Here is a 288,358-nt window from a genome sequence, read left to right on the forward strand (position 1 = left end):
GCATAAACTCCCCAGTCTTAAACTCCATCCCTCGAGCAATGAAGGACAAAACCCCATTTGCCTTCTTAATCACCTGTTGCACCTGTAAACCACCTTTTTGCGACTCATGGACTAGGACACCCATGTTATTCCAACCAAAATGGATAACCTCACATTTGTCAGCATTGTATTCCATCTGCCAGACCCTAGCCCATTCACTTAAACTATCCATATCCCTCTGCAGACTTCCATTAATCCCCACTCTTTGTTTTCTATTAATTAACCAATCCTTAACGCCATCATCATTATCTTATGCAGCAACCTTTTGTGTGGCACCTCGTCAAACGTTTTCTGAAAATCCAGGTATACCACATCCATTGGCTCCCTGTTGTCTACTGCACCAGTAATGTCCTCAAAAAATTCCACTAAATTAGTTGGGCACGACCTGCCCTTTATGAACCCATGCTATGTCTGTCCAATGGGACAATTTCCATCCAGAAGCCTCGCTATTTCTTCCTTGATGATAGATTCCAGCACCTCCCCTACTACCAAAGTTAAGCTAACTGGCCTACAATTACCCGCTTTCTGCCTACCTGCTTTTTAAACAGTGGTGTCACGTTTGCTAATTTCCAATCCGCCAGGACCACCCCAGGGTCGAGTGAATTTTGATAAATTATACCAAGTGCATTTGCAATTTCCCTAGCCATCTCGTTTTGTACCCTGGGATGCATTCCATCTGGGTCAGGAGACTTGCCTATTTTTAGCCCCATTAGCTTGCCCACCACTACCTCCTTAGTGATAACAATCATCTCAAGGTCCGCACCTGTCATAGCCTCATTTCCATCAGTCCCTGGCATGTTATTTGTGTTTTCCACGGTGAAGACCGACCCAAAAAACCAGTTCAGTTCTGAAAAGCACATTTATATTGATACGGTCTGCAGCCATCTGGGATGGCCACGTCCCGGTTACAAAATGGACACTTGCAAAGAATGCAGGGAAAATTGGACAATGCTAAGAAACAAGCAGGTGCAAGCTCTGACTGTTGATTAGAACCTTAAACTCTCAGACAGGACAGAAACTACCAAGCAATCTACATACTAATGAGCCATCTCCGGGGACAAAGGGGAAACATTTAGATACACAATGTTAAGGCAGACTCCCTGGCGCCAGAAGAAGCTAAGACAAAGCAGACTAACAGTCACCAGGATACACCCAGCGATCAGGGAACCACCCCTCTATTGGAGGAAGATCGATATGACTGATTGGGAAAGACCCAATTAGTTGAGGCCAAGTTCAAGGCCCGCCCAAAAGCACGCGAAGCCCTTTTTCGTATAAAAGGTAAGGGAGAATCTTTCTTCTTTGGCTTTGGCTCTCAGCGAAGAGAGAGACCAGCCTAGCAGCTACAGCAGACCAAGTAAGTTCCAAGTCAACGCACGCTACGAGATAGACGCTCCTAGTTACTACCCTGGAAACAGCTCAACCCAGCAGCCTCAGAACCGAGCAATGGCCATTGTTCCTCTGACTGAGTGGGCGCCCAAAGCTAAGTATAGGCTTTAGTAATAGTGGTAGTTTAATTTGTAGAGTTTATGCATGAGTAGATTTGACTGTGCGTAAATAAATGAGCATTGCTTTTGAACTTACTAACGGGTGTATCGAGTCATTGATCAGTATTCGGTTCTGAACCTTGTGGCGGTGTCGAAAGATACCTGGTGACTCTTGAGCAAATGTGATTAAATAGAGCCAAATTAAGAGCCAACCAAAGAGAGCAACATTTACTGTCTACTCCGCCGCTACTCGACTTAGAAGTGGCCCAACCACTCCGAGAGAACCCAAAATTTGAATTGAGAGTCCAATTGGAAACAGAAAAACCACAAACGTCAAAACAGTACTGATCAAGCCTCTGAGATTCGGAAGTGTTTTAATGCATGCGTACTAACAGGCATATCAGGTAAAGCTGAGAGATTTTGTTGCGTAAAACTGTCGGGAGTTTTGTAGGCCGGAAATTAGCGTAACCCGTGAAATACCCGTGTTTACATCACCACTTTATCACCCCCTGTTCCAAATTCAGTAGAGAACCTAGATAGAGAAAATGGCAATGAAGGCAATGGAACGCCTTATGAACCCCCAGGAACTTGAGGTCGCAGCGACCAGTAGAATTTGACAGTGTCCCGTTTGGGAAGATGAGATCAGGAAATATCTCAAAGGGAAAGGATGGCCCCTATGGAGTGAATTCTGCAATGATGAGGAAACAGGGCCAGGGGGTATAGGACATACTTGGTGGGAGAACCTGTCAGAGATTCACAAGAAGAGCTTAGGAAAAACTCGCAAGGCGGTGGCAATCGTGTCCTGTTTGGCACAATTGCGAGGCACAGAGGAGGTTGTTAGAACGCTCCGTAGAGAGATAGAGGAGAGAGACAGAACCAGTGAGGTAGACGTGACTGAGGTAGAGAAGGAGAATCGAGATTTAAAAGAGCAGTTAGCAGCAAGGGACAGAGAGGTGGATGATGCCAAGCGGGGGCACATCAGTCTTGTCTCGCGCATTTGAACAGTTTTCAGACACAATATGATAAGGTCTATGGACACGCAACGTGCGGTCTTGGTAAGACAAGTAACTGAACAGCAAGTTGAGAAATTGCAGAAAAAATGCAATGATTTAAAAGCAGCCCTACGAGCACTCCATATTTCCACAACAGAACAAAGGCAGAGCTTGGTAGACCACGGAAAGTGCCGGAAGCAAATTGCAGAATTGCAATCTCTGCTTTCCATTCAAAACGGATTTCGGATCCCAATTAGATCAAGAAAATGGCCCCGACTGGCAGGAATTGAACGAGACTGCCCATAGATACGTACTGGGACATGTACGCAGGAAAAACCCCAGAAAACGAAAGCGCCCCAACCGATCAGGCAGAACACACCCCCATGAACCCTGTGACCACACACTGCAGGGCCGCAGGAGAAGGAGAAGCAGATTTCCTTTACACAACCCCGTTAACCGTGACCCAATTACGGGACGCGTGTGGAAAAATTACACCGTTCCTTCATTTTTCATTTCACATCAGACCCCCACCAATTTTTCGCGAAAGTCAAACAACAGGCTACCATGTACGGCCTGGACGATAAGGAGCAAGTGAAGCTCACAGTTTCGAGCCTCGACCCTTCAGTCGTAGCAGCCCTTCCTGACCCACAGAATGTAGGATGAGGCACACTCCAAGAGATGCATACAGCGATCCTTGATGCGATCGGCTTTAACAGAGGAGACCCCGTAGAAGGCCTAAATAAGTGTTGGCAAAAGAAGACGGAGCACCCCACAGCGTTTGCTGGACGTTTGTGGATTCACTTCACCGCAGTTTTTGGAGAGTTAGCCCGCGCCCATTTGTCCCCAGATAATATGGCCAAATGGACCCGAATTCTAGTCTCCCACGCCACAAAAGCAGGACGAAAAGCTTGCGCAAATTATGACCCCTCAGATGAGGCAATGAAAAATGGGTTTTGAAGAGATTGTCCCGCACTTGGGAGCATTCAATTGCAGGCAAAATCGCATTTCTAACGCCTGATGAAGAGCAGGCAGAAAAGAACCCAGTTAAAGTACACCAGAACACCGCATGGGTAAATGACGGCAGGGACAGCCAACCCCAGCCCAAAGCTCAGGAATGTTGCAACTGTGGACTGCTAGGACACTTTGCACGAGAGTGCAACGCGCCCCGTTAGCGCCCGTTCAGAGAATGCAGACATGAACGGCACCGACTGACGGTGTTCGGGCTCCCCAACTTGGGTCTGCGACACCCTTTGGGACAAGCCCAGTAGACCAGCACTCGCAGTCAAAGTCCGGGGGCAACCCGTAGAATTTCTTTGGGACACAGGAGGGTCCCGCACCACACTCAATTCCTCCACGATGTTTCAGCGAGACACGTGGCCCACAACAGACACCATCACACTCAGCGGTTTTACAGGTCATTTACAACAGGGACACATCACAGCTCCTATAGCAATACAGATAGGGAACATCACGACTAAGCACCCCGTAGTTTTAGTTGATCTGCCCCAGACAGCAGAACATATCCTTGGGATCGATTTCATGAGCTCCCATACCTTTCTTTTGATCCAGTTAACAAGTGTGTTTGGAAAATGGCAAAGGCAGCACGAGCCCCCGCCACGCTCACAGTAGGAGAATACGTAAATAGGATTAGCTCAGTAGGAGACTTCTGGTTCGACCCTCGAGCCATTAGTGCAGACAAACAGGTTAGGGCAGTCCTGCAGGAACATAAAGCAGCATTTGCACAGCACAAGCATGACTGTGGCAGTTTGGCTGGCTTTGTGAACATTACAGGTCCCGATCCTAAACCCCAGCAGCAGTACGGATTTCCCCAGGAAGCAGAGGGAGAAATCTCCAAAGTAATAGAGAGTTTGTTGGATCAAGGCGTACTCAGACCAGTAGCCTCCATAAACAACGCACCGATTTGGCCCGTCAGGAAACTGGATGGATCATGGCGACTGACCATTGATTACCGGGAACTGAACAAAGTAACCCCAGCAGCAGCCCCCACCGTAGCCACTCCAGTCAATTTTTCTTTCGGTTTTGGACATTAGGAATGGCGTTTGGTCCATTCCATTGGCTAAAGCGTGCCAGTACAAATTCGCCTTTACATTCCAAGGGCAACAATACACGTGGACGTGCCTTCCACAAGGCTTCCACAACTCCCCCTCCATTTTCCACCAACAGCTGGCAAATGGTTTAGCAAAAGTTTCACGTCACGATTGGTTGTTCCAGTACATGGACGACTTGTAACTACAGACAGACACAAAGGGAGAGCACATTTCGCTTCTCGCCGAGCCCCTAGCACTCCTAAAACAAATTGGTTGTAAAGTCAACCCTAAGAAGGCCCAGATTCTGAAAGGAAAAGTGATTTACTTAGGAACAGTGATCACTCATGGTAAACGCGAGATCGAGCACAAGAGAATTGACTCGATCGTCAAATTGCCCCTTCCCCACAATGTCTCAGCCTCTGGTCATTTTTAGGACTGGTTGGTTACTGCCGACACCATATTGACGGTTTCGCCACTAAAGCAGTGCCCCGATCCGACCTTCTCAAGAAGCAGGCACCTTGGGAATGGCTTCCACAGCATACAATGCCGTGGACGCTTTAAAAAGAGCACTCAACACAGCCCCCACACTACAGGTCCCAGATCCACATTCCCCATATGCTATCGAAGTAGCAAGCACCGACCGAACCCTTTCGGCCGTGCTCCTCCAGGGACGCCATGACCAATTACGCCCCGTAGCATACCCCTCACGCGTGTTAGACCCTGTGGAGCAAGGATTTTCTGCCTGTGAAAGGCACCTGCTCGCAGTTTTTTGGGCAGTACAGTACTGTGCCTACATTACAGGACTCAACCCCATCACCATCCTCACAGAACACACCCCGACACAGCTATTGTTAGACGGCTGACTTAAAGATGGCACAGTCAGCCAAATCCGCGCAGCCCGTTGGACCCTTCTTTTGCACGGACGGGACATCACGGTAAAAAGAACCAAGACTCACACCTTCTTTGCCGATAATTTACAGTATGCAGGCACCCCTCATGAATGTGAGATCATCACCATGAAACAGAACACAGGCCCATTTATTCCCAAAACACCTCCCAGGAAAACAGGTAGTACATCCCAGAGACCCCAGCCCACAGACACGTGTGCACCCCTGAAGATTTATGTGGATGGCTCATCCACAGTGTTAAATGGAAAGAGAATTACCGGTTGCAGTTTTTATGTAGAGGACGCGCAGGGACGCGCCCTAAATGAAATTTCCTTAAAGTTGCCAGGACACTTAGGCTCGCAGGCAGCAGAGCTGGCAGTATTTGCATATATTGTAGACCACCCAGACTCATTCCCGACCCCAGCAGACATCTATTCAGATAGCTTGTATGTCTGTAATAGTTTGACAGAATTCCTACCACTCAGGGAAACAAGTTTGTTTCCGCGGATGGTAAACCCCTACCCTCAGCCCCATTACTCCGCCATATCTAAGAGACAGCGAAGGATAGGAAATATGGAATAATTAAGGTCCGCAGTCATCACTGTTCTTCTCCCACTGGTAACGTTAAAGCAGACGCCCTAGAGAAGACAGACTCCAGGCATGTTTATTTTTGGAACCCCCCCGAAAGCACCCCAGTACACGTAGTTCAGGTCTCACAGACCAACATTCAGGATTTATGTGAAGGCCCAGAAAGAGGACGAGAAAGTCCGGGAAGTTTTAAAGGGAACCTTCCCAGCCCCGTATGACAAGTTTAAAAACGCAATCACCACACACGACGGTGTGATTTTAAAGGATGGCATTTATATAGTTCCCAGCCAGGCCAGGAACCAGATCATTTGTCAGTTCCATGACAATCATGGACACCAAGGAATTGAACCCACCCTAGCCCACCTCAGACCGCTTTGCTGGTGGCCTGATTTAAAAACCGATGTAACGCACTACATTGAGAATTGCTTAATCTGTGCCCAGAACAATCTGGACAGATATGCTAAAAAGGCTCAACTTAGTCATACCTGCCCCATTAATGGACCCTGGACAAATCTCCAGATAGATTATGTAGAACCCCTACCCCCGTGCAGAAATGGTTACAAGTAGGTGTTGGTGGTCATAGACACCTTCACAAAATGGGTGGAAGCATTTCCATCATGAACTAATACGGCCAAGACAACGGCTAAAATATTAACACACCACATCGTTACAAGACGGGGCCTCCCACGCAGTATTAATGGAACAAGTTTGTCCCCAGACAATAGTTCCGAGGAACTACTTTGTCGACAGAACACGACTCATAGTTGCTCTCCTAATTCGAGAGGCAGCCCCCACGACGACCACATTCTTACCTGTTCTTGCCGGTTGCTCAGGCAGTGGAGAAACGGCATTGGTCCCCGCCCTGCCTGAGGACCCCCCTCTGGTCAACTACGCTTGGGTAGAGCACATACGTCATTGAACACCGTCCTACCCGGGGATCCCACCCACTTCTGACCCGCCGCGGCCCATATGCACACCATTTTGGCTCATTACGTTCAAAATTCTTTTGTTTGGTTTTGGCAACCCTTAGGTTGCTTCCCTACATCCTCAAACACTGAGATGGTAAATCACACAGGCTGCGAGACGGCTCGCAGTATGGCAGTATTTTTCTTAGATGTCTTGTCCCAACATTCGGTTTAAAAAAAAAATGAGGGAGTCACAGATGGTGACCAATTATAGAGGGAAATTGGCAACCAAGGACAGACAGACATACGAGATCTTAATCAAGGTAATAACAGAAATTATGCTTGTGTTCACGGGACTCCGGAACATCAGGAATCCCAGAGGAAGACAAAGAAGAAGACCGACAAAGATGAAGACAGCCTTCGTGTTCACATGGATCTTAGTGGGATCCCTTCAATTGCGCACGGACGCTACCCCCCTGACCCCTACCACATGAATCGTAAATGATTCCCACCCCTGAAATACATGGAACCCCGAGATAACTAGCCCAGGGACAGCTAGCAATACCCCGACCGGGTGTGATAATTTTATCACCTGGTACTCACTCTCATATGTAGTCGAAGCACTCTTAGTGTAGGCGATACTTTGCAGTGTCGTGCAAACGGTTAGAGTCAGGAAATGGCGAAAGAGAGCATATCGCTCTCGCACCCCGGTATACAGATTTAGGTCCCCCATTTTTGGATTTCACCAGACCCCCGAACCCATTGGGACGGATTAAAGTGCATCCATTTTGTTTAATGTATTCTGTAGAATAAAGAGATGTAAACCTCTGTGTTTGACTGCCAGGCCAGAGAAATTTGTGTGCTGCTATTTTGTCCAGTTTAAGATGTATAGATTGTTTTTGGATTGTTTGTATTTTTGGATTGTTTGAATGAGGGTAGCTTATTGAGAATAGTTAGAGATTCCAGTTTTTTTAATTTTTCTGTAATGCATGTATTAATGTCATAGCGCCCCGTAGAGTTTTATGATAATGAATGTATGTAAAATGGTTTAGGTAAAATTGTATTGCATAGGATAGGACAGTGTAGAGCCTAAGTATGGGTGCCCCGGTGGTCAGAGGATGAAGACGACATAGTAGTGTGATTCTTCACGCTTCGCGTTGAGGATCACAAGGAGGAATTGTAGCCATCTGGGATGGCCACGTCCCGGTTACAAAATGGACACTTGCAAAGAATGCAGGGAAAATTGGACAATGCTAAGAAACAAGCAGGTGCAAGCTCTGCCTGTTGATTAGAACCTTAAACTCTCAGACAGGACAGAAACTACCAAGCAATCTACATACTAATGAGCCATCTCCAGGGACAAAAGGGAAACATTTAGTTATACAATGTTAAGGCAGACTCCCCGGCGCAAGATGAAGCTAAGACAAAGCAGACTAACAGTCACCAGGACACGCCCAGCGATCATGGGACCACCTTTCTATTGGAGGAAGATCGATACGACTGATTGGGAAAGACCCAATTAGTTGAGACCAAGTTCAAGGCCAAAAGCACGCGAAGCCCTTTTTCGTATAAAAGGTAAGGGAGAATCTTCCTTCTTTGGCTTTGGCTCTCAGCGAAGAGAGAGACCAGCCTAGCAGCTGCAGCAGACCAAGTAAGTTCCAAGTCAACGCACCCTACTAGATAGACGCTCCTAGTTACTACCCTGTAAACAGCTCAACCCAGCAGCCTCAGAACCGAGCAACGGTCATTGTTCCTCTGACTGAGTGGGCACCCGAAGCTAAGTATAGGCTTTAGTAATAGTGGTAGCTTAGTTTGTAGAGTTTATGCCTGAGTAGATTTGACTGTGTGTAAATAAATGAGCATTGCTTTTGAACTTACTAACTGGTGTATCGAGTCATTGATCAGTATTCCGTTCTGAACCTTGTGGCGGTGTTGAAAGATACCTGGCGACTCTTGAGCAAACGTAATTAAACAGAACCAAATTAAGAGCCAACCAAAGAGAGCAACAGGTCCCTCTACGGAAAAACTTCTCAGTATATGATTTTAAGTATTATCTTTGAGGGTTTTAAGCTGATATTTTAGAGTTTCTCTTCATAAACAGTTTCTGGAATCAATGAAACTGCTGCTCCAGTGTCCACCTCTGTTTTCACTGTTTGCCCAGCAATATCTCCACAATCTCATCATAGGTTTTTGGGCCTGTTTTTTCTGGCTGCACCAAGTTTGGCAGGAGGTTGAATGTTTTCCCCCACCCCCAATTTGCTGAGGAACGTTGGATCTACAGTATCTGCTGTAATATAATTTGCTTGTCAAAACAATAGAATCTTTCAGTATATGAGCTCTAGTGCTCAGTGTTCTCACCATACAGTCCCACAGTGCCAAAATATCCTGCAATTTGTACGATGGTAAGGGCCTGCGCATGCATGCTGTGCCACAACATCTTTAGCACTGCCTCACTTCCTTTTTCAAACAAGGAAACCTGAACTTAGCCTGTTTCCTGCTGTGATTTAGAACATTCCCCCTCCTCCCCACCACTGCCACCCCCCCCCGATCTCTAAAGTATTTTTGCAGGGTATTTGCTTCTCGCAATGTTCCCTGTACTGTTCCTGATCTTTCCGCGCAGAGAAGGTGGCAAGCTTTCTGATGTCATTTCCTCTAAATTCTCCATTTAAATTTTGGTTCCTTCAATGGCTGCCAGTGATATTTGGACCCCTCCATCACCAGCTGTGGTGCAGCAAAGTATTTAGCTTTTTAATTCTTTTTGGATGTCTGTACACAGCTCGATGATTTTTCTATTTTTGTTTTACTTCTCCGGGAGTGTACCAGCGTGAATCCGACGCCCCTGTCTTCATTTCTTTGTGGTATTTTTAACGGCAAGGCTGGACGTCCACAAAGGCACTAACAAACAAGAGCTTTATTGGAAAGGTGTTTACTCTACGGGCTGTTAGGATAGACAGCCCGTTTGCCGGCACAATGGCCAATGATGTCATCAATACGTCATATGAGCAGACTCTTGAAGTGACCTTGTTCCAACTAGGAACAAACATCAATACTCAAAAGTTCCTAGGTCCAAATTATTTCTGAATACTGTAAATTGAAATGGCTGCTTGCTATTTTGACACAGCTTCATTTTCAAGGTTCCTTTTGTTTTCTTCAGAATCTATCTTCCTTTCCTGTGCATTCCTCATTGACAATCGAATTGCTGGTGTGGCATGTTATTAAAATCCTTCCTGAAATCTAAACCTGTAACCTCAATATATTTCCCATTGTCTACAAAGTCCATTATTCTTCTGAGCGCCTCTGAAATTTTGTTTTGATTTCTCTCTCATGTACTCAGGCTGACCCCATCTTTCCCCACCATAAATATCCAGCTGTTTCGTTACTATTCTTTCAGGATATCTGCCAATACTTGACCCAAAACAGATATCGTTCACCTCTGAACACTACATGCTGAAGGTCCTCAAGCTACATTTTCCACAATTAAAATACCTTCCACGTATTGATTATCTCAAAGGGCGACTGGTATTCATGATTACTGGATGTCTAAATGTACTGTAGAGCCAATTAAGCACTTTTTGAAGTTGTCATGTAGGAAATGCAGCAGGCAATTTTGTGCACAGCAAGCTCCCACAAACAGCAGTGCGATATTCACCAGTTTATTAACCTGTTTATTTGTAATGCTGACAGAGGGATAAATTAACCAGGACAATGGGGATAACTCCCCCGATCTTCTTCAAAATATTGCTGCGGCATCTTTTACATCCACTTGATGCAGATGGGGCATCGCTTTGACATCTTGTTCAAAAGAGTGCAGCACACCCTCAGCCGTGCACTAGAGTGTCAGCCTTGATTTGTATGTTGAGGTCCTGGAGGCAGACTTGAACCCACGATTTTCTGTATTGGAGGTGAAAGTGCTGCCAACCACAGTTGACACCTGTCACAATATGTGGATATTGTGGAGTACAAAAAGGATCAATGTAATGTTACTACTCTACTCACTAGATGGTGCTACCGAGCAACCATATAAATATCACATGCCTCCTTGGATTCTGGGAAAGAGTGAGGGAAAGTGGAAGGGAGCCAGACAGAGTAGTTGTAAAAGCAGCTTAGCTGACAGAATAACTTAGTATTGTCAAAGTCTAGTGTAATCTTTACTTATCTAATTCCTCAGTAATATGTTCAGATCTAATTCAGTGCAGTGTAATAAATTAGCTTTATTTGTTAAACACTGCTTGCTGTTTTTTGTTACCACTACAACCTTCACCATCCTGAAAGACCAACAACAAAGAACACAACAATACCTAATATTGCAAGGATGGATTTTTAAATGCTCATCTCACTGGCCTCTTGGATTCATAAATATTAACTAATCCAAAACTCTGAAGCCACATGCTCAACTGCACAAAGGCCCACACGAACCTGAACTGTTCCAGCAATTACTGTTCTTCAGCAGTGAAATACCATTTTTATTCATTCTCAAATTCCTCCACAACCTTGAGCCATCTTGATATGCAATAATGACCTAATAGATGGAATAATCTGGGTGTTTTATATTTATCCCTATTTCCAATTCATCAAATTCAATTTAAAACCTAAAAGCAATTATTTTGAAGATTTATTCTGACAGACCTACATGGTCAACACAACTTCTGACATTTACAATGCACTCTATAAGTGATTTGCCTTCACAGTGGCAATCATATGTTTGAACTGGAGAATTATGCATTCTTTAAAAATTGTGATGGACGAATTACATTTTTCACTGCTGTAAATCATTTTCCTTTCAGGTTTCTTGCCATAAAAGAATGTCAGCTAATATTGAAGCCCATTGTATTGCAAGTAAATTATTGATCTAGTTCAAAAATTGGTTGGATGAGAGAAACGAGAGCACGGGAATAATGGTGCAAACTTGAATTAGAAGGAAATAACTAATTCCCACGAGGATCTGTGCTGGGGTCCCAACTATTCATTATATTTATTAATGATTACATTATTTATTCGGATAACACTAGGTTTGGTGATAGTGAGAGTTGCCTAGATCGGAGCGTAAAATTACAAGAGGCATTGATAGATTGGATGAGCAACATGGTAACTGTGCTCGCTAACTCGCATGTCAGTCAACCACTGGCAGGAAAGGCTCCAGTGATGAAATCGGCGGCAGGTAGGGGTCAATTCGCATAATTCGCCCATTCATGGCGGCAAAGTAATTAGGCTCATACATATGCCTAATAAGCAATTTAACAGTTAAACCATCATGATTTAGTGGTCCCTTGGCAATTATATCGAAATCTCAGGAGTCTCCAATGGCTGCTGAAATCTGTGTTGTGAAAACAAACAGCTTTGAAGTGGTTTCTCTCACAGGAAGCTGTCCTTTGAGGGCCAAGCCCTTAAAAGGGCCATGATCACTGGAGGAGTGTAGGTCATTTTCTTAAGTTTGGAGGAGTTTGCAGTGGGAGTCATACACCTAATAACGTTGAATTGATGGCATTTGAAGTTGTCTATAATGAGGCTGATGACAATGCTGAAGAGAGACCACAATGTGCCCCTCAGTAGCATCTTCAGGAGGGAGAGTAAGGCCAAGCAGCCAAAAGAAAGGCAGACACCATGGGGGGGGATTCCTCCATTGGCTGATGCCGAGATAGCAAAACGTGATTGGGTGGAGAATCAGTTCTGACGCCAAAATCACTGTGGATGACGATTTGACGGCAAATTGTAATTCTCCGTCACCTTGACAACGGCACCAATGCGTTCAGCAATGCACGTACAGTAAACACTGTTTGTATATCATTAGAGGGCCTGACCTGGTATTCTCTGGGGCCTCTGCGATTCTCCGCCTTCGATGGGCCGAGTTCCCGGCAGCGCAGTTCATTTGTGCTTTTAGAAATCATGAAACGGCGTCGTGGCTGATGATGGAGAGAGAGGAGGTAGGACACAGGGAGACACGACCATGGGCTGCTGGGCCATGCCACTGGCGGGGCTGGCTGGGGTGAGGGGGGACTGTGCCAGGGCTGGGGGCCGGGGTGATGGGGAGGGGGGGGGGAAGGGCCGTGTGGCTGTGGTGACCTCCCACGGTACCGGGACTATGTCCAAGCACAGACCGCTATTTCCACGGCTTCCAAGGCAGCCAACTTGCTATGCACCTCACTGGCCACACACCTTGGCCCCAGTTCTGCAGAGCGGCACTGGCCCTATGGGTGCCCTCAAACCCCCCACCCCTGCATCCCACCCTCCATCATACCCCCACCTCAATCCGGCCACCATCCGCTGGCGGGGCATCAGGCGGCCTACAGTAGGCAATGCACAGTCGCCCCTACGGGGGCAACGGCCAGGGGCCGTGGAGCATACCATTGTCATGGGCAGTTCCAGCCAGTTCCCCTGGCAGCAAGGACAGCTGCCAGGGCCAGAGGCCCCATTGTGCTGGGCACAGACGGGGCCAGGAGTACGGAGATGGGGGGAGCAATCGGGAAAGAGCCTGCAGTGCCAAACGGGGCCACCATGTAGCTCGTTGGACCTGGTTGGGCATGGGGGTACACACCATGCTAACATGTCGACATTTCACTACCTGTAGACAATGGATATGGGAATTCAACCAGCAATGCCGGCCTTCCTGCTGCTCGCCACAGCTCTGGATGATGCCCTGCTGCTGTATGAGCTGCTTGAGGTGGAGGCAGCAGTGGAGCATCTCGCAGAAGACAGGAGGCGGCTGCCCAGGATGGAGAGCCAGCCATGCAACAAGCCAAGGAGGAGGAGGTGCCAAGGAGACGCCACAGGAGGCCTCGTGTGTACCGGCACCGCCTGTCATTTGAGGACCTGCCAGACCGGGTATGCCATCGAAAACTCTGGCTCAGCAGGGAGACAGTGCGACATTTCTGCCATTGACGGGCATCACGGTAGCAAAGTGGTTATCACAATTGCTTCACAGCTCCAGGGTCCCAGGTTCCATTCCTGGCTTGGGTCACTGTGTTCTCCCAGTGTGTGCGTGGGTTTCCTCCGTGTGCACCGATTTCCTCCCGCAGTCCAAAGATGTGCAGGATAGTTGGATTGGCTATTCTAAATTGCCTTTAGTGTCCAAAAAGGTTAGGTGGGGTTACTGGGTTATGGGGATAAAGGGGGATGGGGTGGAGATGTGGGGCTTAGGTAGGGTGCTCTTTCCAAGGGCCGGTGCAGACTCGATGGGCTGAATGGCCTCCTGCTGCACTGTAAATTCTATGAGCACATCATAGCACACCTGGCACCATGGGGTTATAGAACATAGAACATAGAACAATACAGCGCAGTACAGGCCCTTCGGCCCACGATGTTGCACCGAAACAAAAGCCATCTAACCTACACTGCCATTATCATCCATATGTTTATCCAATAAACTTTTTAATGCCCTCAATGTTGGCGAGTTCACTACTGTAGCAGGTAGGGCATTCCATGGCCTCACTACTCTTTGCGTAAAGAACCTACCTCTGACCTCTGTCCTATATCTATTACCCCTCAGTTTAAAGTTATGTCCCCTCGTGCCAGCCATTTCCATCTGCGGGAGAAGGCTCTCACTGTCCACCCTATCCAACCCCTTGATCATTTTGTATGCCTCTATTAAGTCTCCTCTTAACCTTCTTCTCTCCAACGAAAACAACCTTAAGTCCATCAGCCTTTCCTCATAAGATTTTCCCTCCATACCAGGCAACATCCTGGTAAATCTCCTCTGCACCCGCTCCAAAGCCTCCACGTCCTTCCTATAATGCGGTGACCAGAACTGTACGCAATACTCCAAATGCGGCCGTACCAGAGTTCTGTACAGCTGCAACATGACCTCCCGACTCCGGAACTCAATCCCTCTACCAATAAAGGCCAACACTCCATAGGCCTTCTTCACAACCCTATCAACCTGGGTGGCAACTTTCAGGGATCTATGTACATGGACACCTAGATCCCTCTGCTCATCCACACTTTCAAGAACTTTACCATTAGCCAAATATTCCGCATTCCTGTTATTCCTTCCAAAGTGAATCACCTCACACTTCTCTACATTAAACTCCATTTGCCACCTCTCAGCCCAGCTCTGCAGCTTATCTATATCCCTCTGTAACCTGCTACATCCTTCCACACTATCGACAACACCACCGACTTTAGTATCGTCTGCAAATTTACTCACCCACCCTTCTGCGCCTTCCTCTAGGTCATTGATAAAAATGACAAACAGCAACGGCCCCAGAACAGATCCTTGTGGTACTCCACTTGTGACTGTACTCCATTCTGAACATTTCCCATCAACCACCACCCTCTGTCTTCTTTCAGCTAGCCAATTTCTGATCCACATCTCTAAATCACCCTCAATCCCCAGCCTCCGTATTTTCTGCAATAGCCTACCGTGGGGAACCTTATCAAACGCTTTGCTGAAATCCATATACACCACATCAACTGCTCTACCCTCATCTACCTGTTCAGTCACCTTCTCAAAGAACTCAATAAGGTTTGTGAGGCATGACCTACCCTTCACAAAGCCATGCTGACTATCCCTGATCATATTATTCCTATCTAGATGATTATAAATCTTGTCTCTTATAATCCCCTCCAAGACTTTACACACGACAGACGTGAGGCTCACCGGTCTATAGTTGCCGGGGTTGTCTCTGCTCCCCTTTTTGAACAAAGGGACCACATATGCTGTCCTCCAGTCCTCTGGCACTATTCCTGTAGCCAATGATGACATAAAAATCAAAGCCAAAGGTCCAGCAATCTCTTCCCTGGCCTCCCAGAGAATCCTAGGATAAATCCCATCAGGTCCCGAGGACTTATCTATTTTCAGCCTGTCCAGAATTGCCAACACCTCTTCCCTACGTACCTCAATGCCACCTATTCTATTAGCCTGGGGCTCAGCATTCTCCTCCACAACATTATCTTTTTCCTGAGTGAATACTGATGAAAAATATTCATTTAGTATCTCGCCTATCTCTTCAGACTCCACACACAATTTCACATCCCTGTCCTTGACTGGTCCTACTCTTTCCCTAGTCATTCGCTTATTCCTGACATACCTATAGAAAGCTTTTGGGTTTTCCTTGATCCTTCCTGCCAAATACTTCTCATGTCCCCTCCTTGCTCGTCTTAGCTCTCTCTTTAGATCCTTCCTCGCTACCTTGTAACTATCCATCGCCCCAACTGAAACTTCACACCTCATCTTCACATAGGCCTCCTTCTTCCTCTTAACAAGAGATTCCACTTCCTTGGTAAACCACGGTTCCCTCGTTCGACGCCTTCCTCCCTGCCTGACCGGTATATACTTATCAAGAACACGCAGTAGCTGATCCTTGAACAAGCCCCACTTATCCAGTGTGCCCAACACTTGCAGCCTACTTCTCCACCTTATCCCCCCTAAGTCACGTCTAATGGCATCATAATTGCCCTTCCCCCAGCTATAACTCTTGCCCTGCGGTGTATACTTATCCCTTTCCATCATTAACGTAAACGCCACCGAATTGTGGTCACTGTCCCCAAAGTGCTCTCCTACCTCCAAATCCAACACCTGGCCTGGTTCATTACCCAAAACCAAATCCAACTTGGCCTCGCCTCTTGTTGGCCTGTCAACATATTGTTTCAGGAAACCCTCCTGCACACACTGTACAAAAAACGACCCATCTATTGTACTCGAACTATATATTTTCCAGTCAATATTTGGAAAGTTAAAGTCTCCCTAATAACTACCCTGTTACTTTCGCTCTTATCCAGAATCATCTTCGCCATCCTTTCCTCTACATCCCTAGAACTGTTAGGAGGCCTATAAAAAACTCCCAACAGGGTGACCTCTCCTTTCCTGTTTCTAACTTCAGCCCATACTACCTCGGAAGAAGAGTCCCCATCTAGCATCCTCTCTGCCACCATAATACTGATCTTGACTAGCAGCGCCACACCTCCCCCTCTTTTGCCTCCTTCTCTGAGCTTACTAAAACACCTAAACCCCGGAACCTGCAACATCCATTCCTGTCCCTGCTCTATCCATGTCTCCGAAATGGCCACAACATCGAAGTCCCAGGTACCAACCCTTGCTGCCAGTTCCCCTACCTTGTTTCGTATACTCCTGGCATTGAAGTAGACACACTTCAAACCACCTACCTGAACACTGGCCCCCTCCTGAGACGTCAAATCTGTGCTCCTGACCTCTATACTCTCATTCTCCCTTACCCTAAAACTACAATCCAGGTTCCCATGCCCCTGCTGCATTAGTTCAAACCCCCCCCAAAGAGCACTAACAAATCTCCCCCCCAGGATATTTGTGCCCCTCAGGTTCAGATGTAGACCATCCTGTCTGTAGAGGTCCCACCTTCCCCAGAAAGAGCCCCAGTTATCCAGAAATCTGAATCCCTCCCGCCTGCACCATCCCTGTAGCCACGTGTTTAAATGCTCTCTCTCCCTATTCCTCATCTCACTATCACGTGGCACGGGCAACAACCCAGAGATAACAACTCTGTTTGTTCTAGTTCTGAGCTTCCATCCTAGCTCCCTGAAAGCCTGCCTGACATCCTTGTCCCCTTTCCTACCTATGTCGTTAGTGCCAATGTGGACCACGACTTGGGGCTGCTCCCCCTCCCCCCTAAGGACCCGGAAAACACGATCCGAGACATCATGTACCCTTGCACCTGGGAGGCAACATACCAAACGTGAGTCTCTCACGCTCCCACAAAATCTCCTATCTGTGCCCCTGACTATAGAGTCCCCAATTACTAATGCTCTGCTCCTCTCCCCCCTTCCCTTCTGAGCAACAGGGACAGACTCCATGCCAGAGGCCCGTACTCCATGGCTTACCCCTGGTAAGTCGTCCCCCCCACAAGTATCCAAAGCGGTATACTTGTTTCTCAGGGGAACGACCGCAGGGGATCCCTGCACTGACTGTTTTTTCCCAGTCCCTCTTACAGTTACCCGCCTATCTCCAATCTTTGGTGTAACTAATTCCCTGAAGCTGCTATCTATGACCCCTTCTGCCTCCCGAATGATCCGAAGTTCTTCCAACTCCAGCTCCAGTTCCCTAATTCGGTCTTGGAGTAGCTGGAGATGGCAGCACTTCCTGCAGGTAAAATCAGCATGGACACTAACTGCATCCCTCACCTCAAACATCCTGCAGGAGGAACATTGCACTCCCTTCCCTGCCATTCCTCTAACTTTCTACCAAGATCTGGCTAACAACTAAATTAAATTTTTTATAAAAAATAATAATAATATAATAAAATATCGTACTTACCTCAGACCAATGGGTTTTATTATTAGGTTAGAGGAGAAGGGCGGGTGGGAGACACTACACGTGTAGTGTCTCGGGTTTCCTCTCCACCAGAATTTATTGGTGAGGGTCTTCCCAGACGTCCGCGGATCGACTTCCTGTTCCCGCCTAAAACACTAATTTAAAAAAAAAAAAATTCTCAGCTCCTGCTGAAATTGACTAACCAGCCAGCTCCACTCCCGCCGAAATCGACTGGCCTGCCCCTGCAAAGACAAGTGCTTTTAAAGGACAGACTTACCTCCCAGCAGCCACTTCCGCACTGCTCCCGCTGAAACTGACTCACCAGCTGTTCTCCCGCCGAAATCAACTGGCCTGCCCCTGCAAAGACAAGTGCTTTTAAAGGGCAGACTTACCTCCCAGCAACCACTTCCGCACTGCTCCCGCTGAAACTGATTCACCAGCTGTTCTCCCGCCAAAATCGACTGGCCTGCCCCTGCAAAGACAAGTGCTTTTAAAGGACAGACTTACCTCCCAGCAGCCACTTCCGCACTGCTCCCGCTGAAACTGACTCACCAGCTGTTCTCCCGCCGAAATCGACTGGCCTGCCCCTGCAAAGACAAGTGCTTTTAAAGGACAGACTTACCTCCCAGCAGCCACTTCCGCACTGCTCCCGCTGAAACTGACTCATCAGCTGTTCTCCCGCCGAAATCGACTGGCCTGCCCCTGCAAAGACAAGTGCTTTTAAAGGACAGACTTACCTCCCAGCAGCCACTTCCGCACTGCTCCCGCTGAAACTGACTCACCAGCTGTTCTCCCGCCAAAATCGGGTTATGGGGGAGGACATCCACTCCTGGAGGCTGTCAAGGTGACGGTCGCCCTGAACATCTGCCACAAGGTTCTTCGGAGCACCGAGTGGGGACCTGTCCGGGACCTCAAAGTCCTCGGTGCACAGTTGCATCCGTGCCGTCACAGAGGCCCTTTATGCCCACGTTGCTCAATACATCCAGAGCTCACCAGGATGCCAGAGCAGCGGTGTTCGCCGCCATCGCTGTCATGCCCCGGGTCCAGGGGTTTATCGACGGGATGCATGTCCCCCTACGAGCACCTGCAGATGACAGGCCGTTCTACACAAACCGACAGGAGTTCCACTCGATGAACGTGCAGCTGATATGTGACCATCAGCTGCGCATCATGCATGTCTGAATCCCATACCTGGGCAGTGTCAGTGTGCACGACGCCTTCACCCGGGTTTTGGCATGGGTGGCATGGATGGTCAGCACCACTTCCTACTCCTGCACATGGTTGGACTCCTTCAACGGCATCTGCAGCTGCTGGATGCTCTCTGACAACCCCTCATGTAGTCCCTGGCTCTGCGACTGCACCTCCACAATCAATGGGACTGCCCATTCCAGGAGCCTGAAATCCATCTGGACAGCAGCTAGCCCCAGACGTCCTCTGACCATGCAGCTGTATCATATCAGCTGTGTGATGCACACCAGATAGTGTCCAAGGAGCCTCTTCACTAAAGTGCCCGACCGAGGTGAGTGTCTCTGGGTTGGTGGAGGGTGTTGGAGACAGCTGTGACGGGAAGTCAGTCTCATCCTCAGACTCAAACTCTGGGGTGTCCTGCGTCTCTGGTCGAGAGCTGCCGACGGAGCTGCTCTCCTTGTCGGTGCTCAGCACATGGGGGTGGCTGTGGCACTGGTTGGGGGTGGGGGATGCCAGATGGACGCTCCCCATCTCAAGCAGTTCCTGCAACATAGGAGACAAGATGCTGGCCGCCCTGAGGAGGTCATGCAGTTTCTTCCAGTTTCTGCTGGCCAATCCGGATGGTGTTGCTGGTGGTGCTGACCGCCTCTGCTCCCAGGCACGACGAAAGGCGGCAGCTGGCAGCCTCCTTCCCGGGTCGTGGTAGAGGGTCACCAGCCTCTCCTCCACCACATCCAGGAGGGTCTCCAGCTCGGTGTCGGTGAAGCGTGGAGCTGGTCTCCTCGCTGCCAACTTGTTGGCTGGGGTGGTGTGTGTGGGGGGTGAAGTGTGTATATACGGCTCCAGCTTGTCAGCCTCCCGAGTGTCAATTGCGGAACCGGCGAGCGACTCCGGCACCGTTTCTCATTGGAATCGATTAAGATCCACGTGGCGCCGGTGCTCGCCCCTCAACTGCCGCGGAATCGGTCCAGGTGCGCCACCAGGTTTGCTGTCGTGAAAGTCCACAAATTCTGCGTTGGCGGCAACACTTAGTCTCAGAAACAGAGAATCCTGACGATGACTGAAGTTGACGACTGCTACCGCCTTGCTGACCATTGACACATGGGAATGCAGACTCTGAGGATATGTAACAAGTTACTCAGGCCAATGGAAAATTGTCAGGGAGAAAGAAATGAAGATTCCAGGTAAGCATAAAAGTCAAACATTGTGCTCCTGATGCACATCAAGCAGCAAACAGATTTATGTCAGATTTGCTCCAGGTTGATTGGTTCTGAGTTTGAAATCTCTGAGTAATTGTGTTTGTATCAGCTCACTGACTTTGTGTTCTGTCTGTGCTGAGAGCCAACAAGCTGCCAGATATGTGCTTCTTGTCCTCCTTTTAAGCAACCCTTTGGGATGAATAGTGCTGGTTTTGTCTTGCTGCATTTCATTTATTCAGGGTTTCGGAATATTTCATTTGCTTCCACAGAAGTTAACTTGTTTTAAGATGAGCGGGTGTGTTTCTCTCTAGTTTCTCGGAAAGGCTTTTGCTCAAAGATATACTGTGATGATCTCAGAGCAGGAATTCTTCTATTACCACGCTAAGCAATGGCCGTCACTGCTGATGCGACCATCAATTCACTGAGAGACACGTTGAGAAGTAAACCGTGGTTTTAATCAGCTTACAACTGAGCCTGCCTGTGACCGGTACAACAATGAATGCGGCCCCGCAGGTCAGCTGCCTTTATACTTCCTGTAAGGTGTGGAGCCATTGGCGAGCGTGTACATGCCCCGACATATCCCCCTGTGGGTGAAGCCGTACAATGGACCATAGGTGGAGCCCACAGGGGTAAACACATAACGTAACACGATACAGCAGTAACATGATATCACAATGCACTGGTGAATTAACAGTAGTTCCATTCACCACAACTGCATACCACCGGCAGCCATTTTGTGTGTCAGTCTCCGTTAATTCCCTGTTTCTTGCACTCAATTTACTATAACTTCAGTGCAGACCCAACAGAACCAACCTTGACAATTTGTCATTTAGATAAATTAAAGTTGTAAATTGAAAACCCGACTTAGTGAAATATCCGATTTCCATAGCTAGAAATGCTGAGTGCGTTGAATTACATTTTGTGGCTTTTTGAACAATTTGGTAGAAGTAGTCGCATGTGCTGCCTTTAAATGCAAAATAATTTGAAAGTCCTGGTTGATGGGCTCAACAGGCTGAGACATGGGTGCGTGCGTCTTGTAACAGCATTTTCATTTGAAAACGAACAAGGAAATTAAAAACAATGAAATGCAAACAAACAAAATGTACACTAATTTTCTTCCTCTTTGTGCATCCTCATTTATTGAAAGGGCCAAGGCCATCGATGGTGATCGTGGGTGGAATTTTCTCAAGAAATGGCAATGTGTCAGGTTCTGACTGAAAACCAATGTGTTTCTGGGCAGGTTTTTTGTCGAGATGTTCCCACACTGCCATTTTCTCGAAAGGCGACGTGTTTGGGCAGTCATCGTGGGAAGCGCAGCCTAAAGATGCCGGCAAGCATGGCCCCACAGAGATCGGGTTGCCCTTTTTATTAGTGTCACAAGTAGGCTTACATAAATACTGCAATGAAGTTACTGTGAAAAGCCCCTAGTCGCCACACTTCGGCGCCTGTTCGGGTACACTGAGGGAGAATTCAGAATGTCCAATTCACCTAACAAGCACATCTTTTGGGACTTGTGGAAGGAAACCGGAGCACCCGGAGGAAACCCACGTAGACACGGGCTCCGTACAGACAGTGACCCAAGCCGGGAATCGAACCTGGGACCCTGGAGTTGTGAAGCAACAGTGCTAACCACTATGCTACTGTGCCGCCTAAAGGATGCCCACAATCTCAAATATCTCAAGTCCACATTAAAGAACCCCCCCCCCCCTTCCTATCATCACCAACATCGGGTCTGTGGGGCATTGGCACACCCCACACCTCCGATATGAAGCAAACCCCGCTCGGGAGTTATCTACAAGCCCTGCCCCTTCAGGCTCCTCCTTTCAGGTCCCACCCATTCAGGCCCCACCCCTTTCAAATGCAACAGAACAAGAGTACAGAATACTTTAATGTGGGGGGCCAGCTCACAGTTCCTGCCCCTCCTGTTTTATACAGGATGTAGAAGAGGTCGCCCTTCAGTGTGGGAGTTTGTATTCCCCATATTTCTTTGGGAATATTAATCCCCCAGTCTCATAAATATCCCATGATCTGCTTCATGTTTCATTAGTGTCCCATGAACTGCGAAACCCCAGGTTATGACATTCCTCCCCCCTCGAAGTCTGTGGCGGCGCCGCCGCCGCACACACGACCGGGATGAGACGGGGAGACAGGAGACGAGGGCGGACGCCAGCATCTTTTAAGAAACAGTTGGCCCTCAATGGCAACAGACAGGGCAGGGTCCGGTGATGAGTAACGGAGTGGGGTGCGTCTCTTCCATCCAGACCGGCTGGGAGCTTCTGGCACCTGTGGCATCAGCGGGGCAGGCACCGGCAGCCCCAGTATCAGGGAGTCGAGCACATCTCCAAATCACAGGTGTCCGACAGCAAGTCGCGCGGAACTGCGCAGCTGCCCTGTGGCTCACTTGTTGGCCCCCCACTTGCAGGCGATATGAGGTCGGCCCGGGCTACCGTGAACAGTGCCCTTAAGCCAGCGGTCACCCTGCGCATAGTAACGGACGTAAATCTCGTCCACTGGGAGAAAAACACAAACTGGATGCTTGACATGTGGAACCACGGTCTGAAGATCCTGCGCTGTGTGCACTTTGGCCCCTATGTCGGGCAACAGTAACCCCAATCTGGTCCTGATGTCGACCTATCAGAAGCTCTGTAGGGGCAATCCTGGTAACTGAATGGGGGTAGTCCGGTAAGCACACAGAAAGCGGGCCTTCCTGGTATCTAACAAGCCAGTGCCCTATTTCCTTAAACCCTGCTTCAGGGTCTGCTGTCTTAGTTTAAAAAAGAACAAAGAAAAGTACAGCACAGGAACAGGCCCTTCGACTGTGCCGACCATGCTGCCAGTCTAAACTAAAATCTTCTACACTTCCAGGGTCCGTATCCCTCTATTCCCATCCTATTCATGTATTTGTCAAGATGCCCCTTAAACGTCACTATCGTCCCTGCTTCCACCACCTCCTCCGGTAGCGAGTTCCAGGCATCCACTACCCTCTGTGTAAAAAACTTGCCTCGTACATCTACTCTAAACCTTGCCCCTCGCACCTTAAACCTCTGCCCCGAGTAATTGACCCCTCTACCTTGGGAAAAAATCTCTGACTATCCACCCTGTCTATGCCCCTCATAGAACATAGAACATACAGTGCAGAAGGAGGCCATTCGGCCCATCGAGTCTGCACCGACCCACTTTAGCCCTCACTTCCACCCTATCCCCGTAACCCAATAATCTATCCTAACCTTTTTGGTCACTTAGGGCAATTTATAATGGCCAATCCACCTAACCTGCACGTCTTTGGACTGTGGGAGGAAACCGGAGCGCCCGGAGGAAACCCACGCAGACACGGGGAGAACGTGCAGACTCCGCACAGAAAGTGACCCAGTGGGGAATCGAACCAGGGACCCTGGCGCTGTGAAGCCACAGTGCTAGCCACTTGTGCTACCGTGTGTGGTGATATACATCACTGTAAGTACACAAAGGGTTAATGTACATACACTACACCTAGCTAGACACTAGAGGGAGCACCAGAGACATGACACACAGACAGTCAACCAATAGGTCAGTAAGATAGGACACGACCAATGGGCATTCAAGATACACACAGAGGTGACACTACCACAGGAAGGAATTACACCAACCCATATATAAGGACACAGCACACATGCCCAGCCTCTTTCCAGTGGAGATTCTGTGAGTATAGACACAGGGTTGATTGAACATCACACCCACCACGTGGCTTGTAGCAGACTGGTTTGTCAGTCTGAGTAGCTATAGCAGGATTAACAGTAGCATTGAACCCAAGTCGAAGAACTGTTAATAGTTTAATAAACGTGTTAAAGCTATCTCCAAGTCTGAACCTTCCTTTGTCAGAGTGCACATCAAGGACGCAGCTTATGCTACGTCAAGAGCATAACAAAACATGGTACCCTAGAGTGACTGTTAAATCCATATAGCTCAACTCAACAAAACAGTGACAACCAGCAACAGCAGCCAGGCAAGATGATGTTCGAGATTCCAGTTCCACAGCTCAGGTCACAAGGCAATCTCAGTGAAAACTGGCATTGGATCAGGCAGAGATTCGAGATCTACCTGGTAGCGTGCGACCTAGATGGCGTGGCGGATGCAGAAAAAAATAAAGCTTCTACTTACCATCGCGGGTCCAGAAGCAGCTGAAATCTTCCAGACCTTCAAATACTCAAAGGGGCAAAACAAGAGTGATTTCCAGGCAGTCCTGGACAAATTCCAAGAATTCTGTGAGAAACATACACGAAGAAAAGGTAAAAGAGAAGCCAAAACTGACTCAGGTGAAACAGACCAGACTCCAGACGGGGAGCATCGACAAACCAAAGTTGATTCAAGTAAGCCGGACATGACTCCAGACAGGGAGCGCCGCAAACTCAGTGACTGCACGCTCAAGGAAACATTAGTTGCCACAAAGCACGCTGGCACGAGTAACTGTGTGAAGGACTCGTATTATCCACAGAGTGTGGTCCTTGAGCGCAGCAAACAAGACAACAAAACCAACCAACACAACAACAGCATCAAAAACAATGGCCAAGAAGCGTACCAAAGGCAACAACATCGACAACAAGCACGACAAAAACAACACCAACGGAACAACGACTGGTACGACATAGTACAACTCTGCCCATGAGGGACACGGTTACTGCTCAGTTCAGTACAATGGCATACCATGGCAGGACGATGCATCTTACCAATTCACGTTTGCTGCACTACCAACAGGCAACCTGGCTTTCAGGTCAGATGCCATCAAGAATTGCTACCATAAGCATCGAAAAAAAAAAAGACACAGACTCCAAATCAGTCAATGAAGTGATTTGAACACTTGAACACCTCCTGCTGACCAAACACCAGGACACTGACGGCATTCACAAGGGAATGACAACGTCACCATTGACATTTCTATACCAGACCATATAAATTCATGAACTTTGGACTCTTAACTTTTATTTTGTATTGTCTTATCCACAGAGTCATCGCAACTATGATTTGGTCTTGTATCATATTGGATAGTCATCACAGTTATCATAATTTGTACATAGCATTACTTATCTACCTAGTTTGTTCAATTTTTCTTTAACACTGTACAGAAAATATATAACACGAAAAAAGGGGGGGATGTGCTGATATACATCACTGTAAGTACACAAAGGGTTAATGTACATACACTACACCTAGCTAGACATTAGAGGGAGCACCAGAGACATGACACACAGACAGTCAACCAATAGGTCAGTAAGATAGGACACGACCAATGGGCATTCAAGATACACACAGAGGTGACACTACCACAGGACGGCATTACACCAACCCATATATAAGGACACAGCACACATGCTCAGCCTCTTTCCAGTGGAGACACTCAGTGAGTATGGACACAGGGTTGATTGAACATCACACCCATCACGTGGATTGTAGCAGACTGGTTTGTCAATCTGAGTAGCTATAGCAGGATTAATAGTAGCGTCAAATCCAAGTCGGAGAATTGTTCATAGTTTAATAAACGTGTTAAAGCTATCTCCAAGTCTGAACCTTCCTTTGTCAGAGTGCACATCAAGGAAGCAGCTTATGCTACGTCAAGAGCACAACAAAACACCGTGCATTTGCAAATTTTATATTTGCTTTGAGCAGAGCACACACACACAGCTTTGATGTCTTCAAGCTTTATCCATGCATATAACTACTCTCTTGTGCTTAGCCTTAATGAATGAACAGAAATGTGTTTACCCAATTCTTTATAACAATTGGTGCCTTGTGTCTTGTAAATATGCCCAAGGTATTGTGCTATGATCTAATTGAAACAGGCTCAAAGATCTCAATGGCCTTATCTTGTTGTTGTAATTCTATGCACACATTTAGGGTGCGATTCTCCCAAAAAATGACTGTTGAGTGTGGGAATCACAGGGTGATTTTTTGCTGTGTGTGGACACTGTCCAGATTGCAATTCATCCACCATTTGTTTTGGAGCTTAGGAGACTCTCACTGAAAAATCCCAGAACATTTTCAGCTGTGGGGAACTAAAGACCAGGGGAGTCATTCTCTGACCCCCCGCCGGGTCGGAGAATGGCCGTTGGCCGCCGTGGATCCCGCCCCCGGCCCCGCCGAAGTCTCCGGTACCGGAGATTGGGCGGGGGCGGGAATCGGGCCGCGCCGGTTGGCGGGACCCCCCGCTCAATTCTCCAGCCCGGATGGGCCGAAGTCCCGCCCAGAAATTGCCTGTCCCGCCGGCGTAAATCAAAGCTGGTATTTACCGGCGGGACCAGGCGGCGTGGGCAGGCTCCGGGGTCCTGGGGGGGGGGGCGCGGGGCGATCTGACCCCGGGGGGTGCCCCCACGGTGGCCTGGCCCGCGATCGGGGCCCACCGATCCGCGGGCAGGCCTGTGCCGTGGGGGCACTCTTTCCCTTCTGCCTCCGCCACGGCCTCCACCATGGCGGAGGCGGAAGAGACTCTTCCCACTGCGCATGCGCGGGAAACTGTCGGTGGCCGCTGCGCTCCCGCACATGCGCCGCATTTCTGCGCCAGCTGGCGGGGCACCAAACGCCATTTCTGCCAGCTGGCGGGGCAACAAACGCCATTTCCGCCAGCTGGCGGGGCGGAAATCCCTCCGGCGTCGGCCTAGCCCCTCAATGTTGGGGCTCGGCCCCCAAAGATGCGGAGCATTCCGCACCTTTGGGCCGGAGCGTTGCCCGTCTGGCGCCGTTTTTGGCGCCAGTCGTCGGACATCGCACCGTTGGGGGAGAATTTCGCCCCAGAGATCAGGGTGCCCTTTTAAAAGGGTGCCCAGATCTCAAAGTTACGTTGAGGGTCCCCCACATCTTCACCCACATTGCAACCCCCCTCAGACATGGGCAAGACACCTAACTCTCTACTCCAGAGTGGGAATCTCCCCCATCACTAAATGTCCGTGTCACAGGCTGCACCACACCACCCAGGCATGAGGGTGACCCGACCTCACCCCCATCCATCCTCATCGGCATCTATTATTCTATTATTGCATTTTAGCCTTAGTAACCTCAATGAAGCTCAAGTGATGATCGAACATTATTTCATCAAGGTGCGGCCCTTTTAAATTGAGTGGGCAAATGGTGACATCACAGAGCAAGGTGCACCCTCGCAATGAGTATCACAGTGAAATCAGATATCTCAATAGGTTTGTAAACTTTGTAAATTTGATGCTGCACAATCAGTTTCAATGAAGCAAAAGCAGTTGCATTTATGGTTACTCTCTTGAAGATCCAGCCAGGAGTGAATGTGGTCAACTAGAAGATCTGAATAAGTTGACTTTGTGATGGAAGCATGGATAATGGCAATGTCATTACCTGGAAGATTGCTGCAAACTAAGTAGTTGTATTTGATGACATGAGTAAATCTTCCATGTGGCAGTGGAGCGCCTGGATCCGGATTTCTGATGGTTACTGGACTCCTCTCGCAGCTCCCTCTTTGGAGTTGCTGACTTTTGCGCTGCCTGTCTGTGAGCTTGCTGATCATGCCTTTTCTGTAACTATATTCAGCTACCTAATACCATTGCTAGTTATCCCATGGCATTTTTGTGATTTTCTAGAAGTTGGGTAAAAACTTATCAATGTTACTAGACTCACTCAAAAATCCTCGGTAGTCATTTACCCCGTTCCACCTGCATGTACAGAATAGAGCTTAATGGGATTGGTTAATCTGCCATAACTTTTCTCTTGGCAAGGACTTGTTGAAAAGTATCGGCTCCAACAAACCTTACTGCCAAGCAAGAATTAAATCCTTTGGCAAACTGCAAACTACAGACAGACATGGCTCCTCCCATTAATTGCATCATCTATAACCCAAGCAGAAGTCATTCTCCAGTCTCCTCCACTAAGATGTGCCATGACCTGCTTATCTAGAACTAAATGTAATCCATCATATATTATCTACCCATAGATAACGTCCTGAACATGAACAATATTCCATTAGCAAACTATATGTAAACAAGTAAATGGCTAAAATCAATTATTATTTCACCTTTATGATTTGATTTGATTTGATTTATTACTGTCACATGTATCAGTATACAGTGAAAAGTATTGTTTATTGCATGTCGTACAAACAATGCATACCGTACATAGGGAAGGAAGGAGAGACTGCAGAATATAATGTTACAGTTATAGCAAGGTGTAGAGAAAAGATCAACTTAATACGAGGTAGGTCCATTCAAAAGTCTGATGGCAGTAGGGAAGAAGCTGTTCTTGAGTCGGTTGGTACGTGACCTCAAACTTTGGTATCTTTTCCCGACGGAAGAAGGTGGAAGAGAATATGTCCGAGGTGCGTGGGGTCCTTAATTATGCTGACTTCCTTTCTGAGGCAGTGGGAATTATAGATAGAGTCAATGGATGGGAGGCTGGTTTGCATGATGGACTGGGCTACATTCACGACCTTTTGTAGTTTCCTGCAGTCTTGGGCAGAGCAGGCCCCATACCAAACTGTGATACAACCAGAAAGAATGCTTTCTATGGTGCATCTGTAGAAGTTGGTGAGGGTCGTAGGTGACATGCCAAATTTCCTTAGTCTTCTGGGAAAGTAGAGTCGTTGGTGCGCATTCTTAACTATAGTGTCGGCATGGGGGGACCAGGACAGGTTGTTGGTGATCTGGACACCTAAAAACTTGAAGCTCTCAACCCTTTCTACATTGTTCCCATTGATGTAGACAGTGGCATGTTCTCCACTATGCCTCCTGAAGTCGATGAAAATCTCCTTTGTTTTGTCGTCATTGAGTGGGAGATTATTGTCATCGCACCAGTTCACCAGATTCTCTATCTCATTCCTGTACTTTGTCTCGTCATTGTTTGAAATCCGACCCACTACGGTGGTGTCATCAGCAAATTTGAAAATCGAGTTGGAGGGGAATTTGGCCACACAGTCATAGGTGTATAAGGAGTATAGTAGGGGGCTGAGGACACAGCCTTGTGGGACACCGGTGTTGAGGGTGATCGTGGAGGAGGTGTTGTTGCCTATCTTTACTGATTGTGGCCTGTGGGTTAGAAAGTTCAGGATCCAGTCGCAGAAGGAGGAGCCGAGGCCAAGGTCACAGAGTTTGGAGATGAGTTTCGTAGGAATGATGGTGTTGAAGGCAGAACTGTAGTCAATAAATAGAAGTCTGACATAGGTGTCTTTGTTATCTAGGTGTTCCAGGGTAGAGTGCAGGGCCATGGAGATGGCATCTGCTGTGGACCTGTTGCAGCGGTAGGCGAACTGTAGTGGATCAAGGCAATCCGGGAGGCTGGAATTGATTTGTGCCATGACTAACCTTTCGAAGCTGAACTCCCGCGGAAGGTAGTAGGGGTGGCATTTTAGTGTCAGGTATTCTTGGTCCGGGGAGCAGAAACTCGCCAGTGTTGCGACATCTAGGCACCAGGAGGTGTTGATTAGGAGGCAGACCCCGCCTCCCCTTGCCTTGCCTGAGGCCGCCGCGTGGTCCATTCGGTGGATTGAGAAGCCCTCTGGTTGGAGGGCACAGTCCGGTGAAGCAGGAGTGAGCCATGTCTCCGTGAAGCAGAGCACACAGCAGTCCTTTAGTTCTCTTTGAAAAGTTAGTGTGGCTTTAAGTTCGTCTAGCTTGTTTTCTAGAGATTGGACATTAGCTAGGAGTAAGCTAGGCAGAGGGGCTTTGGGCCCACTTTGTTTCACTCTCACCTGCAGGCCGTTTTCCACGCTTCCTGGAGTGACTGCTTCTTTTCGAGCCTGGGAGACGGTGAGAGTATGCAGTGTTGAGGGAATAGTTGTGTCCAATGAGGCTATTCACTCTGGTCGGTGTGTGGATGGAGGATTTGTTGCCTTGCTTCCGGTTCTCCATTTTGAACCTCCGAACAGGGGAACAGGGAAGGCAGCAACACCAACAGCAGCAGGAGCAAAACAAATAACAGCATCAGCGGCCTTCTCCTCATCCACATGGAGCAGAGCTGATGGACACTGGGATCCAGTGGCAGGAGATGAGCCTCCCAAACAAGGTGGTGCAGAGGGTCAGCTCTCCCAACAAGTGCGATCACCAGCACGACAGAAGGCTCAGGTTTTCATGGAGGTCATTGCTGACATCTGTTGTGTTATGTAATTTGGAATAACACAAGCTGCCACTTGATGCAGTTTTGAGTAAAAGATACTCCGGACTTTGAAGTGAGTTCAATGTGTTTTATTGAACTATTAGCACAGTTCTCAATGAGTTCAACTATCTGCTAATCTAAATGTAGTAACTCAGTCTAACTGATCCAGCCTTGCTCTAAGCCATGTGCTGGGGTGCGATGCTGAGGATACACCCTGTCTCACTCTGTAGATGTTGGTCTGTGGAAAGAGGCGGGGTGTGAGTGCCTCATCCCTTTTATAGTGAGATACCACCCCTGAGTGTCCTGACTGCTCATTGGTCGTGTCCTACTCTATGTGTTCATTCGCTGCATGTTTGCATATCATGGCAACATCTGCCATCTCCTTGAACAAGGCCGTCTTTCCAGTGGAACAGCTGGACAAATAGTGCCAGTGCTTGTTAAGATGTCTGTAACTGGAGGGCCAACTCCCGCTTCCCTGCAGTTCTGTGTTCCCTTCTGGAAGGGGAAATTGCAGAGAGTAGTGAGTGTGAGAAATAAATTATATGGAGAAGATGGAACATTTGTGAAGAGTGACTGTGAGGTGTGTGCGTGAGATGGTACAGTGATGAGGCTGGGGGTGTTCAGAAGAGGTGTCTAGAGAGACAGGAATGATAAGAGTTGCAAGGTATGCTGATGTGACGACTGTTCTGCAGGAGAATTCTGGGGAAGATCACCTGAACAGATTGTAGCACACACTTTTCCTGTCCCTTGTACCTCTTTGGTCACGAGCCCCAGGTTTGGTTGAATGCATTCCTGTTGTAAATCTCCTCAGCCTCTTCCATCCACACATAGTTGGCTTGATAGGCTGGCCTCTTCCTCTTGTCATTGGCAAATAATACCTCATTTCAGTACCTCAGCCCCTGAGGCAGACTTGCAAAATCAATGATTTATGCCTCAATTCCTGTTCAATTGCCTCCACCATCCTCAGTATAACTTGGTTTGTTCCCAGCATACTGTTTCGAATACCTGAATGAGATTTCACTCTCTCTTAAACTGATCCACTATAAAATGCTGTTCATGCAATGCACCATTTCCCAGGCTGTTTAACCCCCTCCTGGTTCATGTAGGGATGATTTGCTTCGATTCTTTTCCTTATTCTGAGTTACATTTAGGTGCCAAAAATCTGAATCCTTGGATGTGCTAAAATTGACCAATGTTTAGGATTTGCACTTGTTGAGGGAAAATGGGCTTGCTCTGGCATGTTAGGACATTTAAAAACAAATGAGATAATACCTGAAGAGATTTTCCCCCCAAAGGTTGTGCCGATCGTTTCCAATGATAAAATCCTCATTCTTCACCTTCCTCTGTCCAGGTCAGTGTTTGCTGCTCAGGGCCCTTCTTTTGAATGTGTGCATTCAGGCTTGACAGCAGAATTCCAACTTCTGGGAAGTCAGTTTACCTGACTCATCATGAGCTGACCTTCCCTGTTGTCAGCCTTCATCACAGCATGGGAACAGCTCCTCCACCTTGAAACTCTGAGGAGCAGCAACACCAATGCCAACAGAACCAGCTGCCTTCTCAGAGTACGCTCCTCAGATACTAATGGTGTTGAATACTGCTAATGTGGCCTCGGTAATATTGGTTAATGCTCAGCCATTTGAAGTGTAAAGATGACCCACATTTTGCTTAGTGAATCTTTATTTTGCCAAACACCGCCCAACTGTTACTCAGGGTGACGAGGGCTGATCCTGCTGGACCAAATAGATCAAAAGAGTGTTCTTCACAGACACTATAGATCCACACAGGTATGTAAAATTACTTGGATCTGGGTCTTGCCAGTATCTGACTGATGGCTTGGATGTTGAGATGAAAAGCATATCAGGTTATTTTATAGAAGCTGTATAATAACGATGATGATGGACATAGGACATCTGTCGCAAATGCACCTACAACATTGAGCCACATATCTTTTACAAGTATATAAAAAGGAGGAATTGAGATGCATTAAACATTGTTCCCTTCAAGGATGAGACAAGGGACATTATCATGGGGAATGAGGATCTCGTAGAGAAATTGAACAAATATTTTCTGCCTGTCTTCAGCGAAGACCCAAGTGACATAGCAGCAATACAGGTTAGTCTGGGGGCTTATAAGAGGAAATTAAGGTAATTAATATCAGCAGAGAAAAAGCACTGCAAAGGATGTAATGGAGTAAAAGCTGACAAACTGACAGAAATGATGGTCACATGCTAGTTTTCTAAAAGGGATAGTTACAGTCCCTCTCTATTCCTTCACCTCCAAAATCATTGTCCTTGGTGTGACTTAGTTCGTTCCCAGCATTCTGTGCAGATTACCTGAATAAGATTGAGTTCCCTTATAATATCCTACCACCCGAAAGTTCCTCACCCCCCAACACCCCAATATTGCACAACACACATCACCCCGACATTCCTCACCCGCATATCACCCCGACATGGCACACCCCCCCCCCCCCCCCATTATCCCGGCATTGCTCAACCCCATAACCCACGACATTCCTCGGCCCACATCAAACCGAGATTCCATAGCCCCAACACCATCACCCTCACATTACTCACCCCCCCACCACCCTGACATTGCTCAACACCATCACACCAACATTCCCCACTCCCATCACCCCGACACTGCTCACACCATCACCCTGACATTACTCACACCCCCCACCACCCTGACATTGCTCAACACCATCACCGCGACATTCCCCACCCCCCATCACAACGACACTGTTCACCCCCATCACCCTGACATTACTCACCCCCCCACCACCCTGACATTGCTCAACACCATCACACCAACATTCCCCACTCCCATCACCCTGACACTGCTCACACCATCACCCTGACATTACTCACACCCCCCACCACCCTGACATTGCTCAACACCATCACCCCGACATTCCCCACCCCCCATCACAACGACACTGTTCACCCCCATCACCCTGACATTACTCACCCCCCCACCACCCTGACATTGCTCAACACCATCACACCAACATTCCCCACTCCCATCACCCCAACACTGCTCACACCATCACCCTGACATTACTCACACCCCCCACCACCCTGACATTGCTCAACACCATCACCCCGACATTCCCCACCCCCCATCACAACGACACTGCTCACCCCCATCACCCTGACATTCCCCACCCCCATCACCCTGACATTGCTCAACACCATCACACCAACATTCCCCACTCCCATCACCCCGACACTGCTCACACCATCACCCTGACATTACTCACACCCCCCACCACCCTGACATTGCTCAACACCATCACCCCGACATTCCCCACCCCCATCACCCCGACACCCCGAGTCTGCACGTTCTCCCCGTGTCTGCGTGGGTTTCCTCCGGGTGCTCCGGTTTCCTCCCACAGTCCAAAGACGTGCAGGTTAGGTGGATTGGCCATGCTAAAAATTGCCCGTAGTGTCCATAAGGGTTGGGAGGGGTTATTGGGTTGCGGGGATAGGGTGGAAGTGAGGGATTAATGTGGGTCGGTGCAGACTCGATGGGCCGAATGGCCTCCTTCTGCACTGTATGTTCTATGTAATCTATGACACTGCTCACCCCATCACCCCGACATTGCTCACACCCATCACCCCGACATTCCCCACCCCCATCACCCCGATACTGCTCACCCCCATCACCCCGACACTGCTCACCCCCATCACCCTGACATTGCTCACCCCCATAACCTTGATATTCCCCACCCCCTTCACCCTGTCATGGCTCACCCCCATCACCCTGACATTGCTCACCCCCATCACCCCGACACTGCTCACCCCCATCACCCTGATATTCCCCACCCCCATCACCCTGTCATTGCTCACCCCCATGACCCTGACATTGCTCACCCCCATCACCCCGATACTGCTCACCCCCATCACCCCGACATTGCTCACCCCCATCACCCTGACATTGCTCACCCCCATCACCCTGACACTGCTCACCCCCATCACCCTGACATTGCTCACCCCCATCACCCCGACACTGCTCACCCCATTCACCCTGTCATTGCTCAACCCCATCACCCCGACACTGCTCACCCCATCACCCAGTCAGTGCTCACCCCCATCACCCCGACACTGCTCACCCCATCACCCAGTCAGTGCTCACCCCCATCACCCCGATACTGCTCACCCCATTCACCCTGTCATTGCTCACCCCCATCACCCCGACACTGCTCACCCCATCACCCAGTCAGTGCTCACCCCCATCACCCCAATACTGCTCACCCCCATCACCCCAACATTGCTCACCCCCATCACCCCGACATTCCCCACCCCCATCACCCCAATACTGCTCAGCCCCATCACCCCGACATTCCCCACCCCCATCACCCCGACACTGCTCACCCCCATCACCCTGACATTGCTCACCCCATCACCCTGACATTACTCACCCCCATCACCCTGACATTACTCACCCCCCACCACCCTAACACTGCTCACCCCATCACCCGAGACTGCTCACCCCATCACCCTGACATTATTCACCCCCCCACCACCCCGACATTCCCCACCCCCATCACCCCGACATTCCCCACCCCCCATCACCCCGACATTGCTCACCCCCATCACCCCGACATTGCTCACCCCCATCACCCTGACATTCCCCACCCCCATCACCCCGACATTGCTCACCCCCATCACCCTGACATTGCTCACCCCCATCACCCCGACATTCCCCACCCCATCACCCCGACACTGCTCACCCCCATCACCCCGACATTGCTCACCCCATAACCCTGACATTGCTCACCCCCATCACCCCGACATTCCCCACACCCATCACCCTGTCATTGCTCACCCCCATCACCCGACATTGCTCACCCCCATCACCTCGACATTCCTCATTCCCCATCACCCCGACATTGCTCACCCCATCACCCGACATTGCTCACCCCCATCACCCTGACACTGCTCACCCCCATCACTCCAACATTGCTCACCCCATCACCCTGACATTGCTCACCCCCATCACCCCGACATTCCCCACCCTCATCACCCTGTCATTGCTCACCCCCATCACCCGACATTGCTCACCCCATCACCTCGACATTCCTCATTCCCCATCACCCCGACATTGCTCACCCCATCACCCGACATTGCTCACCCCCATCACCCTGACATTACTCACCCCCCACCACCCCGACATTGCTCACCCCCATCACCCCGACATTGCTCGCCCCCATCACCCCAACTCTGCTCACCCCCATCATCCCGAGACTGCTCACCCCCATCACCCTGACATTATTCACCCCCCCACCACCCCAAAATTCCCCACCCCCATCACCCTGACATTCCCCACCCCCCATCACCCCAACACTGCTCACCCCGATCACCCCAACATTCCCCACCCCCCAGCACCCCGACATTCACCACCCCCATCACCCTGATACTGCTCACCCCCATCACCCCGACACTGCTGACCCCCATCACCATGATATTCCCCACCCCCATCACCCCGACACTGCTCTCCCCCATCACCCCGACACTGCTCACCCCGATCACCCCAACATTCCCCACCCCCCAGCACCCCGACATTCACCACCCCCATCACCCTGATACTGCTCACCCCCATCACCCCGACACTGCTGACCCCCATCACCATGATATTCCCCACCCCCATCACCCCGACACTGCTCACCCCCATCACCCTGACTTTCCCCACCGCCATCACCCCGATACTGCTCAGACCCATCACCCCGACATTCCCCACCCCATCACCCCAATACTGCTCACCCATTCATCCTGACATTCCCCACCCCACATCACCCCGACACTGCGCACCCCCATCACCCCAACATTCCCCACCCCATCACCCCAATACTGCTCACCCCCATCACCCCGTCATTCCCCAACCCCATCACCCTGACACTGCTCACCCCCATCACCCCGACATTGCTCACCCCCATCACCCCGACATTGCTCACCCCATCACCCTGACATTGCACACCCCCATCACCCCGACATTGCTCACCCCCATCACCCCGACATTCCTCATTCCCCATCACCCCGACATTGCTCACCCCCATCACCCCGTCATTGCTCACCCCCATCACCCCGACATTGCTCACCCCCATCACCCCGACATTCCTCATTCCCCATCACCCTGACATTGCTCACCCCCATCACCCTGACATTCCCGACCCCCATCACCCCGACATTGCTCACCCCCATCACCCCGACATTGCTCATTCCCCATCACCCTGACATTGCTCACCCCCCATCACCCCGACATTGCTCAGCCCCATCACCCCGACATTGCTCACCCCCATCACCCCGACATTCCTCATTCCCCAACACCCCGACATTGCTCACCCCATCACCTCGACATTGCTCACCCCCGTCACCCTGACATTGCTCACCCCCATCACCCCGACATTGCTCAGCCCCATCACCCTGACATTGCTCACCCCCATCACCCTGACATTCCCCACCCCCATCACCCCGACATTACTCACCCCCATCAACCCGACACTGCTCACCCCCATCACCCCGGCATTGCTCACCCCCATCACCCTGACATTGCTCACCCCATCACCCTGACATTGCTAACTCCCATCACCCTGACATTGCTCACCCCCATCACCCTGACATTGCTCACCCCCATCACCCCAACATTGCTCACCCCCATCACCCTGACATTCCCCACGCCAATCATCCTGACATTGCTAACTCCCATCACCCTGACATTGTTCATCCCCATCACCCTGACATTGCTTACCCCCATCACCCCGACATTGCTCACCCCCATCACCCTGACATTGCTTACCCCCATCACCCCGACATTGCTCACCCCCATCACCCTGACATTGCTCACCCCCATCACCGCGACATTGCTCACCCCCATCGCCCCGACATTTCTCACCCCCATCACCCTGACATTGCTCACCCCCATCACCCTTACATTGCTCACCCCCATCACCCTGACATTGCTCACCCCCATCACCCCGACATTCCCCACCGCCCATCATCCTGACATTGCTAACTCCCATCACCCTGACATTGTTCATCCCCATCACCCTGACTTTGCTTACCCCCATCACCCCGACATTGCTCACCCCCATCACCCTGACATTGCTCACCCCATCACCCTGACATTGCTCACCCCCATCACCCCAACAGTGCTCCCCCCCATCACCCCGACATTGCTCACCCCCATCACCCCGACAGTGCTCACCCCCATCACCCTGACATTGCTCACCCCCATCACCCTGACATTGCTCACCCCCATCACCCTGACATTCCCCACCCCCATCACCCTGATATTCCCCACCCCCATCACTCTGACATTGCTCACCCCCATCACCCTGACTTTCCCCACCCCCATCACCCTGACATTGCTCACCCCCATCACCCCGAACTTGCTCACCCCCATCACCCTGACATTGCTCACCCCCATCACTCTGACATTGCTCACCCCCATCACCCTGACATTGCTCACCCCCATCACCCTGACATTGCTCACCGCGATCACCCTGACATTGCCCACGCCCATCATCCTGACATTACTAACTCCCATCACCTTGACATTGTTCATCCCCAACACCCTGACATTGCTCACCCCCATCACCCTGACATTGCTCACCCCCATCACCCCAACACTGCTCACCCCCATCACCCCGACATTGCTCACCCCCATCACCCTGACATTGCTCACCCCCATCACCCTGACATTGCTCACTCCCATCACCCTGACATTCCCCACCCCCATCACCCGGACATTGCTCACCCCCATCACCCTGACATTGCTCACCCCCATCACCCTGACATTGCTCACCCCCATCACCCCGACATTGCTCACCCCCATCACCCTGACATTGCTCACCCCCATCACCCTGACATTGCTCGCCCGCATCACCCTGACATTGCTCACTCCCATCACCCTGACATTGCTCACCCCCATCACCCTGACATTGCTCACCCCCATCACCCCGACATTGCTCACCCCCATCACCCTGACATTGCTCACCCCCATCACCCTGACATTGCTCGCCCCCTACAACATGGTGAACATCATCAGAAGCAATTTTACTATCTTTTCTAATAATTTGTACCAGCCTCTATAATGTAATTCATTGGAAAACAAGTAGCAACTGAATCTTAGAAGGGAGATAAAGTCAGAATCGGATAACAGCAGCAACAACAGTAAACCGCATTTAACTGGTGCTATTAAAACAGAGACATGTTCCAAAATTCTTCACAGGAGAGTTATCCAACATAACTTGACACCAAGACACATCGAAGATACTGGACAGGGGATGAAAAGGTTGGTCAAAGAGATAGGTTTTAAGGAGAGGAATGCGGTAGATAGGTGAAGAGGTTGCATTTTGGAAGGTCTAATGCAGGTAGGGAATATACAGTGAATGGTAGAACCCTCAAGAGTATTGAAAGTCAAAGAGATCTAGGAGTACAGGTCCACAGGTCATTGAAAGGGGCAACACAGGTGGAGAAGGTAGTCAAGAAGGCATACGGCATGCTGGCCTTCATTGGCCGGGGCATTGAGTATAAGAATTGGCAAGTCATGTTGCAGCTGTATAGAACCTTAGTTAGGCCACCCTTGGAGTATAGTGTTCAATTCTGGTCGCCACACTACCAGAAGGATGTGGAGGCTTTAGAGAGGGTGCAGAAGAGATTTACCAGAATGTTGCCTGGTATGGAGGGCATAAGCTATGAGGAGCGGTTGAATAAACTCGGTTTGTTCTCACTGGAACGAAGGAGGTTGAGGGGTGACCTGATAGAGGTATACAAAATTATGAGGGGCATAGACAGAGTGGATAGTCAGAGGCTTTTCCCCAGGGTAGAGGGGTCAATTACTAGGGGGCATAGGTTTAAGGTGAGAGGGGCAAGGTTTAGAGTAGATGTACGAGGCAAGTTTTTTACGCAGAGGGTAGTGGGTACCTGGAACTCGCTACCGGAGGAGGTAGTGGAAACAGGGACGATAGGGACATTTAAGGGGCATCTTGACAAATATATGAATAGGATGGGAATAGAAGGATACGGACCCAGGAAGTGTAGAAGCTTGTAGTTTAGTCGGGCAGTATGGTCGGCACGGGCTTGGTGGGCCGAAGGGCCTGTTCCTGTGCTGTACATTTCTTTGTTCTTTGTTGTTGTTCTTTGTTGAGGGATGGCATTCCAGAGCTAAAGGCTGAGGCACTTAAAGGTGTGGCTGTCACAGGTGTTATTAAAATTGAGGTGTGCACAAGGCTAGAATTGCAGGATTGCTGATGTATGAGAGGGTTGCAGGGCATGAGGAGATTATGAAGGAAGGGAGTGTCAAGGCCAAAGAAAGATTTGGAAACAAGAATGAGAATTTTAAAGTTGAGGATTGGGAGCCAATTTAGATTAATGAAAAGTGGGATGAATGGGTCTCTGATACGTGGAGACATTTTTTCATAAGCTCAGGGTCATGGAAGGTGCAAAATCAAGGAATTTACAGTGCAGAAGGAGGCCATTCGGCCCATCGAGTCTACACTGGCTCTTGGAAAGTGCATCCTACTTAAGCCCATGCCTCCACCCTATCCCTGTGACCCCACCTCACCTTTTTTGGACACTAAGAGCAATTTATCATGGCCAATCCACCTAACCTGCACATCTTTGGACAATGGGAGGAAACCGGAGCACCCGTAGGAAACCCACACAGGCACGGGAGAATGTGCAGATTCCGCACAGACAGTGACCGAAGCCGGGAATCGAACCTGGGACCCTGAAGCTGTGAAGCAACTGTGCTAACTACTATGCTACTGTGCTGCCCAATAGAGTCTACAGTACAGAAGGAGGCCTTTCGGCCCATCGAATCTGCACCAGCGCTTGGCAAGGACACCCTACTTCAGCCCACACATCCATCCTATCCCCGTAACCCAGGAAGCCCACCAAACCTTTTGTGTAATTTAGCATGGCCAATCCACCTAATTTGCACATCTCTGGACTGTGGGAGGAAACCAAAGCACTCAGAGAAAACCCACGCAGACACGGAGAGAAAGTGTAAACTCCACCGGAGGCCGGAATTGAACCCGGATCCCTGAAGCTGTGAGGCAGAAGTGTTAACCACTGTGCCACTGTGTCACCCAAATAGGAAATAAAGGGGCAAGAAACAAAAGCAATTGTTGCTGAATGACGCACATTCTTTAATGACGCACATACTGTCAGGTCACCACTGTTGCTGCTGATCATACAAATGCTTCAGACCAAAAAAATATATTCTCGTTCTGAAAAAGTCTGAAACAAAGCTTGTGTTAGCATTACAAGGCTCAGCTGCTGGTAAATCAATAATGTACTGCAAAGTAGCTTCTTGCATTTGATTTCAACTAAATTCAATTACTTTGTGTGCATTGCTAATGTCACGGGACAAAGGACAGAACAAAGATAAATGAAAATAACTATTAAGTCTGATTAATCTAGCCATGTAGGCTAGTTGATTAAAGTCTGAAACAAATTGAGAAAATGGATTCAGCAAGATGCACACATTCCTGACTTACTGTCTTGCTGAATTGTTGGAAATAGGATAATTATTCAGAAGCTGTAGAACCTGTGGAAAGTATTCTAATGAATTTCAATCATTGTTAAATTATAACTGACAGAATAATTATTAGTCTGCATGAAGAAACTAATAATTCACAAGTCAACATTAACACTGAAGAGAATTTCAACAGAAACAAATGGTTGATTTGGATTCGGGTGTCTAGATTCACTTCACAGCAGAGCAAAGCATGACCACAACCCAACCACCTTCAGGGTTTCAGTGAGATGTATATGGTTGCATGCTAGGAATTTGCTCACTGGAGTTGGTGCGATCATTAGCACAGCAAGTGGACTTTAAGAAATAATTTAAGCTGATAATTGCCTGAAAATAAAAGCCCTTTGCCCTGACTTAACCAACCTTGGGCTTAATGTTTCCATAAGAACATGCAGGAGTAGGCCATCTGGCCCCTCGAGCCTGCTCCGCCATTCAATAAGATCATGGCTGATCTTTTTGTGGACTCAGCTCCACTTACCCGCCCACTCACCATAACTCTTAATTCCATTAATGTTCCAAAATCTATCTATCTTTACCTTAAAAACATTCAACGAGGTAGCCTCAACTGCTTCACTGGGCAGGAAATTCCACAGATTCACAATTGTTGGTGATTAACTCAGTCCTAAATCTGCTCCCCCTTATTTTGAAGCTATGCCCCCTAGTTCGAGTTTCACCCGCCAGTGAAAACAACCTCCCTGCTTCTATTGTCTATTCGCTTCATAATTTTATGTTTCTATAAAATCCCCCTCATACTTCTACATTCCAATGACTTTAGTCCCAGTCTACTCGGTCTCTCCTCATAAGCCAATCCTCTCAACTCTGGAATCAACCTCGTAACCTCCCTGCACCCCCTCCAGTACCAGTACATCCTTTGGGCAGCACGGTAGCACAAGTGGATAGCACTGTGGCTTCACAGTACCAGGGTCCCAGGTTCAATTCCCCGCTGGGTCACTGTCTGTATGGAGTCTGCACGTTCTCCCTGTGTGTGCATGGGTTTCCTCCGGGTGCTCCGGTTTCCTCCCACAGTCCAAAGACGTGCATGTTAGGTGGGTTGGGCATGATAATTGCCCAAAGTGACCAAAAAGGTTGATAGGGGTTATTGGGTTGCGGGTATGGTGTGGAAGTGAGGGCTTAGGTGGGTTGGTGCAAACTCGATGGGCTGAATGGCTTCCTTCTGCACTATATGTTCTATGTTCAAGTAAGGAGAACAAAACTGTACATAGTACTCCAGGTGTGGCCTCACCAGCTCCCTATACAGCTGCTGTATAACCTCCCTGTTTTTAAACGCCATCCCTCTAGCAATGAAAGACAAAATTCCATTTGCCTTCTTAATCACCTGCTGCACCGGCAAACCAACTTTTTACAATTCATACACAAGGACACCCAGGTCCCTCTGCACAGCAGCATGCTGCAATTTTTTTAACATTTGAACAATCATCCATTTTGCTGTTATTCCTCCCAAAATATGGGGCGAGATTCTCCGACCCCCTGCCGGGTCAGAGAATCGCCGGGGGCTGGCGTGAATCCCGCCCCCACCGGTTGCCGAATTATCCGGCACCGGATATTCGGCGGGGGCGGGAATCGCGTTGCGCCGGTTGGCGGGCCACCCCCCGCAATTCTCCGGCCCAGATGGGCTGAAGTCCCGCCGCTAAAATGCCTGTCGCGCCGGCGTAGATTAAACCACCTACCTTACCGGCGGGACAAGGCGGCGCGGGCGGGCTCCGGGGTCCAGGGGGGAGCGGGGCGATCTGGCCCCGGGGGGTGCCCCCACGGTGGCCTGGCCCGGGATCGGGGCCCACCGATCCGCGGGCGGGCCTGTGCCGTGGGGGCACTCTTTCCCTTCCGCCTCCGCCATGGTCTCCACCATGGCGGAGGCGGAAGAGACTCTCTCCACTGCGCATGCGCGGGAATGCCGTCAGCGCCCGCTAACGCTCCCAAGCATGCGCCGCCCGGAGATGTCATTTCCGCGCCAGCTGGCGGGGCACCAAAGGCCTTTTCCGCCAGCTGGCGGGTGGAAATTCGTCCGGCGCCGGCCTAGCCCCTTAAGGTTGGGGCTCGGCCCCCAACGATGCGGAGCCGTTTTGGGCGCCAGTCGGCGGACATTGCGCCGTTTCCGGAGAATGTCACCCATGATCTCGAATTTATCAACATTGTACTCCATCTGCCACACACTTGCCTACTCACTTAAACTATCTATATACTGCTGCAGACTTTCAGTGTCCTCTGCAAACTTTGCTCTACCACTCATTTTAGTGTCATCTGTGAACTTTGACACATCGGGCGGAATTCTCCCCCCCCCCCCCCCCCCATGCCGGGTGGGAGAATCACGGGGGTGGCGCGCGAGTCCTGCCACGCCGCCCTGGCACCCGCACGCGATTCTCCCATCCCCCTCAAACCGGCGTGGCGAGAATCACGGCAGGCCGCTCGGTGAATCGCCGCTCGCCGTTTGTAACGGGCTAGCGGCGATTCTCCGGCCCGGATGGGCCTAGCGGCCTGCCCAACACGACAGGTTCCCACCGTCGCCATCCACACCTGTTCGCTGCCGGCAGGAACAGCGCGGGAACGCTGGGGGGGGGGGGCCTGTGGGGGAGGGGGGGGGGGGGCGTTCCTGCACCGGGTGGGTACTCAAAAGGGGTCTGGCCCGTGATCGGTGCCCAACGATCAGCGGGCCGGCCTCTCTGAAGGAGGACCTCCTTTCCTCCACTGCCCCGCAAGATCCATCCGACATCTTTTTGCGGTGCGGCCATGGGGAGGACGGCAACCGCGCATGCGCCGATGATGTCATTTACGCGGCGCCGCTTTTACACGGCGGCAAGGCCCGTGCACGTAAATGATGCGGCGCCGCTCCTAGTCCCCCGGGGGCGGGAGAATAGGGGGCTGGGAGCGGCCTCCGACGCTGGAGTGAAACACTCCGGTTTTCACTCCGGCGTCGGGACTTAGTCTCCTGATGGGAGAATTGCGCCCATTATTCTTGGTCCCCAACCCCAAATCATCTATGTAAATTGTCAGCAGTTTTTGTGGGTCAGGAGTCTGAGGAAACTACAGCAACGAGGTGGTTTAAATAAATGCAAGGGCAGAGGTGGACTTACAATGGAACACACAATGCTGCGACGTGTGGCCCCGGCCAGGGGGGGGGGGGGGGGGCATTGTAAGGTTTTCGGGCAATTCGGCCCTTTTTGGACTGCCCAAGGATAAAACCCAGAGACTGTAAACTGGACACTTTTCAGCCAAGGGAACATAACCAAATTTCCCAGCAGGCTTGGTCCGCTGAGCCGAGTAGGGGCATAGGTATTTACAAACCCACCCCCAGGAGCTACAAGGAAGAAGGAGCCAGACAACTAGATAAGATTAAAACACAGACAAAGTGGCACGGGAATACACAGGGGGCCTTGCCTGCAAGCAGGACAATGGGATGGTCATAGCCCCATGCAGATGTAAATGACTTGGCCTCCACCAGAGCAGAATCCAATCAACACCCCATCAACATCGCAAGGTGAGAATAGCAGCCATCTCTGGAGCAGATGGAAGACTTTGAAAATCTTCACAAGAGAGCTTAACCTTGTTATCCCAAAAAGCAGACAGTCTGGGCTCAGTATATTGCGCTGGAAAAGCCCCTTGAAGATAAACGGTAGAAAAAACCAAGTTGGAGGCGGACCTGGGGGAGGTACTCCAATCCTGACAGAAGCCACCGGCAGGAACTCACTGGGTGGAGGGGGCGGAGTCGGCGCCAAATTCAAATCGCGGCAGGTCTGCCTGGCTGGAAGGAGCGGACCTGCGAGGAGAACCCAGAAGTTAACAGCTCTGACCGGCTCAAAGGGGGCGGGACCAGCGGGAACTTTAAACTTGGACCGATACAACGCAAAGGGGGAGGAAAACCCGGAAGTCGACAGCTCTGACCGGCTCAAAGGGGGCGGGACCAGCGGGAACTTTAAACCTTACCAATTCAATGCAAAAGGGGCTGGCCGAACACAGGAAAAAGCCAGGTAAAATGGATATAAAAGGGGCTGTGTTTGGATTGAGGCTCTCTTGGCTTGACCTCTCCACCTTCGACTTGACCTCCTGCAGCTTGTGACCGTAAGTACCCTGCAGTAGCTTGCGAAACTCCCTTGACCTTGATAGTGGTTGAGGCTTTGGGGAAGGGGACTTGATTTGTGTTCTGTGTCATTGCTAAAACTGTGTAACAATAAGATTTTACGTTGTGTCCGTTATAGTACTTTCTGAATAGACTTAGTTTGTGTTAGAGTTTAAGATTTTATTATAATTTCTTCTGTTTGATGATTTTGACCTGGGTTTTGCAATAAACCTTGATTTGCTGATAATTGGAGTCGTTTAAATTCTTCAATCTCTCACCAGCGATCTCTGACCAAGTCATTGTTAAGATATTCCTCACCTTAATTCCGGGGTCGAGAATCTAGGGTCATCTTGAACGATTCACTCAGGACAGGCTGCTGGTTAGGTAATAAACAGCAGTGTCCTATTCTCTCTCTTGGGAAAGCTACTCCAGCGAAGTAGGAACCGGGTGGGTGTTGCACCACCGGCAAGAGAGAGAATCACCTGGGCATTGGTGGGGGTCTGGATATCTGTGTGATATAAGCCTCAGGCTTCCGGTTAGGGATAAACGGCAGGCTTGATTCAGTGCTCTCTTCCGTGGAGGTGTCCCAGTGCGGCATCCCCTGGCCTCTGAAGTTTCAGTACCAGCTAGAGAGAGACACACACAGATACTCAAACCCCAGATATCGGCCCAGTAGTGGAGTAGCAGAGATGGAACCCTCGACAGCATACTGAGAGGTGGCTGTGGGAGCACCAACCAGAGTCTGGTATCATAGAATCATTGAATTTACAGTGCAGATGGAGGCCATTCGGCACATCGAGTCTACAGCATCCCCTGAAAGGGCACCCTACCTAAGCCCACACCTCCACCCTACCCCTGTAACCCAGCAACCCCACCTAACTTTTGGACACTGCGGGGCAATTCTAGTGTGTCCAATCCACCTAACACGCACGTCTTTCAGGACTTGTGGGAGGAAACTGGAGAACCCGGAGAAAACCCACGCAAACACGGGGAGAACGTGCAGACTCCACACAGACAGTGACCCAAGCTGAGAACGAACCTGGGTCCCTGGCGCTGTGAAGCAACAGTGCTGACCACTGTGCTACCGTGTCACCCGTCATAATGTATAAAAATATTACAGCTAATTTAACACAGCAAGTTCCTACAAGTAGCAATGAAATGAATGACCAATTAAACTACTTTTGTTATGTTGACTGAAAAACCTCATAAGAACTTGTTTTTGGACACCATGTGAATTTACTTGTTCTTCTTGGATGCCGGCCTGGGAGCACAGCCTTAATTTTAATGTCTCTTCTGAAAAAGGCATCTCTGATAGTACTGTATTCTGAGTACTGCACTCAAGTTGAAGTTTAGATCATGTACTCAAGGGTCTGGAGTGGAATTTGAATCTTTAAATGAGCGTACAAATGAGCAAACAGCAATATTGATTTTTTTTTCTGGATAGCTTTGAGCCTTACAGATATCAATAAATAAAAAATTGTTGCTATTATACTTGGGGGAAAATTCTACCTGTATTATAGAAAGTGGTTTATACAGTAGAATGTGTTTTATGTTTCATTCAGAATTGCTGAAATAACTCATGGGAGCTATCGTCAATTTTGTCTCCTTCAGAGTAAATTGACATTTAATTCGCTGACCGAAAGCTATAAAAATTATAGCCTTTGAATCTTTTTGTTCTTTGAACTGTAAAACATATTGTTGCATCAAAGAAATTGCTGCACAGAAAGAGCTCATTTGGTTAACCAAACACAGCAACCTGCATTTGCATGACACCTTTAAGATAAGCAAATGTTTTAGAATGGTTTTAGAACAAGCAAAAATAGATGCTAAAATAAAGATGAGGCGAGGAGGTGGGCTTTACGGAATATCTTGTAGGTGGTGAGGAAAGTAGAGATCATTGAAGGCACGATCACCAATCTTAGGGCAAGGAGAATGGGGCTACAGAAGGGGCCAGAGTTAAAGGAACAGAGATTTTGGAGACAGTCAGAAAGCAGGAGCAGGTTTCAGAGTCATAAAGCTATAGAGGTCTACAGCACAGAACAGGCCCTTCGGCCCATCGAGTCTGAGACAGTCAAAAACAACCACCTAACTATTCTAATCCTGTTTTCCAGCACTTGGCCCATAGCCTTGTACAACCTGGCCTCATAAGTGCACAAGGGTCTGGTTTAGCACAGTGGGCTAAACAGCTGGCGTGGAATGCAGAACCAGGCCAGCAGCGTGGGTTCAATTCCCGTACTGGCCTCCCCGAACAGGCGCCGGAATGTGGCGACTAGGGGCTTTGCACAGTAACTTCATTGAAGCTTACTTGTGACAATAAGCGATTTTCATTTCATTTCATTTCACATATAAATACAGAGATAAGGGGCAGAACTTAAATGTAGGAAACAGTGATCTCACCGACTGGCTGGAAAGCCATCGAGAACATTGGGCGGGATTCTCCCCTACCCGGCGGGGCGGGGGGTTCCGGCGCCGAGGAGTGGCGTGAACCCCTCCGGCGTTGGGCCGCCCCAAAGGTGAGGAATCAGCTAGGCTGGCCCCAGAGTGGTTTGCGCCCCACCAGTCGGCGGGGAAGGGGCTTGGCGCCGCTCCAACCAGCGCCGAAGGGCCTCCACCGGCCGACGCGAGTTGGCGCATGCGCGGGAGCGCCAGCATGTGCTAGCGTCATCCCAGCACATGCGCAGGGGGTTCATCTCCGCATCGGCCATCGCGGACCGTTACAGCGGCCGACGCGGAACAATAGAGTGCCCCCACTCGGTGGGCCCCGATCGTGGGCCAGGCCACCGTAGGGGCACCTCCAGGGGTCGGATTCCCCCGCGCCCCCCCGAGGACCCCGGGGGCCGCCTGCGCCGCCAGGTCCCGCCGGTAAGGACCGCCATTTACAACCCCCGGGTTGGAATTTACGCCAGCGGGACCGGGAAAAAAACGGGCGGCCACTCGGCCCATCGCAGGCCGGAGAATCGCCGGGGGGGGTCGCTGCCAGCAGCCGCCGACTGGCACGGCACGATTCCCACCCCCGCCAAATCCCCGGCGCCGGAGAATTCAGCAGCCGGCGGGGGCGGGTTTCACGCCGCCCCCGGGCGATTCTCCGACCCGGAGGTGGGACGGAGAATTCCGCCCCTGCTTTCAGGAAGGATTGTACACATTAAGTGCTAATCGGGCACATAATTGGGCAGCAGTGTGCCTTCTCCAGGATCAGGAATTCATGGGCAAAAATTTATTCTGCTGAGAGCTGTCAGCCAACTCAGCGGCCCATCGGAGAGGCAGTGGCTGCTACCAGTCCTAGACCCAACTGATGCTCGATCAATAAGTCCAGACGCGAGATTGGAGACAATTGAAAGGTTCTATTACACTAGATGTTTCCCCCAGCAGCGCAGGTACTGAAGGACGCTGCTGGGGTGACACGGGCTCTTATACCCCACCTTGCTGGGCGGAGCCAGCAGACAGGCTTAACCAATGAGAACAGAGTACCTTCTACACCAATGGTCTTACAGCATTATAGAGTACCGTAATACCTCTTATACTGACTACCACATTCACCCCCTGTTAAAAAAATGTCCGGCGGGGGTGGTGGCTCCGGCGGGGGTGGTGGCCTCGCATTACAGAATGGTAGAAGTTAAGGTATGAAGGTACCTGGTATACCTCCGTACAGTGTTTCGCCTCATCACATCGCAACTATTTACAAAATGTATTTACATTTCAGAATGAAGAAATTAGTCGATCGGAGTCCTGGTCATCCTCTGCGATCGTTGTAGCTTTGGTGGTGATGCAGGCGGCGGCTCGGGCGTCTGTGGCTCCGGGAGCGTGGCTTCGGCTTCTTAGCAGCTGCTTCATCACCCCTCGACGGGACCGGTTGGAGAACCGATCCACCTGGGAAGGGGGCGGCTGTGGGGTGCGCTGGTGGGAGGGAGGGTGGGACTGGTGGTGGGGGTGTGTGTGGGGATCCAGCGGGCGCCAGGTCCCGGAGGGAGACCTGTCGGCGGTCGGGGTATGCCACATAAGCGTACTGGGGGTTAGTGTGGAGGAGATGGACCCTCTCGACCAATGGGTCCGATATGTGTGCCCGCACTTGTTTGCGGAGCAGGATGGGTCCATGAGCTGCCAGCCAGGTTGGGAGCGAGGTCCCAGAGGAGGACTTCCTAGGGAAGACAAGGAGACGTTCGTGAGGTGTTTGGTTGGTCGTGGTACACGGCAGTGACCAGATGGAGTGGAGGGCATCTGGGAGGACCTCCTGCCAGCGGGAGACTGGGAGATTCCAGGACCGTAAGGCCAGTAGGACGGTCTTCCAGACCATTCCGTTCTCCCTCTCTCCCGGTCCGTTTCCCCGGGGGTTGTAACTGGTCGTCCTGCTCGAGGCAATGCCCTTGCTGAGCAGGAATTGGCGCAGTTCGTCGCTCATAAAGGAGGACCCCCTATCGCTGTGTATGTAGGCGGAGAAACCGAACAGCGTAAAGATACTGTTGAAGGCTTTTATGACGGTGGCTGCGGTCATGTTGGGGCAGGGGATGGCGAATGGAAACCTGGAGTACTCGTCAATCACGTTCAGGAAGTACGTGTTGCAGTCGGTGGAGGGGAGGGGGCCTTTGAAGTCCATACTGAGGCGTTCAAAGGGACAGGAAGCCTTTATCCGGTGTGCTTTCTCTGGCCTGTAAAAGCGCGGCTTGCACTCCGTGCAGATTTGGCAGTTCCTGGTGGCTGTCCTGACCTCCTTGATGGAGTAAGGCAGGTTGCAGGTCTTGATGAAATGGAAGTATCGAGTGACCCTCTGGTAGCAGAGGTCCTCGTGGAGGGCTCGGAGTCGGTCCACTTGTGCGTTGGCACATGTGCCGCGGGATAGGACATCAGGAGGCTCGTTTAGCTTCCCGGGACGATACAAGATCTCATAGTTGTAGGTGGAGAGTTCGATCCTCCACCATAAGATCTTGTCGTTTTTTATCTTGCCCCGCTGTGCATTATCGAACATGAAAGCAACCAACCGTTGGTCAGTGAGGAGAGTGAATCTCCTGCCGGCCAGGTAATGCCTCCAATGCCGCACAACTTCTACTATTCTCCTTTTCAACTGAGGAGTGGCGGATTTCTGACGCGTGGAGGGTGCGTGAGAAGAAGGCCATGGGTCTGCCCGCTTGGTTGAGGATGGCCACCAGAGCTACGTTGGACGCGTCGCTCTCGACCTGGAAGGGGAGGGACTCGTCGATGGTGTGCATCATGGCCTTTGCAATGTCTGCTTTGATGCGGCTGAAGGTCTGGCGGGCCTCTGTTGGCAGGGGAAAAACCGTGGATTGGATCAGCGGGCGGGCCTTGTCCGCATAGTTGGGGACCCAGTGGGCATAATAAGAAAAAAACCCAAGGCAGCGTTTCAGGGCCTTGGAGCAGTATGGGAGGGGGAACTTCATAATGGGGCGCATGTGTTCAGGGTCTGGGCCTATAACTCCATTATGCACTACGTAGCCGAGGATGGTTAGGTGGTCGATGCTGAACACGCATTTATCCTTGTTATATGTGAGGTTAAGGACTTTTGCAGGATGGAGGGATTTTTGGAGGTTGGTTTCGTGGTCCTGCTGGTCGTGGCCGCAGATGGTGACATTATCAAGGTACGGGAATGTGGCCCGCAAACCGTACCGGTCAACCATTCGGTCCATCTATCGTTGGAAGACTGAGACTTCATTAGTGACACCGAAGGGAACCCTTAGGAAGTGGTAGAGCCGCCCGTCTGCTTCGAAAGCAGTGTATTTGCGGTCGCTAAGGCGGATGGGGAGCTGGTGGTAGGTGGACTTTAGATCCACCGTGGAAAAGACCTTGTATTGCGTGATCCTGTTGACCAGATCGGATATGCGAGGGAGAGGGTACGCATCAAGCTGCGTATATCTGTTGATGGTCTGGCTATAGTCTATGACCACCCTATGCTTCCACCCTGCCTTTACAACCACTACTTGAGCTCTCCAGGGGCTGTTGCTAGCCTCAATGACACCTTCCCGCAGTAATCGCTGGACCTCCGACCTAATAAAGGTCTGGTCCTGGGCACTGTACCGTCTGCTCCTGGTGGCTGCGGGTTTGTAATCCGTGGTGAGGTTCGCAAACAGGGAAGGCGGATCGACCTTGAGGGTCGCGAGGCCACAGACAGTGAGGGGAGGGGGTGTATAGGGCTGCCGAATTTGCAAGTTAGGCTTTGGAGATTGCACTAAAAATCTAACCTTAGGAGTGTGGCAGCGCAGAGGTGGGGAAGGACGTAGAGCCAGTAGTTTTTAAACTCCCTTCCCTGGACTGTCAGATTCGCTATGCAAAACCCCTTGATTTCTACTGAATGAGACCCGGAGGCCAGGGAGATATTTTGGTTAACGGGGTGAACGGGGAGAGAACAGCGCCTTACCGTGTCGGGGTGTATGAAGCTCTCCGTGCTCCCAGAGTCGATCAGACAGGACGTCTCATGCCCATTGATGTGCACCGTTGTTGCAGTCGAGAGTGTTCGGGGCCGCGACTGGTCCAGAGTCACCAAGGCCAGTCGTGGCAGCAGTTGGATGTTCTCTTTGGGCGGTGTGTGGTCATCCGAATTGGGGTCCTGAGAGTCCAGCCAAGATGGCGGCGCCCACTGGTCGCACATGGCTGGGGGTGTACAAGATGGCGGCGCCCATCCATCGCACGTGGTGTCCGAGAGACAAGATTGCAGCGCCCGGAGGCCACACGTGGCCCTGGAGGAGGAAGGTGGCGGCACCCACTGGCCGCATGGGGCCCGTGGAGAGGGTTGTGGTGGCGGTCCGTATTCGCCTCCTGGGACCGCAGCGACCGCCCGGGCCTAGCATACAGTAGCCGGTTAAAATGGCTAACTCCCGATTAGAATGGCCAAAACCCGATTTAAAATGGCAAACGGAAGAGGCTGATGGGAAAATCAGCCAACAGGACTCAAACAGACAGCTGCAGGTAAAACAGTGTATTCGCCTCTGGGGAGGCCAGACAGAATCGATACCTGCAGCCATCTACATAACAACACACCAGCCATCTGAATACAAATTAGCAATCCCCGGGAACAATACACTACAAATTAGACGCACAAAGCCAACCCAGACTTTTCGGCGCCAGCAGGAGCTTACACAAAGAGAGGTGAATGACCACCTCGAAACCGCCCATCGATCAAGGAATCGCTCCAGCATTGGAGAATATCGAACCAAGTGATTGGACACTATAAGAACAGGGGCCAAGTTCAAATTGACCCTTCTTCACCCTTCTTCTCCTCTCCGCACCCTTTGAGAACCTTCTGCTGACCCTCTACAACAGCCGCAAGAAACAGTTAGTCTTATTCCAATGCTCGCTACGAGATAGGCACTCCTGACTATCGACCTGTACCCGCTTTGAATCCCGCAGGCTCAGAACCCATACGAAAGGCCATTTGTTTCCCTGACCTGGTGGGCCATTTCCAAAGTTAAGTATTGGCCTGTTAGTTGTAGGAAGTAGCTTAGAAGTAGAATTAATGTATAAGTATTGATTACTGTATATAATAAATGTGCGTTGATTTAACTCTTACTAAGCGGTGTGTTGGATTATTGATCATTACTCGGACTTGAACCACGTGGCGGTATCAGAAAGATACCTGGCGACTCAAGAGCAAAGGTGATAGAACAAGAGTAATTAAACTAAGGCTAAAACGAGCAACATTTTGGCGACTCTGGTGGGACCCGATCAAGAAGTGGAAAACCACTCCGGGAGAACCCAAGAAGTCTGAATTAGAAACCCAATTGGAAACAGAAAACCACAAGTGTTCAAGCAGTTCTGATCAATACCCATAATTCGGAAGTGTGTGTATGCATGCGTAACTAACAGGACTATAAGGTAAAACTGATAGATTTTTGTTGCGTCAAAACTGTCGGAAGTCTGTATTTTCGGAAAGTAGCGAAAGCCGTACCCGCATTTACAACACCGCCTTAGCCCCCTGTTCCAAATTTAGAAGAAGCAGTCGGATAGGAAAGATGGCCATGCAGGCAATGCAGCGCCTCATGAACCCTGAGGAATTTGCGGACGCCGCGACCAGCAGTAGAAGAGTGGGACAGTGTCCCATTCGGGAGGAGGAAATCCGGAAATATCTCAAGGGGAAAGGATGGCCCCTGTGGAATGATCTCTGCGATAATGAGGAATCAGGTCCCGGAAGTATAGGGCATACTTGGTGGGAGAACCTGAGCGAGATACACAAAAAGAGCTTGGGAAAAGCTCGCAAGCCAATGGCAATCGTGTCCTGTTTGGCACAATTGCGAGGCACAGAGGAGGTCATCAAGACGCTCCGCAAAGAATATGAGGGCATACATCGGATGAGTAAAGTCGATGTAAGCAAAGTTGAAAAAGAGAATTTAGAATTAAGGAGGAAATTGGCAACAAAAGATGGAGAGGTGGCTGTCGCCAAACGGGGTCACCAGTCTTGTCTGGCGCATTTAAGCAGTTTCCAGTCGCAATATGAAAAGGACTATCAGGACACGCAACGTGCAGTCCTGGTAAGAGAAGAGACAGAAAAACAAGTAGAGATGCTACAGAAACAGTGTAGTGATCTCAAGGCAGCATTAAGAGCACTCCACGCTGCCACCACAGAACAAAGACAGAGCACCATAGATCATGCAAAGTGCCGGAAGCAGATTGCAGAGCTGCAATCACTGCTTTCTGTTCAAAAAGGTTTTCAGGAAACCTTTGGGGAAAAGTTAGACCAGGAAGACGGCCCTGATTGGGAACAGTTACACGAAACAGCGCAGAGATATGTTCAGGGAACGTGTGCGCAAGGAAAGCCCCAAAAGAGAAAAGCACCCCAACCCCCCCACACACCAGATAGTTCAAGCTCCAATGAACCCTGTAGCCACCCACCGCACAGCCACATCGGACGATGCGGAATATCTATATTCCACCCCCTTAACAGTGACCCAATTACGGGACGCGTGCGAGAAGATCACACCGTTCCTCCCCGCTTCAGACCCCCACCATTTCTTTGCCACAGTTAAACATCAGGCGAACATGTACGGCCTGGACGAGAGAGAGCATGTAAAGCTCATGGTTTTAAGTTTAGATCCGTCGGTAGCAGCAGCCCTTCCCGACCCACAGAATGTAGGAGGAGGCACCCTTGCAGAAATGCACACCACGATCCTGGATGCGATCGGGTATAACCGGGGTGACCCCGTAGATGGCCTCAATAAATGTAGGCAGAAGAAATCTGAGCACCCCACAGCGTTCGCTGGACGCCTGTGGATTCACTTTGCAGCAGTCTTCGGAGACGTAGACCGTGCCCATTTATCCCCAGACAACATGGCCAAATGGACCCGCACCCTTATCTCCCATGCCACAGATGCAGGACAGAAAGCCTGTACGAGTTATGATCCCTCAGAGGAGGCCCATAACGAGATGTGGGTGGTGAAAAGATTGTCCCGCGTTTGGGAGCAATCTGTTCAGAGCAAGCTCACCGTTAGAAATAGCGAGGAAAAGCAGGCCGCCGCAGAGATGCAGGCAGTAAAAACACATCACAACCCCGCATGGGTGAATGAGGGAAAGAAAAGCCCCCCACCCAAGTCACAGGAGTGTTACAACTGCGGACAGTTGGGACATTTCGCAAAAGAGTGCAATGCCCCTAAAAAGTCACAGAAGCCCAACAGACAGGCACTCTGATTAAGAAAAAGACAGAGCCCATCCATAGCGTTAGCGCCCGTTCGGATCAGACGGACTTGACCGGAACGGACTGACGGTGTACTAGCTCCCCCAGTTGGGTCTGCGACACCCTTTGGGATAGATCAGGACGACCAGTAGTTGCAGCGAAAATTCGGGGACAGCCTATCGAATTTCTCTGGGACACAGGAGGGTCCCACACCACAATAAATTCCTCCACCCTGTTTCAAAAAGACACATGGCCCACTACAGCCACTATCACCCTCAGCGGCTTTACAGGCCACTCACAGCAGGGACACATCACAGCCCCTGTACCCATTCAAATCGGAACCATCACCACCAAACACCGTGTAGTTTAATAGACCTGCCCCACACAGCAGAACACATTCTGGCAATTGATTTCATGAATTCCCACCACCTTTCATTCGATCCAGTCAACCAGTGTGTCTGGAAGATGGCGAAATCCGCTAGAGCCCCCGCAACGCTCAACATAGGGGACTATATGAACAAAATTAGCGCCGTAGGCGAATTTTGGTTCAACCCGACCACGCTTAGCACGGACAAGAATGTTAGGGCAGTTCTGCAAAAGAACAGGGCAGCATTCGCGACCCACAAGCACGACTGTGGACGGATGACTGGCTCCGTACAAGTAACAGGACCTGACCCTAGACCCCAGAAACAGTAAGGATTTCCCCTAGAGGCAGAGGGAGAAATCTCAAAAGTAATAGAGAGCTTATTAGAGCAGGGCGTACTTAGATCAGTAGCCTCCACTAATAATGCCCCGATTTGGCCAGTGAGAAAGCCCGATGGATCATGGCGACTGACCATTGATTATCGGGAACTCAACAAAGTCACCCCCGCAGCAGCCCCCACCGTAGCAACAAGTCCCGAGACCATGCTCAAGCAGGGACTCAATTCCCGCTACTTCACGGTTTTGGACATCAGTAATGGATTCTGGTCCATTCCATTGGCAAAGGCGTGCCAGTACAAATTTGCCTTCACCTTTAAAGCACAGCAGTACACGTGGACATGCCTGCCACAAGGATTCCACAACTCCCCCTCTATTTTCCACCGACAGCTGGCAAATGGATTAGCAAAATTCTCTCGCCCCGAATGTCTGGTACAGTACGTAGACGACCGACTACTGCAGACAGACACCAAGGAAGAGCACATTGAGCATCTGTCCGAACTCCTGGAACTATTACATTCAATTGGTTGTAAAGTCAACCCCAAAAAGGCCCAGATTTTGGAAGTAAAAGTGGTATATTTGGGAACAATTATCACGCACGGTAAACGCGAGATCGAGCGTAAAAGAAATGACTCGATTGCGAAATTGCCCCTTCCCCAGAAAGTTTCAGCCCTCCGGTCATTTTTAGGACTGGTTGGCTACTGCCGAAACCACATTCACGGTTTTGCCTGCAAGGCAGCGCCCCTCTCAGACCTCCTAAAGAAGGGAGCCCCCCGGGAATGGCTTCCGCAGCATACGGATGCTGTGGACTCTTTAAAACAGGCACTCATAGCAGCACCCGCACTACAAGTTCCAGACCCGCTTTCCCCTTACGCCATAGAGGTAGCGACCACAGACCGCACCCTTTCAGCTGTGTTCCTCCAGGAACGGCACAGCCAGTTAAGACCCGGCTTACGCCTCCCGACTTTTAGATGCTGTGGAGCAGGGATTTCCAGCCTGTGAGAGGCACCTGCTCGCAGTTTTCTGGGTAGTCCAGTACTTTTCATATATTACCGGACTGAACCCCATCGCAATTCTGACCGAACACACCCCCACCTAACTTTTACTGGACGGACGACTCAAGGACGGTACAGTAAGCCAAATAAGAGCAGCCAGATGGACCCTTCTCTTGCAGGGACGGGACATCACTGTGAAAAGGACAAAGACACACACCTACTTAGCCGACAATTTGCAATACCCCGGAACCCCCATGAATGTGAGATTATCTCTCCACACCATAACACAGGCCCCTTCATCGCTAAAACACCCCCCAGAAGGATAGGAACTTCAACTCAGAGCCCCCCGCACACGGACACGTGTGAGCCCATTAAGATCTATGTGGATGGATCTTCCACAGTCTTGGATGGGCAGCGCATAACAGGTTGCGGGATCTATGTCGAGGACGCACAGGGACGCGCCCTCAAGGAAATATCGTTGAAACTACCCGGACACTTAGGCGCGCAGGCAGCAGAGCTTGCGGCCATTGCATATATAGTTGACCACCCAGATTCCTTCCCCAGCCCAGCAGACATATACTTGGACAGCCTGTATGTCTGTAACAGCCTTACGGAATTTCTGCCCTTGTGGGTAGCAAGAGGATTTGTTTCCGCAGACGGAAAACCCCTCCCCTCAGCCCCATTACTCCGCCATATTTTAGAAAAGGCCCAGAACAGGACTTTTGGCATCATCAAAGTCCGCAGCCACCATCATTCCTCCCCCCCTGGAAATGTAAAAGCCGACGCACTGGCTAAGGCAGGTTTCAGACATGGGTGTTTTTGGAAACCCCCCGAAAGCGTGCCAGTGAGCGCAGTTCAGGTCACCCAGACAAAGATCAAGGATCTAGTGGAGGCCCAGAAGCAGGACAGCAATCTCACGGAGATTGTAAAAGCGAAGTTACCAGCCTCCTACGAGAGGTTCAGAAATACACTGACCACACATGACGGTGTGGTGTTAAAGGACACCCTTTATGTGGTTCCTGAACAGGACAAGAATCAATTGATTTGTTTGTTCCATGATGGTCATGGACATCAGGGATTCGATCCCACTACAGCCCATCTCAAATAGCTTTGTTGGTGGCCAAATTTAAAGGAAGATGTAAGCCATTACATAGAAAATTGTCTTATCTGTGCGCAGAATAACCCCGACAGATATGCCAAAAATGCCCAACTCAGCCACACCCGACCAGTTAATGGCCCCTGGACTAACCTCCAGATTGATTTTATAGGTCCATTGCCCCCTTGCAGGAATTACTATAAATATGTACTTGTGGTCATAGACACATTTACAAAATGGGTGGAAGCATTCCCAGCCCGCACAAACACTGCAAAAACCACAGCCAAGATTCTAACCCACCACATCTTTACAAGATGGGGACTCCCCTGCAGCATTGAATCTGACCAAGGCTCCCATTTTACGGGACGTGTCATGCAGAACGTCCTCACGATATTTGGCATCACCCAAAAATTCCACATGGCATACCACCCACAGTCGAGTGGTATGGAGCGCATGAATCGGACCCTAAAAACCACCCTCAGAAAAATGGTCCAGCAGAACAACACCACTTGGGACTCAGTCCTCCCTTTTGCGCTGATGTTTTTGCGTAACACTATTTCTACATCCACAGGTTACACCCCACACACCCTCATGACCGGACGCCCCATGATAGGCACAGAATACTTGTTAGGTTTAGACCTGACCAGCCCCGAAGTAACGGCCCTCACACATGAGAAAGCCGTGGAGCAATTAGTTGCAAATGTTAAAACGGCTCAGTTAGCAGCCGCAGTAAAATTGGGCACCAGAAAGAAACAGAGCAAGGCTTGTTTCGACAAGACAGTGCATGTGACTGAGAACGATATCGGACAGCAAGTAATGCTTTCTGTATATAACCCCAGCACATTCCTGTCACCTAAATACTCGGGCCCGTATTCCATTGCGGACAAAGTAAGCCCATCCGTTTACAAAATAAAGTACCCCAATGGTAAGACTGCGTGGTTTCATATAAACCAGCTGAAGGCTTATGGAACATAGTCGAACCACGCACACCACATCATGCTCGACGCAGCACACCACACCACAGCCAACATAACCCTCCCAACCCCCACCATGTCCAGCCCAGCCACAGACTCGACCTCGACTCCACCTCCGAAATATACACTCCGCCCCGGAACGCCCACAGACTGCAGCAGCAGAGACAGCGACTGTGACTCGGACGATAGCCACAGCACGCCTCCCTACTATCCCCATGCAACCGGACCCACACCCAGCGACTCCGTCTACGATCCAAGTGATCCCTTCCTGATCACTTTTCTGACCAAACCCCACCACCGACCACCGAACTACACTGACGACCCCGATTCTGTCCCCACACAACTAGACACCAACTATTGGCACCGAGATAACTCATTCCGACTCGTCCGCAACGACGAGAGTGACCCCACCTCACACCATGCAGCCCTTTCAGCCCTAATCCACTCCAGAGTTTGGCACCCGGGAGAAGAGGATGACCTTGGGCCTGACTCCCAAACAGTCAACCCCTTTGCGACCCTGTTCACAACCGACAACTGAGGTGTCCAGATGATGTTTCAAAGGAACCGCATGGGAAAAGTGTTGTCCTTTCTGATGGAACCTGCAGAATGATTTATGTTGTTTGTAAGTTTGTTAAATGTTGTATGTCCGACAGGAGAATATTTCTCATTGCCACACGCTTGTTCAGCGGAACTAGCTTGTCTGCAGAGACTGGTCAAGAGACCCACCGTCGCCACCCGCTTGTTCAGAGGAACTAGCTTTTCAGCTGATACTTGTTCGGGTATCAGACGCCCGATAATAACTGCCCTTCTGGTTCAAAGGATAGAACCACTACAGCAGCCCCACCACGATGACTACATTTTTGCCCGTTCTTGTCGGTTGCTCAGGCAGTGGAGAAACAGCTTGAGACCCGCCCTGCCTGGGGACCCCCCCGCTGGTCAACTACGCTCGGGTAGGAGAGATACGGTATTGGTAGCCGTCCTACCCGGGGACTCCATCCATCTCTTACGCGTTGCGGCCCATACGCACCTCATTTTGACATTTTCATTTCAAAAAGTTTTGTTTGTTTAGGTAACCTTTAGGTTGCCGGCCATCTGCTATTTACATCCTGGAACATTTGGATGGTAACTCAGCACTGGTTCATGATTGGGAAGTGTGCCGTGTCCTAAAATTTGTTTTTGAAAAAAAATAAGGGAGTCACACATAGTGACCAATTATAAAGGGAATAATTGGCACCAAAGGACAGACACACTAGCATACCGGATATTAAACAAAGATAGTTACAGATACTAAGCTTGTTTCTACAGAACTACAGAAGCTCCAGGACCGGAGAAGAGAAGAAAGAGAAGGAAAGAGAACAGCCATGAGGACTTCCTTCATCGTGTTCAACATACTGTTTATGGACATTTGGTTGCGCGTGACCACGAACCCCATGACTTCAAACACCCCAGCCGTTAATGTTTCACTGCCCTGCAGTACCCAGAGCCCAGTCACCAGCGACACTACATCATCCTGGTGTGCCAGGTTCATAACCTGGTACTTCCTGTCCAATGTGATCGAAACACTATTAGCGTTGGCGATACTCTGCTGTGTAGTGCAGACTATGCGCCTACGTAAATGGAGAAGGAGAGCCTACCGCGCTCGAACCCCGGTATACAGGATCAGATCCCCTATGTTCGGTTACGACCTGACCCCCGACCCCCGCAATCTATTATAAAATAATAAAGTGCATCCACTTGCGTTTATTGTTGTTGTAAATAAAGAGATGTAAAAAACCCTTTTCATGAGCAAAAATTGTATGATCCTGAGCTTGACTGCCAAGCCAGGAAAGACTGTATGAAATGCTATGATTTTGTTGTATGATTGAGGAAGGTAGGATAATGGAATGTTTAGCGAGTGCAGTATACTAAGGATAAGTTAAAGGTTCCAAGTTTATTGTTTGTAATGCATGTCCCTGTCTGACATAGCGCCCTTAGAATTGTTAGTTAAAATTTTTTGTGCATAGCTATGGTCAGTGCAGAGCATAGGAGGTGTCCCCCCCGGGTCAGGGAATGGAAAGTAACAATAATGATGTGATCCTTCATGCTTCGCGTTAGGATCACACGGAGGGAAAGTAGCCGGTTAAAATGGCTAACTCCCGATTAGAATGGCCAAACCCCGATTTAAAATGGCAAACGGAAGAGGCTGATGGGAAAATCAGCCAACAGGACTCAAACAGACAGCTGCAGGTAAAACAGTGTATTCGCCTCTGGGGAGGCCAGACAGAATCGATACCTGAAGCCATCTACATAACAACACACCAGCCATCTGAATACAAATTAGCAATCCCCGGGAACAATACGCTACAAATTAAACGCACAAAGCCAACCCAGACTTTTCGGCGCCAGCAGGAGCTTACACAAAGAGGGGTGAATGACCACCTCGAAACCGCCCATCGATCAAGGAATCGCTCCAGCATTGGAGAATATTGAACCAAGTGATTGGGACCAAGTCCAATCACTTGGAACCAGGTACAAGGTCCGCCCCGAGAGGCGGGAAGCCCCTGGGGACGATAAGAATAGGGGCCAAGTTCAAATCAACCCTTCTTCACCCTTCTTCTCCTCTCCGCACCCTTCGAGACACTTCTGCTGACCCTCTACAACAGCCGCAAGAAACAGTAAGTCTTACTCCAACGCTCGCTACGAGATAGGCACTCCTGACTATCGACCTGTACCCGCTTTGAATCCCGCAGGCTCAGAACCCATACGAAAGGCCATTTGTTTCCCTGACCTGGTGGGCCATTTCCAAAGTTAAGTATTGGCCTGTTAGTTGTAGGAAGTAGCTTAGAAGTAGAATTAATGTGTAAGTATTGATTACTGTATATAATAAATGTGCGTTAATTTAACTCTGACTAAGCGGTGTGTTGGATTATTGATCATTACTCGGACTTGAACCACGTGGCAGTATCAGAAAGATACCTGGCAACTCAAGAGCAAAGGTGATAGAACAAGAGTAATTAAACTAAGGCTAAAACGAGCAACAATACCGCCACAAAGTGACCCTTCTTGCCGCATCCTTTGCAGAAGGATGAGCGGGCCGGACAGCGCTGTCGGGGGTGCTTGGCTTGTACGCAAAAATAGCAGCGGGGCCCCCCACTGATGCCAGGCCATCTTGCAGCACAGGCTTGTGGGGGGAAGGATGGGAGGTGCATTGGGGTCGGCCGCAGGAGGAGGTGGGGGGGGGGGTCCACGCTGCCCAGGGGGCTATTGCGCAGTCGGGGATGTAGGTGCGGGCGTCTTGGGAGGCCACATCCAGGGAGCTGGCAAGGGCCCATGCCTCCTTGAGGCCTAGTGTCTCTTTCTCCAGCAATCGCTGGCGGATTTGGGAGGACAGCATACCTGCAACGAAAGCGTACCGGATCAAAAGTTCTGTGTGGTCGCTCGCCGAAACTTGCGGGCAGCTGCAGTTTCTCCCCAACACCAGGTGCGCATGGTAGAATTCCTCCAGCAATTCCCCGGGGATTTGCGCCTCGTCGCTAGTAGATGCCGGGCGTAGACCTGGTTTACAGTGCGAATATAATGTCCTTTCAGCAGATCCATTGTGGCCTCGAAGTCATCCGCATTTTCGATGAGGGTGTAGATCTCTGGACTCACCCTCGAGTGCAGAATTTGTAGTTTCTGGTTTTCCGTGGGAGTGTTTTCTGCCGTTTCGAGATATCCGTTGAAGCACGCCAGCTCGTGCTTGAAGGTTGCCGCTGAGTTTGACGCATGGGGGCTGAGTTGCAGACACTCCGGCTTGATTCGGAGCTCCATTCTTTAAAATCTAGTGTAGTAAATTGATGCTCGATCAATAACTCCAGAAGCGAGATTGGAGACAATTGAAGGCTTTATTACACTAGATGTTTCCCCCAGGTACAGAAGGCAGCTGCTGGGGCGACATGGGCTCTTATACCCCGCCTTGCTGGGCGGAGCCAGCAGACAGGCTTAACCAATGAGAACAGATTACCTTCTACACCAATGGTCTTACGGCATTACAGAGTACCGTAATACCTCTAATACTGATGACCACACCAACGAAGGCCCAGAATTGCTGAGAGACCCAGGCACAGGCGAGTGGTGTGGTGTCGGGGCGGGAGCGCAGGAGGGGGCGGGATGTTGCAGACTGTGGGTCGCAGGGGAGGATGAGAGGATTCTCCCTGCTTCCCCCACCACCACTGCCCCTCCCCCACCCTCCAACCTTCCCACCTCCCAAGGCAGGTTCCTTCCTGAAAGCCATCCACGAGCCTTCACGCCATTAGGGCAGAGGTGGGAAGGCAATGGGGTTTCCACTTGCAATCCTCCTGCCCAATTAAATGATCCCCCCATTACCAAAATTACTCCAGGGGAACATTAAATTCCGCCCACAAGAGGATAGGCTACAAAAGAATTTAAACATAAGGAGGTGAATCTTAATGAAGCATGGGACCATGGCAGACAATTATGTCAGCAAGAAAAGAATAATGGGTGAGTAGGAATGACTTAGTGCAGGATAGTATATGGGCAGCAAAAGTTTGAATGTGCTGAATTTTAAGGTTGGAGAATGGCAGGATAGCATGTAGAGCATTGGAAAATGCAGGTCTGGAAGTGATAAGAGGATGCATGGGAGTTTCAGCAGGAGCTGGGCTGAGGAATGTTATGGGGTAGAAGTGAATGGTCTTTCTGTTAGGGAGGATATTAGTTTGGGTGCTGAATCTGGAGAAAGGCAAGATTTCAATGTTACTAAAAAGCTGGTTCAAACTGAGACAATAGTTAGTGAAAGGAATAAAATCAGGAGTGATAAAGCAGAGTTAGCGGGTCAGGCTGAATATGAAGGTTTCAGTCTTCCCAATGTTTGATCAATGAAAATTGCAGTTCATTTCAACAGTTTGACAAACAGAGATGGAGAGCAGGTTGCGAGAGTTAGAAACATCGATACATCGGAGAAGTAGTAGGCCCTTTAGTTCCTCAACCCTGTTCTGCCATTCTTTGAGATTATTATCGATCCGCATTTCAACTCCATAAAAATGCATTTGTCCCATATCACTTCATACACTTGGCTAACAAACATCTATCAATCTCGGTTTGAAAATTAAGAATTGATGTGAGGAGACAGTGGTGTAGTGGACATTTCAGTGCACAAGTACTCCAGAAGCTAGGCTAATGCTCTGGGAACATAGATTAAAATCCCACCATGGAAACAGGTGGGATTAATAGCATAATTAACAAAATTTGAGAATTGAAAGCTTGCCTCAGTAATAGTGACCATGAAGCTATCATTGATTTCTCTAAAGATCCCATCTGATTCACAAATGTCCTTTAAGAAAGAAATCTGGCATCCTTACCTGCTCTGGCCTGTTTGTGACTCCAGAGCTAAAGCAATGTGGTTGACCTTTAACTCCCCTCTGAAATGGCCCAACAAGCCACTTAGTTCAAGCGCAATTAGGCATGAGCAACGAATGTTGGCCCTGCCAGCAATTCTCACAATGTGTCAAAGAATAATTGGAAACAAATCAATTTGCATTTTCAAAAGTGTTTCATAATCATCCATGACCCTTTGCACGATAATGTCTTTCCTAATTTCACTCCTGAAAGGTCTGGCTCTAATTTTTTTGACTTTGGTCTCTAATCCGGGATTCCCTATTCAGCAGGGATAACTTCTCTCCATCCGTGTCACCTGTTCTCCTTAATACATTGAAAACTTCAATCAAATCACTTCTTAACCTTCAGAATTCCAACAAATGCACCCACCTTTTGTGTAATCTCATAATTCAACCCTTGAGATCTAGTCATCATTCTGGCAAATCCACTCTGCCCTTCTGCCAAGGCCGATGTAATGTTCCTAAGGCATGGTTCCGGAACTGCTCACAATACCGGACATGGTGGAGAGGGAGAGTTGAATGTTGACAGTGTACATGTGGGATTAAGAGGCTTTCGAAGATGTCACCAAGTTTAGCTTGCAGAGAAAGAAGAGGAGGGGGTCAAGAAAATTCCCTGGAAAACTAAGGGCGCGACTCTCTGGAAAGATTTCTAAGTATGGCAGTGAGCGGGAGCTGGCGCGAGGTTGCTGGCGCTCGGCTGAGCGAGGCCGGCAACGCTAATTGGTCCACTTAATGAGACCCCAAGGGCTTCTCGCCGCAAATGAAGGCTCGCCAGCCAATTACCCAGCACTGCGCTCACCAGGTTCCCGCTAATACAGTCGAGCAGCACATAAGCAGCATTTGCTCGGCCAACCCCAGCCAGCTCACAACATTGATGTCCAGGAGACCAGCCCCAGGATTCGGGGTTGCAGAACTGGGGAGGTCCCGAGACGCAGAGGAGGCCAAGAGAGATGTCCTGCTCCCCCGAGGGTCTCAGAGGTTCAGCCATAGTGCAGCCAGTGCTGCCTAGGACGAGATGGCGGTGGCTGTGAGTTCTGGGAGCATGGCCAGTAGGACTGGCCCCAAGTGCCACAAAAAGGACATCGACCTACACCAGGCAGCACGAGTGAGAAGACAACCCCCCCCCCCCCCCCCCCCGCCACGAGACCTTTTTTCTCTACGCGAGCATCCACCCCGCAACCCTCCCTCCACCCCCTCCCTTCAAACCCCCCAACCCTCCCTTCACACACCCCTCCCACCACTGTGAACCACGTGAGTGGTTAATGATGCCTTCTCTGTGTCTCCTCAGAAAAGCTCGTCCACAATTGCCGGGAGAGGGCCTAGACTGGCGGTGCGATGCCAGACATAAGAACTCTCACCTCCTTCGGGGAGCGGGCCCTGGAGGTTAATGGGGTGGCGGAGGACAGGGCAGTTACCAACGTGGAGGCTGGTGGATGCCGCAGAGGTGAGGAACCACCGGGCCCCACCCAGAAGACCTGTCACACATGGTTGTCATTGCCTTACTGACTGAAGCATCCACCACGGAGGAGATCTCCGAGGAAGACATAAAAGAACAAAAGAACAAAGAAAAGTACAGCACAGGAACAGGCCCTTTGGCCCTCCAAGCCTGTGCCGACGATGCTGCCCGTCTAAACTAAAATCTTCTACACTTCCGGGGTCCGTATCCCTCTATTCCCATCCTATTCATATATTTGTCAAGATGCCCCTTAAATGTCACTATCGTCCCTGCTTCCACCACCTCCTCCGGCAGCGTGTTCCAGGCACCCTCTGTGTAAAAAAATTGCCTCGTACATCTCCTCTAAACCTTGCCCCTCGCACCGTAAACCTATGCCCCTAGTAATTGACCCCTCTACCCTGGGAAAAAGCCTCTGACTGTCCACTCTATCTATGCCCCTCATAATTTTGTAGACCTCTATCAGGTCGCCCCTCAACCTCCATCGTTCCAGTGAGAACAAACTGAGTTTATTCAACCGCTCCTCATAACTAATGCCGTCCATACCAGGCAACATCCTGGTAAATCTCTTCTGCACCCTCTCGAAAGCCTCCACATCCTTCTGGTAGTGTGGCGACCAGAATTGAACACTATACTCCAAGTGTGGCCTAACTAAGGTTCTATACAGCTGCAACATGACTTGCCAATTCTTATACTCAATGCCCCGGCCAATGAAGGCAAGCATGCCGTATGCCTTCTTGACTACCTTCTCCACCTGTGTTGCCCCTTTCAGTGACCTGTGGACCTGTACACCAAGATTTCTTTGACTGTCAATACTCTTGAGGGTTCTACCATTCACTGTACATTCCCTACCTGCATTAGACCTTCCAAAATGCATTACCTCACATTTGTCCGGATTAAACTCCATCTGCCATCTCTCCGCCCAAGTCTCCAAACAATCTAAATCCTGCTGTATCCTCTGACAGTCCTCATCGCATCGCATGATTGAGGCATCACATCTGTCATCCCCACCCTCCACCTGCGCAGATACTCATATCTTGGTGGGAAATGTTAGTGGTCAGGCTTGTGGGGCACAGTCTGGTGAGCACCACATCGCCGCTGATTCACATCCGGTGGAGACAGGAACCCCCAGGTGAGACAGTAGTCAGAGGTCTGTTAGATCCCAGGATGCAGCTGGGTCCCAGCCTGATGCTGAGCCTGCGGAAGAGGTCATCCCGGAGCTGCTGGAGATGTTAGTGAGCGGCCGGGACATTCAGAGGGAGATGTCAACGACACTCCAGCAGGTCCATAGCCAATTGGAGGAGTCCCAGAAGCAATGGGTGCATGAGATGGCCCCAGCAATGCGTGGCACCAAGGCCAACACTGCTAGGGTGGCGACCGCAGTGGAGCCTTGTGCACAACGTCGGCACCATTAGTGGGGGTATCCAAGGTGTCGCGCAGTCAGCAATGGCCATGGCTGAGGGTCGAGGCAGAATGACCACCTCGCTGGGGGATGTCACCCAGTACCAGGCTGATCTTGATGAGGTTCTGCGGGACATGTCCTACTTTCAGATGAGAATGGCCAAGGCGCTGCAGAGCTTGCCCCAGTCACAGGTTGGCATTGCCGACACACAGGACAGGGTGGCATGGCTGTGCATGTGCCATCGACAAGTGAGCTGGAGCCGGGCCCCAGAGCCCCCAGATGATTCACACCAGGGGCATCGAAGGCCACGGGATGTGTAAGCAGCTGGCTGCCTCCACTTCAGATGTGCAAACTGTGAATATACCTAGGCATAGCGGTGGAACCAGGAAGGCATAGAACATTGAGAATCACTGAGGGCACCGGGTGAGGGGGGACCGGGTTGGGGAATTAAGTAGAGGGTGAGGGGGGGGATTGGTGCATTAGGTATTGGGTGAGGGGGTGATGATGGGGGCGGCACCATCAGGAGAGTGGTGAATAAAATCCTTGTGCACAACTAGTATGATACCTCTGTCACTTTCTTCAGCAATGCGGGCCGACCTCCAAACCCTTAGCCCGTCTCTGCAGGCACGTCGAAGGGACGTCGAAGTCTTGGAAGAACCAGAGGAAATAGCTAGAGTGCCCCCTGGTGAGACTCGGAGACAGTTGCCGATTAGGAAGATACCAAACCTTGACGCAGGGGCCCAGCCCACGATAGACGTTTATTTCCCATGGACACCCAGTGTGATGATGGCTATTATGGCTGCAATCCCAGATAGAAAAGAATCTCCTGCTGCTTTCGTGGATTTCCTGAGAACTACCATCTCAATTTATCAAGCTGATTCTAGGGACCTCTGGGCCCTAGTCCAGCAGGTTTTAACCCCAGCAGAGTACCGCAATCATCTTAATCACTTGAATTATGCTAGCCACGTCGCACTTCAGCAAGCCCATACGTTAGACTACGATAGAGGGACACAAATCCTGAAAGCGTTGAATAGCACATTTCAAAAGCCCATAAATATTTCTGCTATCTTAGACCTAAAACCTAAGAAGATTGAAGAGCCAGAGGAATTTCTGGAACGTTTTAATGAAATCTACCGTGGGCAGTCAGGCAACTTGCCATATCAAAATGGTACAGCAACTAATGTTTTGTCACCCCCATTTCTCCCGCCAAATTGCTATTGGGACTCTAGTCCCTACCACAGTCCCCTGCCCCTCGGCGTGGATGCTGCATAATCAGTTAGCACGCCGGACAGTCTCAGCTGAATTCTGCGAGAACTCCCTGGAGTGGTGTGACACAAACCCTGGGAGGGTGGGGAATGGGAGTGCGTCGTGACAGACCAGGCCACGTCCTAAACGAGTCGGGCAAGTTTGAGGGCCTCCCTCACCCTCCGGGCTTGCCGGACCCTCGCTGCTGCCGCCTGTCCTGCAGCCTCCGGCTCGTCCTCCGGTTCCTCCCTGGCCTCATCCTCCAACCTTTGCTGGTCCAGAGCCACCTCATCATCCTCGACCTTGTTCTCCTCCTCGTCCTCCTCCTCCTCATCCTCCTCCTTGGTAGCTACATGTTCCTCATTACCAACCTCCAGCTCATCGCCCCGCTGCTGTGCCAGGTTGTTGAGGGCACAGCACACATCCACAAAGTGGGCGAACCTCTGGGGGGTGCACTGTAGGCACCACCAGAGCGGTCGAGGCATCCAAATCATTATCTTGTGGAGTCCGATGCGCCGTTCAATCACAGCCCGGGTGGCAGCATGGGCCTCGTTGTACCGGGTCTCCGCTTCGGTCTCCAGCCTCTGTACTGGTGTCATTAGCCAGGTCCTCAGTGGGTACCCTTTATATCCCAAGAGCCAGCTGCCCATCCTGGCATGATCCTTGAAGAGGCCGGGGATGACCGACTGCCCCAGGATGTAACTTTCATTGTCACTCCCCGGGAAGCGTGTATGCACGCTTCCCGGGGAGTGGTAATGAAAGCTACATAAATTACGTCATGAACCAGGGGCATCCGAGCAATGGCAGAGAAACCTGCTGCCTGGGCATCATGCTTGGCTTGGTCCATGTCAAAGATGATGTAGTTTTCCGCCCGTGCATACAGAGCATCCGTGACCTGTCAGATGCACCTGTGGGCTGTGGCCTGTGAGATACCACACAGGTCCCCATTGGAGCCCTGGAATGATCCTGAGGTGTAAAGGTTCAGGGCTGAGGGGACCTTGATGGCCACCGGGAGAGGGTGCCCTGTTGAGGTGGAGCCTCCTGCGCCACATGCTGTCCGTCATCTGTTCAAACGACCAGCGACGCTTGTACACTTCGGGCCGCCGCGGGACTCCACCTCTGGGTCCCTCATTGGCCTGATGGGTGGCCGGGTCCTCAGTGTGTGGGCAGGGCCGACACATTGTCTGCTGCCTCGGGTATCTATAGACACTGCCGCCACCGCCTCCAGCGTCTGATCGCCTGGCCTAGCAGCAGCAGAACAAAGGCAGGTTTTGTGTGCAAAATCCCTGTTCAATATCTGTAAGGACTTGGGAGAGGGTGTTAGACTGGCAGACAGAGTTTGTTCCCACCCCAGGACCCTCCAATCCCCCATTGATCCCCCTTCCCCCCCGCCAGGAATGCCCTGCCCATGCACACCTGGCCAGACCCCAGACACTATACCACGAACTCCCGCTCATAACGTCACCTGGATCGGGCACTTGTCCCCTCCCCATGGCACTCACTCACCCTCCGGACATGAACATGTCCCATCCCCGGGTGTTCGGATGTTGGCTGCTGCCTGTGTGGTGTTGCCCCGCAGTGTTCAGGCATCATGGTGTGATTGGGATGCCAGGCAATGACTCCCACATGCTATGTGGCTCGTCCACCCACAGGAATCCACTTTGGTTGTGTGAAGTGCTCACTTAACCGCAATTGCCAATTCCCTATTCGCAATCACCTCAGATGCACAGCCAGAGGTCTTGGCGGTCAGTGAGGGTTATGGGTGATTAGTGGGGCAGATAGACAGGGACAAAGGTTGTCCATGAAATGGGTACACATGATCCAGGGGTTTGCATTGTGCTGCCACGAGAGGTTGCTCCCTGGTTGCGGCCCAGCACCTCCCCCCATCCTCCCATGGTGGCCCACCCCTGCCGAGGGTCCCGTCCCCCCTGCCAGCGAGTCGAGGGTCCTCCACCCGCTGTCAAGCACTGAGGTGTCAAGCCCAGTGCTCCCAGGCTCTTTGCCTGTGAGCAAAGATGGCTATTCACCACTTCGGTCCCCACAGAAGCTCTTCCACCGGGTTCATGATTTTAAAAAGGAGTACTAATCGGTGCCAGCGTAACCACTTGCTGGAGAGGCAAATGAATGATGGGGCAAATGTTAGATGTGTGATGGTTCCCTTTAATTATATGGGGCTTAAGTGGCGATAATTGGTTTCTCGCCACGTTACAGTGAGATCCCGATTTTCCCTACAGTAGGGGCCGGTTGCTTGGCAAACTGTTTGGCGCCGGCGCGGATCTCATTTTCGGCCTCTCCCTCTATTCACCGGCCTCGTTTCACTCAAACAAGAGCGCAATGAGGCCGGAGAATCGCACCCTAAGAACTCCAAGGATAGATTAAAAAAATATTCCTGGGGATAATCTGGACATGAATGGAAAGATGAATGCAACTGGATCAAAGGTAGTGCCAATGAACTGGACAACAGAAATAAGGGTTTCGATGATCTGGGTGACCAAAGCTGGAGAGGTTGAGGCGGAAGAAAAGGGGATTTGGGATTGTGGTTCGTGCCATGTCAGTGATGTGGCAGAAATAGAAATATGATTGAAAAGATTCAAGCATAGAATTGCAGAATTGCAAAACATGATTGGAGAGATTCAAGCGTGGAATTACAGAAAAGACAGGCACAGGTTGGAGGATAATTCAAGGACCCTGGTGAGGAAAGACGGTAGAATTTGGGCAGTTGTTTGCAAAGACAAAAGAGCCAATGGTGAGTTTTGTGACCCAGAGTTGTATGATGGTGGTTTTGAGGGTGGAAGAGAGAGGACCACAGCTTGACAAACATTTACAATTTTAGCTGGCATGGTAGGTAAGAAGGAACATTTTGTGGCCTGCGCTTTTGTGCGATTGGGATCAAAGGAGCAGAAGGCAAGTCTCATTGACAAAGACAACATAAGCAGAGACAGGAAAGAAATTGGAAAAGACAATGGCTCAGGGTTCGTGTAGCCTGAGGATCGATTTGGCTTGGTTGGCTAATGGAAGTGAGGGAGGCAGCAGAGGCAACTGAACAGATATTCTCAATCTTATTGATGAAGAAGAGATTTACACTTGTTGTTGGAACCAAGAGTAGAGGGTAACCCAAGGGAAAGGGGGTTATAGGTGATAATTACCATTGAAGAAAAGCAGCAAAAGTTATGACATTGTTTCCCCTGACCTTGGAATAGTAGACTTTGGTAGAGGAGACGGCAATCTGAAAACAATGTATGCACTTCAGCCAAATTTGGTGGTGGAGCTTTCTTCATCTGCTCAAGAATACATCCCTGGGGAGCAGCATGGGGCACAGTGGTTGTCCCTTAATTGGAAAAAAAATAATTGAATACTCTTAATTTATAAATAAAATTAAAAATTAAAAAATACATCCATTGGGCAGCATGGAAGCACACGTGGCTAGCACTGTGGCATTACAGCGCCGGGGTCACAGGTTCAATTCCCCGCTGGGTCACTGTCTGTGCGGAGTCTGCACGTTCTCCCCGTGTCTGCGTGGGTTTCCTCAGGATGCCCCGGTTTCTTCCCATAATCCAAAGACGTGCAGGTTGGGTGGATTGGCCATGCTAAATTACCCTTAGTGTCCAAAAAGATTAGAAGGGGTTATTGGGTTATGGAGATAGGGTGGAAGTGAGGACTTAAGTAGGTTGGTGCAGGCTCGATGGGCCGAATGGCCTCCTTCGGCACTGTATGTTCTATGTATCTATGTATGTATCCCTGGACTTGAGGCACAAAATCGGATAGTTGTACATAGGGGTGCCCTGAATGGGAAACCAAAATTTCAAAGGTGTACATGAGGGAGTGACCAAGCAGATCAACAGCTGCAGAAATATTGTGGCTATTGAAGGGTCAAAAGTTTGCACATATTTGCAATCATTTTTTGGAGTATTTTTCTGAGAATGGGTATTTGAAGGGAGAGAAGGATGTGAGGGACAGGAGACAATGAACATAGAAGATATAGTGCAGAAGGGGGCCATTTGGCCCATCGAGCCTGCACCGACCCACTTGAACCCTCGCTTCCACGCTATCCCCGTAACCAAATAACCCCTCCTAAACCTTGTGGTCACTAAGGGCAATTTATCACAGCCAATCCACCTAACCTGAACGTCTTTGGACTGAGGGAGGAAACCGGAGCACCCGGATGAAATCCACGCAGACACGGGGAGAACATGCAGACTCCGCACAGACAGTGACCCAGCGGGGAATCGAACCTGGGACCCTGGCGCTGTGAAGCCACAGTGCTCTCCACTTGTGCTACCGTACTGCCCATCAGTGGTCAGAGGTAATCTTGTCATTGATACAGACCCTGAGACTGGAGAGGCCAAAGGATGTGTCAAGATGAAATGATGGCCATTGATCTGGGTAAAGAGTTTATCTGGAGAGCAAGGAGATTGATAGGTCAGTAATTCCAGCAGATAGAAAATAAGGGAAGTTAGAACATAGAACATAGAACATTACAGCGCAGTACAGGCCCTTCGGCCATCAATGTTGCGCCAACCTATAAAACCACTCTAAAACCATCTACACTATTCCCTTATCGTCCATATGTCTATCCACTGACCATTTGAATTCTCTTAGTGTTGGCGAGTCCACTACTGTTGCAGGCAGGACATTCCACGCCCTTACTACTCTCTGAGTAAAGAACCTACCTCTGACATCTGTCTTATATCTATCTCCCCTCAACTTAAAGCTATGTCCCCTCGTGCTAGACATCACCATCCGAGGAAGAAGGCGCTCACTGTCCACACTATCCAATCCTCTGATCATCTTGTATGCTTCAATTAAGTCACCTCTTAACCTTCTTCTCACTAACGAAAACAGCCTCAAGTCCCTCAGCCTTTCCTCATAAGATCTTCCCTCCATACCAGGCAACATTCTGGTAAATCTCCTCTGCACCCTTTCCAATGCTTCCACATCCTTCCTATAATGCGGCGACTAGAATTGCACGCAATACTCCAAATGCGGCCGCACCAGAGCTTTGTACAGCTGCAACATGACATCATGGCTCCGGAACTCAATCCCTCTACCAATAAAAGCTAACACACCGTACGCCTTCTTAACAACCCACTCAACCTGGGTGGCAACTTTCAGGGATCTATGTACATGGACACCGAGATCTCTCTGCTCATCCACACTGCCAAGAATCTTACCATTAGCCCAGTATTCTGTCTTCCTGTTATTCCTTCCAAAATGAATCACCTCACACTTTTCTGCATTAAACTCCATTTGCCACCACTCAGCCCAGTGCTGCAGCTTATCATTGTCCCTCTGTAACTTGTAACATCCTTCCGTACTGTCCACAACTCCACCGACTTTAGTGTCATCTGCAAATTTACTCACCCATCCTTCTACGCCCTCCTCCAGGTCATTTATAAAAATGACAAACAGCAGTGGCCCCAAAACAGATCCTTGTGGTACACGACTAGTAACTGGACTCCAGTCTGAACATTTCCCATCAACCACCCCCCTTTGTCTTCTTCCTGTTAGCCAATTTCTGATCCAAACTGCTAAATGTATCCACATGTGACAAAGTAGACAATTTGTTTACACATCATCCACAAACATTCATGCCTGCTACTAGCAAAATATAACAGTCGCAGTGTGTACCATCTACAAGATGCACTGTAGGAACTCACCAAGATTCTTTAGGCAGCATCTTCCAAACCCGTAACCATTATTATCTCGAAGGATAAGGGCAAAAGATACCTGGGAATACTGCAAAGCCTGGATAGAGTGGGCATGGAGAAGGATGTTTCCACTTGTCGAACCAGAGGACACAATCTCAGACTAAAGGGCGATCCCTTAAAACAGAGATGAGGAGGAAATTCTTCAGCCAGACGGTGATGAATCTGTGGAACTCTTTGCCGCAGAAAGCTGTGGAAGCCAAATCACTGAGTGTCTTTAAGAGAGAGATAGATAGGTTCTTGATTAATAAGGGCACCATCCTGACGTGGAAATATATCGCCGTTACTTCACTGTCACTGGATCAAAATCCTGGAACTATCTCCCTAATAGCACAGTGGGTGTACCTACACCAGATGAACTGCAACAGTTCATGAAGACAACTCATAGAACATAGAACAGTTGGGATGAAGATTAAAATTACTGGGGATGAGGATTCACTCAGTACAGAGACAGAGAAAAGGAGGAAGGCTTCCTTAGTCAGGAATTCAGTGCAGGGTTTGGGGGCATGGTAAACAACTTTTTTAAAAAATTAAAATTAAAAAACAGGTGGTCAAGGGTCATAATCTCTGGATTACTGCCCGAGCCACGTGCAAATTGGCATAAGGAGGCAAGAATAAGGGAAGTTAACACGTGGCTGAAAGAGTGGTGTGGGAAAGAGGGGTTCCTTTTCATGGGACACTGGCATCAGTTTTGGGACAGGGGGGACCTATACCGTTGGGATGGTCTCCACCTGAACCGAGCTGGGACCAGTGTTCTGGCAAAAAGAGTAAATAGGGTGGTCAATAGGACTTTAAACTAAAGATTGGGGGGGGGGAAGGGAAAGTCAGGGAACCAAGAGGTGAAGTAATCAGTGGGAAGCGTAGCTGCTTAGGAATACAAAAAAGCACAAAACTCAGGAGAGGTTACGATAGTCCCCATCCCACAAAATATGACACAGTGTATGGAAAGGCTCAGTAAACCAAAGTCCACCACACTAAGAAAACAAAAAGGGACGGTCAATAGAGAATTAAAGGTGCTATATTTAAATGCGCGCAGTGTACGGAACAAGGTAGATGAGCTTGTGGCCCAGATTGTGACTGGCAGGTATGATGTGGTAGGCATCACAGAGACATGGTTGCAGGGGGTTCAGGACTGGCATTTAAACATCCAGGGATTCACAACCTATCGAAAAGACAGAGAGGTGGGCAGAGGGGGCGGGGTTGCCTTGTTAATTAGGAATGAAATTAAATCAATAGCACTAAACGACATAGGGTCAGATGATGTGGAGTCTGTGTGGGTAGAGCTGAGGAACCACAAAGGCAAAAAAAACATAATGGGAGTTATGTACAGGCCTCCTAACAGTGGTCAGGACCGGGGGCACAAAATGCACCACGAAATAGAAAGTGCATGTCAGAAAGGCAAGGTCACAGTGATCATGGGGGACTTCAATATGCAGGTGGACTGGGTGCATAATGCTGCCAGTGGACCCAAGGAAAGGGAATTCATTGAATGTTTACAGGAGGGCTTTTTGGAACAGCTTGTGATGGAGCCCATGAGGGAACAGGCCATTCTGGACTTAGTGTTATGTAATGAGCCAGACTTGATTAAAAATCTTAAAGTAAGGGAGCACTTATGAGGCAGTGATCATAATATGGTAGAATTCAATCTCCAATTTGAAAGAAAGAAGGTAGAATCAGATGTAAAGGTGTTACAGTTAAATAAAGGTAACTTTGGACTATGAGCATGAGGGAGGAACTGACGAAAATCGACTGGGAGCAGAGCCTAGTGGGAAAGACAGTAGAACAGCAATGGCAGGAGTTTCTGGGAGTAATTGAGGACACAGTACAGAGGTTCATCCCAAAGAAAAGAAAGGTTATCAGAGGGGGGATTAGGCAGCCATGGCTGACAAAGGAAGTTAGGGAATGCATCAAAGCAAAAGAGAAAGCCTATAATGTGGCAAAGAGTAGTGTCTTTAAGACAGAAGTTGATAAATTCTTGATTTCTCGAGGAATTAAGGGCTATGGCGAGAGAGCGGGTAAATGGAGTTGAAATCAGCCATGATTGAATGGTGGAGTGGACTCGAGGGGCCGAATGGCCTTACTTCCGCTCCTATGTCTTATGGTCTTATGGTCTTATAAATGTAGAGTACCCAATTCATTTTTCCAATTAAGGGGCAATTTAGCATGGCCAATTCACCTACCCTGCACATCTTTTGGGTTGTGGGGTCGCAACCCACGCAAACACGGGGAGAATGTGCAAACTCCACACAGACAATGATCCAGAGCCGGGATCGAACCTGGGACCTCGGCGCCGTGAGGCTGCAGGGCTAACCCACTGCGCCACAGTGCTGCCCCGGGGCATGGCAAACTATAATGATTTGAAAAGAGTGAACAGTGGGCTGGAACATGAAGAGGTGCTCGAAGGAAGCGAGCACACCAATGCAATGGTATAAGTAGGACACATGATTGAAAGAACAGCGACATGTAAGAGTCCTTCCTGTTTATTCCCTTATTTCTCCTTTTATTTTGCTGTTACGTTTTTGATACATGCGTTTCCTAGAACCATGGAATTCCTACAGTGAAGACGGAGGGCATTTGCCCCATCATGTCTGCACTGACTATCCTAGGCTCACTCTGCCATTCTGTCTCCAGAATCTAATCTGTACATCCCTGAACACTAAGGGGCAATTGATCACGGCCAATCCATCTAACCTTCACATCTTTGGACTATGGGAGGAAACCAGAGCACCCGGAAGAAACTTACGCAGACACTGGGAGAACGTACAAACTCCACACAGACAGTCACCCAAGGCCGGAATTGAACCAGTGTCCCTGGCGCTGTGAGGCAGCAGTGCTAACCACTGCACTACCGTTGTTTCCTCCAGGTGCTTTGGTTTCCTCCCACAGTCCAAAGATGTGCAGGTTAGATGGATTGACCTTGCTAAATAGCCCCTTGGTGTCCAAAGGTCAGGTGAGGTTACGGGGATAAGGCATAGGCATGGGTCTGGGTAGGGCGTTCTTTCGGAGTGTCGGTGCAGCATCGATGGGCCGAATGGCTTTCTTCTGCACTGCAGGGATTCTATGATTCAATAAACACAAAACAAATCAAAAACAAAATCAGATGTTACAAGGACAGTGACAGCAAAAAGCCCAGGGGTACTTTTAAAATCTTATGGCCATAATCTAAATTAAAACATATAAACACTTTGAAGCATGCCACATGTAAAATTATATAATAATATAGTGCAGATGTAAATAGTGTCACAGATTTAAAACAAGTAACCAAACCTATGTTCACTTATAAATAATCACCTTTAACCATAAAAAAATAAAACTTACTTCATAAGTATAAAATAAAGATTTAAAAAACTGTTTAAAAAAATCTTCTACATATCTTTAAAAATTCATGTTAAATATGTTGCCTGTTTTCTTGAATATAAATCTGTAGTTTAAATGCCTCTCCTCAATGGATGCTCCCAAGCTAGCCGTGTCATAAGGGGACAGAGCTGCCCTATTTCGATGCCACACTTGAGACTGCACAGACTGAGGCACTGGAGGCCCGAGGCTGCCACACAGAGAGGAAGATTCATCACATTATCCGAGCAGATAAGTGCGCATGTTTCCCTTATAAAATTGGCGGTACGGTGGCGCAGTGGTTAGTACTGCTGCCTCACGGCACTGAGGACCCGGGTTCGATCCTGAACCTGGGTCACTGTCCATTTGGAGTTTGCACATTCTCCCCGTGTCAGTGTGGGTCTCAGCTCCACAACCCAAAAGGATGTGCAGGATAGGTGGGTTGGCCATGCTAAATTGCCCCTTAATCGTATTTTTTTTCCCAAAAAACAAAACAAATAAAATCGGCGGCCCATGGCTTCCCACCACGAGCCCCAAGTTATGGGCCAATCTCTTTTATTAAATCCATTGAAATGTTAATATTTGAGCTAATGCATGGTCTGCAAGTGACCTGTGATGGTTCATCCTTTGAGGAATTGAGCTGACATGTACGAACATGCAAATTAGGAGTAGGCTATTCGGCCCTCAATCCTGTTCTGCCATTTGATAAGATCATTTCATAAGATCATGGCTGATTTTATTATGGCCTCAACCGTGCTTTATTGTCTGCCCTCATGAATCTTTGACTTCCTTGTCAATGAAGAAATCAAACTCAGCCCTAAAACAATTCAATGACCCCGCTCTGGAGGAGTGGGCAGTGGTTGCCTCAGTCAGCTCCTGTTGGTTGCTTGTGGGTCATTGAAAGATAAAAGATATGGGGCAGAATTTCATGTGCAATGTGCATGCATAGCAGGTCGAGCCAGAAGTGGGCCCGTTTCCTGGTCCTGCCAGTGGTCAATTAAAAATTGCAATATGATGCTGGCTATCCACCTAAATGTCTGCCAGCATGATCCGTATCTGCATTTGTCAGCGAGGCCCATGAAGGTGGGCACATTGTGGATGTCAGGTCCAATGGTGGCTCAGTGTGAAGTTTATAGGTACCGCCCAAAGGCCACTGAAGACAGTGAAGGAGCCAGCAGGAACTAATGGTGACAGCAGGAGGACACACCAGGTGGGAGCGAAGTTCAGGTGGGCAGCAATGCCTCCTATTTCTCCGTCGATTGCCAGTGTGCTCTAGAGGAGGTGGTGACAGTCAGAAGGGACATCCTCAAGCTCAATAAGGAGGCCACCCCACCTAACCAGGACGGTCTGGGCAGAGGTGGCAGCTGAGATCAGCAGGCATGACCTGGTTCGGTGCACCCGGATTCAGTGCTGGAAAGGTTCAATGACCTTCTATGCTCAGCAAGGGTGAGTTCTGAGTGGGCATTGTCCAATGTGGGGGACTGAGGAAGGGTGACCATCCATAGTTGCAATCAAGCGCGTGGGTTTCAGGGAGTCTCAGAACACACCACTGTCCATGCATCTCAAGGCTAGAGTGAAGATCTCTCAGATGGGTACCCATCCTTCATTGGTGAGCAGGGAGGTGAGGCCACACCTCGCAAAGGCGGACAGGCTGGCTGTCGGTTTGGGGCCTCCTCTTAAGGCACCGTGGGTGAGGGCAGCAGCTCTTTTACCTCTCTGCCAGTCACCGTGCTGTCCTCTGAGTCTGTGATGACTGAGGAATACCTAGCCATGCTGCTGAATGCACCCTCTCAGGTGGTGCCTGCTCAGGCCCCACGGCAGAGATCGACCGCCAAGGTCATCAATACCAACAGTGTTGGGCACAGCAGTCAGAAATCCACCTCTAATGCTGCTGTCAGTGAGGGGGGTGGGCACATACATGTGGCACCCACAAATGTAAGCTTAAGACACAGTGAGTGAAACCAAAGGTTTGCAATGGGTGCTTATGCGTTATTTTCAAATTGCTTGCGTTTATAAACGATCAGATTGAATGTTTTTGCCTTGTTTTTGAGCTTAAATCCTAAACAATACAATGGAGAAAGCCATTGTTGCTGCCGAAGGCTTTACCCCCACTTTCCCCTCCTGCTATCAACCTTTGCTGAGATCTGGGAAATTGTTGCCCTCATTTTCAAGACTCAGAAGTGAATGTATAAATTAAGCACATAGTCAAGCTTAGAAATGGAAAATTGCAAAGGCAGTTTTGATTTCGCAACAGATCCATAGGATAGGCAATCTGTCTAACTGAGTGTGAATATAAATGAGTTGTGTGGAAAACCTGAAGGAAGAACTTGTCAGACATTTGAGCAAGTGACCAACTAAGATTAGACACTTACGGGAATGGAGAACTGACCTAAACAATCTTTTCCAGTCCCACCCAATCTTATATTCTGATGCAGAAGCAATCATTTCCTGCATGACATACAAGTTGATGTAATGTTACTGTCAGATAGAAGAACATCCTTATAATTCGGCAAGCGATTATTTGATAGTTTTAGTCAAGGATGTGTCCTTATTTTTATATTAAAATTAACATGAAAATAAATTTCACAGTATGTAACAATCTTAATTTGCACTGACAAAATTAAACTGAAATATGTAGCATGGATTTTAAAGTCCGTTAATATTTCTTTGTGTGCAGGTACATTTATAACATGCAGGTGCATGCCTATTTGACTAAACTGCATCATTTCTGCACTCTTTATGGATTTTAGGCTATGCAAATAGTCACATGCACCATTAAATCACAAATCAGCTTAGTTGGTTCCAGTTTCATTCATACTCATTACAATTAATGGAATCATTTAAGCAATTATCAACTGTCTCTCAAGATTAATGATAATTAGCAAAACCCCTTTGGTCATAATAAAGTTCATTCATCTAACCTCATTGATTATAATTAACTGTCGGATGTTCAATCTCAAGTTGGATGGAATATTTTCCCTGTAGCTGACATAAAATACATTACTTATGTCAGTAAGTTCAGAACATCTGCAAGTGAAGCTCAGATAACCAGGTTGTCATGAAATTTAATCACTATGGCGTCAATTGATTTTTATTTTATGTGGTGCATAAAGTGATGTAATAGTAAAATATTCATCCTCAATTTGAGCTGCAAATTACCACTGCTGCACAGTTACCCAGAGATTTAAAGCTGAAGTTATCCACATTGTCTTCAATCAATCAGGGCAACATCGTGTTTTCCCATTATGTAGTCATTTCTTCACTTAAAAGAGTTTGGAGTTTTCCAATTTAAATCATCCTTTCTTGTGGAAGACTCGATTTGAACAGCTACAGACTTGAATCCCACCAACTTGACTTAAATCCTGCTAGCTAAATTAGCTAACATGCTACAAAAAACTAATTGCAGTAGCGTTCATCAATGCAAGACTCCAGTGTCAGAGCTTGTGATTTAGCTTTGTTTCATCTTCATCTAACTCATCCAGAACAGGGAGCTGTTGGAGGGGGTTAAGCTCTACTTTTTGGTTCATTCATGGGATGTGGGTTTTGTTGGCGAAGGCACCATTTATTGTCCATCCCTAATTGCCTTTGAGAAACATAGAAAGTAGAAGCAGGAGAAGGTCAATTGCCCCTTCGAACCTGCTCTGTCATTCATTATGATCATGGCTGATCACCCTGATCCCGCCTTCCCCCCCATATCCCTTGATCCCGTTAGCCCCAAGAGCTTTATCCAATTCCGTCTTGAAATTATACAACGTTTTGGCCTCAACTACTTTCTATGGCAGCGAATTTCACAGATTCACCACTCTCTGGGTGAAGAAACTTTGCAGTCCTAAAAGGTTTACCCCTTATCTTCAAACTATGACCCCCAGTTCTGGACTTCCCCCACCACCGGGAACATTCTTTCTGAATCTACCATGTCTAACCTGTTAGAATTTTGTCAGTTTCATGAGATCCCCTCTCACTCTTCTAAACTCCAATGAATACAATCTGAACCAATTTAGTCGCTCCTCATATGACAGTCCCACCATCCCAGGAATCAGCCTGGTAAACCTTTGCTGCTCTCACTCCATAGCAAGAACATCCTTCCTCAGATAAAGGGACAGAACCTGCACACAATATTCCAGTTGTGGCCTCACTAATGCCCTATATAATTGCAGTAAAACATCTCTATTACTATGCTCAAATCCTCTCGCTCTGAAAGCCAACATACCATTTGCCTTCTTTACTGCCTGCTATATCTGCATACTTACTTACAGTGACTGATGCACGTGAACACCAAGGTTTCGCTGAGTATCCATCGCTCTCAATTTACACCCATTTCAATAATAATCTACCTTCCTATTTTTGCTAAGCGAGCGGATAACCTCACATTTGTCCACATTTTACTGCGTCTGTCATGCATGTCCTCACTCACTCAGCCTGTCCAAATCCTGCTGAAGCATCTCTGCATCCTCCTCACAGCACACCCTCCCACCCAACTTTGTATCATCTGCAAATTTGGAGATAATACATTTAGTTCCCTCTTCCAAATCATCAATATATAATGTGAACAGTTGGGGTCCTAGCACAGATCCATGCGGTACCCCACTAGTCACTGCCTGCCAATCAGCAAAAGACCCATTTATTCCAATGCTTTGCTTCCATCTGCTAACCAGCTAGAAGGTGATGATGAGTTGCCTTCATGAACTGTTGCAGTTCATCTGGTGTAGGTACACCCACTGTGCTTTTGATCCAGTGACAGTGAAGTAACGGCGATATATTTCCACGTCAGGATGGTGCGTAACTTGGAAGGGGATCATAAGACATAAGATCAAAATTAGGTTACTCAGCCCATCGAGTCTGCTCCGCCGTTCAACTATGGCTGATATTTTTCTCATCCCCATTCTCCTGCCTTCTCCCCATAACCACCTGATCCCCTTATTAATCAAGAACCTATCTATCTCTGTCTTAAAGACACTCAGTGATTTGGCCTCCACAGCTTTCTGCGGCAAAGAGTTCCACAGATTCACCACCCTCTGGCTGAAGAATTTCCTCCTCATCTCTGTTTTAAGGGATCGCCCTTTAGTCTGAGATTGTGTCCTCTGATTCGACAAGTGGAAACATCCTCTCCATGCCCACTCTATCCAGGCTTTGCAGTATTCCCAGGTATCTTTTGTCCTTATCCTTCGAGATAGTAATGGTCACGGGTTTGGAAGATGCTGCCTGAAGAGTCTTGGTAAGTTCCTACAGTGCATCTTGTAGATGGTACACACTGCTACTGTTATATTTTGCTAGTAGGAGGCATGAATGTTTGTGGATGATGTGTAAACAAATTGTCTACTTTGTCATGAATGGTGTTGAACCTCTGGAACCGCACTGATTCAAGCAAATAGAGAGTATTTCATCACCCTCCTGACTTGTGTCTAGTAGATGGTGGATAGGGTTTGAGGAGTCAGGTGAGTTGTTTGCTGCAGGATTCCTAGCCTCTGACATTCTCTTGGAGCCACAGTATTTATGTGGCTCATCCAGTTCATTTTCTGCTCAATGGTAACCCCCGGGATATTAATAGTGGGAGATTCCCATTGACTCCAGTTTTGCTAGGAATCCTTGATGCCACACTCAGTCAAATGCTGTCTTGAGTTCAGCGTAGTCACTCTCACCTTGGGCGGGATTCTCTAATAATGGGGCTATGGCCCCACACCAGGGTAAAAACGCTGGCGAATCACTCTGGACTTTCCTTAAGAAAATCCTGAGTAATTTTCCTACTTGCAGGGGGCTGGCAGGGCCCCGGAGTGCTTCTCACAGCTCAGGCTGCGGATATGGGGCCCCGCACTTCCGGTCGGGAGCCCGCACATTTGCACAGTGGCCTGCAGTGGCCGCCCGTGGGACATGGCGGACTCGGACTGCGGAGCGGAACCAGAAATGTAGGTCCCCCCGAGATCGTGCGCGCCGCGGGTCCGTGACACCCGATTGCCCCCGTGGCCGTCCATGAGCCCCCCCCCCCCACCCGGTGATCGATGTGCTTGCCCCCCCACCAGGGCGGCCGCGGACTGAGCCCGCAGCCACCACCGGCTGTTCCCAACGGCCGATAGGTGGTTAGAATCACGGCGGGAACTCGGACAGTTTTCTTCAGAAAATCGCGGGGGAGGCATCTGTCAATGGCCCCCTACCGTGTAGTTTGCACGCGAGAGACTCCCAAGCGATTCTCTGGAGACTGGAGAATCATGGGAGTGGCGTCAGACCGGATTTCGTCGGAAATGCCCATTCTCCGCCCTGCTCCGATCGCGATTTTGTCATGGAGACTCGGCGAATCCAGCCCCATATCTCTGGAATTCAACTCATTTGTCCATGTTTGAACCAAGGCCATAAGCTGAGAGACCCTGTTGAAACACAAAGTGAGTGTCAGTGAGCAGGTTATTGCTGAGTAAGTGCCGCTTGATAGCACTGTTGAGAACCCCTTCCATCACTTTACTGATGATTGAGAATAGACTGATAGGGCAGCATTTTGCTGGACTGTGTTTCTCCTGCTTTTTGTATGCAGGACATACCTGAATTTAAGTGAAGAAGATTGTTCATTCATGTGTTCACTCTGAAAATCAAATGCCATGTCGCTCACTTACCCATTCACATGTACATGAGATAAATGCAGTTAAAGAGACTAGTGCACTGCCATAAGCTATAAACAAAAGAATAGTTCATGATTCATGTAATTGGCTTATCATGGAAAAGAACACAGGTTGCAGGACAGGTGAAGATGACTTTTTCTGCTACTGTATTGTTGTTAGATGACTTGAATAGCCAAGATTATAGATTAGAATCATGTCAGGATTCTCTCGAAGGAGTGACTTTCTGAAGGTCACGACATTGGTTTCTTGGAGTCTCGATATCAAAAGGTTGGTTTTCTGTATTGGCGCACATCAAATGGAACACGTTTAGAGACCTTTTGATGTTGCAGTCTGCAGCTCTTAAGACATGGGTATTGCTGACCGCTCTGAATCTGCTGTTTTAACAGTTGTCATGTCTTGCAGACATCACTTAAAGATTAAAAGGGAGACCAAAATATCTGCCCTACCATGTGGCTTCTCACAGTCCCTTTTTCCAAATATGGTTTTGTGCTTCAGTGGATTAGCCACAATCTGGGCTTTTGTTCCAAGATATTTAGGGGTTTACAATATCACTGTCTTGAATCAGCATAACCCATTCAAGTTAGGAAACATATTTTGGATGGTTCCGGAAGCAGACGTCTTACATTTTGTGCTTTCAAGACAGTGTGGTAGCTTGAATCCATAGATTTTGAAAGGTGGCTCTCGGAGGCCACCCTTTGCAGCATTTTAAAGAAAAGTTATTTCCAGAAGATTCTATGATTACATTTCATGTTTTTAAATTTATGGGTAAGGCATATCTTTACTGGGCATGAAACCAGGAAAATACAGCAAGGATTTGTTAAAGTTAAATCATGTTAAGAAACCGTGTTTGATTTTTTTTGCCGAAGTAACACAAAAGGGTTGATGAGAATAAAGTGGCTGATGTGGTGCAGGTGGACTAACAACGGTGCTTGATAAAGTTTCACATAACAAGCTTGTCAACAAAGTTAAATTTCACAGGATGAAAGGGGGCAAGACATCACAATTGCCTTAATGGCCGATCGACAGGAAACAAAGAGTAGTGTTGAATGGTTGTCTTTCAGGCTGATGTGCCATCAATCAACACAAGACGAGTAGTGAACAAAACTGAGGCTTTAATAAGCTAAACAGAAAGCCTCCTTAGCGGTGGCCAGTGTACGACCGGGTGAGCAGGGGTCCTGGGAGGCGGTCGCGCATGGCGGGTGGCCTCCGAGGTGGCAAAGATGGCAGCCCCCATGGGTCGCGCGTGGCGGGTGCAGTACAAGATGGCAGCGAAGATGGCGGTCCCTACAGGTCGCACATGGTGGGTGGCAGTGAAGATGGCGGTCCCCACAGGTCGCACATGGTGGGTGGCAGCGAAAATGGCGTCGAAGATGGCGGCCCCCACGGGTCGCACATGGCGGGTGGCAGCGAAGATGGCGGTGCCCATGAGTCGCACATGGCGGGTGGCACGGCAGATGGGGAGGTCTCGACAGGCAACAGGAAGCGCTGCTGGGCCTAGGAACTTTAGGGACAGGTCGGGCCTGGCAGACTTTGGTGAAGTGGCCCTTCCTCCCACACCCGTTGCAAGTCACGTTCCGTGCAGGGCAGCGTTGTCTGGGGTGCTTACCCTGGCCGCAAAAGTAACATTTTGGGCTTCCGGCGTTGGCAGGCTACTGCGCGGTACAGGCTTGTGCCACACTCGAGTCAGGTGATGGCAGCGCCCACGACGTCCATGAGGGTGCCGCGTGGTTGGAGGTATAGGCCTCCATGTTCTGGAAAGCCACTTCCAGGGAGTTTGAGAGCTGCACTGTCTCTGGTAGGCCGAGTGTACCCCCTTCTAGCAAGCGCTGGCGGATGTAATTAGATTTAATACCCGCGACATAGGCAGCCCTGATCAGCAGCTCCATGTGTTGGACAGCCGATACCGCCTTGGCAAGCTCAGTCCCGGCCGGGTACCCGCAAGGCATGCAGGAATTCGGCTTGTGATTCTCCGGGGCATTGTCGCCTCATGACAAGGAGGTGCCTAGCATACACCTCGTTTACTGTCTTTACGCACTGTCCCTTCAGCAGCATTATCGCCTCCATATACGAGGGGGCATCTCTGATAAGAAGGAAAACTTGCGGGCTCACCCGTGCTTTGAGTATTTGCTGCTTTTGTAGGTCGGTGACGTCTTCGGTGGAGGATCCGAGGTAAGCTTCGAAGCAGCTTAGCCAGTGCTCGAACGTTGCAGTGGCGTCGGCTGCTTGTGGGTCCAGTTCCAGGCGATCAGGCTTGAGCGATGAATTCATCTTAAAAGTTTAGCTTATTAAATTGATGTGCCATCAATGAACACAAGACGAGTAGTGAACGAAACTGAGGCTTTAATAAGCTAAACAGAAAGCCCCCTGGCCTCTGATCTCGAACTGGGGCAGGGCCGGAGGTCGGCCACCTTTATACCGAGCCCGAGGGGAGGCGGAACCATCAGGCAGTGATTTACCACAATACATGTAATGCATTAACAGTTTACCACAATACATATAATATACAAACAGTGGTTTACCACACAGGCCTAGAAATTGGGCTACGGTGCAGTCCTTAAGGAAGAATTGGATAATTATCTGAAGAGAAAAAAAATTTGCAGGTTTACAGGGAAAGAATTGTAGAGTGGGACGAGCTGAGTTGCTCCGAAAGAGAGCTGACGCGGACACACAAACTTGAATGTTAAACATTCTCTGATGGTATGAGTGAACTTGTCTTGCCACCAGCTAAGAGAAGAGAAGGTAAAGGAGCACATAGAAGAGTACAAGGAGAATACAATATAGATGCCTGATTACTGCCCACCTTCCACCTGATCGAATAATTAATGATTGATATGAGTAACCTCAGCCAGATCTCCCCACTCACCAATGGACCCACACTCCTTACCTTTACTCTACCGCTGACCATCATATCTTTTCGATAACACAAGTGTAAAAAAAAACAAAGCGCGCATTGCATTTTATTTTTTGAATCAAGGTCTCGTGCTTATAAAAATAAACCGATCACTTTGTACACCCCCTTAGTGCCCTTTTTCTATGTTCTTGTGGCTTTCCTTACCTGCTGACTGTTTCACCAGTACTACACCATGGATGTAGTAAGGCTGATGACCCTAAACCAAGGAACCTGCAGATTAACTGAAGCAGCTCTGGACCCGAGAGCTTACACTTCAGGCGGCACAATCTCAGCCTGGACTCAATCAGACTGGGATGGATGTCTGACAGATTAACAACCAGGGCACTGGTGAAATACAGAACAAAGAAAAGTACAGCACAGGAACAGGCCCTTCGCCCTCCAAGCCTGGGCCAATCATGATGCCCTCACTAAAAACACAACTTCTGCCCTTAACATCCCTCTATTTCTTCCCTATTCATGTACCCATTCAGATGCCTCTTAAATGTTGCTAATTTGGCTGCTTCCACCACATCCTCTGGCAACGTGTTCCAGGCACGCACCACTCTCTGTGTGAAAAACGTACCCTGTACATCTCCCATTAAACTTTCCCCCTCTCACTTTGAGCCTGTGACCCCTTGTAATTGACATTTCTACTCTTGGAAAAAACCTCTGACTATCCACCCTGCCTATGCCTCATAATTTTGTAGATCTCTATCTGGTCTCCGTCTTTCCAGTGAAAATGGATGGGAGTTGTCATAATATACATCTATTTATACATGGAGTGCAGACAGGCAGTGATTGACACACAGGGTGACCAGTAATCACACGGAACAGAGCAGCCAATCACCAGACAGGACACGACCACTATAAAGCCAGAGGGCAACAGTTTTCCCGCTCTCTCGGGACCCACCCTCTGAGACAGTCAGAGTTAGTGAGCTGGCCAGTGCAAACACCATGTGGTAGCTAATAAGTCTGGTTAGGTTGGTATCAGGTCTCCAGTCAAGACAGCATAGTTGAACATGTATAATAGTTTAGATGTTAAATAAAATCGTACTGCATCTTATAAAGCAGCCTACCCAACACATCATGGTACCAGTGATTGATGCTGAAAATTGATGGACGTACCTTGAGTGAATCAGCGTTGACCAGGAAACAGACGGATCTACCTTGAGTGAATCAGCGTTAACCAGCAAACAGCCATCCGGTGGCATGGAAAACGTCCGCCCTCTTCCGCAGCTGTGCATCGCCGGCAACCTCGGTGCAAATTGGAAGATCTTCAAACAAAAGTTCCAATTCTATTTAGAAGCCACCGACCTCGAGGCCGCATTTGACACCAGGAAGATCGCACTATTCCTCTCCACAGCCGGGGACCACGCCATCCACATCTACAACTCCCTTACATTCGCTGAAAGGCGAAGACAAGACAAAATTTTAAAAAGTCCGACTGAAGTTTGACAGCCACTGTCGAATTCCCTTCTCCAGCAGCTCCTGAAAGTCAAGCATCTCACACTCACCATCACCATCGACACGTGCGTTCTCCACGAACATGCTAACGATCGGTACTCCCACATCAGGGGGCAGAAATGGCAAAGCTAACCTCCCACGAGGCGGAACGGGTGCAGACCATCCCACAAACTCGACGAGAGTGGCCATTCCGCGTGCTTTTCCCAGGCCCCTGCGCATGCGCGCCACAACCGAGGGGACGGCGAGACCGACGACCAGACTGCGCAGGTGCGTACATCGTTCGACCGCACTGCGCATGCGCGATGGCGCATGGAACGCGTTGACGTTGGCGTCATGACGTGTCCGGATTGTGGCTCCACCCATTTAAAGCGACAATGTCCGGCAAAATCACGACGGTGCCGACAGTGTGGCAAGCTTGGCCACTGCGCAGCCCTTTGCAGATCTGCTCCACTGCCCAGCATCCAATGATCCCAGAAGCGTCCGTTCAATACAGCAGGCCATGCCAGACTCCGACCCCGACAGCCCAATAGATCCTGACGCAGCATGCCTCAAATCTCCATACCGGGTGGGCATCATTATGAAGCATGCGCTGCCTTTCTCCAAGACAGCGAAGCACATCCTGATCCTCAGCGTGGATCCCGACGACGAGTGGTGTGCTGTCGACACAGTCAACAAGGCTCGCATCCGGTTCAAACTGGACACCGGCACATTGGCGAACCTCATCTCCAAATCTGATCTCGACACCATCCACGTCAGACAAAGCATTCTTCCACCGGCCTGTCAGCTCCTTGACTACAATGGCAATGCCACAGCTGCCAGTGGCTCATGCCAACTCGGAGTTTCCAATAAGTCATTGAAAGCGACACTGCGATTTGAGATCGTGGGACCGACAGAGCATCCCTGCTCGGTGCTCGGGCCTGCAAACTCCTGAACTTGGTTCAGCGAGTCCACACCATGTCATCCTCACAGGCGATGGCCTGTAGAAGCCAGGTATTTCAAATACAACTAGTATAGGTAAAAGATAGCTGTTTAAGCATAAATATTGAGCCCCAGTTTTAAATACCCATTTATCCAGCATAATTCACTTTTACTGAGGTCCGTTGTTCTGGCAAATGCATATTTTCAGAGTCAGTGTGACATTAAAACAGCACAGTTGCAAGATAATTTGACACTGCTTGTGCTAATTGTCAAGGCCAAGGGATTGAATACACAGCAACATGAAGGCACCATTGTTCACAATGCAGATAACAGCTAGGTCAGAAAAGCTGATGTTGCACATTGAAGATGGACGGCTTGCCATCAAATCAAATGTGTTTGAGTCTAACCCAAACCAATTAGGATTATATTGGGGTGTAATTAGACGACTTAAGACAGATATGAAAGTGTATAACTGAAAAGTTTCTCCCCGCCATTTTAGGTTTTGTTGTCTTTTAAGTGTGTTGTCTGTAGTGTATTGTCTTTGGGGGTGTGTGTGTGTTGAGGAGATGTCTTTGTGTTGTCTTTCTGTTAGTTTAGTCAGTTTTGTCCTTTATAGTCTCCATTTTAGGAGTTGTCTTTGGGGGTTATGTCAGCCTTACAGTCTGTGTCAGTGATGTTAGTTCACTTTTGACTTTGAGTTTGAGTTTAGCTGAAGATTAGCTTTCTCTCTCTCTTCATGTTTCATTGCCAGACTTTGACCTTTTAAAAGTTACTTTCGAGCTGTCTGCCTAAGCAAAGAAAGATAATGTCTGTAATTCTCTGAAAGCTTCGAATTGTCTACGAATTGCCTTTTAAATGACTTTCAAATTGTAATCAAGCGACTACAAATAAAACAATTATTTTTGGCACCTGAGGAGTTTATACTGCAAATTTCTGCTGAGTTCCAGTATTCGCAAAGTGCTACTGATAACCGAATAGCAGAGATGATATAAATTCCTTCAACTAATTAGACGACTTAAGATCCCTATAAATTAAAGTTTCCTATACGACCTCACCTGATGAGAACTTCCAGGCTGAAATTGATGACATCATCATGCAGTACCACAGCATGTTCGAAGAATGGGCACACTCCCATACCGATACAAAATCCTGCTCAAACCAAACGGCACCCCTGTGATCCAGGCCAGGGGTCGGGTGCCGGCACCCCTCAAGGACCGCCTCAAGCACCAGTAATAGGACCTCCAAGACCAGGGCATCATATCAAAGGTCACAGAACCCACGGACTGAGTCAGCTCCATGGTCTGCGTCAAGAAGGCGTCAAGGGAGCTTCGAATCTGCATCGACCCCAAGGATTTAAACCGCAACATCATGAGGGAACATTACCCAAAGCGAGAGGAGTTGACCAGCGAGATGGCTCATGCCAAACTCTTTAGGAAGCTGGACGCCTCCAAGGGTTCTGGCAAATAGAGGTGGATGCATCCAGTCGCAAGCTGTGCACATTCAATACCCCGTTCGGTCGCTACTGCTACAATTGGAAGCCTTTTGGCATCATCTCTACCTCAGAGGTACTTCACCGCATCATGGAACAGATGATGGAGGGTATCAAGGGGGTGCACGTGTATGTTGACGATGTCATAATCTGGCCCACAACTCCTCAAGAACACATCGATCGCCTCAAGCAGGTATTCCACAGAATCCATGAGCATGGCCTCCGACTCAACAGAGTCAAGTGCTCGTTCGGTCAATCAGAAATCATATTCCTTGGTGACCACATCTCGCAGCAAGGCGTGCGGCCAGATGCTGATAGATCTCGGCGATCAACGCCATGTAGACCCCAGAGGACAAGAAGGCAGTCCTCCGCTTTCTAGGGATGGTCAACTTCCTCAGGAAGTTCATTCCCAACATGGCGGCACACACCACAGCCCTCCGCCATCTCGTCAAAAAGTCAACGGAATTCCAATGGCTGGCCGCTCATGAGAATGAATGGCGTGAGCTGAGGGCAAAACTCACCACAGCCCCGGTTCTGGCATTCTTCGACCCTACCAAACAGACCAAAATATCCACTGACGCGAGCCAGGACAGTATTGGGGCGGTGCTCCTCCAACGGGATGACTCCTCCTCATGGGCCCCAGTTGCGTATGCCTCCAGGGCCATGATGCCCACTGAGCAACGGTACGCTCAGATCGAGAAGGAATGCCTGGGCCTCCTAACAGGAATAGACAAATGTGTATGGCCTCCCAAAATTTACGGTTGTGACGGACCACAGGCCACTTGTCCACATAATCCAGAAGGATTTGAATGACATGACGCCTCGGTTACAACGAATCCTTCTCAAGCTACGCCGCTATGACTTTGAACTTGTCTACACGCCAGGCAAAGAACTTATTGTTGCAGATGCCCTTTCCAGGTCTATCACCACACCGTGTGAACAAACTGACTTTGTCTGCCAAATCGATGCGCAGGTGCAATTGTGTGCCTCCAACCTTCCGGCCACTGATGAGAGGGTCATCCAAATTTGTGAGGAAACGGCCAAGGATCCGCTGCTACAGCGTGTGATGCAGCACCTCACGAATGGCTGGTAGAAGGGACAGTGTCCCCATTTTTACAACATCAAGGACGACCTGACGGTGGTGGACGGCATCCTCATGAAGCTCAATAGGATTGTGATTCCGCAGAGCATGCGAGCTATGGTGCTCAGCCAACTCCATGAGGGTCACCAGGGGGTCGAGAAATGTTGACGCAGAGCTCGAGAGGCAGTCTATTGGCCGGGCATCAGCCAGGACGTTGCCAACACGGTCCTCAACTGCCCCACATGTCAGAAATTTCAGCCAGCTCAACCCAAAGAAACTCTGCAGCAACATGAGATAGTGACCCCCCCATGGTCCAAAGTCGGACCTTTTCCACGCCAAGGGGCGTGACTGTGTCCTCATGGTCGACTACTTCTCCAATTACCCTGAAGTGGTGAAACTGTCTGACCTCACGTCGAAGGCGGTGGTTAAAACATGAAAAGAAACGTTTGCCAGGCATGGGATACCGCTCATGGTGATGAGTGACAACGGTCCCTGTTTTTACAGCCAGGAATGGTCTGATTTTGCCCACCTATACAACTTTCGTCACGTAACCTCCAGCCCCCACTACCCACCGTCAAATGGGAAGGCCGAAAAAGGGGTCCATATCGTCAAGAGATTACTATGCAAGGCTGCAGACTCAGGCTCCGACTTCAACCTGGCGCTGCTGGCATACAGAGCAACCCCGCTGTCCACTGGGTTGTCTCCCGCGCAGATGCTCATGAATCGCACTCTGCGAACCACGGTTCCAGCCATCCATGTTCCAGACCTTGACCACCTCACAGTCATACAAAAGATGCAGCAGTCTCGGGCCCAACATAAATCAGCATACGACGCTCATGCCACGGATCTCCCCGAGCTGGTCCCAACTGATTGTGTTCGTATGCAGTTGCCTGACGGCGGCTGGTCTGCCACAGCTGTGGTGGTCAAACAAGTGGCCCCGAGATCGTTCCTCGTCCGCATGGCTGATGGCTCCTTCCTACGACGCAACAGACGGGCGCTGCACAGAGTTCCACGCCCACCACCTACCCATGATGTCCCGCCTCACACAATGCTTCCTCCAGATGTGCCCTACCACGAGGTTGCATTGACGGCGATCCCGCCTATCCAAGTGCAGGCGGCCCCTGATCCACCCTTGAGGCGGTCAACCAGAATTCGTCGCCCACCGCAGAGACTAAACTTATAGACTGAACTTTTGCGAAACTGTGTTACCTTATCGTTTTGACCTCTGTAAATATCGTTGTTACCGTTTTATCTCCCCTATATCTGTACTAGCGACACCTTTCTCTTACATAAGGTCATTTTAGCACATTCTGTATATAGTCTCAAACATATACACATCCACACGCACATGCACCTTAATATTTATTATCTCAACACACACAATACAGAACAAAAAAAAAGGGGGGGAGATGTCATAATATACATCTATGTATATAATGCAGTGCAGACAGGCAGTGATTGACACACAGGATGACCAGTAAGCACACAGAACAGAGCAGCCAATCACCAGACAGGACGCAACCACTATAAAGCCAGAGGGCACCAGTTTTCCCGCTATCTCGGGACCCAGTCTCTGAGACAGTCAGAGTTAGTGAGCTGGCCAGTGCAAACACCATGTGGTAGCTAGTAAGTCTGGTTAGGCTAGTATCAGGTCTCCAGTCAAGTCAGCATAGTGTCAACCCACAGTTGAACATGTATAATAGTTTAGATTTAAATAAAATCGTGTTGCATCTTATCAAATGTTGGAGGTCTGTCTCTCGCTACACTGCATCAAGTGCAGTCCACATCGACCCAGCCTACCCAACACATCAGGAGTCAAGTGCTGTCATCCTACAAACTGATTCTTATTCCTTGGAGCTACTACTGCTCTTTCAACGTGGTGCATCAGCATTCCTACTGATCTGCTGTGACAACCTGAAAGTCCATTTGAACGGTGTACCCAGAGCCATAACAGCAACAGGTTCAACTTACAAGGCGAAAGTCTGAACATCCATTACCGCTTTTTGGAAAATACTTATGTAGCAGTAGAAGCTGTGACATTGGCATTGGATACTGCGTCATCATGGGTTCCAGGATTGTGCTGATGAAGGTGACCATCTGTTCCATATTGAAAAGGGTGGATTCCAAATTCTGCACAATGCTCAGTGACAAGTTGATGTTGGACTCCTCCAGACTCTTTGACACTGTGCACAGGCTTTCTGGCAGGGATTCGCTGCCTATCAGCCTTCCTCTATAGCCTGGTCCATTGAAGCCCACACTAGCTTCTCTGCACCAAACGAGTGTAAAACATTTGCCTCCACAGATGTATTATCCTTTTACTCCAGCTGGGGTTAGCCAGTTTAACCACCAGTAAATATCACATTTGAAATTTTCAATTTACTGAGACTCAGCAGCTTTTTACGCGGAGGATTCCAGGTCTCTGATCTGCTTTCTGGCCTGGCGCTAATTTTAACTCTATGCCCCTTGTTCTGGACTTCCACACCAGTCTCTATCGAATCGATCAAATCATTTAATCATCCTAAACATTTCAATTTGATTACCCCCTGTGGTAGCACAGCCCCTTTAGGGGCGGCGGGCTCCACAGAGCACAGGAGCATCTGAGGGCCAATCGCGTGCGAGCGCATTAACCTCAGCCAATAGGGAGTTTGCGTGGAACTCTGGGTGCAGGATCCCAGGCAGTGTGGACCCCAGAGTCGAAGGATTAAGATCTATTCTACAGTGTTCTGTGCTTGTTACTTAACTCCCTTTGCCTTTCATCAATAAACCCCTTTGTTAACTACTGAAACCTCCAATGTATGTCTTCAGCTCCCGCACCCTTTATTGTCTACACTCATGTCTTTCTAACCTGTCCTCACTATTTAAACATTTTGACCCTAGTATCATTCTGGTGAATCTGTCTTACACCTACTCCGAGACTAATACATCTTTTGGAGGACTGGCACCCAGTACTGAATCTGATACTCCACGTGTGTCTTTAAAGCCTGTGAAATATTTTTTGTGCCTGTTGTATTAGCAATATCTATCCAACAATCCCTAATTCTCTTTGCTCTGCCACAGCTCCAAGGTTGTCACCATACTGAAAATATACTGATTTATCTTTCTCCGATTTTACACCTCCACACATTGAACTCCATTTGTCACATTATTGCTGACTCACTTAACCTGTCAATATTCCTTTGCAACAATACTGCACCCAACTACGTACTGTGCCTCGTAACTCAATATTGTTTGCAAACTTGGCATTATGTCTCTCTATTCCTCCACGTTAGTCAAAGCTTAGACACCAGCAAAGATCTCTGATGTCATCAGTAGTCATCTTCAGCAAACTAAAGTATATCTATTAGACCACGGACTGATTTATTAGACCATCGGTGGGTTACTTCATTTTGCCGGCAGCATACTCACGCCCGCGGATTTCCTGAAGGTGTGGGGGTGCCTACAATGAGAAGCCCCATTGGCCGGCTGGCGGGACAGAGAATCCTGCTAGCAGGGCGCACCGCACCAGAAAGCGGGTGCGGTGGAATGGAGAATGCCGCCCCACTTCTGTATCCTACCTCCTTACAGGACAACAGTGACTACACTTCAAAAGTATCTCATTATTCTTCTGGATATCTCAAAGTCCTGAAAGATGCAGCATAAATATAATTCTTCCCTTTTCCTTACTCATGCCTCTGATTCCATTGTTAAAAAATGGATTGCTGTGCTAGATCCGATATTGACATAATCATTATACTTCCATACCAGGAAAAGAAAAGAGTGTGGGACTTGGTGAATGAGGATACCACCACAGTCAGCTCACCCACACATAATCAAATGCTACTGCCAACATGGTCGTCAAATGCACGCTAGTGCTACTCATGATGCCTGATTGTTCTGTCACTTAATATGCTGAATCCATTGGATACACACATGCCCCATGCCATCCTTATAGGAGAGGAGACCACTGAATGGCAGGAGAGGACAAGGTTTGCCCTGTTAGGTACACTGGTCTAACACTGGCTGCAACTGGATGCAGCTTAGATCAGAACGATACTCCAGTCCTTGAAGTTAGTTCAATCAGGTTTATTGAACTAATAGCACAGTTAGCACTCTTCTATGTGAGTTCGACTCTCTGCTAACTTAAGTGTGGTTACTCTGTCTGACAGAACAAGGCTAGCTCTTAGCCACGTGGTGGAGGTGTGAGCTTGTAACAACACCCTTGACTGACTCTCTAGATGTTCATCAGTGGAAAGAGGCGGAGTGTGAGTGCCTCGTGTCTTTTATAGTCAGATCCCACCCCTGAGTGTCCTGCCTGCTTATTGGTCATGTCCTGTTCTCTGTGTCCATTAGCTGATTGTCTGTATATCATTAAGTGTGTGTCTGCATATCATGACATCTCCCCTTTTTTTAATGTTTGGATGACATATGTGGACGTATTTACAAGAATAGGCCAGTATTAACATATATACATTCAGTGGATGTGAACATGTGTACATGTGAAAACAGCTGTCCAATGCGAGAACACAGAACATAGCAAACAGAACAAATGTTCATAAGTCCAGTCTCTGTGGCTTACGTGTGATCCTAGTTGACTGCCGGAGAGGTGGTGGTGGGGACGACAGCACCTTGATGGGCGAGATTGAAGCCTGACCGGTGGCCTCGTGAGTCGAGGTATCAGGAGGTGGCAAAATAACAGAAGGAAATGGAGAAGAATGTGGTTGAGGGCAGGAAACTGCACAGTGCCCGTCTGTTTCGTCGCACAACAGAACCATCAGCCAGACGCACAACATACGAGCGGGGGACAGCCTGTCGAACAACAACAGCTGGAGCTGACCAGCCTCCATCAGGGATCTTGACCCAAACAGTGTCTGACGGGGATAACACGGGCAAATCGGTGGCATGAGCATCATAGCCCTGTTTTTGCCGGTCTCGGAGTTGCTGCACCTTCTGCAGCACCGGGAGGTGATCCAGGTTGGGCACGTGTATGGCTGGAAGTGTCGTTCGCAGGTCCCTGTTCATCAGGAGTTGAGCCGGCAACATGCCAGTGGACAGTGGGGTTGCCCTGTACGCAAGCAGCGCAAGGTGAATGTCAGACGCAGAATCCGCGGCCTTGCAGATGAGTTGCTTCACTATGTGCACCCCTTTCTCAACTTTTCCGTTTGACTGCGGATAGTGTGGGCTGGAAGTGACGTGTTTGAACTGATACGACTGGGCAAACAGAGACCATTTATGGCTACTGAAGCACGGGCCATTGTCACTCATGACAGTGAGTGGGATACCATGCCTGGAGAACGTCACCTTAGAGGCCTTGATGACGGTCCGAGATGTGAGGTCTGAGAGCTTCAGGACTTCAGGGTAATTGGAAAAGTAATCAATGATTTACACGTAATCACGACCATTTGCATGAAAGAGGTCGATGCTAACCTTGGACCACGGAGAGGTTTCGATTTCGTGCTGCTGAAGTGTCTCCTTACTCTGCGCTGGCTGGAAGTGTTGACAGGTCGCACAGTTGAGGACCATGTTCGCGATGTCCTGGCTGATCCCGGGCCAGTAGACAGCCTGCCTGGCTCTGCGTCTGCACTTTTCCACACCCAGGGGGCCCTCATGGATGTGATGGAGCAGCAAGCTCTGGAGACTGTGTGGAATTACAATCTGGTCCAGTTTGAGGAGGATACCATCAACCACCGTCAGGTCGTCCTTTACATTGAAAAATTGAGGGCATTGCCCTTTTTGCCAGCCATTGGCTAGGTATTGCATAACACGCTGCAAGAGGGGGTCTTTGGCTGTCTCCTCACGGATACGAATCACCTTCTCATCAGATGCCGGGAGGATGCTAGCTCACAGCTGCACCTGTGACTCAACCTGTGACTCAATTTGCCGGATGACGTTCAGTGGTTCACTAGGCACGGTGATGGAGCGGGACAGTGTATCGGCAATGATGAGCTCCTTGCCAGACGTGTAGACCAGGTCAAAGTTGTACCTTCTGAGTTTGAGGAGGATGCGCTGCAACCGAGGCTATGTTATTCTCTAATTCTGAATAACGACTGTAGACTTACAGTTAACACAAACACTTTATTCAAAGGGTTCGTTCTGCTTCCAGAGCTCAACTAGATGTAAAACAGTCAAGAGGTATCACCAGAGAAACTAAGGTAAACTGCCGATGCTAAGCTATCCCTGTGTGCTGCTGCTCACTAGCTCTGTGCTTCTAAAAGAGGCGGATCTTGCCTTGGGCTCGACCCTTTATACCCGTCTCTGATGCTCCCTCTAGTGATGCTGTGGCTGTCACATCTGTGCTGCAGTCCCTGGTGTATGTGCAGATGTATGTACAGATGTACAGATCACTACATCCCCCCCTTTTGACTTGATATGTTTTCTAGACTGGCCTCAAGAAAACTGTACATAACAAGTGGTGAGAATAAGCAAAGCTGCACACTGCGAAAATGATAAAGTAATATAGAAACAATTAACTGTGTTATGAGTCCATCATGAGAAATGTTCATATTTGTCTTGTGGGTGTGTTGAAGTGTCGTTACAAATCTATCGGGCGGGTGCCTTACGGCTTCTGCTGGAGCGTCTTAACGGTGGTGGTGGGGATGACGGTTTGATGTCCTCAAGAGTACTGTCTGGCATTGTGTGGCGAGGAACGTCCTGTGGACTAATGGACTTGATCAAGTCCAGTGTGGGAAACACCGGCGTTGTAGGCTGAAGCATTAACAGATCCCGACGGTTACGGCGAAAGAGTACTCCCGCCGACTTGACAAAATAGGACCACGGTGCCTCCTGCCTGATCACCGTGGCTGGCTCAGACCATCCGCCTTCTGGGTCCCTGATCCTGTCGATGTCACCCATGTTCAGTGGCTTGAGTGGGATCACATGTTGATCGTAGTATTGTTTTTGTTTGGACCGTAGTACCCGCAATTTGTCGAGTACCAGAGCGTTATCGGGGTCTCGGAATTGAATCGGCGGGAGGGTTGTCCGGATGTCCCTGCCGAACAGCATCTGCGCTGGCGACAGTCCTGAGCTCAATGGGGTTGCTCGGTCGGACAACAGTGCTAGGTTGATGTCCGAGTGTGAATCTGTTGCCTTGTTAATAAGTTGTTTCACAATGTGGACACCCTTTTCCACTTTCCCATTTGACTGTGGGTAGCGCGGACTGGATGTTACATGCCGAAAGCTGTAGTGGTCTGAGAACTATTTCCATTTCCAGCTCACGAAGCAGGGACCATTATCTGACATCACAACACGCGGGATTCCATGTCGCGCGAATGTCTCCTGGCACGCCTTGATGACAGATGAAGACGTGAGATCATAGAGTTTCAGTACCTCCGGATAGTTTGAGTAATAGTTCATGATCAAGACGTAATCACACCCTGTGGCATGGAATAGGTCAATGCTCACTTTTGTCCACGGCGCCATTGTGAGTTTGTGGTTCTTTACACTGTGCGGGTTGATGTCTTTGACAGGTGTCACATGTCATGACCATGTCCGTTATGTCTTGATTCATGCCGGGCCAGTACACAGCCTGTCGTGTTCGCCTTTTGCATTTCTCAATTCCTAGGTGGCGTTCATGAATCTTACGCAGCATCTCGGCGCGGAGTGTGGCCGGAATCACAATCTGCGCATTGCCTAGCAGCAGGCCGTCAACTTCAATCAGTTCTGACTTGACATTCTGAAATTGTGGACATTATCCCCTCGTCCAACCGTGCTGGAGTAGGTGCAGCACCCTCCGTAAGGTTGCATCTTTCTGCGTCTCCTGTCGGATTAGGCAAAGCTTCTCATCCGAAGCAGGCAAATTCTCCATGCATAACTGTGTTTGGGCCTCGATTTCTCTGATAGGGGCTGATGGTGCGTTGTCTGTGCCAATTGATCGGGACAGTGCATCGGCTGTGGCAAGATCTCTTCCCGGAGTGTGAACCTTCACAGCTTCATCATGATGCACTGCAGACGAGGTGTCATGTCATTTCGATCCTTGTCTATGATATGGACCAACGGTCTGTGGTCGGTTTCCACTATGAATGTGAGCAGGCCGTACACATAGTCATGGACCTTCAGAATCCCAGTGAGGAGTCCGAGACATTCTTTTTCGATTTGTGCATATCTACACTCAGTTGCGGTCATGGCTCTGGACGCGTATGCCACCGAGACCCAGTCAGACCAGTCAGCCTGTTGGAGAAAAACGGCGCTAATCCCGTCCTGGCTGGCGTCAGTGGAGATCTTGGTGGGTCTGGTTGCGTCAAAGAAAGCAAGGGTCGGTGCCCTCGTTAGTTGCTGTTTGAGATCCACCCATTCATTTTGGTGACGTTGTGTCCACTCAAATGCAGTGGTCTTTCGTAGGAGATTGCGTAAAGCTGCCGTCCATGCAGACAGGTTTGGGATTATCATAGATTGTCATAGAATTTACAGTGCAGAAGGAGGCCATTCGGCCCATTGAGTCTGCACCGGCTCTTGGAAAGAGCACCCTACCCAAGATCAACACCTCCACCCTATCCCCATAACCCAGTAACCCCACCCAACACTAAGGGCAATTTTGGACACTGAGGGCAATTTATCATAGCCAATCCACCTAACCTGCACATCTTTGGACTGTGGGAGGAAACCGGAGCACCCGGAGGAAACCCACGCACACACGGGGAGGATGTGCAGACTCCGCACAGACAGTGACCCAAGCCGGAATCGAACCTGGGACCCTGGAGCTGTGAAGCAATTGTGCTATCCACAATGCTACCGGGATGAACCTGCCGAGGAAGTTGACGAAGCCCAGAAATCGTAGCACCGCCTTCTTGTCATGTGGCGTCTTCATGGTCCATATTGCAACGATTTTTGCCTCATCGGGGCTGACACCCTGAGATGATATGGTGTCACCCAAAAAGGTTACGGACTCCTTCGCAAATGTGCATTTTGCCTGGTTCAGTTTCAAACCGTATTTATGATCCTCTGAAACACCTTTTTCAGACGACAGAGGTGTTCTTCTTCAGTGGTGGACCATATGATGATGTCATCCACATTGACTCTGACACCCTCGATGCCCTCGGTCATTTGCTCCATTATCCTGTGGAAGATCTCTGACGCAGAGATAATGCCAAAGGGCATGCAATTGAAGCAGAAATGTCCAAATGGCGTGTTGAATGTCCACAGTAATCTGCTCGAGTCATCGAGCTGTATCTGCCAAAATCCCTGCGAGGTGTCGAGCTTGGTGAAGATACGAGAATTCGCCATCTGAGATGTGATCGCTTCACACTTGGGGATGGGGTAGTGTTCCCGGCGAATGTTCTGGTTCAGGTCCTTCAGGTCTATGCATGTGCGAAGATCTCCAGAAGGTTTCTTAATACAGACAATGGAGCTAACCCAGTTAGTCGGCTGTGTGACTCGGGATATTACGCTTTGTGACTGCAGCCTGTTGAGTTCCGCTTTCAACTTCTCCCGCAGTGGAGTTGGAAAACCTCCTGGGCGGCTGAATGACGGGTTTGGCGTCTGTCTTCAGCATGATTTTGTATTGGCAGGGTAGGGTGCCCATACCTTTAAATACGTCGAGGTATTCTTGTAGCATGCTGTGGATTTTAGCTTCCAGGCTTGATGGATCCTGGGTGTGCATGTAAATGCGTTGCACCAGCCGCAAGTCTTTGCAGGCCTGAGCGCCAACAGTGATGATTTATTGTTGTCTGCAATCTCGAATCGTAGCTGCTTGCGTATCGTCTTGTTGTCCACCCGGAGATGGCACGATCCCTTTGAGGCGATCTGATTGCCGTTGTAGTCCTTCAGCCGACATGCAGCGGGTATTATTTCATGGTCTCCTGGAATCGAATGGAGATCCTTGCTAGTGAGGAGATTAGCTGAGGCCCCAGTGTCAAGCTTGAAGACTAATGGAAAGTCATTGACTTGCACAGTTGCAGTCCACTCACTGCTGGAATCAATGCTGTTGACCGGGTGAGGCGTGGCGATTGTTGCGTCATATTAAACGAGTTGTCGCAAGTGAGGTTGTCCTCATCCGAGGAATACTCATCATTGGTTTTTTTGTGCTCCGTTGGGTCGATGCTTTTTACGTTGAAGTTCATGTGTTGTCTTGTCTTCATTTGCAGTGTAACTCTGCACTGTGAGGCAAAGTGGTTGTATTTGCCACACTTTAAACATTGTTTTCCATAAGCTGGACATTGCCCTTTTAAGTGGGCGTGTCCACAGCGGGGACATATCATGACGCTGTCCCTCCACGCTCGCGCATGCACAGTAGGCCTTTCTTCCGTGTCAAATCTTCGGGAGAAATGCGCATGTGTGTGGCCTGCATCCAGGATCGCGTGCGCGGGATTGCCATTCAAAGAGCGCCTTCTTGAAGCCTGGGCCACCATTTTGCCGGACTCGACCTCGTGGTGAAGGCCTTGGGCTCGGTAAGTAAACTCCTCACATTCTTCTTTACTTTTTTCATAAGTAGAGCATCTTTGCATGGCTGTTTCTAGGGTTAGGTCTTTTCGTTTTAATAAGGATTTTCTAAGTCCCTCATCAGATATACCATTGACTATCTGGTCTCTGATGTGGGAGTCACGGAGGTTTTCAAAGTTGCAGGATTGAGCTAGTAATTTTAAATCAGTTACAAAACGGCTGGAAGATTCTCCCGGTTTTTGTAAACACCTGGTGAACTTGAATCTTTCAAATATCTCATTGACTTCAGGTTGACAGTGGGTTTCAAATTTTTTGATGATTATTTCCAGCTTGTCCTTGTCCTCCCCTTCCTAGTAGGTAAAGGAATTATATATTTCTAATGCCTGTGGACCTGCAAGGGATAAGAGCAAGGCTATCTTCCAGGCATCAGACGCTGAGGTTAGATCCTTAGCTTCTGGATATATTTAGAGCTGTTGTATAAAAAGTTTCCAATTGGAATGCATATTACCAGTGGTCTTGAGCAGGCGTGGAGGTTGGATTGGGTCCATCGTGGCGATTGGTATCTGAAGGGTCCGAATGCTGCGAGGCCTTCCTTGGTCGAATGTCTGGTTTAAGTTCTCTTCTCTTGCTGGTGTCTAGCTGGCTTGCTGAAAAGACTCCTGGTACTATATGTTATTCTCTAATTCTGAATAACGACTGTAGACTTACAGTTAACACAAACACTTTATTCAAAGGGTTCGTTTTGCTTCCAATGGCATGGACACAGCGGAATACCTGCTGGAGACGGGAAACATGCTCCTAAGGGGTCGTGGACCATATGATGACGTTGTCCACGTACACACAAACTCCTTCGATGCCCCTCCATCATCTGCTCCATGATGTGATGAAATATCTCCGATGCCGAGACGATGCCGGACAGCATACAGTTATAGCAGTACCTACCAAACGGTGTGTTGACGTTGCAGAGCCTTCTGCTGGACTCATCCAGCTGGATTTGCCAGAATCCATGTGACGCATCTAACTTCGTGAAAAACCTTGCAGGTGCCATCTCATTGGTGAGTTCCTCCCGCTTCATGATGGGGTAGTGTTCACGCATTATATTCTGTTGAGATGCTTGGGATCAATGCAGATGCGCAGGTCTCCAGAGGGTTTTTTAACCACCACCAACGAGCTGACCCAGTCAGTCGGTTCAGTTACCCTGGAAATGATCCCCTGCTGCTGCAGCTCTTTGAGCTGTTCCTTCAGGCGCTCCTTCAGCAGATCCAGGACCCGGCGTGGTGCATGGACCACTGGCTTGGCATCAGGTCGCAGTAGGATCTTGGACCGATATGGCAAAGTGCCCACCCCGTCAAGCACATCTGGATACTGAGCGAGGATGTCGTCAATGCCAGCTTGAAGATCCACATTGGAGGATGTTATTGAATAAACCCGCTGCACCCGGTTTAGCTTTTTGCAGGCATGCGCGCCCAATAGGGATGCCCTGTCCGGCTTGACAATTTCAAACCTTAGCCGTGCATGGGTACTCCGGTTGGAGATGAGTAGTGCCGTAATGGCATTATCGTTATAATCCAGGAGCTGTCAGGCTGCTGGAAGGATCTTGGGGGGCTTCTTGATGCATTTGAAGTCTGCCCGTGAGAGGAGGTTGGCGGAAGCACCTGTGTTCGGCTTGAACTGGATGGAGCAGCGGTGGACCTGCATCACCGCACGCCATTCGTCCTCCGAATCTGCAGCGAGGATGGACTGAATGTAGAGCAGAAACCTTTGCTTGAATATCCGCCAGTTGGACTGAAATGAGTTAGGTGTGGCATGTTCACGTGTGGTAATGATGCCCACTCGGTAGGCGGACTCCAGGCACTCGTCCTCTGGATCTGTTGTACTGTCAGGATCAGAATCCTGTGATCGTTGTTGCACATTCTGGACGTGCCGTCGTCGGCCTCTGACTGGTGGTGCAGACCTGCACAAGGCTGCATAGTGTCCAGGCTTCCCGCAGTTTAAACATCGCCTGCCTCTTGCAGGCAGTATCCCTTTAAGTGGGCATTGCCACAGTTCGGGCACGTCATGACGTCGGCGTTGTGACGCAGTGTACGTCGTCGCAAACGCGCAGTGCGGTCGGCAGTCGTCTGCACCTGCGCAGTGTGGGTGTTGACCGCTTCATTATCCCGTTCGCATCATGCATGCGTGGGGCTCCGGGAAAAGTGCGCGAGATGGCCGCTGTCTTCAATACTGAGGCGCTGAATCCGGGAGATGGCCTGCACACTCACTGCCGCGTGGGAGGCAAGTTTTTCATTTTCAGCCAATTTGTATTGGGAATACCGATTTTTTGTGTGCTCGTGCACTGTACATGTTTCAATCGCGACTGGCAGGGTCATATGCTTGATTTTTAAGAGCTGCTCTCTCAGAGGATCAGAGTGAACTCATAACACGATTTGGTCTCTGACCATGGAGTCAGCAATATCACCAAAGTTGCAGGACAACGCTAGCAGGCGGAGGCTAGTTAAGAAGGCATTGAAAGATTCATCTTTACCTTGAAGACGTTGTTTGAATATGTAGCGCTCGAAGATTTCATTGGCGTCCACTTCACAGTGACTATCGAACTTGTCCAAGATGGTCTGAAACTTTGTCTTGTCCTGGCCTTCGGTGAAGTTAAACGAGTTGAAGAGTTTGATGGCTTGATCACCCGCTGTTGAGAGGAGAAACGCGATCTTTCTTGCATCAGACGCACCCTTGAGGTCTGAGGCTTCGATGTACAGCAGAAACCTTTGCTTGAATATCCGCCAGTTGGCAGTGAGATTGCCGGAGGTCCTGAGCTGGTGAGGAGCCTGAATCTTCTCATGGTGCAGAGATACATTACATTTGCTGGTCGTCATGGAATGGACTGAGGTAAGCCATCTTAAATTAGTAGTCTCCTGGTATCATGTTGTGTTAGGTACACTGGTCTAACACTGGCTGCAACTGGATGCAGCTTAGATCAGAAAGATACTCCAGACCTTGAAGTTAGTTCAATCAGGTTTATTGAACTAATAGCACAGTTAGCACAGTTCTCTGTGAGTTCGACTCTCTGCTAACTTAAGTGTGGTTACTCTGTCTGACTGAACCAGACTAGCTCTTAGCCACGTGGTGGAGGTGTGAGATTGTAACAACACCCTTGACTGACTCTCTAGATGTTCATCAGTGGAAAGAGGCGGAGTGTGAGTGCCTCGTATCTTTTATAGTCAGATCCCACCCCTGAGTGTCCTGCCTGCTTATTGGTCATGTCCTGTTCTCTGTGTCCATTAGCTGCTTGTCTGTATATCATTATGTGTGTGTCTGCATATCATGACAAGGTTCAACAGAAAACTCCTAGAGATCATGGAACCTTATCCAGAGCGCATTTGAGTCCTTGGTTGCAATACACATCTCTGATGTGTTCAATATTTTCCCCCCTTTTCCAGGGAATGGGGTTAGTACAAAATATTGACAAACCATACTGTCCTATGAAGCTTCTTTTAAAATAAAACCCCCAATATGTCCAGCGGCATTTGTTTAAACCATGATTTGTATCTGCCCACACAGTTGTCTATCTTCTTTTTGCTTTCTCCAGTAATTTTACATTGTGAAGCCCGAATGTCAATCTTCCAGGAAAATAAGTTTATATTTTGTTGGAGCACCTTATATCAATGCGAGACCTTAATTATACGGTCCTGCTCACCGCAACAATCATTGTGGGCAGGACAGAAAATCTGACGGACCACTTAAAGGTTCATTGAGCTCGGGCGAGAAATTCTGGCAGTGGGGCAACCGGAAAATCCCGCCCCTAGTCTTTAAATACACTGGTGTCGCTCGCTGGGATGTATTATCAATGTTGTTTCTCTTGCTAGCATTTGTGTTGGTCTCTCAGGGAGTTTAATTTTAAAAGATTGACAAACAAGTGTCTCTTCATCATCGCTCTACTAGTTCCCCAAGGCATGAAAATAAAATATCTAAAGTTTTATGTTTGACCTACACTTAAAAAATAACGTTGTCAACATAAGCACATAAAAATACACAATTCCAGTAAAAGCACTCATAGATCATAGAATTTATAGTTTTTACAGTGCAGAAGGAGGCCATTCAGCCCATCGAGTCTGCACTGGCCTTTGGAAAGAGCACCCTACCTATGCCCACACCTTCACCCTATCCCCGTAACCCACTAACCCCACCGTACCTTTTGACACTAAGGGGAATTTAGCACAGCCAATCCACCTAACCTGCACATCTTTGGACTGTGGGAGGAAACCAGAGCACCCGGAGGAAACCCAGGCATACACAGGGAGAAGGTGCAGACTCCACACAGACAGTGACCCAAGCCAGGAATCGAACCTTGGACCCTGGAGCTGTGAAGCATCTGTGCTAATCACTGTGCTACCATGCTATCCTTGATTGTGATTAATTAATGTTAAAATTATTGCAAGATATTTGAGTTGGTAATTTTACCTGTGTACTCTTAATGACGTGAGGAAGCCAGCGGTAGTGGAACAAGGATTTATTGAACTATGTGCAATATTCTTTCAACGCCAGTAACTCTCTCCCAATCCAGTCCTCGTGGGGACAACCAACAACTGCGGACCCTACTTAGGCTGGATTTTATGTGTAGGCTTTAACGAACTCCAGCTGGGTGGCCTCAGCCCCCTACCTGGGAAACTCATACTCTATGAGTCCATGGGAGATCGGCAATGGTTTCCCCATGGGGGTTATGACAGTACTGACAAAATGTGTGTCCAAACAATGCAAGCAAGCATAGGTCTGACCCTGAGTCCGTGAGGTTACAATGCCCACAGCCCATCAATACAGATGATGCCAAATGACAAGCAAATACTCCGCAGAAGAATCAGAGTACTCGTTCCAAGTAGGTCTATGTGAACATAAGTGTGAGAAGCAGAAGGAGTAAACACCATGGAAGATACATTTGTCATCCTAGTTCTGTGAAATTACAGAAAGCAGAGCATGCCATGACATAGGAAGAACATTTCACCAACAACAGAAATGAAAATTATTTTTCAAGTAGTTAAACCATTAACTGAATATTTTTATTGACTGTTGTTACTTGAAGATTTTAGGTGTTGCTTTAGGGGACTAACACAGTTGCCAAATCTAGAACAGAATGCTGGATCAGGGTACTCAACAATTACTACTATCAAGTTGCCAGACAATGAGAGGACAGTTTTGGCAGATTGAATAGCCTGTAGGACAGGTAGAGGAGGTCTTGGAGCGTACTGGGTAGTGTCCCTGCCTGCATCAGAAACTCTAGGTGCAAGTTCCACTCCACGGCTTGATGGCCAAGTTCATAACAAGGCCAAACAGGTTGAGTGTCAACTTATAAATTCTTCCTCGTGCGTCAATGACAAGCGGTAAAAGGGGAAGAGAATCCTTGTTCGCTATGTGATGGAAAGAAATTGGGGCTTCTACCATCACTACCCATGGCTGCCGACTACAATCTGCACCTAAAAGTGTATGTTACTATAGCGACTTGGTCTCTCTCCTTGTGGGATGTTGGCTGGCTCAGTTGGCTAGAGGGTTGCTGAGGATCAGGTTGGTACCAACAGCAAAGAGTTCTCTCCTCGTGCAGGGTGAGAGATTGGGGACCTGCCTCCTTGCCTTCACTGCAGGCAGAGAACTGAAGAAGGAGAAGTAGCTTAAAAGTGCTAAAGTGGTGTTTGCATCCATCTCACTGAATCACTGTGACCTTTTGATATAATAGTTCAAGGTCCAAAGGAAGAGAGATTATAGAACCTGACTTTAATTCACTCAAAACTCACCCACTGTACGCATAGTTAATATTGAAAAATATAACAATTGATGCGCAGGTTGGATCTACATCCATAAGAGAGGGGTAGACAGCTCAGGAAGAAATGAATGTCATAATGACAGATAGAGTTGAACAAGTTGATTTCCCAAGGTAACATGTAGCGAGCGAACAGCCAAAGATACAAAGATCAATTTAGAAGGGCAAGGTTACATGAAGTTATGGAATAATTTGCTAATGAGGGTGTCGACACTGGACTCAACTAAATTTAGATGGGAGATTTGTTAGTCAAAGCTATTAATTTTTCAACTGGGCAAGGAGTCAACCTGTAGATTAACCTTGCAGACTTTATGTCAATCTCAAACATTGAGAAAAAAATTATTCTGCATATGCAGAAAATCACAGCTAATTCGGAGTTATTGTAATCAAAGTAAACCACATTTTTTACTTTTAAGGTTCATAATTCTAATTACCAATTACTAATAACATTTGCTCAAATCATTTGTATGCAATTTAGTTTTAAATGGTATTAATTACATGATCTTAAATGTTAATTAAAATTGTTCCTTTATGATTTCATGGTCTGACATCCATCCTGATAATTTTGACTGAATGTAAAGTCTTTGTGGTATAGTTACACTCGCAAACCTATTCAAGAGGGATTTCCAGGATTTTGATCCAGTACAGTGAAGGAGCAGCTACATAGTTTCCTGTCAGGTTGGTCAAAGAGTCATGGAGGTTTACAGCATGGAAATAGACCCTTCGGCCCAACTTATCCATGCCACCTAGTTTTGAACGCTAAGCTAGTCCCAATTGCCCACATTTAGCCCATATCCCTCTATACCTCTTACCCATATAACTGTCTCAATGCTTTTTAAAGGACAAAACTGTACCCGCCTCTACTACTGCCTCTGACAGCTCATTCCAGATGCTCACCACACTCTGTGTGAAGAAATTTCCCCTCTGGTCTCTTTTGTATCTCTCCCCTCTCCCCTTAAACCTATGCCCTCTAGTTCTAGACTCCTCTACCTTTGGTCAAATATGTTGAATATTTACCTTATCTATGCCCCTCATTATTTTATAAACCTCTCTCAGATCACCCCTCCTACTCTCCAGGGAGCAAGGTCCCAGCCTATCCAGCCTCTCCTTATAGCTCAGACCATTAAGTTATGATAGCATCCACGTAAATCTCTTCTGCACTCTTGAAAGACCAGAGATCATATACTATGTTATCTGAGATAAAATAGCCAAACAAATGGCTGTTAGGCTAAAGCAAAGAGAACAATTGATGGAGTCAAAAGGACCTTATGAATAAGGGTGTTTTTTCGATGAATAGAACAAAGATGTAAATTCTATTCATAGAATGTGTTTGGAGGAGAACTAAACATAGTCAGGTGAAGAGAAAACAATCCAAATCTGCTAACCTAAACACCTTTTGATGTACATCAGGTTTTATATCATGCCTTATTCACTATTTAACTGCTTGATAGGTAAAAACAATATTTTAACTTATTTGCTCCTTGTATCATTTTAACAAGATGTAATGACGAGTATTGCTGAAAAATATATTTTTGTCAAAGCTTTTCGTCCTGCATGGTTGAAATTGCAAGCAATGCTTGGCAGTTAACTGTCAGTCACCATCAACTAGTACATCCTCCATGGCAATGCTGCACCTAAATAGAGTCCAATTGCCAACCAAATAGCACTTCTTTTCTCATTTAGTAGAAATGTTTGTGGACTTTACATTTAGTATTGTTGTGAATTGTCCTGATGACTGCAGGATGAAAAGCTTTGACAAAAAAATGTGTCTTTTTACCAAACGACTACATATATATATATATATATATATATATATTCTGAAATAATTAGATCCCTCGAGCCTTTGAATATCACAGATAGAATCTAATATAAATTGTTTAAAGACTGTTTGAATAGTGTGTGCCATTTCATATTGGAAATTGAACTTACTGTTTTTGACTGGAAAAACACAAGTGTTGCACTGAAACAATGCTACACCTCGACCCATCAAAAGTCCCATCATTAATACACATGAGATAAAAAATAGATAGATTTTGATTATTTCATCCATAATTTATTGACAGTTAGAAACAAATAAATGCTTGACTTATTTACACCTGCGATTCAGAGGTTCTAATGGTTAACACCTATGAAGAGTAATGCCACAGTCGAGTCCTGAGGGAAAATATATATTCATCAGTCAGACTACTTTATCAAGTGATTTTTTTGTGCTTTTCAAAATGGACAATTACTGAGCTGACAAGATAACTCCAACTGGTCACATGCTGGCTTCCAGCATATTCAAGGTTAACACCCTACAATCAGTCAACCTCCCCTCAGAAGAAATCTTCCAATGGACCTCTGATTCCGGGTTCTGGAATATATAAAACTCTAATTTGTATTTTGTTGTGATCATGCCCTGAACCCTCTTCCATTTTCCTTATCTGCCAGTTACTGTGTCAGTGAAAAGGAGTGGATGTTGCGAAACCTCTCTCTCACAAGTGTGTGTGTGTGAAAATAAACCAATACTTTTTATTTTCATCTTACCTCGGGTTTATTGTACAAGTGTTTCATAGAGGATTGGAACATTCCAAATTTAAGGAAAATACATCACCATTTATAAAGGGGGTAATCAGAATAATGAAATACCTTTCTGTTTGCAGAGAGGTAGAGATTGGGGAAATCAGGCCATTTTAAACTGAACCCCTCCCCACCACCCCGTCCTTGACAGAAATTGGAAACTCAAATCTGAGATTAATCCAATTTGAATTTAACCAGATTCCAAATTCAGTGAAGAGCTAAATTAAAATTGGTTATGCTGCAATTGTATAAGGTGTTAATGAGGCCACACCTGGAGTATTGTGTTCAGTTTTGGTCTCCTTACCTGAGAAAAAACGTACTGGCGCTGGAGGGTCACTAGGTTAATCCCAGAGTTGAGGGGGTTGGATTATGAGGAGAGGTTGAGTAGACTGGGACTGTACTCGTTGGAATTTAGAAGGATGCGGGGGGGATCTTATAGAAACATATAACATTATGAAGGGAAGAGATAGGATAGATGTGGGCAGGTTGTTTCCACTGGCGGGTGAAAGCAAAACTAGGGGACATAGCCTCAAAATAAGGGGAAGTAGATTTAGGACTGAGTTTAGGAGGAACTTCTTCACCCAAAGGGTTGTGAATCTATGGAATTCCTTGCCCAGTGAATCAGTTGAGGCTCCTTCATTAAATGTTTTTAAGATAAAGATAGATAGTTTTTTGAAGAATAAAGGGATTAAGGGTTATGGTGTTTGGGCTTGAAAGATGTCAGTGTGAATGAAAGAATATCTGCATACTTCCACATTTCCCTATTTACCTTCCTAAGACCATAACTCAAAAAAAGTGAAATGAAATAGAATTAATTTCATTTTTCGCAAGGGAGAAGGCGTGTCACTGTCGAGACATGAAGGAAAATATATATCCATCATTTAGACTACTTTATAAAATTTATTTTGTGCCTTTCAAAATGGACAGTTGCTGGGCTGTCTCCAGCTGGTCACATGCTGGCTTCCAGTATTTTCAAAGTTAATAAAGGCAAAACACCTCAATCATCTGGAATGTTCCACTCCTTTCATAGTGCAAACATTCAAACCAAGCTAACAGAGTGACCCAGCAGATAGCCAGTCTGCTCCAGCCAACTTCGAACAAAAACAACCCGTCGCAGATCCTAACCTCCAGTAATGGTGCTAATGCCCTAAGCATCAACTGTTATAACAACGGTTTAAACAAAAGGACCTTGTAGCAACCTGAAACCACTGGGTGGGATTCTCCGGCCTTCGCTCAAGTGAAACGAGGCCGGTGAATAGCGGGAGATGCCAAATACGAGAACCACACCAAGAGCCAAACAGTTTGCGATGCAACTGGCCCACTCCCGTAAGCGAAATCGGGATCTCGCCGTAGCGTGGCGAGGAACCAATTATCACCACTGATGCCCCATTTCCATGCAATTAATGAGAGCTACCCCATATCCAACGGCCTACCATCATTCAGCGGCCTCCCCAGCAAGTGGCGTGGATTAGCACTCCTTTTGAAAAATGTGAACCTGACGGAAGGGCTTCTGTGTGTAGCCGAGGAGGTGAGCAGCCATCTTTACTCACAGGCTTGCCACCCCGTGCTCAGTGGGGGGGTGAGGGACCCTCAACTGGGGGAGGGGGACCCTCCGCAGGGGTGGGCTGCCATGGGAGGGTGGGGGGGAATCCCGGGGGAAACCGCATGCAGCACCTCCATGCCAACCCCTGAATCATGTGTACCCATTCTTGGGGCAACCCTTGTCCCTGCCTGTCTGCCCCCAGACCACCAATATCCCCCACCGACTGCCGAGGACTCTGGCCGTGCAGCTGAAGGTTATTGCTAATTGGGAATTGGCAATCATGGTTAAGTGAGCACTTCACACAACCCAAGTTGGTGGGTGGATGGGCCATGTAGCATGTGGGAGTCATTGCCTAGCATCCCAATCACACCTCGGTGCATGGACATTCTGTCTGAACATTGCGAGAGGAAACACCATACACGAACACTGAACACCCAGGGGATGGGATACAACTCCAGGGGACATGCCCACGGGCGGAGGGTGGATGATTGCCATGGGAGGGGGAGATGCCTGGAGAGATAGGCCAAGCTTTCAGAGGTCAGCCCGCGGAAGAAGGTGACAGAGGCATCATACTGGTTGTGTGCAAAGGTGTTTATTGTGTTTGACAATACTCCACCCTCACAATGTGCTGCCAACTCCCCCACCCCAAGCCCCCTCACCCCTACCTACCCCTCCCACCCCCTACCCCCTCTCCTCCGGTGCCCTCAGTGATCCTCGATGTCTTTGCCTTCCTCACTCCACCACAATGTCTAGGTGTGTCCCCAGGATGCACATCAGAGGTGGAGGCAGCCAGCTGCTTACCACGTCCCGTGGCCTTCAATGCCCCTTGCGGGCATCCTCTGGGGCTCTGAGGCCGGAGGGCCCTGGATAACTTGCTGGCAGCATAGGCACAGCCTTGCCGCCCTGTCCTGTGTGCTGGCTGTGAGTTGCGGCCTTATCAGAGGGGTGGATCTTGGAGGAGCAGTGGCCACCATCGACACTCCATCACTCCATTAGACGGGTCCGGGTTGGCATTCAGTGTCCCCTCCTCCCGGTCGGTGCCCATTGGGTTATGGGGTTCACCTTGGGATGGAGGGGCAGCTGGTTCGAGCCCCGGCTGCCCTGCATCATCTGGCTCTGCCAGCCTTGGCGGTTCCCCATGGTCCACACCATTGTATCGACACTCTCAGCGATGCTTGGGCCATGCTCTGCGGAGCCTCGGCAATGCTACCTGTGACTGGGGCAAGCTCCGCAGTGCCTTGGCCATGCCCATCATAGAGTGGGACATGTCCCGCAGCATCTCATCAAGGTCAGCCTGGTACTGGGTGACATCCCCCAGAGAGGCGGACATTCTCTCGAGACCCTCAGCCATTGCCATCACCGACTTGGCGGCGCCTGGGATACCTTCACTAATGGTGCCGACATCTCCACTGCAGTCACCACCCTAGCAGTGTTGGACTCAGTGCCACACATTACTGCTGACATCTCCTGTGTCCGTAGCCTCTGGGACACCTCCAAGCGACTATGGGTCTGCTGGAGTTACGCTGACATCTCCCTCTGAATGTCCCAGCAGCACCCTAACATCTCCATCAGGGGCAGCACGGTAGCATTGTTTATTGTGCGAAACTTATAGCCAAGTTCCGCACACATGAGTGCGGCCTGAACCGGGACCTGGGATTCATGTCGCATTACATTCATCCCCCACCATCTGGCCTGCGAAATCCTACCAACTATCCTGGCTTGATGCAATTCACACCTCTTTAACCTGGGGTTACCCCATCTCTGGATCTTTAAAGATTTAATCACCTCATGGTCGCATTCCAAGCATTGTTTGGCATCTTTGAATTTGTCTATATATGTGTTTCTGGAACATACCTCTTCATTCACCTGAGGAAGGAGCAGCGCTCCGAAAGCTAGTGACATCGAAACAAACCTGTTGGACTTTAACCTGGTGTTGTAAGACTTCGTACTGTGCTCACCCCAGTCCAACGCCGGCATCTCCACATCATGCCTTTTAATAATGCTTGCCTTTATTTTAATGTCTTAATCCATTAATGATATATCGGTGTGCTTGTCAATGATAACAGTTCAAAAACATTTGGTCAAGATTATTAGTAACAAAATACCCTGTGATCAAATAGAATCACAAATGGAAGTGGCACAAGGTTCCTCAGAATGGCCTGATGAAATGAGTCCCCCATGTACTTTATTGTGCGCTATTTCTAATACCAGTATTTTTTGAAGATTAACACAGCATGTACACATACAGATTCACAGAGATAAATGGGTTTCTACTTTGCAGATATTTTTCAATAAACATTCATTCAATATTTGCATCATTCAACCCTCATGAATTTAACATTTACTGCTTAGATGAGAGTACTGTGTCTTAATAGAACTGATGAATTGGAAAGAATTTTGATTGATTTTTGTAGCTTTTTCCATTTATCCACTGAAAGTTTGTTTCATTGATATGATCATGATCAGGGTCATATAGTGAAACTGTGCAGTTACCAATTGAATGTCACTGATCCTCTGAGAGATCTCACGGCTATTATTTCACACAAAAATCTTTGCTGTAGCTCACCCAGGTTTGTGAATGCCATCCCACAAGCAGGAAACTTTCAGAGGTGTTGGGCGGAATTTTCCAATAATTTGTTCGGCGAGAAAACCGTAGAGAATCCCACCAGCATTGTTGGTGAGAAAAATCACTGTATCTTCAACCATTTTTTAATAATTATTATTTTTTACTTGTTTCAAGCAGTGCTCATGGTGGCATGCCTCTGACTCACTCGCCCTGGCATTACTTTATTTCTGTAATCAGTGAGGTGCACCTTTTCAATGCCTTTCCATCACTTCTTCCAACTCCAGTCAGGGCAGCCAGGACGACAGTCACAACTTTTTCAGAAGGAGCCCTGACTAAGATGCTGGATGGGGTAGGGAAGAGGCATGACATTCTGTACCCTTGCATGGCTAGATGGCCAGCCAGCGAGGTGACCAACCCCGCGTGGGAGGCGGTGGCAGCGATATTGAGCGTCAGCTCGCTCCATAAGAGGAGTTGGATCCAGTGCAGGAAGAAGATGAATGACCTTCTTTGCGCAGCCAGGGTAAGCTACCCTCCTCCTGTGTCTACCCACACCCGTTAACCCATCGCACTTCCATTGTGGTCTCACTCCCAGCCACCTCACAGGGTCCTTACATTCGCACTCTCGTCCTCCCCACTGCCCCCTCTTATTGCTCCAGTGGATTCTCTCATCCTCACATCTCCGCTCCCACTACACTGCCACACTTGCCAGACAGCCTTACCACCTGACCTGGTGCTTGTCCTGACTTCACTCTACCCACCTGTCTAATTGAAGGACAAACTCGAGAACAATCAGCAGAGCGCGGGCACAGCCTGGTGGAGTCATGCCCGAGCTGAAGACCATCACTCCATTTGAGGAAAGAGCTTTTGAGCTGGCCGGGAGGAACAGGACCGCACTTGTGTTGAGGGCGGGATGGGGGCTAGAATATTTATAAGATACAGTAAGCAATATCTGGGACAGAAAGCATTTCTTTAGATTAGCGAGAGACAGAAAACCAAGCAGGCCGGAGTTATGTTTTAATAACAAAACTTTGGGCTCCTTGCCTAAGCCACATAAATTCATGTTGTCAGCAAAACAAAGTGCAGCTGTACGCTTGTTTACATTGTATAACCTTCTAACTATTACATGCAGAACTATTGACTGAAATAAGGCTAAATGTCCATCATGCTTTGCCAAGTGCCTATTTCCATGAAATATGGTCAAGCAGCTGGTTAAAACGATTACCATTAAGCAGGCAACTAATCCACAAACTAAAGTCCCTTCTACACCACTCCATGGTTCATGTCATGCACTCCTTTGTTGAGGGCATCAGCTGCAAGGAGCAGGGCATCAACTGCATAGTGCAGGGCATCTTCTGCGTGATGCACGGCATCAACTGCATGGTGCAGACACTTGTGAGAATCCACAAATGTTAGTGCCAGAGGATAATGGGGTTCTGGATCGCAATCCAGCTGCCCCTCCATCCCATGGAGGAGTCCAGGGATCCCCGTGAACCGAAAGAGAAGAGGACCGTCTGCTGCACTGCACAGCCTGAAGCCTCCCACCCAGCAGACCCTGAGGGTTTCCAGCCCATCTGACTCCCTTCCAGCCCCACACACCGAGGAGGGTAGCATGACAACACCTGTGTTCCCTGCAAGTAGGCCCAGGTCCACAAGGTCCCAGCCCACCAGGGAACATTCGTCAAGGTCTTACCAAGGAACAGATCATGGCAGCTAATAGGCTGCCTCACCCTCAGCTGTGGATCCTGGGGAGACACCGATACAAAGCGGGAGGGTGAGGAAGGTTAAGAAATTATAATCACAGCAAGGCATGGATGAGTTTCAGCACAAATGTAGATTATTCACTTATTTTAGTACAATTTCTTGTATTAAAAGTCATGTTCTGCATCCTTAAAGTTCCTACTCGCTCCCATTTAATTGCAGCAGCCCCACGTTTAGGCTGTAAGCAGCACATCATCAATCTCTGTTCAGAGAGGTTGGCAGCTCAATGGACCCCCCCCTCTCCAAACCCCACTGTAATGACGCGGTCATGCTGATGTAATCTGGTCATGGGCACCATCGCCTTCGACCCCCAACCCAGGCCAACCCACAGCTTCATGTGTGGAAGCTTTCATTAAGCATGAGGAAGCCATTTGCTGAAAGCTTGTGAGAGTCTGTCCACTTGCGCAATTGGTGCTGACCCACACCGGCACCCCTATCCTCGAGGAGGCAGTAGCAGCAGAAATGGGTCACTCAGCATCTCATCGCTCACAGATCACCCAGTTCAGTGGCAGGTCATGCTCAGGTTTCTGTCAGGCAGGAGTCAGACATTTGCAGAAGATTTGAGAAGCATTGCTCGGCCCTCACTGTCAGTCATCATCATTCTCCTACATCGGCTGGTTTTTGGGATTTCGCACCCTGCCCATGAAAGCAGCGATCAGCGAGGAGACCATCTACTGGCAGCACACAAGTAAGAAGATCTCAAACCCCATGAGGGGGGATATGCTGGCTCACCCTAGTCCTGGTCATTCACAAAGTGAGAGATAATCAAGGCACCCTGAGCTATGCACCCTATCTGGGCCCTGGCCATTGTCATGATATTCAAACACACACATCATGATAGACAGACCAACAGACCAATTAGCACACATAACACGACAGCCAATCACAGACAAGGACAGAGACAGTATAAGACAAGAAACACGACACCTGGTGGGCAGTCCATCTGGAGACCAGGACAAGGACAGGACCTGATTAACAACACACTCAGAGAGTCACCACGTGCGGAGTATCAAGACAGATCTGTAAATAGCAAGTTGGAATAAAACATCGTTGTACCAATTGCAACCGTGTTGGTTCATCTGTACCTCAGAACACCCAACACCACATGATACCAGTGAGTGGATCGATACCTGCCGGCAAATCTGCCACCCTGAGCCATGGACATCAACAACAAACCGCAGCAGTTGCAAGTCGCGGGGAACCTGGGCACCAATTGGAAGCTCTTCAAGCAACGATTTGAACTGTACATGCGAGCCAACGAAAAACAGGGTGCCTCGGACGAAACAAAGATTGCCATGCTCCTCACTACCGCAGGTCAGCACGCCATCGATGTATACAACTCCTTGGTGTTCGCGGAAGGCGAGAACCAATCCAAATATGACACGGTCCTCCTCAAGCTCGACCAGCACTTCAACGTTGAGGTAAATGAAAGCTTTGAGAGGTATATCTTTCAGCAACGCCTGCAAGGTAAGGATGAGCTCTTTCAACCCTTTCTGACGCACCTCCGAATACTCGCGCAGTCCTGCGGTTACGGCAACACCTCAGAGTCCATGATCCTGGACCAGATCGTTTTTGGCGTTGCCTCCAGTGGCCTACGCCAGCAGCTTCTTAAAATTAAAGGCCTGACCTTAGCATCTGTGGTGAAAGCCTGTGTCCTCCATGAAAATGCGACCAGCCGATTTGCCCAATTTCAGGCGACCGAATCGGCACGGAGGGGATCCCTAGCGATCGAATCGGCAAGCCAGGCCGCCCACGAGGCCGAACGCATCCAGGCAATCGGGTTTCTCCTGGCCCGCGGCCCGGACGAGGGCGGCCGTTTCGCGTGCTTTTCGAGGTCTCCCGCGCTTGTGCGCGCCAAAACCAACGGCAACATCGAGGGACGCACTGCACAGGCGCGCCCGATGCAAGACCGAACTGCGCATGCGCAGTGGTGTAACGAACACCGTGACGTCATAATGTGCGGCAACTGTGGAGCTGCACATTTAAAAGGGCAATGTCCTCCAAAAAACCGACAATGCCTACGCTGTGGCAGGATGGGCCACTACGCTGCCTACTGTCGAGCGGTTCAACCGATGGATCCTCCACATCTCCGACAACCTCGCAGACACGTGCGGACCATCCAGCCCACACATCAGGATATCCAACCCAACGACACAGATGACCAAGATGCCTTCCGGGTTGCGGTCATTGATGTGAACCGCGTCAACACCATCAATCCGGCCGATGAATGGAGTGCCACCCTGACGGTCAACCGATCGCAGATCACTTTCCCCCTGGACACTGGCGCATCCGCCAACCTCATAGCATATTCAGCATTCCATGCCATGAAGGTCAGACCACCTATCCAGCCATCCCGGTGCAAGATGGTCAACTACAACGGGAACGTTATCCCGGCCATGGGATCCTGCCAGCTCCAGGTGACACACAAAACGCACACGGCCACACTCTCGTTTGAAATAGTTGGCTCATCGAAGGATTCCTTGCTGGGCACACAGGCATGTAAGGCTCTCCACCTTGTACAGCGAATTCTGTCTCTCTCTCCAGACGACACATCTGACTTCCCGGATATTGAGTTCAAAGCACATCTCCAATCGCTCCTCGCCCACAACCAGGAGGCATTTGAAGGCATGGGAACACTGCCATACACATACAAAATTCGCCGCAAACCGGACGCCATCCCGGTCGTTCACGCACCTCGCAGGGTTCCTGTGCCACTTAAAGACCGCCTCAAACTGCAGCTGCAGGATCTCCAGGACCAAGGGGTCCTATCCAGGGTCACGGAGCCCACGCCATGGGTCAGCTCCATGGTATGTGTCAAGAAGCCCTCTGGCGAGCTCCGCATCTGGATAGACCCTAAAGACCTAAATAATAACATTATGCGGGAACATTATCCCATACCTAAACAGGAGGAAATCACCAGTGAAATGGCCCAAGCCAAGATATTCACAAAACTGGATGCTTCTAAAGGATTTTGGCAGATCCAACTGGACCCGTCCAGCCGAATGCTATGCACCTTTAACACCCCTTTCGGCAGATTCTGCTACAACCGGATGCCATTTGGCATCATCTCGGCATCCGAGGTCTTCCATAGAATCATGGAGCAGATGATGGAAGGCATCGAAGGGGTGCGCGTATATGTGGACGATGTCATCATCTGGTCCACCACACCGCAGGAGCACATACATCGTCTCCAATGCGTTTTTGCCCGCATATGGGAAAATGGCCTGCGCCTCAACCGAGCCAAGTGTGCCTTTGGCCAGACCGAATTGAAGTTCCTGGGGGACCACATCTCCCGGTCAGGGGTCCGTCCGGATGCAGACAAGGTGAACGCCATCACAGCCATGCCGCGGCCGGCCGACAAGAAGGCTGTACTACGATTCCTGGGCATGGTCAACTTCCTCGGGAAATTCATTCCCAACCTTGCCTCCCACACAACGGCTCTGCGCCATCTCGTAAAAAAATCTACAGATTTCCAGTGGCAACATACACACCAGCTGGAATGGGAGAAGCTCAAACACAAACTTGCCACGGCACCAGTGTTGGCGTTCTTCGACACGTCTCGTCCCACCAAAATCTCAACTGATGCCAGCCAATCCGGCATTGGAGCAGTGCTCCTGCAGAGGAATGACACGTCGTCATGGGCCCCGGTTGCCTACGCATCGCGGGCCATGACCCCCACAGAACAGCGCTACGCGCAAATCGAAAAAGAATGCCTGGGCTTGCTAACTGGTTTGGACAAGTTCCACGATTATGTATATGGTCTTCCACGATTCACGGTCAAAACTGACCACCGCCCCCTGGTCAACATAATAAACAAGGACCTGAATGACATGATCCCTCGCCTCCAGCACATCCTACTTAAACTCAGGAGGTATGACTTCCAACTGGTCTACACTCCAGGGAAGGACCTCATCGTGGCGGATGCCCTATCCCGAACAGTGAGTACACCACCAGATGCGGAGGGTTTCATATGTCAGGTCAAGGCACAGGTGGCCTTGACAGCGGCAAATCTGCCGGCTAACGACTCCAGTCTGGCCCGCATCCACCGAGAGACAGCGGCCGACCCCCTTTTACAGCGAGTGATGCGCCACATGACGGGAGGGTGGCTCAAAGGGCAGTGCCCGCAGTTCTATAATGTACGGGACGACCTAGCAACCATTGATGGGATCCTTCTGAAGCTAGACAGGATCGTCATTCCGCAAAGTATGCGCCAGTTGGTTCTCAATCAAATACACAAAGGCCACTTGGGGATCGAGAAGTGCAGACGGAGGGCCCGAGAGGCGGTATACTGGCCGGGCATCAGTGACGATATTGCCAACATAGTGCTCAACTGCACAACCTGCCAAAGATTTCAGCCGGCGCAACCTCCTGAGACGCTTCTGCCCCATGAGCTGGTGACGTCTCCCTGGGCGAAGGTGGGTGTCGACCTATTTCACACGCTTTGCATGGACTATGTCATCATAGTGGGCTACTTCTCCAATTACCCAGAAGTCATACACCTACATGATCTGACGTCGTCTTCTGTCATCAGGGCCTGCAAAGACACCTTTGCTCGCCACCGCATTCCGATGACTGTCATGTCGGACAATGGGCTGTTTTGCCGGCTGTTTTGCCAGCCATGAATGGTCGTCCTTTGCCGCCTCAGATGGCTTCACACACGTGACGTCCAGCCCTCTGCATCCCCAGTCCAATGGAAAGGCAGAGAAGGGCGTTCACATTGCCAAGCGGCTCCTCTGCAAGGCTGCTGCTGCCGGATCGGACTTTCACCTCGCCCTGCTGGCCTATCGCTCGGCCCCGCTAGCCACGGGTCTCTCGCCAGCACAGCTGCTGATGGGTCGCACCCTCAGAACAACTGTGCCTTCCATCCTGGCACCAACAACAGACCGTGCTCCGGTACTGCATGAGATGCAACTGCAGCGTGATCGCCAGAAGAGTTCGTACGACACAAGGGCAACTGATCTTCCCCCCGGCCCCTGGAGACAAAGTCCGCATTCATCTACCAGATGGTGGCTGGTCAGCACCTGCCGAAGTTCTCCGACGCGTGGCTCCCCGCTCGTTCCTGGTACGCATGCCGGATGGTTCCGTGCATAGGCGTAATCGGCGAGCCCTTCACCTCCTTCCACGCTCGCAACGGAACCGTACACAGACACCGGGTCCTCCACTGGTTCCTGATAGTGACTTTGTGGAGCTGCCACAGACCATGCCCCTTCTATCGCCACCCGTGGCCAGGCTCGCACCTCAGCCGGTGGTTCTCGACCCACCCTTGAGGCGGTCAACCCGAATTCGTCGCACACATACTAGACTGGACTTATGAGACTGTTCACACGTCAAAGTTTAGCAACTATTGTATTATAACATGTTACTGTTTTATCATTCCAGATCTCGTTTGACCGGACCACACTTCAAAGTTTTTCTTTTTCGTTAGGGTACAACCTCGTTAGCATGTCACACCCGACATCGTCCCATGTATATAGTTACGCCACATGTACATGCTGTAAATGTCACGCACACACACTTTTAGATGCACTCAGGACACATTCATATTTATAACCACGTAGGCACATAATCTTGTAAAAAAGGGGGGATGTCATGATATTCAAACACACACATCATGATAGACAGACCAACAGACCAATTAGCACACATAACACGACAGCCAATTACAGACAAGGACAGAGACAGTATAAGACAAGAAACACGACACCTGGTGGGCAGTCCATCTGGAGACCAGGACAAGGACAGGACCTGATTAACAACACACTCAGAGAGTCACCACGTGCGGAGTATCAAGACAGATCTGTAAATAACAAGTTGGAATAAAACAGCGTTGTACCAATTGCAACCTTGTTGGTTCATCTGTACCTCAGAACACCCAACACCACAGCCATCATGTGAGGTCCTTCCTCTGCCACCTCTGGGGTTGTTATTCGCCGCCATCCTCGACTTCCTCCTCATCTGAGCAGGTGGCGCTCCTCCATCTCCTTCTCATCTGATGCCTCACCCCATTGCAGTGCCAGATTATGCAGTGCACAGCATACCGTGATGATGCATGAGAGCCTCTGGTGTTCTATTGGGGACTCCCACGTGATCGATCCAGGCACCGAACTGTGCCTTCATCAGGCCAATTGTCTGCTCCACCGGCGCCCGTGTAGCTGCATAAGCCTCATTGTAACGAGGCTTAGTAGGTGTTTGTGGCCGACACACTGGTGTCATCAGCCATCTCCTGAGGGGATAGCCTATGTCCCCAAGAAGCCATTCCTCCAGTTGCGGCTTTCCCTAGAAGATGGCCAGGATCTGAGAGCATCATAAAGTGTAGCTATCATCGATGCCTCCTGGATAATGTGCAATCACCTGCATGATTCATTTCTATTGTCGCAGATGATCTGCACATTAAGGGAGTGGAATACCTTGCAGTTCATGAAGCTTACCCGATGCTGCCATGGGGAATGCAGAGCCACATGCATGAACTCAATCAGACCCTGCACTTGAGACAAGCCAGCAAAACCCGTGTTCTTGCTCGCCTGGTCCCCGTCAAAGTTCAATCTAGCGCATCGGTCACCTCCCTTATACGCTCATGTGTGGGCAGATTATAAGGTGCCACAGAGGTCTGTCGTACAGCCCTGAAATGAGCCACTGGGTAGGGTGCTCTTTCCAAGAGCCGGTGCAGACCCGATGGGCTGAATGGCCTCCTTCTGCACTGTAAATTGTATGATCTATGATAGTCATACCTGCCCTGTTAATGGACCCTGGACAAATCTCCAGATAGATTATATAGGACCCCTACCCCCTTGTACAAATGGTTATAAGTATGTGTTGGTGGTCAGAGACACTTTCACAAAATGGGTGGAAGCATTTCCATCGCGAACTAATACGGCCAAGACAACGGCTAAAATATTAACACACCACATCTTTACAAGATGCGGACTCCCCCGCAGTATAGAGTCCGATCAAGGCTCCCATTTCACAGGACGTGTAATGAAAAATGCCCTTACGATTTTCGGCATTCGACAAAAGTTTCACATTGCATACCACCCCCAGTCAAGTCATATTGTAGAGCGGATGAATAGGACAATAAAAGCCACCCTCAGGAAGATGGTACAGCAGAATAACAGCACCTGGGATTCAGTTCTCCCATTTGCTTTAATGTTTATAAGAAACACGGTATCCACGTCCACATGATACACCCCCCCACACCCTCATGACCGGACGCCCCATGAAAGGCACTGAGTATTCATTAGGACTGGATTTGGCTAGCCCCGCAGTTACAGCCCTCATGCATGAAAATGCAGTTCAACAATTGTTAGAGAACATAAAAGCGGCCCAACTCGCAGCAGCTGTGAGACTTGGAACCAGGAAGAAACAGAGCAAGGCTTGTTTCGACAAAACAGTACACGCCGCTGAGTTTGCAGTAGGGCAGCAAGTCATGCTTTCCCGATACAACCCCAGTTCATTCTTTTCCCCCAAATTTTCCGGACCGTACTCCATTTCTGACAAAGTCAGCCCCTCGGTATACAGAATTACATATCCCAATGGGAAGTCTGTGTTGTTTCACATAAACCAGCTCAAGACTTATGGCTCGCAGAATAACCACACACGCCACATCCTGCTCGCAGCAGCAGACGATCATGCCCCGCCCACAGATGATGTTTTCCTACCCTCCCCCAACCAGTCCAGCCCGCCCTCAGACACGACTTCAACTCTGCCCCCAGAGGCACGACTCCACCTCTCCCTTCCCTCAACCAGCATCGGCAGCGACAGTGATAGCGATCACGATGACGATAGCCACAGCACACCATGTTATGACTATACCCCTGTACCAGGCCCCACTCGCAGCGATTCGGAGCATGATTCCACTGACCCCTTCGAGATTACATATATCAATGCCCCTGACCCAGACCCACCGCCCGACGATTACGGATTGAAGCATAGTAGCTCCAACCTCGACACACGATTCTAGCACCGAGACAATTCGTTAAGGCTCATCCGGAATGATGAGATGGACCCCAATTCACCCCAAGCAACATTAGCACGGTTACTACAGTCAAGAGTTTGGCAGCTGGGAGAAGAGAATGACATAGAGTCTGACTCCCACCAAACAAATCCCTTTGCGACCCTGTTCGCTACTGAGCAGTGAGGTGTCCAGATGATGGAGAAAAAGGAACCGATGGAGAGATACGGTGTCCTTTCTGATGAAACCTGCACCATGTTTGTTGTATGTTTGTTCGTTAGTGTTAATATTAAGTGTTGTTCGTAAACTTGAAAGTTTTCACAGCCCCACGTCACCACTCCTTTGACGCCCAATGCCTGTTAGAGGAACAAGTTTGTCCCCAGACAACAGTTCAGAGGAACTAGTTTGTCAACAGAAACCAGTTTAGAGGTACAAGTTTATTGCCAGACAACAGTTCAGAGGAACTAGTTTGTCGACAGACACTACTCATAGCTACTCTGCTAATTCGAGAGGCAGCCCCCCACGACGACCACATTCTTACCCGTTCTTGCTGGTTGCTCAGGCAGTGGAGAAACAGCATTGATCCCCGCCCTGCCTGAGGACCCCCCTCTGGTCAGCTATGCTTGGGTAGAGCACAAACGGCATTGATCACCATCCTACCCGGGGATTCCACCCAGTCTTACCCGCCGCGGTCCATACGCACCCCATTTTGGCACTTTCAGTTTGAAATTCTATTGTTTGGTTTTGGCAACCCTTAGGTTGCTTCCGTATGCTATTTACATCCTAAAATACTAGGATGGTAGATTGCACAGGCTGCGAGACAGCTCGCACTATGTCAGTATTTTTCTCAGATGTCTTGTCCAAATATTTGGTTTAAAAAAAAAATGAGAGAGTCACAGATGGTGACCAATTATAAAAGGAAATTGGCAGTAAAGGGCAGACAGACAGACATACGAGATCTTAAGCAAGATAATAACAGAAATTATGCTTGTGTTCACAGAACTCCGGAAACCCAGCAACCCCAGAGGAGGACAAAGAAGAAGACCGACAAAGATGAAGACCGCCTTCGTGTTCACCTGGACCTTAGCGGGATCCCTTCAGTTGCGCACGGACGCTACCCCCCTGACCCCTACCACACAAGCCGTAAATGATTCCCACCCCTGCAATACACAATACCCCGACCTGACCTAGTGTGATATGTTTATCAGCTGGTACACACTATCGTTTATAGTAGAAGCCCTCTTAGTACTGGCGATACTTTGCAGTGTCGTGCAGACACTTAGAGTCAGGAAATGGCGAAAAAGAGCCTACCGCTCTCGCACCCCAGTATACAGGATTAGGTCCCCTATTTTCGGATTTCACCAAACCCCCGAACCCCTTGACATGAATTAAAGTGCATCCGTTTTTCTTTATGTATTCGGTTAAATAAAGAAATGTAAACCTCTGTGTCTGACTGCCAGGCCGGAGAAATTTGTGTGCTGCTATTTTGTACAGTTTAAGATGTTGTAAATTTTTGGAATTGTTTGAGTAAGGATAGTTTATTGAGGATAGTTAGAGGTTAAAGTTTTTATATTTTTCTGTAATGCATGCATTAATGTCATAGCGCCCCGTAGAGTTTTCTAATAATGTATGTATTTAAAATGATTCAGGTAAAATTGTGTTGCATAGGATAGGACAGAGTAGAACCTGATTATGGGTGCCCCGTTTGGTCAGAGGATGAAAACTTCACAGTAATGTGATCCTTCACGCTTCGCGTTGAGGATCACAAGGAGGGTGTGTAGCTATCTGGGATGGCCACTTCCCGATTACAAAATGGACAATTGCAAAGAATGCAGGGAAAATTGGACAATACCGAAAAAGCAAGCAGGTGCAAGTTCTGTCTGTTGATTAGAGCCTTAGCTCTCAGACAGGACCAGTACTGCTAAGCCATCTACATACTAATGAGCTATCCCCGGGAACAAAAGGCAACATTTAGGTAAACAATGCTAAGCCAGACATCCCAGCGCCAGAGGAGACTAAAACAAAGCAAACCAACGGCCACCTAGGACACGCCCAGCAACCAGGGAACCCACCCCTCTATTGGAGGAAAATTGATAGGAATGATTGGGAAACGGCCCAATTAATTGGGGCCATGTTCAAGGCCCGCCCAAAAGCGTGCGAAGCCCTTTTGGGTATAAAAAGGACTCCCCAAGAGAGAATCGCTCTCTTGGCCTTGGCTCTCAGCGAGGAGAGACCTGCCTAGCAGCTACGCCAGACCAAGTAAGTTCCAAGTCAACGCACGCAACGGGATAGACGCTCCTAGTTGCTATCCTATAACAGCTCAACCCAGCAGCCTCAGAACCGAGCAACGGCCATTGTTCCTCTGACTGAGTGGGCACCCGAACCTAAGTATAGGCTTTTAGTAATAGTGATAGTTTAGGTTGTAGAGTTTTATGCATGAGTAAATTTAGCTGTGTGTAAATAAATGAGCATTGCTTTTGAACTTACTAACTGGTGTATCGAGTCTTTGATCAGTATTCGGTTCTGAACCTTGTGGCAGTGTCGTGGCGACTCTTGAGCAAACGTAATTAAACAGAGCGAAATTAAGAGACAACAGCAGGTTAGCAACAAATGTCAGCTTGAATTTTGTTTTTGAGCTTCTAACATGCCTCTACAACATCCTCAGCCTTCCAGTTCATCATGGGTTGGAGCTGTTTGTTCATTGCTGCAGCGGTCATTTCGTTATCGCACAACTCATTCACGTTTTCTCTCTTTGGTACTAACTCAAGTTGTTTTTTTCAATCTAATTAATTCAGCATGAAATGTGTTTAAAATGTTTGAGTTTTATTGACAATCTGTTGTCATCATTCAGAAATCCTTTCATTTTCCCCCCTAAAATTCATAGAACCCCTACAATGCAGAAGGAGGCCATTCAGCCTTCAAATCTGCACTGACCCTTCGAAAGAGCAATCTACCTAGGACCACTCCCCCAACCTAATCCCCGCATGTTGACCATGGCCAATCCACCTAACTTGCGCATCTTTGGACTGTGGGAGGAAACCAGAGCACCGCCACGCAGATGCAGAAAGAATGTGCAAACTCCACACAGTCACCAAAGGCTGGAATCGAAACCCGGTCCCTGGCACTGTGAGGCTGCAGTGCTAACCAGTGTGCCGCCCAATGATCACACTTTAGACTCAAAATACTGGAGCTTCATCCAGTGTATATTTTTCAACTCTCCATGTGGCTGATAGACTGATACATTGTTACTGCATTGCAGTAGTGAAGCTGGCTCCCCAGAATATATATTCACATACCAATTAGTTCCTGCTCTTTGCAAACAATCTAACAATATAACACAGCGTGCAAAATGTTTTGACTGCGGAGAAGGATGGGGTTACCACGATGGGTCATTTCAGTCTCACGTTCTACGTAAATTAACATCTTGGCATTTTCTTAATCCAGTTCCAAAACGTTTTTGCAGTTGTATTGTTGAGTCATTGCTTTAATGGTACAAAACACAAGTGTCCCAGAAGAAAATGTATATGCATTACCAATTATATTTATAAATCTGAATTGTAAAGAGCAGAGTCTTGAATCATTAAACAGAATCCTTAAATCAACCAGTGACTGATGCTACAAGATACTGAACACTCATTTCTCCAATTTGAACAATAAACCTAGCAATTTGAAAAACAGATGTCTGGAAACGATTAAAACACATTTTGAAGCAGAACTGAAAAGCCTGAATTATATGATTTCATCTTGAGCAGTTAAACTGAAGAAACCGACTTTAAAAGTCTTCCACCATTCCATCTGAGCGATAAAGATAAAGACAAGAAATGTAACTGATATTTAGTAATTTATGTAACACGTAAAGGTCTCATTGAATTTACTGATAAGGGCAAATATAAGACATGAGGATGTGCATTATGTTTCACTTCGGGCACAGAGCCAATATTTGCTGACACGTGAACAATCTGCTAACATCTAACATGCTAACATAGGGACCACATGAGAATTGTAATTACCAGTTCAACTTAATTTAGATATGAATCCGAACATGTTGCAGGCTGCAATGACATTTGAACTGCGTTAATTCTCATTGATGGCACCTCCTAGCTGTTGAAGCACCTAAGTATTCATTTACTGGGTTTTAAAAGGAATATTGTACGTTTGAAAAAAAATTGAGAGCACAAAATATTAAACTGAAAAGCACCACTTAATTAGTAAGATATGATTAAAAGGAATGCATGCAGGCTGTTTAGTGTTATATTGTATGCATTTAATTTTTAAGTAGGAGTATGGCTACAATGCAATTTGAAATACACAGGAAACAGTGAGGACATGCCAAGGACAGCCACTAAAGAAAGCTGATGAGATAACTGAATTGGAGCACTGTCAAGAATAGGTTGCGCTCATCTTGATAACAGGTGACAGCACACATCCTATTTGCAGTACATGCTTAAAGTACGATTTCAAAATTAAATTCGCATTTCATTTTAAGGGTATCAGAAGTGTGAAAAAAAATCTAAGTTCCCAGATTCTTGGCACAGTGGTTAGCACTGCTGCCTCACAGCGCCAGGTACCCAGGTTCGACTCTGACCTCGAGCGACTGTCAGTCTGGAGTTTGCACATCCCCCCTCTGTGACTGCGTCGGTTTCCTCCGGGTGCTACGGTTTCCTCCCACAGTCCAAAGATGTGTAGATTAGGTGGATTGACCATGCTAAATTGCCTTTAGTATCCAAACATTAGGTGTGGTTATGGGGATAGGGAGGGACCATTGGCCTGGGTAGGGTGCTCTTGATTGATTGATTTATTGTCACATGTACCAAAGTACAGTGAAAAGTATTTTGCTGCAGCCAAGTGAACGTACACAGTAAATGTTTTCACAGTGGACAAAAAGAATAATCAACAGAGTACATTGACAAATGGTACATCGACAAATAGTGATTGTTATAGTGCGGAACAAGGGCCAAACAAAGCAAATACATGAGCAAGAGCAGCATAGGACATCGTGAATAGCGTTCTTACAGGGAACAGATCAGTCTGAGGGAGAATCGTTGAGGAATCTAGTGGATGTGGGGAAGAAGCTGCGCTTTCGGAGGGTCGGTGCAGACTCGATGGGCCGAATGGCCTCTTCCTGCACAGTAAGGATCCTATGATTCTATTACACCTGTGAAGAAAAAAAAGAAAGATAAGCAGTCTCTGATTGGAAATGCTTGATGGTATCCCCGGATGCAAAAATGAGAAAATGTTTAATTCCCCAGTCGTGTGAACCCTCACCTCGATGCAAGCTTACACAAGAATTAACAAATGTTATCAATCAACATAAAACTCTCTTCTCTGCCAGCTATTACATAATCTAAATTGCAACAGGGAAACAGATAATGATTCCTGTGACATTTGAAAAGAGACAAGCAATTAAAATGAATTAATATGATAGCTTTATGTTGTGTACTTTGCCCTGCAGGAACGTCAGTTAGTCCTGTATTATGAGGCAAACACTGGAACATAAAATAATCTGGAGGGTACGTTTGAAATCATAAATGCAGATTTGCTCAGCTGGATACCTGTTGTCATTTTTATTTTGGGACATTAAATCTTATTTAGCACTGGCCAATTAACTGCCTTGTTTTGGAGTCAACTCCTAAATTCCCCTTTCAGCACATGGATTCACCCAGCACCAGTGACTGGCACCTTCCTCTGCATTTCCTTTATACATGATGTGGAGATGCCGGCGTTGGACTGGGGTGAGCACAGTACGAAGTCTTACAGCACCAGGTTAAAGTCCAACAGGTTTGTTTCGATGTCACTAGCTTTCGGAGCGCTGCTCCTTCCTCAGGTGAAGGAGAAGAATTCACCTGAGGAAGGAGCTGCGCTCCGAAAGCTAGTGACATCGAAACAAACCTGTTGGACTTTAACCTGGTGTTGTAAGACTTCGTACTTTCCTTTATACGATTAGAAAAAAATGCAAGTTACTTCTATTATGATAACATATGCAGCAAAAAAGAAATAAGAACAAAGTATGTTTTTATCAAGATATGCATTGTGGTGATTGTCCCTTTCAGGGCAACACAGCAGAGTAAGGGTCGCATAGCCTGTGTGACCAATCGGGACTTGTTAATGAAGGGCGCTCCCAGACTGCCTGGTGCGCGCAAGGTAACATGCGTGCCATCTATTACCCCCTGCAACTGAAGCATCCTGGCAATGGCGGAGAATCCTGCTCCCCAGGCACCTTGATGGTCTTGATTAAGGTCAAAGTTTATAGTTAGCTGCCCGGGCAAACAGAGTATCCATTAATTCACAAATGCACTTGTGGGCTGTTGGTCGGGAAATGACACACAAATCCCTGCTTGAGCACCGGAATGAACCCGAGGTGTAAAAGCTCAGGGCTGCGGTGACCTTGGCAGCCACCGGGAGAGAGTAGCCGCCTTCTCCACATGGTGCCACATCTGCAAGGACATGGCACAGATGCAGCACCATCCCCTTTGAGGTGGAGCCTCCTGCAGCACATGCATCTCTTCAAATGACCAGAGATGCCTGCATACCTTAGGCCATTGTCAGCCAACCCCGCTGGGACCCTCCCTGACCTGATGGGCGGCCAGGTCCTCAGGGTGTGGGGTCGGCCCCTGCACATGGGCTGCTACCTCGAGCCTCTGTTGACGCTGCTACCTCTGTCTTTTCCAGCATCTGGCCGCCTGGACTACCATCAACACCATGCGGGCAGCTGCTGTGGGGTCCACAATATCATGTTTCATGTGATATCTGTAAAGAATTGGAGAGAGTGAGAGAACGATAATCAGTATGGGCTTCCAGCCTGGTCCCATCAAATCCCCAAAGCCTCGCTCACCCTTACGCTTACCTCCTTAACTAAGGGTGACATCCAATGAGTCGGTTGTGCTAGAGGGCCCCGCCCTGCACACGCACCCCTGGCCACAGTAGGGGCCCTGGACACTGGAACCCGGATGCCTGACCTCAGCCGGGAATATTACTTGGATGGGATGTAGATTCCCTCCCCGATCCACACACACACACCCTCTGGGCACAGTGATGTCCTCAGTGCTGAAGCCCAGCGTGTATTGGGTGTTTGATTGTTGGCTGCTGCCTCTGTGATGATGATGGCTCCAGTGTTCAGGCAAAGTGTCCAGGCATCACAGTCTATTGGGACGTTGCATTAGGAATGTCGTATGAGAAGCAGTTGAGGACTCTGGGTCTGTGGATAGAGTGGACGTTGAGAGGATGTTTCCACTTACAGGAAAAACTAGAAACAGAGGATGCAATCTCAGGCTAAAGGGATGATCCTTTAAAACAGAGATGAGGAGGAATTTCTTAAGCCAGAGGGTGGTGAATCTGTGGAACTCTTTGCCGCAGAAGACTGTGGAGGCCAAATCACTGAGTGTCTTAAGACAGAAATAGAGAGGTTCTTGATTAATAAGGGGATCAGGGGTTATGGGGAGAAGGCAGGAGAATGGGGATGAGAAAATATCAGCCATGATTGAATGGCAGAGCAGACTCGATGGGCCGAGTGGTCTAATTCTGCTCCTATGTCTTATGGTCTTATGGATGCCAGGAAGTAACACCCGCCTGCATTGTGACACATCTACCCATGGGCATCCACTTGGGAGCTGTGAAGTGCTCGCATTACTAACATTTCCAATTCCCTATCAGCGTTAGCCTTCAGCTGTGCAACCAGAGGCCACCATGGTCAGTGGGATTTTAAATGACCTTCACCATATTACCATTGATGGGGCTCCATCCTGGGGATGCTCGATGGGACAGGCAGGCAGCAGCTCAAGTTGTCCCTGTTATGGGTATACACGATCCAGGGGAGTGGCATTTTGGACCCGTGGGCACTGAGCCCTTGCCCCCCAGTCCAGGGGTGACCCCATCATCGATGGTAGCTGACTCCCCTGGTTGGGCCCCTTCCCTACTGGGGGCTTCCCAGCCCCCAGCACTGGGACAGCAGCCCTGCTGCCTCCGGCCTAACTGCCCAATTTTCAAGATGGCTAATCACCTCCTCCAATCCCCACAGCAGCCATTGTGCTAGCTTCACATTTTTAAATAGTTGTGCTAAAGGGCGCCCATGTGACCGCTTGCTGGGGGCAGATTTTATCACGGGGGGCCGTTCAACAGGGGGTCCATCTGGTTAATGGGATTGCAATTGGCCTTAATTGATGATTATTAGTTTTTCATCACACTGTGGCGGAATCTGGATCTCACCAATCAGAGCGGGTCTGTTAGATGTAAACCTGCTCGGCGCTTTGTGCAGTTGCCAATTTCAGGCTCTCCCGCGATCTAACTAACTCATGCGGATTTGTGCCCAGCACGACTAGGCCATCAGAATGCATCCATTGTCTCTGAGACTGGACCTCTTTCATACCAAGTGGAAGTGAAGGGATCGACGAATCATGAACACATGGATCACTTGAGGAGTAGAGAGATTGTCCAGCAGTTAGTGTTGCCATCAAGAAATGTTTTCAAAACCTTAAGCAATGAAGTACCTGACCAACCTGTTATCGACTTAACTGATGTCGCCGTGTAAGCAAATAATGATGAATCACCTGTGCCAGAAGAGGTACCCGTTATTGCTGCTGCTGTTACCGTTGATCCTGTGGAAACAAAACAGACAACAGAATTACGCCGCGCTACAAGGATCAGAAAACCCCCTCGAAGACTTAACTTATTGTAAATAATGCTCAGTATTTAGGACTGAGTGAATTAGTTATTGAAGATTGTATCAAGCGCTTAAATGGGGAGGGATGTGGTGATTGTCCCTTTAAGGGCAACACAGCAGAATAAGGGTCACCTGCCCTGGGTGACCAATCAGAACATAGAGTGTGGAATCACCCCATGGTGAGAGGAATTCCTCAGCAAAGAGACATTTTGGGAGCAAGCCACAGCCATGAGGCTGCTGTGCAATACTTATTATTACATACCTTTTGTGTTCTCTAATGAAATCTGTGAAAGTACTTCTTTACATGGATCTTAATGGATATTTAAAGATACCGGCCCATCATTGAAATTTACCGATGTTCCATGGAACTTTCAAGAACGAATTGCCTTGTGGTGCTCATTTACCTGTGCTGGAACATCACAACCTATAAAATACAAGTGCAGATGGCGTACCACCAATTGGGGAAATGGCCGGTGGGCTACACTCTTGTGCTGTGACAGCTCATTCCCACAGAGCCTCTTGCTTTTTTTTTAGAACATACAGTGCAGAAGGAGGCCATTTGGCCCATCGAGTCTGCTCCGACCCACTTAAGCCCTCACTTCCACCCTATCCCCGTAACCCAATAACCCCTCCTAACCTTTATGGTCACTAAAGGCAATTTATCATGGCCAATCCACCTAACCCGCACGTCTTTGGACTGTGGGAGGAAATCGGAGCACCCGGAGGTAACCAATGCCTTTGTTTCTCCTCTTTATTTAGAAGCAGGGTATGTGATTGGGTAGGCCATTGCCTAAACCATCCAGCATGGGGTTTTGTAGGGTATAGAAACTGTAGAAAGGATTAGGTTGAGAATTAGTTTGGTTATCCAAGCGTCATAACATGTACCTAGATACAAATAAATTGCTTAAGCTTATCCAACAATGTCCATCATGCTTTGAGACATTGAGAAGAGCAGAATTTATGGGAAAATGAGCTTGTCCTTTGCAAAAACTGCTGAACTATGAAAATAATTTTAATCTCATACAATGTTAGATAGGCTTACCAAGACTATGGCAATAGAATTATTAAATCAGCTTTGAAATAAGCCATTGAAGGCTGGAACGACGAATGCCTCAATGCCTTTGCGACCTGATAAGCCCAACTCACAACAGCCAAACAAGCACAAGCACTAGACAATTGTCCACTTAGTCGAGCCAGAGACCATTGAAAAGTGATGAACACCCCGCCTTCACCTCTCCCAAATTAGCACATGCTAATTTGAACTGTGTAAAAGACGGTGGATGGGATTCTCCATCCCGGGACACCCGGATTGCGTTCCCTCATGGGACGGAGAATCGAGCGTTGGGGCAAAATTAGGATCGACGCAGGGTGCCGACTCAATCGCGATGCTCTGACCCCACCCCCTTCCACTCACTGCCGGCATGAACGAGAAACATGCTGGAAGCCAACGGGAGCATGTAAATAAATGCAAATATGTCTTAATGTAGGATATAACCCAGTTGCATCCATTTGGCAGGCCCAGCGCCCCATGCTCTGGCCTTCCGTGATTCTCTGTGATATGTTGGGTGTTCTGGATCACATACAGGTCACCAACACTTGAAATAGTGCAACACTATTTTATTGAATCATTAACTGTTTAAACATACTCAGATAGTGGGTGAATACAATACTAGCTTTAACTGAAGGCCTTTGCCTTGTCCTAACCAGTCGATGCACTCAGCACATGGTGAATATCTGTGTTACAGGTTGTGAGCTCTGTCCTCCTAGCTAGCTGCAACTCGAATGAGCGGGAACTCTGATGCCCCCTGTCTTTATAGTGCGTGTGCTCTCACTGGTGATGGGCTGCGGTGTTGTGTGTGTTGATTGGTCCCACTGTGTGTCCATCAGTGTGTGTCTGTACCATGATATACTGGTGTATATTTTGACACTCTGGTCCCCGCGGTCAGGAATCATCTGGGCGCGGATCACTTGTGATCTCTACCAGCGTGGTCCTGGCATGGTGGACCTTGTGGTGGGCCAAGGAGGCAACGGTTGCAAGTGGGAGGGCAGGTCCAGTGACCCTCTGCTGATGTGATCGCTCTATTCTCTCAAAAGGTTCGACATCGTCACCGCATGGCTCAAGTGCATGATTGAAACAGTGGAATTGACTGAGTGTTGAGCACGGAGTGGTCGTGAAAGAGTATTTCATTAACAGAGTGCAAAGATGGGAATTTTGTGCAACCGGGAGTTCATGGGTATTTTTCAATTTGACTTTGAACTTTAGAAACTGTAAAATAAACTGTAAGTTAGTTGAACTACTAAAATTAATAACCTTTCAGCAGCAATTGACAGGCAGTAGCGCAGTGGCATTGTCACAGGACCAGTAATCCAGAGACCCAGGGTAATTCTCTGCGGATCCGGGTTCAAATTCCACCATGGCAAATGATGAAATCTGAATTAAAAAGTTGTAATTAAAAGTCTAATGATGACCATGAAACAATTTCCATTAAAAACTCATTTGGTTCACTAACGTCTTTTAGAGAATGAAGTCTATTGTCCTTTCCTAGGGTGGGCAGCACGGTAACATAGTGGTTAGCACTATGGCTTCACAGCGCCAGGGTTCCAGGTTCGGTTCCCAGCTTGGGTCACTGTCTGTGCGGAGTCTGCACGTTCTCCCCGTGTCTGTGTGGGTTTCTCCGGATGCTCCGGTTTCCTCCCACAAGTCCCGAAAGACGTGCTGTTAGGTAATTTGGACATTCTGAATTCTCCCTCTGTGTACCCGGACAGGCGCCGGAATGTGGCGACTAGAGGCTTTTCACAGTAACTTCATTGCAGTGTTAATGCAAGCCTACTTGAGACAATAAAGATTGTTATTATCAGTCTGGTCTACATGTGACTCCAGATCATCATATGGGCAATTGGGGGTGGATAATTAATGATAGCCTAGCCAGCGATGCCCATGAATGAATAAAAAGAAATCAGCTGAAAATAGCTGCCTGAATAGATATTAATTATTGTTCAGGAAGCTGATTAATCAGTTATAAATTACGAGTGAGTCATTTGTGAACAATGGGCTAGATTCTCCATTGAGGAGATTATGTTCTCTTGCCGAAGCTGAATGGCTTCTGGTTTGCGTTGATGCTGGAAGGAACGCTCAGAGCACTTCACTCTCCCCCAGCTATGAAAATGTATGTATGGCAGGGATTGCAAGGGATCATGCTATCGGGCCGCCATTTTGAGCAGGTGGCCTGACAGTGAGATCCAGCGGCTGGACCCCCTCCCCCTGCAACACAAATCCTACCCCCCCACCATGGGAATTGATGGGTCACCCCCACAGAACTCATGCATGATGGTGACCCAACCCCCCCACCTGAGATCCCCATCAGAGACTTCCATCAGACCCCCTCACCAGAGACCCCAATCAGACGCTCCCCATCAGGTCCCCCACCAGAGATCTCCACCATGTCAGAGACCCCCAACATATCAGAGAACACCTGCAACAGAGACCCCCACCACAGCACAGAACCCACCATAACAGAGAACACCCTCATAACAGAACACCCACCCCCCCCCCCCCCACCCACCTACCCATTAGTCATCTCTGCCTGGAAGATAAAGAGCAGTACAGTCAGTAACAGTGAAAAATAATCACTATTTTCTCGCTCACCTATGCCTTACACTTGCTGGCCCAGAAAGAGGCCTAGAAAGCAGCACCTTTAACTTAATAGAAAGCCAAAATAACATCACAAGGCTTTAAACGCCTCAGATTCTTTGATTTGCAAGGCTTCTATTCACTTTAAAGAGAAATAGCCTTCAGTAACCTGCAATTGACAACTTTCAGAAGCCAGATGTCTGGATTGCTTATTTCCCTTCAAACCTTAGTGTATCTTAAGTAGTTTGCCTTGAACATGACCACAATGTTTATAAACATCTAGTTATGACTGATAATTCATAACCACATCAAAAACGCTTTCTGCTGAGAAAAAGAGGACGTGAAAACACTTAATGCCTAGATGACTGGAGTCTCATGGAGAATCAGCTGCCCAGCCGTTACTAGGTCATTTTGACCCATGTGCATCCTTCCGTTGGCACAGTGCACGAACCTCGATGCCGTCACCAGCGGGGGACTGGAGCATTGCAAACGGATCAGCGCCAATCCCATTTTTTCCCCGGCATGGGATTCTCTGCCACATCGGGAACTCTACCACTCATTGCGGGCAGCAGAGTATCCCTACCAGTATTTACAATTAGAGTGTAGGACAGAGTGGTCCTGAAAAATTGCCTTATTAATAGAGATGAAAGTCGAGGTTTGAGCAAATAAGAATTTAGGGCAGAGTGGAAAGGAGATGCTGTCTTATATTTTTCAATAGCGAATGAGTTTTCTCTTTTATTTCTAAGCTCAGAAGCTTAATTTGTTGTTTCTTTCCTAAATTAGTTATTTAGATAAATCAATGAATTAACAAAGCTGAAGTATTGATTCAAATAAGGCATTAATTAACAAAATGACATATCAAATAAATAAATAAAAAGGATTTGAAAGACATGGCTAGGCAGGTGCTGTTCAGTAACTACAGCATGTTGGAGTTTGTAGTGACCACTGTGATCCTGGACAACCATATCTGTGGCAAGTGATCTGTTATGCTGTTGCGACCCATGAGGTGTACTGCTTGGACATCAATGAACAGTCCTGTTGAAGTTACAAAGAAGTCTTCATTAAGTTTACTGAATCTTGGGTACAGAGAGGACCCTTTACTAGATCCTTACCTGTTGATGCCCTTAGCTCCAAGTCAGATGCCTTCGTGGATCACCATGTGGGCGATACACAGGCTGGAATTTTCCTGCCACCGCGCGGCAGATACCGTGAGTCATTGGCTGCTAGTAGGACCTTTCAATCCTGCCGAAGTCCATGGACTTTTGCATGGCTTGCACGCATTGCTGCCAGGCCATGAGGAGTCACCCTTAGTGGGCGCAGAATGCCTCGCCAGTGGGAGGGCCAGAAAATGGCACCCTTGATCCTTACTGTAGTAGAAGGATCTGTTCACTAAAGTTCCTGCAGTTAAAGCAATTTCAGCTCATAATTGTTGATCTGGAGCGTGAGCTGTAGATATTGTGATGAATAAGGGAGGGGCTACGTTATCTGGATGCTTTGTTCTAGATGGCAGCAACATCTTGTAGGTTAAGTAGAATTGTGAATGCTCAGGGCAAGAGAGTGTGAGTATGAGTCAGACTGATACAGAAATGCAGCTTGAAGTGATGGAGGAGTCTCAGTCCTTGACTTTGACCACCAGGTGCTACCTGTGTAGATGAGGGCAAGGATGCACAGTGAATGGGTGAACAGACCATGGCACCATGGTTCAGGAGTCCATTCAGTAGGGATAGTCAGGGCCTCCTTCTGCACTGTAAATTCTGTGAGCATGGCTGTGGGGTTCAACAGCCTGGTGGAGACACTGGCAGATCTCCAGGACTGGCAGGGCCAGATGACTTTGAGGCTCCTGGAGCTCATTGAAACTGCCGCTTTGCCCCATGGAGTAACGCAGAGCCTCCAAGCATTCGGAGGTAGGAGAAGAGCTGTAACAAATCGGTGGCTTCCATCCAGGAGACCCTGGGAGTGCCCAGCCATTCTGAATCCTTCCTTCCTGGTACTGCCGCATCTCAGGGGTAGTAGGCAGAACAGGGTGATGTGGCAACATCAGTATTGCCCAAAAGTAGACCAGGATACACCGGGTCCCAACCCTACAGTGGATGCCCACAATGCATCTCAGGCAACAACACATGGAATGCAGCAGGCCTCTTCCACTTCTGATGAGCATCCTGGGAATACACTGAGACGTAGTGGGAAGGTTCACAAGAGTAAGAAGTTGTAGGGGCACAGAGTTAGTGAAGTGAGGCACAGATAGTTGGAGGGATGGGGGAGAGGTGGTCATAATTAAATGTTGCAATTTCACTTCTCATTATTAAAAATCTTTTGTTGTTCACAACATTAAGGCCTCGCTCTTTTTGACCCTCCTCCCACTGGGGTAGGTATTCAATTCATCTGGACACAGCTTTTCTCACAGGCCCTCAATGTAAGGGAAACAGCTCGGCCCATCAAACCGAGAATAACATACATCTTGGAAGGAATCTGGCATTAATCAGTGAACCCTAGACCCTGTCCCCTAATCCCCCTCAAGTGCCACAGGACAAAGATATAGGCTCGAACCTCACTCATTGGAATGGGCCTCTGCATCAGTCTCAGGTTTGCATACTGACGTCATCAGCCAAGACATCAGTGGATATTTCTTGTCCCCAATGAGCAATCCCTGCAGCCTGCTGTGACCCTCAACTATCCCAAGGAATTGAGATTGCCCAAGGCTGAAGCTTTCATGCATGCTCCTTGGAAAACGTGCACACACATGCATGCTCCTCATCTGGTGGTCACAGACCATCTCAACATGAAACGCCTTCCTGTTAAAAAAATGAACTCCCTGATACCACAGGGCGCATAGAGCCACATGAATACCATTGATCACCCCCTGCACCTATGGCAGACCAGTTATGGTGACCAATCCCACAACATGTGCTGCAGTCCTGATGGGACCTGTCCAGTTCCAAAATAATGTATTCCGATGCCCTGGCATACAGGGCATCCGTGACGTCACAGATGCATTTGTGGGCGGATGACTGCGAAAAGCCACACAGGTCTTTCGTTGAGCCCTGAAACGATCCTGTGGCATTGAAGTTGAGAGTTGCCTTGATCTTCACAGCTAAAGCGAGCAGGTGCACTCCTCCATGTGGCACTAAGTCAGCAATAATGTTGCACAGGTGCCGTGCTGTCTCCCTGGTGAGGCGGAGTCTCCGGTGGCACATGTTGTCCGACAGCTCCATGAAGGAGACCGTGGTCCTGTAAACCTGTGGTTTCCTCTTGGCCTTCAAGCCCCCTGTTCAGCTGCTGCTGCCTCCAATCCATCAGCCCACCCTGTGGCTGCTTGGTCTCCTGGCGCTGGGTCTTGCCTGGGTACCGCCTGCTTATTGCTCCTGGAGTCTGTGCTCCTTGAATGCTGTAATTAGCAGATTTGCCAGCTCCACTGTCTCCATAACTGAGCTCGATCGAGAAGCTGAAAGGGATGGGAGAGAGCGAGTGAGAGAGCGGGAGAGAGAGACCGGCAGGTTAGTGGGGTAGCCACCTAACTTCAGTACATCCCCTCACTCAATGTCCTTCAGGTCTTGGAAGCAGCCATTCCTACACCTTATCCGACAGCTACCACTTACTCAAATCTCAGGTGCCCTTCCATCTCCATTACTTGACCAGCCGGTCAGTGCCCTCATTCCTTCAGAGCCACCTCTGGCCTCCTGTCTGGTTAATTTTGACATCACTGGGGATTCTAACAGAAGATTTCTATGGTCGCCCATTCCTCATGGGGAGGATCAACTGGACCGTTCTGTCCACCTTGTGGGCTAGTAGATCCTCAATAGTGTACGCTGAGGCCCAGCATTTATGCAGACACAGTCCCCCTCAATCATGTGCACCCAAGTGTTTATTCTTGAACCATAATTTGTCACCCCCCTCCTTGACTTTGAAACTATTTCCCCCCCCCCCCCCACCCACCCCCACCCCAGGCTGGTCACCGTCCTGCCTTCTGTTCGAGGATCTTATCCAAACATCCCCTCAGGCTGGTCTCCTTCAGTCTCATCACACCCTTCCCCCCCCCCCCCCACCACCTGATGAGCCCCGCACCCACAGATACCTTATAGCCCCATGCCACTGTCAGCTGGCATCACTCCTGCAGAAGTGCTCTGAAAACTCTGAAAGAAATACACAGCCTGCAGGCTTCAGGACAACACACACTAGCCACAACCCCTATCCCGGAGGAGACCCCAGACCCTGCTCTCATCCCCAACCCCCCCAGCCCTCACTCCCAACATCCCCTTTGCTCACAGGAATCTCCTTACACATGACAACCCCCCCCCGCCTCCCCACCCCACCCCCAGAGCTGGCCAATGGAACTTTCCTCTTGTGCACCCTGATACAAGGTGCAGAGGGGGCACCTTCCTCCCTCCCGGAGGTCATCATGCCTGGGTCCTGTTTTAAAAACCAGTAGTAATTCCTGCCCATGTGACATCACGCTGGTGGGTGGGAAGATTCAATGAGGTCTGAAGATTCAACTTTAAACTCGCTAATTAGATTTTAAAATATTCAAATCGGACTCTTGCCTTTCCTCGGCATGAAGCTAATGTCATCGGGGAAGGCTCGGGAAGACTGCGATTGGCACCGATGCAAATCCCATTTTTGTCTTCTCACAATGTTTTACAACCATGACGATATTTGCCCCGCGGCTAAAGGAGATGCAAAATGGAGCCCAACATTTCGGATCCATATGATCCTTCTATGGGACTGAAGCAATATTGCCCTGGTAGCTTCCCACTTACGTCACAGTTCAAAAGGTACTCTGGACTGGATTCTCCGATTCTGAGGCCATGTCATAAAAAAATGGCATAAAACGACCACCGATCCTCCATTTGGCTGGGGGCTAGCATGCCGGCAGCGCAGAGCACCTGGCTCTAGCTGCCGATACGACCCAGAGAATTGCAGGGTCCGTGACCGCGCATTGGCGCACGGCGGCGGTCTGCAGTGGCCCGTGAAACAGTGCCGCCCCTTTGGCTGGCTCGCGCGCCCTGGACCACCCCCCCACAGTGTCCCCAGCCCTGATAAAGTCCCGCCTTGTCCGCAGATCGACCCTCCCCTGACTATGGCAGCGCTGGACTGAGTCCGCAGCCGCCACTCCGAATTCCCGACGGATGAGACCACATGCGACTGATGCCGTCGGGAACTCGGCCGGTCGGGGGTGGAGGATCAGGGGGTGGGCGCAATGTCAGGCAATGTCCTGAGGCCATCGATACAAGCTTTGGAGGGGGCGGAGCATCGAGAAAGCGGCGCCGTTCCCGATTAAGTCGGGAACTTTGATTCTCGGGCCGATCGTCGAACGCGATTTCCGTGTCGACAACCGGATAATCCAGCCCTCTATCTTTTCTGGGGCCTCATATAAGGATGTAAGGATGAGAAGACATGGTTCAGTTGGGTCGCTTGAGGGTTACAAGGTAGCAAGGAATGAGCTAAAAAAAAAGGGCTTAGGAGAGCTAGGAGGGGGCATAAGAAGTCCTTGGCGGGTCGGATCAAGGAAAACCCCAAGGCTTTTTACTCTTATGTGGGAAATAAAAGAATGGCCAGTGTGAGGTTAGGGCTGGTCAAGGACAGTATTGGGAACTTGTGCATGGAGTCAGAAGAAATAGGAGAGGCGTTGAATGAATACTTTTCTTCAGTGTTCACCAAGGAGAGGGGCCATGTTTTTGAGGATGAGTGTGTGATACAGGCGGGTAGGCTGGAGGAGGTAGATGTTCTGAGGAAGGATGTATTAGCAATTTTGAAAAACCTAAGGGTCGACAAGTCCCCTGGGCCAGAGGGGATATATCCAAGGATTCTTTGGGAGGCAAGGGATGAGATGTCAGGGCATTTGGCTTTGATCTTTGGGTCCTCACTGTCCACGGGGATAGTGCCAGAGGACTGGAGAGTGGAGAATGTTGTTCCTCTGTTCAAGAAAGGGAATAGGAATGACCCTGGTAATTATAGGCCGGTTAGTCTTACTTCGGTGGTTGGTAAGTTAATGGAAAAGGTCCTGAAGGATAAGATTTATGACCATTTGGAAAGATGCAGCTTAATACGGGATAGTCAACATGGAATCTTGCATCACAAATTTGATTGAATTCTTTGATGCGGTAACTAAGTGTGTAGATGAAGGTAGAGCAGTTGATGTTGTATACATGGATTTTAGTAAGGCGATTGATAAGGTTCCCCATGGTCGGCTTATGAAGAAAGTAAGAAGGTGTGGGATAGAGGGAAATTTGGCCAATTGGATAAGTAACTTGCCATCACACAGAAGACAGAGGGTGGTGGTGGATGGAAAATTTTCAGACTGGAGACCAGTTACCAGCGGTGTACCACAGGGATCAGTGCTGGGTCCTCTGCTATTTGTGATTTTTATCAATGACCTGGAGGATGGGGCTGAAGGGTGGGTCAGTAAATTTGCTGATGGCACCAAGATTGGTGGAGTAGTGGATGAGGTGGAGGGCTGTTGTAGGCTGCAAAGAGACATTGATAGGATGCAGAGCTGGGCCGAAAAATGGCAGATGGAGTTTAACCCTGAGACGTGCGAGGTGATTCATTTTGGTAGAAAAAATTTGAATGCGGATTACAAGGTCAACGGCAGGGTTCTGAGGAAAGTGGAGGAACCGAGAGATCTTGGGGTTCATGTCAATAAGACCATAACACCATAAGACATAGGAGCGGAAGTAAGGCCATTCGGCCCATCGAGTCCACTCCACCATTCAATCATGGCTGATTTCAACTCCATTTACCCGCTCTCTCTCCAGAGCCCTTAATTCCTCGAGAAATCAAGAATTTGTCAACTTCTGTCTTAAAGACACTCAACGTCCTGGCCTCCACCGCCCTCTGTGGCAATGAATTCCACAGACCCACCACTCTCTGGCTGAAGAAATTTCTCCTCATCTCTGTTCTAAAGTGACTCCCTTTTATTCTAAGGCTGTGCCCCCGGGTCCTAGTCTCCCCTGCTAATGGAAACAACTTCCCTACATCCACCCTATCTAAGCCATTCATTATCTTGTAAGTTTCTATTAGATCTCCCCTCAACCTCCTAAACTCCAACCTGCAAGTTTACCTTTAGAGAATCCTGGACTAGGACTCCCAAGTCCCTTTGCACTTCAGCATTATGAATTTTGTCACCGTTTAGAAAATAGTCCATGCCTCTATTCTTTTTTCCAAAGTGCAAGACCTCGCTGAATTTCATCAGCCATTTCTTGGACCACTCTCCTCAACTGTCTAAATCTTTCTGAAGCCTCCCCACCTCCTCCATACTACCTGCCCCTCCACCTATCTTTGTATCATCGGCAAATTTAGCCAGAATGCCCCCAGTCCCGTCATCTAGATCGTTAATATATAAAGAGAACAGCTGTGGCCCCAACACTGAATCCTGCGGGACACCACTCGTCACCGGTTGCCATTCCGAAAAAGAACCTTTTATCCCAACTCTCTGCCTTCTGCCTGACAGCCAATCGTCAATCCATGTTAGTACCTTGCCTCGAATACCATGGGCCCTTATTTTACTCAGCAGTCTCCCGTGAGGCACCTTATCAAAGGCCTTTTGGAAGTCAAGATAGATAACATCCATTGGCTCTCCTTGGTCTAACCTATTTGTTATCTCTTCAAAGAACTCAAACAGGTTTGTCAGGCATGACCTCCCCTTACTAAATCCATGCTGACTTGTCCTAATCTGACCCTGCGCTTCCAAGAATTTAGAAATCTCATCGTCATGTCCACAGATCTCTGAAGATTGCCACTAAAGTGGATAGAGCCGTGAAGAAGGCCTATAGTGTGTTAGCGTTTATTAACAGGGGGCTTGAGTTTAAGAGCCGTGGGGTTATGCTGCAACTGTACATGACCCTGGTGAGACCACATTTGGAGTATTATGTGAAGTTCTGGTCACCTCACTATAGGAAGGATGTGGAAGAATTGGAAAGGGTGCAAAGGAGATTTACCCTGATGCTGCCTGGTTTGCGGCATAGGTCTTATGAAGAAAGGTTGAGGGAGCTCGGGCTTTTCTCTTTGGAGCGGAGGAGGATGAGAGGCGACTTAATAGAGGTTTATAAGATGGTGAGGGGGATAGATAGAGTGGAAGTTCAGAGACTACTTCCTCGGGTGGATGTAGCTGTTACAAGGGGGCATAACTATAAGGTTCAGGGTGGGAGATATAGGAGGGATGTCCGAGGTAGGTTCTTTCCTCAGAGAGTGGTTAGGGTGTGGAATGGACTGCCTGCTGTGATAGTGGAGTCGGACACTTTAGGAACTTTCAAGCGGTTATTGGATAGGCACATGGAGCACACCAGAATGACACGGAGTGGGATAGCTTGATCTTGGTTTCGGACAATGCTCGGCACAACATCGAGGGCCGAAGGGCCTGTTCTGTGCTGTACTGTTCTATGTTTATGTTCATGTTGCAAAACATGCATCTCTGGATCAAATCGAATGAGCCCCAATGTGATACTGTCCTGAGACCTAACAGTGCCTTACGTTCTGGTCAACTATATGAAACCTGCCGTGTGTGTACTGGAGAATAGCCACACCTTCAGTGTAGATGGTTTGTCCACCTGTACTGGGATTCGGTGCTGCATATGGATCTTGTTCCTGTAATATTCGGCTGGACAATATGGTACATTTTGCTCCAGTGTCGATCTTTACCTTCAGTCTTGCATTGCTCCAAATCATGTTGAGGGTGGTGAAGATCTCAACCTTTTCTGTGAATCTGTCGACAGTCTCACAATGGAGTATTGTTGGAGGCTCAGTAGTTTCACTGTTTTGGCTGAGCTCCAGTTCATTTGCCTTGCTGACTGTTCTACCCCTGGAGGGCTGACCGACTGCAATGAGGCTAGAGGCAAGGGAAGGGTGTGGTTTAAACCTGCTGCATTTTGTGAAATGATTCCACTTACCACCTTTAGTGACCATACACAAAACATGCTGTTCTGAGTGTGATGGCTACCACAATTTGGACAGGGTGTGTCCTGTATTGCAAAAACCTCAGTTCCCCGCCTAAAATCTGTGCTGTTTTTTTCTGACTGCTCATTGAACATGCAAATGCTAATGGCTGTTTATAGTGTTATTTTTTTCTTTCAAAGCAGCTGCAAGACTCTTATCTTTTGATCTTTATCCTTATTATTTTAACCCACCCCCGTCTGTCTTTGTCTGTCTTGTGTTGTGTGGGTAGAGCGCGGGAACCTTTCCTACTCGCCCACCGTATATCTGTCTTATGTGTGTCTGGGTGGAGGGTGGGACGGGGCTTGGGGAATAGTTAGATTAGATGACCAATGTTCTATTATTTCCATTAGATATTTATCTCTTGTTATAAATAAACAATTTGTATGTTTTCTTGAGATCTTTGACTCGCGGCTGGTCCAATGACTTACAGGCAGCAGATTTGTAAGTAAAAGATCACAGGAAAACATACAAATTATTGGTTAATTCACTTACATTGGGACTCCGGGGCCTGTGAGGCTGGAATTGACCATGCACTAACCCAGGGTGGCATCACAATATATCATCATTATCACTGTTATACATAAACAGTAATTGTGTTTCAACTGACACACCTGGTGACTGTAATCATTGGACAGCTAAGGGCAAAGATTTCAGGGATTTTTGTAAAGATTATTGGTTAATTCACTTGTGTTGTGACTCCGGGGTACGTGGGGCTAGGATTGACTGCGCACTAGCCCAAGGTGGCATAACAATATACTTAATTTATAACTAAAATAGAATAAGTAAAATAGAAAACTACATAGAATGGGGCAGCATGGTAGCATTGTGGATAGCACAATTGCTTCACAGCTCCAGGGTCCCAGGTTCGATTCCGGCTTGGGTCACTGTCTGTGCGGAGTCTGCACATCCTCCCCGTGTGTGCGTGGGTTTCCTCCGGGTGGTCCGGTTTCCTCCCACAGTCCAAAGATGTGCAGGTTAGGTGGATTGGCCATGATAAATTGCCCTTAGTGTCCAAAATTGCCCTTAGTGTTGGGTGGGGTTACTGGGTTATGGGGATAGGGTGGAGGTGTTGACCTTGGGTAGGGTGCTCTTTCCAAGAGCCGGTGCAGACTCGATGGGCCGAATGGCCTCCTTCTGCACTGTAAATTCTATGGTAATTGGACATTTCACTTAATGTTTTGTTATTCATTCTTAACACATGGACTTTCCTGGCATGACCTGTATTTATTGGACATAAGTGAGTGGACGGAAGTGGGTGGGGTTTTTACGACAAAATACAACTTTATGGTCACAAGAGCAGTAAGAGAGTGAATTCACGACCGCAGAGAATAGCTTAGATACATTTATAGGGAAATTAAATATGCATATGAGGGAGAAGGAACATTTAGGTTTACAATGCTAGCTTTAATTGAAGAAAGGTGGGGCTTGAGTGGACTAGAATTCACTGCGTAGCCTGATTGGGCCATGTAGCTTGTTTCTGTGCCATATGTCCTATGTAGAAACATAGATTAATAGAATTTATAGTGCAGACTGAGGCCATTTGGCCCATCGAGTCTGCACTGACCCTTGTAAAGAGCACCCGATTTAAACCTACACCTCCACCCAATCCCTGTAACCCAGTAACCCCACCTAACCTTTTTGGACACTAAGGGCAATTTAGCATGGCCAATCCACCTAAAGTGCACATCTTTGGACTGATACATTCACTGATAGAACATAGAACATAGAACATACAGTGCAGATGGTTGCCATTCGGCCCATTGAGTCTGCACCGATCCACTTAAGCCCTCACTTCCACCCTATCCCCATAACCCAATAACCCCTCCAAACCTTTTTGGTCACTAAGGGTAATTTATCATGGCCAATCGACCTAACCTGCACGTCTTTGGACTGTGGGAGGAAACCGGAGCACCCGGAGGACACCCATGCAGACACGGAGAGAACGTGCAGACTCCGCACAGACAGTGACCAAGCCGGGAATCGAACCTGGGACCCTGGTTCCCACTGAAGCCACAGTGCTAGCCACTTGTGCAACCGTGCTGCACAGTTTTAAATGCAGAGGATGTCCACTAGTTCAGATATATATGTTGATAAACTTTGACTTTGAAATGTAAAGGTTTGAATGTTATCTCACTGAACAACTTTGATATCTTTTCCAAAATGCAAAATTCAAGACCTCAACTCATAATTTTGGAGTAAATCATTGTAAAGAACAACATTATTCAGGATGCAGGGACACATTTCTCGTGGCGCCTCGCAGTGAGTCAATTCATGAATGGCCCCATAATGTCGTACAAGAGACAGATACATAAAGGGTTAATGTGGAACTGAGTACTGTTCTGGCCACACAGTGATGTAGACACCTGAACCAGAGCCAGGGTCAGTCTTGGAGATGGATACAGTTTGGTTAAGATCTCGGGTGTGGTCGGCTCCTTACCTGAACCTTCTACTGGTGGGCAGCACGGTAGCATTGTGGATAGCACAATTGCTTCACAGCTCCAGGGTCCGAGGTTCGAATCCGGCTTGGGTCACTGTCTGTGCAGAGTCTGCACATCCTCCCCGTGTGTGCGTGGGTTTCCTCCGGGTACTCCGGTTTCCTCCCACAGTCCAAAGATGTGCAGGTTAGGTGGATTGGCCATGATAAATTGCCCTTAGTGTCCAAAATTGCCCTTAGTGTTGGGTGGGGTTACTGGGTTATGGGGATAGGGTGGGGGTGTTGACCTTGGGTAGGGTGCTCGTTCCAAGAGCTGGTGTGGACTCGATGGGCCGAATGGCCTCCTTCTGCACTGTAAATTCTATGATACTGTAAATATGTACATGGTTAACAGTTGTTCTTAAAGACTTGCTCTGAACATATTTGAAGCCTCCTTCATGGTGTCCGAAGCAGAATTCTTCACACAACATTGCACAATTACTACAAAATACAAATGCAAAACCTTTTCTCTCAAAATTGCTTTCCGAGTGAGTGGGAATGTAAGTCCTATGGTTAGAGTCAGCAAGACTCTTCAATAATATTGCACTTGTCCTTTTTTTAGATTAAAGCTATACATTTCAGGGAATGGCTGCCAAACCTCAGATAAGCACCACTTTGAAATATATGTTCAAACTGTCGAAGATCTTTTGTGCGAACGTGTATAGATATCCTATGGAGAGAATATTAAAAACTAAGTTCAAAAGTTACAGTGAAGGAGAAATAAAACTTTGTTCTTCACCTTCAAATTGCATCTGGACGTGTTGTTAAAATTCCAATAGCATGTCAAAGGCCTGAAACATATTTCCATATCCTTGGCTGCCATTTCCATTGTCCTCATGGGCATGGTAAACCAAAAATGCTCTCTGAGGAAATCAAAATACCCCGGCAAGAAGCTTAGTCGTTTCAGGGTGATGTTGCTTCTGCTAGAAACCGAAAACAAATCTGTGCAAGCAGCAACTGGAGTGTTTGAGTTCAAGCCTTAATTAGTAGGAAGTCCATGGCAGCAATGAATACATTCATCCCATGTATAAATGAAAAGTGCAATATATTCCATGTTTGAATTCCAAATCCCTTGTACAATCAGGGCCTTATTGAGGAAAAGTTCAAGAGTTTGGAAGTAGAATAATATTATAGTTGAATTTGGGATCTCTAGTTCCTCCTTAAACTATGCTGGAGACCTCGTGCAAAATTCTGGAACTCACGACGCCATTAACGCGAACCACGATCGGGCAGAGAATCGGGCTTCTGGACAAAATAGGGGCCTACGCCAAGCGCCAATTAGGGCACCAGGCTTCAGTTCCTCGCTGGTGGCAACAACAAGGTTTGCACCTTGTGTCGGCAGTGGCATGCAAAACCGGCATTAGCATACATTTAAATGTTATTAGCGAGTTGGACACAGTATGCTCCGCCCTTCTGCGATGCTCTACTCCTCTCATGCGGAAGTCTCATGGGCGTGAATTACTAAAACTACATACAAACGTGGACTGGGTGTCATTAGTTATGGAGGGGAAGCGGGAGACTAAAAAAAACTGAAAAACGTTTGGAGACTCCTGGGTTTGTTGGGGATGGCTGGGTTGGGCAGTAGGGGGTAGTGACTTAATGCCAAATCAGTGGATTTGAGTGCCTCCCAACTGTAAATCATCAAAGGGAGGTAAGTGTAGTGAAATCGCACATTTAAGTAATTGTAATGCACTTAGTACAACTTACATCTCCACAGTGTGGTTAATATTTCCAAACATTGGTGTTTCACCACTTAGGCAACTGAAGCGTGAAGGCATATGAATGAATCAAAGCTACAGATGGTTATTTGCGCTGTCAAACACAGACCACTACTCGAAAGCTATGACTGGCCTGCAGACAGTGGATTTGTGGGAACCAGACGCATGCACAGCTACTTTCCTTCATGGAGTGGACACGTGGAGTTGCAAGGTATGTATTACAGCTAAAATGCTCCCCACTTCCCTGTCTGGACTGCTCTCTAGCGTCCAGATGGGGGATCTGTGTGTGTGTGCGTGGGGAGGGGTGGGGGTTGTCTGTGGAGTGGGTTCCTTTAGCCAGGGGGTCCCTGTTGGGGGTCCCTTATCACAGGAGTCCCACCCTATCACAGGGGCCCTTGTGCGGGGGTCGCACTATTGCAGGGGTCCCTGGGCGGTGGAGGGTTAGGGAGCACCCAGGCAATCTGGGGTTTGGGGGCGCTGTTTGGTGCAGGGGATGGGGTGGGGGGCGGCGGGGCTGATCTGCGGTTCAGGGTGGGTTGGATCTTTGATGGGCTTGGATGGTCTTTACCATCGTGGCCCTGGCGTGGTGGTCCTTGTGGTGGACTAAGGGGGTAATGGTCATTTTGACCTATTGCATTTATTTACATGCTCCAGCTGGCGTGCGGTGTGGAATTTGTTCATCCAAGTAATAATCACAAAATAGTCAGCAGAGGCAAGTTTTCACTTGTACTGGGAGTAGTACATCACGTGACAATGAAATTCATAGGTCCGGAGTTTGCACCCCTGTTTGCCATGGGTATAAATAACAAAGGGTGCAAAATATTGAGAGGACATAAACGCCAGTGAGATTTCCGGACCTTCAATGATGTGATGATGTTCCTGTCGCAAAATGTCAGGAAGCCCATTATCATATATTCAATTGTAATTAGCGGGCCTCCCCGCTGTAACCTCCCCCCCCCCCCCCCCCCCAATGCTGAAAGGTGCAACATGACGTGATGTCATGTCGGCACAGTTTGCAAATGGTTTAGAAAAATGGGAAATTGACAAGTTCACTTCACAGGGGTCCCTGTGGGGGACACCCTATCACAGGGGCCCTTGTGGGGGGGACTCACTATTACAGCCCTCTGATTCTCATTCCCTCTGACTCTCATTCCTGCTGATCATAATTCACTAAGTGAAAATCCCTTTGCCTCTCACTCAATCGGACTGCCATTCACTCTACCTGTCATTCCCTCTGATTGTCATGCTCTCTGTGATTCCCTCTGACTGCCATTCCCTCTGACTGCCATTCCCCCTGACTGCCATTCCCTCTGACTGCCATTCCCCCTGACTGCCATTCCCTCTGACTGCCATTCCCCATGACTGCCATTCCCCTGACTGCAATTCCCTCTGACTGCCATTCCCCCTTCCTGCCATTCCCCCTGACTGTCATTCTCTCTGACTGTCATTCCCCTGACTGCCATTCCCCCTGACTCATTCTCTCTGACTGCCATTCCCTCTGACTGCCACTCCCACTGACTGCCATTCCCCTGTCTGACATTCCCTCTGACTGTCATTCCCCCTGACTGCCATTCCCTCTGACTGTCATTCCCCCTGACTGCCATTCCCCCTGACTGCCATTCTCTCTCACTGCCGTGCCCTCTGACTGTCATTCCCCCTGACTGCCATTCTCTCTCACTGCCGTGCCCTCTGACTGTCATTCCCCCTGACTGCCATCCCCCTGACTGCCATTCTCTCTCACTGCCATTCTCTGACTGTCACTCCCCCTGACTCATTCTCTCTGCCTGCCATTCTCTCTGCCAGGTCAGACAGTAGTTTTGGGTGATTAGTGGTCAGGAGGGTCAGGCCTTGAATCTGAAAGGCAGCACAGTGGCCTCTCCATTGTTGGTGGCGAGGCAAGATCTCCAGCCAAGTGAAGTGAGTGGATGAAAGTTAGGGCATCTTGTACTCAAAAGATGTAGTGCTCATGTGTCCAATTAGGAATAATGGAAAGACACAATAAGAAATCAATCTATTTGTTCAAACAGGTCTGGGTCAGCTGAAGAGCAGAGAATTGGAGAGTTGGGAGAAGCTGGTTGCCTCTGAAGAGGAGGAGGGAATTCAGTGGCTGTATTGTCAAGTTATTTTCCCACACCTTCCACCAGCGCAGATATTCTCATGTTGATGGGCATCATACTTATCGTTCGGCTCACAACCTGGTGAGTACATCACAGAGAGAAGCAAACAGCTTTCAGAAGCTGTGACAGCCGAGGCCAAAGATAGTTGGAGGATTGTGGGAGACCAGGCCGGTGCTGAGCCCCAGGTTGATGTTAGGCCTCTGGATTTGTCAACAAAATGGCAATGCTGCAGCTGTAGCATGTGTTAAGGGAACACCTTACATAGCTGCCGGAGGCAATGTGTACCCATGTGTGACATTGGAGGAGTTCAGCTTGGCCGTTTAGCATCCTTCATCGCTTTCTTTTCCCATCCACATTCATGATTCTTCTGACACCCTGTGTCATTTCAACAATTTCCCCTTTCCTGGCCCTAACCACCTCCACCTCACTCTAGATGTCAAGTATATTTATACCTCCATCTCCTGCCAGGACATTCTGAGGGCTCTCTCCTTCTTCCTTGAACAGATGCCAAATGATTCCCATTCACCACCACTGTCTAGCTGAACCCTTTCTCTCATTGAACAATAACTTGTCTCACTCAATCCAAATAGACGTGGCACTGGGTACCTGCATGGGCCCCAGTTATGTCTGTCTTTTTGTGGGGTATGTGGAATGTTCCTTGCTCAAGTCCTACTCAGGCCCCCTCCTCCAACTCTTTATCCCATTATATTGATGACTGTATTGGTGCTGCTTCCAGCTCCTGTCTGGATTTGGAGAAAATCATGAATTATGCTTTGAATTTCCGCCCTTCTCTCACCTTCGCATGACCCATCTCTGAAACTTTCCTCCCCTTCCTTGACTTCTTTGTCTCCATTTCTGGTGATAGAGTAATATTTATTCCAAGCCCACAGACATCTATCTCAACTGCACCTCCTCACATCCTGTAAGGACTCCATCCCATTCTCCCAGTGTTTCTGTCATATCAGTTCTGATGAAGCTACCTTCCACAACCATGCTTCTGATGTGTCTTCCTTTGTCCTGAGCCGAGATTTCCCCCCATTGTGGTTGACAGAGCCCTCAAACGCATCCAACCTATCTTCCCTCACCCTTGTCCTCCCTCCCAGAATGATGGTAGTGTTCCCCTTGTCCTAACTTCATTGCCCACCAGCCTTCGTATTCAAAGGATCTTCCTCTGCCATTTCTGTCAACTCCAGCATGATGCCACCACCATCACCTTTTTTCCTCACCTCCTGGCCAAGAATTCCGTAGGGTCCATTCCCTTTGTGACACCCTTGTCCACTCCTCTATCAGTCCCAACATCCTACACCCTTCCCGTGGAACCTTTGCATGCACTTGCCTCCCTTCTCATTGTCCAAGGCCCCAAAAACTCCTTTCAGGTGAAGCAGCATTTCACAGCTTATAATTTGTCTTCTGCATACTGAGGAGACAAAACGCAGATAGTGTGCCAGCTTTGCGGATAATGTTCAACTGGTCCACAAGCATGAATCCAATCTTCCTCGCCTTCCTGTCATTTGCCATTTCTTTCACCATTTCTTCAGGGCAAACCACCATGTGGAGTTTGCATATTCTCCCCGTGTCTCCCACAACCCAAAAGATGTGCAGGGTAGGTGGATTGGCTATGCTAAATTGTTCATTAATTGGAAAAATTAGAAACAAACACTGAATTCAAGAACCTCGGACCATAAACTCTGTTCCATTTTGATGACAATTATCCAGCCCTGTCCCCCCCCCCCCCCACCGCCCCCCCCCCGCCCCGCCCCCGCCCCACCAAAGCCCTCCACCCCCCAAGTACCAGTCTGTATCTTGTCCTCATGTTTTGCTTTCAGAAAGTGTTGACATTTTTCATGCATTCTACTGGCTTGCTTTCAGGCTGTGCTGATCATTATGCTGAAATTCACACCTGCTTTAGTCTATCATTATCACGTCCTTTGTCTTGTGCCCCTGATATCTTTGTACCTCAATTACTCCTGACCTCCAATCATTCTCTGAACTTCTATTTTGCTCCAGCTGCTACACCTCCCCACTTTTCAACCCGTAAAACTTCCACTCTTAAGAAGTCATTCAGTCTCAAAACGTTAACTTTGTTTTTCTCTCCACGGATACTGCCAGACCTGCTGAGTTATCCCAGCATTACTGTTTTTATTCCAGTAAAGCCATGATTGCAGCAACATGTCTGGGCTGCGTGCGTATGGGTTCCTCCATGGAGAGATTGGCGATTGTTATAACGCCTACAGGACCCACAGGAACAACCCGATTGGTTTCCTCAAGGAGCTTGTGGAGTACAAGCAACCCTGCTGAGGGGCAGACGCCCAACAACTGGCTTGTTAATTCCTCAAGACAAAAGCCAGCCCAAGAAGGAGCCGTATCTCAGGGTGGGCCTGGCTGGGACTTAGACTGTTACTTAGTTATGGTATTTCCCAGTGTGAGGAGGAAATAAACTATTTTTGACCCTCCTTTTTGGGACTCCTCATTGACTACAATATTGGCAACAAGGATAAAACAGAACCACAGATGGCACTACTGGCCACTCAAATTACGCTGCTTTTCAACACAAAGGAGTAAGGTTTGTATTGTTTCAAACATGCCACTCTTTGGTAGACTTGATGCGAGTGTGAAAGACTGGGCTCAGGACGCGTAGTTTATGCATTTTTTTTCAGGGCAAACGCAGTTACTGGGGAAGATCGGTAGAAGGTAATTCTTTTGACCACCTGTGGGGTCCACTTTCAGCGTCATAAAGAGACTAACCTACTGAATAAGGGACTTTGGTGTGTGGATTAGTTGCCTGCTTCAGGGTATTCAGTTTAACTATCTGCTTGACTATATTTCATGAGAATAGGCACTTGGCAAAGCATGATGGATATTTAGCCTTATTTCAGCAAAGAGTTCTGTATGCAATAGTCAGAAGGTCATACAATGGAAACAATGTACAGCTGCACATTGTTTTGCTGACAACATGATCTTTTATTGCTTAGGAAAGGGGCAGTTTATTTCCCAACGTTTGTTATTAAAACATGGCTCCGGCTGCTTTTTTTGCCTGTCTCTCTCTCTAATCTAAAGCCGTATTTTGTCCCAGATACTGTTTACTGCATATTATAAATATGTGTTTTTACCTCTGTACGGGAGGGCATTTTTGAATGACTTGAGTCTATCCAGCCCTCCATGAATTCATGCTTGATCAAAAGACCTTTGGCAAAAACTCGAAGTGCTGACTTATAATTTCCTCGACAGCTACTCTGCGACCTCAAACTCGAAGACAATTGAGGGATTAATGGCGCTCGTGACAAAATCACTATAATCCAGGCCATCGGTCCTTGTCCAATGATACCAATTTAACAGGGCCGAGAGAACCCCGCAGGAGTCTGTTACAGAGTTTTTAGCAAGGTTACTCAAACTAGCGGAACTCTGAGACTACAGGCCACTCCTACCAATGAAGCTAAGAGATCGCCTTGTATGCAGTGTAACCAACATGAAGACCCAGCTGAAATTGCTGGTCGAGCCATTGCTAAACCTAAAAAGGATGTTGAGATCTCCCTCTCACAAGAGTGCAGAGAAAGGAGTCCAGAAGCTCCAGGGGATGTCAGGGATGGAGTTAAATAGCGTAAAATGCATCCCATTCAGACGAGCAGGAGTGGGACCTCTGGGACATCGCTCTTGCCCGAATACTGTCAGGACCAGGCCAGTTTTTAAAAAAAATTAATTTAGAGTACCAATTATATTTTTCCAATTAAGGGGCAATTTAGCATGGCCAATTCACCTACCCTGCACATCTTTTTGGTTGTGGGATGAGACCCACACAGACACGGGGAGAATGAACAGTGACCCGGGGCCAGGATCAAACCCGAGGCCTTGGCGCCGTGAGGCAGCAGTGCTCACCACTGCATCACCATGCTGTCTTTGAGGACTGGGCCCGTTGGCCGGGGCCACTACCACCAGACAAGGCAACTCCCCAGAATCAATGGCGTAAAATGGTGCGGCACCTGTGGCCGGAGAAACCACAGAGGTAGGCAATGGCAGGTCAGCCAGCAAGCGCGTCGCCCTGGTCGAGGGTGGCATCCGCCTAGAGCCAATGTCCTCCATTTGGAGAAGCCCAATGAAGACGAGTGCATGTAATTGAATTGCATCTCTGCACCGTGGGTTGCCCCCATCAATATGCCACAGTCTGAATGATCGGACAGCAGACGTTCAAAAAGATCATGACAGGAATCCAACAACTAAACTTGTGGGACGCCGAGGTGAGGTTGGCAACCTACACGGGGGAACCCCAAGCCATCGTGGGTACAACAATGACCCCAGTTGCCTATGGACTGTAGTTTATCAGTGTCCAGGATTGCTCCAAGGGTTCTTTGTGATTTGGACACAAATTTGGACTTAATTAAGAGAACAACGACAGAAGTTTTTCTACTCTAATTTATTGATGAGAATAATATGATATAAGAATATAATATAAAAAGAATATAAAACAAGAAGACAACACAATTATCTCAAGCCCATCTGCTCGTCGGGGACCCTGGGGTCGACAGTGGCTGTGCGATTCGGCTCCTGGACTCTGTCGCGTCTCAGATCCGACGTGAAGTCCAATGAACGAGCAAAAGGCCTGATATTTATACAGTGGAGTAAATAAGTCTAATAGATAAGATAAGCAGTTGGGAAAGTCAGCAAGAGCGCCCGAGTCTGGACATCTGGTGCCTCATGTTCCAATAAACATCCTGGTCCCGGAAGGATGCCAAGTAACCTCACAGTGAGCAGAATTAACCCATCCCTTACAGTCAGGCTGCCTTTACTTCATGGTAGCATAGTGGTTAGCACTGCTGCTTCACAGCTGCAGGGACCCGAGTTTATTTCCCGGCTTGGGTCCTTATCTGTGTGGAGCCTGCATGTTTTCCCCATGTCTGCGTGGGTTTCCTCCGGGTGGCCTATGAGTCATAGAATCATAGAATCATAGAAGTTTACAGCATGGAAACAGGCCCTTCGGCCCAACCAGTCCATGCCGCCCAGTTTTTACCATTAAGCTAGTCCCAGTTGCCCGCACTTGGCCCATAACCCTCTATACTCATCTTACCCATGTAACTATCTAAATGCTTTTTAAAAGACACAATTGTACCCGCCTCTACTACTACCTCTGGCAGCCCATTCCAGACACTCACTACCCTCTGAGTGAAGAAATTGCCCCTCTGGGCCCTTCTGAATCTCTCCCCTCTCACTTTAAACCTATGCCCTCTAGTTTTAGACTCCCCTACCTTTGGGAAAAGATGTTGACTATCTACCTTATCTATGCCCCTCATTATTTTATAGACCTCTATAAGATCACCCCTAAGCCTCCTACGCTCCAGGGAAAAAAGTCCCAGTCTATCCAGCCTCTCCTGAGAACTCAAACCATCAAGTCCTGGCAACATCCTAGTAAATCTTTTCTGCACTCTTTCCAGTTTAATAATATCCTTTCTATAATAGGGTGACCAGAACTGCACACAGTATTCCAAGTGTGGCCGTACCAATGTCTTGTACAACTTCAACAAGACGTCCCAACTCCTGTATTAAATGTTCTGACCAATGAAACCAAGCATGCCGAATGCCTTCTTCACCACCCTGTCCACCTGCGACTCCACCTTCAAGGAGCTATGAACCTGTACTCCTAGATCTCTTTGTTCTATAACTCTCCCCAACGCCATACCATTAACTGAGTAGGTCCTGGCCTGATTCGATCTGCCAAAATGCATCACCTCACATTTATCTAAATTAAACTCCATCTGCCATTCGTCGGCCCACTGGCCTAATTGATCAAGATCCCGTTGCAATCCTAGATAACCTTCTTCACTATCCACTGTGCCACCAATCTTGGTGTCATCTGCAAACTTACTAACCATGCCTCCTAAATTCTCATCCAAATCATTAATATAAATCACAAATAACAGTGGACCCAGCACCGATCCCTGAGGCACACCACTGGTCACAGGCCTCCAGTTTGAAAAACAACCCTCTACAACCACCCTCTGCCTTCTGTCGTCCAGCCAATTTTGAATCCAATTGGCAGCCTCACCCTGGATCCCGTGAGCTTTAACCTTCTGCAACAACCTACCATGCGGTACCTTGTCAAAGGCTTTGCTAAAGTCCATGTAGACAACGTCTACTGCACTGCCCTCATCTACCTTCTTGGTCACCCCCTCAAAAAACTCAATCAAGTTTGAGTCACCCATTAGGTGCTGCCAGTGTGAACCGTGGTCACTTCGCTCCTCTGCTCGTGATTCCAGTGCCTCCAGTAGCCACAATGACATAGTGAGGTCCTGCACCCCATTGCCAGAATTCCATTGCTGGGGCCCTACGGACATCAGGCAGCCAGTGGATGGTCACCGAGGCCATCCCAAGCTCTGGGCAGCAAAGTCAGCAGCCTTGCTCCTCCTCAGCTGCAAGTACAGAACGAGCACCCATCAAAACCTTTAAGAAGAGCACCGAGCTACACAGATGTAGATATCGAGCCTCCCGTTTATTGTGCTGCACAATAAAGGATTAATTTGTTGTTGATTTTTCTCCTTCCAGTTCTCTGGTGCCCTTTGGAATTTCAACAACACTTTCCTTTACGGAGATTACTAATGTGGGTCCATGATTCATGTTCTCAATTCTTTAGCCTTGGCACTGTGCGATGTACAACTGGGCACATGCTGGTGGAATGGAAAATGAAGCAGGTCACAGCAAGGCTGCAGAAAGGGAAGTCTTACTGGCACAGGTCCAAAAACTAGTGAGGGGCTGTGTAATAACCCATCTTCCTGGGCCACATGCCATTGCTCTTTGGTCATTCTCCTCTGCCCCCCCCCCCCCCCCCCCCGCACCCACGCTTTCGTTTTCCAGTGTCTGCATAGCTCCATTTTCCCTGGCATGTTATTTTGATTCGAGAGAGATCAGCACCGCGTCCCTGTTTGCTTGCTGCCTTCTTTAACCAGGCAAGGCCCTGATGCCTCATGGTTCCCCTGCACCCTTAAAATTCAGAAAGCACCATAACAGGCCAACTGACTGCTGTGTTAAGTACCTTAATTGTTGTCACTCTGGTGTGTGAAGCTTGCCCTCCATGTCGGCACTGAGATGAAGGAAGTTAGCTCACCAGAGCATGAAGTGAAAGATTTATAATCTTTGATCAAAGGGATATTCATGCTGTGGAAAGAAGATTAGAAGTTGGACATGCTCCACTAGATACTCTGAAAATGCGTGCTTTTTCGAAGATTAATATTTGATTACCTCCTTGAAGGATGAGACTGACAGCGTAATATCTAACTGTGTCCTTCTTTCAGGTGAAATGTTTCTAATGCACTATTATTCATTGAAAATATGTTTGATGTTCACCCTGGTTATTATAGCAACAATGGCTGGGATTGTATGGCATCCAGCTGGGAGATAAAGGTGGAACCAGAAACAGGTAGCAATGTCCCTCCCATTCCCATAGATACCTCACACTGGCCACCCAATAATGACTGACAGGCTGGCTGGATGACTACTCAACAGCTGGAGGCAGAATTTGAGGTGGTGGCTGTGTTATCACCCAATGAAGAAGGCAGTTCTGGTGCCATGTTTGAAGGTCCACAAGTACGTAGATCATGATCTGAATCTGTACAATCCTCTCAGCAACCAAACTTTGAAAACTCAGGTAATCCAGCTCCGAATGCTCCACCCCAGAACAGGAGGATTTCTCTGAATTTTGATGCTATACCATCTTTAACTCCGTCTGTCTGCTGCACATCCTTTCTCTGTGCATCCCTTTCCTGTACACCTCTCCCTTGTACATACAAATTAGATGCAGGATTAGGCCACTCAGCCCCTCAAGCCTTCTCCGCCATTCAATAACATCATGGCTGATCTGATTGTAACTTCAACCCCACATTTCCAATAACCTTTCATCCCCTGGTTAATCAAGAATCTATCTGGCTCAGTCTTAAAAATATTCAAAGATTCTGTTTCCACAGCCTTTGGAGAAAGATAGTTCCAGAGACTCTCAACCCTATGAGAGAGAAAAATTATCATCTTTATCTTAAATGAGCAATCCCTTATTAGTAAACAGTGACCCCTACTTCTAGATTCTCCGACAAGAGTAAAGATTCCCTCCACATCAAGCCAGTCAGGATCTTAAATGTTTTGAGCAAGTAGCCTTTTATTCTTCTAAACTCCAGTAGATACTAACCTGACCTATCCAACATTTCCTCATAAGACAACCTACCCATTCCTGGTATTAGTCTCAACCTTCTCTGAACTGCTTCTAATACATTTACATAATTCCTTAAATAAGGAGAACAAAACTGTACATAATACTCCAGATGTGGTCTCACCAGTGCCCTGTACAACTGAAGCATAAACTCCCTACTTTTATGATCAATTCCTCTCACAATATACAATATCATTCTATTTGCTTTCCTGATTACTTTCTGTACCAGTACACCATGCACAAGGACACCCAGATCCCTCTCGCCTCAGAGCTTTGTAATCATTTATATAATAAGCTCTTTATTCTTCCTGCCAAATGGACAATTTCACATTTGCCTACATTATATGCCATTTGTCCAATTTCTGCCCACTCACTTAATCTAACAGTGTCCTTGTAGCCTCCTTACACACTTTACTTTCCTACCTATCTTTGCGTCATCAGTAAATTTTGCAACCATACCTTCAGTCCCTTCACCCAAGTCATTTATATAAATTGTAAAAGTTGGGCCCCAGCAGTGATTCCTGTGGCACACCACTTGTCACATCCTGTCAACCAGAAAAAGATCCTGTTTTGCCAATTTTCTTTCCTGTTCGTCAATTTTCAATCCATGCCAATATATCACATCTTACACCATGACCTTTGATGTGGCACTTTCAAATTGTCTTCTGGAATCCTAAGTACAGTACATCCACCAGTTCCCCTCTCCCCTGTACACCTCTCTCCTGTAAACTTCTCTCCTGTACACCTCTCTCAAGTAAAACTCTCCCCTTTCGCCTTCTCCCTTTTGCCCCTGTCCTCTGTACATCTCCCTCCGGTTCATCTCGTCCCCTGTACACCTCTCCCCTGTACACCACTCCCCCGTACACCACTCCCCCATACACCCCTCCTTTACACCACTCCCTTGTACACCACTCCCCCATACACCCCTCCTTTACACCACTCCCTTGTACACCCCTACCCTGTACACCTCTCCCCTTTGCCCCTCTCCACTGTACACCTCTCCACTGTACACCTCTCCCCTGTACACCTCTCCCCTGTACACCTCTCCCCTGTACATCCCTCCTCTGTACATCCCTCCCCTGTACACCCCTCCTTTACACCTCTCCCCTGTACACCACTCCCCTGTACACCACTCCCCCGTACACCCCTCCTTTACACCACTCCCTTGTACACCACTCCCCCGTACACTCCTCCTTTACACCACTCCCTTGTACACCCCTACCCTGTACACCTCTCCCCTTTGCCCCTCTCCACTGTACACCTCTCCACTGTACACCTCTCCTCTGTACACCTCTCCCCTGTACACCTCTCCCCTGTACACCTCTCCCCTGTACACCTCTCCCCTGTACACCTCTCCCCTGTACATCCCTCCCCTGTACATCCCTCCCCTGTACACCCCTCCTTTACACCACTCCCCTGTAAACCTCGCCCCTGTGCACCTCTCCCCTGTGCACCTCTCCCTTGTACACCACTCCCCTGTACACCACTTCCCTGTACATCCCTCCCCTGTACATCCCTCCCCTGTACATCCCTCCCCTGTACACCCCTCCTTTACACCTCTCTCCTGTATACTTCTCCCATTGGCCTCTCTCCCCTGTACGCCTCTCTCAGGTACATCTCTCCCTTTTACACCTCTCCCCTGTACATGTCCCACCTTTGCTCTTCTCGCCTTTCTCCCTCTCCCCTGGACACCTCTCCCCTGGTCACCTCTCCCCTGGACGCCTCTCCCCTGGACACCTCTCCCCTGCGCACCTCTCCCCTGCGCACCTCTCCCCTGCCTCCCCTGCGCACCTCGCCCCTGCGCACCTCTCTCCTGTACACCTCTCTTTCATCCACTTCTCCCCTGTGCTGCTCCCTTCTCTTCTCTCCCAGGCACCTCTCTCCTGAACACCTCTGTTTTGTGTGTCTCCCTCCTGTGCACCTGTGATCTCTCGGGCTGAAAGATAAATGAACTAGTAAATAATCAATAAGATAAACTAATAAACTACAGAAACAAAATTTTAAAAAGAAAAGTTAACTAATTAAATTAAAATGTGGTTCCTGGGGCTGGTGGTGCACTCTAACCCAACAATCGCAGAGGGCCTCAGCATGCCAGTGGACACCACATGCTCTCTCTCCAGGGATACTCGGCGATTAATAAAGCCACAGAAGACAAGCAGACAGTTGGGCCAGACAAACCCCTCGACTGCCCATTGCCTGGGCCCGTGACAGGCCGACATGGATTGACCGAGGAGCAGGTTTGCAAGGAGGTCCTCCTTCCCTCTCTTCTCCTCTGTACTGGGTGAACAAAGACCAGGAGCATGAGCCTGAAATGCAACAAAAACATGAGCAGCAACCCCTTCAAATAGTCCAAAAGGAGCTGTAACCTCACACAACCTTTATAAACATGGAGCATTGCTTGCCCAAGGCTGTGGGAAACACAAGCAGATTGGCAGTCCGTGAACCATCTTAAACTCGAGTACACGGGCCTGCAGCATGCAACGCCCATCATGCCCCAAATCCCCAATGGTAAAGGGCAGGGCTCCCATGTACAGTGCCCTCCACTGGTGACCCCGCCAGCACTGGAGTCTGCCATTTACAGTCTCCTTTAGAAAAAAACAAATAGTCAATAATATAAACAAATGAATGGGGGTGAAATGAAGTGAAATGAGAATCGCTTATTGTCACAAGTAGGCTTCAAACGAAGTTACTGTGAAAAGCCCCTAGTCGCCACATTCCGGCGCCTGTTCGGGGAGGCTGGTACGGGAATTGAACCGTGCTGCTGGCCTGCCTTGGTCTGCTTCCAAAGCCAGCGATTTAGCCCTGTGCTAAACAAAAATCTAAATTTCAAAAGGAAAACATCAAATCATAACCTTACTTCTGGGGATGATGGTGCACCCCAGGCCCTGTGGTGCCACTGGCCATGGAAGATTTCAAGCTTATGGGTGGACACTACTTGCTCCCTCTCCAGGGCCAATGTGATGAACGGTTACTGCCTTATCATCATGTAAGGTGATGTTCCCTTTAAGACCGGGCTTGGAACCCTGGGGACTCCGCCTCTGGCTCCGCCCATCTGGGAGCCATACATAAAGGCCTGCCTCATGGTCTGTATAGCAGTCAGCTCTCGTCCATAGCTGTAGCATAGTTATTAGTCTAATAATGCCTTCTTTACAGTTTAATCTCTAAGCATCATTATTGAGGCTACCTCAATTTATTAGACTAAACTAGATTCAGGATGGAAGCAGGCCTAAAACCAGAGAAGCTCAATCTGGAAGCACGAACGCCGGAGGCAAAGGAAATTTTTTAATACTGGCTGCGGTGCTTCGAGGCCTACCTGGACTCCTCAAAGACTCCCATCCTAGGGCCACGCAAGCTGCGTCTACTCCACGCCCGGGTGAGTCACAGAATCTCCGCCACGCTCGAAAATGCGACGGCTTATGAGGAAGCGATTGAGTTGCTCCGCAAGGGGTTTGTCAAACCCGTCAATGAGGTGCACGCCCGGCATCTGCTCTCTACCTGCCGGCAGCGCTCGGGGGAATCGCTCGACAAGCTGGTTGAGAAACTCACCGCGCTTGCCAGGGACTGTGACCATCAGGATGTGACAGGGGAAGTCCATATGGACCTGCACATCATGGATGCTTTCGTGTCCGGAATCCGCTCGACCTACATCAGGCAACGGCTGCTCGAAAAAGGGGCAAAAGACCTCCAGGAGACACTAACGCTCGCCTCCTCGCTGGAGGTGGCCCGACATAACTTGGGTACGTACCCCGCGGACTCTGCCAGCCCCCCCCCGGACTTCCTCAGACTCAACCGTATTACAGGCCTGCACCACGCGGCGACCCGCTCACCATGGGGGCACATCATGCTACTTCTGCGGGCAGGGCCAGCACCCACGCCCACGCTGCCCAGCCCGCTCCGCGATCTGCAGTGACTGCGGGAAGAAAGGGCACTTTGCGAGGGTCTGCCTGGCCAGACCCAGGGGCCAGAAAAACAAAGAACAGCCGGCCCGGAAATCAGGCTCTCAGGCCCGCAGGCCTCGCAATGCTGCTGCGCACCGACCCGACACGCCCTCTTCTGACGCGTCATCAGCCTCGTGCGAATCATGGGAGCCATCTGGTCGGCGGCCATCTTCTCGACCCGACACGTGTGACCGACGGCAGCGGCCATTTTACGAGTCCGACTCGGCTGACGACTCCGACTACCCGCGACTGGGTGCGATCACCCTCGATCAAACTCGGCCAAAACACCTGCAGAACTCCATGATGCTGGTCCAGGTCAACGGGCACGACACTGCATGCCTCTTTGACTCCGGGAGCACGGAGAGCTTTATCCACCCTGAAACGGTAAGGCGCTGCTCCCTACGCACCCATCCCGCATCCCAAACCATAGCCCTCGCATCTGGGTCCCACTCGGTACAAATCACGGGGTACTGTATTGCAGATCTCTTGATCCAGGGTGCCAAATACACCCGTTTCAAATTTTATATCCTCCCTCACCTCTGTGCCCCCCTGCTGCTCGGACTGGATTTCCAGTGCAGCCACCGAAGCCTGACACTGAAGTTCGGCGGACCCTTGCCCCCCCTCACGGTGTGCTGCCTTGCGACACTGAAAGTCGCACCCCCTCGCTATTCGCTAACCTCACTCCCGACTGTAAGCCCGTCGCCACCAGGAGCCGGAGCTACAGTGCCCAAGATATGGCTTTTATCAAGTCAGAGGTCCAGCGTTTACTGGGAGAGGGGGTCATCGAGGCTAGTAACAGCCCTTGGAGAGCGCAGGTGGTGGTAGTCCGGTCCGGGGAGAAGAAATGGATGGTCGTGGATTATAGCCAGACCATAAACCGATTCACGCAGCTTGATGCGTACCCCCTTCCTCGCATCGCGGAAATGGTAAATCGGATCGCCCAATACCGAGTCTTTTCCACAGTCGGCCTCAAATCTGCCTATCCGGGGGTTACCCGGCTCGTCCATTTCATCAAGTCCCGCAACCTACCTTACTCAACCAAGGAGGTCAAGGCCATGGTCAGGGCCTGCCAGGTCTGTGCGGAGTGCAAACTGCACTTCTATCGGCCAGACAAGGTTCGGCTCGTGAAGGCCTCGGGCCCCTTTGAGCGACTGAGCGTGGACTTCAAGGGGCCCCTCCCGTCCACCAACCGTTATGCCTATTTCCTCACCGTGATCGATGAGTTCTCCCGTTTCCCATTCGCCATTCCCTGCACCGACATGACCTCAGCCACGGTGATTAAGGCACTGCACAGCATCTTCACCCTGTTCGGTTTCCCTGCTTATAGCCACAGCGACCGGGGTACATCATTCATGAGCGATGAACTGCGTCAGTATCTGCTCAGCAAAGGCATCGCCTCGAGCAGAACGACCAGCTATAACCCACGGGGAAACGGGCAGGTGGAGAGGGAGAACGCGACCGTGTGGAAGGCTGTCCTTCTGGCCCTGCGGTCGAGAAATCTCCCAACCACCCGCTGGCAGGAGGTCCTACCCGATGCTCTACACTCCATTAGGTCACTCCTCTGCACGGCCACGAATGAGACCCCTCATGACCGATTGTTTCTCTTCCCCAGGAAGTCTACCTCCGGGGTCTCGCTTCCACCTTGGCTGATGGCTCCGGGACCTGTTCTTCTCCGGAGGCACGCGAGGAGCCATAAAACGGACCCCCTAGTTGAAAAGGTCCGACTGCTCCATGCCAACCCCAGTTACGCCTACGTGGAGTACTCCGACGACAGGCAAGATACGGTTTCCCTCCGGGATCTGGCGCCCGCTGGATCCTCCACCACAGACGCCCCTTCCCGCGCTGCTCCCCTGCAGGACCCGTCGCCCCCTACAACACACTCCCTTCCGGCCCTACCACCCGTTGGTGAGCTCCTACCGTGCAGACTACCCTTTACACACCCCGCCGGCGCCGGCTCCGCTACCCCCGGCCCTGCCTAGTTCCTCTGCCCCGACCCAGACCAAAGCTCCGACCGCTGTGCTCCCGGATGTGCCCTCAACCTGGACGTCCGTGCCCGCCGCACCGAATTGAGGAGATCGAGGAGGACGATCCGGCCGCCGAGACGGATGGACCTATGATGGCACTTCACCTCCGCCGGACTCCTTTTTAAACAGGGGGTGAATGTGATGAACGGTTACTGCCTTATCATCATGTAAGGTGATGTTCCCTTTAAGACCGGGCTTGGAACCCTGGGGACTCCGCCTCTTGCTCCGCCCATCTGGGAGCCATACATAAAGGCCTGCCTCATGGTCTGTATAGCAGTCAGCTCTCGTCCATAGCTGTAGCATAGTTATTAGTCTAATAAAGCCTTCTTTACAGTTTAATCTCTAAGCATCATTATTGAGGGTACCTCAGCCACCTACTGCAAACACAGCTACAGTTGAGTGACAGATAGTCGGGTTGGACGATCACCCACTGCCTGGACCCAACTTGGCCAGTCCCAGGAACAGAATTCCGAAGAGGTCCTCCAATCCCCCGGCCATGGCCCCCCACCCCGCATCGGGTGACCAAAGATCACGAATGTGGGGCTGAGGTGCAACCAAAGATTTGGGAGCAGCTCCTACAAAGAATGGAATAGGAGCTGCTACCGCGGGCAATCTATGTACATATGGAACAAGGACTCACTTTGGCTGCGGAAAACAAATGCAGCCTGTGCGTCTCTGAACCACTTTAACTTACGGTTGCATAGCAATGCGGCATGCAACACCCTCCACGCCAGATCCCTGATGGAAAAATCGAGGACTCCTACATAGGGAGCCCTCTGCTGGAGGCCCCTGGCAGTGCTGGAGTTTGCCATCCATACCTGCAGATTGCGCATTTGCTGCTTCTTCAACCGTTCAATCGGAATTTTCTCTAATTAGGGGAAAATGTCCCAGCAGGAGAAGCATCATTCTTCTCTGCAACCACCAGGCACTCGGCAGAACAGAGACAATGAGCACTAGCTCACAGGAGGCAATACTTCCAGCACAAGGTATAAATACAGGAGATAGGCCTCCTTGATATGACTGAGCACAGATGACTTGGAAGGCTCAGATTTTCCGTTCAAGTAGTTGTCGAGATTTGAAGCCTCCTGGAAGATGACTCTGGTAAAATCGACTAGGTGGGCACACTGTGTTAAAGCACAGACCTTATTTCAACTCCGCATCCATCCAGTGATCTGCTGGTGATACTTGTAGAATCCTGAAATCTCTGTCCACAAATGTATCTCACAGGTGACCATTGCCATGGTTGCTAGGATGTGCACTTCACAATTTGTGAGGCACTCAGATTGAGGGGGTGGTGGGTGATATGTATCAGAGAATACACCCCTGCTGGTGAAGCGCCATGTGATGTGTAGTGACATTAGCAAATTATTTCAGTTCTTCATCTTGGATTGTATGAACAACACCTCTTAATAAAACCTCTCATCGTGTTTGTAAGAATCCAGAGTGTGGGTACCTCTATATCTTTTCTCTTTGCAGCTAACGTAGAGATAAAACAGTTGCATTTTCAGCCCTGGCTTTTTACAGATGCACGCATGTGGTAATCATGGCACCCAAGATCACGCAAGAAAATTCCTCAACAACATAAATGCCACAATGTCTGTTTGTGTAAGAGCCCTAGGGACTGCCATTGTGTTCACCCTGCACCAGTCAAGGCTCCCTGACTATTCATTCCTGAAGCAGAATCAGCATATGTCCCATTGGCCTCTGTGAGGATCCCAAAACTGACACCCAGCAATGGTGCAATTCAAATGAGGGCTATAATTGAGCAAGCAATTAGGATGCTGAAGGTTCAATTCAGGTGCCTGGGTAGACCCGTATGGTACCCAGAATGGTGGAAATCTGCTGTGCCTAGCAGAACAGTGTGCAGTGATGAGTGCTAGAGTTCTGGCAGGAGGAGGGTGCTGAGATCCTTATACCTATTAAATTTAATATGCCTGCCTCCTTGTTCATTAAAGGGCATTGGGGAGGCAGTGGCATAGTGGTATTGTCACTGGACGAGTATACCAGTAAACCCAAGCTAATGCTCTGGGAACCTGGTTTCGAATCCCATCAAGGCAGATGGTGAAATTTGAATTCAATAAAAATCTGGAATTATAAGTCTGATGATGACCATGAAACCACTTTCGATTGTCAGAAAAACCTAATTCCCTTTCGGGACGGAAATCTGCTGGCCAACATGTAACTCCAGGCCTATAGCAATGTGGTTGACTCCTACCTGCCCCCTCAAGAGCAATTAGGGATGTGCAATAAATGCTGGCCCAGGCAGCGACACCCATGACCCATCAAACAAAACAAAAGTTGCAGAAAACTGTCCTCGGCACACTCCAGAAATTCCCTACTTTTCCTGACATGTGCTCCATTCTCCTGCAAGGAGAGAATATAAGACTGAGAAGTACTTCCATTTGTTTACAGTGATGATATTTTCTGCTCTGTACTCAGATACTTGCCGCATTTGTGATTGGAAAAAAATGTTCTTTTCAAAGTATGTTCATGATTGAAACACAGAAACTACTGGAAATACATAGCAACTCAGTCAGTATCAACAAAGAGAAAAAAATGAATATTACGCCTGGGCTTGTATCCTGCATAAGAATGAGTTTGGCAGCATACTGCAGTACACCTACTATCGAGCAATCATCTATGAAAGAATGTGGAAATGTCTCTTCTGCAATCCAAGACTCTGCTTAATCACCATTCCATAGCTGAGTTTTGCTCTTTGTTCAATTGCTGAGGATGTCACTTGAAGTAAATTAACAAAAATGGTGGCAAAGTCACCATCAGTCAGATTGTTTCTTGCTAACCGCTGGCCTGTGTGGTGCAGTGCGATTTTACATTACTCAGACAATTAGCTCCCTGGCCCCCTGAGGCAGGATGAACTGCCTCTAATAACTTGGCAAATCAGAGGTCTGGAAGCTCTTCAGTCTGAACAGTTCTTTTGGGGTGATGACCACTGCTGGGACTGCAGTAGACCCCAGCAATGAAGGTAAAGAAGAAGGTAAATGGGGCGGGCTGGACCCTGTTATGTAGCCAACTGTTTCCTCTGGAGAAGCCCTCCATGGACACAGGAAGAGCCAACCCCTGACTTACAGATAGGCTGCCAGAGTATAATTGGTGGTCTTGCCACATGGCATGGGAAGCCCACCTTTACCCCTCCTTCGGAAAGAAAGTGAGTAAAATAGCAGCAGTAGTGGGAAAATGTGCTGAATTGGCCAGTTAAGGACTTCAATTGGCCCAAGGGTGGGCAGACTATCCAACACCTATGCTGCTTAATGTAAAACACCAGTGCAGCCAGGTAGGTGATAGGCACTGCTACCCCTGCCATCCCACCTGGTTTTACGCTCACACCACACCTGCAGCCCTCAGTGCCATCAGCCCACTTCCGACCAGTGCATCAAGTCCCAACAAATCATGCATTTGCACAGAATCAGTTGCTTCTCATCAAGAACTATTTGGAATCCCTTCCTATCCAATACATTGCAAACGGTTAATGGCCGAGACCTAAAAGGCAACATTTGCTGCTTCCTGAACTTTCAGTCCTAAAACTGAATGGCCATTACTGTTGTTTTGATATAATTCCAAAATGGATTATTCCCCCAACCTTCCTTACAGGGTATTCATTATCAAGTGAATTCAGCCATCCCCCTTAATGATACACAACAACAACAGTTTGCATTTATTCTACCTCGGGGTGAAACCAAATAAATAAATGTGGGCAAAGCTAAGATACTAGGAAAGCTCCTCCTGAAGCTCCTTTAAATTAGACACTTTTGACAGCTTATCCCTGTGAGCCAAAACACCTCTTTAAAATTGTTGTTGGCTACACGAAGTGCAGCAAGGTGGTGATGATAAGACTTTTGATAAACCCTGTTGCTATTTACCTTGCATGCCAACACTGCGACATGCACAGGATGCTCATGTTTCAGGATGCAATACATATTGCAGCAGATCAACAAATAACTCAATATCAATGTCATATTTGATCATTAGTCTATTCTTTCTCATTTGTTTCTGCCGATGTGTTCATTTCTTTGTGGAAACAGAAGTGATGATGCTTGGGGAGCAACCAAGTCCAACAAGCCGAGGGAATTGAATTAGCAAATGCAACTAAAATTATATGACTTGGTGCAAGCTGTCTTGACTAATGAGTTTGGTATATTGATTCAACTTCCTCGCTTGATCAGTCTTGGAAAATTACTCCAGCTGTGTTCCCACAAATGAACAATAAATAAATGATATAAATAATGAATGCAATGGGATTCTCTGCCACTCATCTGGAAGCGTTTTGCAGCTTTTTAAAATGTCATTTCAAATCCTGGTAATCTGTTCTAAAAGTGACAATGTTTTCACCTTATTATCAGTCAGAATCCACATTTATCAAGATTAATACCTGCTTCGTGAAGTAAATTGTAGCCCAGCAATTGTGCCCTGCCTGAAAGGGAGGATCTTGGCAACTGTTTTATAGTCAGTATTGATTGGATATCTGACCTTATAGTTTGAACAAAGATTGGAGGTTTTATCCTTTTTGAAGATTTCCAGAATTATAGATTCCTTGGAAGTATCTGGGAGAGAACCCGGTTATGCAATCTGGTGGAAGAGATTTAGAATTTCAGGAAATATAACCTGATAAAACCCAGCTAGGTAGCTGTTGAATTGAGTGGATTTTCTGGACAAGAGGTTGTGTATTAACATTGGGGTCTGCAAACGTCTCACTGATGTCATAAGACTCTCATGCTAACTTGCCCTTTGCATTCTTAATTGACACCACAGTTTTAAATGTGCCTGCTATGGCAGAATGTATGCTAGGAGCCTCACATGTTTGCCCCTTTGTTCATAGTACTGAACCTTAATGTATTGGAGGATCTTCACTTATCTCTATTATAGTTCATCTCTGGTCTGAATCGTAGGCTTGTCATTTCCCAATAGGCACTTTCTTTTGTTCAACCTCCAACACAACATTTATTTTCCGCTTTCTGCACTCACAGTGGTTTCCAAAATAATAATAACCGTTTATTGTCACAAGTAGGCTTCAATGCAGTTACTGTGAAAAGCCCCTAGTCGCTACATTCCGGCGCCTGTTCGGGGAGGCCAGTACGGGAATTAAATGCGCTGTCTGGCCTTGTTCTGCATTATAAGCCAGCTGTTTAGCCCACTGTGCTAAACCAACCCCTTTTGGTGGGGTGGGAATACTAGCTGCCATTCCAAGTCCTGCCTGTAAATTGTATTGGGCAGACCTTGAGAATTCTCAGCCTAAGCTGGTGGGTGGACAATTTTCTTTTCCCATCTTCAGCTGGCACCACTCTGTTTCTGCCGCAAACCCCGGATGGCTGGAAGGAGTGCAGGATATAGGCACATGGCTGTGAGTGAGATAATGGGCCAATTAAGGTATACTGGAAATCACTATGGATTTGATATTCTGAAGTATATTTTGCGTGTAGAAATATCCCAAAAATTGAAATGATGGAAAAGGCGGAAGTAGAATTGATTAGGATGTGATAGTTTGAATTAGGAAAAACAATATGCCAGGTGGTTCTAAAGAATGAAACATTTTGGTTTGAGTTGAGGATCAAAGTAAAAGCTTTTAGATTGTCAAGAGTTCTTTTTATATCAAGCTCCAAACAGTGAGAAAGAGTTAGATGAGCAAATTTCTTAGCAAATTTCAAAGGTATGCAAATTAAGACAGCAATATGAAGAGACTTCAATTATCCTGGCCAAAAATGTAGCACTAAGGGTGGGAAGGGAAAAGCAACTATTTTCTATCTTAGTGCCCTGGTTGACCTCGAGCTGAGCATCCAACCCCCTTGTATCGTTCCATCATGAAGACGTCCTACATCCAATCTCTGTAAAATCCCCAATCTCCATTCCTGTTAGAATTTACACTCTTGCTTTAATATCAGAAAACTTATTTTCCTTTTCTCTCCTCATCAGCCTCCCATCCGCCAAGCTCGATAAACTTCAGGGCATTCAAAACTCTGCTGCACATATCCTAATCTGTTTCAAGTCTAATCCACATGTGTGCCTATATTGACTCTTCATCTGGCAACATCTATAATTTAAAATGTTACAACACCTCTCTATAAATGAAACCTCATCTAGACATACAATGCTCCAAGAAATCTACAGTCTTCCTACTTTGACTTCTTCAACATCCCTAACTCCCTGCGCCACATGAATGGAGTCCTGCCTTTAGCCATCCAAACACTAAGCTCTGGAATCCTTTGCTGAAGCTTTCACTTCTTCATCTCTCTCTCCCCTTTTTACAAATTCCTTTGACTGAGCTTTGGGTCCACCCACTCTTTCAACCCTGTGTCAAATTTGATCAGATTTTGCACCTATGAAGTGCCTTGGGGTGTTTAATCAACTCAAAGGTGCAACATAAAAGCAAGTTGTGGCCTTTGTTTTTATTGGAATCCAACATATGAAATGTTTCAAATGGTAAACAAAACCAGAAAGTTATATTTTATATAATATTATTCAAATAGTTATTTCAAAATAATTTCAAAATATGAGGGTGGCACAAAAACATTAACCATTGTGAACTATGAGAATAGTGTAAAACTTCAAAAAGACATAGACAGATTTGTAGAATGGGCAGATAAAATTTAATGCAGAGAAATGTGAAATGTTTCATTTTGGTAGGAAGAACACAGAGAGACCATGACTCAAATTGTCCGGTCTCCGGGTCGATGAGGTGAGACACAAGTTGGGAGATGTGCGTCAGGACCTTATGGGAATGCTGACACACAGACATACATGGAAATGGCCAGGGAAGTTTATACTTCTGGTGCACTGATTTCAACTCCCTAGGAATGGAATGTCTCTGACCTGAGCTCAGGGAAGAGACTTGGGCCAGATATGCAGGACTTACTGTATACTAACCCTGGCAATGCTCTGTCTCAGTGGTCAGCTCGTGTAACTCAACAGAGCAACACAAACGATCTGACCAAATACCTCCCTGACCCGAGACAACCCAGCCACCTGGATACTACCCGTGACCACCTCCCGTAGCCACCTGACTACCTTCTGACCAAACCCGACTACCCCCTCTGACCAGCCACAACTATTCTCTGACCAATCAAACCCGCCCCCCCGACCATCCGACTAATCTCTGACCAGACTCAACAATCCCGTGACCAGACCTGCTTACTCCTCTGACAACCTAACTACCCACTCAACCACTCACACCCTACACGCCTCACCCACCTAACCACCTCACACATCTCACGCAAAACCTGCAGCCCTGCTGCACCACAGTGCCAGGGACCGGGGTTCGATTCTGACCTTGTGTAACCGACTGCATGGAGTTTGTACATTCTCCTCGTGTTTACATGGGTTTCCGTGCTAAATTGTGCCTTAGTATCCAAAAGGTTAGGTGGGATTACTGGGCTACAGGATAGGGTGGACTAGGTACAGCACTCTTTCAGAGGGTCAGTACAGACTCAAGGATTCTATGATGCAATAACCCATCTGTCCATCTCACCCATTTATCCACTCTCCCATTCAACCATTCACTAATCACTTGCTTACTGGAAGATTTGGACTTTTACAAACACATTTGAATACAGCAGCTACTGTACTGAAAATGAGAAGTGTCCACATTTCTTCCTTATGATATAGTGCCTGACAATCTTCTCCAAGGATGTGCTGAACATTCGATACTTACACTGGGATCAGAAGATAGGAATGAAGAATCGTAAAAGGGTGAGGTTGCAGAAGTCTTCACAGACAGTGCTCAGCAAAGCCCTGACTGAGGATTTGGGTTAATATAAAATAAGTGGGGTACATGAGCAGCTAGTCCTAGTGAACAAATCATTAAAGGTGGCAAGAAAGGTTGAGAGCACAGTTAATAAAGCATACACCGTCCTTCGCTTTAATAATAGACTTAGAGCGTCAAAGCAAGCAGGTTATGTTAAACTTGTATAGAACACTGGTACAGCCTTAAATAGGGCACTGAGTCCTGGCAACACACTTTAAGGATAATGTAAAGGCATTACAGAACGTGGATTGATTCATGGGAATGGTCCCAGGGATAAGGGGCAAAATTCTCCGGAAACGGCGCGATGTCCGCCGACTGGCGCCCAAAACGGCACAAATCAGTCGGGCATTGCGCCGCCCCAAAGGTGCGGAATGCTCCGCATCTTTGGGGGCCGAGCCCCAACCTTAAGGGGCTAGGTCGGCGCCGGGTGAATTTCCGCCCCGCCAGCTGGCGGAAAAGGCCTTTGGTGCCCCGCCAGCTGGCGCGGAAATGACATCTCCGGGCGGCGCATGCGCGGGAGCGTTAGTGGCCGCTGACGGCATTCCCGCGCATGCGCATTGGAGGGAGTCTCTTCTGCCTCCGCCATGGTGGAGACCGTGGCGGAGACGGAAGGGAAAGAGTGCCCCCATGGCACAGGCCCACCCGCGGATCGGTGGGCCCCGATCGCGGGCCAGGCCACCATGGGGGGCCCCCCCCCGGGGCCCGCCCACGCCGCCTTGTCCCGCCGGTAAGGTAGGTGGTTTAATCTACGCCGGCGGGAAAGGCATTTTAGTGGCGGGACTTCGGCCCATCCGGGCCGGAGAATCGCGCGGGGGGGCCCGCCAACCGGCGTGGCGTGATTCCCGCCCCCGCCGAACATCCGGTGCCGGAGACTTCGGCAACTGGCGGGGGCGGGATTCACGCCAGCCCCTCGGTGAGTCTCAGACCCGGCGGGGGGTCGGAGAATCTCGCCCAAGGTTTTGAAGAAGAGTCACATTGGATTCAAAACATTAACTGCATTTCTCTCTTTGCAAATGCTGCCATACCTGCTGAGACTTTCCAGTGTTGTGTTTTTATAATGGACTTCTTCTTCTTGAGCAGTCCCTCAGTGTCGAGGATGACTTGCTTCCACTCCGGGGAGGTGGGTTCTGTGGTAGCTGAAAAATCCGATCCCGGATCCGCAGACTCTGTCAAATATTTGGCAGGTGATGTGAGATGAGGTGGATGGCTGGGACGCTCTGGGTTCTGCGCTCTCCTTCCGCAGTTCCGCATGCTCCACTCCATGACGCTCGAGGTGAATGGCACTTTTGCAGATGCTTTTTCTCCAGTATGTGCGTTCTCAGGCAAGTGAGTCCCACATCTCTGTTAGAATGTTGCATTTAGTTAGGGAGGCTTTCAGAGTGTCCGTATAGCATTTCCTCTGCCCTCCTTGTGATTGCTTGCCATTATGGAGCTTGGAGTTGAGCACTTGTTTTGGGAATTGTCTGTAGGGCATGCGGGCAATGTGACCCGTCCACTGCAGCTGGTCGAGCGTGACCAGTGCCTCGATACTGGGGATATTGGCCAGGGATGGGACGCTCACATTGGTACGACTATCCTGCCAGTGGATTTGCAGGATTTTGCGGAGGCAGTATTGGTGATATCTCCAAGCATTTGAGGTGTCTGTTGTACATTATCCATGTTTCTGATGCATGCAGGAGAGCGGGCATGGCTGCTCTGTGGAACATAAGCTTGGTGCTGTGAACACCGCCCAGTCCATCATGCAAACCCACCTCCCATCCATTGACTCTGTCTACATCTCCCGCTACCTTGAAAAAGCGGGTGGCATAATCAAAGATCCTTCCCACCCGGATTATTTAGTCTTCCAATCTCTGTCATCGGGCAGGAAATAAAAAAGTCTGAGAACATGCATTAACAGGTTTAAAAGCAGATTCGTCCTTGCTGTTACAAGACTCCTGAATGACCCTTTTATGGACTGAACTGATCTCTCCACGCATCTTCTCTACTGAGTCGTACTACACTCTGTATGCTTCACCTGATGTCTATGAATTTACGTTATGTATCTCTCGCATGTCCTATGTTTTTGATGTATGACAGGATCTGTCTGGACTGTACGCAGAACAATACTTTTCACTGTACCTCAGTACACATGACAACAAGCCTAAATCCAAAATACTATCTTACTTGGGTTGGGACTTATGGCAGCACTGGAATAAATAGAATCAAAGAAATTCACCTGTTACATATTGATGGCACATTTCAGACTGTTGAACATCAATCCTTCTGTTGCTGTTGGGGGTTTCCATGAGGGTCTTGACGTTCCAGGTCCCAAAGTTCAGTTGGGTGGGGTTGGGGTAGAAGATGTCTGTGTGTGGATTCTTTTAACGTGGAGTGGTCGTTCCACACCAACCACCACACGTACCACTACTTGCACCAATAAATTCACAGTAAGAAGTCTTACAACACCAGGTTAAAGTCCAACAGGTTTGTTTTGAAGCTTTCGGAGCACTGCTCTTTCCTAAGGTGAATAAATTCATATTATGGTCAAGTCCTAGCTTTGTTATTCCTACATCAGTTATATCATCAATAATACAGATGTATTCTGGCATAGCGCATGCAATGCAATCCATTTGAGCTTGAAAGTTTCTGGATAACTGAGAGCCCAAAAGGAAGTTGTTGAAAACAGTATTGTCCAAACCGGGAACAAAATGCAGTGAACTTTTAAAACTTCTCTGTGAGGTGTACAGACCAGTGGTTATGTTTTTCAGCATGGTTTTCTTCAGGGGAGGTCATGTCTGACCAACTTGATTTAATTTTTTTAAAGAGGTGACCAGGTGTGGAGATGAGGGAAATGCATTTAATGTTGTCGACTTGGATTTCAGCAAGGCTTTTTCGAAAGTCCAGCGTGGGAGACTGATAGCTAAGATAGTCCATAGCAATTTGGCAAAATGGATCCAGGATAGGCTGAATGGCAGGAAACAGAGGGTGATGGTCGAGAGATGTTTTTCTGACTGGAAGCCTGTGTCCAGTCGGGTCACTCTGGGATCAGTGTTGGAGCCCTTGCTTTTTGTGGTTTATATAAATGATTTAAACAAGAATGTAGGAGGGTTGATCAGTAAGTTCACCGATGGTACAAAAATTGGTGGGGTGGTAAATAGTGAAGTGGAGCCTTAGATTGCAGGAGGACATAACCGGGCTGGTCAAATGGGGTGATCAATGGAAAATGCAATTCAATCCGGAAAAGTGTGAGGTGATGCACTTGGGCAGGTCAAACATGGCAAGGGAATACATGATAAATGGCAGGTGCCTGGGAAGCACTGAGGAACAGGGGGAGCTTGGTGTGCATGTTTGGGGCAGCACAGTAGCACAGTGGGTAGCATTCTGGCTTCACAGCGCCAGAGTCCCAGGTTCGATTCCCTGCTGGGTCACTGTCTGTGTGGAGTCTACATGTGCTCCCTGTGTCTGCGTGGGTTTCCTCCGGGTGCTCCGGTTTCCTCCCACAGTCCAAAATCGTGCAGTTTAGGTTGATTGGACATGCTAAATTGCCCTTAGTTTCCAAAAATGTTAGGAGGGGTTATTGGGTTACGGGGGTAGGGTGGAAGTGAGGGCTTAAAGTGGGTCGTTGCTGACTCGCTGGGCCAAATGGCCTCCTCCTGCACTGCTTGTTCTATGAAAGAAAACAAATCTACACCGATCCCTTAAGACAGCAAAGCAGTTGGATACAGTGGTTTTGAAGGCACATGGCATCGGTGGCGGCTATGAAGGAGTAAGTCGCACATTTGGTGGCTCCCGCTCTGGTCGGACTTTTGGGCCTTTCCCCTGTTTTTCTACTGGAATTGAATTGTAAAACGGATGTTAGTGGCAATTGTTTACTGAATTCCCACTTCGGTGCATGGAGAGAAGGACTAGAAGTGTTTGTAAGGGCAGAAACAAAAAGATAGAGAAGGTTTGGGCTGCAGCTGCAACAGAAGACAGCGTGGCGGAGGTCCAGACCTCTGGCTTGTTGACCCAGCAGTCTATGGAGCAGCTGATGCAAGTCATTCAGGAAGGCTTTGCTATGCAGAAACGAGACTGCTTGGACCCAATAAAAGAGTCGATTGAGCGGTTGGAGCATAGATTGGACGCCCAGGATCGGGTGATCCAGAAGGTGGAGAAGGTGCTAGCTGAGCAGGAGGTACATCAGACTGCGGTGGAGCTGGAGGTGGGGATGCTGAGGGACCAGCAGAAGAAGCTCCTGGAGAATGTGGAGGACCTGGAAAATAGGTACCGCCGGCAGAACCTAAGAATCGTCGGGCTCCCGGAGAGGTCCGAAGGAACGGACGCTGGGGCATACATCACAGACATGATTATGAAGCTGCTGGGAGATGGGGCATATTCCCGGCCCTTGGAGATGGATAGTGCTCACAGAGCACTCGTGAGGAAGCCGCGAATGGGAGACGCCCCGAGGGCAATAGTGCTGAAATTCCACAGGTTCTCGGATAAGGAGCGCATTCTACAGTGGGCCAAGCAGACATGGAGCTGTAAATGGGACAATAGCATCCAGCGGGTTTACCAGGACCTGCGTGTAGATGTGGCCAGGAGGAGAGCAGGCTTCAACCAGATCAGGCTGATCCTTTTTAAGAAAAAGGTGAAGTTTGGACTGTTATACCCAGCCTGTCTCTGGGTCACGCATGAGGATCAGCACTTTTACTTCGAGTAGCCTAAGGACGTGTTGGACTTGGCGAAAAAGAAAGGGCCGGTGATGGATTGAGAACATTTGAACTTGGCTGCAACGTTCATGTTTTTGCTTTTTCTTTTTGTTTTTGTAAAAAGTATCCCGTTTTGCATTTCATGGAAGATGTTTGTGATGCCGTTTGCATTGATTTGGAACCAGCGGTAGAGCTGAGTGAGTTAAGATTTTCATTTGCACTGTTGGAGGATGGAGGTATGCTTGTTTTGATCTTGGTGTTTTTCTGTTGGGCAATTGTGTGGGGATTGTTTGATGTTGGAGTTTGTTTGTATGAGCGAGGGGGGGGGGGGGCACAATAGGTGGGAGACTATCTGGCGCCGGGGATGGGGGCCACCAAGCTAGCTGGGTAAGCTAGCTCTCGGAAGCACAGTAAGGGGTGTGCATATGTCTGGTTTAGTAAAGGGGTTGGGTTACAGGGTGTTGTTACTTGGGGGGAGGGGGGAGGGGGGTGAATGTTCTGCTGACGAGGGAGGGACTTGGGCTGAGGGACAGAGAGGAGGTTGGGAGCGGGGGCTGCCTGGCAATGGACCGGTGGAGGCGTGGAGCACAGGCTGGAGGTGGGCCTACAAAAGGGGATCGCTGATCGGCAATGAGTACCCCAACGAGGCTGATCACCTGGAATGTTCGAGGGCTAAATGGGCCGGTCTAAAGGGCACGTGTGTTTGCGCATCTTAGGGGATTGAAGGCGGACGTGGTAATGTTGCAGGAGACGCACCTTAGAGTTACAGACCAGGTTAGACTGAGGAAAGGCTGGGTCAGTCAGATCTTTCTCTCGGAACTAGATTCAAAGACTAGAAAGGGCCGCGATCCTGATCAATAAGCGGGTGGTATTTGAGGTGGGTAGAATAGTCTTGGATGTGGGAGGTCGGTACATTATGGTCAGTGGGAAGCAAGAGGGAGTGCAGATGGTATTAGTAAATGTGTGTGCACCAAATTGGGATGATGTGGAGTTTCTAAAGAGGATGCGAGGGAAGAGACCGGACCTGGACTCGCACAGGTTGGTCATGGGAGGGGACTTCAACACAGTTATGGACCCTGGCTTGGACCGGTCAAGCTCGAACACGGGCACAGTGCCAGCGATGGCAAAGGAACTAAGAGGGTTCATGGAACTGATGTGGGTGGGGTGGATCCATGGAGATTTGGGCAGCCGAGGGTGAAGGTGTTCTCCTTCTACTCACATGTGCATAAAGTGTACTCCCGGATTGATTTCTTTATTTTGAGCAGGGCCTTGCTGGCTGGGGTGATGGACATGGGGTACTCACCGATTACAATCTCAGACCATGCTCCGCACTGGATTGACCTGCAGGTTAGTAAAGACAGTAACCGGCGCTCGCACTGGAGTTTGGATGTGGGAATTCTGGCGGTTGAAGGGGTGTGCGAGCAGCTGAGGAAATGTATTCAGAACTACCTGCAGGTCAATGACACAGGGGAAATTTCAGCAGCGGTGCTGTGGGAAGCACTGAAGGCGGTGGTCAGGCGGGAGCTGATCTCGATTCGGGCCCATAGGGAGAAGGTGAACAGGGCAGAGATGGACCGACTGGTAAAGAAGTTACTACAGATTGATAGGAGTTATGCGGAGACCCCAGAGGCAAGGCTTTTAAGGTAACGGCGGAGGTTACAGGCGGAGTTTAGCTTGCTGACCACATGGAGGGCGGTGGAGCAGCTGAGAAAGGCGAGGGGGGTGATCTATGAACATGGAGAGAAGGCCATCAGAATGCTTGCACAGCAGCTTAGGAAGAGGGAGGCAGCTAGGGAGATAGGGAAAGTAAAGGACGGTGAGGGGAACCTGGTTGGTGATTCAGTAGGGGTGAATAAGGCGTTTAGAGATTTTTACAGCAGGCTGTACAGGTCAGAACCCCCTACGGGGCCGGAGGGGATGAGGCACTTATTGGAGGGGCTGAATTTCCCAAAGGTGGACGGGGAACGGGCAGAAGGGCTGGAGGAGATAGTGAAGGGCTTGAAGGCCATGCAGGCAGGTAAGGCCCCGGGTCCAGACGGGTACCCAGTGGAGTTTTATAAAATGTTCTCGGGGATATTGGGGCCGGTGTTGTTGAGGATGCTCAATGATGCAAGGGAAATGGGGTTTGCCCCCGACGATGTCACAGGCAACGATTTTACTGATTCTGAAGCGGGACAAGAAGTGGAGCTGTGTGGGTCCTACAGGCCGATCTCCCTGTTGAATGTAGATACCAAGTTGCTAGCCAAAATCTTGTCCTCCAGGGTCGAGGATTATGTTCCGGACATTATTGGGGAGGACCAGGCAGTTGGTGGCCAATGTAAGAAGGCTGTTAAATGTGATCATGATGCCCCTGGAAGGTAGGGAGGTGGAGGTAGTGATTGCAATGGATGCAGAAAAGGCTTTTGATCGGGTAGAATGGGACTGTTATAACCTGCCTACTTAACATTGGCTGGGGACTAATGACTATCCCACAATCCTGTGGGAGTATGAGCTTCCCCAATGAGGGGGGCGGAGAAACCACTAGTAAACTCCTAGTATAAATAAGCTGGCCAGTTCAGGAACCAGCAGGAAGGAGTATGTAGCAAGGGAAGTTACTGCTACTGTTATGTATATATGTTATAGTAAATAAATGTTATTACTTTGTATCCTTAAAACTCGTGCTGGATTCTTTGGGGCCTTTACAAAACTGGCGACGAGGGTTAAAGTGAATAGCTGTCTACACTGCTGAAGCCACCTCCATGGATTTTTGTTGGATACAGGTTGGAAGTTGTTTTCCATTATACCATGCCTCTGTACAGACGTTTGGATGTTTTTGATGCTGCGCTGGAAAGCTGGAACCAGTACACACAACGGATGCGTTACTATTTCCGGGCAAACAATATCACCGAAAACGAGCGCCAGGTGGTCATATTGCTCACCGCCTGCGGCCCGCATACGTTTGGAGTGATTAGGAGCCTTACGTACCCAGCTGTGCCGGACACCAAAACGTTTGATGAACTTGTGAATATAGTGGGGCAACACTTTAACCCAACCCCATCCACGATAGTCCAGCGTTACCGGTTTAATACCGCTGAGAGGACCCCTGGAGAATCCCTTGCCGATTTTCTATCCAGGCTACGCAGGATTGCGGAGTACTGTGACTATGGTGAGACCTTGTCAGAAATGTTACGCGACCGTTTGGTTTGCAATATTAACAATGCAGCCACCCAGAGAAAGTTGTTAGCGGAGCAAACATTGACTTTTCAACAGGCCATTCAAATAGTCTTGTCCCGAGAGAGCGCAGAGCGAGGAGTACAGGAGCTACAAGGAATGGAAGTGCATGCCTTGGGGCGCAACCCTTTCCGTCCAAAAACGTCCCACCGCACTGCTGCGGTACCTTGGGCGAGGCAACGTCCGGACTGACGCCAGTGGCCATCGGACATTCCTCCCCGAAGGGAGCCTTCTCCAGAGCCAATGGATGTGGAGCCATGTCCGTGTCAGACTTGTAGGCGCCGACCCCGTCGCGGACGGCGGTCCTGGGGACGCCAGAGGCGCCGTCGTTCCGACCGAAACTGGGACCAGCCCTGGGGCCGTAACTGGATCCAGCCCAGAGGCCGTACCTTCCATGTGGATGAACCTGCGGCGACTACTCCTGAGGACGTGGAGACGGAGGACGACTGCCTGCAGCTGCATTGTGTGGCAGCTCCCCGTGTGGCCCCCATTAAGGTGACAGTACGGGTCAATGGCCACCCGCTTGAGATGGAGTTGGATACTGGCGCAGCGGTCTCCGTGATCGCCCAGAGGACATTCGACCGCATCAAGCAGGGTATACAGACCCTTACATTAACCGACTCACAGGCCAGGTTGGCCACCTACACGGGGGAACCACTGGACATTGCAGGAACTACAATGACCCCTGTTGTCTATGGACGCCAGGAGGGGCGTTTCCCACATATCGTGGTGCGCGGCCATGGGCCCAGCCTGTTGGGTCGGGACTGGTTGCGCCATTTGCGGTTGCAATGGCAGCACATCCTCCAAACAGTTTCTGAAGGGTTGACTGAGGTGCTAGGACGATACCCAGATGTATTCCAGCCTGGTTTGGGGAAAATAAAAGGGGCCGTAGCCCGTATCCAAGTTGAACCAGGGGCCACGCCGCGCTATTTCCGGGCGCGCCCAGTGCCTTACACCTTGCTCGAGAAGGTAGAAGGGGAGCTCACTCGTTTGGAGAGTTTGGGTATTATCAGGCCCGTCCGTTTTGCTGACTGGGCAGCACCGATTGTACCTGTAATGAAGCCAGATGCCACAGTTCGCTTGTGTGGCGACTATAAACTTACAGTGAATACAGTTTCCCGACTCGACCGATATCCAATGCCTCGCATAGAGGATCTCTACGCGAAACTTGCAGGTGGACTCTCGTTCACAAAATTAGATATGAGTCACGCCTACCTGCAGTTGGAGCTGGACCCTGCCTCCCGACAAATATGTGACGATTAATACACACCGGGGCCTGTATGAATATACACGGTTGCCCTTTGGAGTATCCTCTGCCTGCGCAATTTTTCAACGTGTTATGGAGGGCATTTTGAGAGGTTTACCACATGTGGCTGTCTACCTAGATGACGTTTTGATTACAGGGACGTCGGAGCAAGAACATTTGGAAAATCTGGAGGCTGTCCTTAGACGCCTTTCGGAGGCTGGAGTCCGTTTACGTCGCACAAACTGCGTATTTCAGGCAAAAGGAAGTAGTCTACCTAGGTTATCGGGTGGACCGCGAAGGTCTGCACCCCGTCGCAGAGAAAGTGCGTGCAATTCAACATGCCCCCGCCCCGACTGACACTTCGCATCTTCGTTCTTTTCTCGGTCTCGTAAACTATTACGGGAAGTTCCTCACCAATCTGGCAACTACGCTGGCCCCTTTGCACCTTCTGCTAAAGAAAAATCACACCTGGGTTTGGGGTCAGCCGCAAGAAACCGCTTTCCGGCGGGTAAAGCAACAATTGTCGTCGTCTGGGTTACTAACCCACTATGATCCTGGAAAGCCTTTGCTCGTCACATGTGATGCATCCCCGTATGGTATTGGGGCCGTCCTGTCCCACAAGATGGAGAACGGGGCCGAGCAACCGATAGCTTTCGCCTCCCGCACATTGACTGCAGCGGAGAAAAAGTACGCGCAGATCGGGAAGGAGGGCCTGGCAGTGGTTTTTGCGGTGAAACGCTTCCACCAGTACGTGTACGGCCGCCATTTCACTATTGTGACTGATCATAAGCCCCTGCTGGGACTTTTCAGAGAGGATAAGCCAATACCGCCCATTGCGTCTGCACGGATCCAGCGCTGGGCTTTGTTGCTTGCTGCATACGAGTATTCTCTGGAGCACAAACCAGGTACGCAGATAGCAAATGCCGACGCACTGAGCCGATTGCCTTTATCGACCGGCCCCATGTCGACCCCCACGACCGGTGAGGTGGTTGCAACCCTACATTTTATGGACACCTTGCCTGTCACGGCATCACAGATCCGTGAGTGGACCCAGACGGAGCCAGTCCTGTCAAAGGTTCGGCACATAGTCCTGTATGGTGGGCAGCATAGACAGCTCCCAGGTGAGTTGCGGGCATTTTCCTCCAAGCTGTCAGAATTCAGCGTGGAACACGGCATCCTCTTGTGGGGGACGCGTGTGATTGTTCCGGAAAAAGGCCAGGAGCTGATACTATCAGACTTGCACAATGGGCATCCAGGCGTGACCAAAATGAAAATGTTGGCCCGGAGTTATGTCTGGTGGCCAGGCCTCGACACCGACATTGAGAAGGTGGCCCAAAACTGCTCCAATTGCCAGGAGCATCAGAAGCTTCCGCCGGCCGCGCCCCTACATCATTGGGAATGGCCAGGGCGGCCTTGGGCACGCTTGCATGCAGATTTCGCAGGCCCTTTTCAAGGATCCATGTTCCTTCTACTAATTGACGCCCAGTCCAAACGGCTAGAGGTGCATAAGATGCAGGGGACAACGTCCTGCGCAACAATTGAAAAGATGCGTTTATCGTTTAGTACGCATGGCCTCCCCGAGGTGCTGGTCACTGATAATGGCACTCCATTCACGAGTGAGGAGTTTGATAGGTTCACAAAGATGAACGGCATCTGCCATATCCGCACTGCCCCTTACCACCCGGCTTCAAATGGGTTGGCAGAGCGCGCAGTGCAGACATTCAAAAGAGGCCTAAAGAAGCAGTCTTCCGGATCAATGGACACGAGACTGGCTCGCTTTTTGTTTACGTACAGGACCACCCCCCATGCAGTGACTGGGTAGCTCCCGCAGAACTCCTAATGGGCCGGAGACTTCGCACCCGCCTTAGTATGGTTTTCCCGGACATTGGCGCAAAGGTACGCCGCACACAAGAACGGCAGGGACAGGGATTTTCTCGGCATCGTCCAATTCGGCAGTTTGCGCCCGGTGACCTAGTATTCGTTTGGAATTTTGCTGGTGGTGCCCAATGGGTTCCTGGTGTAACCTTTCGCCAAACGGGCCCTATATCTTACCAAGTGCAAGCCCAGGGTCGTCTCCAGCGAAAACATGTAGACCACGTTCGGTCCAGAAGATCATCCCCTCAAAAGATTCCCCGCCCCCGGAGCTCATTTCAACAGCTGCAGAGACCAGAGACAAGGGAAGGTAGTCCTCACAATCTTCCACTGGTGCCTCACTCGAAGCCTGCGCAGGTCGCTACAGAACCGAGTGGAGATAGAGACGCTGGCATGACGGAGGCAGCAGACTCTGACTCCGAGATGGAGACACAGGATGCATCAGAGGGGGAATCCTCGGGTCCACGGGCCGTGGATGTACAACCGCGCCGTTCATCACGGAAGCGCCAGTCTCCGTCTCGTTACACGCCGCCTGATCCAGCGCCGCGTGCAAATGCCGTCCGGCCTGCGGCCAAACGAGTCCGACGCCCTCCTTCGCCAGGGTCTTCGGTGGATTCCTTGGACTTTGGGGGGGAGGGATGTTATAACCTGCCTACTTACCATTGGCTGGGGACTAATGACTATCCCACAATCCTGTGGGAGTATGAGCTTCCCCAATGAGGGGGGCGGAGAAACCACTAGTAAACTCCTAGTATAAATAAGCTGGCCAGTTCAGGAACCAGCAGGAAGGAGTATGTAGCAAGGGAAGTTACTGCTACTGTTATGTATATATGTTATAGTAAATAAATGTTATTACTTTGTATCCTTAAAACTCGTGCTGGATTCTTCGTGGCCCTTACAAAAGGGACTATCTGTGGGAGATACTGGGACGGTTCGGATTCGGGCGGGGCTTTATTGACTGGGTCAGGTTACTGTATCAAGCTCCTGTGGCAAATGTACAGACGAATAGGATAACATCAGACTATTTTAGACTGCACCGGGGGACGAGACAGGGATGCCCCCTCTCCTCACTATTGTTTGCGCTGGCTATAGAGCCATTGGCAATTGCTGTGAGAGCCTCGAGGGGCTGGAGAGGACTAGTCCGGGGAGGGGGTGGGGAGGGGTGGGGTTGGGGGGGGGGGGGGGGGGCGTGGAGCACAGGGTTTCACGATGACCTGCTTCTGTATGTTTCGGACCCAATAGAGGGGATGGAAGAAATCATGAGGACTCGCGGTGAATTTGGTCGGTTTTCGGGGTATAAGCTTAATACGGGAAAGAGTGAGATGTCTGTGGTCCAGGCGAGGGGACAGGAGAGGTGACTGGGAAAGCTGCCGTTTAGGTTAGTAAATGGAAGCTTTAGGTACCGAGGCGCGCGGGAATGGTCCCGGCTGCATAAATTGAATCTGGCCCGGCTGGTGGAACAAATGAAGGATGATTTTCGTAGATGGGACCCGCTTCCGTTGTCCCTGGCTGGGAGGGTGCAAATGGTGAAGATGACGGTCCTCCCGCGATTCCTATTTGTATTTCAGTGTCTCCCCATCTTTATTCCGCGGTCATTTTTTAAGCGGGTCAACAGGGTGATCACGGGCTTCGTCTGGGCGGACAAGACCCCGCGAGTCAGGAAGGTATTGCTTGAGCGGAGTCGGGGAGAGGGCGGACTGGTGCTGCCAAATTTTAGCAACTATTACTGGGCGGCTAATATAGCCATGATCAGGAAGTGGGTGGTGGGGGAGGGGTCGGTATGGGTGTGGATGGAGGCGGCTTCATGTAAGGGCACCAGTTTGGGGGCGTTGGTAACTGTGCCTCTGCCGTTCCCACTGGCACGGTACTCCACCAGTCCAGTAGTGGTGGCGGCCCTGAGAGTTTGGGGCCAGTGGAGGCGGCATGTGGGAGCAATGGGAGCATCGGTCTGGGCCCCAATCTGTGATAATCACCGGTTTGCCCCGGGGAGTATGGACGGGGGGTTCCGGTTATGGTGGAGAGCAGAGATTGAGAGGATGGGGGATATGTTCATAGAGGGGAGCTTTCCGAGTATGAGGGCGTTGGAGGAAATGTTTGGGTTGGCGAGGGGAAACAAATTTGGGTATCTGCAGATGCGGGACTTCCTTCGTAAACAGGTGTCAACCTTCCCGCTCCTACCGCTAAGGGGGATTCAGGACAGGGTAGTTTCCAGAGGGTGGGTAGGAGAAGGGAGTGTCTCGGACATTTATAAGGAGCTTATGGGGTCGGAGGAGATACAGACCGAGGAGCTGAAGCGCAAGTGGGAGGAGGAGCTGGGAGGTGAGATAGAGGATGGTCTATGGGCAGACGCGTTGAGTAGAGTCAACGCGTCTGCAACATGTGCCAGGCTCAGCCTGATAAAATTTAAGGTTGTTCACCAGGCTCACATGACAGTGGTCAAGATGAGCAGATTCTTTGGGGTGGAGGACAGGTGCGCAAAATGTACGGGAGGACCGGCGAACCATGTCTGCATGTTTTGGACATGTCCAAAGCTTAGGGCATTTTGGCAGTGGTTTGCGGACGTCATGTCCACGGTGTTAAAAACAAGGGTGGCGCTGAGTCCAGAGGTGGCCATTTTCGGGGTGTCAGAAGACCCGGGAATCCAGGAGGGGAAAAAGGCAGGCGTTCTGGCCTTTGCTTCCCTGGTAGCCCGGAGACGGATATTATTCGCTTGGAGGGACTCAAAGCCCCCGAAGTGGGAGACCTGGCTATCGGACATGGCTAGCTTTCTCTGTTTGGAGAAAATCAAGTTCGCCTTGAGAGGGTCACTGTTAGGGTTCACCCGGAGGTGGCAACCGTTCATCAACTTCTTTACGGGAAATTAATCATCAGCAGACAGGGGTGGGGTGGGCGGGGGGGAGTAGTTTAGATTAGAGTAGGGGGTCAATAAGGGTGGGACCTGTATGAGAGGTAAATGGCTTTTGGACATGTTTATGGTTTCATGTATATTGTTTATTTTGTTGTTGTCACTATACCAAAAATACCTCAATAAAATGTTTATTAAAAAAAAAGAAGGTATATGGCATACTTGCCATTATTAACCAAGGAATAGAATTCATGAGCAGGGAGGTTATGCTGGAACAGTATAAAACATTGGTCAGGCCACAGCTAGAGTATTTTGTGCAGTTCTGGAATCCATGTGAGAGGAGGAATGTGACAGCATCTCAAGCTGAAAGGTGCAGAAGAGATTTACCAGCATGTTGTCTGGGCTGGAGAGTTTTAGCTATGAAGAGAGATTGGATAGACTGTGGTTATTTTCCTTCGAGCAGAGGAGCCTGAGGGGGAACATGACTGAGATGTATAAAATTATGAGGGGCATCGATAGACAGGAAGAAAGTTTTCCCCTTGGTTGAGGGATCAATGCCCAGGGGGCATCGATTTCAGGTACGTGACAGGAGGTTTAGAGGAAATGTGAGGGAAAACTTTTCACCCAGTGGGTGTGTGAGCCTGGAACTCGCTGCCTGAAAGTATAGTGGAGGCAGAGACTCTCCTAACATTTAAGATGTACTTAGGTGTGCACTTGCAATGCCAATGTAAAGAAGGCTATGGGCCAAGTGCTAGGAAATGGGATTAGAATAGTTAGGTGGTTGTTTTTGAACAGCGCAGATGCGATGCGCCAAAGGGCCTTTTCTGTGCTGTTACCTCCATCACTCAATTACTCGATGACTCTTCGAATGTATAAGGACAATTTTTCAAAGTTGTGTTCAAATGTCATGGATTGAGGCATACTCTCAATATCTGTCATTCTTTATGACACACATAATTGAACTCCACTAATCTGTGTGCTCTTCTACTCTTCCAATGATTCCGTCTTTTCTACCTTGTCTAGCTCAACCTTCAATTTATCTTGTCAGTGGATTCTGTACTGACATGGTAGATCAGTTGCAGACTTGCATTCTCCTGCAAGTGAAATGTTGCAGCTCCCTTGAAACTGCTAATTTTGTTGAAACATACCAGATGTTTTAATGTTAGGTCATGAACTGAGGTGATAGGAGTATCTTCTGAGGTTGATCTGCCTTGTGAAGTCTAAATAATTCCATAGATTGTCGTAGTATGAGGTCATGACACACTGATAGACCTGCAATTACTGGGCCATTGGTCTCCACGATGTCAAACATTTGTGAACCTAGGAGGATTGATTGTACTTGCACTCCAGGACTATGGATCCTGCACATTGTTTTAGTGAACTGTTATACACCAAAAGTTACGCAGTAGGTTTTGTCATGGCCTTCCATGTCTGTGGATCCATGTCTTTTTGAAGTAATAAGGGAAGTATGTTGACACTTGCCATGTGTCAATCTTGGCCAATAATGAGTAGTTGCCAACTATCTTAGAACAGATCATTTGATTCTTGGAAAAAACTTTGGACAGCAAGATGGATCTATGAGATTGACAGTGTGTCCACCTCTCTTCATCCTGTGGTGTACATCATCATAATTTTAGATGTTTCTAATGGGATACCTCGTGGCCATTCCTATTGTTTGAATATATCCATTGAGTGAGATCTGTATGGATCAGCACACAGCTATTTATAGCCTGCACTCTAGAGCACTGTCGCTGTCAATGGCCTTTCTGCCACATGCCTTCATATTTATTGGAAAACTGCATTTCCTTGCTGCATGCAGAAGGCCAAACCTTCCATATGTCTTGCTAGACTCTATGAAGTGTGTCAACAATAAGGATTGGAACCTTAGTTGAACTGTGAGGACCGCTTTCTACATCCATCCATCCTTGAGTAGCTCTTCAATGCTATGTGGTTTTGGGCTTATGCAGAGATCTATCTGGAATGCTTTGATGGGGTGTGGATGCAATGGCCAACTCAACAATCCTGTCTGCTACTTCCATAGAATCCCTACAGTGCAGAAGAAGGTAATTCAGCCCATCGAGTGTGTGACGATCCTCCAAAAGAGCACTCGACCTTAGTCCACGCCCCTGTCCTATACCCGGCACATTGATCATAGCCAATCCACCTAACCTGCACATCTTGCCTGTGGGATTAAACCACAGAACCCAAAGGAAACCTATGCAGAGATGGGGAGAACATGCAAAATCCATACAAACCCAAGGCCAGAATCGAACCCGGGTCCCTGGTGCTGTGAGGCAGCAGTACTAACCACTGTGCCACCATGCCGCTCAGGTGGCATGGCACCTGGAAAATCACAGTACGTACCCTTTCCTCGGCATCTGCTGGTGAAATGGCCTATGGATTCTCCAGGCTATTATCAAAATGACATGTATTCGCATACGGAAGTTTAACCTGATTTTAAACTGGTCTTGCAATGGAGTCCGTGGGCGGAATTCTCCATTTGAGAGACTAAGTGCTGACGTCGGGACGGAATGGGGTGGTTCACAGTCCCAGTGGGGGTGTGACTGCTGGAGCCATTCAGGACATTCCACTGGGCTAGAACTCACGGCATGTGGAACCAGTGCAATTCCAACACACGCCCAACACACAATTCGCTGAGGTTGGGAATGGTACTCGAGAGCCTGACAAGCTGCAGCCGCATATAAACACTCCATTCCCCACAAACTGTCATTCCAGCCAAGAAGATGGCACCATGGAATGCGGCCCCGAGGGTTGCAGATGCAGAGTTCAAGATACTGCTGGATACGGTGGGGGAAGATGTAGGAGACCCTATTCCCCAGGGTGGGTAGGAGGCTGCCACCCAATGGCATCAACCCGGCCTGGGCGCAGGTGGCAGTGGCTGTGAGCAGTGGGGGCCCCAGCATGAGGACTGGACAACTGTGAAGGAAGAAGCTGCACGACTTCCTCGGGGCATTCCTGGCACCCACCACTGTCCCCTGAAGATTGCATGGTTAGTCTTTAATTAGTTCTAATGGGGTTGGGCAGGGGACTGGCAGGTTGCTTATGGAACTGAATACAACTGTGAGCTTTTCAGAGATGGGGTTATCTGGACTTGCATGGTCCAAAATAGTAGACTGCTCACCGATTCAAGATCAAAGGTTTGATGTAATAATAATAATAATCTTTATTGCCACAAGTAGGCTTACATTAACACTGCAATGAAGTTACTGTGAAAATCCCCTAGTCGGCACATTCCGGCGCCTGTTCGGGTACACAGAGGGAGAATTCAGAATGTCCAATTCTCCTAACAGCACATCTTTTGGGGCTTGTAGGAGGAAACCGGAGTACCCGGAGGAAACCCATGCAGGCACGGGGAGAATGTGCAGGCTCCGCACAGACAGTGACCCAAGCTGGGAATCGAACCTAGTACCCTGGCGCTGTGAAGCAACAGTGCTAACCACTCTGCTACCGTGCCGCTCATTATGACCATTCTGTACACTGTTGGCATATGCATAGCACAACGGCAGAGTTGAACCACATGGCCTTGGTATCCAGTCAAGGGCACCTTAAAAACAGCATTCACTCATTTTAAAAAGAGAAGGAACCATCCATTTCCAAGCTTGAAAATCAGTAATGTCTTGAATACTCATTTCATCTTTCTTCCCTGGTTCCTCTGCTGCTCTGTCCTAATCATCCTCAAATTCATATTCTCAGTCCAGATGACTTTCTACTGTCTTACATGTATCAAACTAAATTGATAAGAGGACTTTTTTGTCTGCAATTTAATTGATGATTAGTATGTGGGTGTTTAAACATAATTCAGATTGATAAAAGAGTGAAGACAAGTGAAATCTTCCCTTGACCTTTCCAATTACTTTCTGTGGATGCAAATGAAATACTTGACTTGTTGTTCAATATTGTGGTAGGAAGAAGATAAATGCAGTACTTATTATACATGTATGTAAAGTTTATGCAGAGACTTCTGACAAATGTTGACAGAGAATGATGAAAAGTCATCTGAAACTGAAAGCAAAGAACAAAATGAAAATGGTAGCTGGTAAACTGCACAGTAACAGCAACCAAGTAAAGGGGAATTCAAAATATGAGAGAATTTACGTTCTCTGGTAAATAAAGCCTAAAAATTAAAACAAAACAAGAACAATATTTGGTTTAGTGATCAATTGCTGCACAGCAGAATATGCTACTGCAAGGTTTAAGGCTAGCTTCATCAATATTAATGCAACTTTTCATCAATAAATTAAAAGATCGGTAAAATAGATTATCATGAGAAAAAACTAATCAGTGGGAGTAACACTGCACATTGCAAATGTTAAAATAGTGTATTCCATCAGTCCTACATTTTACAAGCAGACCAGACTTTACTGCATCAATAGACCGATGTAAGCGTCCTTCCTGTTTATTTCCTTTCTTCCCATGTCTTTTATGTTATTTTATCATTTTGGTCCATGGATCCATAATCAGAATGTGCCTTTAAGCAGAAGAGTCAAGGCTGAAGCAGCCTGCTTGTCAGGACACTATGTTTCCAGGCTTCGTTTTTAGCCATACTCCTCGGCACCGAGTGATTCTTAGTAACGCTGGTTTCAAGGGAGTCGGATTGATTGGTTGATTGGCAATTGGTGCGTTGGCATGGACAGTGTTCTGCCTGACAATGGTCAGTGACAGGTTCCTGTGTAATGCTTTCTGAGAGAACTGGTCAGAAGCATTTAGGCCTCAAAAGTGAAAAGAATACTTTTTCTCATTCTTCTGCTTGCTGAAGTGAAGAACTGCTTTATTGTTCTTCAAGCATATCCTTTGCTGTGAACCTGGACTGACGCTAAGTCTACAGAGAAGGGAGATAACCTTGTCAGAGAAAACCACCTCAAGCTGGAAGGAAGAAATATCAAAACAAAAGCTGAACTTCAGAAAGACACTAACTAGAAGCCTAACAGTGCATCAAAGATCCTTCTCCTTTTAGTTTTATTCCCTTTCCACCAGCCTTTCCCCTCTGTGGTGTGTCGTATTGGGTGTTCCGATGCACAAATGATCCAACACGGCTGTAGATGGTACAACTCTGTTTTATTGTCTTAACAACAACTACTAACTGCTGGCTTGGATACGTGCTTCACCAGCTAACCTGTGGACCCAGCCCCATCACTATCTTAGTTAGGCACTCAGCACATGGTCTATGTCTGTGTGGCGCGCTGTGAGCTCTGTGCTCTGAGCTATCTTCTGGCAGAATGAGCGGGAACTGTGGTGTTCCCTGTTTTATAGTGCGTGTGCTCTCATTGGTGATTGGCTGCGATGTTATGTGTGTGCTGGTTGGTCCAACTGCCTGTCCATCAGTGTGTGTGTGTGATTGCACCATGATATGCTGATGTGGATATCATGGATATCATTGGGGAGCCAATGGATGTGGTATATCTGGATTTCCATAAAGCCTTTGACAAGGTGCCACACAAAAGGTTACTGCATAAGATAAAGATGCATGGCATTAAGGGGAAAGTAGTAGCATGGATAGAGGATTGGTTAATTAATAGAAAGCAAAGAGTGGGGATTAATGGGTGTTTCTCTGGTTGGCAATCAGTAGCTAGTGGTGTCCCTCAGGGATCAGTGTTGGGCCCACAACTGTTCACAATTTACATAGATGATTTGGAGTTGGGGACCAAGGGCAATGTGTCCAAGTTTGCAGATGACACTAAGATAAGTGGTAAAGCAAAAAGTGCAGAGGATATTGGAAGTCTGCAGAGGGATTTGGATGGCTAAGTGAATGGGCTAGGGTCTGGCAGATGGAATACAATGTTGACAAATGTGAGGTTATCCATTTTGGTAGGAATAACAGCAAAAGGGATTATTATTTAAATGATAAAATATTAAAACATGCTGCTGTGCAGAGAGACCTGGGTGTGCTAGTGCATGAGTCGCAAAAAGTTGGTTTACAGGTGCAACAGGTGATTAAGAAGTCCTTCATTGCTAGAGGGATGGAGTTTAAGACTAGGGAGGTTCTGCTGCAATTGTATAAGGTGTTAGTGAGGCCACACCTGGAGTATTGTGTTCAGTTTTGGTCTCCTTACTTGAGAAAGGACGTACTGGCACTGGAGGGTGTGCAGAGGAGATTCACACGGTTAATCCCAGAGCTGAAGGGGTTGGATTACGAGGAGAGGCTGAGTAGACTGGGACTGTACTCGTTGGAATTTAGAAGGATGAGGGGGGATCTTATAGAAACATATAAGATTATGAAGGGAATAGATAGGATATATGCGGGCAGGATGTTTCCACTGGCGGGTCAAAGCAGAACTAGGGGGCATAGCCTCAAAATAAGGGGAAGTAGATTTAGGACTGAGTTTAGGAGGAACTTCTTCACCCAAAGGGTTGTGAATCTATGGAATTCCTTGCCCAGTGAAGCAGTAGAGGTTCCTTCATTAAATGTTTTTAAGATGAAGATAGATAGTTTTTTGAAGAATAAAGGGATTAAGGGTTATGGTGTTCGGGCAGGAAAGTGGAGCTGAGTCCACAAAAGATCAGCCATGATCTCATTGAATGGTGGAGCAGGCTCGAGGGGCCAGGTGGCCTACTCCTGCTCCTAGCTCTTATGTTCTTATGTTCTTATGACATGGTGTATGTGTGTGTGTGTGTGTTTTTGTGTGTGTGTGTGCATTTGTGTGTGCATATATGGGGTGAGATGGGTGGGGGAAGGGGTAGTAAATAGTCAGTTCTGTTTTCTGTCCATTTAATTATAATACTGTACATAGTAAAAGGTCCCTTGCATTTTAAAATTATAAACCCGGTAACTTTAATTTATTGGGCTCAACCAAGGACTTTGAGTACTTTAAATGAAATAGAATTTCACCGATATTGCGACTCTGGGTCAAGTGGAGCTGGAATTGACCGCACAGTAGCTCACAGCGTCATGAAATAGATGTAAACGTGTTACAGTTAAATAAAGGTAACTACAGGGGCATGAGGGAGGAACTGACGAAAATCGACTGGGAGCAGAGCCTAAGGGGAAAGACAGTAGAACAGCAATGGCAGGAGTTTGTGGGAGTAATAGAGGACACAGTACAGAGGTTCATCCCAAAGAAAAGAAAGGTTATCAGAGGGGGATTAGGCAACCATGGCTGACAAAGGAAGTTAGGGAATGCATCAAAGCAAAAGAGAAAGCCTATAATGTGGCAACGAGTAGTGGGATGTCAGAAGACTGGGACGACTACAAAAACAAACAGAGGATAACAAAGAGAGAAATAAGGAAAGAGAGGATCAAATATGAAGGTAGGCTAGCCAGTAACATTAGAAATGATAGTAAAAGTTTCTTTAAATACATTAAAAACAAACGGGAGGCAAAAGTTGACATTGGGCCGCTCCAAAATGACGCTGGTAATTTTGTGATGGGAGACAAGGAAATAGCTGAGGAACTAAATAAGTACTTTGCATCAGTCTTCACAGTAGAAGACATGAGTAATATCCCACCAATTCCGGAGAGTCAGGGGGCAGAGTTGAATATGGTAGCCATCACAAAGGAGAAAGAGCTAGAGAAACTAAGAGGTCTAAAAATTGATAAATCTCTGGGCCCAGATGGACTACATCCTAGAGTTCTAAAGGAGATAGCTGAAGAAATAGTGGAGGCGTTAGTTATGATCTTTCAAAAGTCACTGGAGTCAGGGAAAGTCCCAGAGGATTAGAAAATCGCTGTTGTAACCCCCCTGTTCAAGAAGGGAACAAGGAAAAATATGGAAAATTATAGGCCAATTAGCCTAACCTCGGTTGTTGGCAAGATTCTAGAATCCATTGTTAAGGATGAGATTTCTAAATTCTTGGAAGTGCAGGGTCAGATTAGGACAAGTGAGCATGGATTTAGTAAGGGGATGTCGTGCCTGACAAACCTGTTAGAGTTCTTTGAAGAGATAACAAATAGGTTAGACCAAGGAGAGCCAATGGATGTTATCTATCTTGACTTCCAAAAGGCCTTTGATAAGGTGCCTCACGGGAGACTGCTGAGTAAAATAAGGGCCCATGGTATTCGAGGCAAGGTACTCACATGGATTGACGATTGGCTGTCAGGCAGAAGGCAGAGAGTTGGGATAAAAGGTTCTTTTTCGGAATGGCAACCGGTGACGAGTGGTGTCCCGCAGGGTTCAGTGTTGGGGCCACAGCTGTTCTCTTTATATATTAACGATCTAGATGACGGGACTGGGGGCATTCTGGCTAAGTTTGCCGATGATACAAAGATAGGTGGAGGGGCAGGTAGTATGGAGGAGGTGGGGAGGCTGCAGAAAGATTTAGACAGTTTAGGAGAGTGGTCCATGAAATGGCTGATGAAATTCAACGGGGGCAAGTGCGAGGTCTTGCACTTTGGAAAAAAGAATAGAGGCGTGGACTATTTTCTAAACGGTGACAAAATTCATAATGCTGAAGTGCAAAGGGACTTGGGAGTCCTAGTCCAGGATTCTCTAAAGGTAGACTTGCAGGTTGAGTCCGTAATTAAGAAAGCAAATGCAATGTTGTCATTCATCTCAAGAGGCTTGGAATATAAAAGCAGGGATGTACTTCTGAAGCTTTATAAAGCATTAGTTAGGCCCCATTTAGAATACTGTGAGCAATTTTGGGCCCCACACCTCAGGAAGGACATACTGGCACTGGAGCGGGTCCAGCGGAGATTCACACGGATGATCCCAGGAATGGTAGGCCTAATATACGATGAACGTCTGAGGATCCTGGGATTATATTCATTGGAGTTTAGGAGGTTGAGGGGAGATCTAATAGAAACTTACAAGAAAATGAATGGCTTAGATAGGGTGGATGTAGGGAAGTTGTTTCCATTAGCAGGGGAGACTAGGACCCGGGGGCACAGCCTTAGAATAAAAGGGAGTCACTTGAGAACAGAGATGAGGAGAAATTTCTTCAGCCAGAGAGTGGTGGGTCTGTGGAATTCATTGCCACAGAGGGCGGTGGAGGCCGGGACGTTGAGTGTCTTTAAGACAGAAGTTGATAAATTCTTGATTTCTCAAGGAATTAAGGGCGATGGAGAGAGAGCGGGTAAATGGAGTTGAAATCAGCCATGATTGAATGGTGGAGTGGACTCGATGGGCCGAATGGCCTTACTTCCACTCCTATGTCTTATGGTCTTATGGAAACCTAGGCCTTGCTCCACTACAGAATAATTACCTCGGTAGGATGTAAATTCATTGGCTACACGTCCAAAAAAGCAACTTACCAAGGCTCTTATTTTTGATGTGGGAAACACTCAAATCTATCACATGAATATATCTCACTGTCTGAGAGAGAATCCTGGCCAGGAATGCAACAAATACTCAAGTGAATCAAACATTTCTCTGATCTTTATGCCGGAAAATGAGCATGAAAATAACACTATGAATTGTGCCATGTTCATCACCACAGGTCTTCAGAGCATCTCAAGTAATGCTTCATATTGTGAAGAAAATAATACAGAGAAAGATGTCCTCCATTGTCAAGCATTAAAAAAAATTAGGTTTAGTTTCACATGTGAAATATTTGAAGCCGCAGGTAAACCGACAAAAAGATAACAGAAATTGCTGGAAATACTCAACAATTCAGGCAGCCTCTAATGAGAGGGAAACAAAGTTAAATTCATGTTTTGTTGAAATGTCTTTGGCACCAGCCACAATACCTTGCTTTTGTTATGTCCTGATCAAATTCATTAGCCTGCAGGATATCATTGAGGCCAATTTATTTGTTTTTTAAAATAAATTTGGAAGACCCAATTCATTTTTTCCAATTATCTAGGGCCAATTTAGCGTGGCCAATTCACCTACCCTGTACATCTTTGGGTTGTGGGACGAAACCCACGCAAACATGGGGAGAATGTGCAAACTCCACATGGACAGTGACCCAGAGCCGGGATCGAACCTGGGACCTCGGTGCCGTGAGGCAGCAGGGCTAACCCACTGCGCCACCGTGCTGCCCAAATTTATTGTTTTTTGACAATGGATCAAATAAAGGTTGGAATTTTCTCAAGAAAATGACAAAGTGTCAGGTTTGTCATGAGAATGTCGCTTTAAGAAATGTTTGGCTGCTCATATTACTGCAGTGCTGTCAGAGCCCAGGGTGGAGCTGGGCTGTCTGTCAGCATTTTACTTTCGTTTTAGGCTGTTTGCTGTAGGGTGTTTTTTAGTTTCGTTTTCAGTGTTGGTGCGGAAGCCAGACAAAGCAGGTGTACTGCTGTTCTCTCTGCCATGAAAAGACTATCTCTTGATCATCTGGTGAATTCAGAATTCTAAATGTTCTTCGAAGTGAATGTAAACCTAATGTGCTTCTGTTAAAAGGTGTTTCTTTTGTCTTCTGGAAGTTATTTGGGAAGTTATTAAGGATTACTTAGTGTTGTATTCTTTAGGGGTTGTATTTGAATTGATGGTTGCTAAGATGTTCTCTGTATGTTTTAAAAAGGTGAACTTGAGTTCATAGAATAAACATTGTTTTGCTTTATTTTGTAAGGGCCACGAAGAATCCAGCACGAGTTTTAAGGATACAAAGTAATAACATTTATTTACTATAACATATATACATAACAGTAGCAGTAACTTCCCTTGCTACATACTCCTTCCTCCTGGTTCCTGAACTGGCCAGCTTATTTATGCTAGGAGTTTACTAGTGGTTTCTCCGCGCCCCTCATGGGGGAAGCTCATACTGCCACAGGATTGTGGGATAGTCATTAGTCCCCAGCCAATGGTAAGTAGGCAGGTTATAACATCCCTCCCCCCCAAAGTCCAAGGAATCCACCGAAGACCTTGGCGAAGGAGGGCGTCGGACTTGTTTGGCCGCAGGCCGGATGGCATTTGCACGCGGCGCTGGAACAGGTGGCGTGTAACGAGACGGAGACCGGCGCTTCCGTGATGAACGGCGCGGTTGTACATCCACGGCCCGTGGACCCGAGGATTCCCCCTCTGATGCATCCTGTGTCTCCATCTCGGAGTCAGAGTCTGCTGCCTCCGTCATGTCAACGTCTCTATCTCCATTCGGTCCCGTAACGACTGCGCAGGCTTCGAGTGAGGCACCAGTGGAAGATTGTGAGGACTACCTTCCCTTGTCTCTGGTCTCTGCGGCTGTTGAAATGAGCTCCGGGGGCGGGGAATCTTTTGAGGGGATGATCTTTTGGACCGAATGTCGTCTACATGTTTTCGCTGGAGACGACCCTGGGCTTGCACTTGGTAAGATATAGGGCCCGTTTGGCGAAAGATTACACCAGGAACCCATTGGGCACCACCAGCAAAATTCCGAACGAATACTGGGTCACCGGGCGCAAACTGCCGAATCGGACGATGCCGAGAAAATCCCTGTCCCTGCCGTTCTTGTGTGCGGCGTACTTATGCGCCAATGTCCAGGAAAACCATACTAAGGCGGGTGCGAAGTCTCCGGCCCATTAGGAGTTCTGCGGGAGCTACCCCAGTCACTGCATGGGGGGTGGTCCTGTACGTAAACAAAAAGCGAGCCAGTCTCGTGTCCATTGATCCGGAAGACTGCTTCTTTAGGCCTCTTTTGAATGTCTGCACTGCGCGCTCTGCCAACCCATTTGAAGCCGGGTGGTAAGGGGCAGTGCAGATATGGCGGATGCCGTTCATCTTTGTGAACCTAGCAAACTCCTCACTCGTGAATGGAGTGCCATTATCCGTGACCAGCACCTCGGGGAGGCCATGTGTACCAAACGATAAACGCATCTTATGCACCTCTAGCCATTTGGACTGGGCGTCAATTAGTAGAAGGAACATGGATCCTTGAAAAGGGCCTGCAAAATCTGTATGCAAGCATGCCCAAGGCCGCCCTGGCCATTCCCAGTGATGTAGGGGCACGGCCGGTGGAAGCTTCTGATGCTCCTGGCAAATGGAGCAGTTTTGGGCCACTTTCTCAATGTCGGTGTCGAGGCCTGGCCACCAGACATAACTCCGGGCCAACATTTTCATTTTGGTCATGCCTGGATGCCCATTGCGCAAGTCTGATAGTATCAGCTCCCGGCCTTTTTCCGGGACAATCACACGCGTCCCCCACAAGAGGATGCCGTGTTCCACGCTGAATTCTGACAGCTTGGAGGAAAATGCCCGCAATTCGCCTGGGAGCTGTCTATGCTGCCCACCATACAGGACTATGTGCCGAACCTTTGACAGGACTGGCTCCGTCTGGGTACACTCACGGATCTGTGATGCCATGACAGGCAAGGTGTCCATAAAATGTAGGGTTGCAACCACCTCACCGGTCGTGGGGGTCGACATGGGGCCGGTCGATAAAGGCAATCGGCTCAGTGCGTCGGCATTTGTTATCTGCGTACCTGGTTTGTGCTCCAGAGAATACTCGTATGCAGCAAGCAACAAAGCCCAGCGCTGGATCCGTGCAGAAGCAATGGGCGGTATTGGCTTATCCTCTCTGAAAAGTCCCAGCAGGGGCTTATGATCAGTCACAATAGTGAAATGGCAGCCGTAGACGTACTGGTGGAAGCGTTTCACCGCAAAAACCACTGCCAGGCCCTCCTTCTCGATCTGCGCGTATTTCTTTTCCGCTGCAGTCAATGTGCGGGAGGCGAAAGCTATCGGTCGCTCGGCCCCGTTCTCCATCTTGTGGGACAGGACGGCCCCAATACCATACAGGGATGCATCACATGTGACGAGCAAAGGCTTTCCAGGATCGTAGTGGGTTAGTAACCCAGACGATGACAATTGTTGCTTTACCCGCCGGAAAGCGGTTTCTTGCGGCTGACCCCAAACCCAGGTGTGATTTTTCTTTAGCAGAAGGTGCAAAGGGGCCAGCGTAGTTGCCAGATTGGTGAGGAACTTCCCGTAATAGTTTACGAGACCGAGAAAAGAACGAAGATAGTCATTAGTCCCCAGCCAATGGTAAGTAGGCAGGTTATAACACTTTAAAAAATATTTTTCAATTTCTGCTGTACCACTCCTGTAGAGTGGGCCTTGTGCTCCCCATACCACAATCTATTAAAGGTTGTGGGTCAGCTGAACTCCATGATACACTTTGGGGTTCTCTAAACCCTGACCCATAACAGGTTCTAACTGAAAACCGGCGTGTTTCTCCCCAGAAAGAGAACCAGGTTTACACTCCAGATCCTCTGACACTTTGTCAAAAAAAGGCAAGGTGGGGGCTTGTTTTGCATCATCACTCTGGCGGGGCAGGAGCTTTATAGAACTGGCAATCTCACATTTCCAGCATTGGGCTTCTCAACATCATTGACATCTCCACATGATGAATGTGATATAAAATAGTTACTTTAGAGATATTAGTTAACTTTGATTCTGGCAGATAGAGACAAAGGGATTTGAGACCGCATGGAAAAAGCAGGAAGAGGTGTGTCTATGAGAGTGATGCTGCATTGATAGGGGCCGGAGAAAGGGATTGGAAGTGAGCCAATCAGAATAGATCAAACAAGTCAGGAGGGACATAGGATGACCTATGGGTGTCGAGTATGTGAAACTTGATGCCATTTGAATGTATGAGTACTGATCTCTTTGTCTGGGACCTTCACTTAGTTCCCGGGACTGCAGACAGCAACATGTTGTCTGTATCACTGTGGACTAGGTAGCTTGCAAGCTGAATAAAATAACTTCTTTTTACGTGCAAATCCATCTCGACTTTTATTGAGGCCAGACTGACGGAGAAAGAAATTTGGGATTCAACATTTGGTGCCGAAACCCGGGATTTCTCAGGGCGATCCTGATCCAACTGCGAAATCAGAATTAGACTAATTATGAACAGGAGGATGGGGAACAAAGGGCCCTCAATGTAGAACTGGAAAACGACCGCGCATTGATTGTTCCCCTCTTCTTATCGTCTGATTAGTCTGGTCACTCGCGGTTGGCACGGAAAGACCGCCTCGATGAAATCACAGGTCAGTCTGGGGATTAGCATTTTAATTGATGGGATTTAATAGAGTTAATTCGGCTGGGGTAGGCTGTATTGTTGATGTGACATTTAAAATATAAATGGTTCAACTTCATTTGTGAGTTAATTCGGCTGGGGTAGGCTGTATTGTTGATGTGACATTTAAAATATAAATGGTTCAACTTTATTTGTGAGTTAATTCAGTTGGGTTACGTTATGAGAGGTCGATGTAACATTTGAAATTGAAAATGGTTCACCTCTATATGTGTGTGTGTTAAAAATATAGTTGATTAAGCAAAAATTTTCTCTTTGGACTGTAGTGGCGAAAAAACGCAGTTCCGAGGACTAGTTGAGATTATGGGAAATTCCTTGGATAGCACAAATGATCCAGGCATGCCACTGCAAATATTATGTGATAAGTATCCGGACAAAGCGAAGGATTTTAGAAAATTGTCAGCACAGTTAAGAACTAAAATGGGAGATGAATGGCCACTAGGGGGAACCAAAGACCTAGAAATGGTTAAGAAAATCCAGGGACAAATTTGGAGAAAAAATCAAGGTATGAAAGCTAAAGAATTAATTGGATTATGGAGGCAATATTGTCAAGAGGAAAAAGATAAGATTATGTTGTCCAGCTGGCAGGATAATGCCCTTAAAATGGGGATTCCAATTAGTGAACAGGGTAACCTAAAAACATTACAGATCTTGAAAAAGGAATGTGCATTTAAAAAAAGAGCAAATAGAGACAGGAAGGACCCGGGTCACACAAGAGACGAGCTACGTAGTTCAATGGCTGGCCTTGAATTGACAGAAGAAGAAAAATTCAATAATTTGGAAAAGTCAGTAAAAGTTCCGTCTGCACCCATAACATGGTCTGCGCTCATTCCAGAACCACCAGAGTACAATAATATATACCCAGTCATTGCTCACCAGATTTCAAATATGCCAGAAACTCAAGCCCTTTTGGGTGATAGTGTGGTCCTGATTTACCAACTTCACAACCGGAAGAGCAAAAGGAACTCTGTCCCACAAGCCCAGTTAGCTCTAGGACAAGATCTCGGACAGCGAGAGAGGGGCTTGACGCTCACCAGAAACAATTAAGCATATCACCTAAGTCTCCCCAAACTAAGGAGAAACCACGAGATTCGGGAACAAAGGAAGCTGAAACAACTTCTTTTGAAGAGAAAGAACTCCCCCTAGTGACAGGCAGAGACGTTGAAGTCTTGGAACAACCAGGGGAAATAGCTAGAGTGCCCCCTGGTGACATTCGGAGACAGTTACCGATTAGGAAGATGCGAAACCCCGACCCAGTGACTGTGGGAGCGAACCCCACGATAAACGTTTACTTCCCATGGACACCCAGTGAGATGATGGCTATTATGGCTACAATCCCAGATAGAAAAAAATCTCCTGCTGCCTTCGTGGATTCCTTGAGAACTACCATCTCAATTTATCAAGCTGATTCAAGGGACCTCTGGGCCCTAGTCCAGCAGATTTTAACCCCAGCAGAGTACCGCAATTATCTTAACCACCTGAATTATGCTAGTCATGCCCCCATCCAGCAGGCCTATGCGTTAGACGACGATAGAAGGACACAGATCTTGAATGCGTTGAATAGCACATTTCAAAGGCCCATAAATCTTTCTGTTATCTTAGACCTAAAACCTAAGAAGACTGAAGAGCCAGAGGAATTTCTGGAGCGTTTTAATGAAATCTACCGGGGGCAGTCAGGCGATTTGCTGTATCAAAATGGTCAGAATTCCCCTCAATACTGTGCTATGTTAATGCATTGCCTACCACCTTCTGTGGTTACTGCTGTGAAATGTAATAACATGAATTGGACAGAGAACGACCCTGCCCAGATGGCAAGGGCAGTCAGATTTTACTGGAAGGAGGGTGTAGGCCAAGAAGGAGGCTCAGTTACAAAGGTTAAGACTGAGTATGTAATGAAAAAGGATGATCTGCGACCCCAACAAGCGGCAGAAATGGTAGTTTACCAGCAGGAGCCCCAATATAGTGACTTTGGGTGGGTGGATCAGCGAAGAGGAGGACACCAAACCCACCCAAAGGGACCCTCACCCCATTTTTATGGCCCACCGAACGAATCAACAGCTCTACAACCGCAGCCCCCTCTGAGGGGCCATTGGTCTACTGGAAGAAGAGGACGGGGCAGAAATAGAGGGAGCAATGCATGTTTTAATTGCGGCCGTGTAGATCACTGGCAACAGGAATGCCCCTTTAAAAGAGAGGCAGCAGAAGGAGATTATCCGACCCAAAGGAGAGGGTACCCACCAAGGGGAGGACAGATGAGATACACTGACTTCTCCCAGGAAAACCCTTTCCCAACACAGGATTGACTAGCTAATTTAGCCATAAGGACTCTCCAATCGGACAGGGAACCTATTATCTCTCTGCAGATAGGAGATCAACATCACTCATTTGTAATCGACATGTCTTCTGTGCAATCAGCACTTAAATTACCATTATCCGACCACACGCAGCAATTGTCAGGGTTCCAAGGACAGGTGTGTGCGTATCCTATTTCTGAACCTGTGACAGTCACTTACGAGAATAAGTCTGCAGAGCATCAGTTTGTAGTGACTACTGGATTGGACTGTAACTTGTTGGCCCGAGATTTACTGTGTATCTTCCAGCTACAGCTAGAATGCGGAGATGAGGGGGTAACGGTTACATCATGGAGGATGAGACAACAGTGCTATATTTCTATCACCCCCCAGTGGTGGACGTTAGACATTGAACAGTCACTGCATCACGTTACCCTGGCCTATGACAGAACTGGACGAAACAGGGAGTTGGAGGACAAATACCGGCCATTACTTGAGACCGAATGGCCAGTCAAGGTTACAGCCACAGTCACGGGAAAAGAAGGTACAGCCGAATTTGTTACAATATCACCACATTTATGGCCACAGTCAGCTTCGGTAAGCCCTCATATTACACGTCAGGTCCATGACCAGTACCATGCCAGGGATATGGGGCGAATGGTCAGGAGGGCAGTGGATCATTCAGATCCAACAGACTACGCACTTCAAGTCATGCCGGACGGCACTACCATAAAATATTTTGAGGTCCCTGAAACGATTAACACTCGACTGCAGCATCACAGGGGACATGATGTGTTGGAATATGTCAATCCACAGGTCTGGGCGGAATACCCATCACAAGTGGGAAAGACAAATGTTACACCTATCAAGGTGATGATTAAGGATCATGTAAAGCTACCTTCCATTCGGCAATACCCCCTGAAATCTCAAGCTGCTCCATCAATAGATAAATTAATTCAAGAACTGTTGAAACAGGGTATTTTGGTCCCTTGCCAATCAGAATGTAACACCACCATACTTGCTGTGCCTAAACCAGCCAAACCAGACCAGTACCGATTAGTACAGGATTTACGTCCAATTAATGCAATCGCACAGCCGTTACATGCTCTCGTCCCTAACCCTGCCCACATACTGGCTCAAATTCCAGCTCAAGCCCGGGTCTTCGCCGTAATTGACCTTCAGCACGCCTTCTTTGCCCTCCCACTTGCGACTGAAAGTCAATATTTGTTTGCCTTCACTTACAATGGACGGCAGTATACCTGGACCCGACTGCCACAGGGGTTCGTCAATTCACCTACACTCTTCTCCAGATGTCTGCAGACCCAACTCCAGGCCTTGACATTGGAGCATGGTTCTACTCTGGTGCAGTATGTAGATGACATATTGGTGGCAAGTCCTGACGAGCCCAGTAATAGGGATGATGTGATCCAATTATTGAACCACCTATCCTCGTTGGGTTATGTTGTTTCACAAGCAAAGGTCTTGGTGGCTCAGAGAAAAGTTAAGTTCTTAGGAGTTTTACTTACAGCCACAGAAAGAAGTCTCGAACCCAGTAGGATTGAACCAATATGCCAATTCCCCGCCCCTACAATAGCAAAGGAGGTTCATCATTGGCTGGGTATGGTGAATTATTGTCGGCAGTGGATACCAAACATCGCTGTCTATACAAAGCTGCTGACGCCTTACACGAGTAAAGAGGGAAACTTTATTCTCATCACCGAGGCACTCGAGGCCTTCCGTTGCCTGAAGCAGGCCTTGCTACAAGCACCGGCCCTCGGTAGGCCCCTATACGACCGACCATTCCAGATATACTGTACTGTTCTGGAAGGATGTTCAACAGCGGTACTCACCCAGCAACATGGGGACAAGCACCAGCCCATAGCATATTACTCTTCCAAACTCGACCCAGTGGCGTTGGGCCACCCTGTTTGCACCCAGATCTTGGCAGCGATATACAATAGTTTGCAGGTTGCTGCTAACATCACTCTCCAACAGGATATTACGGTGTATAGCTCCCACTCGGTAATCGCACTATTGGGGCAACTGCAGACTCAGCATCTTACCGCAGCTCGTCAGAATAGGTATGAGATATACCTTTTGAACAATCCACGTCTGACATTTAAATACTGTACCACTATCAATCCAGCCTGTTTTCTTAGCGGTCCCCCTGTCCATGAGGACGCGCCTGGTCACGACTGTTTAGCCTTGATTCAGGAAACTACAACAATAAGGGACGATCTGAGTGATATTCCGTTAGAACAACCTGACATGATTATGTATGTTGATGGCAGTGCATTAGTAAGCCCCACTGGCCGGAGACTGTCCGGTTATGCAATCGTAGATCAGGATGGTCTGATTCTAGAAGCGGCAGCTTTCCAGACCCCTTACTCAGCACAACAAGCCGAACTTTTTGCCCTCACCCGTGCATGTATACTTGGGGGAGATCGCCGGGTAAATATCTACACTGACTCCCAATATGCTTTCGGGGTAGTTCATGACTTCGGACAACTCTGGAAGAATAGTGGATTCCTTACCTCGGCAGGCACAGAAATATCCAACCGGGGTTTAGTTAATGACCTACTGCAGGCCCTCCTTCTGCCAGCGCAGATTTCCGTTATTAAATGCGCTGCCCACACGAATGGTACAACCCCAGTTGACGTTGGTAATGAACGAGCAGATCGTGCAGCGCGAACAGCCGCGCAAATTCAGCAAGTGATGGTGCCTAAGATGTTAAGTCAGACTAAACAATCTACTATAAATATGTCTGCTTCTGACATGTCAATGCCAACCATCCAAGACGTCATAAGGTTACAGGAGGATGCTCCTGAGAGTGATAAACAAATGTGGAAACGGTTAGGTTGTACATATGATTCTGTTTCCTCTTTATGGACCACGCCTGCACATCAGACTTGTATTTCTGATGTGCTGGCTTTATGGGTCATTGAATGTGTACACTTTGCAACTCATTGTGGGGCTCGAGGGACTAGTGATTTGTTGCTGGACACTTGGTGGCACCCTAAAATGCAGGGGTTGGCCCAAAGTATCAGTAATCGGTGTTTGACTTGTCAGCAATATAACACCGGAAAAGGTATCCCTTGTGGGAAGGGGCAAACCCCGTTGCCCAGTGGTCCCTTTGAGACGCTCCAAATGGATTACATTGAGTTGGAAAGGTGTCAATGTTACAAATATGTTTTGGTCATTGTGGATGTGTTCAGCAGATGGGTCGAGGCGTATCCGACTATCGATAATAAAGCTGCTACTGTGGTTAAAGTCTTGATGAGGGAAATCATTCCCCGGTACGGTATACCAGCTCAGTTAAGTTCTGATAATGGGCCTCATTTTATTGGACAAATTAACAAGGAGTTTTGCTCCCAGTTGGGCATACGCCAGCAGTTACACTGTGCTTACAGACCGCAGGCGGCCGGGTTGGTTGAGAGACACAATCAGACCCTCAAAACTAAATTGGCTAAATTAAGAGCAGACACGGGACTGACATGGCTTAAGTTGCTCCCCGTTGCCCTCTTCCAGCTGCGGGTTACACCTGCGGGACCGGCCCGGCTCTCTCCCGCCGAGATTCTTTATGGCAGGCCTCTTAGAACTCCCTGGAGCCTGCAGGTTCCCAGACTGGTTCAGTTTCATCAGATGACTGAGGAAATGACCACCTATGTTCTAGCCCTCACGCAAGTGCTCAAGGAACTCCATGGCCAGGTCCGCGCGGCTCACCAGCCATTGCCCCCAGTACCTAGCTCACTTTCAGTCCAGCCCGGTAGTTATGTCATTGTCAAAAATTGGACTAGGAAGGGGTCGGAGCCGCGATGGGACGGGCCCTTCCAAGTTCTCCTTACCACCCCCACAGCAGTTAAAGTGGAGGGGCGAAGTGCTTGGGTCCACCTACATCACTGTAAATTGAGTCCATCTCCACTACTGTAAAAGGTCGGATACTAATCTGCCTCCCTTCTCCAGTGCTATTTTACAGGTGTGGAGCATGGTGGAGTGGCTACGCATCGTCTGTCTGATATTTGGCCTCACTTCGCTTGGCGTGTTATTGGCGATGGACATGGAAAAGGGGAATATTATGTATCTGTGTAGCCCCAACCAATCTACAAGGATACATCACCTATGTAAAGGTGATGTTCTTCGCTGCCCCCATATACGAGGACATGGTATCGACTCATGGAAGGTCATCAAAGTTAAGGAGAATGCAGGAGTCATGAAGCAGTTGCACCGGTCCCGGCGATGGGAAGGGAACATTATATGGACATTGCCTTGTTTTTGGAATACATGTAAATTTGATTTTGGATGTGTTAAGAGTGGTACAATAAAGGTAAAATCAGGCTGTCAGAAGAGTGTAGGAAGAGGCTATGAGAAAGAGAAAGGGACTAGAGAGAGGACGGGGCGTATGAGAAGGGAAGTACAGCTAGAACGTAGGTTACCGGGAGATACACTGAAGTTAATTAAAGGCCAAACTGAGGAAAACCCGGGTAGTATGAATCTCTTCTACCAGATTTACCACCGTCTGTATGGCCAGGGACGGGTTGTCTGCTACCCAAACCCCGCAGCGGTGTCTAGGTTATTTTCTGTTTCACCGCTTTGGGGCACTCCCCAAACGGTGGTTCATTGTCAGCATTCCGAATCACTGCCCGATCAGGTCACTCTTCCTTACGATCCGGGTTCAGCACCACCGGCTATTTGCCTTCCCCTTCCTCGGGATAATTCCCATTCACAGTACGATAGGCTGCGACGGTGGAGGGCGTACACACCTAGCCACTTCACTCCCAATAGGGATTCCCGGTCGTACGAGAATTGCTTCAGCAGTGAAGGATATGGCTGTTTGCTGGTAGAGGTGGACACAAATATAACATGTCTGTTTCCCACCTGTACGGACAGGAGGTGCCATATCACTCAGGCGTCTGGCCAATGCGTTTGTTACAACACCACTTGCGTTCCATTGAACGCCGGCCTCCAGCTCCTCTGTGGCTGGGCGAATGTCTCTCATATCACTGTTGGGACTAGGGCTTTCCGCATTGCTGGGCGGCCCGAATGGGCATTTCAAAGTTGGATAAACTGGGCTACTGGGGGGTCCTTACGCAACCGATATGCTGATTGTGATGCTAGCCTCCACACGGAACAAGGATACTACTTTTTATTTAATGGTACAGCGACCAATGTTTTGTCACCCCCATTTCCCTGCCAAATTGCTATAGGGTCTCTAGTCCCTACCACAGTCCCCTGCCCTTCGGCGTGGAGCCTGCATAATCAGTTAGCACGCCGGGCAGTCTCTGCTGAATTTTGCGAGAACTGGAAAAAAACTCAGGTTCTTGCACCCAACCGGGGCCACTCAGCCGGGTGGGGCATTCTGAGCGTATTGACACTGAGAGGTGTGGGGGGTTCCTTGGCTGTCAGTGATCGGAATTATTTTATTTGCGGCCTTACCATCTTGGGAAATGAAACCTTGGGAGCCCTCGGGGCAATAACCAAGGAGTTGTCTCAGCTACGGTTGTTTGCAATGCAGAACCGGTATGCTCTTGACTATCTTCTGGCCCGTGAGGGTGGGGTATGCGCCATAGTACAGGGCAAGTGTATCATGGGAGTTCAGGACTTGACCGCTAACATCACTAAATTTATGGATCGCATACGGGATCACTTGGACGGGATGCAGGATCCTGGCTCTTGGGGTAACTGGGGATTTGGAGGATGGAAGGACTGGTTGATAAATATGGCCATGTATCTCGTGGTAGCTATCGGCTGCATCTTTGTGGGCCTGGCCATCCTTAAATGTGTGATGGGTAGAATGCGGGGTGCACTGGATCAGATCACCGCCCCAATCACCGCAAAAAAAAAATTTAACTGTTAAAATCCATGAGGGTGAGGCAGATGAAGGAGGACTAAGACAGGAATTGGAAATGCAGCGACGGATCTTTTTAGATGAGGAACCGTAGCTATGGATTGGATAGTTCGGTTATCATGGAATGATAAAAGGAGGGAATGACGAATGTGATATAAAATAGTTACTTTGGAGATATTAGTTAATGTAATGTAGAAATAAGCCACTTTGATTCTGGCCGATAGAGACAAAGGGATTTGAGACCGCATGGAAAAAGCAGGAAGAGGTGCGTCTATGAGAGTGATGCTGCATTGATAGGGGCCGGAGAAAGGGATTGGAAGTGAGCCAATCAGAATAGATCAAACAAGTCAGGAGGGACATAGGATGACCTATGGGTGTTGAGTCTGTGAAACATGATGCCATTTGAATGTATGAGTACTGATCTCTTTGTCTGGGACCTTCACTTAGTTCCCGGGACTGCAGACAGCAACAGGTTGTCTGTATCACTGTGGACTAGGTAGCTTGCAAGCTGAATAAAATAACTTCTTTTTACGTGCAAATCCATCTCGACTTTTATTGAGGCCAGACTGACGGAGAAAGAAATTTGGGATTCAACACACATAGTGGGGACCTACCTCCTAATGGATTTCCCTAGAGGATCCGCCCAAGGCCCCAAACCCGAGCACAGCCCTGGCACTGCCAGGTTGGCAGTCCTAAGTGCCAGGGGGAAGTTCTAGGGTTCTGCCCAGCTATGTCCCTCACTACCAAGGAGCTATACTCATCTCCCAGCCTCTTGTGTGTGATCACAACTGTTTTCGGAAACCAATAGTGATTCCCGTTATCGTGATGTCACGCTGGCGAGGGATGGGCGGGGGATGGAGGAAAGAACATCTGACGACCCAGGAAGCAACAACACCATTTACGCATGTTTAAATCAATTTGAATGAATGGTCATCAGGGCATGACCTGTCAGTAGGGTGCGCCTGGGAACATCGTGGTCAGAGATCTCACCAGCGCAAATCCCATTTTTAGCCTCTCGCGAGAGGCAACGGCCATTGCAGGTTTTGCACCCAAAGCGAGCGGGCCTAAAACATCGCAGCCAAAGTATCTTCATTTCAATATATTGCTGATCATAGTACCTGAAGTGACCATTAAGAATCACCTTGCAATAAGTATTGGGAAGCTTGTTATCATGGGTGTGTATATTTGCTATTTTTGTTGATTTTTTCTGCTTTCTCTTACCTACACAATAATGGACACCTCCGAATGTGACAACTCAGCTCTATGAAATTACACAGCTGCCTAACTTTCGCTACACTTCCATGGAAATTAGTAATATCTAGGATGTTAACGCAATGCAATACATGATTTAATCCAAATATAAATATACCTTGAAGAGAAAATGAAGCCACAGCCAGTGACAGAGAAACATTGACAAATGCTTGGCACAAAATTGTATAATTTAAAGTTAAGTTCATACAAGTGGAAGGCATTGATTGTATGGTTACTTGAGCACAATTAAAGAGATCCTTACTGATACAAGAGTGAAGTCAAGAGATACACAGCTGAAATGTTTCACTCTGTGATTGCTCAATTCTAATTCTTCCTCCACCAACTGTCTATCTGGAATTCAATAAAAACACCCCATGGCTTATGAGCTCTGAAACCTCCATTTCATTGTTTGTGACTGAAAATATAATCCATTTTTTCCCCAACCCTGGTTGTACAATTTTAGGTTGAAATGAACACATTGACGAATCATACACAAATCTCCATTCTTCGATGCAACTTATAATTATTGATTTGTGGAATGGGTTCCAAAATCACATCGCCACAAGTTGTGCTATATTCCCAGGTTTCAGGCCAAAAGAGCACAGTTTTAACCATTTCAAAACCAAAAACCAAAAACATGACTCAAATTTCCCCCAATTAATACACAGTATTACAGTACACAGAGAAAAATCAACAAACAGATCAGCAAATAAAATTGAAAACAAACATGCCACAGACATTTTCAAAACAGTTTCGCAGATCAGGGAGTTGACAAACACATTCACTGAAAACACGGGAGCACAGTGGTTAGCACTGTTATATCACAGCTGCAGGGTACCAGGTTTGATTCGTGGCTTGGGTTACTGTCTGTGCGGAGTCTGTATGTTCTCCCTGTGTCTGCGTGGGTTTCCTCCGGGTGCTCTGGTTTCATCCCACAAGTCCTGAAAGACGTGCTGTTCGGTAACTTTGAAATTCTGTGTACCTAAATAGGCGCTGGAGTGTAGTGACCAGGAGATTTTCACAGTAACATCATTGCAGTGTTAATGTAAGCCTACTTGTGACACTAATAAAGATTACTATTATATTACATAAGTTACATTTTTGTTGTCAACTTTTTCAACTTCTTTCTTATCAACTGTTTTCCCCTCATCCAGATTTCTTTTTTATGTAATTCCTTTGCATTTAAATGCTGTAACTTTACATTCTCCTCCTACGCAACCTCTTTTTTCCCTCTCATGTCCTGTAACTTTATTCTTCCTCGCTTATACCAATAATTTCCAACATCATGAAGGTAATATTATCCTCTCGACAGCCATTGGAAATTAAAGATTCATGGTCAGGCTCTCACTTTCTCCACCCAAATGTGCTTCTCCTGCTCTGCATGTAACCAGAAGGTCAAGTGAACTGTCTGCGGTAACAATTATCTGAGAAGTCTGAGAAGAGGCATCTCATTGCCCCTGCTCAGTACCTAACATCGCCACTCTAACCGTGCCAGCTCAGGCCTCCAAAAATGGAGAAGGCACGGATTTCAGAAGGGAATGGTGATCTTACCCCTCAGCCCAAAGCCCCTTCATCAAGTTTTGGAGCAGGGGGATTCTCCGCGCATTTCCTGGTTTCACCAAATTCTGTTTCCACTGGGCAAGCTTATACCACCACATCATGCCCTTTCATTATAGTCACAGAATGAAGGGGGGCAGGAGCTTCACATGTTGCAATCTGGATATTCCTCTCTCTAAACTACAATTCCTGCTCAGTTCACCTGCACTACCAGAACAGATCTGATTGCTCCGCAGCCTGGAATCTCCAGCTTTTGGTCTTTTGGCCAGCTGCTTGCTGCAAGTTCTTCAGTTTCTTCTGGCTTGAATTTATTTTCCTAACTTCTGCATCACAGATTACAACAATCAATGATAGTTTCATGGTCACCATTACTGAGACCAGATTTCATTTTCATTTTCGAAAATAATTTGACTTCAAATTCCACCAACTGCCATGGTGGGATTTGAACTCAAGTACACGGATTATTAGTCTGGGCTCTGGAATATTAATCCAGTGACATTACCATGTACCACAGTCTCCCCCATGACAACTTCGACGTGGCAAAATTTGAAAATTTCAAGAATATCGCACTGGTCCACTGAATAGAATTCCTGCAGTGCAGAAGGAGGCCATTCAGCCCATTGAGTCTGCATCGGCCCTTTGAAAGAGCACCCTACCTAGGTCCACTACCCCACCCTGTCCCTATAGCTCCACTTAACCTGCACATCTTTGAACACTTAAACACTAATTCAGCATGGCCAATCCGCCGAACCTGCACATCTTTGGACTGTGGGCGAAAACCGGAGCACCCGGAGGAATCCCACGCTGGTTTAGCGCAGGGCTAAATAGCTGGCTTTTAAAACAGACCAAGGCAGGCCAGCAGCGCGGGTTCAATTCCTGTACCAGCCTCGCCGAACAGGCGCCGGAATGTGGCGGCTCGGGGCTTTTCACAGTAACTTCATTTGAAGCCTACTTGTGACAATAAGCGATTTTCATTTTCATTCAAAAGGGGAGAAAGTGCAAACTCCACACAGAGTAACCCAAGTCTGGAATTGAACCCGGGTGCCTGGCACTGTGAGGTGGTAGTGCTAACCACTGTGCCACCCCTATGATAGAAAATGTTCCAAAATGTGTTGGAATGTCTGTAAAAACTTTCTCCTTTCAACCCTGACTTAAAGGACTTTGAAAAACAACAGGTCAGAAATATCATCAATATATTGGAATTAATGAACTATAAAGAATAGAAATACATATCAAAAGTGTCATTTTGGGAGCACCAATATTTTGCTGGCCCGTTCAATTTTGTTCTTTTTCATTTTAAATACCAGAGCGCTCAGACATCATTTGCATCCATCACAGAATTGGACCTTTATGAACTTATGTAACATGATTCACTGAAAGGGCTTAGCAAACCATATTACACAATTCAGTATGATTATTCAATGACTGCGGGTCTGATCTAAGAAAAGAAACGACTGTTCTGGGTGGGATTAGCGGGGCACCCAGGGGGAATGCCCCCACAAAGCTGCACTCAGTGTCATTTCCTGCACTGAGGAAGTTCGGTGAGTGGAAGGTGGCATCCCGATCTCTCCACCTCTCCCAAGTCAACTCCCGGACCCCTCCAATGCCCCAACTCATCTATAAGCCTGGCACCCTGATCTGGGTATGTGCAAAATGCCAGCTTGGCACTTCGGCACTGCCAAGCTGGTGCCAGCCTGGCAGTAAGCTGGCTGGGTGGCACCAGCAGTGCCAGGGTGGCACGCTGTATCGAGGCCGACCACTGCCAATCGCCTGGAAAACCCTCTCACGGTACCATTCCGCCTGGCCCCTGTTTGTGGGGACCAATGCTGAACGGCGCCCGGCTAGGGTCTCCTCAGCGTGGCCGATTGATGCCGGACGGCTCTTAGATCCGGCGTGAGCACGGATAAATGAGTTCTTAAACTCACTTAGCCATACGAGACTGTGGCCGGGACACAGATCACGGTCTCTCGCGAGATCTAATCAGATCTCGGGAGGTGTAACGGCCATTGGGAATTCTGGGGGAGGCCTTTTCCAGGACTTTGGACTTTAGACTTTAAACTTTAAACTAGAGATTGGGGGGGAAGGGAAAGTCAGGGAACCAAGAGGTGAAGTAATCAGTGGGAAGCGTAGCTGCTTAGGAATACAAAAAAGCACGAAAAGACAGAACTCAGGAGAGGTTACAATAGTCCCCATCCCACAAAATATGACACAGTGTATGGAAAGGCTCAGTAAACCAAGGTCCACCACACTAAGAAAACAAAAAGGGACGGTCAATAGAGAATTAAAGGTGCTATATTTAAATGCACGCAGTGTACGGAACAAGGTAGATGAGCTTGTGGCCCAGATTGTGACTGGCAGGTATGATGTGGTAGGCATCACAGAGACATGGTTGCAGGGGGTTCATGACTGGCATTTAAACATCCAGGGATTCACAACCTATCGAAAAGACAGAGAGGTGGGCAGAGGGGGCGGGGTTGCCTTGTTAATTAGGAATAAAATTAAATCAATAGCACGAAACGACATGGGGTCGGATGATGTGGAGTCTGTGTGGGTAGAGTTGAGGAACCACAAAGGCAAAAAAACCATAATGTGAGTTATGTACAGGCCTCCTAACAGTGGACAGGACCAGGGGCACAAGATGCACCACGAAATAGAAAGTGCATGTCAGAAAGGCAAGGTCACAGTGATCATGGGGGACTTTAATATGCAGGTGGACTGGGTAAATAATACTGCCAGTGGACCCAAAGAAAGGGAATTCATTGAATGGTTACAGGAGGGCTTTTTGGAACAGCTTGTGATGGAGCCCACGAGGGAACAGGCCATTCTGGACTTAGTGTTATGTAATGAGCCAGACTTGATTAAAGATCTTAAAGTAAGGGAGCACTTAGGAGGCAGTGATCATAATATGGTCGAATTCAATCTCCAATTTGAAAGAAAGAAGGTAGAATCAGATGTAAAGGTGTTACAGTTAAATAAAGGTAACTACAGGGACATGAGGGAGGAACTGACGAAAATCGACTGGGAGCAGAGCCTAGTGGGAAAGACAGTAGAACAGCAATGGCAGGAGTTTCTAGGAGTAATTGAGGACACAGTACAGAGGTTCATCCCAAAGAAAAGAAAGTTTATCAGGGGGGGGATTAGGCAGCCATAACTGACAAAGGAAGTTAGGGAATGCATCAAAGCAAAAGAGAAAGCCTATAATGTGGCAAAGAGTAGTGGGAAGTCAGAAGATTGGGAAGGCTACAAAAACAAACAGAGGATAACAAAGAGAGAGATAAGGAAAGAGAGGATCAAATTTGAAGGTAGGCTAGCCAGTAACATTCAGAATGATAGTAAAAGTTTCTTTAAATACATTAAAAACAAACGGGAGGCAAAAGTTGACATTGGGCCGCTCCAAAATGACGCTGGTAATTTTGTGATGGGAGACATGGAAATAGCCGAGAAACTGAATAAGTACTTTGCGTCAGTCTTCACAGTAGAAGACAGGAGTAATATCCCAACAATTCCGGTGAGTCAGGGGACAGAGTTGAATATGGTAGCCATCACAAAGGAGAAAGTGCTAGAGAAACTAAGAGGTCTAAAAATTGACAAATCTCCGGGCCCAGATGGGCTACATCCTAGAGTTCGAAAGGAGATAGCTGAAGGATTAGTGGAGGCGTTGGTGATGATGTTTCAACAGTCACTGGAGTCAGGGAAAGTACCAGAGGATTGGAAAATCGCTGTTGTAACCCCCCTGTTCAAGAAGGGAACAAGGAAAAAGATGGAAAATTATAGGCCAATTAGCCTGACCTCGGTTGTTGGCAAGATTCTAGAATCCATTGTTAAGAATGAGATTTCTAAATTCTTGGAAGTGCAGGGTCGAATTAGGACAAGTCAGCATGGATTTAGTAAGGGGAGGTCGTGCCTGACAAACCTGTTAGAGTTCTTTGAAGAGATAACAAATAGGTTAGACCAAGGAGAGCCAATGGATGTTATCTATCTTGACTTCCAAAAGGCCTTTGATAAGGTGCCTCACGGGAGACTGCTGAGTAAAGTAAGGGCCCATGGTATTCGAGGCAAGGTACTAACATGGATTGACGATTGGCTGTCAGGCAGAAGGCAGAGAGTTGGGATAAAAGGTTCTTTTTCGGAATGGCAACCGGTGACGAGTGGTGTCCCGCAGGGTTCAGTGTTGGGACCACAGCTGTTCTCTTTATATATTAACCATCTAGTTAACGGGACTGAGGGCATTCTGGCTAAGTTTGCCGATGATACGAAGATAGGTGGAGGGGCAGGTAGTATGGAGGAGGTGGGGAGGCTTCAGAAAGATTTAGACAGTTTAGGAGAGTGGTCCAAGAAATGGCTGATGAAATTCAACGGGGGCAAGTGCGAAGTCTTGCACTTTGGAAAAAAGAATAGAGGCGTGGACTATTTTCTAAACGGTGACAAAATTCATAATGCTGAAGTGCAAAGGGACTTGGGAGTCCTAGTCCAGGATCCTCTAAAGGTAAACTTGCAGGTTGAGTCCGTAATTAAGAAAGCAAATGCAATGTTGTCATTCATCTCAAGAGGCTTGGAATATAAAAGCAGGGATGTACTTCTGAAGCTTTATAAAGCATTAGTTAGGCCCCATTTAGAATACTGTGAGCAATTTTGGGCCCCACACCTTAGGAAGGACATACTGGCACTGGAGCGGGTCCAGCGGAGATTCACACGGATGATCCCAGGAATGGTAGGCCTAACATACAATGAACGTCTGAGGATCCTGGGATTATATTCATTGGAGTTTAGGAGGTTGAGGGGAGATCTAATAGAAACTTACAAGAAAATGAATGGCTTAGATAGGGTGGATGTAGGGAAGTTGTTTCCATTAGCAGGGGAGACTAGAACCCGGGGGCACAGCCTTAGAATAAAAGGGAGTCACTTTAGAACAGAGATGAGGAGAAATTTCTTCAGCCAGAGAGTGGTGGGTCTGTGGAATTCATTGCCACAGAGGGCGGTGGAGGCCGGGACGTTGAGTGTCTTTAAGACAGAAGTGGATAAATTCTTGATTTCTCGAGGAATTAAGGGCTACGGAGAGAGAGCGGGTAAATGGAGTTGAAATCAGCCATGATTGAATGGTGGAGTGGACTCGGTGGGCCGAATGGCCTTACTTCCACTCCTATGTCTTGTGGTCTTATGGTCTTATCTAATGGCATCATCGTGCCCCAGTTCCTCTGGGTTGCGGCCAGTAGATCACGCCATGCGTTTAGGTATAACTTTGGTCTTTTTGCAGACCTGTGACATCTCCGTCATTTGTTGTTTAAAGATATATTTGATGTTTTTTTAAGATGAAATATTTCACTGCATAAAGGATGAGGCAGAATTGATTTTTGCTTATTTTGCATTTTTAAATTGTATTTCTAGTATGTAAGAGGTTAACTATCAATGCTGCACAAAGCATCCTGTCAACAAGAGCTGCATAATCAAACCAAACAATTTTGTTGGAGAGGATTTATTAATTGCTTTGGTCCACACAATATTGGTTTGAAATTTTAATTAGTTTACCATCCTTCAGGAAATTATTCTTTACACCTAGATAATTGTCAGGAGAAGTACTTTTGTGCTGCTTTGCAGAACATGCAACAAAACAGACACATGAAGGTAATGCAACAAGAATATTGGGCGGGATTCTCCGTTAGCCGACGTCAAAATCGGGAAATGCCATTTGCCGGAGAATAGCTTCCGACGCCAAAGTCAAGGCAGGCGTGATTTTCGGTCACCTCGAAAACGGCGTCAATGTGTTTCACTTCACAGGTAGAGTAGGCACCGTTTGCATATCAGTTACGGGCTCGACCCAGTACTTTCCAGGGCCTCCGCGATTCTCCCTCTCCGATGGGCCGAGGTTCACTTGTGCTTTTCAAAATCGTGAAACCGGCATGATAGCTGCTGAGGGAGAGAGAGGGGGTACAGAAAGTGTCCAACATCGCCATAGTTTGCTGACAGTTCAGCCACTGGCCGGGTGGCTTCTGCCTGGGGCAAGGGGAGTAGTGGGGTGTGATCAGGAGATGGGCTGTGGGGGCAGGGTGGATGGGCATGGAGTACCATTGTTGCAGGCTGCAAGGCAGTCATGCAGCTGCGCACGCCGCTAATAGCTCACTTTGAACCTGGTGCCACAGTTCGTATAGGTGTTCCCCTGGGTGCCCTCTGGCCCCAGCTGACCCATCAGCTGTATGGGCATGCTCCAGCACAACCAGTTCCATCTTGTTGGCTGGGATGAGTGTGTGTGGGGAGTGTAATGTATATTTGCGGCTGCAGCTTGTCAGCCTCCTAAGTGTCGATCACGGACACTTGGTGCCCACTGTGGTGAACCACAGTATTAGACCATAAGACCATAAGACATAGGAGCGGAAGTAAGGCCATTCGGCCCATCGACTCCACTCCACCATTCAATCATGGCTGATTTCAACTCCATTTACCCGCTCTCTCTCCATAGCCCTTAATTCCTCGAGAAATCAAGAATTTATCCACTTCTGTCTTAAAGACAGTCAACGTCCCGGCCTCCACCGCCCTCTGTGGCAATGAATTCCACAGACCCACCACTCTCTGGCTGAAGAAATTTCTCCTCATCTCTGTTCTAAAGTGACTCCCTTTTATTCTAAGGCTGTGCCCCCGGGTCCTAGTCTCCCCTGCTAATGGAAACAACTTCCCTACGTCCACCCTATCTATTATGGGATGTAAGGTAGGACCTGCACTATAGGTTCGTCGGTAGCCCCTGCTGGCTGGCTCCGCCTACTAAGATCTGTATAAATATGCGTGACCTCCATTGCCTTGCCATTTCGCCAGCTGCAGCAGGAGGCCACGCATCTGACTGCAATAAAGACACAGTTGTACCCAATCTGTGTCTTTGTGCAATTGATTGCGCATCAATTTATTGCAGTCAGATTTTTCCACAGAATGGATATCAGAATCAAATCAGATTGCCTGCAGCTCGATCCGCACTCGCCCGATGCCAGGAAAGACTTTACTCACTGGCTAGCCTGTTTTGAGGCCTACATCAACGCTGCGGACCCCGCGCCAACGGAGGCTCAGAAGATAAACGTCCTATACTCCAGACTGAGCTCCAGTGTGTTCCCGTTGATCCAAGACACCTCAAATTACGCGAAAGCAATGGCACTCCTTCAAGAACACTATGCTCAAAAGGCGAACACGCTCTTCGCCAGGCATGTACTCGCCACCCGCTCACAACTACCTGGTAAGTCCATCAAAGACTTCTGGCGCGCCCTAATTCCACTCGTCCGGGACTGTGACTGTCAGGCCGTTACGGCCGCTGAACACGCTAATCTCCTTATGTGCGATGCTTTCGTGACGGGGATTGCATCGGACTGCATCCGGGAACGATTACTGGAAGGGGCCACGCTCGAACTAGCAGAGACAAAAACCTTGGCGCTCTCCATGACGGGCGCATCCCGTAATGTACAGTCTTACCCCTCCCGCCGCGCTGTCCACCCTTCTACCCCTTCCTACCCCTCCTGGACCCCGCCGACGACCTCCTCAGCTGGGGCCCTGCCTTCCCAATATGTCTGCACCGCACGCCAATCCACGCACCCCGGGGGTCCCCGCTACTACTTCTGCGGCCAACAGAAGCACCCCCGCCAACACTGCTCGGCCCGCACTGCCATTTGTAAATCCTGCAGTAAGAAGGGCCACTTCGCGGCTGTGTGCCAGGCCCGCGCAGTCACTGTGATCGTGCCCGCTATTGGCCCCTCCCCCACGCCAAATGCACAATGGGAGCTGCCATCTTCTCCTCCCGAGGCCATGTGCAACCAATGGGCGCCGCCATCTTGTCCCCCTTCGGCCACGTGCGCCCCATGGGCACCGCCATCTTGTCCCGACCCCGCAATGTGCGCACCATGGGCGGCGCTATCTTGTTCCCCACAGGGTCTCCGGACATCCCGAGATCGGAACCGCACACGCTCGCCATCCGAAGCATCCGACGACTACCCGCAGCTCACTTCGATGACGCTGGACCAATCTCGCCCACACAACCTGGCCACCGCGTCGACGACGGTGAAAATCAACGGCCACGTGACCTCGTGCCTGCTGGACTCCGGGAGCACCGAAAGCTTCGTACACCCAGATACGGTAAGGCGCTGCTTCCTCGTGGTCCATCCTGCCAATCAAAGGATCTCCCTAGCCTCCAAATCCCACTCCGTCCCGATCCGAGGCTTATGTACAGTCACCCTCACTGTCCAGGGTGTAGAATTTAGTAACTTCCGCCTCTATGTCCTTCCTAATCTCTGCGTTGCACTCTTGTTGGGCCTGGACTTCCACTGCAATCTCCAGAGCCTCACCCTCAAATTCAGCGGGCCCCTACCTCCCCTTACCGTTTGCAGCCTCGCGACCCTCAAGGTCGACCCCCCCTCACTCTTTGCCAATCTAACTGTGGATTGCAAGCCCGTCGCCACCAGGAGCAGACGGTACAGCACCCAGGACAAGACCTTCATCAGGTCCAAAGTCCAGCGGCTGCTTAAGGAGGGTATTATCGAGGCCAGCAACAGCCCCTGGAGAGCCCAAGTGGTAGGGTTAAAACTGGGGAGAAACACAGGATGGTCGTGGACTCTCAACCTGACCTATAACAAAGAGAAGTGTGTGTTCAGCACGACCCGGTTAGCCATTCTCGGCTATGTAGTCCAAAACGGACTTCTCGGGCCCGACCCTGACCGCATGCGCCCCCTCATGGAGCTCCCCCTTCCCCACTGCCAAAAGGCCCTCAAACGCTACCTGGGGTTCTTTTCCTACTACGCCCAGTGGGTCCCAAACTATGCGGACAAGGCACGCCGACTCATTCAGTCAACCCAAGTCCCTCTCGCGGCCGAGGCACAACACGCATTCGCCCGCATCATAGCAGACATCGGCAAGGCCGGAATGTGCACAGTGGACAAGTCACCCTTGCCGCCACTCTAAACCAGGCAGGCAGACCCATGGCATTCTTTTCCCGCACCCTTCATACCTCTGAAATTCGACACTCATCCGTCGAAAAGGAGGCCCAAGCTATCGTTGAAGCTGTGCGGCATTGGAGGCATTACCTGGCCGGTAAGAGATTCACTCTCCTCACTGACCAACGGTCGGTAGCCTTATAGAACATAGAACAATATAGCGCAGTACAGGCCCTTCGGCCCACGATGTTGCACCGAAACAAAAGCCATCTAACCTACACTATGCCATTATCATCCATATGTTTATCCAATAAACTTTTAAATGCCCTCAATGTTGGCGAGTTCACTACTGCAGCAGGTAGGGCATTCCACGGCCTCACTACTCTTTGCGTAAAGAACCTACCTCTGACCTCTGTCCTATATCTATTACCCCTCAGTTTAAAGTTATGTCCCCTCGTGCCAGCCATATCCATCCGCGGGAGAAGGCTCTCACTGTCCACCCTATCCAACCCCCTGATCATTTTGTATGCCTCTATTAAGTCTCCTCTTAACCTTCTTCTCTCCAACGAAAACAACCTCAAGTCCATCAGCCTTTCCTCATAAGATTTTCCCTCCATACCAGGCAACATCCTGGTAAATCTCCTCTGCACCCGCTCCAAAGCCTCCGCGTCCTTCCTATAATGCGGTGACCAGAACTGTACGCAATACTCCAAATGCGGCCGGACCAGAGTTCTGTACAGCTGCAACATGACCTCCCGACTCCGGAACTCAATCGCTCTACCAATAAAGGCCAACACTCCATAGGCCTTCTTCACAACCCTATCAACCTGGGTGGCAACTTTCAGGGATCTATGTACATGGACACCTAGATCCCTCTGCTCATCCACACTTTCAAGAACTTTACCATTAGCCAAATATTCCGCATTCCTGTTATTCCTTCCAAAGTGAATCACCTCACACTTCTCTACATTAAACTCCATTTGCCACCTCTCAGCCCAGCTCTGCAGCTTATCTATGTCCCTCTGTAACCTGCTACATCCTTCCATACTATCGACAACACCACCGACTTTAGTATCGTCTGCAAATTTACTCACCCACCCTTCTGCGCCTTCCTCTAGGTCATTGATAAAAATGACAAACAGCAACGGCCCCAGAACAGATCCTTGTGGTACTCCACTTGTGACTGTACTCCATTCTGAACATTTCCCATCAACCACCACCCTCTGTCTTCTTTCAGCTAGCCAATTTCTGATCCACATCTCTAAATCACCCTCAATCCCCAGCCTCCGTATTTTTTGCAATAGCCTACCGTGGGGAACCTTATCAAACGCTTTGCTGAAATCCATATACACCACATCAACTGCTCTACCCTCGTCTACCTGTTCAGTCACCTTCTCAAAGAACTCAATAAGGTTTGTGAGGCATGACCTACCCTTCACAAAGCCATGCTGACTATCCCTGATCATATTATTCCTATCTAGATGATTATAAATCTTGTCCCTTATAATCCCCTCCAAGACTTTACCCACTACAGACGTGAGGCTCACCGGTCTATAGTTGCCGGGGCCCCTTTTTGAACAAAGGGACCACATTTGCTGTCCTCCAGTCCTCTGGCACTATTCCTGTAGCCAATGATGACATAAAAATCAAAGCCAAAGGTCCAGCAATCTCTTCCCTGGCCTCCCATAGAATCCTAGGATAAATCCCATCAGGTCCCGGGGACTTATCTATTTTCAGCCTGTCCAGAATTGCCAACACCTCTTCCCTACGTACCTCAATGCCATCTATTCTATTAGCCTGGGCTCAGCATTCTCCTCCACAACATTATCTTTTTCCTGAGTGAATACTGACGAAAAATATTCATTTAGTATCTCGCCAATCTCTTCAGACTCCACACACAATTTCCCATCCCTGTCCTTGACTGGTCCTACTCTTTCCCTAGTCATTCGCTTATTCCTGACATACCTATAGAAAGCTTTTGGGTTTTCCTTGATCCTTCCTGCCAAATACTTCTCATGTCCCCTCCTTGCTCGTCTTAGCTCTCTCTTTAGATCCTTCCTCGCTACCTTGTAACTATCCATCGCCCCAACCGAAACTTCACACTTCATCTTCACATAGGCCTCCTTCTTCCTCTTAACAAGAGATTCCACTTCCTTGGTAAACCACGGTTCCCTCGCTTGACGCCTTCCTCCCTGTCTGACCGGTACATACTTATCAAGAACACGCAGTAGCTGATCCTTGAACAAGCCCCACTTATCCAGTGTGCCCAACACTTGCAGCCTACTTCTCCACCTTATCCCCCCCAAGTCACGTCTAATGGCATCATAATTGCCCTTCCCCCAGCTATAACTCTTGCCCTGCGGTGTATACTTATCCCTTTCCATCATTAACGTAAACGTCACCGAATTGTGGTCACTGTCCCCAAAGTGCTCTCCTACCTCCAAATCCAACACCTGGCCTGGTTCATTACCCAAAACCAAATCCAACGTGGCCTCGCCTCTTGTTGGCCTGTCAACATATTGTTTCAGGAAACCCTCCTGCACACACTGTACAAAAAACGACCCATCTATTGTACTCGAACTATATCTTTTCCAGTCAATATTTGGAAAGTTAAAGTCTCCCATAATAACTACCCTGTTACTTTCGCTCATATCCAGAATCATCTTCGCCATCCTTTCCTCTACATCCCTAGAACTATTAGGAGGCCTATAAAAAACTCCCAACAGGGTGACCTCTCCTTTCCTGTTTCTAACTTCAGCCAATACTACCTCGGAAGAAGAGTCCCCATCTAGCATCCTCTCCGCCACCGTAATACTGCTCTTGACTAGCAGCGCCACACCTCCCCCTCTTTTGCCTCCTTCTCTGAGCTTACTAAAACACCTAAACCCCGGTGTTTAGGTTGAACCCTTCATGTTCAATAACACACAACGGGGCAAGATCAAAAATGATAAGACCTTGCGGTGGAGAATCGAGCTCTCCACCTATAATTACGAGATTTTGTATCGCCCCGGTACACTCAACGAGCCCCCAGATGCCCTCTCCCGAGGTACGTGTGCCAGCGCACAAGTAGACCAACTCCGGGCCCTACACGACAGCCTTTGTCACTCGGGGGTCACTCGATTATACCATCTGGTCAAAGCTCGCAATCTGCCCTACTCCATTGAGAAAGTAAGGACAGTCACCAGGGACTGCCAGGTCTGTGCGGAGTGCAAGCTGCACTTCAACCGGCCGGACCGTGCGCGCCTGGTGAAGGCTTCCCGCCCCTTTGAATGCCTCAGCATGGATTTCAAAGGGCCCCTCCCCTCCGCCGACCGTAACACGTACATTCTCAGTGTGGTCGATGAGTAGTCCAGATTCCCCTTCGCAATCCCATGCCCCGATTTGATGTCTGCCACCGTCATCAAGGCCCTCCCATCTTCACTCTGTTCGGTTTCCCAGCCTACATCCACAGTGACAGGGGATCCTCATTCATGAGCGATGAGCTGCGTCAGTTCCTGCTCAGCAGGGGTATTGCCTCCAACAGGACGACCAGCTACAACCCCCGGGGAAATGGGCAAGTAGAACGGGAGAATGGGACGGTTTGGAGGGCCGTCCAGCTGGCCCTACGGTCCAGGAACCTCCCAGCCTATCGCTGGCAGGAGGTCCTCCCTGATGCTCTACACTCAGCCGGTCACTATTGTGCACCGCCACTAATACCACACCCCATGAACGTGTTTTTACCTTCCCCAGGAAGTCCACATCCGGGGTGTCGCTCCCGAATTGGCTCACAGCTCCAGGACCGGGTGGCTAGCAGATACAGATGGAGAATTGCTGTGTCCTTGGCCACGCATGCGCACGGTGGTGACCGGCAGCGGTCGTGCCGTACAACATGGTGTCGGCCGCTAGGGGCCCTGGCCTGCCACACACTGCCCCCATGTAATCCCCCTCACCCCCCACGGACCACCCCCCATCAGGACACCCAGCCCCTGCCGAAGCCCCGCTGACCAGCGGAACAACTCCCCCCCCTCCCCGACTGTGGCGACGCTGACACAGTCCACAGCCGCCACGCGAGGTTGACGAAACCTCAGACCACAAGTAATCCACGCCGTTGGGAAGTCGGCCCATTGGGAGCGGAGTATTGGGGGAGGGCCTTTGGGTGACGTCCTGAGGCCATCCCAATGGCGTGCGGCGTATTCACAGATGATGCCATTTTGGGGGGGACTAGCATCCGAGAACAGGTGTCGCCCCCGATTTCAGTGTCAAAACGGATTCTCAGGCCAATCGCTGAGAGCGATTTCGGCATTGGCAATCGGAGAATCCAGCCCTTAGTCGCAGAAATGGAGACTCCAGTCCCAAGTCTCATTCTGGAGTGGCCTTAAATAACACTGTTTGAGGCAAATGGAAATATACAAAATAGGCCTTGAGCTTGCTGCACCATACAATAAGATACAGTAAGATAATGGCCGATCTCTCTATGTTTTGAATTCTACCTTCCTGTCTATTCCTGATAAACTTTGATTCCTTTGCCTAGCAAGAATCTATCTGTCTCTTCCTTAAAAATATTCAGTGACCCCCTTCTTCCATCGCCTTCTAAGGAAGAAAGTTTCAAGTTTACACAACTCTAATAGAAAAAAGCAAATTATTGATGATGCTGGAATCTGAAACAAAAACAGAAAATTCTGGAAAATCTCAGCAGGTCTGACAGCATCTGTGGAGAGAGAACAGAGCAAATGTTTCAAGCCTGGATCACGCTTCATCAAAGCGAAAACATTTCTCCTCATCCCTGTTCTAATTTTAAAACAATGCCCCCTAGTTCTGGGTGTGAGTGCCTCATCCCTTTTACAGTGAGATACCACCCCTGAGTGTCCTGACTGCTCATTGGTCATGTCCTATTCTATGTGTTCATTAGCTGCATGTTTGTATATCATGACATCTGCCCTTTTTTTAATGTTTTGTTGGCGTATGTGAATGTATTTACATTTGAATGAGTCTGTTTAACGTGACTGACGGAGGACAACAGAACAGAGCAAACAAAACAAACGTTCACAAGTCCAGTCTCTGAGGCTTGCGTCTGATTCTGGTCGACTGCCGGAGAGGTGGCAGAGGGGACGTCAGCGCCTTGACAGGCGGGATGGAAGCCTGACTGGTGGCCTCATGGTGCGAGGTATCAGGAGGTGGCAATTCAATATCTGGAAATGGAGGAGAAAGTGGTTGCGGGCAGGCACCTTTGCGCAGTGCCCGTCGATTCCTTTGCACGATGGCGCCATCAGCCATATTTACAATAAAAGAGCGGGGCGCGGCCTGTTGAACAACGACAGCCGGGGCAGACCACCCACCATCCGGTATCTGGATCCTGACAATGTCTGTCGGGGATAGCATGGCCAGATCAGTGGAATGTGCATCATAGCCCTGCTTTTGACGGTCACTGAGCTGCTGCATCTTCTGCAGCACCGGGACGTGTTCCAGGTTGGGCAGGTGTATTGCTGGAAGCATCGTCCGCAGGTCCCTGTTCATCAGGATTTGAGCCGGCGACATGCCAGTGGACAACGGAGTCGCCCTGTACGTGAGCAGTGCAAGGTGTATGTCGGGAAGCCGAGTCTGCGGCCTTGCAGATGAGCTGTTTCACAATGTGCACACCTTTCTCGACTTTTCCATTGGACTGCGGATAGTGCGGACTGGAGGTGATATGCTGGAAATTGTATGACCTGGCAAACATGGACCATTCTCGACTGTTCCCCGGGCTTTTCCCCGGGGTAGAGGGGTCAATTACTAGGGTGCATAGGTTTAAGGTGAGAGGGGCAAGGTTTAGAGTAGATGTACGAGGCAAGCTTTTTACGCAGAGGGTAGTGGGTGCCTGGAACTCGCTACCGGAGGAGGTGGTCCAAGCAGGGACGATAGTGACATTTAAGGGGCATCTTGACAAATACATGAATAGGATGGGAATAGAGGGATACGGACCCAGGAAGTGTAAAAGATTGTAGTTTAGTCGGGCAGCATGGTCGGCACGGGCTTGGAGGGCCGAAGGGCCTGTTCCTGTGCTGTACATTTCTTTGTTTGTTAAAGCATAGGCAATTGTCGCTCATGACGGTGATTGGGATGCCATGCCTTGAGAACGTCTCCTTACAGGCTCCGAGAGGTGAGGTCCGGGAGCTTCAGCACCTCAGGGTAATTCGAGAAATAATCGATGATCAATACGTAGTCGACACCATTCGCTTGAAAGAGGTCGTGCCAACCTTGGACCACGGAGAGGTCACTATGTCATGCTGTTTGAGCGTCTCCTTGCTCTGCGCTGGCTGGAACCGCTGACAGGTAGCACAGTTCGGGACCATGTTCGTGATGTCTTGGCTGATGCCAGGCCAGTAGACATTTGCCAGGCTCTGCGTCTGCACTTCTTGACGCCCAGGTGTCCCTCATGAATCAGGCGCAGCACCAAGCTCTGGAGACTGAGCGGAATGACAATCTTGTCCAGCTTGAGGAGGATACCATCAATCACCGTCAGGTTGGCCTTCACATTGTAAAATTTTGAGCACTGCCCTTTCTGCCAGCCACTGGTGAGGTTGTGCATGACGCGCTGCAAGAGGGGATCCTTGGCTATCTCATCACGGATGAGAACTACCTTCACATCTGTCACCGGGAGAGTGCTAGCACACAGCTGCACCTGCGATTCGATGTGCTGGATGATCTCCAGCGGCTCATTGGGCAAGGTGATGGAGTGGGACAATGCATCAGCGATGATGAGCTCCTTGCCAGGTGTGTACACCAAGTTGAAGTAATACCTCCTAAGTTTAAGCAGGATTCTCTGCAACTGAGACGTCATGTCGTTCAGGTCCTTGTGGATGATGTGGACCGGAGGCCTATGATCCGTCTCGACAGTGAATGTCGGCAGGCCGTAGACATAATCATGTAATTTGAGGATGCCAGTGAGAAGACCCCAGCACTTCCTTCTCAATCTGTGCATATCTGGTTTCAGTGGGCGTCAACGCCCTCGATGCGTAGGCTACTGGTGCCCAGGATGATGTATCATCTTGTTGAAGCAACACTTCACCGATGCCATCCTGACTTGCATCTGTGGATATCTTTGTCTCCCAGTCCGGGTCGAAGAATGCCAGGACTGGTGCAGTGGTGAGCTTGGCTTTCAGCTCCAGCCACTCTGTCTGGTGTGCCGTCTTCCACTCAAAGGCAGTTGACTTTTTCACCAGGTTGTATCGGGCCGTGGTGTGTGTGGCCATGTTTGACATGAACTTGCCCAGAAAATTGACCATACCCAAGAAGCGCAGCACCACCTTTTTGTCCTCAGGGTCTTTCATCGCCTCGATGGCCTTGATTTTGTCTGTGTCCGGGCGCACACCATGCTGTGAGATCTGGTCACCTAGGAACTTGAGCGTTGATGTGCCAAAACAACATTTGGACCTGTTCAACTTTAGGTTGTTGGCATGTACACAGCAGAATACCTTCTGGAGACGGGACACATGATCTTCAGGGGTCGTGGACCATGTGATGATGTCGTCCACGTACACACGAACCTCTTCAATACCTTCCATCATCTGCTCCATGAAGCGATGGAATATCTCCAATGCCGAGATGATGCCGATTGTAGCAGTATCTGCCAATAGGTGTGTTGAAGGTGCAGAGACTTCTGCTGGACTCTTCTAGCTGGATTTGACAAAATACCTGTGATGCATCCAATTTGGTGAAGAAGCGCGCGTGTGCCATCTCACTCGTGAGTTCCTCCCGCTTCGGGATGGGGTAGTGTTCCCGCATGATATTCTTATTGAGATCCTTGGGATCAATGCAGATGCGCAGGTCCCCCAAAGGCTTCTTTACACACACCATCGAGCTGACCCACTCAGTCGGTTCGGTGACCTTGGATATGATGCCTTTTTGCTGAAGTTCCTTGAGCTGTGCCTTCAGACGCTCTCTCAGTGGAGCAGGGACACATCGTGGTGCGTGGACCACTGGCTTGGCATCAGGCCGTAGCAGAATTTTGTATCAATATGGCAGCGGGCCCATCCCATCGAACACATCTGGATACTGGATTGGATTTGTTTATTATCACGTGTACCGAGGTACAGTGAAAAGTGTTTTTCTGCGAGTAGCTCAACAGATCATTAAGTATATGGGAAGAAAAGGGAATAAAAGAAAATACATAATAGGGCAAAAAAAGGTATACAATGTAACTACATAAGCACCGGTGTTGATCTCCAAATTTCTTTCCCTGTCAGTCTGGCCTCAATAAAAGTTGAGACGGATTCGCACGTAAACAGAAGTTATTTATTTAGCTTGCAAGCTTGAATCATCTTTCAGAAATGTAACAGGACATCCAGCCTCTTACACTCCAGAAAACGACTGAACTAAAAGACAAAGGGATCTCTGCAAAATCAATTCAAATGGTATCAAGTTTCACATACTCGACGGACATAGGTCAGCCTATGTCCCTCCTGACCTGTTCGATCTATTCTGATTGGCTCACTTCCAATCCCTTTCTCTGGCCCCTATCAATGAAGCATCACTCTCATAGACACACCTCTTCCTGCTTTTTCCATGCGGTCTCAAATTCCTTTGTCCCTAACTGCAAGAATCAAAGTGGCTTATTTCTACATTACATTAACTAGTAACTCTAAAGTAACTATTTTATATCACATTCGTCATTCCCTCCTTTTATCATTCCATGATAACCGAACTATCCAATCTATAGCTACGGTTCCTCATCTAAAAAGATCCGTCGCTGCATTTCCAATTCCTGTCTTAGCCCCCCTTCATCTGCCTCACCCTCATGGATTTTAACAGTTAAATTTTTTTTCTCGGTGATTGGGGCGGTGATCTGATCTAGTGCACCCCGCATTCTACCCATCACACATTTAAGGATGGCCAGGCCCACAAAGATGCAGCCGATAGCTACCACTAGATACATGGCCATATTTATCAACCAGTCCTTCCATCCTCCAGATCCCCAGTTACCCCAAGAGTCAGGATCCTGCATCCCGTCCAAGTGATCCCGTATGCGATCCATAAATGTAGTAATGTTAGCGGTCAAGTCCTGAACACCCATGATCCACTTGCCCTGTACTATGGCGCATACCCCACCCTCACGGGCCAGAAGATAGTCAAGAGCATACCGGTTCTGCATTGCAAACAACCGTAGCTGAGACAACTCCTTGGTTATTGCCCCGAGGGCTCCCAAGGTTTCATTTCCCAAGATGGTAAGGCCGCAAATAAAATAATTCCGATCACTAACAGCCAAGGAACCCCCCACACCTCCCAGTGTCAATACGCTCAGAATGCCCCACCCGGCTGAGTGGCCCCGGTTGGGTGCAAGAACCTGAGGTTTTTTCCAGTTCTCGCAAAATTCAGCAGAGACTGCCCGGCGTGCTAACTGATTATGCAGGTTCCACGCCAAAGGGCAGGGGACTGTGGTAGGGACTAGAGTCCCTATAGCAATTCGGCGGGGAAATGGGGTGACAAAACGTTGGTCGCCGTACCATTAAATAAAAAGTAGTATCCTTGTTCCGTGTGGAGACTAGCATCACAATCAGCATATCGGTTGCGTAAGGACCTCCCAGTAGCCCAGTTTATCCAATTTTGAAATGCCCATTCGGGCCGCCCAGCAATGCAGAAAGCCCTATTCCCAACAGTGATATGAGAGACATTCGCCCAGCCACAAAGGAGCTGGAGGCCAGCGTTCAATGGAACGCAAGTGGTGTTATAACAAACGCATTGGCCAGACGCCTGGGTGATATGGCACCTCCTGTCCGTGCAGGTGGGAAACAGACATGTTATATTTGTCCACCTCTACCAGCAAACAGCCGTACCCTTCACTGCTGAAGCAATTCTCGTACGACCGGGAATCCCTATTGGGAGTGAAGTGGCTAGGTATGTACGCCCTCCACCGTCGCAGCCTATCGTACTGTGAGTGGGGATTACCCCGAGGAAGGGGAAGGCAAATAGCCGGTGGTGCTGAATCCGGATCGTAAGGAAGAGTGACTTGCTCGGGCAATGGCTCGGAACGCTGACAATGAACCACCGTTTGGGGAGTGCCCCAAAGCGGTGAAACAGAAAATAACCTAGACACCGCTGCGGGGTTTGGGTAGCAGACAACCCGTCCCTGGCCATACAGACGGTGGTAAATCTGGTAGAAGAGATTCATACTACCCGGGTTTTCCTCAGTTTGGCCTTTAATTAACTTAAGTGCATCTCCCGGTAACCTACGTTCTAGCTGTACTTCCCTTCTCACACGCCCCGTCCTCTCTCTAGTCCCTTTCTCTTTCTCATGGTCTCTTCCTACACTCTTCTGACAGCCTGATGTTACATTTATTGTACCACTCTTAACACATCCAAAATCAAATTTACATGTATTCCAAAAACAAGGCAATGTCCATATAATGTTCCCTTCCCATCGCCGGGACCGGTGCAGCTGCTTCATGACTCCCGCATTCTCCTTAACTTTGATGACCTTCCATGAGTCGATACCATGTCCTCGTATATGGGGGCAGTGAAGAACATCACCTTTGCATAGGTGATGTATCCTTGTAGATTGGTTGGGGCTACACAGATACATAATATTCCCCTTTTCCATGTCCATCGCCAATAACACGCCAAGCGAAGTGAGGCCAAATATCAGACAGACGATGCGTAGCCACTCCATCATGCTCCACACCTGTAAAATAGCACTGGAGAAGGGAGGCAGGTTAGTATCCGACCTTTTACAGTAGTGGAGATGGACTCAATTTACAGTGATGTAGGTGGACCCAAGCACTTCGCCCCTCCACTTTAACTGCTGTGGGGGTGGTAAGGAGAACTTGGAAGGGCCCGTCCCATCGCGGCTCCGACCCCTTCCTAGTCCAATTTTTTGACCATGACATAACTACCGGGCTGGACTGAAAGTGAGCTAGGTACTGGGGCAATGGCTGGTGAGCCGCACGGACTGGGCAATGGAGTTCCTTGAGCACTTGCGTAAAGGCTAGAACATAGGTGGTCATTTCTTCAGTCATCTGATGAAACTGAACCCGTCTGGGAACCTGCAGGCTCCAAGGAATTCTAAGAGGCCTGCCATAAAGAATCTCGGCGGGAGAGAGCCGGGCTGGTCCCGCAGGTGTAACCCGCAGCTGGAAGAGGGCAACGGGGAGCAACTTAAGCCATGTCAGTCCCGTGTCTGCTCTTAAGTTAGCCAATTTAGTTTTGAGGGTCTGATTGTGTCTCTCAACCACCCCGGCTGCCTGCGGTCTGTAAGCACAGTGTAACTGCTGGCGTATGCCCAACTGGGAGCAAAACTCCTTGTTAATTTGTCCAATAAAATGAGGCCCATTATCAGAACTTAACTGAGCTGGTATACCGTACCGGGGAATGATTTCCCTCATCAAGACTTTAACCACAGGAGCAGCTTTACTATAGATAGTCGGATATGCCTCAACCCATCTGCTGAACACATCCACAATGACCAAAACATATTTGTAACATTGACACCTTTCCAACTCAATGTAATCCATTTGGAGCGTCTCAAAGGGACCACTGGGCAACGGGGTTTGCCCCTTCCCACAAGGGATACCTTTTCCGGTGTTATATTGCTGACAAATCAAACACCGATTACTGATACTTTGGGCCAACCCCTGCATTTTAGGGTGCCACCAAGTGTCCAGCAACAAATCACTAGTCCCTCGAGCCCCACAATGAGTTGCAAAGTGTACACATTCGATGACCCATAAAGCCAGTACATCAGACATACAAGTCTGATGTGCAGGCGTGGTCCATAAAGAGGAAACAGAATCATATGTACAACCTAACCGTTTCCACATTTGTTTATCACTCTCAGGAGCGTCCTCCTGTAACCTTATGACGTCTGGCATTGGCTTGTCAGAAGCAGACACATTCATAGTAGATCGTTTAGTCTGACTTAACATTTTAGGCACCATCACTTGCTGAATTTGTGCGGCTGTGCGCGCTGCACAATCTGCTCGTTCATTACCAACGTCAACTGGGGTTGTACCATTCGTGTGGGCAGCGCATTTAATAACGGAAATCTGCGCTGGCAGAAGGAGGGCCTGCAGTAGGTCATTAACTAAACCCCGGTGGGATATTTGACCACACATAATCATGTCAGGTTGTTCTGACGAAATGTCACTCAAATCGCCCCTTATTGTGGTAGTTTCCTGAATCAAGGCTAAACAGTCGTGGCCAGGTGCGTCTTCATGGACAGGGGGACCACTAAGAAAACAGGCTGGATTGATAGTGGTACAGTATTTAAATGTCAGACGTGGATTGTTCAAAAGGTATATCTCATACCTATTCTGACGAGCTGCGGTAAGATGCTGACCATTCGCCCCATATCCCTGGCATGGTACTGGTCATGGACCTGACGTATAATATGAGGGCTTACCGAAGCTGACTGTTGCCATAAATGTGGTGGTATTGTAACAAAATCGGCTGTACCTTCTTTTCCCGTGACTGTGGCTGTAACCTTGACTGGCCATTCGGTCTCAAGTAATGGCCGGTATTTGTCCTCCAACTCCCTGTTTCGTCCAGTTCTGTCATAGGCCAGGGTAACGTGATGCAGTGACTGTTCAATGTCTAACGTCCACCACTGGGGGGTGATAGAAATATAGCACTGTTGTCTCATCCTCCTCTTCGCTGATCCACCCACCCAAAGTCACTATATTGGAGCTCCTGCTGGTAAACTACCATTTCTGCCGCTTGTTGGGATCGCAGATCATCCTTTTTCATTACATACTCAGTCTTAACCTTTGTAACTGAGCCTCCTTCTTGGCCTACACCCTCCTTCCAGTAAAATCTGACTGCCCTTGCCATCTGGGAAGGGTCGTTCTCTGTCCAATTCATGTTATTACATTTCACAGCAGTAACCACAGAAGGTGGTAGGCAATGCATTAACATAGCACAGTATTGAGGGGAATTCTGACCATTCTGATACAGCAAATCGCCTGACTGCCCCCGGTAGATTTCATTAAAACGCCCCAGACATTCCTATGGCTCGTCAATCTTCCTAGGTTTTAGGTCTAAGATAACAGAAAGATTTATGGGCCTTTGAAATGTGCTATTCAACGCATTCAAGAACTGTGTCCTTCTTTTCTCTATTTGCTCTCTTTTTTTTAAAACTTAAAAATGTTTGAAAATTCAAATTGAATTACTGCAACTTGCAAGCTTAGCTCTGATCTCAACTCAGAACTAAATTTACAATTTGCTTAACACAAACTTGTATAACATTTACAACTTAATTATTTCTTTATCTTAACAATTTTTCTTTTAACAAGTTTTTTTCTGTTACATACACATAAGTATTAGCAAAATCAACTATCATAAGTATTAGCAAAATCAATTATCATCTCCAGATTGACACTTTTTAAAATGGTGTCCATGATCTTCTTTAAGTTTCTATTAATCTCCAGATAAAATGAGATAAACCTTATTTCAAGTAAGTAAAATTTAAGATTCTGGCAATTTCAATCAATTGCTTTCTAAAATAATAACTTTTATCAAAGAGGTGGAGAAACCCACTGGTTTCCTTTAATTAATTCAAAACGTAACTTTGCTGGTGTTCACTGACTCAAAGGAAAGGTATCCGATTACACTGCAGACTGGTGCTGTTATCTCAAGGCCTGAGTGAGAAGCACTGTCTGTTTTCAACTCCGCCTGCTGCTGTTAACCCTTTGAGAGACTTCTGCTTCAACCTCACAATCTCAACTAGACCTCGGAACTTTACAGTCCAAGGAGACAATTTTAGCTTAATCAACTATATATTTAAAACACTCACACATAGAGTTGAACCATCTTCAGATTTAAAAACAGTTATACTGGACTGAACCTTCATTAATTAAGTCACATCAGCCTCTGAACCCTAATAATAGACTGAACCTTTATTATTTAAGTCACATCAGCCTCTGAACCCTGATAATAGACTGAACCTTTATTATTTAAGTCACATCAGCCTCTGAACCCTGATAATAGACTGAACCTTTATTATTTAAGTCACATCAGCCTCTGAACCCTGATAATAGACTGAACCTTTATTATTTAAAGTCCCATCAGCCTCTGAACCCTGATAATAGACTGAACCTTTATTATTTAAAGTCCCATCAGCCCAAAACCCTAACCCAAGCCGAAACAACAATATGAAATCCCATCAATTAAAGTGCTAATCCCCAGACTGACCTGTGATTTCGTCGAGGCGGTCTTTCTGTGCCAACCGCGAGTGACCAGACTAATCAGACGATAAGAAGAGGGGAACAATCAATGCTGGTCGTTTTCCATTTCTACATTGAGGGCCCTTTGTTCCCGTCCTCCTGTTCATAATCAGTCTAATTCTGATTTCGCAGTTGGATCAGGATCGCCCAGAGAAATCCCGGTTTTCGGCACCAAATGTTGATCTCCAAATTTCTTTCCCTGTCAGTCTGGCCTCAATAAAAGTTGAGACGGATTCGCACGTAAACAGAAGTTATTTATTTAGCTTGCAAGCTTGAATCATCTTACAGAAATGTAACAGGACATCCAGCCTCTTACACTCCAGAAAACGACTGAACTAAAAGACAAAGGGATCTCTGCAAAATCAATTCAAATGGTATCAAGTTTCACATACTCGACGGACATAGGTCAGCCTATGTCCCTCCTGACCTGTTCGATCTATTCTGATTGGCTCACTTCCAATCCCTTTCTCTGGCCCCTATCAATGAAGCATCACTCTCATAGACACACCTCTTCCTGCTTTTTCCATGCGGTCTCAAATTCCTTTGTCCCTAACTGCAAGAATCAAAGTGGCTTATTTCTACATTACATTAACTAGTAACTCTAAAGTAACTATTTTATATCACATTCGTCACCGGCATCGAACGAAGCATACAGGGTGTAGTGTTAATGAGGCCAGTCCATAAGAGGGTCATGTAGGAGTCTTGTAACAGCGAGGAAGAAGCTGTTTTTGAGTCTGTTTGTGCGTGTTCTCAGACTTCTGTATCTCCTGCCCGATGGAAGAAGTTGGAAGAGTGAGTAAGCCGGGTGGGAGGGGTCTTTGATTATGCTGCCCGCTTTCCCCAGGCAGCGGGAGGTATAAATGGAGTCAATGGATGGGAGGCAGGTTCGTGTGATGGACTGGGCTGTGTTCACTACTCTCTGAAATTTCTTGCGGGCCTGGGCCGAGCAGTTGCCATACCAGGCTGTGATGCAGCCAGATAGGATGCTTTCTATGGTGCATCTGTAAAAGTTGGTAAGAGTCAATGTGGACATGCCAAATTTCCTTAGTTTCCTGAGGGAGTATAGGCGCTGTTGTGCTTTCCTGGTGGTAGCGTCGACGTGGGTGTACCAGGACAGATTTTTTGAAAAGGGCGCCCCTAGGAATTTGAAACTGCTAACCATCTCCACCTCGGCCCCATTGATGCTGACAAGGGTGTGTACAGTACTTTGCTTCTTGAAGTCAATGACCAGCTCTTTAGTTTTGCTGGCATTGAGGGAGAGATTGTTGTCGCTGCACCACTCCACTAGGTTCTCTATCTCCCTCCTGTATTCTGACTCGTCGTTATTCGAGATCCGGCCCACTATGGTCGTATCGTCAGCAAACTTGTAGATGGAGTTGTAACCAAATATTGTCACGCAGTCGTGTGTGTACAGGGAGTAGAGTAGGGGGCTAAGTACGCAGCCTTGCGGGACCCCGGGTATTGAGAACTATTGTGGAGGAGGTGGTGTTGTTCATTCTTACTGATTGTGGTCTGTGGGTCAGAAAATCGAGGATCCAGTTGCAGAGTGGGGAGCCAAGTCCTAGGTTTTGGAGATTTGATATGAGCTTGGCTGGGATTGTGGTGTTGAAGGCGGAGCTGTAGTCAATAAATAGGAGTCTGATGTAGGACTCCTTGTTGTCGAGATGCTCTAGGGATGAGTGTAGGGCCAGGCAAATGGCATCTGCTGTGGACCAGTTGTGACGGTGTGCAAATTGCAGTGGATAAAGGTGTTCTGGAGGTGATGCGATTCATGATCAACCTCTCGAAGCACTTCATTACGACTGAAGTCAGGGCCACCGGATGGTAGTCATTGAGGCACGTTGCCTGGTTCTTCTTTGGCACCGGTATAATGGTGGTCTTCTTGTAGCAGGTGGCGACCTCGGAGTGGAGTAGGGACAAGTTAAAGATGTCCGCGAATACCTCTGCCAGCTGGTCCGCGCAGGCTCTGAGTGCACGCCCAGGGATCCCGTCTGGGCCCGTCGCCTTCCGAGGGTTCACTTTCAGGAAGGTCGATCTGACTTCGGAAGCTGTGCTGGTGGGTATGGGTGAGTTATGGGCTGCTGGGGCACTCAACAGCGGATTGTTGGTTACCTGCTCGAACCGAGCATAGAATGCATTGAGTTCATTGGGGAGGGGTGCACTGCTGCCGGAGATACTGCTCGGCTTCGCTTTGTAGCCCATTATGTTGTTTAGTCCTTGCCACAACCACCGAGAGTCTGTCTGTGACTCTAGCTTGCTTTGATATTCTCTCTTGGCATCTCGGATGGCTTTGCGGAGGTCGTCCCTGGCTTTCATGTATCGGTCAGGGTCATCTGACTTGAACGCCTCAGATCTGTCCTTCAGTGGGGAGTCAATCTCGTGATTGAGCCATGGTTTCCGGTTGAGGAACGCACGTACTGCTTTCTTTGGCACGCAGTCGTCCACACATTTGCTGATGAAGTCTGTGACGGTGATGGCATACTCATTTAAGTTGGTCGCTGAGTTCTTAAATATGGACCAGTCCACTGTCACGAAGCAGTCACTCAATGCCAGCCTGAAGATCCACATGGGAAGATGTCATGGTGTAAACCCTTTGAATGAGGTTCAGCTGCTTGTAGGCATGCACACCTAGTAGGGATGCCCTGTCCGGCTTAACAATTTCAAAGCGTAACCGTGCTTGTGTGTGTCGGTTGGATACTTGCAGATGGCAGGATCCCAGTGCCGTGATGGCATTCCCGTAATCCAGGAGCTTGCAGGCAGCTGGAAGGACCGTGGGGGGCTTCTTAATGCGTCTGAAGTCTGCCTGTGTGAGGAGGTTGGCAGAGGCACCGGTGTCCAGCTTGAACTGGATGGGGCAGTGGTTGACCGCCATTCGTCCTCGGAATCCACAGCTAGGATCGATTGGACTTGCGATGTGACTGATGTGGGATATTCACACTTTGTAATAATGCCCACACAGTAGGCGTTGTCCAGGCATTCAGCATCTGGATCCATTGCACTGCCAGGATCAGAATCCTGGAGGCGTTGTTGCACACTCCGGCTGCGCCGTCACCGGAATTGGCTCCTGACTGGTGGTGCAGATCTGCACAGGGCTGCATAGTGGCCTGGCTTCCCGCAGTTTAAACAGCGTCTACCTCTTGAGGGCAGTGTTTCTTTAAATGGGCGGTGCCACAGTTCGAACACATCATGAAGTCGCCATTCTGACGCTCCGTGCGTCGTTGCACATGCGCACTGCGGTTCTCAGACGTCTGCACCGGCACAGTGCGGGTTTCGACCGCTTCATTATCCCGTTCGCATTGCGCATGCGTCGGGCCCCGGGAGGAATGCGCGTGAAATGGCCGCTTTCGTCAATGTTGAGGCGCTGCATCCGGGAGATGGCCTGTACACTCCCTGCCTCATGGGAGGCTAGTTCATCATTTTCTGTTGTTTTGTACTGGGAATAGCGATTTTTAGCGTGCTCATGCATTGTGCATGTTTCAATCGCGACTGGCAGGTCATATGCTTGATGTTCAGTAACTGCTCTCTCAGAGGATTAGAGTGAACTCCAAAAATGATTTGGTCTCTGATCATGGAGTCAGTGATATCACCGAAGTTGCAGGATTGCGCTAGCAGTCTAAGGTTAGTTAAATATGAGTTGAAGGATTCGTCTTTACCTTGCAATCACTGCTTGAATATGTGACGCTCGAAGATTTTGTCGGTGTCCACCTCACAGTGGCTGTCAAACTTGTCCAGAATGGTCTGAAACTTTGTCTGGTCCTGATCTTCGGTGAAGTGAAAGGAGTTGAATATTTCCAAGGCGTGATCACCTGCTGTGGTGAGGAGAAGAGCTATCTTCCGTGCATCAGACGCACCATTGAGGTCTGATGCTTTGACGTAAAGCTGAAATTTCTGCTTGAATGTCCGCCAGTTGGCACTGAGATTGCCGGAGGTCCTGAACTGGTGAGGAGCCTGAATCATTTCCATTGTGCCGGTATACATTCGCTGGTCGTCATGGATCTTGCTGAGGTGAACTAACTAGATTGAACAGACTCCTGGTATCATGTTGTGTTATGTAATTTGGAATAAAACAAACTGCCACGTGATGCAGTTTTGAGTAAAAGATGCTCCAGACTTTGAAGTGAGTTCAATGTGTTTTATTGAACTATTAGCACAGTTCTCAATGCATTCGACTCTCTGCTAATCTAAATGTAATAACTCAGTCTGACTGAACCAGCCTTGCTCTAAGCCACGTGCTGGGGTGTGATACTGAGGATACACCCTGCCTCACTCCCTTTTATAGTGAGATACCACCCCTGAGTGTCCTGACTGCTCATGGGTCGTGTCCTACTCTGTGTTCATTAGCTGCATGTTGGCATATCACGACATGAAGTAAGGGAAAGCTTCTGTTATTTATACTATGAATGCTTCTGCCTGATTACACTTTTACAGGTTTCTAAGAACAATGTTTTTTTCCCCAAAGCCGTTTCCTCAGCCATTCAAGTCTTTCCATTATTACTTTATGATTCAATTGTTATGTACATTGTGATGAATTTAACAAATAGTTATATATTACATTTTATATTTTGTTGCAGTAACATTATTAAAAATCCTGGTTTAAAATACACATCAGCAGTATGTCTGCTAAAACTGTGATTCAGGAGTCATAAAGATGAAGATTATACTCACAAAATCCAATCTGGTTATATTAGATTGTGAAGTATCTTTGTCTTGGCCCAAGGGGGCTTCAACAAGGTCCCTCGTGTGCTGATAAAATGGTTGACTAATCTGTTTCCTCAGCTATGTGTCTTTTTAAAACAAAACTATTTGAGTTTCTATTATCCTTTGCCTTTTGAGAAAAATATTTCCCATTGAATTTGAAAATGTTCTCAGACAATTACAAAACAAAGAACAAAGAACAAAGAAATGTACAGCACAGGAACAGGCCCTTCGGCCCTCCAAGCCCGTGCCGACCATACTGCCCGACTAAACTACAATCTTCTACACTTCCTGGGTCCGTATCCTTCTATTCCCATCCTATTCATATATTTGTCAAGATGCCCCTTGAATGTCCCTATCGTCCCTGCTTCCACTACCTCCTCCGGTAGTGAGTTCCAGGCGCCCACTACCCTCTGCGTAAAAAACTTGCCTCGTACATCTACTCTAAACTTTGCCCCTCTCACCTTAAACCTATGGCCCCTAGTAATTGACCCCTCTACCCTGGGGAAAAGCCTCTGACTATCCACTCTGTCTATGCCCCTCATAATTTTGTATACCTCTATCAGGTCGCCCCTCAACCTCCTTCGTTCCAGTGAGAACAAACCGAGTTTATTCAATCGCTCCTCATAGCTTATGCCCTCCATACCAGGCAACATTCTGGTAAATCTCTTCTGCACCCTCTCTAAAGCCTCCACATCCTTCTGGTAGTGTGGCGACCAGAATTGAACACTATACTCCAAGTGTGGCCTAACTAAGGTGCTATACAGCTGCAACATGACTTGCCAATTCTTATACTCAATGCCCCGGCCAATGAAGGCAAGCATGCCGTATGCCTTCTTGACTACCTTCTCCACCTGTGTTGCCCCTTTCAATGACCTGTGGACCTGTACTCCTAGATCTCTTTGACTTTCAATACTCTTGAGGGTTCTACCATTCACTGTATATTCCCTACCTGCATTAGCCCTTCCAAAATGCATTACCTCACATTTGTCCGGATTAAACTCCATCTGCCATCTCTCCGCCCAAGTCTCCAGACAATCTAAATCCTGCTGTATCCTCAGACAGTCCTCATCGCTATCCGCAATTCCACCAACCTTTGTGTCGTCTGCAAACTTACTAATCAGACCAGTTACATTTTCCTCCAAATCATTTATATATACTACAAAGAGCAAAGGTCCCAGCACTGATCCCTGTGGAACACCACTGGTCACAGCCCTCCAATGAGAAAAGCATCCCTCCATTGCTACCCTCTGCCTTCTATGGCCTAGCCAGTTCTGTATCCACCTTACCAGTTCACCCCTGATCCCGTGTGACTTCACCTTTTGTACTAGTCTACCATGAGGGACCTTGTCAAAGGCCATACTGAAGTCCATATAGACAACATCTACTGCCCTACCTGCATCAATCATCTTAGTGACCTCCTCGAAAAACTCTATCAAGTTAGTGAGACACGACCTCCCCTTCACAAAACCGTGCTGCCTCTCACTAATACGTCCATTTGCTTCCAAATGGGAGTAGATCCTGTCTCGAAGAATTCTCTCCAGTAATTTCCCTACCACTGAAGTAAGGCTCACCGGCCTGTAGTTCCCGGGATTATCCTTGCTACCCTTCTTAAACAGAGGAACAACATTGGCTATTCTCCAGTCCTCCGGGACATCCCCTGAAGACAGCGAGGATCCAAAGATTTCTGTCAAGGCCTCAGCAATTTCCTCTCCAGCCTCCTTCAGTATTCTGGGGTAGATTCCATCAGGCCCTGGGGACTTATCTACCTTAATATTTTTTATGACACCCAACACCTCGTCTTTTTGGATCACAATGTGACCCAGGCTATCTACACCCCCTTCTCCAGACTCAACATCTACCAATTCCTTCTCTTTGGTGAATACTGATGCAAAGTATTCATTTAGTACCTCGCCCATTTCCTCTGGCTCCACACATAGATTCCCTTGCCTATCCTTCAGTGGGCCAACCCTTTCCCTGGCTACCCTCTTGCTTTTTATGTACATCTACCCTCTTGCTTTTTATGTACGTGTACCCTCTTGCTTTTTATGTACTGGCTGCCTTCCAGAAATACATTGACACTTCGAGATTTTATATTTACCTCTGAACTTAACATCTTGGCAAAGATTCAAATCCGTAGCAATCTTTTCAATGTCAATATTCAAATCCTGTAGCCAGATTTTATCAGTGTTAATTACTGCATCTTAAATTCTTTGCATTAAACTTACAAGCTGAGTCATTTATCAGGTACAAGCATCTCTGCTAGCCAGGTGAGGGCTACATTGATTCTGGCTACAGGACGCTCCTCCACCTGCTCGTCTTATTGCTCCTCTTCTTCCTCTGAAAGTTCAGTGCAGTCTTCACCTACCTGCTCGCCACAGCACTATGATATCCAAGACACAAGCTGACCACGGGTACCCCTTGCTGGTGAATAATGAAATGAAGAGATGAGGTTGAATTTCTTCATGCAGAGGGTTGTACATTTTTGGAATTCTCGACCCCAAGGGCTGTGGATGCTCAGTCATTGAGTATTTTATGGATTTCTAGATACAAAAGCTATCACGAAATATGGGGATAGCGCAGGAAAATGGGGTTGAGCTCGGTGCTCAGCCATGAACCGGTTGAATGGTGGATCAGGCTTGAGGGGCTAAACGTACATGATACATGAGGTTAGCAGTTTATGGGAAGGGTGAACATGGCGGGAGGTACCGAATAAAGGGTTAACTCCCATTGTAGCCACTGAATATGTGCGTAAGGAGCTATGTTACAGTGATGTCACACATTGAGAGAAGATCTCAGAGAGATGGTAGCTATGTCTTAGAGTTATTTAATCTTTGTAAATGGTTAGACTGTAAATAAATGTGTTTTTGAACAAGAGACCACTGCCTCCAGCAGGACCTCGTCTAGAGTAAGAAGCTAATGAATTCTGAGATAAAACCATGATAGTAGGTGTAAGGTTTTCGGGCAATTCGGCCCTTTTTGGACTGCCCAATAATAAAACCCAGAGACTGTAAACTGGACACTTTTCAGCCAAGGGAACGTAACCAAATTTCCCAGCAGGCTTGGTCCGCTGAGCCGAGTAGGGGCATTGGTATTTACAAACCCCCCCCCAGGAGCTACAAGGAAGAAGGAGCCAGACAACTAGATAAGATTAAAACACAGACAAAGGGGCACGGGAATACACAAGGGGCCTGCCTGCAAGCAGGACAATGGGATGGTCATAGCCCCATGCAGATGTAAATGACTTGGCCTCCACCAGAGCAGAATCCAATCAACACCCCATCAACATAGCAGCGATCTCCGGAGCAGATGGAAGACTTTGAAAATCTTCACAAGGGAGCTCAACCTCATTATCTCAAAAAGCAGACTGGAGGCGGACCTAGGGGAGGTACTCCCATCTTGACAGGTCTGACCGGCTCAAAGGGGGCAGGACCAGCGGGAACTTTAAACCTTATGGATTCAATGCAAAAGGGGCTGGCCGAACACAGGGAAAAGCCAGGTAAAACGGATATAAAAGGGGCTGTGTTTCGATTGAGGGTCTCTTGGCTTGACCTCTCCACCTTCGACTTGACCTCTCGCAGCCTGTGACCGTAAGTACCCTGCAGCAGCTTGCGAAACTCCCTTGACTTTGATAGTGGATGAGGCTTTAGGGCAGGGGGCTTGATTTGTGTTTTGTGCCTTTGCTAAAATTGTGTAACAATATGATTTTACGTTGTGTCCGTTATAGTACTTCCTGAATAGACTTAGTTTGTGTTGGAGTTTAAGATTTTATTATAATTTCTTCTGTTTGATGATTTTGACCTGGGTTTTGCAATAAACCTTGATTTGCTGATAATTGGAGTCGTTTCAATTCTTCAATCTCTCACCAGCGATCTCTGACCAAGTCATTGTTAAGATATTCCTCACCTTAATTCCGGGGTCGAGAATCTAGGGTCATCTTGAACGATTTGAACCCGTTCACTCAGGACAGGCTGCTGGTTAGGTAATAAACAGCAGTGTCCTATTCTCTCTCTTGGGAAAGCTACTCCAGCGAAGTAGGAACCGGGTGGGTGTTGTACCACCGGCAAGAGAGAGAATCACCTGGGCATTGGTGGGGGCCTGGATATCTGTGTGATATAAGCCTCAGGCTTCCGGTTAGGGATAAACGGCAGGCTTGATTCAGTGCTCTCTCCCGCGGAGGTGTCCCAGTGCGGCATCCCCTGGCCTCTGAAGTTTCAGTGCCAGCTGGAGAGAGACACACACAGATACTCAAACCCCAGATATCGGCCCAGTAGTGGAGTAGCAGAGATGGAACCCTCTACATAGGCCTGCCCCCCACATCACCAATGCAATATTGCCCACTGGTGGCGTCGTATGGCCTGCTGGCCAATGAGCCAACTGCACCCCCACGGCCCAAAAGATGTGTAGGGTAGGTGGATTGGCCACGCTAAATTACCTCTTAATTGGAAAAAAATAAAAGAAAAGCCAGCTCCAAAAGTTATGCATTTAAATTAATTGGCAAATAAACTAGCTAGGAAATGGGGACCTTTTTCTAATACAGAGGGTTGTGAAGATTTGGAAAACATTACCTAAGAGGGTTGTGTAGGCAGATTACATACAAAATTTTAAAAGATGCTTGAAGAGGACCAATTTGCAGGGTTATGGAGCAATAGCTCGGTGTTGGATTAGAGTGCATTGCTCTTTCGAAAAAAAATGTCACTGCCATTATGGGCTGAGTGGCTTCTTTTGCTGTAAGATGCTATGATTCTACACATCAAAATAGGTTACACTTTTTAACAAAATGAATAGCTGTCAATCCAGTGAGTGACACTTCTTGGATACAACTTCATTATGACTTAAAATTTAAAATATTCAGCACATTTGCAAACATTCAAGCTTCCAATTATTACTTTCACTGCAGAAGGCTCTTTTTGCTCATCTAGGCTCCTGTGCTTTTGCAGCTAAATAGAATTTCTACTTAAAATTGATCACTATTGACTTTGTCAAAACAAACATCACTCTCATTCAATACATCGCAATATTTTATCATTAGCTTTGTAGGTTATGCTTTGTTTTTTTAAATATGCATTTCCAACAAGAAAAATTACATCCATTTGGCATCACAAACATCCTAAATAAATGCAGTAGAAATAACTAAATAAATGGGGAATTATAAAAACTGAGAGGTTAATTTACAAACGCAATTTCATAGTAGAAATATTACTTCATTACATTTTGTTATGAAAGCCTTACCACTGATTTATAATAAAAATAAAATCAATATCCCATTTCCTCCAGTGGAATGAATTTTAATGGCAATCATGAGGAGAAAGATAACTGTGCTGGAGACGTCAGCCGGCTTAATTTTCAGTGGTCAAAAGTTCTGTTGGGTCATTGCGGCATATGGATTTCTGTTCAAAAATAATGCCTTGAACCTCTTTTTAAAATCAAGCTTCACCATTTCAAGTGACCTCAAAGAGTGAGTATCCTTGTAGTAGATGGCATTTCCTTTATTCTCTGTATTCTTAACTCACTGGGAAAACACTTCAAACTGTTGTTAGTTTGGTTTATACACTGGAACATGAGAACATAGGATTTAGGAGCAGGAGTAGGCCATTCGGCCTTTTGAGCCCACTCTGCTATCAAATTAGATCATGGCTGATCTGGTTGTGGTCTACTGCCTGCCCCTCCCCACAACCTTGACTAGCTTGTTGATCGGAACCTATCTAACTCAGCCTTGAAAAAATTCAATAACCTAGCTTCCACAAAGAATTCCACAGACTAATGACCTTTTAAAAGAAAATACTTCACCGCATTTCAATTTTAAAAGGTAGACTTCTTGGGCGGGATTCTCCGACCCCCCGCCGGGTCGGAGAATCGTCGGGGGCTGGGGTGAATCCCGCCCCCGCCGGTCGCCGAATTCTCCGGCACCGGATATTCAGCGGGGACGGGAATCGAACCGCGCCGGTTGGCGGCCCCCAGGCGATTCTCCGGCCCACGATGGGCCGAAGTCCCGCTGCTGTCATGCCAATCCCGCCGGCGGGAACCAAACCACCTACCTTACCGGCGGGACTGTTGGCGTGGGCGGGGCTCCGGGATCCTGGGGGGGGTGCGGGGCGATCGGGCCCCGGGGGGTGCCCCCACGGTGGCCTGGCCCGCGATTGGGGCCCACCGATCCGCAGGCGGGCCTGTGCCGTGGGGGCACTCTTTTCCCTCGGCCTCGGCCACAGCCTTCACCAGGGCCGACGTGGAAGAGACCCCCCCCCCCCTTGCGCATGCGCGGGGATGACGTCAGCAGCCGCTGACTGCCGGCCGGCGAAGTCCTTTCGGCGTCGGCTGGCGTGGCGCCAAAGGCCTTCCTCGCCAGCCGGTGGAGCGGAAACCACTCCGGCGCGGGCCTAGCCCCTCACGGTGAGGGCTTGGCCCCTAATGTTGCGGCGAAATCTGCACCTTTGGGGCGGCCCGATGCCGGAGTGGTTCCTGACACTCCATCCCGCCGGGATCCCCCGCCCCGCCGGGTAGGGAGAACCCCGGCCCTTATTCTTAAAATGTGTCCCCAAGTTCTAGTCTCCTCGCAAGTGGAGACATCCTTTCAGTGTACACAATATAATTTTTATTTAGTGCAGCAATAAGAAATCAATAATTGCAGTCAACATTTAATGAAGGTAAAACATTTGAAAAGCTGAAAATGTCTTCATTATTAAAAATCAAATGAAAAATTTAAAGGTGAATATGTACTTACATTTTCAAATCTTCACTTGACATATCAGGGAGTTTTTCCTGACAGAGCAAAGAATGTATACAAGACAAAGCACAGAGCGAATTATACGTCCACTGGCTGCAGGCAATTTGGTTTAAAGTGGAAAGCGTTGATAAAAAACGTGTTTCATGATTGTTACCTCATGGGCAATTAACAGAACATTGTTTCAATATGGAGTAGAATATTCACAAATTGTTTTTTTTTTAAAGTTGTAAATCAATGACAAGAAAAGGGATTGAAGGTCATTCACCAGGGCAGCACTTGTTCATTTAATTGAGGTGCCCTCTAGCTACAGAATCGAATTTTCATGAGTAATTTAAACATTGAAGGTTAAATTTCAAGTTATGGTGACAACAATAAGCATAAGCCTTTGCACAATCTTTGTGAAACGACAATGCACACAGATCTTTGGGTGCGATTGAACAGCCATATAGCACCCGGCACGGATCCGTGCGAGGGGGTTAGATCACGGGACAGGCTGAAATCGGGATCCATGCCAGGTGCCGATCGGTTTCCGATCTAACCAGCCCGCTTCCGTTAGCAGGTTTCCGTTCCCGCTGAGACGCGGCGAGGTTCCCGACGTGGAAGACTTAATGGTCAGTCTCTCACCCTCTCCAATTCCTTACACATCTAACATTATGCATGGTATTGTGGAGCCCACAGCAACTGCCCTCACTGTGGTTGTGGTAGTCCAGGCGGCCAGACACCAGAGAAGGTAACGGCAGCAGCATCGATGCAGGTTCAAGGCGGCAACCCATGTGTAGGGGTCTGCCCCACACCCTGAGGACTCGGTTGCTCATCCGGCTGGGGAAGGACCCAGAGGGGGAGGCCAGCAATGGCCCAAGGTGTACAGGGATTGTTGGTTGTTTGAGGAGATGTCGGACAGCATGTGCCGCAGGAGGTGCTGCCTCAACAAGGGGACAGTGCAGCACCTGTGCCATGTCCTTGTGGACTTGGCACCGCATGGAGGAGGAGGATACCCACTCCCAGTGGCCGTCAAGGTAGCTGCAGCCCTGAATGTATTTGCTTCGGGGTCATTCCAGGATTCGAGCGGAACCTTATCCGGCACTTCCCATAGTACAGCCCACAAATGTATCCGTCAAGTCACGGTGCCCTGTATGCCCGGGCATTGGACTATATAAACTTCGAACTAGACCAAGCCCATCAGGATGACCGGGCAGCAGGATTCTCTGCCATTGCTGTGATGCCTCTCGTCCAGGGGGTAATTGATGGCATGCATGTCAACTTGTTACCAGCATGGCAACAGGGAGTGCCCTCAATTAACAGGAAAGGGTCCCACTCCCTGAATGTTCAACTCATGTGCGACCACCACCTCCGGATCATGCACATGTGTGTGCGCTCCCAGGGAGTGGGCATGACAGCTACATCCTGGGGCACTCGGAGATCCTCAGCATTTTTGAGGACCACCCCAGGATGACGGGTTGGCTCTTGGGGATAAGGGGTACCTGCTGAGATCCTGTTTAATGATGCCAGACCAATGCGGAGACCTGGTGTAACAAGGCCCATGTTGCCACCCATGCTGCCATTGAGCGGTGCATCCGGCTGCTCAAAGCGCGGTTAAGATGCCTCGGCCGCTCTGGTGGTGCACTATTGTACACCCCCAGAGTGTCACCCGCTTTGTGTTGTGTTGGTCTTTTGTGACATTCACAACCTCACACAGCAGCAAGGCGATGTGCTGGAGGTGGAGTAGTAGGGACATGCGGCCTCGCCTGAGGAGGAAAGCGAGGCAGTGCTGGATCGGGAGGGAGTTGAGGATGACCCCAGGGAAGATTTGCAGGAGCAGCCAGAGAATGGAGGACTGGTGGTGGCATGGGTCCGGCATGCCCGCAAGACCAGGGAGGCCCTCATCCTCACCTACATCTTGTTATCCCAGCCCCTCTCCTTCCCCACCTTCCCACCAATCTCTCCCTCCACCCTCCTACCCAACCTCCCCTCCCACCTGTGTCCCCCTTTCCCATCAGGGATCATCAATCTTCTTTCACCTCTATCTAGGTGTGTCCCCAGGATGCACATCAGTGGTGGAGGCAGCCTACTGCTTACTGCGTCCTGTGGCCTTTGATGCCCCTGACTTGTGGCCTCTGGAGGGCCCTGGGACTCCAGGGCCCCAGACGCCTTACCAGTGTCACTTGCCTCGCTGTGCCATGCTGCTCCACCTGCTGACCCCGAGTTGCACCATTGTTAGGAGCGGGGGACTCGGGAAGGCTGGAGGCCCCGCCATCACCTCCCTGTTGGAAAGCTCTGGGTCAGCCTCCGGCATTCCTTCTTCCCGGACGGTGCACTTAGGGCCCTATGGATCATCTTGGGATGGAGGGGTAGCTGAAGTGAGCTCCAGAGGCCCCTACATCATCTGGATCCCCATTGTCTGTACCAGCGATACTCCTCAACAACTGGGACATGCTCTAGAGTGCCTTGACAACGTCCACCTAAGATTGGCACGTGCTCTGCACCACTTCAGCAAAGTTGACAGGTGTCTGGGACACATCCCCCACATCCCCCAGCAACTGGAACATGATGTTGAGGTACAGCAGATGTATGGTACTCACCAGATTGTGCACCGGAAGCCTGTCTACTAATGTTGCCCACCGAGAGGTGTGTCACTGCGCTGGTGTAAGGTGCGAGTCATACCTCGATGGTGGCATTCCCGGAGCTCTTCTCTGAGATGGTGGTGGGGGTTGTTCCGGATGGGCCAGCATCATCCGATGAAGATCCTGTGGAAAAATGGACATCTGTTCAGTGAGAGCGGTGATTCATTATGTTTGACATGAACAGCTCGCTTGCGACATGTGATCTGGGGGTGGGGGGTGGGGGGGGGGGGCGGTTTGGCCTGTTGGGTGCTAGGTTGTGCTGGGCCACAAGTACAGTATTCGGCTGGGGGGGGTGGGGGGTGGAGATGACGTGGTTTGTGGTACCAGCCGTCGGCTCGTTGAGGGGGCGAGTGGAAAGAGAGTTCCCCGGTGGCACGCTGGAACGGTGCCAGGGGGTCGATGCCAACTCATCCAAGCGGCTCTTTGGAGGTCGTCAGCTCCTTATGACACTGGACCTCGGTCCTCCTCTTAATGCTCCCAGAGCTGCCACTGCCTTCCAGGTGGCACTGGCTGACCTGGGGCTGACCCTGCGACCCCCTTAGGGGAACAGCAAGTCCCATCTCAACTCCACCGTGCCAAATAGCCGGGCCAGGTCGGCATTTTCGAAACGTGGACCTGGTCTGCGCTATTGGCTGCATGGTTGCGTGCTGTCTGAGGTTTGCTCGGAGGGAGTGCTTACTGTCTACTCCCCCTCGTTAGCAAGCAGCTGTCAAGTGTGGTCCAGGCAAATCAGCTGGCGGGATCAGAACCGGCCCTAATTGACGTTAGATACCGGTCGCGGTCTCACTGGGTCGGCCATCGAGATGCACCTGGCAAGTTGCGCTTGCTACCGCACTTAGTGCTTCACCCACTAGATCGCACCCTTTATCTTACTGTCCACCTTTCTTTGATCAAACTCCAACTGAATATTTGTATTTGTATACTTCTCATTATGAACAATCATAGACGTTACCAAGGAATTTTAATTTTTTTGAACTGCATGGCTGTATGGTCATGGATATTTTTGTTCAACGTTCCTTTGTCAAAATATATTAATTCAAGTATTTCTCAATCTAAAAATCCAATGTTTTTTCTCAAACTGTCTGGAGGGCGGTGGATGTTTAATGAAAAATATCAATGGAAACGATAAAAAATAATATTCAGGGGCCTTGTGGCTGGTTTGGGTTACATCATGGTTTAGCAGAGAAGACCCAACTGTTATGGGTTGGATTCTCCTTTCCAGAGTCTAAGTGCTCCTGACAGAGTAGAATCATTTCTGGTCTCCAATGGCGCGAGGAGCAGTGGCTAGCAGCTATTCCCTCTCCTTTTCCATGCAAATGTATGCATGGAGGAGAGCTCATGGGATTCTGTCGGAATCCCGGTATCGGGCCGCCTACTCAAAATTTACATTGACTTCCTCTTTTTCACAGCAGTCAAGTTTTTCACTTAGCTGCTTTTGATGTGGTAAGGCTGTCAAGGGATGTCAAGCCCTTTGAAGTGCACTGCACTTTCGAGGAAGCATCTGACTCTTTTAACAGATGCTGCTTTTAACACTTCTGTTAGCAAAGGGTAAGTGAATATGCGGTAATTATTCACCCTAGTGTCTGGACTGCTCTTCAGCTTTCAGACAGGAATCTCTGATGTGGGGACCTGATGGGGGTCTATGTTGGGGGTCTGATGGGCGGTCCCTTTTGGGGGTCTCTGCTGGGGTTTGATGGTGGTCTCTGTTGTGGGTCTCTGTTGGGAGTCTGTTGTCGGTCTCTGATACAGGTCTCTGATGTGGGTCCCTGTTGGGGATTTGATGTGAGGTCTCTGATGTGGGTCTCTGTTGAGAATCTGATGGGGGTCTCTGTTGGGAGTCCGTTGTCGGTCTGTGATGGGGGTCTCTGATGTGGGGTCTCTGATGTGGGTCTCTGTTGAGAATCTGATGGGGGTCTCTGTTGGGAGTCTGTTGTCGGTCTGTGATGGGGGTCTCTGATGTGGGTCCCTGTTGGGGATTTGATGGGAGGTCTCTGATGTGGGTCTCTGTTGAGAGTCTGACGGGGCTCTCTGTTGGGAGTCTGTTGTCGGTCTATGATGGGGGTCTCTGATGTGGGTCCCTGTTGGGGATTTGATGGGGAGGTCTGATGAGGGTCTCTGATCAGGGAGTCCGATTGGGGATTTGTTGGGGGTCTCTGATGGGGGTCTCTGATAAGTCGGTCTGATGGGGGGGCAGGGGTTCTGATTCGAGGGCTAGGGGGCTAGTCAGGTAGGGGGAAGGATTTGCATTGTGGGCAAAAGGGGGGCCTTCCAATGGACTTTGGGTGGGCTCCTCCATTATGCGTTGACCTCCTTGATCTATGGTGGGTCCACCTCATCAGGGTCATGCTTGAAAATACCTGCACCAATTCACGCCCCTGTGAATCCCAGCTGAAGAATCTGTATCATCACGGGGGCCTGGAGAATTGGGCTTCCAGCCCATTAATCAGATGCAGATGGGTGCAAATGATCTATCTGCATCTTCCCGCCAGCACAGGGCGTGTGGCATCAGAACTGGAACCCGGTTCTGATTCCAGATTTAGGCTGCGCTCGATTTCCCACCAGATCGGGAAACCCGCTAATGGCAGCAGGAGGTGGGGAATCTACCCTATGTATCTCTATTTGAAGAATAATTAATTCAGGGGGAAGGGTGGCACAGTTGTCAGCACTGCTGCCTCACGGCGTCCGGCCCCGGGTCACTGTCTGTGTGGAGTTTGCACATTCTCCCCGTGTCTGCTTGTGTCTCACCCCCACAACCCGAAAAGATGTACAGGGCAGGTGGATTGCCCAAGCTAAATTCTCCTGAATTGGAAAAAATAATTGGACGCTCCAAATTTATATTTAAATAAAGAATAATTATTAAGCCCCAGGACATCGCTCCACAAATTCCTCAAGACAATGTCCAAAGGCCAGCCATCTTCAACTGTTTCATCAATGACCTTCCTACAATTGTAAGTGCAGATAGTCACTGATGATTTCACTGTACTTAGTCTCATTTGTAACTGTTTAGAAAATGAAACAGTCCATACCCATCTGCTGCATGAGCTGTACATTCAGTTTTGCTGAAAAGTAGAAAGTAACATTCATGCCACACAGGTAATAATCATCCCCAACAAGAGTGAATCAAAACATCTTCACTTGACATTCAATGGCATTACTATCACCAAATCCACCACAATCAATATCCTGACAGTTACTGTTGGCTCAAAACTTAAGAGGACCTGCCACAATAAATACTATGACTATAAGAACAGGTCAGAGGCTGGGAATCCTGCGCTGAGTAACCACCTCCTTGCTCATCAAAGCCTGTCCGCCATTTGCAAGGCACAAGTCGGGATTGTGACAGAATCACCCCAATTGACTGGATGAGTGCAGCTCCAACAACACTCAAGAGGCTTGACACCATCCAGACAGCCTATTTGATTAGCACCGCACCCAATACCTGGAAAATGCACTCCCTTCAACCATGGTCTCAGTGGCTGCTGTGTGTATCATCTAAGGTGCAGTGTAGCAACTTTCCAAGTCTCCTTTTACACCACCTTTGTAACCTGAGTCCTCAGTCACTGGAAGAAAAAGGACAGGAGATGTATGGAACACCACTACTTGAAGGTTCTTCTCCAATTTGCACTCCATTCTTATTGGGACTGAATCACCTTTTTTCACTGTCATTGGGTCAAACTTGTTGAAATCCCTCTTGAACAGCATTGTGGGTGTACCAATACCATGCAGACTGCAGTGAATCACCCGCAGTTTTTTGATGGCAATTAGGGATGGGCAATAAATGCTGGCCTTGCCAGTGATATACACATCCAATGAGTGAATTAAAAAAAGTGTTTGAGAGTGCTAGTTCAGCATGTCACTACTGGAAATTTACAGCAGTCACTATGGTTCAATGGAAGCACTTTTTGCTTTGAGTTAAAAGGCTTTGAATTCAAGTCCCACTACAGAGACTTCAACTTTCACATTCGTGGCAATATGGAAGGAGTGTTACATCATTAGAGACGCGATTGTTAAATGGAATTGTCAGGAGACATAAAGGGCCTTGTAGTCCTATTTAAAGACAAGCAGAATGGTATCTCCGTATCCTGCCTAACATTTCTTCTTCAGCCAACACCACTAAAAAAACTAATCAACTGTTCATCAAACTCACAGAATATTTATGGGTGCAAATTAGTGGGTGTATTTGTGGACATAACGTTTATTTTGCCATTGCAAAGCTGACTGCCATTTTCTTGTACCATATCTGGGCGCCCTGCATGATCCTGTCTGACTGCTTTTGCAAGCTTTCCAGTGATTAAAAATTAATGGTATTTTTGTTGCCTTTTCCTAACTTTTAAAAAATAAACTTGAGTATTGATTAATATTTTTACAGTCACTTCCACTTATGTTGAGTTTTGCATAGGTTTCAAAATAGGAAGCCTTGGTGGGATCTGTTATTTATAATCTGACGATTAAAGCTGTGGGAAGTTAGTTGGGAAATATTATCCTGCCCCCACTGCAAGCTCGGAAATGTTACAGTGCACAGAATTGATATGCAGATTATCTATTGAATACCATGAGGCAACCACTTACAAGTCTGACTAAACTGATTATGTTTAGAATCTGGTGTGTATTTCACCATTTTTCTCATTCTAAATACACGGTAATTGTGTTTCAACTTACAAACCTGGTGACTGTGATTATCTCTCATCTACCTCGGACCTCAAACCTGCTCCCACAGCAGTGTTTACCACAGGTCTCCTTAATCCAGTTAGAGCTACAGTCTGCCCTGTAATATTCTCCACTTTTGTTCCCTTTTCAGAATCCTCCTTATGTACTCCCACAAGTCCCATGGGCCTTCCTGGCAACTTCCAACAGGCTGAATGAACATGCCTCACCTGATTACAATGGTAACATCTAGGCTTTTGAATCTCACCTTCAACCTCAGTACCTTCCTGGTATGATGAGGAGGTCTTGGAGCATTCCCAGCTATCCATTTTCTACCTTGGCTACCTGCCTTCTTTTCATTCTCCCACATTTCAATGTATGAGGGTGACAGATCAACGGTTTATATTTATGGATTAGCTCATAATCATCAGCCATAATTGCTGCTTGTCTAGCAGTCTTCACTCTCACTCTGGTATTCAACATGTGTTCTTACTGTAGAAGGTCGAGAATGTTTAAATTCTTCTAAGAGAATGGCCTCTCTTAGAGCCTCATAGGTAGTTTCAACACCCAATGGTCATACCCACCAATCAAAATTGTTCAGCTTAACCCGTCCAAATTCTGCATACATCTATTCCGGCTGTTTCCTTAAATTCCAAAGCTTTTGCCTATATGCTTCAGGAAGCAATTCATATGCACCCAGAATAGCCTTTTTTATCTCATCATAATTCTTGGACAACTCTGACAGGGCAGCATGAACTTCCTGTGCTCACCCCATCAATTTACTCTGCATGGGTAATGTCCACTTTGCTGTCATCCATTCCATTTGGATTGCTATTTTCTCAAAAGTCCTAAAAAGGTTTCCAACTCCTTCTCATCGAATTATGGGAAGCTCTATAAATTTAAACATACCGCCACTGGGTTCTGTTCTAGGATTAAGCACCCCTCTAGATTTTGGCAGCTCCCACTCATTTCTAGTGCTTCAACAAACAAAGAACAAAGAAATGTACAGCACAGGAACAAGCCCTTCGGCCCTCCAAGCCCGTGCCGACCATGCTGCCCGACTAAACTACAATCTTCTACACTTCCTGGGTCCGTATCCCTCTATTCCCATCCTATTCATGTATTTGTCAAGATGCCCCTTAAATGTCACTATCGTCCCTGCTTCCACCACCTCCTCCAGTAGCGAGTTCCAGGCACCCACTACCCTCTGCGTAAAAAACTTGCCTCGTACATCTACTCTAAACCTTGCCCCTCTCACCTTAAACCTATGCCCCCTAGTAATTGACCCCTCTACCCCAGGGAAAAGCCTCTGACTATCCACTCTGTCTATGCCCTTCATAATTTTGTAGACCTCTATCAGGTCGCCCCTCAACCTCCTTCGTTCCAGTGAGAACAAAGCCAAATTTCATTGCCAACCATTCCAAAGATCCTGGGTGAGCCCCCAAAATATGTTACGACAACCTGGGCAAGTGTGTGGTCAATTCAAACCTCACTCTTCCGTGAGTCACAAAACAAGTGAATTAACCAATAATTCTTATAAAGGTACCAGGTTAAAGTCCAACAGGTTTGTTTCAAACATTAGCTTTCGGAGCACTGCTCCTTCCTCAGGTGAATGAAGATGTAGGTTCCAGAAACATATATATATACAAATTCAAAAATGCAAGACAATGCTTGGAATGCGAGGATTTGCAGGTAATTAAGTCTTTACAGATCCAGAGATAGGGGTAACCTCAGGTTAAGGAGGTGTGAATTGTCTCAAGCCAGGACAGTTGGTAGGATTTCGCAAGCCCAGGCCAGATGGTGTGGGGTGAATGTAATGCGACATGAATCCCAGGTCCCGGTTGAGGCCACACTCATGTGTGCGGAACTTGGCTATAAGTTTCTGCTTGGCGATTCTGCGTTGTCGCGCGTCCTGAAGGCTGCCTTGGAGAACGCTTACCCGGAGATCAGAGGCTGAATACTTGACTGGTGAAGTGTTCCCCGACCTGGTGATTGTCGCGCGATGTCCGTTCATTCGTTGTCACAGCGTCTGCATGGTCTCGCCAATGTACCACGCTTCGGGACATCCTTTCCTGCAGCGTATAAGGTAGACAACGTTGGTTGAGTCGCACGAGTATGTACCACGTACCTGGTGGGTGGTGTTCTCATGTGTAATGGTGGTACCCATGTCGATGATCTGGCACGTCTTGCAGAGATTCCCATGGCAGGGCTATGTGGTGTCGTGGTCGCTGTTCTGAAGGCTGGGTAGTTTGCTGCAAACAATGGTTTGTTTGAGGTTGCGCGGTTGTTTGAAGGCAAGTAGTGGGCGTGTGGGGATGACCTTGGCAAGATGTTCATCTTCATTGATGACGTGTTGAAGGCTGCAAAGAAGATGTCGTAGTTTCTCCGCTCCGTGAAAGTACTGGACGACGAAGGGTACTTTGTCGGTTGTGTCCCGTGTTTGTCTTCTGAGGAGGTCGGTGCAGTTTTTTGCTGTGGCGCGTTGGAACTGTCGAACGATGCGTCGAGCGCCATATCCCGTTCGTACGAGGGCATCTTTCAGCCTCTGTAGATGTCTGTTATGCTCCTCCTCGTCTGAGCAGATCCTGTGTATATGGAGGGCTTGTCCATAGGCGATGGCTTCTTTAATGTGTTTAGGGTGGAAGCTGGAGAAGTTGAGCATCGTGAGGTTATCTGTGGGCTTGCGGTAAAGCGAGGTGCTGAGGTCACCGTCCTTGATGGAGATGAGTGTGTCCAAGAATGCAACCGATTTTGGAGAGTAGTCCATGGTGAGTCTGATGGTGGGATGGAACTTATTGATGTCATCGTGTAGTCGTTTCAGTGATTCTTCGCCGTGGGTCCAAAGGAAAAAAATGTCATTGTGTATCTGGTGTATAATGTCGGTTGAAGGTCCTGTGCGGTGAGGTCTTTTTCAAACTTGTGCATGAAGATGTTGGCATATTGAGGTGCAAAATTGGTCCCCATGGCTGTTCCGTACATCTGGATGAAGAACTTGTTGTCGAAGGTGAAGACGTTGTGATCCAGAATGAAGCGGATGAATTGCAGAATTGCATCTGGAGATTGGCAGTTGTCGGTGTTGAGTACTGAGGCTGTTGCAGCAATGCCATCGTCATGGGGGATGCTGGTGTCGAGTGCCGAGACGTCCATTGTCACAAGGAATGTTCCTGGTTCAACTGGTCCATGGGTGCTGAGTTTCTGTAGGATGTCCGTCGTGTCGCACCAGAAGCTGGGCGTACTTTGTACGATGGGTTTCAAGATGCCCTCGATGTAGCCAGCGAGGTTCTCACACAGCGTCTGAAACGGTAGGACAGCCTGGTGTGTTGGCCTTGTGTATTTTCGGGAGGCAGTAGAGATCTATAATGAGGGATGAGAGCAAGTAGGGTGCTCTGAAGGTCTGAATCCAAGGTCTTGATCAGTCTGTTGAGTTGGCGGATACGTTCCTTGGTCGGGTCTGCGGGTAACTGTCTGTGGTGTTCCTGGTTGTTGAGTTGTTGGTATACCTCTTTGCAGTAGTCCGTTCTGTTCAGTATGACGGTGGCCCCTCCTTTGTCTGCTGGTTTGATGACGATGTTGCGGTTGCTCTTGAGAGCGCGGATGGCGTTGCGTTGTGCTTGGGTGACGTTCGGGGCTGTCTTGTGAATGCGACTGATGAATCTGACATTGACGCGACTCCTGACGGCTTGAGCATACATGTCAAGTCTAGGGCAGCGGCCTTCCGGGGGAGTCCAATTCGTCTCTTTCCTCTTCCGTTGCCGCACCGCAGATCTCTCGGCCTGCTGTTCCGGTTCATTGGTAGTCTCCTTGGGTTTGGTGTCGGCCTCTTGGGGTCTGTGGAAGAATTTGCGGAGCCTCATTCACCTGATGAATTCCTCCGTGTCTGCCGCGAGACTGATGGGGTCCATTTTGGTGGTGGTGCAGAAATTGAGCCCTCTGCTGAGGACTTCGATTTCGTCTGGTTGAAGGGTGTAGTCCGACAAGTTGACAATAGATTTCCCTGTATTCTTTTCTACAGTGGTACCGGGAGGCTTGGTTGCTGCTGGTGTAATGCCGAGTTTCCCAAGCTTGCTGTTCTTGGTGTGCATAGTCTCGTTGTCTCATCTGTTTGGCGGTGTTCCACAGCTGGTCTGCTGCGTCCTGAACGCAAGTTGAGAATATGGCCTCTATCTTGGTTTCCATGTTGCGTCGTTTGCTGTAGAGCTGGCGTACGAGGTGATTGAGGAGTGTGAGAGAGGTGCGACGGCAGAGTCTCTCAGTGTAGTCTGTATTGTAGGTCGACTTGAGTGGGTTTGTGATCTGTAGCCCTTTTGGGATCTTGTCTGCTTTCTTGCATCTTTGTAGAAACTTAATGTCGGTGTCTATATGCGCATTCAGCTTCCGATGTCCGGGTAAGCGTTCTCCAAGGCGGCCTTCAGGACGCTTGACAACGCAGAATCGCTGAGCAGAAACCTATAGCCAAGTTCCGCACACGTGAGTGTGGCCTCAACCGGGACCTGAGATTTATGTCGCATTACATTCATCCCCCACCACTGGCCTGGGCCTGCAAAATCCTACCAACTGGCCTGGCTTGAGACAATTCACACCTCTTTAACCTGGGGCTACCCCATCTCTGGATCTGTAAAGACTTAATTACCTGCAAATGCTCGCATTCTGAGCATTGTCTTGCATCTTTGAATTTGTCGATATATATGTTTATGGAACATACCTCTTCATTCACCTGAGGAAGGAGCAGTGCTCCGAAAGCTAGTGTTTGAAACAAACCTGTTGGACTTTAACCTGGTGTTGTCAGACTTCTTACTGTGCTCACCCCAGCCCAACGCCGACATCTCCGCATCTTATAAAGATGCCCGAAGTCTTTGGCCCTTGGGTGCCCAATAATTACAATCACCAGGTTTGTAAGTTGAAACACAATTTCAGTTTATTTATGACAAGAATAATGATAAAATGCACAGCAGGTACAGTTGACTAAAGTAACTCCTAATTTAACTTGCTGCTCCACCCTCTATACAAACACAACAGACAGACAAACACAGAGGGGTGGAAAAGGGGAGAAAAGCATAATTGAACGAGAAAAGTGTTTTTGTTTCAGGTGATGGCTCCTGGTAGGCTTTCTGCACATTAAGCTTATAAATTACAGTCTGTATGATACAATCCATACTGGTTTTCCTGCAGTTTTTAAATGCAGCATATGCACACCTTTCCTGGAAAGGCAGAGACATTGTTTCCTCGAACCTTGCTTTCAGTTTGTGGTTCATTTTCTGGCCTCTGCAGTTTCAAGAAATACAGTACTCACAGGCAGCAGGCCTTCTGGAGAAGATAGTCGATTCACACCAGCGTTTCTGGGGAGAGTTAACAAATTCGGACTTCACATGCACAGCCTGTAGAGCGTCTCCTGTAAACAGATTCATCCAGTCTTTTGCCAGTTCAGAAACACAGCCTGTCTAGAGAAATGTGGAGGGAAGAGAAAGTGGGTCTTTTACAAAAGCTGCCAGGATTCAAACTGAAACCAAACTGAAAAACTCGTGTCTCTGAAAACATTCCAGTGGGATCAGATCCATTCATCACCTGTTGCCGAGCAGAGTGCAGCCTTTTGGAACAATTGATTTGCCACCAGCCAATCAATCAAACTGAGTCCTCACTGATACTGGCTGTCATGATATTCAGATAAACATCATGGTGCAAACACACATACACACTGATGGACAGATCAACGGACCAATCAATACACACGCAACATCACAGCCAATCACAAGCAAGAGCAGACACACTATAAAACGGGGAACACGACACTTCTGATTCATTCCAGCAGGAGACAGCTCAGGGCACAGAGCTCACAGCAAGACACTCAGACATTCACCATGCGCTGAGTGCCTCTCCAACATAGTGTTAGGGCTGGGTCCACAGGTTAGAGGGTAATGAATGAACCACAGTAACCAGTTTACAAATGTTAATATTAATAGTAATAAAACTGAGTTGTACCTTCCGCAACCGTGTTGGTTTGTCTGTGTAGCAGAGCACCCAACACAATACTGGCCAGTTTGAAATCCCCAAGTTAAATCAGCACAGATACTTCTGCAATATTCTGTTTGAATTAAAGGCACAGGCCACTTACAGGCTACTGGTCTTAAAGTCACAGGTCCATTAATCATCCATGGATGAAATGAGCAACAGCAAAATAAAAGAAAGGAGAATAAACAGGAAGGCCTCTTACAACATTAAATAATTTAAATAAAAATAATAAATAAGTATTTAATTGTATAACTAATTAGAAAATCATATTTGTGTTACAGTGTGTCCTTGAAATCTTTAGAACATGGGAGTGGGGCATCAGAGGCAAAAATGTGGAGAACTCCTGCTGTATACGAAAGAGCTGCAGGAGTGTAATAGTCATGGTCCTGGGTAAGTAACCCAAGTGGTCCGACTTCAAATCACAAAATTGAATTCAATAGTAATACTTGGAATCAGGACAAAAATGATCGTGAAAGCTATCAGATTAGTATTAAAACCCAATTGCCTTTTGCTATTTTTCAGGGAAGAGAACTGGCCACCCATACCTGCTGTGACACAGATTGCTGTCAATGTCATAAAGCATCATGGGAGGGACAATGATATTGCCTTTCCCGTGTTCTCCACAGCCAAAGATCAAATTGCTTCTTCCTTTTTGTGTCTACTTCTGTTTACTTAAAAAAAAATCAAGATTGAATAGACTTTACAACACAGAAGGAGGCTATTTGTCCCACATGATCTGTTATTTGTGCCCCACACAAGCCTCTCCCCACACTTGTTCCATTCATCCCCATCTGCATGTACCTTTGTTCCTTTCCCTCCCATGTATTTATATGAACTTTTCTAAAATGAAGCAGTGTTATTTGCTTCAACTACTCCTTGTAGCAGCGAGCCCCATATTCTGAGCACTCTCTAAGTAAAGAAGTTTCTCCTTAAACCTTTATTAGTGACTATCTTATCTTTATGACCCCCAATTCTGGACTTGTTCCTCAGTGAGAGTCTCTTCCCTATTTCACCTCTGTCAACGCCCTTCTTAATTTTAAAGACCTCTATTTGGTTACCTCTAACTGAAAAGTAGCCTGTGCCTGTGCAACCTTTCCTGCTTTGCATGAAAATACAAGTGGGCTGCAATTGTATGGCCCCAGTGCAATGGGGGTGGGCTGTAAAATGCAGCAAACCGTTCAAAAGTCCATTGACTTTGGTGGGGCTGGAAGATCCCACTGCTGGGTGGGGCTTCAAAATCCCACCCAAACTTTCAGTTCTGGTATCACCTTTGCAAATCCCCTTTCCAGTACCTCTGTATTATTTTTGCAACAGGACGTCAACACTGTTCACATTATTCTAAGTATTAACACCAGTGTTTTGCTTGCTTTTTTATCGCCTTGTCAATTTATGCTGCAGCTTACTTGAACAATCTGTGAATGTGTACCTTAGATTCCTTTGCTCTTCTGGCCCATTTAGACTCTTAATCATTTATACTTTATAAATCTGTTTAATTGTCTGTCCAGTAAAATGTCTATTCTGTTACTTGCTGTGGCGAAACAATAATCTGTTATGAAGAGGATGCAAGTTTGACATTTAATAGACCACATCCATTTTCCTGGTCTGCATGAATTTGCATTACACATAGTTTGTATGTGTGTCCCAAGGCAGTGCACACCGCGCGCACCTAAATGAAATCAGTGGCAGATTTGTGCTAGCCACTGGCCAGATTTTCGCACTACTGTTGTGCTGTTAGTGACAGTTATAGGGGCAGAGAGAAGTAAGATCACCAATTTAGAGAATAGCTATGGTCATCAAGAGAATGTCCCTTCTCTTGATTTTGCAGTCAGATAAGGAAAACAAAAATGAAATTTAGCACCCCCAGTCAGGATTTGGCTGAGAAGCCCAAGAAGAAACTGAACACAGCAAGCCCAGTGCATTCACAATCCAAATTTGAGCCAGCAAGGAGCCTGATGTCTGTTTCAAGCACATGCCGACAATTGCTGCATGAACACAGGACTCGCCACACTTTCCCTTAGCCATCCATCTTACAACTGTGAACTGGGTGCAGCACAATTCAATTGCCAGAACTGTGACTTTAAATTGCAATATATTTGTGAACACAAGACAAATTCTCTCTGTGTCCTGTGAAACATCACTGGAACATTCTGTTACATAACTCTTCAAAGCATTGTGAATCAATGGAAGTAATGATAGTGCAGGAAGATGAGCTGAGATAAAAGATCATCAGCGGACTCAAAGAACCAAATGGCCTACCCTTGCCTCTATTTCTTATATTCTTATGTTCTTCTGTTCTTTTTTACAGACTTCGCATAACACTAAAATCGCATGATGACCAGTAGCTTGCAGCTTTGTTTTTGAGGATTCCATTACAATAAAGTGTTTCAGCACCTTTACTATTTCCTTTCTCGTTGTAGACAAAGTTAAGTAGCTGAATCTCGATTAACTGAAGACAGCTTTATAACTCAGAAAATGGAGCTAGGTTTTCTGAGTTGAGTAATTGGCTCAGCCTTCTCCGTATTGAAGTGACATGATTTCATCATTTTTCAGAATGTTCACTTTCTTAGGCTAAAGCAGAATGTTTACAATTTTGCCACCCTATCTGATGCTGAACAAACCATCCGCTCCATCGCCAAGGTCTTATACTTCCACCTCTGTAACGTTGTCCATCACAGCCCATGCCATTTCATCTGTTCCTGAAACACACATTCATGCCATTGTTACTTATACATGTGACAACCTTCTATCTTGTAACACAATGGTTTGTGCTGTGGTGGTCAACTCTGTGTGAGGAATGGCCTGGCGTGACTCAAGCCCCACTCTCACACTGCAATCTCTGACACAGTTGCTGTAAAGGAAGCATTCGGCTGAGAAGGTGCATGGATTACTGGCCTCTGTTTTCGCTGGACACACTTCTTAATCAGACAATATTTATGTTTCTGCTCCCCTCTTTCAATGCCCTTCCAAGCAGCCAGCCTCAAAAGGTCATGGCCGTCAGCAACTGCCTCCCAGTTGCTCCTCATGCCCAAATAGTTCAGTCAGTGAAGCACGAGGGTGGTAATTTCAGGGTCATGTGCTTGAGCCCCACATTGGGTTTCATTATGTTACCTCTAGGCCAGATTAATCCAATGCTCTCCTGGCTGGCCTCACACCTTGCAGACTGTGTGGGGCCTATAAGTTGACGGTCAACAGGGCCTCCTGACTAGATCATTATCTGATGCCCTGCATTGAGGGTCTGATTGGCCAGTGGGCACTCATTTACGAAGATTGATATGAGCCATGCATACTTGCAGTTATAATTGGATCCTACCTCATGTAGATTTGTCACTATACACACCCATAGCGGCCTGTACGAGTACACCAGACTACTCTTTGGAATGTCGTCGTCCTGTGCCATTTTCCAGAGGGTAATGGAAAACACATTGAGAGGATTGCTGCGAGTGGCAATGTATTTGGATGACTTATTTATCACAGGGATGACTGACAGGAACATTTATGTAATTTGGATAATGTCTTCCATCGTTTCTCAGAGATGGTGTCCACCAGCAGAGAGAAAAATGCATATTGCAAGTGAAGTAAAGCACCTGAGCTAGCGATTGGATCATGAGGGGTTACATCCAGTCGCGGAGAAAGTACAGGCAATTCAACAAGTTCTTATACCTGATAATAATAATAATCTTTATTATTGTCACAAGTAGACTTACATTAATACTGCAATGAAGTAATACCACGGAGTTGCGGTCTTTTTTGGGATTAGTGAACAATTACGGAAAGTTCATTCTGGCCTAGTGGCCATGTTAGCCCCCCCTACACCTTCTCTTAAAGAAGAACCAGGAATGGGCACAGAAAAAGTAACAGGAAGAAGCATTCACACGAGTAAAAAAACAATTTACTTCCTCAGGCTTACTAACATATTATAATCCCACCAACCAGTAACAATCACGTGTGATGCATCGCCATACACCATTGGTGCCCTTTTACCACACCGCATGGAAGATGGCAGGGAGAGGCCGATCGCTTTCACCTCCTGGACACTGCCTGAGGCTGAGCACAATTATAAGCAAATTAATAAAGAGGTTCTGGTAGCAGTGAAGAAATTCCATCAGTATGTGTACGATTCACAAATGTCATGGACCACAAGCCGCTGCTGGGTCTTTTCAAAGAAGACAAAGTGATTCCGGCCATCTCCTCTGCCAGGATATGGCGGTGTCCAAATGAAAATGCTATCCTGCAGCTATGTGCGGGGGCTAGGCCTGGATGTGGATATAGAAGGGGTGACCCAGCAGTGCGACATTTTCCAGGAACAACAGAAGCTTCCGTCTAGTACACCTCCACCCCTGGTGGATGGGGTGACCCTGGGTGCGGTTACTCGCCAACTTTGGCAGTCACTTTCAAGGCTTGATGTTCTTACTCCTGATAGATGCCCAGTCTAAGTGGCTGGAAGTCCACAGAATGTTGTCAACTACCTCAAAAACGAGCATTGAGAAATTGCTCCTGTCTTTCAGCATGCACAGGATCCCAAATGTGTTGGTTACAGACAACAGAATGCCCTTCACAAGTGAAGAGTTTGCAGGATTCATGAAAGCGGATGGGATGCAGCATATCCATTTTGTCCCATATCACCCAGCTTCCAACGGGCTGGCAGAGAGGGCGGCACAGACATTCAGAGGAGGGATGAGAAAACAGACTTTGTGGTCATTGGGCACAAGATTCTTGTTAAGCGATAGGCCCACTTTACATGCTGTGACCGGGTTAGTACTGATGAATTGCTGATAGGCCAGGGGCTTTGAACACACCTTAGTCTGGCTTTCTCTGGTATTGGTGGGAAGTATACCGCAGCCAAGGGCAGCAATGACCTTACCCTGTTAGATGAAACTTGGCCTGATGGTTTGCACTAGGTGACGCTGTCTATGCTCGAACCTTTGCAGTTGGCGCTCGGTGGATCTCAGGCACAATCATCCGCCAGACAGGGCCAATATCACATCAAGTTCAAGCACAGGGTCATGACATGAAAACACATTGATTTCATCAGGTCCAGGAGAACCTGTCTTATGGAAAGTTCCTCGGGAGAGGAAAATTACCGTCAAACCAAATCCTTTACCAGTAGACGCTAGACCCAAGAGGGTCAAGGTGCTGAAATGAGAGAGGTCATAGATACGGGTTCTGACATGGAAACTCAAGTGTCAGAGGCCTCCGATGGGGAGCACACAGTGCAGCAACCTCGGACAGTATCTCCACCACAGCGTTCACCATCCAGGTATACACCACCACACCCAGCACCACAAGCGGACAGCGCACAGCCATGGGCGAGGAATGACTAACACCCTTCTCCTCTGCAGTCATCGGAAGAGTCTTTGGACATGGGGGGGAGGGGGGGAGGGATGTTGTAACCCATTCAAGACCTAAGGGGAGGGAGCAATTAGTTTCCTCATGAGTGTCGCTGAGTATGAGCTTCCCTACTAAGGGGGCGGGGAGCCCGAGGACATTCATGGTTGAGTTTGATATGAAATCGGCCAGATATGGAACTGACAGGACAGACAGGATTGGGGTCTGAAGTGCATTGTAAATATAATTGCTCTGCAATAAACCTTAGTTGCTTTTACCAACTTGATTTGGACTCGTTTCTGCCGACTAAAATAACGCTCCTGTGAAGCACCTTGGAAGTTTAATATGTTAACCGTGCTCTATAAATGCAAATTGTTGTTGTTGTGTCATTCTTTCTGAATCGCCTTCAAAGACCTCGTTTTGAGCACATATAGAAAATTGTGAAATCAATTAGGAAAAAAAAGTCAATTAGCTTCCAATCATATCCACCACATCATTGGTTAAAATATAAAACAAATGTGGAATTTCCTTACGGAATCTCCACTAAATTGGAAAACAGGAAGAGGGGAAAAGTCAAACCTGAGCTATTATAAGACAGAACCAGTAAAATAGCTATTTGATAGGGGCATAGCACTTAGATATGTCATTGGCTTGAGAAGCAATGGCTTTAATAAGAGAAAGGCACAGTCCCAAAAGAGTCCCGAGTTGATTTTAATCTTTCACTGACATTCATATCAGCTTATTCTTGATCAATCAAGTGTTGGTTATTTCCTGCATCATTAGATTAGGTGTCTCAAGGCAACAGAGTACTCCATCCCAAGGTAGAGGAAAATTACTGGGAATATCTATTTTAAACTTTCAGTCAAACAGATATTGTTCACATCCTGGCTGTCTATTTAAGAAAGCCATGATGTGGAGATGCCGGCGTTGGACTGGGGTGAGCACAGTTCGAAGTCTTACAACACCAGGTTAAAGTCCAACAGGTTTGTTTCGATGTCACTAGCTTTCGGAGCGCTGCTCCTTCGCTCCGAAAGCTAGTGACATCGGAACAAACCTGTTGGACTTTTACCTGGTGTTGTAAGACTTCGTACTATTTAAGAAAGGACAACATAGTTCAGAAAATTTAAAAACAATAATATGAGACAAAACTATTTCCATAGAATATGCAATGCTTTGCCAGCTGAGGAAGTAGAAATGATGGACCAAAATTTATTTGTCAAAATAATTATGTGACCCACTTAACTATGGGCAATTGGGGCAGCACGGTAGCATTGTGGATAGCACAATTGCTTCACAGCTCCAGGGTCCCAGGTTCGATTCTGGCTTGGGTCACTGTCTGTGCGGAGTCTGCACATCCTCCCCGTGTGTGCGTGGGTTTCCTCCGGGTGCTCCGGTTTCCTCCCACAGTCCAAAGATGTGCAGGTTAGGTGGATTGGCCATGATAAATTGCCCTTCGTGTTGGGTGGAGTTGCTGGGTTATGGAGATAGGGTGGAGGTGTTGACCTTGGGTAGGGTGCTCTTTCCAAGAGCCGGTGCAGACTCGATGGGCCGAATGGCCTCCTTCTGCACTGTAAATTCTATGATAATTGCGCAGCAACTTTAGTTGAGGGCAGGTACAAGGGCCTGGATTTCAAAAGTGCAGAGTCGGGGCATTTTATGTTTCCGCAGACCTGACCCAGGGAGAAAAAGTGGCTTGGACCATCGGATTTTCATTCAGTGGATGTGGGATTTGCTGGGAGTCAGTCCAGGTAACTCGGGAATAAGTGTAGAATGTGTCAGGTGCCCAAGAGGGCTGGGCAGAAGGCCTGCCTCAGGCACTGTCTGTCGTGTTGGGTGTCCTGATACACAAATGAGCCAACGCGGCTGTAGATGGTACAACTTGATTTTATTATGTTAACTAACAGATGCAACTAACTATAGACTTGGGTACGTTCGCTACCAGCTAACCTATGGACCTAGCCCTATCACTAATGTTGGTGAGGCACTCAGCACATGGTCTATGTCTGAGTGTCACGCTGCAAGCTCTGTGTCCCGAGCTGTCTCCTACCAGAATGAGCGGGAACTCTCGTGTTCCCCCTTTTATGGTGCGTGTGCTCTTACTAGTAATTGGCTGCGATGTTATGTGTGTGCTGGTTGGTCCAACTGCCTGTCCATCAGTGTGTGTGTGATTGCACCATGATATGCTGATGTGGATATCATGACATCCCCCCTTTTCACAAGAAATATGTGCCTGCATGATAATAAATACGATTGTGGAATTTGTGCAACTAAATATGTGTGTGTGAGATTAACTACAAAATGTACAGGAGGCTAACTATATACATAGGAAGATGTCAGGTGCAACATACGAACAAAGGTGTACTAAAAACGGAACAAATGCAAACTCTCGAACACAGAACGATAATTGAAACATGTCAACAGTACTGTAAACCAGTTCAGTAAGTCCAATGGAACAAAAGAAACCAAATCAGGCTCATAAGTTCAGTCTCTCAGGTGGGCGACGAATTCAGGTTGACCGCCTCAAGGGTGGGTCAGGAGCCACCGGCTGAGGAATGGGCCTATCGACGGGCGAGAGAGGAAAATGCATCGTGGCAGGAAGCTCAACAAAGTCGACATCAGGGGCAACAGGAGGGCATGGCACCGGTGCAGAGTGTCGTAGCGAGCGCAGAGTCAAACGAAGGGACCGCCAATTGCGGCGGCGAATAGAGCCATCAGGCATGCGAACAACGAATGACCGGGGAACCACCTGGCGGAGAACCTCAGCCGTTGTTTACCAGCCACCGTCCGGAAGGTGTTTGCGGACATTGTCGCCAGGTTCCAGGGCAGGAAGATCAGTCGCCCGAGCATCATGTGCCACCTTCTGCTGATCGCGCTGTTGCTGCATCTTTTGCAAGACCGGGGCATGATCGAGGTCAGGAACATGAATGGACGGAACAGTTGTCCTGATGGTGCGACCCATCAACAACTGAGCCGGCGACAGGCCCGTGGACAGTGGGGCCAAGCGATAAGCCAGCAAAGCTAGACAGAAGTCAGACCCGGCATCAGCAGCCTTGCAGCGAAGCCTCTTAACAATATGGACGCCCTTCTCCGCCTTGCCATTCGATTGAGGATACAACGGACTGGGCGTCACATGCGTGAAGTTGTAGGCAGCAGCAAAGGAAGACCATTCCTGGCTCGCAAAGAGTCAGACATGACGGTGAGCGGAATGCCATGGCGAGCGAAGGTCTCCTTGCATGCCCGGATGACAGCAGATGATGAACTGTCTTGCAGGCGTATGACCTCCGGGTAACTCGAGAAATAATCAATGAGAATAACGTAGTCCCTGCCGAGCGCGCGAAAGAGATCGACACCGACCTTCGACCAGGACTTTCGGGTCTTTCGGGTCAATGCAGATCCGGAGCTCGCCGGATGGCTTCTTCACACACACCATGGAGCTGACCCATGGCGTTGGTTCCGTGACCCGGGAAAGCACTCCTTGGTCTTGCAAGTCCACCAGTGACCAACTCGTGGGGCTGAAGTGTCTCACGGGGTTGCGCCGGCTGAAATCTCTGGCAGGTGGGGCAGTTGAGCACAATGTTGGCGATGTCGTCGCTGATACCCGGCCAGTACACAGCCTCTCGGGCCCTCCGTCTGCACTTCTCGACTCCGAGATGGCCTTCGTGCAGTTGTTCGAGGACAAGCTGGTGCATACTGTGTGGGATCACAATCCGATCCAATTTTAAGAGGATGCCATCAACGACGGCCAGGTCGTCCCGGACATTGTAAAATTGTGGGCACTGCCCCTTTAGCCACCCTTCCGTCATGTGGCGCATCACACGCTGTAGCAGTGGGTCAGCCGCAGTCTCACGTCGAATGTGGACCAGACGTGCATCAGTGGCCGGCAGATTGGCTGATATGAAGGCTACCTGTGCCTCGACCTGGCACACAAACCGTTCGGGGTCGGACGGTGTGTTGACCGCCCCAGACAGAGCATCTACGATGATAAGCTCCTTCCCCGGGGTGTAGACAAGCTGAAAGTCGTACCTCCGAAGCTTGAGCAGAATGCGCTGGAGGCGAGGGGTCATGTCGTTTAGATCCTTCTGGATAATGCCGACCAGGGGGCGATGGTCGGACTCTACAGTGAACTGCGGAAAACCATAGACATAGTCATGAAATTTGTCAATGCCCGTCAACAATCCTAGGCATTCCTTCTCGATCTGCGCATGGCGCTGTTCTGTGGGGGTCATGGCCCGCGAGGCATAGGCGACCGGAGCCCATGATGAGGTATCGTCCCGTTGCAAGAGGACCGCACCAATACCCGATTGGCTGGCATCCGTGGAGATCTTTGTCTCCCGTGTGGTGTCGAAAAACGCCAATACCGGGGTGGTGGTGAGCTTGACCTTGAGCTCCTCCCATTCACTCTGGTGTTCAGGCAGCCACTGGAACTCCGTTGTCTTCTTGACCAGGTGGCGAAGAGCAGTCGTGTATGAGGCAAGGTTGGGAATGAACTTCCCCAGGAAGTTGACCATCCCGAGAATGCGTCGCACTGCCTTCTTGCCTGACGGCCGCTGCATGGCTGTGATGGCTGCCACCTTGTCGGCATCCGGCCGGACACCCGACCGGGAGATGTGGTCCCCCAAAAACATCAGTTCAGTCTGGCCAAAAGAGCATTTAGCTCGGTTACGGCGCAGGCCCTGATCTCAAATTTGTGCAAAGACACGCTGGAGACGACTGATGTGCTCCTGTGGTGTTGTTGACCAGATGATAATATCGTCTACGTAGACGCGTACCCCTTCGATGCCCTCCATCATCTTTTCCATGATGCGATGGAACACTTCGGAAGCAGAAATGATGCCGAATGGCATTCTGTTATAGCAGAACCTGCCAAATGGAGTGTTGAAAGTGCAGAGCTTCCGGCTGGACGGATCCAGTTGAATCTGCCAAAAGCCCTTTGAGGCATCAAGCTTGGTAAATATTTTTGCCCGAGCCATTTCGCTCGTGATCTCTTCCCGCTTAGGTATAGGGTAGTGCTCCCTCATGATGTTGGAATTCAAGTCTTTCGGGTCAATGCAGATCCGGAGCTCGCCGGATGGCTTCTTCACACACACCATGGAGCTGACCCATGGCGTTGGTTCCGTGACCCAGGAAAGCACTCCTTGGTCCTGCAAGTCCTGCAGCTGTTGTTTGAGGCGGTCCTTGAGGGGTGCTGGGACCCCTCAAGCGTGAATGACTGGGGTGGCATCCAGTTTGAGCCGTATTTTGTACGTGTAGGGCAGCGTGCCCATGCCCTCGAAAACCTCTTGGTTGTGCGCAAGGATTGAGTGGAGCTGCACCCTAATGTCTACATCTGGAAAGTCATATGTGCCGTCAGGAGACAAAGTGTGGACTCACCGAACGAGGTGGAGAATCTTGCACGCCTATGTGCCTAACTGAGAGTCCTTCGAGGATCCTACGATCTCAAATGACAGCTTGGCCGTGCGCGAGTTGTGGGTGACTTCCAGCTGGCAGGACCCCGTGGCCGGGATGACGTTCCCATTGAAATCCACCAATTGACAGTGGGAAGGTAGAATGGGTGGTTTGACCTTTAATGCCTGGAAAGCTGACCATGCGAGCAGATTGGCGGAGGCACCAGTGTCCAGGCGAAATGTGACTTGGATCGTTTGACCGTAAGGGTGGCACACCAGTCATCGTCCGGATCAATGGTGTGGACTGGCAGCTGCTGGTGGTGCCGACTTGGGGACAGCCTATTCTTATAGATGACCGCAACGCGGAAGGGCTCGCTGTCATCGGTGTCGCCGGTCTGCAAGGTGTCTGGAGGTGAGCCAGTGAATGTAGGCTGAATGGCCCGCACGGTCCTGCAAGACTGGCGGAATTGTTGCGAGTTGGCAGATTGAAGTGCTCGACAACAGGCAGCATAGTGGCCCAACCTGCCACAGCGTAGGCACTGTCAGGTTCTAGCAGGACATTGCCGCTTTAAATGTGCAGATCCACAGTTGCTGCACGTCATGATGTCATTACGTTCGTAACGTTTGTTGCGCCACCGTGCATGCGCGGTGCGGTCCTGCATAGTGCGCGCCTGCGCATCACGTTCCTCTGCCTCAGCGTCCCCTCTTTTGGCGTGTACCAGCACGGGAGGCCTTGGAAAGTGCGCGAAATGGCCGCCCTCCTCCGTGCCCGCCTGGATATGGGAGTACCGGCTAGTCGCGTTTTCATGACGGACACAGGTCTCGATTGCAGTCGCTAGGGTGAGTTGTTTCACTTTAAGGAGCTGCTGGCGTAGGGTGTCCGACACAACCCCAAAAACTATCTGATCCCTTATCATGGAGTCGGAGGTGGCCCCGTAGCCGCAGGATTGCGCAAGGATGCAGAGATGTGTTCGGTATGATTGAAAAGGTTCGTCCTTACCCTGCAGGCTCTGCTGAAATAGGTACTGTTCGAAGCTCTCATTTACTTCCACTCTGAAGTGTTCATCGAACTTGAGCAGCACCGTTTTGTATTTTGTTCTGTCCTCGCCTTCCGTGAATGCCAGGGAGTTAAAGACGTGGATGGCGTGTTGCCCTGCCGTGGAGAGGAGAAGGGCTATCTTCCTGGTGTCCGATGCATTCTCCCTGTCTGTGGCCTCGAGGAATAGCTGGAAGCGCTGTTTGAAAAACTTCCAGTTTACACCTAGATTGGTAGCAATTCGGAGCGGCTGCGGCGGGCTGATGCTTTCCATGGATCAGGATGGCGGATTGCTGAAATGGTGCAGGTAGGTCTCACAGTCGCTGGTCTGCGTCCACTCATGGTATCATGTCGTGTTGGGTGTCCTGATACACAAATGAGCCAACGCGGCTGTAGATGGTACAACTTGATTTTATTATGTTAACTAACAGATGCAACTAACTATAGACTTGGGTACGTTCGCTACCAGCTAACCTATGGACCTAGCCCCATCACTAATGTTGGTGAGGCACTCAGCACATGGTCTATGTCTGAGTGTCACACTGCAAGCTCTGTGTCCCAAGCTGTCTCCTACCAGAATGAGCGGGAACTTTCGTGTTCCCCCTTTTATAGTGCGTGTGCTCTTACTAGTGATTGGCCGCAATGTTGTGTGTGTGCTGGTTGGTCCAAATGCCTGTCCATCAGTGTGTAAGTGATTGCATCATGACATGCTGATCTGGATATCATGACACTGTCGTGAAGTTGAACATAATAAAAACATAAAACAGCTCTCAAGCCCCTCTCCGGTCACAGGCTCTCACCCTCACCCCAAAAAACACTCCCCACGCCCCATCCATGGCACCTCATGCCTCCCACCAGCTCCCATAGGGCAGCACGGTAGCATAGTGGTTAGCACAGTTGCTTCACAGCTCCAGGGTCCTAGGTTCGATTCCCGGCTTGGGTCCCTGTCTGTGCGGAGTCTGCACGTTTTCCCCATGTCTGCGTGGGTTGCCTCCGAGTGCTCCGGTTTCCTCCCACAGTCCAAAGATGTGCAGGTTAGGTGGATTGACCATGCTAAATTGCCCTTAGTGTCCAAAAGGTGGGGCGGGGTTACTGGATTACGGGAATCGGGTGGAGGTGTGGGCTTGGGTAGGGTGCTCTTTCCAAGGGCCGGTGCAGACTCGATGGGCCGAATGGCCTCCTTCTGCACTGTAAATTCTATGACTATGACTGATGACCTTTCATACTCTCTATGCCAACCTATTCTCTCCATCCATCCATCCATGGCCCCTCATATCCTCTATGGAAACCTATTCCCCCACTATTCCCCATGGCCCTTTGTAGCACTATGCCAACTTATGCCAGCCAATGCCCTTCCCCACCATCCTTTTTCCCTTTAATCTACCATGCCAACCTACCAGTATCGAGGTCACATGCTAATATTAAATAAAATAAAGTTCTGAGTGTCTATTGCAAACATTATTTTTTAAAAGACACTGTCATTCATTAAAACACATTTACGACAGTGACATTTTTTCAACTAGATCATCCCTTATAACAACAAACAGTCTATTTAATTACTTACGAAAACTGACAATGGAATTCACAAACCCACTTCAAAGAGTCCATGCTACTTGGAGATGTCAATCAGATTAGGATTCTATGAAACTGAAATTCCATGCACCCTACTGTGATAATGGGTGGTTGTGAATGAGTCATAGAGCAGTAATCCAGTAATAGTAGCACTAAGACTTACCTGAACAGAGAGAGTGAAATATCAAGCAATCAATTTTCTTAAACACTCAAGATATTTTTTCAAAGAGTGAAAGGACAGGAGTATAGTTCATCTGGACACTCTTGACAGTTGTCCTGACAGTTCAAATGAGCTTCGTAGTCCCAATGAGTTTAGGCACTTTTTACAACATTCATGCCTACCTTTAGCAACTCCAAAGGGCCGTTTACCTTGCCAAAAAGGTACCTGACCTCCCCCAAAGTTGTGCAGGTTATCTTGCCTCTCCAAAATGATACCAGGGCGATCGAAATGAATCCACAAAGTTCAGACCTGTTTCTGCCAGATCTCATCTGTGCATGCCGGATTTAAAACACCTCTTATACCAAAGTCATGTGTGATGGAGGCAGCTGTTGATTTCTATGGACAGCTGCCTCTACAAAATGTGTACGCTCAAATGCTTCCACGAAAATGGTAAGTGTCATGGTCATGGGCAGCACTTCTGGATTTGGGCCTCATCTGCCATTTTCATCACAATGGAGAGGCTCTCGTCATGGCAAAAGTCCAGGTCAAAGTTACGTTTGAAAATTCAGAAGTTGCTGTCTGAGAGGCACCACTCCACCATGAGCTCCCTGAAAACAGCAACCTGCTCTCCGCTTCACCATTAAATGCATTGACCGCTGTGAAGGTCTTGAACTTAGATGGCAAATGCCACCAAAACCTGCCACAAAAAGCTATATTTTGCCCGATTTCCATTTCAATACTTTTTAAAATAGTACGCTGTCTTATTCCCATCAAATAACCTGTCGGCACTAAAATTTTACATTTACAAATGTGGGGTTTCATTCCTTAGTGCCTCGATCATAAAATACTCATCATTGTTTTCAAGTCCCTCCATGGCTTTGGCCTACCTATCTCTGTAATCTCCTCCATCCCTACAACCCTATGAGATATCTTACTCTTCTAACTCTGCCCTCATGTGTATCCCCAATTTTAATTGGTTCACCAATAGTGGCCATCACTTCAGTTGCCTCGGTCTAAAGCAGAAAGTCCGGAAATCTCTCCGCAAACCTCTCCACTTCTCTGCTTGGCTTTTCTACTTCAGGACATTCCGTAAACCCTAGCTGCTTGACTAAACTTTTGATCAACTATCCTAACATCTCCTTCGTTGGTCAATACAGAAAGAGCTGGAAGAACCCAGCGGTTTCGAAGCACCTGTGGAGAGAAAAGCAACATTAACGGTTTGTATCCAATATAATTCTTCTTCAGACCTGAAGGTACATATATGTTTGGGGCTGTGCTGCTGAGAAAGGAAGAATAGTCAGACGGAGCAAAGGGGAAGGTCAGAGATGGGATAAAAGGCAGGGGAGATTAAATGACAAAGATGTCATGGAACAGAAGACCAAGGGAATGGGATATAGTAGTAGTAAAGGTAAAAAGCATTGTTTCAGAGTATGAGTTACTGTCAGAATAAATGTCACTGATATCAGAAAGCAAAGAAATGAGAAAAAGACACAGACTGACGCTTGGGAAAAACATACAAAATGGATTTCAGAGTTTGTGCTTCAAAGCTTCTAAACTGAATGATGGATCCAGAAGGCTGCAAAGTGAGGGAATTTTCACCTTAACTTCAGTGAAGCCTATTTGTGACAATAAGTGATTATTATTATTTGGAAGATAATGTCCTGTTCCTCAAGCTTGTATTGGGCTTCACTGGAAAATTGCAGCAGGTCAGGAACAGAAATATGAGTGTAACTGGGAGGTCACTTGTATTTCAATTCACCATCTAGTCCTCGCACTGACTGAATGGAGGTGTGCCAAAAACCGTCACCCAGTCTAGGTTTGTTCTCCCCAGCGTAGAGGAGACTACATTGTGAGCAGCAAAAACGGTAAACTAAATTGATAGAAGTACAAGTAAATTGCTGCTTCACCTGAAAGCAGTGTTTGGGGCCCTGGACAGTGAGAAGAGGGCAGGTAGAGGGGATTGGGTAGGGGTCCCTCATTGTCAGGCACTCAGTGCCCGATCAAGGGACCTACCATTGGGAAGCAGGGGGCTGCATGAATGTCAATCCCCTTTTTTTGCTGCCAAACTCCTCCATTCCCTCTCCCCTGTGACTCCCAGGACACCATCACCCTCCTGCCATCACTCATCTGAGGCCTGGAATCTAACAATGATCCTGGTTCTAGGGTGGGTATATTATCGGTAACAGACACCTCCTCGCCTGTTCTCTTGTTCAATCGAGGTGCTAATCTCTGATGGGCCAGCAGCTCACAAGCTCTCAGCAGCGAGACTTCTGCCCCCCACCTCCCCCCCAACCCCCACCCCCCCTTTGATCCCAGAGAAGGCCAGCCTGCTGTCCAGTTGTGTATCTGAGTGGCACTTATTGTGACGGGCCTTTCGTGAAGGAGGTGAGACAGTGCTCCTGCTGTCTCTCCAGTGGCTGAGATCACCTCCTCCTTCACTCCATTAAATCCAGCCCACAGACACACATACCATTGCATTTGGGTCAGCTGTGATTCTACATCAAGGTACTTTCAAAGTAGGAAAACAATCTGAACTCAAATGGGAAGCATACCTCAAAGTAGATATTGTTAATGTGTCACAAATATAACCTATGATATATTGCTAAGAAAACATGTTCGAGACACAGTTGGACTGTAATTTGTTTAAGTATGGATTTTCCCTCCCATCTCCCAAAAGATTACATAGCTTTGATTATTCTGTAATTAATAGGCAAATCCTAGGGAAGTTGATATCGGCAGAAGGTATTCCCCCAGTATCTACTCGGGGCTGTGGTCAGATGGAAGGGAGGTGGCTGGACTGGAAACAAAGTAACTAGGAAAATCCAGGCATTCTGCCGAATTTAAATGCTGATAACCTTTAAATTGCAGGATTCCATTCAGGCAACCAGCCTGTGTTGGTTGCGAGTCTCATCGACAGGCAAGAAAGTAGCTGCGGAGTTGATGTAAAGTGGATAGGAGGTCGGCAGAAGTGGAGATCGTGGAGTGGTTGGCGTGGGTGAGTTTGGGGAAGGTAGGGTGAGTCGGAGACCAAAGTGGGGATGAGTCAGAAATTTGGGATCATTTGGGCAGTAGGGTATCAGGAGTGAGGGAATTAGGGGATCAGGAATGAGGGTAGGAAATGAGTGGCATGGGCAGGATGAGTGGGAGATCAGGGTTCATCTCTATAAGTATTGGGACATCCTCAGAAACAAAATCAGAACTTGTCTCTGCGTTTGGCCTCTGTTCCGAAGTATCACTGTCTACATTATTCAAGGGAAATATGTCTTGAAATGTTTCTGCGATTTCACATTGTGAAGCTAGCAGAGGGTCAGTATGATGTCACCAAACTCTTTCATCATCCATCTGCATGGTGCTTGACTTGTTTTTGCTGGGATGACAATAGGCACCCATTTCTTATTGGTGGTATGGCTACTGGCTTGCACTCGCTCTCCTTGATTAAATACTCACCTTTTAGAGGTTTGTTCTCTCCTAGCAATCTGTGCTTGGTGTTGTTGTTGTTTGACAATCCCAGAAGTATCAGGTGGTAGTGACAAATCAAACTGTGTTTGCGTTTCCTCCTGAACTGCAGCGTTGTGTTGTTGCTTGTGCCCTGTTCCGGTAAGACATTAAGGATTTTTTTCACACGTCTTGCCAGCGTACCTTGATCCTTTGATGCCTTGATGGAATGTTTCAATGACTGAATGAAATGTTCGGCCAACCCATTAGTTGCAGGATGGTACGGAGCTGACTTTATGTGATGTATACCGTTTCTTCATGGGGGCCGCTTTAGCTTAGTTGACTGGACAGCTGGTTCGTGATGCAGAGCGAGGCCAACACATGGGTTAAATTTCCGTACCAGATGAGGTTATTACTGAAGACCCCACTTTCTCAAACTTGCACCTCACCTGGGGTGTGGTGATCCTCAGGTTAAATCACCACCAATCAGCTCTCCCCTCTAAAGGGACTATGGCAACTTTACCGTACATTTTTGGTGATTTGACCTTACCTTTACCTCACCGTTCCCTTTTAAGTAGCTTTCGAACTCCTTCGAAGTGAAATGAGTGCCAATGTCACTTACAACCTGCTCCGGCGTAGAAAATCTCATGAATATTTGGTCAAGCTCCTCAATGGTGTGTTCGGTCGTTGTGGATTTCACCATAACGACTTCCGCCCATTAAATGTGTGCATCCATAATCACTAGGAACATGTGACCCTCCACTGGACCAGGGCGGCAAGGTAGCACAGTGGTTTGCACTGTTGCTTCACAGTGTCAGGGACCCCGGTTTGATTCCAGGCTTGGGTCACTGTCCATGCAGAGTCTGCATGTTCTCCCCGTGTCTGCATGTGTTTCCCCCTGGTACTCCTGTTTCCTCCCACAAATCCTGAAAGATGTGCTTGTTATGTGAATTGGACATTCTGAATTCTCCCCCAGTGTAACCGAACAGGGTACAGAGTGTGACGACTGGGGCATTTTCACAGTAACTTCATTGCAGTGTTAATTTAAGACTACTTGTGATACTAATAAAGATTAAAACAATCTATTTTCTGCACTGGTTGTGTTGGTCAATCCCATGGATGTAATGGTAGTAGTGGTGGAGTGTTTCTTAGCTGTGCACAGGACTGACATTCCCCCACTCTCTCTTTTGATTTGAGCATCTATGGCAATAACTGTGACCCAGTTCTTTCATCCTCACCACGCCAGGCTGTCCCTCATATATGTCGTGTTGGGTGTTCTGATGCACAAATGATCCAACACGGCTGTAGATGGTAGAACTCTGTTTTATTGTCTAAACAACGGTAACAACTAACTGCTGGCTTGGGTACGTGCTTCACCAGCTAACCTGTGGACCCAGCCCTATCACTATCTTAGTGAGGCACTCAGCACATGGTCTATGTCTGAGTTACACGTTGTGAGCTCTGTGCTCTGAGCTATCTTCTGGTAGAATGAGCGGAAACTGTGGTGTCCCCTGTTTTATACTGCGTGTGCTCTCACTGGTGATTGGCTGCGATGTTATGTGTGTGCTGGTTGGTCCAACTGCCTGTCCATCAGTGTGTGTGTGATTGCACCATGATATGCTGATGTGGATATCATGACAATATAGTTAGTCAAGAACTTTACAACACAAGCAGGGAAGAATAATCATTATGATTCTCCATAACAAAACTCTATTCTGGACTGTCAACTCAAATCTCCGTGTGATGTAGGCCTTGAGGTCTTGATTTTTATAATGGATATCTAACATCATTCCTTTTTGGACCATGTCCATCACCATTCCCATCACTGGAGAGGTTCTTGTGTATCTCTGTGCCTGACATTAAGTCACAGGTGTGTTATTCATGAGTCAGAAATACAGGGGGTGGGATTCTGTGATCCTGAGGCTAAGTGTTGACGCCGTCGTAAACGGCGTTGTGTCTCTCGACGGCATCAACATGCCCTCAGGAGCAGAAATTCTGACCACTACAGGGGGCCAGCATGGCACTGGAGCGACCCACGCTGCTCAAGCTGCCGATCCCCAGCGTCAAATGGGCGCCGTGGGTCTGCGCATGTGCAGTGGCACTGGCGCCAACACGCGCATGCGCAATATGACTGGCGTGATTGCCGCGCATGCGCAGTGGCACTGGCGCCAATGCGTGCATGCGCAATATGACTGGAGTGATTGCCGCGCATGCGCAGTGGCTCCCTTCTCCATGCCGGCCCCGACGCAACATGGCGTACGGCTACAGGGGCCGGCGCGGAACAGAAGAGGCCCCCAGCCTGAGAGGCTGGTCCGCCGATTGGTAGGCCCCGATCGCGGGCCAGGCCACAGCGGAGGCCCCCCTCCCGGGTTCAGAACCCCCTCCCCCCCAATCAGGCTGCCCCCGGATGCATCCACGCTGAGGTCCCACTGGCTAAGAGCAGGTGTGAACGGCGCCGGCGGGACTCGTCTTTTTTGTTGTAGCCGCTCGGCCCAGCCCGGGCCGACAATCGCCTGGGGGACCCCGTACAATGGCCCCCGACCGGCACCACGCCGACCGCGCCAGTGACAATGGTGCTGATTCTCCGCTCTCTGCAGAATCAGCGGACCGGCGTCGGGACGGCGTGGTGCGATTCGCACCAGTCCCGGCGATACTCTGGCCCGGCCCCGGGGTGAGAGAATCCCGCCCAGGATGTTAATGAAATGTTCTTCAGGTTCCTATTCGACTTGTAACAACAATCTTGACAAAACATATAACTCTGATTTATGATATTAGATATCGTACATGTGGGTTGATAATATCAAAGACTATCCTTGTCACCTACTAGCTGCTAAAGAAGGAATACCTTCATACTCTCCAAAGATTGTCGTCAAGGGTCGATGATTCGTCAAACGCGTAAAATTATGTCCATAAATGTAGTGGTGGAACCTTCTTACCCTGAAAATGATGCTTCTTGCTGAATGCAATTCATTTCTGCACTAGTCAGAGTTCATCAAGCAAATGCTGTCGGATGTTCCTCTCCTGAAGTCATTATGTACGAGACAACTGCATCAACCCTGTAGGGTGATGCATCACAAGCAAGTTGGAACTACAGCTTGGAATTGTAGTGAACCAATAGCTCTGACTTCTGTAAGGATCTCATTGTATGCATTTGTCATACCTGTTTGACACATAATAAAGTGTCTAAAGACTTCAATCACGTTGCTTAATTTGGCTCAAATTTACCATAATAAAATCACCATTATCATTGATCAATCCTAAAAAACGACCTTCATTGTGTCACATTTTGAGGACCTGAGGCGGGATTCTCCCGTACCCGGCGGGGCGGGGTGTTCCGGCGGGACGGAGTGGCGTGAACCTGTAATTCAAATGACAAATAATGAATCCTCCGCACCTTCAGGGGCTAGGCCCGCCCCGGAGTGGTTAGCGCCCCGCCGGCCGGCATTGGAAGGCCTTTGACACCGTGCCAGCTGGGGCCAAAGGGACTCCGCCGGCCGGCGCGGTTCCGTGCATGCGCAGGAGCGTCAGCAGCTGCTGACGTCATCCCCGTACATGCGCAGGGGGGGTTCACCTACGCATCGGCCATCGTGGAGGCTTACACGGCCGGCGCGAAGGAATAGAGTGCCCTCACGGCACAGGCCCGCCCTCGGATCGGTGGGCCCCGATCACGGGCCAGGCCACCGTGGGGGCACACCCCGGGGCCAGATCGCCCCGCGCCCTCCTGAGGACCCCGGAGCCCACCCGCGCTGCCAGGTTCCGCCGGTAAGGGACCAACTCCAATTTACGCCGGCGGGACCTGCATAGAACGGGCGGGACTTGGGCCCATCGCGGGCCAGAGAATCGCCGTGGGGAGCCCGCCGACCGGCGCGGCGCGATTCCTGCCCCACGCCAGATCTCCGGTGCCAGAGAATTCGGCAGTCGGCGGGGGCAGGATTCACGCCGCCCCCATCGATTCTCCGACCCGGCTGGGGGCTCAGAGAATCCCGCTTCAGGTTTCTTCTAGAATTGCTGTCATATTCTTCAGCTCCTTATGTAAGCCATCTGCATTGATGATGTGGCCCAGATAATTTCTGGATGTCCAAGTCACACTTTTCCTTTTTAACTCAGAGATTATGGCTTTGTCGACAATCCAGACTACCTTCCATGATTTTCAAGTGTTACTGTTTACACAAACCAGTGATGAGAATGTCATCTAAATAACATTGCATCCCATTTAACCCGCGTAGATCCTCTGAAAAATAGCAGGATCACATGTTATTCGAAAAGGTATATTATGTTCATCATAGTAATGTGTTAGGGGTGTGATTTGTAAACATTCCTGTGATAAAACGATTTTACTGAATTTCTGTCCTCCAGACAGTCCAGAAAACAAGACTCCAATCAACGGCAGTGGATATTGATCTGTACACAATACCAGGTTGATAGTTTTAAAATTTTCACATATTCTCACTGAGTCATTATGTTTCAATACAGGAACTATTGGTGGTTCCCAATTACTCATAGTAACTGGTTCAATGATTCTTGTTTAGACTAGCCTTCTAGTTCCTCTTTGACTTTTGCCCCGATGGTGTATGGTGCGGTTCTAGCTTTGAGACATATTGGTGCACTGTTTGGCTTGATCTTTAATTGTACTTCAACTCCAATCATGGAGCCTAATGAATCTTCAAACATCTTTTCACACTTCTTGAGGAGTTGTTGCAGTTTGTCCTTGGACTCCTCTTGTTGATTTATTGCTCTCCAGTTGAATTTAGGTTTTGTCATCCATGCTCTACCAAATAAAGCAGGAAAGGTTCCATGGACAACGTGAAGAGGCATATCCGCCACCTGTTCATTTACCACAATGAGTACTTTTAGTGCTGCGACATCTTCTGTGTATGTCCTTAGAATCATATTTGATGGCTTTAAAGACAGATGTTCAACATTTTGATTCCAAGTTATCTCAGGTATTAATGTTGCAGCTATACTCGTATCCAATTCCATCTTAATCTGATGCCCGTTAATTTTGGAAATGCTCAGGAACGTTGTAGATAACCCCGCACCGACAAGACGCCTGGTTTCAGTTCCTGCAGTTTCTCGGGTATGTCATTTTCTGAGTGGTCTTGAATTTTGTTGTTTTTCTTGCACATAATTGGAGAAGTTTTCAGAGACCAGCATGCCTTGGCAATATGGGCCTTTCTGCCACAGTTCGTGCACCTATTTTCTCAACTCCAGCATCCCCTTGCTGAGTGTCCAACCTGTGTACCTCGGTGTCACAGTTGTCCGTTGCAGCCTTGTTTCTTGTGGTATCCATTTTGTGGATCTTCACTGCAGCCTCTATCTGTAAAGCCTCTTTCATTACGAGATCCATGTGACAACTTCCACAGCAGGTTTGAAAGATAAATTGCTTACAACAAACAGCTTCTTCTGAATAGCTTCACTGTGGATTCCACAAACCAGCCTATCAGAATGATTGTCATCAAACTTGCAGTATTTTCCTAATCTTCTTAAAGTCGCTCCGAATGTAAAATGCTTTCACCTTGTTCATGAATATGGCGGTGGAAACCTTTCTGCAATTAACAACGGTTCAAGTGAGAAATCTTCTTCTAAAATCTTCAATCGTTCGATATAGGACACATCTCCCGGTTTTGCTGGATGAATTAAGTTTTGTCACAGTACAAAAGTTTTGCACCCTACCGAACACAGAAAACTTGCAATCTTTAGGTCCTACAGTATTTAACTCGCTATGAGATATAATTGGAATCTTTCCTCACATTAGTTCCAAGTCTCACAATCTTAATCAAATGCATCCATTGCACCATTTTTCCAGCCATTCAGAATGCTGGCTTCTTGAGGCTTTCAACAAACTTGATGCCATACTCGGTCAAATGCTACCTTGATGACAAGGGCAGTCACTCTCACCTCACCAGTAGCATTCAGCTCTTTTGTCCATGTTTGAACCAAGGCTATAATGAGGTCAGGAGCTGAATGACCCTGGCAGAATCCAAACTGAGCATCCTTGAGCAGGTTATTGCTCAGTAAATGCCGCTTGATAGCACTGCTGATGGCTCTTTTCATCACTTTGCTGATGGTGAAGAGTGGACTGTTACGGTGGCAATTGACCAGTTGGATTTGTCCTGTTTCCTGTGTGCAGGACACACCTGGGCAATTTTCCACATTGCCGGGTAGATGCCAGTGTTGTAGCTGTACTGGAACAGCTTGGCTAGGGGTACGGCCAGTTCTGGAGCACAAGTCTTCAGTACTATTGCTGGAATATTGTCAGGGCCCAGGTATGGTATCGACAGTTCAGACCCGGCTGGGATCTGGTGTATATTGTAAATACTAGAGTGTGTTAATAAACCAAGTTTTCATAAACCTGCTCGGTCTGGACTCATTTGCGGTCTTCAAAATTGGCAACAAGGGTACAAGTGGGTGTCACCTGACAAAGTGGTTAACACTGCTGCCTCACAGCGCCAGGAACCCAGGTTTGATTCCAACTTCGGGTGTGTGGAATTTCTACGTTCTCCCCATGTCTGCATGGGTTTCGAATGCAGCGGGCCTCCAGCAATTACCCGCCTCCTGAGCAGGAAGTCACACAGGTGTCACTTAGTACTCCTTTTCAAAAACATATAGTTGGCACAATGGAAGCTGAGGGGAAGTGAGGAGATGAGTCACGATTTCCATTTTCTGGCATGCGGCTCAAGGGCACAGGAGCTGCTGCCTCAATGCTCAGGGGGGCCCTCAGAGAGGTTTGGGCTTGGTCAGGGGGCTGAAGCTTTCCAGGTCGGGGGTCGAGCCTGGGCCGGGGGGATGGGGGGGGGGGGGGGGAGGAGGAGCTTTGTGTCTGTGAAACCTTTAAACCATCTTTAAATATTGTGGAGACAGATAGCAGGGCCAACCATAGCTGCAGTCTATATGTCCTTCCAGAATCTTCCAGGACGTAGCCTCACTGTGGCTTTTATTCTGAAATTCAATTTCACTCCCTTTGACTGGCTTGGCACAGTCGGCTAAAAACTGGCTTGTAATGCAGAACAAGACCAGCAGCGCGGGTTCAATTCCCGTACCAGCCTCCCCGAACAGGCGCCGGAATGTGGCGACTAGAGGCTTTTCACAGTAACTTCATTGAAACCTACATGTGACAATAAATGATTATTATTATTATTAATTGATTGCAGGTCTCTTTCCTTCTCCAATTCCCTCCAGATAAAAGTTTGTTTGCTGGATTCGATCCCGTGGAGGGTGCCTTTGCGTTCCTTATGGCAGACGCCGTAGAAGGCAGCAGTGACAATGCAGGCTGTTGGTGGCACCCCATGTGTGGGGGGCGGCCGTACACACTGAAGACCTGGCCGCTCACCAGCCTGAAGAGGGATCCCTAAGAGGGAGGCCAGTGACGGCCCAAGGTACACAGGCATCATTGGTCATTCAATGAGTTGACGGACACCATGAGCTGTAGAAGGCTATGTCTCAGCAGAGTGACAGTGCAGCACCTGTGCTACGTCCTCGCAGATTATGGCAGCCCGTGGGGAGGAGGACACACCTCCCTGTGGCCGTGAAGGTCACTGCAGCCTAAACCTTTATGCCATCTGTTATGACATCCTAGGTGAGTGTGCGGTCAATTCCAGCCCTGCAGACCCCAGAGTCCGAACATCTGGATGTGCGGGTCATAGGAACAGCATCTTTCCCACAGCTACTACTCCCCTTTGGACTGATCTGTTCCCTGTAAAACACTATTCATGACGCCCTATGCTGCTCTTGTTTGGCCCTTGGTCCGCACTGTAACCAATCACTATTTGTTGATGTATCATTGTCAATGTACTTTGTTGGTTATTCTTTTGTCTTCTTTGTACGTACTGTGTACGTAGGGTGTTCAGATCAATTCTCGGCGCCGGCCATCTGATGGTGCTGGACACAGGTTGCTCAGATCGGTACATATATGCTTTTCTACCATCCGATGAAGCTTTTGTCTCCCTGTGGGATTAATATTGCTCCCTTACTGAGTAGAAATATGTTTATTCTCCTTTGTCTGATCTCTGGAGAACTCAGGCTGGACTGTAAGGAATATTCTCAGTTTGAGCTTTGATTTTCAGCTCTTTCCAGCCCCCGGCACACACAGTTCATAGATCATGTATCATAGAATTTGCAGTGCAGAAGGAGGCCATTCGGCCCATACAAGGATAAGAGTGGTCCGAGGATGAATGTGCTAAATTGGGGGAAGGCTAATTATAACAATATTAGGCGGGAACTGAAGAACATAGATTGGGGGCGGATGTTTGAGGGCAAATCAACATCTGACATGTGGGAGGCTTTCAAGTGTCAGTTGAAAGGAATACAGGACAGGCATGTTCCTGTGAGGAAGAAAGATAAATACGGCAATTTTCGGGAACCTTGGATGACGAGTGATATTGTAGGCCTCGTCAAAAAGAAAAAGGAGGCATTTGTCAGGGCTAAAAGGCTGGGAACAGACGAAGCCTGTGTGGCATATAAGGAAAGTAGGAAAGAACTTAAGCAAGGAGTCAGGAGGGCTAGAAGGGGTCATGAAAAGTCATTGGCAAATAGGGTTAAGGAAAATCCCAAGGCTTTTTACACTTACATAAAAAGCAAGAGGGTAGCCAGGGAAAGGGTTGGCCCACTGAAGGATAGGCAAGGGAATCTATGTGTGGAGCCAGAGGAAATGGGCGAGGTACTAAATGAATACTTTGCATCAGTATTCACCAAAGAGAAGGAATTGGTAGATGTTGAGTCTGGAGAAGGGGGTGTAGATAGCCTGGGTCACATTGTGATCCAAAAAGACGAGGTGTTGGGTGTCTTAAAAAATATTAAGGTAGATAAGTCCCCAGGGCCGGATGGGATCTACCCCAGAATACAGAAGGAGGCTGGAGAGGAAATTGCTGAGGCCTTGACAGAAATCTTTGGATCCTCGCTGTCTTCAGGGGATGTCCCGGAGGACTGGAGAATAGCCAATGTTGTTCCTCTGTTTAAGAAGGGTGGCAGGGATAATCCCGGGAACTACAGGCCGGTGAGCCTTACTTCAGTGGTAGGGAAATTACTGGAGAGAATTCTTCGAGACAGGATCTACTCCCATTTGGAAGCAAATGGACGTATTAGTGAGAGGCAGCACGGTTTTGTGAAGGGGAGGTCGTGTCTCACTAACTTGATAGAGTTTTTCGAGGAGGTCACTAAGATGATTGATGCAGGTAGGGCAGTAGATGTTGTCTATATGGACTTCAGTAAGGCCTTTGACAAGGTCCCTCATGGTAGACTAGTACAAAAGGTGAAGTCACACGGGATCAGGGGTGAACTGGCAAGGTGGATACAGAACTGGCTAGGCCATAGAAGGCAGAGGGTAGCAATGGAGGGATGCTTTTCTAATTGGAGGGCTGTGACCAGTGGTGTTCCACAGGGATCAGTGCTGGGACCTTTGCTCTTTGTAGTATATATAAATGATTTGGAGGAAAATGTAACTGGTCTGATTAGTAAGTTTGCAGACGACACAAAGGTTGGTGGAATTGCGGATAGCGATGAGGACTGTCTGAGGATACAGCAGGATTTAGATTGTCTGGAGACTTGGGCGGAGAGATGGCAGATGGAGTTTAACCTGGACAAATGTGAGGTAATGCATTTTGGAAGGGCTAATGCAGGTAGGGAATATACAGTGAATGGTAGAACCCTCAAGAGTATTGAAAGTCAAAGAGATCTAGGAGTACAGGTCCACAGATCACTGAAAGGGGCTACACAGGTGGAGAAGGTAGTCAAGAAGGCATACGGCATGCTTGCCTTCATTGGCCGGGGCATTGCGTATAAGAATTGGCAAGTCATGTTGCAGCTGTATAGAACCTTAGTTAGGCCACACTTGGAGTATAGTGTTCAATTCTGGTCGCCACACTACCAGAAGGATGTGGAGGCTTTAGAGAGGGTGCAGAAGAGATTTACCAGAATGTTGCCTGGTATGGAGGGCATAAGCTATGAGGAGCGATTGAATAAACTCGGTTTGTTCTCACTGGAACGAAGGAGGTTGAGGGGCGACCTGATAGAGGTATACAAAATTATGAGGGGCATAGACAGAGTGGATAGTCAGAGGCTTTTCCCCAGGGTAGAGGGGTCAATTACTAGGGGGCATAGGTTTAAGGTGAGAGGGGCAAAGTTTAGAGTAGATGTACGAGGCAAGTTTTTTACGCAGAGGGTAGTGGGTGCCTGGAACTCACTACCGGAGGAGGTAGTGGAGGCAGGGACGATAGGGACATTTAAGGGGCATCTTGACAAATATATGAATAGGATGGGAATAGAAGGATACGGACCCAGGAAGTGTAGAAGATTGTAGTTTAGTCGGGCAGTATGGTCGGCACGGGCTTGGAGGGCCGAAGGGCCTGTTCCTGTGCTGTACATTTCTTTGTTCTTTGTTCTTTGAGTCTGCACCGGTCCTTGGAAAGAGCAGCCTACCTAAGCCCACACCCCCACCCCATCCCCGTAACCCCACCGAACCCAACCCAACCCAACCTTTTTGGACACTAAGGGCAATTTAGCATGGCCAACCCACCTATCCTGCACATTTTTGGACTGTAGGACGAAACCGGAGCATCCGGAGGAAACCCCACGCAGACACTGAGAGAATGTGCAGACTCCACACAGACAGTCACTCAAAGCCAGAATTGAACCTGGGTCCCTGGAGCTGTGAGGCAGCAGTGCTAAGCACTGTGCCACCGTGCTGCCCATCCTAACATAATGTCTCAATCCAGGACTTGAGCGGACAGAGTGTGGCATATCCAATTTTCAGCCCAGAGTTACTTCCGGGAGGTTATGGATGCTATGTATGCTTGGGCATAATTCTATATCATCTTCTAGTGGTGTTCTGCAGGGATTAGTGCTGGGACCTCTGCTCTTTGTAATATATATAAATGACTTGGAAGAAAACGTAGCGGGTCTGATTAGCAAGTTTGCGGATATAGATAGGCTTCAAAATAGGGCAGAGAAATGGCAGATGGAATTTAACCCAGACAAATGCGAGGTGATGCATTTTGGTGGATCCAATTCAGGTGGGAGCTCTGAAATAAATGGCAGAACCATCAGGTGCATAGAGACATGCAGTTCCCGTACCAGCCTCCCCGAAAAGTGGCTGGAATGTGGCGACTAGGGGCTTTTCACAGTAACTTCATTTGAAGCCTACTTGTGACAATAAGCGATTTTCATTTTCATTTTCACAGATCCTTAAAAGTGGCAGCACAAGTGGAAATGGTGGTTAAGAAAGCATGCTTGCCTTCATAGGACGGGGTATCAAGTACAAAAGCTTGAAAATTATGTTACAATTATATAGAACGTTGGTTAGGTCACATTTGGAATACTGTGTCCAATTCTGGTCACCACACTACCAAAAGGACGTGGAGGCTTTGGAGAGAGTACAGAAAAAGTTTACCAGGGTGTTGCCTGGTATGGAGGGTATTAGCTATGAGGAGAGATTGAATAAACTGGGATTGTTCTCCCTAGAGAGACAGAGAGACAGAGGCTGAGGGGCAACCTGATA

Source organism: Scyliorhinus torazame, chromosome 9, assembly GCF_047496885.1.
Source record: "Scyliorhinus torazame isolate Kashiwa2021f chromosome 9, sScyTor2.1, whole genome shotgun sequence".
Taxonomy (NCBI): domain Eukaryota; kingdom Metazoa; phylum Chordata; class Chondrichthyes; order Carcharhiniformes; family Scyliorhinidae; genus Scyliorhinus; species Scyliorhinus torazame.